The sequence below is a fragment of the Trachypithecus francoisi genome, unplaced genomic scaffold (assembly GCF_009764315.1).
Source record: "Trachypithecus francoisi isolate TF-2019V2 unplaced genomic scaffold, Tfra_2.0 Lachesis_group6, whole genome shotgun sequence".
In the NCBI taxonomy this organism is placed as follows: Eukaryota; Metazoa; Chordata; class Mammalia; order Primates; family Cercopithecidae; genus Trachypithecus; species Trachypithecus francoisi.
Window position 1 is genome coordinate 71,652,340 of NW_022681471.1, and position 221,081 is coordinate 71,873,420.

The following is a 221,081-nucleotide window of genomic DNA, read 5'->3' on the forward strand; positions in this document are numbered from 1 at the left end:
TCTTGTAATTTGATTTGATTGGTAAAACCTCCCCCCCTCATACACACACCTACTACAAGTTCCCAATCTGTGATGAATAAACTCAGCTTTTCAACTTTTAGGAAGAGACTTCTCCGATTCCACTGGCAGATGTTTAGGCCTTGCTGATGAGCGGGTGCTAGCTAACTAACTAAAACTCTTTTTGTTGTGAAATGCAGGTCATGCTCCTACTTCTTCAGTCAATAAGTAACATCTACTAGAGTCTCTATGTGCAAGGCACTGTGGGGGGCACAAAAATGAACAAAACAAATCCTCACTCTCAAGGAACCTGAAACCTAGTTAGGTATACACAAAAAGCTACTAGAGAGCAATACAGAAGACTATTTAGATGGTAAAATATATTACTCTCTATGAATATCTAGGGAGGAAACAGGTAAGGTTGGAGGGGGTGACGAAGAAGGCTTGATCTGGACATTGAAGGAAGTGCTTTTGTGTGTTTGTTGTTGTTGTTCACATTGATTTCTGGGTTTTTTGTGGGGGCAATTTTAAATTTAGAACCAATTATAATTAAATCAGTTGAATCTTCAACCCCAATCCCAAACTTTGCCACCCAATAACACCACTGACGTTGCATTACTTTTCTGCTGCTGTATAACAAAGTATCACAAATACAGCTGCTCAAAACAACACAACATTTCACAGCAGTAGCACCAGCGTTGGAGGAGACCCAGGCTGGTGGCTGGTGGCTGGTGGCTACGGCTGCGCTGCTGCTGCTGAAAGAAAAATGGCTCCAAAGGTTAAATGAAGCTGAAGAAATACATAGATGTGAGAGGTGAAGCCCCCTGGACTTCCTGGGTCGGGTGGGGGCTTAAAGAACTTTTCTGTCTTACCAGAGGATTGTAAAATGCACCAATCAGCCCTCTGTAGCTAGGATTGTAAAACGCAGCTGTCAGCGGGCTCTGTGGCTAGCTAGAGGTTTGTAAAATGCGCCAATCAGTGCTCTGTAAAAACACACCAATCAGCGCTCTGTGGCTAGCTAGAGTTTTGTAAAATGGACCAATCAGCACTCTGTAAAATGGACCAATTAGCAGGACATGGGCAGGGACAAATAAGGGATTAAAAGCTGGCCACATCCCCGCCCCACCCCCTCATCCCCCCAGGCCAGCAGCAGCAACCCCCTCAGGTCCCCTTCCACGCTGTGGAAGCTGTGTTCTTTTGCTCTTCACAATGAATCCTGCTGCTGCTCACTCTTTGGGTCCATGCCACCTTTAAGAGCTGTAACTCTCACTGCGAAGGTCCGTGGCTTCATTCTTGAAGTCAGCGAGACCAGGAACCCACCGGAAGGAACCAACTCCAGAACCAACTCCAGACGAAGATGCAGCCGCACAGGCTCTCCAGGGGTGTGGAGCTAATATTCCAGAGAGAAATTACTCCCCTGGATGAAGTAACCAGTCACAAAGACTAATTAAAATCAATCTTAACACCTTCCAGAAATCTTGTAACCTGAATAAAAGTAAAGAAGACACTGATTTCATGGTAGTACAACAACTATCACTAGCTAGTGAATGTGGAAAAGATGATTTCTTATTTGGTAGCTGCACTGGTAAAGATATGGCCACCTGTGATATCAACAGTGAAAGATGAAAAAGGAAAAAAGGAAAAAACAGTAAAAGCCTAATGAGTACATTGAAAAGGCAGCTTTCTGCAAAACTAAAGCAGAACAGCAAGGGGAGCACATCCTATGGGAGTTCTGCCAGATGAGGATACTTTTTCTCTCGGCACCAACAGTCTTTAAAGATGTGAGAGCTCAAAGACCAGTAAGGTCCACTTCCCTCCACAATCCTCACTATAGTCCTCTCCTTGGCTTACAAACTAAGAAAACATGTATCAAAACAGAAATGAGACGATGAGACTCAAAGCCTTGGTTCTTTCTTCCAATCCAAGTCTGGCACGGATTTTCACTATCTTCAGCCTGAAACTTCATACAAAAAACAGAGTAAAGAGTTCAGAATTTCAGAGTGGAGACTTGCATCTTCACCTCGATGAACATGTGCCTGTATTTATTGGACTTATGCTTCAAGACTACATTCAGTATTCTGTGCCTTTAGATGAGAGGCTCTATCCTTTGCAAGGGTGTCATGCTGTTGTCTGGACAGTTCTCCCATGGAAGTGAGAGGTGAAGCCAGCTGGACTTCTGGGTTGGGTGGGGACTTGGAGAAGTTTTCTGTCTTACAAGAGGATTGTAAAATGCACCAATCAGCACTCTGTGTCTAGCTAAAGGATTCTAAAAGCACCAATCAGCACTCTGTAAAAACACACCGGCCAGGTGTGGTGGCTCACGCCTATAATACCAGCACTTTGGGAGGCCGAGGCAGGCAGATCACAAGGTCAGGAGATCAAGACCATCCTGGCTAACCCGGTCAAACCCCATCTCTACTAAAAATACAAAAAATTAGCTGGGCGTGGTGGCGGGCGCCTGTAGTCCCAGCTACTCAGGAGGCTGAGGCAGGAGAATGGTGTGAACCCAGGAGGCAGAGGTTGCAGTGAGTCAAGATTGCACCACTGCACTCCAGCCTGGGTGACAGAGTGAGACTCTGTCTCAAAAAAAAAAAAAAAAAGAGGCCGGGCTCGGTGGCTCAAGCCTGCAATCCCAGCACTTTGGGAGGCCGAGATGGGTGGATCACGAGGTCAGGAGATCGAGACCATCCTGGCTAACATGGTGAAACCCCGTCTCTACTAAAAAAATACAAAAAACTAGCCGGGCAAGGTAGCGGGCACCTGTAGTCCCAGCTACTCGGGAGGCTGAGGCAGGAGAATGGCGTAAACCCAGGAGGCGGAGCTTGCAGTGAGCTGAGAGCTGGCCACTGCACTCCAGCCCGGGCGACAGAGCAAGCCTCTGTCTCAAAAAAAAAAAAAAAAAAAAGCACCAATCAATCAGCATTCTGTGTCTAGCTAAAGGATTGTAAATGCACCAATCAGCACTCTGTAAAAATGCACCAATCAGCACTCTGTGTCTAGCTAAAGGATTGTAAATGCACCAGCACCCTGTAAAAACACACCAATCAGTGCTCTGTAAAATGGACCAATCAGCAGGACATGGGCGGGGACAAACAAGGGAATAAATACTGGCCACCCCCAGCCAGCAGCAGCAACCTGCTTGGGTCCCCTTTCACGCTGTGGAAGCTTTGTTCTTTTGCTCTATCACAATAAATCTTGCTGCCGCTCACTCTTTGGCTCCATGCCACCTTTAAGAGCTGTAACACCGTGAAGGTCTGTGGCTTCATTCTTGAAATCAGCAAGACTAAGAACCCACTGTAAGGAACCAACTCCGAACACAGAAGTTTCTGGGAATTCTATCCCCAAAGCTGAGAATCGGGTAGAGCAGGACCTGGTCGTTGCCCTGGAGATTTTTGTGGATCCATCGCCGAATGGCTTGTTAATTGGCACCTGTAGGAGTTACAATGCAGAGCCCAAGAACAAGTCATGAAGACATTCCTGAAGACACTTTCATCATTACTACCTCCAATACAGAACAATCAAATCTAAAGGAACTTCTGTGGACTCACAGGTGCAGTTGTCCATGTGTCTGAAAGTATCCACTGTCGTTCGAATTCTGATCCGACTCTCCTCCTGGGATGGCAAGAGTTGATGATTCTGTCTAAAGTAGTGACACTATGGTTGTGACAAGCCTTACAGAGGAGCTGAAAAAACTTGCAAAATAAGGATGGTGCTGGGGGCAATCACACGCTGACAGGCAGAGGAGAAGTGAGCAAATGTGCTAGATGGTTTTTTTCTTGTCCCAGATAGCCCTAATGAGCGTTATCTTTCAAGCTCAAGCTTTTACTCCCATAGTAAACACTTCACACTAGAATTGAACACTCAAATGGCAGGTTTTGCTTTTATGAACAACCAGATATGAAAGGACAATTAGTTGATCTAATTGAACAAGCAAACAGGGACTCTGAAAATAGTTTTTTCTTATTCAAGGTCTCGGTTGCCTGGATCTGCAATTTACCCCCTAAGACTGATCAATCCAATATTACAATTCATACAGGTTTGTTCTTTGCAGCACCCATGTCATTTGTTTTATGTCAGCCTACCAGAATAGACTTATTTCAAAAACTGTCTTTGCCAAACAAAATGAAGGCTTATTGACAGGAGAATCATTGCTAAAAGATTATGAAAACCCTGCATCTTGCACTTTGGAATCAAGAAAAAGAGACTGAAATACAGTTTTACAAACTTTCGTTGCTATCAATTTTGACGCCATAACTGTTTCAGTTTTATGTGTAAAAGAGTAATCAATTTGTTGAGACGTGGGAAAGTGTTGGCAAGGTGTCTTGAGTTTATTTTGGTCCTTTAAAAAGTAAAGTCTTGAGTTTTTAGAACTGTGAATTATCTTTATCAATTTCCAAATAATTACAATAGGAATTCTCAGATTCTCCTTAATCTGCCACAACTCCTCCTCCACTGCTACCGCCACTCCTTTGCTGCTATCCACTATTATTTTTATGTATTGAAAGCACATTTCATATGTATTCGATCTCAAGTAAAGTTGAATGAAATTTTTCTTTCTTTTTTTTTTTTTTTGAGACGGACTTTGGCTCTTATTGCCCAGGCTGGAGTGGAGTGCAGTGGCACGATCTCACCTCACTGCAACCTCCACCTCCTGGGTTCAAACAATTCTCCTGCCTCAGCATCCTGAGTAGCTGAGATTACAGGCATGTGCCACCACGCCCAGCTAATTTTTGTATTTTTAGTAGGGATGGGGTTTCACTATGTTGGCCAAGCTGGTCTCGAACTCCTAACCTCAGGTGATCTGCCTGCCTCAGCTTCCCAAAGTGCTGGGATTACAGGTGTGAGCCACCTCGCCTGGCCTGAATGAAATTTTTCTAATGAAAATTGTTGTCTTTATTTTTGAGACATAGTCTCACCCCGTCACCCAGGCTAGAGTGCAGTAGCACGATCACAGGGCATGATGGTGTTTGGTAGGAGGATCGCAGTGGGAGGATCCTGGGCTCAAGCGATCCTCCCACCACGAGCCAACACACCCAGCTAATTTTTTTTTTTTTTTTTTTTTTTTGTAGAGACCGGATTTCACTATGTTGCCCAGGCTAGTCTTGAACTCCTGGCCTTACATGATCCTCCTGCCCTGGCCTCTCAAAGTGCTGGGGATTACAGGCATGGTGGATCATGCCTGGCCTAAAAATTGTTGTATCTTCAAATGGCCCATTTTCAAAAGCTAGTGTTGAAGAGACATACCTGTGATAAAACATAGAATTTACATATGCCTTGTAAATTAGATTAAGTATTTTTAATCTTACACTTTAGAAAGATTTAGAATTATGCTTTGATATAATCTTAGACAATAGAACACAGATCCACAACATATCCTTTAGAACATCATTTTCCAAATTATTTTAAGGTTGCACTAATGTTTTGGCTGTGAAAAGTTGAATTTTTCTGTTGCCTTCATTTGCATCTGTGGTTTGTCCTCTTTTTAAGTGGTCTTGCACATAAAAATCTTAAAGAAATTTATCTCACCAATGTAGACATTATTGCTTTTTCTGTTATTAAACTCTGCTATACATTGTCATAACATCTAAAGACAACTAGAACTATTATTTTTTAAAGTATTAGATGATCTTAGCTTCCTATGATAGTATTTTTTGCATTATCTGTATTTTCCTTTGGTAAATGTTTTATCTTGATCTTGTTAGATTAGTAAACATTATCTTGGTTAAAACTTGATTGTACAATTGGTTCTCGTAAGAGATCGTATTATCTTGCAACATTAAAATTTTTATAAAGTTTGAATTGATTTGAATAAAATAAAACATTGTTTAAAAAAGAAAAAGAAAGCATTGTTTTGAAGTTGGATTTATATTTTTCTTGAATGTAGTCACTATTAAATATGCTACATTTGACCCCTGCCCTCCCCACTTCGCACAAAAAAAGACTCGGCCAGATTTATGGGAGTCTTATTGCATAGCATATATACTGCCATTTAAAAAATAGTTTTTTTGAGGGGGAGCACAGTGCCTCACACCTGTAATCCTAGCACTTTGGGAGGCCAAAGTGGGAGGATCACTTGAGCCTAGGAGTTTGACACTAGCCTGGACAACATGCTGAAACCCCATCTCTACAAAAAAAAAATACAAAAATTAGCTGGGTGTGGTGACGCCTGCCTGTGGGCCCAGCTACTCAGGAGGCTGAGGTGGGAGAATCACCTGAGCCCAGGAAGGTGGAGGTTGCAGTGAGCCAAGATCACATCACTGCATTCCAGCCTGGGCGACCAAGCAAGACCCTGTCTCAAAAAAAAAAAAAAAAAAAAAGTTTTTTGTTTATTTTTATTTTACCTAAGTCTCAAGTAATTTGGAACCATTAATCTTTTTATTCTCTGAATCAGTAGTCATTGGAGGTGGTTATCCCCAATAGTTTTCAGTTATTGTGAAATGCAGTGTGTGTATTCATTGCACAATGCTGTAATGTAGTGTTTTTGTATTGCCTTGTCCAGAAGATGTTTCCAGTTACACAGCTTTAAAGGAAAATGTTTCCATCTCACATAAGACATGTAATTCAAGGTGTTTCTTCCTTTGTCTTTTACAGTTTTCCTATCTCTACCCTCATTTAAACACAGAGATAGGGCCGGGGGTGGTGGCTCACACCTGTAATCCCAGCACTTTGAGAGGCCGAGGCAGGCAGGTCACCTGAGGTCAGGGGTTCGAGATCATCCTGGCCAACATGGTGAAGCCCCTTTTTACTAAAAATATAAAAATTAGCCAGATGTGGTGGCAGATGCTGGTAATTCCAGCTACTCTGGAAGCTGAGGCAGGAGAATTGCTTGAACCTGGGAGATGGAGGTTGCAGTGAGCCAAGACCACACCACTGTACTCCAGCCTGGGCAACGAGAGTGAAACTCTGTCTCAATAAACAAACAAACAAACAAACAAACACAGACGTAAAGGTCTTTTTTTTTTTTTTTTTTTTTTTGAGACGGAGTCTCGCTCTGTCGCCCAGGCTGGAGTGCAGTGGCCTGATCTCAGCTCACTGCAAGCTCCGCCTCCCGGGTTCCCGCCATTCTCCTGCCTCAGCCTCCGGAGTAGCTGAGACTACGGGCGCCCGCCACCGCGCCCGGCTACTTTTTTGTATTTTTTTAGTAGAGACGGGGTTTCACCGTATTAGCCAGGATGGTCTCGATCTCCTGACCTCGTGATCCCCCCGTCTCGGCCTCCCAAAGTGCTGGGATTACAGGCTTGAGCCACCGCGCCCGGCCGACGTAAAGGTCTTAAGTCAAACTTAAGGGCTTTGTCATTCAAACATATCTGTATCCTCACTTTTTTTTAATTTTCCTTTTTTTTTTTGAGACGGAGTCTCACTCTGTCGCCCAGGCTAGAGTGCAGTGGTGCGATCTCAGCTCACTGCAAACTCTGCCTCCTGGGTTCAAGTGATTCACCTGCCTCAGCCTCCGGAGTAGCTGGGATTACAGGCGACCACCACTGTGCCCGGCTAATTTTTGTATTTTTAGTAGAGATGGGGTTTCACCATGTTGGCCAGGCTGGTCTCAAATTCCTGACCCCGTGATCCACCCGCCTCAGCCTCCCAAAGTGCTGGGATTACAGGCATGAGCCACCACATCTGGCCTTTGTTTTTTTTTTTTTTTAGAGAGAGGATCTTGCTCTGCCACCCTCCCACCTCAACCTCCTAAGTAGCTGGGACTACATGTGTGTACCACCACACCCAGCTTTTCCTTTGTTTTTTGAGATCAGACTGAGATATTATCAGAAAAGACACAAAGCCATAATTATCATGGTATTATGCTATTTTGACTTAAAGGGAAAAAGGTAATTAATTTTGGAGAAACGTTGGCTGTACCTTGTTAATGAAGACTTATTTTCTGATATATTTTCACCTAATATGATACAATATGGAATGTGTTGTAATATGTGTTCACTATAAACTATTTGGATTAAGAACTATTACAGACCGGGTGAGGTGGCTCACATCTGTAATCCCAGCACTTTGGGAGGCCAAGATGGGCAGATTGCCTGAGCTCCAGAGTTCAAGACCAGACTGGGCAACATGGCAAAACCCCATCTCTACAAAAAAAATTAAAAATACAAAAATCAGCCGGGTGTGTTGGCATGCTCTGGTAGTCCCAGCTACTCAGGAGGCTGAGGTGGGAGGATCACTTGAGCCTGGGAGGTCGAGGCTACACTGAGCCGTATTTGTGCCACCACACTCTGGCCTGGGTGACGGAACAAGAATCTCTAAAAACAAACAAACAAACAAAAAGAACTATTACAGTTGTGAACTTGTTATCAAATTAGTGCAGACATTTAAACTACTTTTTTGGCAAAACTGTTTATATGTAAACAATTTAAAATATATCTAGGGTGAGTTGAAAGTTCCCATGCATCTATATTAGGATGGCAGGTATTGTCAGAGAGCCACTGTATGTTAATAATAAATGTTGAAATGGCTTCTCCATGTTTCAAGAAGCACTTACATGTACTACTTGTGAAATCATTGTGCACAGAGATCTTTGAATTGCCCTGAATCCCATTGTATCATGTGAACATAGCTTGTCCCCTGAGTTTTCCTCATGATAGTATATAACATCTAGCTGTTTAGTGTCAAGATTATTCAAACTTTCATCTAAATGTTTTTAAAGTTGTATTTCATGTTGTTTTGGAGAGCAAATGTAAACACTGTTCTCTTTCATAAAGTAAATATTTGATGTGCTTTTGTATAGCCATAATATATTTAAAGAAATATGCCCTGTCATAATACAATTTGAAATTGTTAAGTTCTGATAGCATATTGATGAAAATAAAAGTGTTTGCCAAGAAATTAACTAAATTTACAAACAGAAAGAAAGGAGTATTGCAATATTTTCTGATTTTGTATGGCAAAATAGTCATTTGACATAGGTAGCACAACATTATGTGAAAGATTAACTTTACATGATACTAGAACAGTCTGGTTAAAAAATGGAAGGTAAAAGGAGAAATAAAACTTCATCCTGTAGTTTGGTCCAAATACATTTTGATCATAGTTTTGGATGGTAACTGAGATTGTGTCTGGAATTGGTGGGTTCTCGGTCTCACTGACTTCAAGAATGAAGCCACAGACCCTCGCGGTGAGTGTTAACAGTTCTTAAAGATGGTGTGTCCGGAGTTTGTTCCTTCAGACATTCACAGGCGTCTGGAGCTTCTTCCTTCTGGTGGGTTTGTGGTCTCGCTGTCAGGAGTGAAGCTGCAGACCTCTGTGGTGAGTGTTACAGCTCTTAAAGGCAGCGCATCTGGAGTTGTTCAGTCTTCCTGGTGGGTTAGTGGTCTCCCTGGCTTCAGGAGTGAAGCTGCAGACCTTCGTAGTGAGTGTTACAGCTCATAAAGGCAGTGTAGACCCAAAGAGTCAGCAGCAGCAAGATTTATTGCAAAGAGCAAAAGAACAGACCTTCCACAGTGTGAAAGGGGACCGAAAGGGTTGCCGCTGGCTTGCTGGGGCAGCCTGCTTTTAGTCCCTTATCTGGCCCCACCCACATCCTGCTGATTGGTCCATTTTACAGAGAGCTGATTGGACCGTTTTGACAGGGTGCTGACTGGTGCGTTTACAATCCCTGAGCTAGACACAGAGTGCTGATTGGTGCATTTACAATCCTCTAGCTAGACAGAGAAGTTCTCCAAGTCCCCACTAGGTTAGCTAGATACAGAGTACCAATTGGTGTATTTACAAACCTTGAGCTAGACACAGGGTGCTGATCGCTGTATTCACAATCCCTTAGCTAGATATGAAAGTTCTCCAAGTCCCCACTATACTCAGGAGCCCAACAGGCTTGGATCCTGCAGCAGGGCTGCAGGCGGAGCTGCCTGCCAGCCCCGCGCCCCGTGCACCCGCACTCCTCAGCCCCTGGGCGGTTGATGGGACCGAGCGCCGCGGAGCAGGGGGCGGTGCTCGGAGCAGGGGGCGGTGCTAGTCGGGAGGCTCCCGCCGGCAGCGCGGGAGCCCACCGCGGGGGTTCGGGCGTGGCGGGCTGCAGGTCTTGAGCCCTGTCCCTCGGGGAGGCAGCTGAGGCCCGGCGAGAACTCGAGCACAGCGCCAGCGGGCCGGCACTGCTGGGGGACCGGGCGCACCCACCGCAGCTTCTGGCCCGGGTGCTAAGCCCCTCCCTGCCCTAGGCCGGCGGCGCCGGACGGCCGCTCGGAGTGCGGGGCCCAACGAGCCTGCGCCCGCGCCCGCGCCCGCCGGAACTCACACTGGATTGTGAGCGCCGCGCGCAACCCGGGTTCCCACCCGCGCCTCTCCCTCCACACCTCCCCGCAAGCAGAGGGAGCCGGCTCTGGCCTCGGCCAGCCCAGAGAGGGGCTCCCACAGTGCAGTGGCGGGCTGAAGGGCTCCTCAAGCGCCGCCAGAGTGGACGCCAAGGCCGAGGAGGCGCTGAGAGTGAGGGCTGCTAGCACATTGTCACGTCTCAAGATGACATATGGGCACAACCTATACCTGATTTTTTTTTTCTTTTTTTCTTTTTTTTTTGAGAGGGAGTCTTACTCTGTCTCCAGGCTGGAGTGCGGTGGTGCGATCTCGGCTGGCTGGAACCTCCGCCTCCGGGGCTCAAGTGATTCTCCTGCCTCAGCCTCCTGAGTAGTTGGGACTACAGGCCCACACCACCATGCCTGACTAATTGTTGTATTTTTTGTAGAGACAGGGTTTCACTGTGTTGCCCAGGCTGGTCTTGAATGCCTGAGCTCAGGTGATCTGCTTGCCTCGGCCTCCCAAAGTGCTGGGATTACAGGCGTGAGCCACCGCATCCGGTCTTATACCTGATTTTTAATTATGTGCTTTTAAAAATCGAAGCTCAAAGGAAAAAAGGAAAGAAAGAAAAAAGAAAGAAAACAGGCAGGAAAGCTCTATCCATTTGCCATGATAAATAGATCAGAGGTTATTTTAAATCAAAAATTTTATCACAAAATACGATGAAGACCAGTTATTGTCAAGTCTTACTAGGACACTGTTATGCATTTCTACAGATAAGAACGCTATTGAAAGAACACTAAAGTTCACATTCCCTTTTTCTCAGAAAAAAAAAAGAAGAAAAGAGAAAAAAAACCTTTTCTTTCTACTTGGTGCAATATTCTGAAATTTTAGAAGGTCAAAATATTTATCACAGGAAATGAGGATAGAACTAAAATAGTTTTCAAGGAGACCAGCTGCACAGGGCAACTATCTTGCTCTTGAAGAAAATCAAGTGTCATCTAGGAAGTAAATTATAAAGTATACATTATAGTTTCTGAGTCAGTATTATCAAAACAGGATAAAAGTTACTAAAATCTTTTTTTTCTTTTTGAGACTGAGTCTCGCTCTGTTGCCCAGGCTGGAGTGCAGTGGCACAATCTCAGCTCACTACAGCCTCTGCCTCCCAGGTTCAGGCGATTCTCCTGCCTCCTCAGCCTCCTAAGAAGCTGGAATGACAGGCGCCCACCACCAAGCCCGGGTAATTTTTATAGTTTTAGTAGAGACGGGTTTCACCATGTTGGCTAGGCTGGTCTTGAACTCCTGACCTAGTGATCAGCCTGCCTCGGTCTCCCAAAGTGCTGGGATTACAGGCATGAGCCACCGTGCCCAGCCAGTTACTAAAATCTTAAATGGGTTATGAGCAATCTCTCTGTTAATGCTACATCTCAATATTTTCTTTTTTTTTATTTTTTGAGACGGAATCTTGCTCTGTCGCCAGGCTGGAGTGCAGTGGCGCGATCTGGGCTCACTGCAAGCTGCGCCTCCCGGGTTCATGCCATTCTCCTGCCTCAGCCTCCCTAGTAGCTGGGACTACAGGTGTCTGCCACGCGCCCGAATAATTTTTTTGTATTTCTAGTAGAGATGGGGTTTCACTGTGTTAGCCAGGATGGTCTGGATCTCCTGACTTCATGATCTGCCTGCCTCGGCCTCCCAAAGTGTTGGAATTACAGGCGTGAGCCACCGTTCCCGGCCAATATTTTCTTTAAAATGCCTTCAGTTACAAAAAATTAGCCGGCGTGATGGCAGGCGCCTGTAGTCCCAGCTACTCGGGAGGCTGAGGCAGGAGAATGGCCTGAACCCAGTAGGCGGAGCTTGCAGTGAGCCGAGATCACACCACTGCACTCCAGCCTGGGGAACAGAACGAGACTCCGTCTCAAAAAATAAATAAATAAATAAATAAATAAAATGCCTTCAGGCCGGGTGCAGTGTCTGACGCCTGTAATCCCAACACTTTGGGAGGCCAAGGTGGGCGGATCACTTAGGGTCAGGAGTGCAAGACCAGCCTGACCAACATGGAGAAACCCCATCTCTACTAAAAATACAACAACAAAAAAATTAGCCAGGCATAGTGGTGGGCACCTGTAATCCCAGCTACTCTAGAGGCTGAGGCAGGAAAATCTCTTGAGCCCGGGAGGTAGAGGTTGTAGTGAGCCTAGATTGAGCCACTGCACTGTGGCCTGGGTGACAGAGCTAGACTCTGGCTCAAAAACAAACAAACAAAAAATAAATAAATAAATAAATAAAACAAGGAACAATTGCCAGTTCCATAAATAAATTTCTAAAATAAAGTATTGGTACACTAGCAATCACAAATTTAGTTTTTTATAATAATTTTTAACCTTTTTATAAACATCCTTTTTATTAATCAATTATAACATGGCAAAATATGTAGTTGCTGTTTCTGAAGACAGAATGTTCCAAACTCTACATTTAGGAGTAATGAAAAATTATTATTATTATTATTATTTGTTTTCGAGACAGAGTCTCGCTCTGTCGCCCGGACTGGAGTGCAGTGGCACAGTCTCGGCTCACTGCAAGCTCCACCTCTCAGGTTCACGCCATTATCCTGCCTCAGCCTCCCAAGCAGCTGGGACCACAGGCGCATGCCACCACGCCCGGCTAATTTTTTGTGTTTTTAGTAGAGACGGGGTTTCACTGTGCTAGCCAGGATGGTCTTGATCTCCTGACCTCGTGATCTGCCCACCTCAGCCTCCCAAAGTGCTGGGATTACAGGCGTGAGCCACCGCACCCATCCAGAGTAATGAAAAATTCTTATAGAATTTTATAATAAGTAGCCAGGTTCAGTGGCTCACGCCTGTAATCCCAGCATTTTGAGAGGCTGAGGTGGGCAGATCATGAGGTCAGGAGTTCGAGACCAGCCTGACCAACATGGTGAAACCCTGTCTCTACTAAAAATACAAAAAATTATCTGGGCATGGTGGCACGCACCGGTAGTCCCAGCTACTCAGGAGGCTGAGGCAGGAGAATTGTTTGAACCCGGGAGACAGAGGTTGCAGTGGGCCGAGACTATGCCACTGCACTCCAGCCTGGGTGACAGAGCGAGATTCCGTCTGAAAAAAAAAAAAAATTGTAATAAGTATACATTGGATTAAAGAAATGTTATAGTCATGTTGAAGTGTTACGAAATTAACATTTGCAATCAGACTTCTGTAATTAACACCTTTTCTGTGTTTCAAATCAGGTGTGTACCATTTGTATTTAGAATCCCACAGAATTATCCCAATTCCATTGATTTCAATGGATTTTGGTTTGTAAACAAAGTGATTTCTTGGCCTGGCACGGTGGCTCACGCCTGTAATCCCAACACTTTGGGAGGCTGAGGTGAGCAGATTGCCTGAGCTCAGGAGTTGGAAACCACCCTGGGCAACATGGTGAAAGCCCGTCTCTACTAAAATACAAAAAAATTAGTTGGGCATGGTGGCACTCGCCTGTAATCCCAGCTACTTGGGAGGCTGAGGCAGGAGAATCATTTGAGCCCGGAAGGCGGAGGTTGCAGTAACAAGTTCATGCCACAGCACTCTAGCCTGGGCAATAGAGCAAGACTCCGTCTCAAAAACAAACAAAGTGATTTCTTGTGCACTTCTGGAAATTAATTGTATAAGAATTTCTTATCTGTTTGTAGATATGGTGTATATATATACATTTTTTAAATAGAGATGGGAGTTTCACCGTGTTGCCCAGGTTGGTCTGGAACTCTGGGCTCAAGCAATCTGCCTGCCTCGGCTTCCCAAAGTACTGGGACTACTGTGCCCATTCTTAATTTTTTTTTTTTAATTTTTATTTAAGGGTACAGTAGTGTGCACTTGTAGTACCAGGTACTTGGGAGCCTCAGACAGGAGGATTGCTTGAGCCCAGGAGTTTGGAGCTGTAATGTGATATGATCACACCTGTGAACAGCCACTGCCCTCCGGCCTGGGCAATGTAGCAATACTTTATCTCTAAATAAAAATTCATTCAAAAAACAATAACCCCCCCCCACAAACACACACACATATTTATTTTCTTACACTTTCCATGGATCAAGAATCCAGGCACAGGTTAACTGGGTCCTCTGCTCAGGGTCAAGGTGTTGGCCACACTTCAAACTCATCTGAGGCTCAAGGTCCTCTTCCAAACTCATGTAGTTGTGGCAGAATTTAGTTCCTTGGTACTGAAGTTCCCACATTCTTGCTGGCAGTTGGGGTGGTGGGTGCTCTCAACTGTTAGAAGCCACACACACTCCTTGTCTTGTTTTGTTTTTTAATTTTTAATTTTAATTTTTATGGGTACTATAGTAGGCATATATATTATGGGGTACATGAAATATTTTGATACAGGCATATAATGCATAATAATCACATCAGGGTGAATGGGGTATTTGTCACCTCAAGCATTTATCCTTTGTGTTACAAACAATCCAACTGTATTCTTTTAGTTATTTTTAAATGTACAATAAATTATTGACTGTAGTCACCCTATTGTGATATAAAATACTAGAACTTATTCATTCTATCCAACTATATTTTTCTACCCATTAACTATCCCACCTTTCCTCCCCCTCCACTACACTTCCCAGACTCCAGTAACCACCTTCTACTCCCCACATTCTTGTGATGTGGTCTCCTCCATCTTCAAAGTCAGCAATGGAGAATCTCCCTTGTGTCAAACTCCTGTCATGCTTTGAATCTCACAAGAAATAGCCCAGTTCCCTCCCGCCCTTTTAAAATTGTGGTTAAAAAACACAACAGCCTGTAATCCCAGCACTCTGGGAGGCCGAGGTGGGCAGATTGCTTGAGCCCAGGAGTTTGAGACCAGCCTGGTCAACATGGTGAAACCACGTCTCTGCTAAAAATAAAAATAAAAATAAATTAAATTTTAAAAACTGAGCTGGAGTGGTGGCAGGAGCCTGTAGTCTCAGCTATTGGGGAGGCTGAGGCAAGAGAATCACTTGAGCCCAGGAGGTGGAGGTTGCAGTGAGCCAAGATTGCGCCACTGCACTCCATCCTGGGCAACAGAGCAAGACTGAATCTCAAAACAACAAGAACAACAGCAACCAAAAACCCCACAACATAAAATTTACCACCTTAACTGTTTTTTTTTTTTTTTTTAAGACGGGATCTCACTCTGTCACTCAGGCTAGAATGCAGTGGCGTGATCACAGCTCACTGTAGCCTTGAATTCCTGGGCTCAAGTGATCCTCCTACCTCAACCTCCTGAAGTGTTGGCATTACAGGCATGAGCCACTGCACCTGGCCCATCTTAACCCTTTTTAAGTGTGTAGTTCAGTAGTGTTAAGTAGATTCACATTGTTGTGCAATGGATCTCCAGAACTTTTCCATCTTACAAAACTGAATCTCTATCCATTCAAAAACAGCTCAGGCTGGGCACGGTGGCTAATGTCTCTAATCCTAGCACTTTCGGAGGCTGAGGCTGGCAGATTGCTTGAGCCCAGGAGTTTGAGACCAGCCTGGGCAACATGGAGAAATCCCAACTCTCCAAAAAATAAAGCAAAACATTAGCTGGACGTTGTGGCACGAACCTATAGTTCCGGCTACTTGGGAGGCTAAGGTGGGAGGATCACCTGAGCCTGTGAAGTCAAGGCTGCAGTGAGCTGAGATTGCACCACTGTACTTCCACCTGGGTGACGCAGTGAGACTCTGTCTCGAAAAAAAAATAATAATTAATAAAAATAAATGTAAAAAAACTCCCTCCCTCCCCCAACCCCTGGTGACAACCCTTCTACTTTCTGTTTCTATGGATTTCACTACTTTAGATATGTCCTATAGGTGGAATTATACAGTATTTGTCTTTTTGTGACTGCAGAGCCCAGTCCTTTTAAGAGTTCACTTGATTAGGTCAGGCTCACCCAAGATAATCTTCATTTCTTAAAATCAGCTGACTTAATTACATCTGCACAATCCCTTCACAGCAGTTTCTAGATTCGTGTTTGACTAAGTAACAGGGAGAAAGTATGTATACACCGGGATGAGGGAATATTGGGGGTCGTCTTAGAATTTTGCCTACTACAAATGGCAATTAGTAACCCTGAAAAAGGAGGGAGAGTGCTAAGTGGGGGTTGGGGGAGAGGGTCTGTCGGTTTCATATACTGAGTGTAACTTTCATATATAGTATTAGCCCTTTCAATTTGTCACATACGAACCTCTAGGCAACAGAGCACTGAAAAAGAAATAACCTGATTCTATGATGTTCAAGGTATGAAATTCTTACCTCGGATTAACTGAAGAATTTGGTAGAGGGAAACAAAAGCAAGTAAAGAAAAGTAAATTAGTGAGACCAAAAAGCCTTGGATAATTTCATCTCCTGCCCTATGGAGTGGGCATAGTGGAGATAAGGACCCCATCCTCAAAGTCTGAAGGCTGCCTCTGGGGTGAAGAACTGGGACATTAAAGAGCATAAACTGAACGGAAAAACCTACCAGGCCTCACATTGCATGCTGAAAATAGGTGAAAGGGTGTAGAGCTGCAAGAACACATGTGGGATATCAAAATAGCTCTGGAATTCATCCTCCAACTCCACTGCCAGTGCCACGCCCCTCATCCTGGCTTGGGAAATTGCAACAGCCCTGTAATTGGTCTCTGGGGCTCTATTCCTACCTGACTCTAAGTTTCCACACTTGACCTTAGAAAATCTAAAATACAAACCAGAATTAAGTCAATACTTAGCTTAAAACCCCTCAGTGGTTCTGCATCATTTGGTTTTAGTGCACAAGGCCCTCCATATGTCAGCTCTGCCTACTAATCCAGTCTCATCCGCTGCCACATTCCTGTACTCACACTTGGCGTCACTCATACTGGTTTTAGTTCCCTAAAAAGATCAGGCTGTTTCACACTTCCAACCGTGTCTTTTCCCAGTCTCCTCCCTCTCGCTAGAATGGCCATCCCCTCCATCCCAGTCTGCCTAGCAAATTCTTACATATTCTTCACTCTCCTCTTTTAAGTAAAGATACTGGCATGTGGCCCATCATCTCCCTCCCGACTCTAATTCCTGACCCTTTTACGAGGGGACCTCATTGTCTATGAAGACGACACAATCAGCAACTTCTCATTTCCTTGACTCTCTCAATTACCTTCTCTGTTCCACTTCAGCCACACACAAAGCACCACATCTTGAACTGTATTGTGGTCTGGAACTGCTCACCTCTAACATCTATAATCCCAGGGTTTCATTTGAACCACAGTGCCCTCTCCTTTCTGCTCCCTCAGGCCCCCACGCACATGTGAGTTTTTTTGTTGTTTTTTTTTTTCTGGTTTAGTTTTTTAACCTCATATGGACTCCTCTAGTCCTTTGAGCCCTCTTTTTTCTCCCAGTCTGACAGTCCCTCCTGGCCTCTTTTCCTTCCCCTCTCAATAGATTTTTTTATTTTATTTATTTATTTGTTTGTTTGTTTGCTTTTTTAGACAGGGATCTCACTCTGTCACCCATGATAGAGTGAAAAGGCATGATCCTAGCTCACTGCAGCCTTGAACTCCTGGGCTCAAGCGATCCTCCTGCTTCAGCTTCCTGGGTAGCTTGAACTACAGGTATGCCCAGAATTCGTTCCTTTTGGTGGGTTTGTGGTCTCGCTGACTTCAAGAATGAAGCCGTGGACCTTCACGGTGAGTGTTACAGCTCTTAAAGGTGGTGCAGACCCAAAGAGTGAGCAGCAGCAAGATTCATTGTGAAGAGCAAAAGATCAAAGCTTCCACAGCATGGAAGGGGACCTGAGCGGGTTGCTGCTGCTGGCTGGAGTGGCCAGCTTTTATTCCCTTATTTGTCCCCACCCATATCCTGCTGACTGGCCCATTTTACAGAGTGCTGATTGGTCCATTTTACAGAGTGCTGATTGGTGCATTTACAATCCTTTAGCTAGGCACAGAGCGCTGATTGGTGCATTTTTATGGAGTGCTGATTGGTGCATTTACAATCCTTCAGCTAGACAGAAGAGTTCTCCAAGTCCCCACTCGACCCAGAAAGTCCAGCTGGCTTCACCTCTCACAGGCACCACCACACCTGGCTAATTTTTTTAAATAAATGTTTTTATAGATGGGGGTCTCACTATGTTGCCCAGGCTGGTCTCGAACTCCTGGCTTCAAGTGATCCTCCCTCTTTGGCCTCCCAAAGTGCTGGAATTATAGGCATGAGCCACCATGCCTGGCCTCAACCTTTCTTAACCCCATGCTTGACTCTCTGAACTACTCCCTCACCAGTGCCCTCAATTCCCTTTCATCACTGTCTACCACACCAGCCCCACAAACCTCTATCCTTGGGTCGGTACAGCTAACCACTCTTCTCCCCTTCTTCATCTGGATGTTTCTACCCTACAAAACAATACAAATCAGTGCCACTAGAAATACATGGTCTTCAGCCTCAGTGGAGCGACTACAAGCAACACTACATTTACATCCATCCCTATCTCCATTCCATCTTCCTGTTCAAAGTCCACCCATCCCCCTGTGTCCCAAATGCCATCTTTTTCCATCTCTTTCAGCAGCCTGCTCCATGAGTTATCCATTCTCTTATTTCAACCTGTGGTGTCTGTTCCTCAGCTTTAAACACGTTAGGACCTCACCCATTAAGAAAAAAATTACAAAACTCTCCCTTAATCCTGAATCTTAATCAGGTGCCAATTCCTTTCCTTCTCAGCTTTAAGCTTCTCCAAATAGCAATAGTCTGATTTGCAGTCTCTACTTCCTGAAATCCATTCATACCCCTACCTACTGTACTGAAAAATGGTTCCACTGAAATTGCTTTAGCAAAGTGACCTCCAAACTGCCAAAGTCAATAGGTACTTTTCACTCTTAATGTTGCTGGACCTCTCCAGCATTTGAACACTGCCGATCATTCCATCCTCATTGAAAGTTCCTATTCATTGACTTCTATCACCTTGAATTAATTCAGTTTCCTAGTTATTCTGTATGTGCCATGTAGTTTTTTTGTTTGTTTGTTTGTTTTGAGATGGAATCGTGCCCTGTCGTCCAGGCTGGAGTGCAGTGGCACAATCTCGGCTCAGTGCAACCTCCACCTCCCAGGTTCAAGCAATTCTCCTGGCTCAGCTTCGTAAGTAGCTGGGACTACGGTCACGAGCCACCATGCCTGGCAAATTTTTGTATTTTTAGTACAGACGAGGTTTCGCCATGTTGGTCAGGTTGGTCTCCAACTCCTGACCTCAAGTTATCCACCTGCCTCGGCCTTGCAAAGTGCTGGTGGGATTACAAGCATGAGCCACCACGCCCGGCCTATTCCGTGTGTACTTCTGACCATTCCTATTTGGTCTCCTTTTTGATCTCCTCTTCCTCTTTCCACCACTTAAATGTTAATGTCCCCCAGTGTTTTGTCAAGAGTGGTGAAGTGTCTGAGATACTCACACAATGAAGTACTTTGTATGTGTGAATACTAAAGAAACGTGAAGCATCTGGATCAGAAGAGTTGTTTTTTGTTTGTTTGTTTGTTTGTTTGAGATAGAGTCTTGCACTGTGGCCCAGGCTGGAGTGCAGTGGTGTGATCTTGGCTCACTGCAAGCTCCGCCTCCCAGGTTCACGCCATTCTCCTACCTCAGCCTCCTGAGTAGCTGGGACTACAGGTGCCCGCCGCCACGCCCAGCTAATTTTTTGTATTTTTTAATAGAGACAGGGTTTCACCATGTTAGCCAGGATGGTCTCTATCTTCTGACCTCCGCCCGCCTCGGCCTCCCAAAGTGCTGGAATTATAGATGTGAGCACCCGGCCCTCCCACTTTTTTTTTTTCTTTTTTTTTTTTTTGAGACAGGGTCCCATTCTGTCACCCAGGCTGGAGTGTGGTGGCACATCTCAGCTCACTGCAGCCTCTGCCTCCCAGGATCAAGTGTTTCTCCCACCTCAGCCTCCTGAGTAGCTGAGACTACAGGCATGTGCCACCATGCCTGGCTATTTTTTTGTATTTTTAGTAGAGACAGCATCTCACCATGTTGCCCAGGCTGGTCTTGAACTCCTGAGCTCAAGCAATCCGCCCACCTCAACCTCCCAAAGTGCTGGGATTACAAGCATGAGCCACTGCACCCAGCCAAAAGTTCTTTATTAATACTCACAAACAGAGCAACAGCCAAAGTCACATTGTCACATAGGTTCCCTACACCTAGACCCACAAGTGACATCATGAGAACTGTTGGAAACTTTCTGGGTGAGTTACAAGTTTCACCCCATAGAAGAATGAAGAACAGTGGATTTTCTCAATTTATACATAGGAGAGAGACAGCTGTCTTGCTCCCTTCTAAAAAAACCTTTCACTCCTTGAAGATGGGATTGAAATGATCCTAGTTCTTACCTTAACCTTTTATAATGTAAACACATCTTGCCAAGGGCCAGATTTCTGTCTCCAGATTTTACAGCCTAGTGATGTCTCCAAGGTCTGGGCTTCATCCCTTTTGAAGCGTAAATACCTAGGAAAATAGTGATCCAGTGGTCCTGGCCCCTAGGGACCTAGCCCTGGCTGTAAGCATTTGGATCTCTTGGGGAGAAAAGTTTTTTCTTTTCAGAACAGGGCAATTAGCTAGACAAATGGCTACTACAGAAATTATCCTCATGGTATGTGAAAAGTGAAATGTGTCCAGGGGAAGCAAAAACAAACATTCTCTATATTGTAGAAATTCCTGTAGCCCAGGCGGCTAGAGCTTTTTTTTTCCCCCTCCAAGACAGAGTTTTGCTCTTATTGCCCAGGCTGGAGTGCAATGGCGCAATCTCGGCTCACCACAACCTCTGCCTCCCAGGTTCAAGGGACTCTCCTGCCTCAGCCTCCCAAGTAGCTGGGATTACAGGCATGCGCCACCACGCCCAGCTAATTTTGTATTTTTAGTAGAGACGGGGTTTCTAATTTTGTATTTTTAGTAGAGACGGGGTTTCTCCACGTTGGTAAGGCTGGTCTCGAACTCCCAACCTCAGATGATCCACCCTCCTCAGCTTCCCAAAGTGCTGGGATTACAGGCATGTGCCACCACGCCCAGTTAATTTTGTATTTTTGGTAGAGACGAGGTTTCTCCATGTTGGTCAGGCTGGTCTCGAACTCCCAACCTCAGGTGATCCACCCTCCTCAGCTTCCCAAAGTGCTGGGATTACAGGCATGAGCCATCGCGCCTGCCAGCTAGGGCCTTTTATAGGGGCACCAAGAATCCAGGCAAGCTTTCTTTCCCACACCCAGGATTCTGTTTTCTTTCTTCTTCTCATCTCAATCTACATGCTCTCCCTGGACCACCCTACCCATTTTTGTTGTTTTAACTGCTACCTGAATGCTAAGGACTTTAAATATCTCACCACCTGCTAGACATCTATATCTGAATGTTCTACAGACACCTGAAATACCACATGTTAAAAATGGAACTTCTCACTCCTGCCCCCAAACTCTTCTATTCTCTACATTGGTTCATAGCGGCACCATCTGCGTCACACTGTGGCTGCCCTCAGAATTTGAAAAGCTTTTCTATATATGGAAGAATGTCCATGTTATGAGCCCCAGCTCCGCAGTGTAAGTCAGAGATATTTGCCAGTCTTCCTTATGACCTTGTGAGGAAACCTGCTCTATGTGGATATGTGGAGTTTGGAGCTTCTCTTCCTTTTTTTTGTTTTCCACTAGGGAATTTCCAGTGTTTTCAAGGTTGATTTCTCACAGCAGTAGGGGCACCTATATCATCCAGCCACTTCTGCAGTGGTTTGAGGCATTGTTCCTGAAAGCTTAGCCTCTAACCTGATTCTCCAGCTCTCCCAACAATTGTGGGAGCTCCCCAATATCCTTTTTTCTTTTTAAGAGACAGGATCTTGCTCTGTCAGCCAGGCTGGAGTACAGTGGCATGATCATGGCTTACTGTGGCCTCAACTTTCTGGGCTGAAGTGATCCTCCTGACTCAGCCTCCTGAGTAGCTGGGACTACAGGTATGTGCCACCACATCGAGCTAATTTTTTAAATTATCATTATTATTATTATTATTATGAGACAGAGTCTCACTCTGTCACACAGGCTGGAGTGCAGTGGTGCAATCTTGGCTCACTGCAACCTCTGCCTGCCAGGTTCAAGAGATTCTCCTGCCTCATTCAGCCACCTCCTGAGTAGCTGGGATTACAGGTATGCACCACCACACCCAGCTAATTTTTGTATATTTAGTGGAGACAGGGTTTCACTGTGTTGGCCAGGCTGGTCTCAAACTCCTGGCCTCAAACTGTCCACACGCCTCAGCCTCCCCAAGTGCTGGGATTAAGGCATGAGCCACCACACCCAGCCTATTATTTTTGTTTTTTTTAGAAACAGGGTCTCACTAAGTTGCCCAGGCTGATTTCGAACTCTTGGGCTCAAATGATCCTCCAGCCTTGGTCTCCCAAAGTGCTGAGATTACAGGTGTGAGCCACCATGCCCAGCTCCTAATATCCTTCAAAAAGAAGAAGAAGAAGAATACCCTTTATGTTGAGTCAGCCTTTGTTGCTATCAGCTAACATCTCTGACAAATACACACTCCATCACACAAAACAGAAACCTGGAGTTATCTTTAACGCTGTCTCACCACCGATATCAAATCAATGCTCAAATCCTGTTAATTTTACCATCTAAGCATTTCTTGATTCTGACCTTTCCTTTTTATCACAATTACCACTTCCCTACCTGGCTAAGACCCTGATAATTTTTCATTTGGATTATTGCAACAGTCTTCTTATTAGTCTCCCTGCCTCCAGTTTTGTTCCTCTTCTAATCTTAGACTTCACACTGTTAATAGAAGGATTTATCTAAAACGTAAGTCTGTTGTTCACTTGTTTGAAACCCATGACTTACCACTTCCCAGTTTTATTTTTTTCTTTTACAAGATGGAACCACTTGGCCGGGCACAGTGGCTCATGCCTGTAATCCCAGCACTTTGGGAGGCCGAGGCAGTCAGATCACTTGAGTCCAGGAGTTCGAGACCAGCCTGGGTGACATGGCGGGACCCCACCTCTACAAAAAAAAAAAAATTTAGTTGGCTGTGGTAGCCCACCCCCATAGTCCCAGCTACTCAGGAGGCTGAGGCGGGAGGATTGCTTGAGCCCAGGAGTAAGTTGGAGTTAGCCAAGATCATGCCACGCACTCCAGCCTCAGCACCAGAGTGAAATCCCCATCTCAAAACAAAAAAAAAAATTCAAGATAAGATGGAACCACTTGTAATTACTTCCTATGCATATGCACACACACGCACACACACACACACACTCTCTCTCCCTCTCTCACTCTGTCTCTCCATATGTATCTTCTATCTCCTAGCTCTATACCTTTATTTGTGTTCTGCCTAAAATGACCTTCCTTCACTTGGCCACTTTCTTTTTTTCTTTTCTTCTTTTTTTTTTTTTTTTTCCAGAGACAGGGTGTTGCTCTGTCACCCAGCCTGGAGTGCAGCGGTGTGATCATGGCTCATTGCAGCCTTGACCTCCTGGGCTCAAGTGATCCTCCCGTCTCAACTTCCTGAGTAGCTGGGACTACAGGCACATGCCACCATGCCATGCTGATTTTATTATCATTATTGTTATTATTTGTAGAGACAGGATCTTGCTATGTTGCTGAGGCTGCTCTTGAACTCCTGGGCTCAAGCGATCCTCCCACTTCAGCCTCCCAAAGTGCTGGGATTACAGGCATGAGCCACCACACCTTGGCCACTTGACCACTTGGCCACTTTCTAATAATTCTTTTAAAGCACCCCCAGGCTGTGATGGGTGCTGCTCCTCCTTACTTCCATAACACCTTGTATATACATCTACTGTTGCATGTACCACAAGGCACTATAATTGCCTATTTATGTGTTTGTCTCTCCCAACTATATAGTGAGCTCTCTGAGGGGGCAGATTAGATCTGAATTCACACATATATATATATATATAGAGAGAGAGAGAGAGAATATTAATATGTGCATAGATATAGGTATCTATATCTACTATATCTATCTATTTATGTGTTATTTTATTTAAATTTTTTGAGACAGAGTCTCACTCTGTCGCCCAGGCTGGAGTGCAGTGGCGCCATCTCGGCTCACTGCAATCTCTGCCCCCGGATTCACGTGATTCTCACGCCTTGGGTGTGAGCCACCACACCTGGCCTATATCTATTTATATCACCTCAATGCCTACCTCACTGACTAGCATTTAGTGTGCACACAATAAATGTTTGCTAAGTGATTCATAAATTGATTAACAACTCAATTCAAACATCACTTCTGGCCAGGTACAGTGTCTCACCCCTGTAATCCCAGCACTTTGGGAGGCTGAGGTGGGAGGATCACTTAAGCCCAGTAGTTCAAGATGAGCCTGGACAGCACAGGGAGAACCCCTCTCCTCCAACTCTACAAAAAATTCAAAAATTAGCTGGGCTTGGTGGCACACACCTGTAGTCTCAGCTTCCTCTATGCATTTAATGCATTCCTCTTTTTAAAAAATTGATGTGGCCAAGCATGGTGGCTCACATCCATAATTCCAGCAATTTGTGGTCCTAAGGTGAGAGGATTGCTTGAGGCCAGGAGTTCGAGACCAGCTTGGGCAACATAGTGAGACCTCATCTCTACAAAATATAAAAAATTAGCTGGGCATGGTGGTGTACACCTGTAGTCCCAGCCACTTGGGAGGCTGAGGTGGAAGGGTCTCTTGAGACCAGAAAGCTGAGGCTACAGTGAGCCCTGATCATGTCACTGCCCTCCAGCTTGGGTGACAGAGTTAGACCTGTCTCAAAAAAAATTGATGCAAAATTCACATAAAACATAAGATTAACCATTTGAAAGTGTACAGTTCAGTGACATTTAGTATATTCATGAAGTTGTATAATAATCATCTCTATCTAGTTTCACAACAGCTTCATCACCCCATATGTAAACCCTATACCCATCAAGAAATCATTCCCCATTCCTCCCTCCCCCAAGGCTCTAGAAACCACTAATCTGCGTTCTGTGTACGGATTTATCTATTCTGGATATTTAATGCAAATGGAATCATACAATGTGGACCTTTGTGTCTGTCTTTTTTCTACATAGCACATTTTTGAAGTTCATCTATGTTGTAGCATGTATCAGTATATGGTGGAATACTATTCAGTTCTATGGGATATGCCATTCATCCATTGATGGACATTTTGGTTTTTTCCATCTTTTAGCCACTGTGAATAGTGCTGCTGTGAACATCTGTGTACAAATTTTGGTTTGAATACTTGTTTTCAATTCTTTTGGGTAGAAACATAAAAGTAGAATTGCTGGAATATATAGTAATTTTTTTTTTTTTTTTTTTTTTTTTTTTTTTTGAGAGAGGGTCTTGCTCTGTCACCCTGGCTGGAGTGTAGTGGCGTGATCTCGGCTCACTGCAAGCTCCGCATCCCGGGTTCACACCATTCTCCCGCCTCAGCCTCCCAAGTAGATGGGACTACAGGTGCCCGCCACCACGCCCTGCTAATTTTATATATATATGTGTGTGTGTGTACATATACATATACACATATATATACATATAGTTTTAGTAGAGACGAGGTTTCACCGTGTCAGCCAGGATGGTCTCTATCTCCTGACCTCATGATCCACCCGCCGCGGCCTCCCAAAGTGCTGGGATTATAGGCGTGAGCCACCGCGCCACCCCAATTTTTTTTTTTTTTTTAGATGAGGTTTCATTCTGTAGCCCAGGCTAGAGTGCAGTGACGCTATCATTGTAACCTCAAACTCCTGAGCTCAAGTAACCCTCTCACCTCAGCCTCCCAAGTAGTTGGGGCTAAAGGCATGCACCATCATGCCCAGCTGATTTTTTAATTTTTTATTTATTTTTATTTATTTTTTTGAGACAGAGTTTCGCTCTTGTTGGAGTACAATGGCATGGTCTGGAGTACAATGGCATGGTCGCAGCTCACTACAACCTCCACCTCTCGGGTTCAAGGGATTCTCCTGCCTCAGCCTCTGGAGTAGCTGAGATCACAGGCACGGGCCACCATGCCTGGCTCATTTTTAAAAAATTATTATTATTATTGAGGCAGAATCTCGCTCTGTCGCCCAGGCTAGAGTGCAGTGGTGTGATCTCAGCTCACCGCAACCTCCGCCTCCTGGGTTCAAGCGATTCTCCTGCCTTAGCCTCCCAAGTAGCTGGGATTATAAGCATGGGCCACCTTACCTGGCTAATGTTGTATTTTTAGTAGAGATGGGGTTTCTCCATGTTGGTCAGGCTGGTCTGGAACTCCTGACCTCAGGTGATCCACCTGCCTCGGACCCCCAAAGTGGTGGGATTACAGGCGTGAGCCACCTCGCCCAGCCAGACTTCTTTAGTTTTTACCTACTGTCCTTTTTCTATTCCAAGATCCCACCCAGGACACCACATAACATTTAGTTGTCATTTCTCCTCAGCTGTGACACCTTTTCAGACTTTTCTTGTTGTTGATGACCTCGATATTTCTGAGGAGCACTGGCCAGGAATTTTGAAGACTATCCCTCAATTGAGATTTTTCTGATGTTTTCCTCATGATTAAACTGGGGTATGCATTTGGGAGAGGAAGACCACAGAGGTAGGGTACCGTTTTCATCACGTCATAGGATACATACTATCAACATGACTTTCCACTGTTGATGTTGATCATCATCTGGCTGAGGTAGTGTTTGTGAGGTTTCTCCACTGCAAGTTACTCTTCTCACCCCTTTCCACACTGTACTCTTTCGAAGGAAGTCATTGTTTGCAGCCCATGCTTAAGGAATAGAGAGTAATGCTCCTCCTCCCTGAGGGCAGAATATCTACCTAAATTACTTGGAATCTTTCTGCATTAAAGATTTGTCTATTCTCCCCCATTTATTTATCTATTTATTTAATCACTTATTTATATCAGTATGGACTCATATTTTATATACATATATATATTTTTTCTTTTTCTTTTTTTTTTTGAGATGGGGTCTCGCTCTGTTGCCCAGGCTGGTGTGCAGTGGCATGATCACAGCTCACTGCAACCTCTGCCTCCTGGGATCAAGCAATCCTCCCATCTCAGCCTCCCAAGTAGTTAGATCACAGGCACAAGCCACCATGCCCAGCTAATTTTTTGTATTTCTGGTAGAGATGGGGTTTCATCATGTTGCCCAGGCTGGTCTCAAACTCCTGAGCTCAAGCGATGCACCTATCTCAGCCTCCCAGAATGCTGGGATTATAGGCATGCGCCACCGTGCCCAGCCTCACAGATATTTTAGACTTTGCCCACCTTCATTTTTATGTTCAATCATTTTTACTTTCTTTTCTTTTTTTTTTTTTTTCTTTTTTGAGACAGGGTCTCATTCTGTCACCCAGGCTGGAGTGCAGTGGCTCAATCACAGCTCACTGCAACCTTGATTTCGTGGGCTGAAGCCTCCCACCTCAGCCTCCCAAATATTAATACTTGGGACTATAGGCATGAGCCAATGTGCCTGGCCTACTCTCTTTTTTATGTAATTAACAGCATTTTTACATCAGCCAACTAACTAAGCAACAATAGGGTGGTTCCATTTGACTACCATGGCACATGGCTCCTGACACTGGGAAACTCTTCCTGGGCCCTGAAGAATGTTTTATTTTCTGTCAGAGGCAATGGCAGTTCTCTGTAATTATTCACTGAAATTGGTTTTCCCCTTGAGGGGCAGATAAAAGGGTCTGAGGAGTCCCTCCCTATGCTTGTCTTATCAATGAAATGAGTTCCCAGACTGGATGAAGGAAATACCTTGAAGGATGTATCAGTCAGGGTTCAATCAGAGAAACAGAACCAGTAGAAGATATATATGAAGAGATTCATTGCAAGAAATGGGCTAACACTGTTGTAGGGGGTGAAATCTGTAGGGTGAAATCCGAGTCTGAAATCTGTAGGGTGGGCCATCAAGAAGAGCAGGCTGGAACTCTCAGACACATGCTAAAGCTACTGTTCACAGGAGAATACTGTTTACAGGGCCTTCAGCTCTGGTCTTAAGGCCTTTCAACAGATTGAATCCGACTCACCCAGATTATCAAGAATAATCTCCCTTACTTAAAGTCAAATGGCTGTGGACTTTAATCACGTCTACAAAATAGCTGTACAGCAACACCTAGATTCATTTGATTGAATAACTGGGAACTGCAGCCTAGTGGAGTTGAAATTAAGGAGAGGAGGAGAAGAAAAAGAAAAGGAAAAAAAGTGTCCTTTTAGTGGGTGAAATTATATGAAGTATGGTGGTAGTGGAGGAGGAGGAGGGAGGAGAACGAAACAGAGGAAAAGAAGGAAGATGCCAGGAAGTCAGCAGAGGGCTTCCATAACCAGGATTATGATGACAAGCAAAAGATTGTGGAAAAAAAAAAGTTGAACCAGCCACATTACACCACATATACAAAGCATTCTCTGTGCATGAAGGATTTGTACAAATCCACTAGACAAGACGTTTTATCACATACTCCAGAAAAGAAGAGGGAGGATTCTGCAAGTGGAAACAGTTGCCCTTGATAGCAACAGCAGAGACTCTGAGGAAGGGGATGGCTCACAGCCACAGTGTTCAAGAGATCACTGGATAGAGCTTCCTCATGGCCAATCAAAATTGTTAGTGCCATATTCATTGATCTAGAAATTCTACTTCAAGGAATGTATTCTATATGTATTCATTCTACATATAGTCTATGAATTTATTCTATATATTCTATAAGTAAATATATATAAATATAGATATACACACACACACACTCTCACTCTGTCACCTCAGCTAGAGTGTAGTGGCGGGATCTTGGCTCACTGCAACCACTGCCTCCCGGGTTCAAGCGATTCTCCTGCTTCAGCCTCCCAGGTAGCTGGAACTACAGGCATGCGCCACCATGCCCAGCTAATTTTTGTACTTCTTGTAGAGACAGTGTTTTGCCATGTTGGCCAGGCTGGTCTCGAACTCCTGACCTCAGGAGATCTGCCTGCCTCAGCCTCCCAAAGTGCTGGGATTGCAGGCATAAGCCACCACACCAGGCCTATAAGTATATATTTTAAATGATACATGTACAAAAATATTCACTGAAACAGTCTGCAAGAGCAAAAAATTAAAAGTAACATAAAAGTCCACCAGTATGACATTGATTCAATATGTGGTGGTACAACTAGCAGTGTCATACTGAGAGGTGAAGCCAGTTGGACTTCCTGGGTCGAGTGGGGTCTTGGAGAGCTTTTCTGTCTAGCTAAAGGATTGTAAATGCACCAATCAGCACTCTGTGTCTAAAGGACTGTAGATGCACCAATCAGCACTCTGTAAAACGCACAAATCAGCACTCTGTGTCTAGCTAACGGATTGTAAATGTACCAATGAGCACTCTGTAAAAATGCACCAATCAGTGCTCTGTGTCTAGCTAAGGATTGTAAATGCACCAATCAGTGCTCTGTGTCTAGCTAAAGGATTGTAAATGCACCAATTAGCACTCTAAAAATGCACAATCAGTGCTCTGCGTCTAGCTAAAGGATTGTAAATGCACCAGTCAGCACTCTGTAAAAATGCACCAATCAGCACTCTGTGTCTAGCTAAAGGATTGTAAATGGACCAATCAGCACTCTGTAAAATGGACCAATCAGCAGGACGTGGGTGGGGACAAATAAGGGAATAAAACCTGGCCACCCCAGCCAGCAGTAGCAACCTGCTCGGGTCCCCTTCCACACTGTGGAAGCTTTGTTCTTTTGCTCTTCACAATAAATCTTGCTGCTGCTCACTCTTTGGGTCCATGCCACCTTTAAGAGCTGTAACACTCACTGCGGAGGTCCACGGCTTCATTCTTGAAGTCAGCGAGACCAGCTACTCACTGGAAGGAACCAACTCCAGACACATCCTGGCAACCCAGATGGGACTACCACCAAGCAGTGGGTACCATTGGACCCCTTTCGCTTGCTATTCTGTCCTATTTTTCCTTAGCATTCAGGGGCTAAATACCAGGCACCTGTCGGCCAGTGAAAAGCAACTAGCACAGCCGCCAGACTAAAGACATGGATGTCAGGCTTTCTGGGAAAGGGCTCTCTAATAACCCCCAACTCTTCGGAGTTGGGAGTGTTGGTTTAACTGGAACCAGTTTCCACTTTTCCTATACTTCTGGGCTGAGCTGAGGGTCAACAGAGAGGAAAGCCATTCAGCTCTGGGGTCCCAGCAAAACGTTGGTTGACCCTGTAGCCATGAGCAGAACTCTCAAAGTCATGTCGCCCAAACAAGACTCGCCCATCTATCCTATCTCTCCTGATTCTTGCCTCCTGGGTCTCAACCCCTATCAGACAAACTTCCTCCCACCTCTCTTCTCCGAGACTCGTCCCACTTTTAAAAACCACTCCCTGTCTCCGGTGCTTTTCTAGTTTCTCGTAGAAGAATGATTTCTAGTATAAACTTCAGGACTCAGTTCCCTTCTTTAGGCACCTGGGCTCAGCAATCAGAAAGACATATTTTTTGCCCAAAGCCCTGTCGGTGGTAGGGGGGCACTATCTGGAATTTTAGGATCCCTCCTCAGACTAGCAGGCCTAACAAAAGTTATTCCTGAAGCTAGGATATGGGGAGCCTCAGAAATGATATCCTTCCTATTCATATGATGAGAAGCGAGGACAAAAGGCGTCACTCTTCCAACCCTGGAGATCCTTCCCTCCCTCAGGATATAGCCCTCCACTTCATTTTGGGGGGCATAACATCTTTTTTTTTTTTTTGAGAGAAGTCTCGTTCTTGTCCCCCAGGCTTGAGTGCAATGGCTTGATCTCAGCTCACTACAACCTCCACCTCCCAGGTTCAAATGATTCTCCTGCCTCTGCCTCCCAAGTAGCTGGGACTAAGGTGCCTGCCACCTTGCCTGGCTAATTTTTGTAATTTTTAGTAGAGACGGTGTTTCACCATGTTGGCCCGGCTGATTTCAAACTCCTGACCTCAGGTGATCCGCCCACCTCGGCCTCCCAAAGTGCTGGGATTACAGGCGTGAGCCCCTAAACCCGGCCTTTTTGGGCATAACATCTTTATAGGACAGGGGTAAGGTCCCAATACTAGCAGGAGAACACTTAGGACTCTAACAGGTTTTTGAGAATGTGTCGGTAAGGACCACTAAATCTGACCTTCCTTGGTCCTCTTTGTGGTCTAAGAGGAAAACTAGGGTTTCTGCTGCTGCATCGATGAGCACAACTGTTCTGATCAGCAGGGTCCAGGGACCGTTGCAGGTTCTTGGGCAAGTGAGGTTTCTGCTGCTGCGTCGGCGAGCACAACTGTTCCTATCAGCAGGGTCCAGGGACCGTTGTGGGTTCTTGGGCCAGCGGGGGAAACAAACAAACCAAAACCATGGGCAGTTTTTTCTTTCAGATGGGAAACACTCAGGCATCAACAGGCTCACCCTTGAAATGCATCCTAAGCCATTGAGACCAATTTGACCCGCAAACCCTGAAAAAGAAGCAGCTTATTTTTTTTTCTGCACTATGGCCTGGCCCCAATATTCTCTCTCTGATGGGAAAAAATGGCCACCTGAGGGAAGTACAAATTACAATACTGTCCTCTTGCTTGACCTTTTCTGTAAGAGGGAAAGCAAATGGAGTGAAATAACTTATGTCCAAGCTTTCTTTTCATTGAAGGAGAATTCACAACTATGCAAACCTTGCAATTTACATCCCACAGGAGGACCTCTCAGCTTACCCCCATATCCTAGCTTTCCTACAGCTCCCCTTCCTATTAATGATAATCCTCCTCTAATTTCCCCCACCCAGAAGGAAAGAAGTAAAGAAATCTCCAAGAGACCACAAAAACCCCCAGGCTATCGGTTATGTCCCCTTCAAGCTGTAGGGTGAGGGGAATTTGGCCCAACCCGGGTACATGTCCCCTTCTCCCTCTCTGATTTAAAGCAGACCAAGGCAGACCTGGGGACGTTTTCAGATGATCCTGAAAGGTATATAGATGTCCTACAGGGTCTAAGGCAAACCTTCTATCTCACTTGGAGAGATGTCATGCTATTGTTAGACCAAACCCTGGCCTTTAATGAAAAGAATGTGGCTTTAGCTGCAGCCCGAGAGTTTGGAGATACCTGGTGTCTTAGTCAAGTGAATGATAGAATGACAGCCAAAGAAAGGGACAAATTCCCTACTGGTCAGCAAGCCGTCCCCAGTATGGATCCCCACTGGGACCTAGACTCAGATCATGGGGACTGGAGTCATAAACATCTGCTGACCTGTGTTCTAGAAGGACTAAGGAGAATTAGGAAAAAGCCCATAAATTATTCAATGATGTCTACCATAACTCAGGGAAAGGAAGAAAATCCTTCTGCCTTCCTCAAGTGGCTATGGGAGGCCTTAAGAAAATATACTCCCCTGTCACCTGACTTCCTCGAGGGTCAATTGATCCTAAAAGATAAGTTTATTACCCAATCAGCTGCAGATATCAGGAGAAAGCTCCAAAAGCGAGCCCTGGGCCCTGAACAAAATCTGGAGGCATTATTAAACCTGGCAACTTCGGTGTTCTATAATAGGGACCAAGAGGAGCAGGCCAAAAAGGAAAAGCAAGATCAGAGAAAGGCTGCAGCCTTAGTCATGGCCCTCAGACAAACAAACCTTGGTAGTTCAAAGAGGACAGAAAATGGAGCAGGCCAATCACCCGGTAGGGTTTGTTATCAGTGTGGTGTACAAGGACACTTTTAAAAAGATTGTCCAACAAGAAACAAGCTGCCTCCTAGCCCATGTCCACTATGCCGAGCCAATCACTGGAAGGTGCAAAGTTTCTCTGGGTCAGAAGCCCCCAACCAGATGATCCAACAAAAGGACTGAGGGTGCCCAGGGCAAGCGCCAGCTTATGTCATCACCCTCACTGAACCCCGGGTATGTTTAACCACTGAGGGCCAGGAAATTGACTTCCTCCTGGACACTGGTGCGGCTTTCTCAGTGTTAATCTCCTGTCCCAGAGAGCTGTCCTCAAGGTCCGTTACTATCTGAGGAATCCTGGGACAGCCTGTAACCAGGTATTTCTCCCACCTCCTCAGTTGTAATTGGGAGACTTTGCTTTTGTCACATGCCTTTCTCATTATGCCTGAAAGTCCCACACCCTTATTAGGGAGAGACATATTAGCCAAAGCTGGAGCTATCATCTACGTGAATATGGGGAACAAGTTATCCATTTGTTGTCCCCTGCTTGAGGAGGGAATCAATCCTGAAGTCTGGTATCGGAAGGACAATTTGGAAGGGCAAAAAATGCCCCCCCAGTCCAAATCAGGCTAAAAGACCCCACCACTTTTCCTTATCAAAGGCAATATCTCTCTTTTTTTTTTTTTTTTTTTTTTTTTGAGACAGAGTCTTGCTCTGTCGCCCAGGCTGGAGTGCAGTGGCCGGATCTCAGCTCACTGCAAGCTCCGCCTCCCGGGTCACGCCATTCTCCTGCCTCAGCCTCCCAGTATCTGGTGGAGTGGACTACAGGCGCCCGCCACCTCGCCCGCTAGATTTTTGTATTTTTTTTTTAGTAGAGATGGGGTTTCACCGTGTTAGCCAGGATGGTCTCGATCTCCTGACCTCGTGATCCGCCCGTCGGCCTCCCAAAGTGCTGGGATTACAGGCTTGAGCCACCGCGCCGGCCGCCAATATCTCTTAATGCCTGAAGCTCACAAAGGATTACAGGATATTGTTAGACATTTAAAAGCTCAAGACTTAGTAAGAAAATGCAGCAGTCCCTGCAACACCCCAATTCTAGGAGTACAAAAACCGAACGGTCAGTGGAGACTAGTACAAGATCTTAGACTGATTATTGAGGCAGTAATTCCTCTGTATCCAGTTGTACCCAACTCCTATACCCTGCTCTCTCAAATACCAGAGGAAGCAGAATGGTTCACAGTTCTGGACCTCAAGGATCCTTCTTCTGTATTCCCCTGCACTCTGACTCCCAGTTTCTCTTTGCCTTTGAGGATCCCACAAACCATGCATCCCAACTTACATGGACGTCTTGCCCCAAGCATTTAGGGATAGCCCTCATCTGTTTGGTCAGGCACTGGGGCAAGATCTAGGCCACTTCTCAAGTCCAGGCACTCTGGTCCTTCAGTATGTGGATGATTCACTTTTGGCTACCAGTTTGGAAGCGTCATGCCAGCAGACTACTCTAGAGCTCTTGACTTTCTAGCTAATCAAGGGTACAAGGTGTCTAAATCAAAGGCCCAGCTCTGCCTACAAGTCAAATATCTAGACCTAATCTTAGCCAGAGGAACCAGGGCCCTGAGCAAGGAATGAACACAGCCTATACTGGCTTATCCTCGCTCTAAGACATTAAAACAGTTGTGGGTTCCTTGGAATCACTGGCTTTTGTCAACTATGGATCCCTGGATACAGCGAGATGGCCAGACCACTCTATACTCTAATCAAGGAGACCCAGAAGGCAAATACTCATCTAGTAGAATGGGAACCAGAGGCAGAAACGGCCTTCAAAACCTTAAAGCAGGCCCTAGTACAAGCTCCATCCTTAAGCCTTCCCATAGGACAAAACTTCTCTTTATACATCACAGAGAGAGCAGGAATAGCTCGTGAGTCCTTACTCAGACTCATGGGACAACCCCACAACCAGTGGCATGCCTAAGTAAGGAAATTGATGCAACAGCAAAAGGCCGGCCTCACTGTTTATGGGTCGTAGCGGTGGTGGCCGTCTTAGTGTCAGAGGCTATCAAAATAATACAAGGAAAGTATCTCACTATCTGGATTACTCATGATGTAAATGGCATACTAGGTGCTAAAGGAAGTTTATGGCTATCAGACAACCACCTGCTCAGATACCAGGTGCTACTTCTTGAGGGACCGGTGCTTCAAATAAGCACACGTGTGGCCCTCAACCCTGCCGCTTTTCTCCCAGAGGATGGAGAACCAATCGAGCATGACTGTTAACAAATTATAGTCCAGACTTATGCCACCGAGAGGATCTCTTAGAAGTCCCCTTAGCTAATCCTGACCTTAACCTATATACCAATGGAAGTTCATTTGTGGAGAATGGCATATGAAAGGCAGGTTATGCCATAGTTAGTGATGTAACAGTAGTTGAAAGTAAGCCTCTTCCCCCAGGGACCAGCACCCAGTTAGCAGAACTAGTGGCACTTACCCAAGACTTAGAACTGGGAAAGGGAAAAAGAATAAATGTGTATACTGATAGCAAGTATGCTTATCTAATCCTACATGCCCATGCTGCAATATGGAAAGAAAGGGAGTTCCTAACCTGTGGGGGAACCCCCATTAAATACCACAATGAAATAATGGAGTTATTGCACGCAGTGCAAAAACCCAAGGAGGTGGCAGTCTTACACTGCCGAAGCGAAAGTCAAAGGGGGCAAAAGGGAGAGACAGAAAGAGAGAGACAGAGAAAGAAAGAGAGACAGAAAGTCAAAGAGAAAGAGAGAAAGAAAGAGACAGAAAGTCAGAGAGAAAGAGAATGAGAAAGAAAGAGAGAGAGGAAGAGACAGAGAGACAAACAGCAAGTCAGAGAGAGAGAGGAAGAGAGAGAGACAGAAAGTCAAAGAGAGAAGGAAAGAGAGCGAGGAAGAGACAGACAAAGGAGGAGTCAAAGAGAGAGACAGGCAGAGAAAGAGACAGACAAAGAGGCAGTCAAAGAGCAAGAGGGGAAGAGACAGAGACAAAGAAGGAGTCAAAGAGAGAAACAGAAAGTCAAAGTGAAAGAGAGAGAAGTAGTAAAGAAAAAACAGTGTGTCCTATTCCTTTAAAAGCCAGGGTAAATTTAAAACCTATAAATGATAATTGAAGGTCTTCTCCATGACCCTATAACACTCCAGTACCACCTTGTTGTCAGTGGTCAGTGTAAACAAGAGTGTAGCCTGAAAGCACTGAGGCCACTGACAACACGTAACCTTCCTGTCAAAAATCCTTAACCCAGCAGTTTCCTAACAGGGAATCTTAATTAATTACCACACAAGGATCCAACCAGATCTAGGAGGAGTTCCCTTCAGGACAGGACAATAGATGGTTCCTCCTCGGGGATTAAGGAAAAAGACACAATGGCTATTCAGTAAGTGATAAGGAAACTCTTGTAGAAGCAGAATTAGGCAAATTACCCATAATTGGTCTGCTCAAACATGTGAGCTATTTGCACCCAGCCAAACCTTAAAGTACTTACGAATCAGGAAGGAGCCATCTATACCAGTTCTAAGTTAATATGAACTGAATGAGATTTTATTAATAGCAAAGAAAATTAAATCCCAAACTTACAAGGTTTCCAACAAAAGCGAAGTTTGCTAAAAGTTAACAGTGTAACATGTATTATCCTAACTTCTAATCTTATGGAAATCAGACCCTATCAGTGCCCCTCAAAGCTCAAGTCTGTCAGCACTGGGCCATACAACTAATACCCCTACTTATAGGGTTAGAAATGGCCACTGCTACAGGAACCGGAATAGCAGGTTTATCTATTTCATTATCCTACTACCACACACTCTCAAAGGATTTCTCAGACTGTTTACAAGAAATAACAGAATCTATCCTTACTCTACAATCCCAAATAGACTCTTTGGCAGCAGCGACTCTCCAAAACCACTGAGGCCTAGACCTCCTCACTGCTGAGAAAGGAGGACTCTGCACCTTCTTAGTGGAAGAGTATTGTTTTTACATCAACCAGTCAGGGATAGTATGAGATGCCACCTGGCATTTACAGGAAAAGGCTTCTGAAATCAGACAACACCTCTCAAACTCTTATACCAACCTCTGGAGTTGGGCAAGATGGCTTCTCCCCTTTCTAGGTCCTGTGACAACCATCTTGCTATTACTCTCCTTCGGGCCCTGTATTTTAACCTCCTTGTCAAATTTGTTTCCTCTAGGATCGGGCCATCAAGCTACAGATGGTCTTACAAATGGAATTCCAAATGAGCTCAACATAACAATTTCTACTAAGGACCCCTGGACCAACCTACTGGCCCTTTGACTGGCCTAAAGAGTTCCCCGAGCCATCTCCTCTCGGCATCATGGCCGCCCTCAGACCCCTTGTGAAGCCCAAGATCGTCAAAAAAGAACCAAGAATTTATCCGGCACCAGTCAGACCGATATGTCAAAATTAAGCGGAACTGGCGGAAACCCGAGAGCATTGACACAGGGTTCGTAGAAGGTTCAAGGGCCAGATCTATGCCCAACATTGGTTATGGAGCAACAAAAAAACAAAGCACATGCTGCCCAGTGGATTCCGAAGTTCCTGGTCCACAATGTCAAGGAGCTGGAAGTGCTGCTGATGTGCAACAAATCTTACTGTGCCGAGATTGCTCACAATGTTTCCTCCAGAACCGCAAAGCCATCGTGGAAAGAGCCGCCAGCTGGCCATCAGAGTAACCACCCCATGCCAGGCTGCGCAGTGAAGAAAATGAGTAGACAGCTGGTGTGCACGTTTTCTGTTTAAATAAATGTAAAAACTGCCAAAAAAAAAAAAAAAAAAAAAAAAGAGTTCCCCTTTGGAGGATACTACAACTGCAGGGCTGCTTCTTCGCCCCTACCCAGCAGGAAGTAGCTAGAGTGGTCATTGCCCAATTCCCAACAGCAGTTGGGGGTTCCTGTTTGGAGTGGGGATTGAGAGGTGAAGCCAGCTGGACTTCCTGGGTCCAGTGGGGACTTGGAGAACTTTTCTGTCTAGCTAGAGGACTGTAAACGCACCAATCAGTGCGCCATGTCTAGCTAAAGGATTGTAAATGCACCAATCAGCACTCTGTAAAATGGACCAATCAGCACTCAGTAAAATGGGCCAATCAGCGCTCTGTAAAATGGACCAATCAGCAGGATGTGGGCAGGGACAAATAGGGGAATAAAAGCTGGCCACCCCAACCAGCAGCAGTAACCCACTTGGGCCCCCTTCCATGCAGTGGGAGCTTTGTTCTTTCACTCTTCACAATAAATCTTGCTACTGCTCACTGTTTGGGTCCGTGCCACCTTTAAGAGCTGTAACACTCACTATGAAGGTCCACAGCTTCATTCTTGAAGTCAGTGAGACCAAGAACCCACCGGAAGGAACCAACTCTGGACACAATACTATGAGTCACAAAACCATGAGCAGCTCTATATAGACTCACTTGGAAAGATATACTTCCAGGAAATACCCTTTCAGGGGTGGTCCAATCTTTTAGCTTCCCTGGGCCACATTGGAAGAAGAATGTCTTGGGCCACACATAAAATACACTAACACTAACAGTAACTGATAAGCTAGCTATATTTTTTTTAATTGCCAGAAAAATCTATTTATTTATTTAGAGATGGCGTCTCATTCTGTTGCCCAGGCTGGAGTGCAGTGGCACAATTTCGGTTCACTGCAACCTCTGCCTCCCAGGTTCAAGCGATTCTTCTGCCTCAGCCTCCCTAGTAGCTAGGACTACAGGTACGTGCCACCACGCCCAGCTAATTTTCTGTATTTTAGTAGAGATAGGGTTTCTCCATATTTGCCAGCTGATCTCGATCTCCTGATCTCAGGTGATCTGCCTGCCTCGCCCTCCCCAGTGCTGGGATTACAGGCATGAGCCACTGCACACAGCCCAAAAATCTCATAATATTTTAAGAAAGTTTACAAATTTTTGTTGAGATGCATTCAAAGCAGTCCTGCGCCACCCGGGCCCACGGTCTGCGGATTGGACAAGCTTGCCTCAAGTGGAAGAAGCAAGGTGCAAAACGGTGGGCATATAATGCTAAAATTTGTATGTTTTGAGACAGGGTCTTGCTTTGTCATCCAGGCTAGAGTGCAGTGGCATAATTGTAGCTCACTGAGGCCTCAAATTCCTGGGCTCTCAAATAGCTGGGACTACAGGGGAGAACCACCAAGCCTAACTAATATTTAAAATTTTTTGTAGATATGGGGGTGGAGGTGGGGGTCTCCCTGTATTGCCCAGGCTGGTCTCCAGCTCCTTGTTTCCAGAGATCCTCCCACCTCTGCCTCCTAAAGTGTTGGGATTACAGGCATGAGCCACTGCACCCGGTGGAGGTGCTGTTTTTCTAAACTATGAATCTGGAGTATGTCACAGAATTTACCAAACTTTCTGACCTCAATCTGCTCCTAGTGCCTTATACAGGGTTGAACAGCACTTCCACAAGTAACCCACAAAGCGCTTCTACAGAACAATGCCTGGGCAAAAGCTGAAAACCTTGCGAACATAAGGGGGCATTTCCACTTCTTCCAACTGAAAGCAGAGATTCTGGAAGAGTAGGAAAGATACAGCAGCGGTGAATGCAGAGCTATTTGACAGTATCTGAGAAAACAATCTGGCCTTTTGGACCGTGACTTAAGACATTGTAACAAGATTTTAGCACAGAGAGCACATTTCTTAAGGGCTAGAGCGTGTTTGCTTGGAGACATGCCAATTAGATCATGTGCGTTTTAAGCAGAAAACAAAGTAAGAGTTAGCTCACGCCTGTAATCCTAGCACTTTGGAAGGCCGAGGCAGGCAGATCACGAGGTCAGGAGTTCGAGACCAGCCTGGCCACATAGTGAAACCCCGTCTCTACTAAAAATACAAAAAATTAGCCAGGCATGGCGCGCCTGTAGTCCCAGCTACTCAGGAGGCTGAGGCAGGAGAATCGCTTGAACCCGGAGGCGGAGGTTGTGGTGAGCCGAGATTGCGCCCCTGCACTCCAGCCAAGGCTACAGAGTAAGACTCCGTAAAAAAAAAAAAAAAAAAGTTCAAAGAAAGTAAAATGGTTGCAATGGAGCACAGTAAGAACGGCATTGCGCTTCCAGCCGCGGAGCAATGCCGGAGGTCGGGCCGGGACCAGGCTGGGGCTGGGGTCCTGGGCTGCAGCTCGGGCTGTCCGTCTAGCCCCGGCGTACCGCGACACTGGCTCGCAGACGGTCACACGCCGCACCTCTGCAGACCGGAGGATGCGGCCGCGCGTAGCGGGGGAGGCGTGAGTTAGCGGGGCTCCAGGCGCGTAGATTTTGCTGGAGGAGACCCTGAAGGACCTGGACGAGTGCTACGAGAAGGTCCGCGGCGACACGAACTGCGCGCAGAAGCCGCAGGTGCCATCCTGCGCCCAGCGGGCCCTGATCCGCAGCTAGGAGCCGGGGGACCAGAAGATCCAGATCGTGAGCCAGAGGGCGGAGCTGGTGGAGAGCCGCACGCTGCAGGTGGACAGCCACGTGGAGCCGTTCCAGGCGCAGCAGTAGCAGAGCGACGCGGCGGGCGACAGCGGCAAGGTCCGCCCGGACAGGCCCAGGGGCGAGGCGGCCGCGCGGGCGGAAAAGCCCAACAGCAAAGCGTTCTCGGCGGCAGCGCAACAACGAGAACCGCGAGAACGCGTCCAGCAACCGCGACCACGACGACGTCACCTCGGGCACGCCCAAGGAGAAGAAAGCCCAGACCTCCAAGAAGAAGCAGAGCTCCATGGCCAAGGCGTAGCGGCAGGCGTCCCCCGCAGACCTCCCCATCGACTCCAGCGAGCCCTTCTAATGGGAGATGATCCGCTGCGACAACGAATGCCCCATGGAGTGGTTCCGCTTCTCGTATGTGAGTCTCAACTATAAACCAAAGCCCAAGTGGTACTGTCCCAGATGCCGGGGTAAGAACGATGGACAAAGCCCTTGAGAAGTCCAAAAAAACAGGGCTTATAACAGGTAGTTTGGGGACATGCGCCTAATAGTGAGGAGAACAAAATAAGCCAGTATGTTGATACATTGCCACCTTTGCTGAGGTGCAGGGAGTGTAAAATGTATATTTTTAAAGAATGTTAGCAGCCGGGCGCGGTGGCTCACGCCTGTAATCCCAGCACTTTGGGAGGCCGAGGCGGGCGGATAACGAGGTCAGGCGATCGAGATCATGCTGGCTAACACGGTGAAACCCCGTCTTTGCTTAAAAAAAAAAAAATTCGCCGGGCGTGGTGGCGGGCGGCTGTAGTCCCAGCTACTCAGGAGACTGAGGCAGGAGAATGGCGTGAACCCGGGGGGTGCCACTACACTCCAGCCTGGGCAACAGAGCGAGACTCTGTCTCAAAAAAAAGAAAAAAGAAAAGAAAATATCTAAAATTCCTTAGTATAACAGACAGGATCCTTCAAATATAGTCACCTGTCCATTTCATTTCCTGACATGATTTCTGTCTTTGTTTTGTGCTGCTATAACAGAATACCTGAAATTGGGTAATTTTTAAAGAATAGAAATTTGTATTCTCACAGTTCTGAAGGCTGGGAATCCCAAGATCAAGGAGCCAGCATATTGGGTTGTTGGTGAGGGCTGCCTCCTCTGAAGAAAATAATTCTGTGTCCTCACAAGACAGAGGTGGCAGGGCAAGCAAACTGAATGCTCTATGAAGCCTCTTTTTTTTTCCCATCCAGAAACTTTTATGGGCAATTTTTTTTTTTTTTTTTTTGGATCAAGTAGGAGGGGAAAGTGGAAGGGGTGGAGGAGGAGGGGAAAAGAGTTTTTAAAAAGCCTCTTTTCTCCTTTCTGAGGGCCTTAATCCTGTTCATGAGGGAGAGGCCCTTATGGCCTAATCACCTCTTAAAAGACCCATCTCTTGATATTATCACGAAGGCAACAACTGAATTTTAGAAGGACGCATTCAAACCATAGCAGCTTCTTATGTACTTTATATTCCAGCTGTAAGAAATACTTTGTAATTCTCTGAAGCTACTGCTGATTTATTCCTCCAGGCCCTTTGCCATCCTCATCCCTCTGTCTGTAATACCAGTTCTGTTTCCACTTAGTTTGCCTGTTGAGCATCCACATGAATGACTCACTTAACAATTTAGGCTTACTGTTTTTTGTTTTTTTGTTTTTTTTTTTTTGCGACGGAGTTTCACTCTTGTTGCCCAGTGTGGAGTGCAATGGCGCGATCTCGGCTCACCGCAACCTCCTCCTCCTTGGTTCAAGCGACTCTCCTGTCTCAACCAACCAAGCAGCTGGGATTACAGGCATGTGCCACCATGCCTGGCTAATTTTGTATTTTTAGTAGAGACGGGGTTTCTCCATGTTGGTCAGGCTGGTCTCAAACTCCCAGTCTCAGGTGATCCACCCGCCTCGGCCTCCCAAAGTGCTGGGATTATAGGCATGAGCCACGGCGCCCATCCTAGCCTTACATTTCTTATTCTGCCTTCACTCCAGGAGCTCTTCTATTCCATTCTCAGGGCCAGACTCTCACTGACCAGAAAAACCCGACCTGTAACATCTTAAACCCCAGTATCACAAAGAGGCAGAGGGACTTCTACATTTGGCCAAGATCGAGTAATTCACCCTACTGCCTAAAACAATAGCAACAAAAGGGACAGACTATATAAAACAATGGTTTCCAGACACTGGACATCAGGCAGCATATGATAGTGACAAGAGAAAGGGGAGAAACAAACAAGATGAGTTTTTTTTGTTTGTTTTGTTTGTTTGTTTGTTTCAGACAGAATCTCACTCTGTTGCTCAGGCTGGAGTGCAGTGGTGCAATATCAGCTCACTGCGACCTCCGCCTCCCAGGTTCAAGCGAGTCTCCTGCCTCAGCCTCCTGAGTAGCTGGGATCACAGGCGTGTACCACTATGCCTGGCTAATTTTTGTATTTTTAGTAGGGACAGGGTTTCACCATGTTGGCCAGGGTAGTCTCGAACTCCTGACCTCGGATGATCCACCTGCCTCGACCTCCCAAAGTGCTGGGATTACAGGCGTGAGCCACCGTGCCCAGCACAAGATGAGTTGTATAATTGCCCTAGCATACTGCCCGGAGAGAGTTTCTAGGCCACAGTGCAGAGAGGAGGAACACAGGCAGAGCCTAGCAGTCTTTCTGAGCTAAGAAGACAGACTTGGACGACTAGGAGGCCAACGTAGCTAAAGTTCACAGGACAGAAAACTGGAGAAAAGATAGCTGCACCAAGAGAAAGCTCTGGAGATCTGCAGAGGATGTCTCTCAAGTCTTCAGCTGGGGATTGGTCAGTGCATGCCCATAAAGAAACTACCTACCAGCACTTTGGGAGACTGAGGTGGGTAGATCATGAGGTCAGGAGTTCGAGACCAGCCTGGCCAATATGGTGAAACCCTGTCTCTACTAAAAATACAAAAATTAGCCAGGCGTGGTGGTGCACACCTGTAGTCCCAGCTACTCGGGAGGCCAAGGCAGGAGAATCGCTTGAACCCAGGAGGTGGAGGTTGCAGTGAGCCGCGATCACGTCACTGCACTCCAGCCTGAGCGACAGAGTGAGACTCCGTCTGGAAAAAAAAAAAAAAGAAAGAAAGAAAGAAAGAAACCACCTAAAGCTAAGAGAAGAACCACCTGAAGGGATTAGAGAGACAAATACTCAAAGATCACACAGGGGCCAGAATAGTTTGTGTTCCCACTGGCCTGATTGTGGGTGGGAAAACTTCATAAGACACTGGGTAGAATATTTCCCCAGTAGAGGAGCAAATCTAGTCCTAGATTAAAAGGCTACTTTTTGGCCGGGCGCGGTGGCTCAAGCCTGTAATCCCAGCACTTTGGGAGGCCGAGACGGGCGGATCACAAGGTCAGGAGATCAAGACCATCCTGGCTAACATGGTGAAACCCCGTCTCTACTAAAAATACAAAATAGCCGGGCGAAGCGGCGGGCGCCTGTAGTCCCAGCTACTCGGGAGGCTGAGGCAGGAGAATGGCATAAACCCGGGAGGCGGAGCTTGCAGTGAGCTGAGATCCGGCCACTGCACTCCAGCCTGGGCGACAGAGCGAGACTCTGTCTCAAAAAAAAAAAAAAAAAGGCTACTTTTTGATCCTGGCTTAAAAATCAACTAAGCAAACAAGAGCTTAAAAGCAAGCATTTAAAAAGGTTAAACTGTTTCCAAATAACTTAACTTCCCAGAACAAAGCTTAAGCATATTTACAGTAGTACAGAAATACCCAGCACCCAACAAGGTAAAATTTTTAATGTCTGGCCTCCAATAGAAAATTAACAGGCAAGCAAAGAAGCAGGAAAATGTAATCCACCATGGGGAGAAAAATCAATAGGAACTGACCAGAGATGACATAGGTGATAAAGTTAATAGACAAGGATGATAAATGGTTATTATAACCATATTCCAGACGGTGGAGGAAAAATTGAGCATGTTAAGTAGAGATACAGGAGATATTTAAAAAGATAAACTTCTAGAGTTAAAAAAGGCAATATCTAAATTTAAAAAAAAATGTGTTAGATGAGGCCAGGTGTGGTGGCTCATGCCTGTAATCCCAGCACTCTGGGAGGCCAAGGCAATTGTATCACCTGCGGTAAGGAGTTTGAGACCAGCCTGGCCAAGAAGGTGAAACTGGTCTCTAATAAAAATACAAAAATTAGCCGGGCATAGTGGCGGGCGCCTGTAATCCCAGGTACTCGGGAGGCTGAGGCAGGAGAATCGTTTGAACCTGGGAGGCAGAGCTTGCAGTGAGCCAAGGTCGCACCACTGCACTCCAGCCTGGGTGACAAGAGTGAAACTCCGTCTAAAAAAAACAAAACAATACAAAAAAAACAAAAAAAGCCCCATACATTAGATGGGACTAACAGCAAATTAGGTACTACAGGAAAAAAGATTCGTGAACTTGAAGACATAATAATAGAAACTACTGGAATGAAGCACAGAGAAAAAAGACTGAACGAAAGAACAGATCATCAATGTGGGGGGCAATCCGAAGCAGCCTTCTGTACATGTGATGGGAGTCCCTGAAGGAAGAGGGGTGGATTAAAAAAGAAAAGGCCGAAATTTTTCCAAATTTGATGAATACCGTAAACACAGATCCAAGAATCACAGCATACTCCAAGTACAGTAATTATGAAGAAAATTATACCAAGAAGAGCAAACTGAACCCAAGAAGAAAATAATGAAGAGTAGAGAGGAGATAAACAAAATAGGAAGTAGACTAATAATACAGAGATTCAAAGATCAACAAAATTGACAGACCTTTAACTAGATTGACTAAGAAAAAAAGAGAGAAGGCTCAAATTACTAAAATCAGAAATGAAAGAGGAAACATTACTACCAACGTTACTGAAATAAGAAGGATTATAAGAGACTATAATTATTGAATAATCTAGATGAAATGAGCAAATTCCTAGAAACACACAAACTACCAAAACCGAGTCAAGAAAAATAGAAAATCTGACTAGACTTATAACAAGTAAAGAGACTGAACCAGTAATCAAAAATTTCTGGCCAAGCTTGGTGGCTCACGCCTATAATCCCAGCACTTTGGAAGGCCAAGGCAGGAAGGTCTCTTGAGAGATCAGACTGGGAAACATAGTGAGACCCCTGTCTCTACAGAAACAAACAAACAAAAAAGATAGCCAGGCATGGTGGTGTGCACCTGTAGTCCCAGCTACTGGGACTGGGGTGGGAGGATTGCTTGAGCCCAGGAGTTGGTGCTGCAGTGAGCTATGACCAGGCCACTGCACCCCAGCCTGGGTGACAGAGCAAGACCCTGTCTCTAAAACAAACTAAAAAAATTTAGGCAGAGCACAATGGCTCATGCCTATAATCCCAGCACTTTGGGAGGCCGAGGCAGGAGGGATCGTTTGAGCTCAGGAGTTCCAGGCCAGCCTAGGCAACATAGTGAGACCTCGCCTCTACAGAAAATCAAAAAATTAGCAGGGTGCCTGTAGTTTCAGCCACTCAGGAGGCTGAGGTGGGAGAATCACCTGAGCCTGAAAGGTCAAAGCTGCAGTGAGCCATGATCGCGCCACCCAGCTACTCGAGAGGCTGAGGCATGAGAATCGCTTGAACCCAGGAGGTGGAGGGTGCAGTGAGCGGAGATTGCATCACTGTACTCCAGCCTGGGTAACAGAGCAAGATTCTGTCTCAAAAATAAATAAATAAATAAATAAATAAATAAATAAATAAAAGAAAAAACGTAGGGGGAAATATTAATGACCTTGGATTTGGCAATGAGTTCTTGGATATGACTCAAAAGTACAGGTCACAAAAGAAAACTAAGTCAAATGAACTTCATCAAAATTAGAAATTGTGTGCATTAAACAACAATATCAACAGAGTAAAAAGGCAACCTATAGGATTGAAGAAATATTCGCAAATCATGTATCTGATAAGGCATTAATATCCGGAATATATAAGTAATTCCTACAACTGGACACAACAGCAAACAACCCAATCTAAAAATGAACAAAGGGTCTGAATAGACTTTCTCCAAGGAGAATATACAAATGACCAATAAGCACATGAATAGACGCTCAACATCACTAGTCATGAGAGAAAATGCAAATCTAAACCACAATGAGGTGCCACTTCACACCCATTAGGAAGGCTGTTATAAAACATACACCTGCACGTGCACCCATAGAAAGCAGCAACTGTCGGTGGGATTGTGAGGAAATCAGAGCCCTTATACATTGCTGGTGGGAGTGGAAAATAAAATGCAGTCACTGTGGAAAACAGCTTGGCAGTTCCTCAAAAAGTCAAACATAGAATTACAATATGACCCTGTAATTCCACGCCTAGGTATATATTCAAATGAATTGAAAACAGGGACTGATAATATACTATAGCTATGTAAGATGTTACCGTTTGGGGAAGCTCAGTGAAAAGTATTGGGATCTCCATACCACTTATTTACAACTGTCTGTGAATTTACAGTTATTTCAAAATCAAAAGTTAAACCAAAACCATGCATTGACCTCACTATTTCCATGGATCAGGAATCCAGGCACTGCTTAGATAAGTCTTACAGTTCAGGGTCTCTCACAAGGTTGCAGTCAAAGTGTTGGCCAGGACTGAATTCATGTCAAGGTTCAACTGGAGCAAGATCTACCTCCACATTCACTTTGTAGTTGTTAGCAGGGTATAAAATACCTTGTGGACTGTTGGACTGAGGGTCTCAGTTCCTTGACATGTTGGCCTCTCCACAGGGGAGCTCACAACAACACAGCATCAGGGTATTGAAGTTCATCACCCTGAAGCAAGCAAAAGAAAGCAAAAGCATACCAGCAAGATGGAAGTAATGGTCTTTTGTAACCTAGTCTTGCAAGTAATAGCTCCATCACTTTTGCTGTATTCCATTTGTTAGATCATCGGGCCCAGCCCACACACAAGAGGAGGGAGGGACTTATACAAAGGCATGAATACCAGGAGGTGGGGATCACTGGGGGCTACCTGTCTACCTCAGTAGCCAAATAAAACAAGTAAAGGATGAATAATAAGTTAATTTTGGCCAGGTGTGGTGGCTCACACCTGTAATCCCAGCACTTTGGAAAGCCAAGGCAGGCGGATCACCTGAGGTCAGGAATTCGAGACCAGCCTGGCCAACATGGTGAAACCTGTCTCTACTGAAAATACAAAAGTTATCTGGGTGTGGTGGCGGGCACCTGTAATCTCAGTTACTCGGGAGGCTGAGGCAGGAGAATCGCTTGAACCCGGGAGTCAGAGGCTGCAGTGAGCTGAGATCACACCACAGCACTCCAGCCTCCAGCTTGGGCGACAGAACAAGACTCCATCTAAAAATAGAAAAGTAATTTGATCCACCAGTTACAATTAAATGCATAGTAATTAATATTATAGTGGTCCAGAAAGAAAAAGATTAAGTGGAACTAAATAGAGTCCAGGAGATTCAAACATTGTTAAAGCAAAAAAATGGAAAATTAAATGTCTATCCATAGGATGTTTTAAAAGAATGAGGGCTGGATGTGCTGTCTCATGTCTATAATCCCAGCACTTTGGGAGGCTGAGGCCGAAGGATCACTTGAGGCCAGGAGTTCGAGACTGGCCTCAGCAACGTGGTGAGACCTCATTTCTACAAAAAAATAAAAGAAAAAATAAAAAGAAAAGAATAAGGCAAACTGGAGAAACCTGAATAAAGATTGGTGGATCATATCAATGTCATTATCCCGGTTGTGATATTTGCAAAATGTTGCCGTTGGGAGAAACTAGGCAAAGTGTACAAGGAATCTCTATTATTTCTTACAAATATCTCAATAAAATTTTCAATTAAAAAAGGAATGGATTCCAAGTCACTGCAGAAGAAAAAAATAATAATGAGGGATGTGTATATATACAGAGAGAGAGAGAGAGATGTTCACAATATATTATGTGTAAAAAGCAAGTTGGAAAATACAGTAGTCCCCCTTATCAGAGGTTTCTCTTATCCACCTCTAAGTGTCCAAGTGAAAGAAAGAGTCACACAGCTCTCTATTATTTATTTGTTTGTTTGTTTGAGACAGAGTCTCACTCTGTTACCCAGGCTGGAGTGCAGTGGCACAATCACGGCTGGCTGCAGCCTCAATCTCCTGGACTCAGGATCCTCCCACCTCCGCCTCCTGAGTAGCTGGGACCATTACACCCAGTTAATTTTTTTAAAAAAATTTTTGTAGAGACAGGGTCTCCCTGTGTTGCCCAAGCTGGCCTCGAATGACTGGGCTCAAGCAATCCTCCCACCTCAGCCTCCCAAAGTGCTGAGATTACAGGCATGAGTCTGGTTCTCACTTTAAGCCAAAAACTGGGAATGATTAAGCTTAGTGAGGAAGGCATGTTGAAAGCTGAGACAGGCTTTCAAGAAGCTAGGCCTCATGTGCCAGTTAGCCAAGTTGGGAACACAAAGGAAAAGTTCTTAAAGGAAATTAAAAGTGCTACTCCAGTGAATACATGAATGATAAGAAAGCAAAACAGCCTTATTGCTGATATGGAGAAAGTTTTAGTGGTCCAGATAGAAGATCAAACCAGCCACAATATGCTCTTACACCAAAGCTTAATCCACAGCAAGGCCCTAACTCTCTTCAACTGTACGAAGGCTGAGAGAGGCGAGGAAGCTGCAGAACAGAAGTCTGAAGCTAGCAGAGGTTGGTTCATGAGGTTTAAGGAAAGAAACCATCTCCATAATATCAAACTGCAAGGTGAAGCAGCAAGTCCGGATGTAGAGGCCATAGCCAGTTATCCAAAAGATCTAGCTAAGATGATTGATGAAAGTGGCTGCACTGTGGCCAGACGTAGTGGCTCACACCTGTAATTCTAGCACTTTGGGAGGCCAAAGCAGGCAGGTCATGAGGTCAGGAGTTCGAGACCAGCCTGGCCAACATGGTGAAACCCCCATCTCTACTAAAAATACAAAAAACTAGCCGGGCATGGTGGCGCGTGCCTGTAATCCCAGCTACTCAGGAGGCTGAGGCAAGAGAATTGCTTGAACCCAGGAAGTGAAGGTTTCAGTGAGCTGAGATCGTACCACTACACTCCAGCCTAGGCGACAGAGCGAGACTCCATCTCAAAAAAAAAAAAGAAATGAAAGTGGCCACACTGAACAAGAGATTTTCTATATAGATGAAGCAGTCTTCTATTGGAAGATGATGCCATCTAGAACTTTAAAATCTAGCAAGAAGTCAATTCCTGTCTTCAAAGTTTCAAAGGAACAGGCTGATTCTTGTTAGGGGCTAATGCAGCTGGTGACTTTTTTCTTTTTGAGACAGGGTCTTGCTCTGTCACCCAGGCTGGAGTGCAGTGGCACAGTCACAGCTTACTGCAGCCTCCTGGGCTCAGGTGATCCTCCCACCTCAGCCTCCTCAGCCTCCCCAGTAGATGGGACTACAGGTGTGCACCACAATGCCAGGCTAATTTTTTTGTATTTTTTGTACAGACAAGGTTTTGTCACATTGCCCAGGCTGGTCTCAAACTTCTGGGCTCAAGCAATCTGCCTGCTTCAGCCTCCTATCCATTGCAGCCTCCTCCCAGCAACGAATGAGGAGTTGCTAGGATTACAGGCATGAGCCACCATGCCCAGCTGGTTTAATGAATATTTTAAGCTTACTTGTTTTTTTTTTTTTTTTAATTTATTTTTTGGCCAGGCGCGGTGGTTCACACCTGTAATCCCAGCACTCTGGGAGACCCAGGCAGGCAGATCACTTGAGGTCAGGAGTTCAAGACCAGCCTGGCCAACATGGTGAAACCCTGTCTCTACTAAAAATACAAAAATTAGGGTCAGATGCAGTGGCTCACGACTGTAATCCCAGCACTTTGGGAGGCCAAGGCAGGCGGATCACCTGAGGTCAGGAGTTCGAGACCAGCCTGGCCAACATGGCAAAATCCTGTCTCTACTAAAAATACAAAAATTAGTTGAGCGTGGTAACGCACGCCTATAATTCCAGCTACTAGAAAGGGCTGAAGCAAGAGAATTGCTTGAACCTAGGGGGTGGAGGTTGCAGTGAGCTGAGATCGAGCCACTGCACTCCAGCCTGGGTGACAGACTGAGACTCCATCCCCCCCGCCAAAAAAAATTAGTTAGGCGGGGTGGTGGGTGCCTGTAATCCCAGCTACTCAGGAGGCTGAGGCATGAGAATTGCTTGAACCTGGGAGGCAGAGATTGCAGTGAGCCGAGATCGCACCACTGCACTCCAGCCTGAGCAATAGAGCAAGACTCAGTCTCACAAAAATAATAATAATAATAATATTTTTTAAACCCACCGTTGAGATCTACTGCTCAGAAAAAAAAAAAAAAAAGATTCCTTTCAAAAGATGACTGCTCATTGACAATGCACCTAGTAATCCAAGAACTCTGATGGAGATACACAAAGAGATTAAAGCTGTTTTCCTGCCTGTAACACAACACCCATTCTACAGCCCACAGATCAGGGAGGAATTTAGACTTTCAAGTCTTATTATTTAAGAAGCACATTTTGTAAGGCTGTAGCTGCCACAGATAGTGATTGCCCTGATGGATCTGGGCAAAACAAATTGAAAACCTTCTGGAAAGGATTCACCATTCTAGATGCCATTAAGAACATTTGTAATTCATGGAAACACGTCAAAATATCAACATTAACAGGAGTTTGGAAGAAGTTGATTCCATCTCTCATGGGTGACTTTGAGGGGTACAAGACTTCAATGGAGGAAATCACTAAAGATGTTGTGGAAATAGGCCAGGCATGGTGGCTCACGCCTGTAATCCCAGCACTTTGGGAGGCCAAGGCGGGCAGATCACGAGTTCAGGAGTTCGAGACCAGCCTGGCCAACATGGTGAAACTCCATCTCTACTAAAAATACAAGAATTAACTGGGTATGGTGGCACACGCCTGTAGTCCCAGCTACTTGGGAGGCTAAAGCAGGAGAACTGCTTGAACCTGGGAGGCGGAGGTTGCAGTGAGCCAAGATCGCACCCCTGCACTCCAACCTGGGAGACAGAGCGAGACTCCGTCTCAAGGGGAAAAAATAAAAATAAAAAAGATACTGTGGAAATAGCAAGAGAACTGGAATTAAAATGAATCCTGGAGATGTGGCTGAACTGCTATAATCTCATAGTAAAATTTGAATGGATGAGTAGTTGCTTCTTATGGATGAGCAAAGAAAAGTGGTTTCTTGGCCAGGTGTGCTGGCTCACACCTGTAGTCCCAGCACTTTAGGAGGCTGAGGCAGGAAGATCACTTGAGCCCAGGAGTTCAAGATCACCCTGGGCAACACAGTAAGACCCCATCTCTTAAAAAAAAAAAAAAAAGCCAGTGGTGGTGGCACATGTTTGTAGCCCCAATTACTAGAGAGGCTGAGTGGGAGAATCACTTGAACCCAGGCGGCATGAGCCATGATCGTGCCACTGCACTCTAACCTGGGTGACAGAGTGAGACCCTGTCTCAAAAGAGGAAAAAAAAGTGCTTCTTGAGGTGAAATCTACTCCTGGTAAAGATGCTATGAGCAATATGGAAATGATAACAAGCATTTAAAATATTATATAAACCTGGTTGATAACACACTGGCAGGGTTGGCGAGGATTGACTCCCATTCTGAAAGAAGTTCTATTGTGGGTAAAATGCTGTCAAACAGCATCACATGCTACAGAGAAATCTTTTGTGAAAGGAAGAGTTAATTGATGTGGCAAATTTCATTTCTGTCTTCTTTTAAAAATTTGCCACAGCCACCCCAGTCTTCAGCAATCACCACCCTGATCAGTCAGCAGCCATCAATATCAAGGCAAGACCCTCCACCAGCAAAAATATTACCACTTGCTGAAAGCTCAGATGATCATTAGCATTTTTTAATGATAAAGTATTTTTTAGATGTGCTATTGCACATTTAATAGACTACAATATAGTGTAAACATAACTTATATGCACTGGGAAACAAAAAAATCCCTGTGACTCACTTTATTGTGATATGTACTTTATTGCAGTGGTCTGGAACTGAAGCCACAATATCTCTGAGGTATGCTTGTATTGTTAATTGTCCACTCAAGAGCCACCCCCTCCACTTCTTATTTGCCAAGAGAACCCATATATGTGCAGGGAAGGAATATGCCCAACCCGAATATGAATCATGCTTTGTCTAAACCTGTTTCTGTTTGTGAGATTCACAATTGTACAACCTTAAAGCTGCAAGTTACCATATTGTCCAGTATTGGCCATGAGATAAAAAGAAGTGTGTTGATAGTGGGAGAAAGTTTGTGCTTTCATGTATAAGGGACAGCCATAGTGCCACTACTTTCTCCAGTTTCCTTCCGCAAACGTGAATGTGATTACTGGAACTAAAGCAGCCATCCTGTGACCATAAGGCAACAAGCACGAAGGCCGAAAGCCAGCCTGCTAGGGAGGGTTGAGCAGACAGATAGAGACTGAATTCTTGATGCCATTGCTAAGTCTTGGAACCAAAGCCAACAACTACCTATCTTTGGACTTCTTATATGAGAAAAACAAATACCTACTTATTTAAGTCAAGTTTTTTGTTACTTATAACCACACAAGTGGCATCATGTCATTTTCCTACTTAAAATCCATCAATACGCCAGGCGCTGTGGCTCACGCCTGTAATCCCAGCACTTTGGGTGGCCGAGGTGGTAGAGCCCATTCCTCATGGAGTGACATATAGTGTCCATCAAGATTTGGCTCTGGTCTCCTTTCCAGCTGCATCTTCTACCATTATCTCAGATATTCCAAATCCAAGATCCATTATGAAATATATTCTTAAGCATCCATACCTATAGATATGTGATTTTCTTTGGAATGCCTTCATGATTTGTACAATTAAATAACTCTTTTTATCTGTCAAATATCAGTTCAATGGTTACTTTTGTGTGCGTATTTGTGTGTGTGTGTGTGAGATGGAGTTTCGTTCTTGTTGCCAAGGCTGGAGTGCAATGGCAACTGCAACCTCCACCTCCTGGGTTCAAGTGATTCTCCTGCCTCAGCCTCCCGAGTAGCAGGATTACAGGCATGCACCACCACGTCCGGCTACTTTTTGTATTTTTAGTAGAGATGGGGTTTCGCCATGTTGGCCAGACTGGTCTTGAACTCCTGACCTCAGGTGATCCGCCCGCCTCGGCTTCCCAAAGTGCTGGGATTACAGGTGTGAGCCACCGGGCCCAGCCCATCCCGTCCCTTCTCTAACCATTTTTCACCATCTTCGTTACTACCAGCCTCATCCAAGCCATCATCATCTCCTGCCTAGATTACTACAATAGCCTCCTAACTACCCCTTGCATGTGTTTTCTCTTTGCCTGGAATGATCTTCCCCCAGAGAGCCACCTAATTTATTCCCTCACTTCATTAATTTATCTGTTCAAATGTCACCTCTCTGAAAGGCCTTCCCTGACCACCTTATCTAAAATAGCAACTCTCTCCTCCTTAACACATACACATTCCCTTTGTACCATTATATTACTTTAGTGTTCTTTATAGTACTTATCACCACCTTACAGATATTTATTGCCTCTCTCCACCTCCATGAAAGGACTTTTGTTCAATGCTGTATTTCCAGCACTTAGATCAATCCTGGCAGATAGTATCCACTTAATAAATATTTATTGAATGAATAAATGAATTATTTCTGGCTGTTAGAAGAATGGGTAACTACATAATTGAATAAATGTATCTCTGTACCCCAAGGCCCAGCATACTACCGGGTACATAGTGGGAATTCAGTAAATGTTTGTTGAATGAACCAAGGCTGTAAACATGCTCATAAGTCTTTCTCTTTTTTTAAGTGACAGGATCCATGGTGGGGTGCAGTGGTGCGATCATAGCCCACTGCAACCTCGAACTCCTGGGCTCAAGGGATCCTCTCGCCTCAGCCTCCCGAGTAGCTGGGACTACAGGTATATGCCACTATGTCCGGCTAGTTTTGTTTTTATTTTGTTTTTTGAGACAGAGTCTCAGTTTGTTGCCCAGACTGGAGTGCAGTGATGCAATCATGGTTCACTGCAGCCCCAAACTCCTGGGCTCAAGTGACCCTCCCACATCAGCCTCCCTAGCATCTCCAGCTAGGACTGCAGGTGCACACCACCATGCCCAGATAATTTTTTTAATTTTTCATAGAGACATGGTCTCGCTATGTTGCCCAGGCTGGTCTCAAATTCCTGGGCTCAAGAGATCCTCCCACCTGGGCCTCCCAAAGTGCCGGGATTACAGGCATGAGCCACCACAGCTGGCCTCATAGGTCTTTTAAAATTTTTCTGGTATCCCATTTCTCCCTTTAGCTATTACTATCATTCTCCTCCCCCTGATAGCCTAGCTGCTTTCTCACCTTCCAGTCACTTTTTCTTTCCGCTTAAAAACTTTTATGAAATATATCACAAATACAAAAGTATATCTGACATTTACGGTAGATAAAAATCTCATATATAATTTAAAGAATAAGAAAATGAACATCAAAGTACCCACCAGTCAGCTCACAAACCAGAACATTACCAGAGCCTCCGAAGCTCTCTGGATACCCTTCTGAATTGCATTCCTTTCCTTCCCTGCAAGATGTAACTGCTATTAGGAATTGTACTTTTTGTTTGTTTGTTTGTTTATTTATTTATTTTTTGAGACAGAGCCTCACTCCGTCACCCAGGCTGGAGTGGAGTGGCGTTATCTCAGTTCACTGCAACCTCCACCTCCCAGGTTCAGAGATTCTCCTGTCTCAGTCTCCCAAGTAGCTGGGACTGCAGGCATGCGCCACCACGCCTGGCTAATTTTTGTATTTTTAGTAGCGATTGGGCTTCGCCATGTTGCCCAGGCTGATCTTGAACTCCTGGCCTCAAGTGATCCTCCTGCCTTCACTTTCCAAAGCGCTGGGATTACAGGCATGAGCCACCATGCCTGGCCAGGAATTATACTTTTCTTCATGGCTTTCTCACCCATGTTTTTGAACCTTATATACATAGAATCATATCGTATGAATTTTTCTGAACTTTCCTTCAACATTATGTTTGTGGGACTCATCTGTGTTGATATTCGTATCTGTAGGTATTTTTACCAATGTATAGTTTTCCATTTTATAATAATACCATAATTTACTAAACCATTCTCTTATCGAAGAACATTTGAGCTGTTTCCAACTTTTTGCTATAAAGATCAGTGCAGCTATTAACACTCCTGGATTCTTGTGTATGTCTTCTGGTACGGTGGTGCAAGACTTTTTCTATCGTATGTACCTAGGGGTAGAATTGCTGATTAAGTCGGTCGGGTGCGGTGGCTCACACCTGTAATCCCAGCACTTTGGGAGGCCGAGGTGGGCGGATCACCTGAGGTCAGGAGTTCAAGACCAGCCTGGCCAACATGGTGAAACCCCCGTCTCTACTGAAAATACAAAAAGTAGCCGGGTGTGGTGGCAGGTGCCTGGAATCCCAGCTACTCAGGAGGCTGAGGCAGGAGAATCACTTGCACCCGGGAGGCGGAGGTTGCAGTGAGCCGAGATCGCGCCACTGCGTTCCAGCCTGGGGGACAAGAGCAAGACTTCTTCTCAGAAAAAAAAAAAAAAAAAATTTGCTGATTAAGTTAGAGGTTATAACCACATTCAGATTTACTAAATATCAATATATCTAAAGTGATTATATCAATTTACACTTCTGCTAGTAGGATTTCCATTGCTTAACATCCTTGACACACAGTATTATAATGCTTTTTAATATTTAATATTTTTAATATTTTTCAATCTGATAGGTACAAAATCTGAATTCATCATGATCGTTTTGCATTTTTCTGATTATGGATGAATCAGAAGTTTTATTGGCCATTCCTGTGTCCTCTTCTGTGAAATGCTGCTTTATGTTTTTTGGTCAGTTTTCATTGGATGGCTTGTCTTTTTCTTACTGATATATAGTCTTACATATTTTTTTCAGAATTTGAAAAGAATTTTTGCTAGAGATAGACCTCCCTATGTTACCCAGTCTGGTATCAAACTTGTGGGCTCAAGCAATCCTCCCACCTCTGCCCGTCAAAGTTCTGGGATGCTGGGATCACAGGTGTGAGCCATCGCGCCTGGCCAGGTTCTCTGTTTTTTTTTTTTTTTGATACAATGTCTCACTCTATCACCTAGGCTGGAGGAGTGCAGTGGTGTGATCACAGCTCACTGCAGCCTCGAACTCCTGGGCTCAGTGATCCTCTTACCTCAGTCCCCAAAGCATTGAGATTATAGGCATGAGCCACCGCAGTTGGGTCAGGATAGTTATTCTTTTCTTTTTTCTTTTTTTTTGAGAAGGGGTTTTACTCTTGTTGCCCAGGCTGGAGCGCAATGGCGTGATCTCGGCTCACTGCAACCTCGCCTCCCGGGTTCAAGCGATTCCCCTTCCTCAGCCTCCCAAGTAGCTGGGATTACAGGCATCCACCACCACAACCAGCTAATTTTTTTGTATTTTTAGTAGAGACGGGGTTTCACCATGTTGGCCGGGCTAGTCTCGAACTCTCGACGTCAGGTGATCTGCCGGCCTCAGCCACCGTGCCTGGCCCAGGAGAGTTTTCTTTTTTTTTTTTTTTTGAGACGGAGTCTCGCTCTGTCGCCCAGGCTGAGTGCAGTGGCCGGATCTCAGCTCACTGCAAGCTCTGCCTCCCAGGTTTATGCCATTCTCCTCCTCAGCCTCCCGAGTAGCTGGGACTACAGGCGCCCGCCACCCCTCGCCCGGCTAGTTTTTTGTATTTTTAGTAGAGACGGGGTTTCAACCATGTTACCAGGATGGTCTCGATCTCCTGACCTCGTGATCCGCCCGTCTCGGCCTCCCAAAGTGCTGGGATTACAGGCTTGAGCCACCGCGCCCGGCCGGAGAGTTATTCTTTATCAGTTGTATGAATTGGAACATCTTCTGCCAGCCCATCACCTTTTAAAATGATGTCTTATGATGAACAAAAGTTTATTTATTTAGAAACAGATCCTTGCTCTGTCACCCAGCCTGGAGGGCAGTGGTGTGATCTCGGCTCACTGCAGCCTTTGCCTCCCATGCTCAAGCGAGTCTCCTGCCTTAGCCTCCCGAGAAGCTGGGATTACATGCATGTGCTACCATGCCTGGCTAATTTTTGTATTTTTAGTAGAGATAGGGTTTCACTATGTTGGTCAGGCTGGTCTCAAACTCCTGACCTCAAGTGATCCACCTGCCTCGGCCTCCCATGGTGCTGGAATTACAGGCGTAAACCACCGTGCCCAGCTTCAAAAGTTTATTTTATTTCATTTTTTATTTTTCATTTTTTTGAGACGGAGTCTGGCTCTGTCGCCCAGGCTGGAGTGCAGTGGCCGGATCTCGGCTCACTGCAAGCTCCGCCTCCCGGGTTTACGCCATTCTCCTGCCTCAGCCTCCCGAGTAGCTGGGACTACAGGCGCCCGCCACCTCGCCCGGCTAGTTTTTTGTATTTTTTAGTAGAGACCGGGTTTCACCGTGTTAGCCAGGATGGTCTTGATCTCCTGACCTTGTGATCCGCCCGTCTCGGCCTCCCAAAGTGCTGGGATTATAGGTTTGAGCCACCACGCTGGCCTATATTTTTAACATAGTTAAATGCATTCAACTTTTATTTATGATTTGTCCTTTATGTTATTGTCTAAGAAATCCTTTTGTATACCAAAGTCGTAGAAATATTCTTGGTGGGCACAGTGACCCACACCTATGATCCCAGCACTTAGCACTTCGGAAGGCTGAGGTAGGAGCATGGCTTGAGGCCAGGAGTTAGGAACTGGCCTGGGCAACATAGTGAGACTCTGTCTCCATAAAAAGTACAAAAATTAGCCAGGCATGTGCCTGTAGACCCAGCTTATTCAGGAGGCTGAGATGGGAGGATCAATTGAGCCCAGAAGGTTGAGGCTGCAGTGAGCTGTGATTTCTCCATTGCACTGCAACCTGGGTGACAGAGTGAGAATCTGTCTCAAAAAAAAAAAAAAAAATTAAAATTTAAAAAATGTTTTAAATTATCTTATATTGGCCGGGCATGGTGGTTCACGCCTGTAATCCCAGCACCTTGGGAGGCCGAGGCGGGCAGATCATGAGGTCAAGAGATCGAGACCATCCTGGCCAACATGGTGAAACCCTGTCTCTATTAAAAATATAAAAATTAGCTGGGCGTGGTGGTGGGCGCCTGTAGTCCCAGCTACTCAGGAGGCTGAGGCAGGAGAATTGCTTGAACCCAGGAGGTGGAGGTTGCAGTGAGCTGAGATCACACCATTGCACTCCAGCCTGGGCGACAGAGCGAGATGCCATCTCAAAAAATAAATAAATAAATAAATAATCTTATATTTCTCCTAAAAGGTCTAAAATTTTGGCCAGATGCAGTGGCTCATACCTGTAATCCTAGCACTTTGGGAGGCTGAGGCAGGTAGATAACTTGAGGTCAAGAGTTCAAGACCAGCCTAGCCAACATGGTGAAACCCATCTGTACTAAAAATACAAAAATTAGCTAGGCATGGTGGCAGGCACCCGTAATCCCAGCTACTCGAGAGGCTGAGACAGGAGAATCGCTTGAACCTGGGAGGCGGAAGTTGTAGGGAGCCCAGATTACGCCACTGCACTCCAGCTTGGGCAACAGAGCAGACTCAGTCTCCAAAAAAAAAAAAAAAAAAGTCTTTGCCTTGCACATCTAAGTCTTTTATCCATCTAGAATTGATTTTTGTATGATGTATGAGGTAGGAATCTCATTTCATTTCTTTCCTATATGGATAACCAACTGATCTAGCACTGTTATTGAATAGTACATCCTTTCCCCACTGATCTGCAATGCTACTTTGATATTTACCAAGTTTCCACATATGTTCAGGTGCTTCTAAGTTCTCTATTCTATTCCATTGCTACATTACCTATTCCTGTGCCAATCCCAAACTCTTAACTGTTGCTTTAAAATAAGTCTTTTTTTTTTTTTTTTTGGAGAGAGAGAGAGAGGGTCTCACTCTGTTGCCCAGGCTGGAGTGCAGTGGTATAATCAGACTCACTGCAACCTCAAACTCCTGGGCTCAAGCGATCCTCCCACCTCAGCCTCTCAAGTAGCTGGGACCACAGGCGTGTACAACCATGCCTGGCTAAATTTTTCTGTGTGTGCGTTTTGTAGAGATGGGGTTTCATCATGTTGCCCAGGCTGATCTTGAACCCCTGGACTCAAGTGATCCTCCCACTTCCCCCTCCAAATTGCTAAAATTATAGGCATGAGCCACCGCACCCAGCCTAAAATAAGCCTTGATATCCAAAAGGGCAAGTTCCAGTTCCCTCATCCTGTTTGTCTCCTTAGTTATTTTCAGTCAATTCCTCTTCCATATAAAGTGTCAAATTATTTTGTCAAATTCTATGAAAACCCTTATTGGAATTGTGATGAAACTGCCTTGGAATTCATAGATCAATTTAAGATATCTTTTCATCTATGTTAGTCCGTTTGCGTCACTATAAAGAAATGTGTGAGGCTAGGTAATTTATAAAGAAAAGAGATTTAATTGGCTCACGGTTCTCTGCAGGCTTTACAGGAAGCATGGTGCAGGCATCTGCTTCTGAGCAGGTCTCAGGAAGCTTACAATCATGGCAGAAGGTGAAGGGGAGCCAGCATGTTACATGGCGAGAGCGGGAGCAAGACAGAGGAGGAGGTGCCACATTCTTTCAAACAACCAGATCTCAGTGAACTAATAGAGAACTCACTCATCACCAAGGGGATGATGCTAAGCCATTCATGAGGGATCTGCCCCCATGACCCAAACACCTCGCACCATGCCTCACTTCCAACATTGGGGATCACCTTTCAACATAAGACTTGTAGAGGACAAACATCCAAACCATATCAACAGTTTCGTATATTGAGTCTTGCTATTCATGAATCTGGAATGTCTCTCCACTTATTTAAGTCTTATTTAAGTCTTTAATATATTTCAGTAAAATTTCATTATTTTCTGCATAAAGGTCTTGAAAATCTTTTATTTAGATTTATTTTTGTTTGTTTGTTTTTTTTTTTTTTTGAAATGGTGTCTCGCTCTGTAACCCAGGCTGGAGTGCAGCGGCGCGATCTCGGCTCTGCAACCTCCACCTCCCGGGCTGAAGTGATTCTCCTGCCTCAGCCTCCTGAGTAGCTGGGACTACAGGCTCTCGCCACCATGCCCAGCTAATTTTTTGTATTTTTAGTAGAGATGGGGTTTCACCATATTGGCCAGGCTGGTCTCAAACTCCTGATCTCGTGATCCACCTGCCTCGGCGTCCCAAAGTGCTGGGATTACAGGCGTGAGCCACCATGCCCCGACCCCTCTAGCTTCTTCTACCTTTGCCTACCCATTGGACACTGGGTCTTTTCCCAAGTTCTCCCCCTTGGGCCTGCTCTCATCTCTGTAACTTTACATTATGTCCATTAGCTAATGACATTAACAACCCAACCTTTCTCCTGAGCTCCACTATTTCCAGCTACTTATTGAACATCTCCACTTGGATGTCTCCCAGACATCTCATTCACCAAATTTGACACTTAATTCATTACCATATTCAACCCAAAACCTATTCCTTAAGTTCTTCCACAATCACATCCCACCCCCATCCCTGATTTCCTAAGACAAAAACCTGGAAGAATTCCACTCTCCTCTTTGCCTATTACACTCCCAGAAACGCTAGCAATATTTCAGTTCCTCAAATACACCAACCTCTTTTTTGCCTCAGAGCCTTTGATCTTACTATTCATTCTACCTAGAATGATCTTCCCCTGGCTCAATGCATGGATGGCTCTTTCTTATCTTCAAGTCTCAGCTAAAATGCCACCTCGTTATTAGACACCTTCTCTGTCTACCTATCTAAAGTAGGATGGCCTCTATTCCAACCCAGTCACAATTACTTTAATACATCACCTTCTTTTACTTCTCACAGTTTGTGTTTACTTGTTTACTGTCTGTTCTTTTCCACTGGAATGCAAGCTCCATGAGAATAGGATTTATATCAATGTTTTCCCTGCTATATTGCCAGGGCCTAGAACAGTGTCAGGTGCATGGTGGGTACACTATATTTATTGACTGGATGAATGAATCCTATATGTCTCCTTATTCCTTGTCTGCCAATAATAGTCAGTCACCAAATGCAGTTGAGTCTATCTCCTAAACATCTCCCAAATCTAGCCCATATTCTCCAACCCAGTCATTGCTTTAATTGAAGCACTTATCACCTCTCACCGTATAGTCTTGTAACAGGTACTTTTTCCTCAAGCCTGGCCCCTTCCCTAATACATTCACTACATTCAATATATACATACTCTGAAACCAGTGCTAATCTCTCTGCAACCAAACTAACTCTAATCACATCCTTCACCTGTGTAAAATTCTGCATTGTCAATCAAGATCAAGTCCAAACTCCTTACCACAGCCTATAAATCCTTGAGAACTTTCCTTTCTTTCTTTCCTTCCTTCCTTCCTTCCTTCCTCCCTCTCTCCCTCCCTCCCTCTCTCTCTCTTTCTCTCTTTCTTTCTCTTTCTCCTTCCTTCCTTCCTTCCTTTTTTTCTTTCTCTTTCTTTCTTTCTTTCTCTCTCCTTCCTTCCTTCCTTCCTTCCTTCCTTCCTTCCTTCTTCTTTCTTTCTTTCTTTTCTTGTTTTGCTCTTGTCGCCCAGGCTGGAGTGCAGCGGCACGATCTTGGCTCACTACCTCTGCTTCCCGAGTTCAAGCGATTCTCATGCCTCAGCCTCCTGAGTAGCTGGGATTACAGACGCCCGACACCACGCCCAGCTAATTTTTGCACTTTTGATAGAGACATGGTTTCACCATGTTGCCCAGGCTGGTCTCGAACTCTTGACTTCAGGTGATAGCCCTCCTTGGCCTCCCAAACTGGTGGGATTATAGGCATGAGCCACCGTGCCCAGCCAGAGGCCCTGTTTCATAATCTGCCCTGCCTTCTTCACCTTTCCCCAACCCTCACTTCCTTCCCCATATACCAATGCTCAATTATACTGGACTACTCGTAGCTCTCCAAATATTTCATGGTAGTTCATGTCTCTGGTTTTGTTGTTGTTGTTGTTATTTTTAGACTCGGGGGTATCATGCTGTGTTGCCCAGGCTGGAATGCAGTGGCTCCATGTAGTGACTCACGGCTCACTGTAGCTTCCTCGAATTCCTAGGGTAAAGTGATTCTCCCACTTCACCCTCCCAAGTAGCTAGGACTAGAGGTGCACACCACCATGCCCTGCTAATTAAAAAAAGTATTTGTTTGTTTATTTGTTTGTTTTTAAGAGATGTATTCTCACTATGGTAATGTCTCAAACTCATGGCCTCAAGTGATCATCCCGCCTCAGCCTCTCAAATCACCGGTATTACAGGCAAGAGTCACTGCACCTGGCCATGGCTCTGGCTTTTGGATATGGTACTATCTGTCTGGAATTCCTCACCCCACTCACCTGTCATACCCTGTTATCCATTCAGATTCAGCTTAAAGGTCTTTTGTACTGTAAAGCTTTTCCACACTCACCCGACCTGCCTGTACTCTGCAAAGCTGATTTCTTTTTCCTCCCAAATTTCCCCCTTCCTTTCATGTAGTTCTGCTGCATCAGCCACACCCTCCTCTCAGGTTTGTGCTTATTGTGTCTATCTGACTACCTGTGACACTTGAGGGCGAATGCTGTATCTCATTCTTCATAGTCTCAGTTGTCACATGTAGTAAGTGCTGGAATGTTTATTGAACAACTGAAAATGAGCCAAAAAAAAAAAAAAAAACCCTTTCTAAATAATATCTAAGGCCGGGCGCGGTGGCTCAAGCCTGTAATCCCAGCACTTTGGGAGGCCGAGACGGGCGGATCACGAGGTTGGGAGATGGAGACCATCCTGACTAATCCGGTGAAACCCTGTCTCTACTAACAAATACAAAAAACTAGCCGGGCGCAGTGGCGGGCGCCTATAGTCCCAGCTACTCAGGAGGCTGAGGCAGGAGAATGGCGTAAACCCGGGAGGCGGAGCTTGCAGTGAGCTGAGATCTGGCCACTGCATTCCAGCCTGGGCGAGAGAGTGAGACTCCGTCTCAAAAAATAATAATAATAATAATAATAATATCTAAAGTTGTCAAAGTTGTAGTGAAATTAGTATGTTTACATAGGACTTCTGGCAAGATAAACAAATACAAACTTTTGAAAAGCAATATGACACTACATATCAAAACTCATAAATATCTTTGTAACAGATAAAAGTGGTCACCTCTGGAGAAAGTGAGCAGAGAACAAAAGGGAAGGGGTAGGGAAGGGAACTTGCTATTCATTCTGAGCTGTTCTGAATTTTAACTGTGTATTACATAGATAACTATTTTATTTTATTTTATTTTATTTTATTTTATTTTATTTTATTTATTTTTTTGAGATGCAGTCTCACTCTGTCGCCCAGGCTGGAGTGCAATGGCAAGATCTCAGCTCACTGCAACCTCTGCCTCCCAAGTTCAAGCGATTCTCCTGCCTCAGCCTCCCCAAGTAGCTGGGATTATAGGTGTGCGCCACCATGCCCAGCTGGCTTTTGTATTTTTAGTAGAGACGGGGTTTCACCATGTTGGCCAGGCTGGTTTCAAACTCCTGACCTCAAGTGAGTCGCCCACCTCGGCCTCCCCTGTGCTGGGATTACAGGCGTGAGCCACCGCATCAGGCCAATAACAATTTCAAAGAATTGTTTTTGACCTTTGGCCTAATAATTCTATACTCAAGAACTGATGCAAGAGAAGCAAGGAGACAGAAGTAAAAGCTATATGGATGAAATGTTCATTGTATTATCAAAAACTCAGAAATCTTAGAACAAACTAATAATAGAGAAATGGCTAAGTAAATAAGGATAAATTATTCAATAAACTATTAAGCCAAGGTGGGCAGATTGCTTGAGCCCAGGAGTTTGAGACTAGCCTGTGCAAAACCTTTTATCTATTAAAAAAATACAAAAAGTTAGCCAGGCGTGGTGGCACATGCCTGTAGTCCCAACTACTTGGGAGGCTGAGGTTGAGGCAGGAGAATAGGGTCCGGAGGTGGGGAACCTAAGGCCGTTTCACGCTGACTTCCTAGAACTAAATTGAAAGGAAAACTCTAACTTTCCATGTCTAAGTAACAAAAGGACCAGAGGCTACCTACGCCCTTTGCAAACCGCCCCCTTTTCTGCCTGGCAGTTGGGAAATTGAAAGTACCTCAACCAATCAGAGGTTTGCATAGGAGTGTAACTTTGTAATGTCACTTCAGCCTCAGATAGGTTGCTGTCCACAACCAATCAGACTGATTGTGGGCCACCACTTTATTTACATGGGGTGAACACCAAGTAGCTAATGGGAAACCTCTAGCAGGTATTTGGACCTGAGAAGATTCTGTATCAGGGCCCTTGAGCGGCTGCTCGGGCCTGCACCCACCCTGTGGAGTGTACTTTTGTTTTCAATAAATCTCTGCTTTGTTGTTGCTTCATTCTTTCCTTGCTTCGTTTGTGCCTTTTGTCCAATTCTTTGTTCAAAACGCCAAGAACCTGGACACCCTCCACCAGTAACAAGGTGGGAGGATCACACCTGTAATCCCAGCTACTTGGGAGGCTGAGGCATGAGAATCGCTTGAACCCGCGAGGCAGAGGTTTCAGTGAGCTGAGATTGCACCACTGCACTCCAGGCTGGGCAAAAGAACAAGACTCTGTCTCAAAAAAAAAAAAGTATATATATATATATATATATATGCATACATGCATATATATACACACACAGAAAAGATTGTGGTAAAAGGAATGTCACCTATAATCTAATTACTGAAACATTTTTATTTTTGAATATCACCTCTCTGTCTTTGTTCCCTCAATTGTGTAACATTACCTGATAGCAGTCATGGCGTACAAAGCATGTTTTTTAAACGTTTATAAAGTTATTATTTTACAGTATTATTACTCATTATAGGAAATTAGACAATATAAACAAAAAGAAGGTGATATAAACCTGTAATCCCACAGTCTACAGAGAACCTCTGTTAACTTGTCTATAGCTAGCTTCCAGGCTTGTTCTTACACAGTTGTGTGTATATAATGTATATAATTGTTCAAAACTAGATCATAGTTGCACATAACACTTTATATAATGCTTTATTTTAAAACTTTAGGCCAGGTGCGGTGGCTCATGCCTGTAATCCCAGCACTTTGGGAGGCCAAGGCAGGCAGATCACCTGAGGTTGGGAGTTTGAGACCACAGCCTGACCAACATGGAGAAACCCCATCTCTACTAAAAACACAAAATTAGCCGGGAGTGGTGGCGCATGCCTTTAGTCCCAGCAACTCGGGAAGCTGAGGTAGGAAAATCGCTTGAACCGGGGAGGCAGAGGTTGCGGTGAGCCAAGATCACTCCATTGCACTCCAGCCTGGACAACAACAGCGAAAGTCCGTCTCAAAAATAAATAAACAAAATAAAATAAAAAATAAAACTGTATTTATTAATGTATTTATTCTGGAGACACTTGAGGTGGGAGGATCACTTGAGCCTCAACTCCCCAGGCTCAAATGATCCTCCCACCTGAGCCTCCTGAGTAGCTAGGACTGCAGGTGTGCACCACCATGCCTGGCTACTAATTTTTAAATTATTTGTAGAGAGGAGGTCTCCCTATGTTGCTAGGCCGGTCTTGAACTCCTGGGCTCAAGCAATCCTCCCTCCTCAGCCCCTCAAAGTGTTGGGATTACAGGTATGAGCCACCATGCCCAGCCACCATTATTATTTTCCAGACCTTTTCTATACTTAACAAAAAAAGTGGTCAAGTGACCTGCCCACCTTTGCCTCCCAAAGTACTAGGATTAAAGGTGTGAGCCAGCAGACCCAGCTGTTTGGACAAACGGAGGCAAGATTGCGCAGTTCCGGGTTCTTCACTGTCAACTTTCCCGCGCCGGGGAAGGACACGGGTCGACTGCGCAGGCGCAACCCGACCTCTGACGGAGAAACACCGGAACCCGCCTAGCCACGCCCACCGACCCGCCCCCGACCCGCCTATGTCCCGCCCACTGCCCTCCCACTCCCGGGCCGAGGACATAAAAGCCGCTCCCGCGGGCGCGCGGTGCGAACTTCCTTGGCCCCTCCTCGTAGGCGGGACCCAGGAACCTCACCCGAGAGCGCCGGAGCGAACTTCCTCGGCCCCTCCTCCTGCGGGGACCCAGGAACCTCGCCCGAGAGCGCCGGAGCGAACTTCCTCGCCCCTCCTCCTGCGCGGACCCAGGAACCTCGCCCGAGAGCGCCGGAGCGAACTTCCTCGGCCCCTCCTCCTGCGCGGGACCCAGGAACCTCGCCCGAGAGCGCCGGAGCGAACTTCCTCGGCCCCTCCTCCTGCACGGGACCCAGGAACCTCGCCCGAGAGCGCCGGAGCGAACTTCCTCGGCCCCTCCTCCTGCACGGGACCCAGGAACCTCGCCCGAGAGCGCCGGAGCGAGCTTCCTCGGCCCCTCCTCCTGCACGGGACCCAGGAACCTCGCCCGAGAGCGCCGGAGCGAACTTCCTCGGCCCCTCCTCCTGCACGGGACCCAGGAACCTCGCCCGAGAGGGCGCGGAGCGAACTTCCTCGGCCCCTCTCCTGCACGGGACCCAGAACCTCGCCCGAGAGCACCAGAGCGAACTTCCTCGGCCCCTCCTCCTGCACGGAACCCAGGAACCTCGCCCGAGAGCGCCGGAGCGAACTTCCTCGGCCCCTCCTCCTGCGCGGGACCCAGGAACCTCGTCCGAGAACACCGGAGCGAGCTTCCTCGGCCCCTCTCCTGCACGGGACCCAGGAACCTCGCCCGAGAGCGCCGGAGCGAACTTCCTCGGCCCCTCCTCCTGCGCGGGCCCCAGGAGCCTCGCCCGAGAGCGCGCGGAGCGAACTTCCTCGGCCCCTCCTCCGCACGGGACCCAGGAACCTCGTCCGAGAACGCCGGAGCGAGCTTCCTCGGCCCCTCCTCCTGCACGGGACCAGGAACCTCGCCCGAGAGTGCCAGAGCGAACTTCCTCGGCCCCTCCTCCTGCGCGGGACCAGGAACCTCGTCCGAGAACACCGGAGCGAGCTTCCTCGGCCCCTCCTCCTGCACGGGACCCAGGAACCTCGCCCGAGAGCGCCGGAGCGAACTTCCTCGGCCCCTCCTCCTGCGCGGGCCCCAGGAGCCTCGCCCGAGAGCGCGCGGAGCGAACTTCCTCGGCCCCTCCTCCTGCACGGGACCCAGGAACCTCGTCCGAGAACGCCGGAGCGAGCTTCCTCGGCCCCTCCTCCTGCACGGGACCAGGAACCTCGCCCGAGAGTGCCAGAGCGAACTTCCTCGGCCCCTCCTCGCGCGGGACCCAGGAACCTCGCCCGAGAGGGCGCGGAGCGAACTTCCTCGGTCCCTCCTCCTGAACGGACCCAGGAACCTCGCCCGAGAACGCCAGAGCGAGCTTCCTCGGCCCCTCCTCCTGCACGGGACCCAGGAACCTCGCCCGAGAGCACCAGAGCGAACTTCCTCGGCCCCTCCTCCTGCACGGAACCCAGGAACCTCGCCCGAGAGCGCCGGAGCGAACTTCCTCGGCCCCTCCTCCTGCGCGGGACCCAGGAACCTCGTCCGAGAACACGGAGCGAGCTTCCTCGGCCCCTCCTCCTGCACGGGACCCAGGAACCTCGCCCGAGAGCGCCGGAGCGAACTTCCTCGGCCCCTCCTGCCGGGCCCCAGGAGCCTCGCCCGAGAGCGCGCGGAGCGAACTTCCTCGGCCCCTCCTCCTGCACGGGACCCAGGAACCTCGTCCGAGAACGCCGGAGCGAGCTTCCTCGGCCCCTCCTCCTGCACGGGACCCAGGAACCTCGCCCGAGAGTGCCAGAGCGAACTTCCTCGGCCCCTCCTCCTGCGCGGGACCCAGGAACCTCGCCCGAGAACGCCGGAGCGAACTTCCTCGGCCCCTCCTCCTGCGCGGGACCCAGGAACCTCGCCCCAGAGCGCCGGAGCGAACTTCCTTGGCCCCTCCTCCTGCACGGGACCCAGGAACCTCGCCCCAGAGCGCGGGAGCGAACTTCCTCGGCCCCTCCTCCTGCACGGGACCCAGGAACCTCGCCCGAGAGCGCCGGAGCGAACTTCCTCGGCCCCTCCTCCTGCGTGGGACCCAGGAACCTCGCCCCAGAGCGCGGGAGCGAACTTCCTCGGCCCCTCCTCCTGCACGGGACCCAGGAACCTCGCCGAAGAACGCCGGAGCGACTTCGTCGGCCTCCACCACCGGAGGCCGGTGAACCTCGCCCCTCCTTCACATTGGTTTGTAAATAAAGTTTTTTTGCCTTGCCTACTTGCCTTTTCTCTGGCATTTGCTCTGGGGGTCGCATTAAAGCAAATCACCAGCCTGTTTCAATTTTTTTTTTTTTTTTTTTTTTTGAGAGGGAGTCTCGCTCTGTCGCCCAGGCTAGAGTGCAGTGGCACGATCTCGGCTCACTGCAACCTTTGACTCCCGGGTTCAAGCGATTCCCCTGCCTCAGCCTCCTGAGTAGCTGGGATTATAGGCACCCACCACCAGGCCCAGCTAACTTTTGTATTTTTTTTTTTTTTTTTTTTGAGACGGAGTCTCGCTCTGTCGCCCAGGCTGGAGTGCAGTGGCTGGATCTCAGCTCACTGCAAGCTCTGCCTCCTGGGTTTACGCCATTCTCCTGCCTCAGCCTCCCGAGTAGCTGGGACTACAGGCGCCCGCTACCTCGCCCAGCTAGTTTTTTGTATTTTTTAGTAGAGACGGGGTTTCACCGTGTTAGCCAGGATGGTCTTGATCTCCTGACCTCGTGATCCGCCCGTCTCGGCCTCCCAAAGTGCTGGGATTACAGGCTTGAGCCACCGCGCCTGGCCTAATTTTTGTACTCCTGACCTCGTCATCTGCCCACTCCAGCCTCCCAAAGTGGTAGGATTACAGGCGTGAGCCACTTCATCCGGCCTGTTTTCAATTTTTAATATTAAAAATATAATGCTTTGATGGGCATATTTTACACAGATCTTCATGTTCGTCTCTGATTATTTACTTAGGGTAATTTTGTAGAAATGACATTACTAGATGCAAGGGTATGAAAATTTTTTTTTTTTGAGACAGGATCTCTGTTGCCCAGGCTGGAGTGCAGTGGCACTATCATGGCTCACTGCAGCATCAATCTTCTGGGCTCAAGCAATCCTCCCACCTCAACCTCCCGAGTAGCTAGGACTACAGGTGTGTGCCACCACGCCTGGCTAATTTTTGTATTTTTTTGTAGAGATGGGTTTTCACCATGTTGCCCAGGTTGGTCTTGAACTCCTAGGCTCAAGCGGTTCATCCACCTTGACCTCTCAAAAGTGCTGGGATTCAGCCTCCCAAAGTGCTAGGATTACAAGTATGAGCCACTGTTTAAAAAAAAAAAAAAAAAGTGCTGGGATTACAGGTGTGAGCCACTGTGCCCAGCCTGAAAATACTTAATGCTCTTGATGCATGGTGTCAAATAGCTTTCAGCAAAGTTGTACTGAGTTACACTCCCAAGCAGTGTTTCAGGGCCTGGTTTACCACATTCTCATCATAATATTTTCTTTAAAGGTATACTGTGTTTAAAAACATGTTTTGGGCTGGGCGAGGTGACTCACGCCTGTAATCCCAGCACTTTGGGAGGCCGAGGTGGGCGGTTCATGAGGTCAAGAAATCGACACCATCCTGGCCAATATGGTGAAACCCCATCTCTACTAAAAATACAAAAATTAGCTGGGTGTGGTGGTGCACGCCTGTAGTCCCAGCTACTCGGGATGCTGAGGCAGGAGAATCACTTGAACCCGGGAGGCAGAGGTTGCAGTGAGCAGAGATTGCGCCATTGCACTCCAGCCTGGCGACAGAGCGAGTCTCTGTTTCAAAACAAAACAAAACAAAACAAAAAAAACATGTTTTGAAAACAGATAGTCTCATGTTCAAATGCTGGCTCTACCACTTAGTGATGTTAGGAATGTCACTCAATCCTTCTAATCTTCAGATTTCTCATCAGAAAAAACAGGCATACTACCACCTACCCTCAGGGTTATTGTGAGGATTAAGGGAGACTACATACTAGATTGAAACATATGAAACTGCCAATATTTATTCGTTTTGACCTGCAAAATGTTTTTCATATGGTTAAACCTAATACATAAAGCATGTTATGTGATCTGGAATATTATGTGATCAATAAATGGTAGATATAGAAATTATTATCATGGAAGTAGGATGATAAAAGTGAGTGGCATCCTTACTGAAACCTCCAAACTTAGAAGAAATAAGCCCAGATGAACTCCTAAGAAAAACTGACCTTTTTAGAAAAGGATTGGAAGCCAGGAGTGGTGGCACGCACCTGTAGTCCCTACTACTTGGGAAGCTGAGGTGGGAAGATTGCTTGAGCCCAGGAGTTCTGGGTTATGATGACTGAGTGTCTGCACTGGGCTTGGCATCAATATGGCGACCTCTTGGGAGTGGGGGACCACCAGGTTACCTAAGAAGAGGTGAACCAGCCCAGGTCGGAAACCAAGCAGGTCAAAACTCATGGGCTGATCAGTAGTAAGATCACCCCTGTGAAAAGCCACTGTAATCCAGCCTGAGCAACACAGCGAGACCCTGAAAAAAAAAAAGAAAAAGAAAAGAAAAAGAAAAAAGAGAGAGAGAGAGAGAAGGGAGGGAGGGAGGGAAGAAGGAAGGAAGGAAAGAAGGGAGGGAGGGAGAGGGAGGGAGAGGGAGGGAGGGAAGGAAGGAAAAGAGCAGGTCTCAAGGAAGAAGAGATCAATACTATGGGGAGGCTGGGCACAGTGGCTCACACTTGTAATCCCACACTTTGGGAGGCCGAGGTGGGCAGATCACCTGAGGTCAGGAGTTCGAGACCAGCCTGGCCAACATGGCGAAACCCCCAACTCTACTAAAAATACAAAAATTAACTAGGCGTGGTGGCACACACCTGTAGCTACTCGGAAGGCTGTAGCAGGAGAATCACTTGAACCCGGGAGGTGGAGGCTGCAGTGAGCAGAGATCGTGCCACTGCACTCCAACCTGGGTGATAGAGGGAGACTCTGTGTCAAAACAAACAAACAAAAAACTATGGGGAAACAGTTGGAGGTCACCTTCCCCTTCCCATCTATAAATCTTTCTTGTAGTTTACATTTTACTATCCTTACTTTTTTTGTTCTAGTTGTTTGTTTATTTTAGACAGAGTCTTGCTCTGTCACCCAGGCTGGAGTACAGTTGTGTTATCATAGCTCATTGTAGCCCTAATCTCTTGGTCTCAAGAGATCCTCCTGCCTCAGCCTCCCAAGTAGCTGAGATTACTGACAAATGCCACCACGCCTGACTAATTTGTTTTTATTTTTAGTGGAGCTGGGTCTCTGTGTTGCCCAGGCTGGTCTTGAACTCCTGAGCTCAAGCAATCCTCCTGTCTTGTCTTCCCGAAGTATTGGGATTACAGGTGTGAGCTACTGCGTCCGGTCTAAATAGTATCCTCACTTTATGGAAGATGGGAAAGTGCAAATGTCCTACATTTCAAAAAGGAAAATAAGGAAACTATAAACTCATAAATGAGGAAACTATAGGCTGGGCACAATGGCTCAGCACTTTGGGAGGCTGAGATGGAAAGATCACTTGAGCCCAGGAGTTCGAGACCAGCCTGGGCAATGAAGTGAGACCCTGTCTCTACAATAAAAATTTGATAAATTAGCCGGGTATGGTGGCATGCATCTGTAGTCCCAGCTACTTGGGAGGCTGAGGTGGGAGGATCGCAAACTATAGAATAATCAGGTGTAAGGCCAGGTGCGGTGGCTCACACCTATAATCCCAGCACTTTGGGAGGTCAAGGCGGGAGGATCACGAGGTCAAGAGATCAAGACTATCCTGGCCAACATGGTGAAACCCCGTCTCTCCTAAAAATACAAAAAATAGCTGAGCATGGTGGTGCCCGCCTGTAGTCCCAGCTACTGAGGAGGCTGAGGCAGGAGAATCGCTTGAACCTGGGAGGCGGAGGTTGCAGTGAGCCAAGATCGCACCACTGCACTCCAGCCTGATGACACAGCAAGACTCTGTCTCAAAAAAAAAAAAAAAAAAGGCGAGGTGTATGTCCATGGTTAGCTAATGGAAAACAGAGAGAAAAGAGAAATGCATGAGCCAGTGCTTCTCAAATTTGGGTAAACAGTAAGAATCAGCTGAGTTGCTTTTAAAGCTAGTTTCCAAACTCATACCCTAGACACACTGAATCTGACTCTGGAGGAGAGGCTTGGAAACCAGTAGTTAAACATGTACCCCAAGTGATTATGATAACCAGACAAGTCTGGAAACAACTGAACCTTATGGCTTTCAAGAAGGCAAACTCGCAATAACCTCATGGATGAGGAAATATGAGGTGGATGATAGGACAGGCAATATTGGTAATAACAAAATTAGGATGAGTCAAAATGTAAGGGACTTATCAAAAAATTTATTAATTACTATGGTGGTTTTAACATATGTCCACAACTTCTTGGATATATCTTCCTCTGCAAAGTGGAACTTAATTTCCCCAGCTCTTGAGTGTGAGCTGGACTTAGTGACTTGCTTCTAAAGATTAGAGTATGCGGCTGGGCTCAGTGGCTCACACCTGTTAATCCCACCACTTTGGGAAGCTGAGGTGGGCAGATCACTTGAGGACATGAGTTTGAGATCAGCCTGGCCAACATGGCAAAACCCCATCTCTACTAAAAATACAAAAAATTAGCCGGGTGTGGTGGTGTGCATTTGTAGAACCAGCCACTCTGAGGCTGAGGCACAAGAATCACTTGAACCCGGGAGGTGGAGGTTGCAGTGAGCCAAGATTGCACCACTGCACTCCAGATTGGGCGACAGAGTGAGACTCTGTCCCCCACAACACCTGCCAAAAAAAATTGTTTTGTAGACACAGTGGGGGGTGTTGTGGTCTCCCTATTCCCTTTGTTCCCTTGGCTGGTCTCAAACTCCTGGCCTCAAGTGATCCTCCTTTGACCTCCCAAAGCGTTGAGATTACAGGCATGAGCCATCAGGCCCGGCCAACAGTAACTTTATAGTGGAGAAACCTGGCATTGCTTCTCAGACTTTTGGTTAAGATCAAGTGGAGAAACTTGGCAGACAGCTCTTTGACCAAGTGATCAATGTTAATATCACCATAATAAGTTATGTTGATGTTATATGTACCACCTGATATGATGCAGATGTACTTCATCTCTGTGGTATTCTGCCCAAAAATACATTACCCAGTCTAATAATGAGAAAAACATCAGACAAACCCAAATTGAAAGACATTCTACAAATAGCTGGCCAGTACTCTTCCAAAACATCACAAAAGACAAGAAAACACTGAGAAGATTCACAGATTGGAGAAGACTAAAGAGACACAATGTTCCACATTGAAATCCTAACTGAATATCGCGAAAAGATAAAAAATAAACAAACAAAAAAAGAGACATGGTGACCAAATGCAACATGGTATCCTGAATCGGATCCTGGAAGGGAAAAAGGATGTTAGTGAAAAAACTAGTAAAATTTGAATAAAGTCTATAGTTTAAAGAACTATACCAATCCTAATAATTTAGTTTTAATAAATGTGCCTTTAGTAATATGTTAACATTAGGGGAAGCCAAGTAAAGGGTATATGGAAAACTCTTTTCTATAAATCTAAAATTAGTTCAAAATAAAAGTATTGAAGGAAAAATGCGATTTTTTTTTTTTTTTTGAGACGGAGTTTCGCTCTTGTTGCCCAGGCTAGAGTGCAATGGTGCGATCTTAGCTCGCTGCAAACTCTGCCTTCCGGGTTCAAGCGATTCTCCTGCCTCAGCCTCCCGAGTAGCTGGGATTACAGGCATGCGCCACCTTGCCTGGTTAATTTTGTATTTTTAGTAGAGACGGGGTTTCTCCATGTTGATCAGGCTGGTCTCAAACTCCTGACCTCAGGTGATCCGCCTGCCTCGGCCTCCCAAAGTGCTGGGATTACAGGCATGAGCCACCAAACCCAGCCGAAAAATGTGATTTCTTAAGCTAGGTGGTAGGTACACATTTAATGGTTTTATTATTCTCCATATCTAGTATATCCTATATTACTTTAGGATAATATTTTAGGATAATTATTTAGGACTTTTTTATTCTGTATTGTTTTACACATGAACTATTTCATAATTTAAAAAACAAGGCTGGGAGTGGTGGTTCACACCTGTAATCCCAGCACTTTGGGAGGCCAAGGCAGGAGGATTGCTTCAGCCCGGGAGTTTGAGACCAGCCTGGGCAACATAGTGAGACCCACGTCTCTACAAAAAAAATTCCAGGTATGATGGCACACGCCTGTAGTCCCTGCTACTCAGAAGGCTGAGGTGAGAGGATCCCTTAGACCAGGAATTCAAGGATGCAGTGAGCTGTGATTGTGCCACTGCACTCCAGCCTGGGTGGAGAGTGACACTCTGTCTGTAAAAAATAAAATGATAAACAATTATATTTTCCTTTATTAATAAAGAATAAAGGAAAAATGTAAGGCTTCTAAAATAGGCCATCCTTGGAAGGGATCTTTGAGATTTTTAACACTCTAAAGTCAATTAAGTTGATTTGGAATAAGCACAGGATTGGCTGTGCCAATAGGTAACACGCTTCTATTTCAGCAACTACCCTGAGCTCTATCTGATGAAATGATGTATTAACAGAATAAGGATAGTAAGCAAGTCATCAGATGAGAGTCCAGAATACAGGCCAAATTCATCAATATTCACCAGCACTATCTGGAAGCGGGGAGTGTTCTGGTAGAAATCCATCCCTATAGAGAAAATGGGTGCTTGATGATAACTAGCCATTAAAATCATTGAACGCAACAACCAGACATCATATGCCTTCTCATGTGATACAATAGGAAGCATACGCCATCACTTACAAAGCATCTTGCTACTCTCTGATCCACAAAAATAAAATCATTTTTTACCTGAGTCTAATCCAGCCTACTGGATTGATGGTCTAAATGTCCATTGATAGTACAGAAAAATACTGGGTATACAATCAGCCATACTATGAGAAATTCAAAATCACCTGGTTTCCTCAAGAAATAAATGCCATTTTTAGGCTGGGCAAGGTAGCTCACCCCTGTAATCCCAGCACTTTGGGAGGCCGAGGCAGAGGGAATCACCTGAGGTCAGGAGTTCGAGACCAGCCTGGCCAACCATGGCCAACATGGTGAAACCCTGTCTGTACTAAAAATACAAAAAATAGCTGGGCGTGGTGGCAGGGGCCTGTAATCCCAGCTACTGGGGAGGCTGAGGCAGGAGAATTGCTTGAACCTGGCAAGCGGAGGTTGCAGTGAACGGAGATTGTACCACTACACTCCAGCCTGGGCAACAGAGGGAGACTCTGTCTCAAAAAAAAAAAGAAAAGAAAAAGAAATAAATGCCATTTAAAACAATTCCTGCATAATTAGCTCATGAAAGAAAGAAAGAAAAAGATTGGTGGGACTTTTTTTTTTTTTTTTTGGTGTGTGTGTGTGTGGAGACAGGGTCTCACTCTGTTGCCCAGGCTGAAGTGTGGAGTGCAGTGGTGGGATCATGGCTCACTGCAGCCTCTGCCTCGAGGCTCAAGCGATCCTCCTGCCTCACCCTCCCAAGTAGCTGGGACTTACAGCACATGCCACCATGCCTGGCTAATTTGTGTATGTTTTGTAGAGATGGGGTTTCACCATGTTGCCCAGGAAATTCTAGAATTTGTGACCTCAAGCGATCTGCCCGCCTTGGCCTCCCAAAGTGCTGGCACTACAGGCCCGAGCCACCTCCTCTGGCCTGAACTCTCAAAGATTATAAAAGACTTCAAAGACAATGTCTAAATCCTGATGTCAACAAGCCAAATGTATAAAAACATTTTTCAAGACAATGGGGAACTTTGAACATAGATTGGGTATTAGATTGTATTAGGGGATTATTATTACTTATTTGATAAGTGTTATAATGGTAGAAGCATTTTGGGGAGGCTTGTTTCATTTTTGTTTTAGAGACAGGGTCTCATTCTGTTGCCTAAGCTGAAGTGCAATGGTATGTGTGATCATAGCTCACTGCAGCCTTGAACTCCTGGGCTCAAGCAATCCTCCTGCCTAAGCCTCCCAAGTAGCTAGGATTACAGGTATGCGCCACTAAGCCAGCCCATTTTATTCTTACTCTTATTTTGTAGAGATGGAGGTCTTGTTATGTTGCCTAGGTTGGTCTCAAATTCCTGGGCTCAAGCTATCCTCTTGCCTCAGCCTTCCAAAGTGCTGGGATTACAGGCATGAGTCATTGTGCCTGGTCAGAAGAGTTATTAATTTTAGAAGTTTTTATCTGTAAGAGATACTGAAGAATTTACTGGTAAAATAAAATGTCTGGGATTTGTTTTAAGATACCACAGCATCTTTCTAAAAAAGGGTGGGGGCTGGATAGATGAAAGAAGACTGGCAAAATGTTGTTAATTGTTTAAAGCTTGATAAGGGTTCACTATACTCTTGAAGGTTCATTATATTCTTTCTGTTTTTGTGTGTGTGTGTGTGTGTGTGTGTGTGTGTGTGTGTGTTTTGTTAGTTTTTTGTTTTTTTTTTTTTTTTGAGACGGAGTCTTGCTCTGTCACCTAGACTGGAGTGCAGTGGCGTGATCTCAGCTCACTGCAACCTCCACCTCCCGGGTTCAAGCGATTCTTCTGCCTCAGCCTCCCACGTAGCTGGGACTATAGGCATGCGCCACCATGCCTGGCTAATTTTTGTATTTTTAGTAGAGACGGGGTTTCACCATATTGGCCAGGCTGGTCTCGAACTCCTGACCTCAAGATCCGCCCGCCTCGGCCTCCCAAAGTGCTGGGATTACAGACGTGAGCCACCACACCCAGACCATTATATTCTTTCTACCTTAAGTATGTTTAAAATTTTCTGTAGCAAAAAGCTAAAAATAAAATCCAACTTACTGACTGGTTCTGATTTCTCACCGAGCAACATTCTGATTAAAATGTCTTCTGGACACAGAAGACATATATGTGTGTGTGTGTGTGTGTGTGTATATAATTTTTTTTTTTTTTGATTCAAGGTCTCACTCTGTTGTACAGGCTGGAGTGCAGTGGCATGATCTTGGCTTACTGCAACCTCTACCTCCTGGGCTCAAGCGATCCACCTAAGCCTCCCGAGTAGCTGGGACCACAGGTGCATGCCACCATGCCTAGCTAATTTTTTTGTATTTTTTTTAGTGATGGGGTCTTACCATCTTGTCCAGGCTTGTCACCAGCTCCTGGCTCAAGCAATCCTCCCACTTCAGCCTCCCAAAGTGCTGTGATTACAGGCATCAGCCACCACAGCTGGCCACTTACGTATATATTGAGAGACTATCTTTGACGTTTCAGGGCATTATCTATGGTAAGACTTGACATCTAGAGATAACTCCAGGCAGTCCTCTTTACACAGCTCCAACTGATAGCAAAAGCACTCTAATTGCTTGAAACTTTAATAATTACAGGTTTGCACGGAAAAACCTAGAATTTATGTCATAAAATGAAGAGCCCTTGAAATTAGGTCAATTGGCTACACTGGGATGTAAAAATATTTTAATGGAATGGATGTATTTACTATGTAATAACTTCTAAATATGGATTAAAAATCATCATGCCAGAATTGAGTTAAAGGGAACACCTTCTGGTTTAATCGTAAGAAACTTTTTTTGAGACAGGGTCTCACTCTGTCACCCAGGCTGGAGTGTAGTGGCGTGATCACGGCTCACTGCAGCCTCAGTCTCCTGGGGCTTAAGCGATCCTTCCTCAGCCTCCTGAGTAGGTGGTGCCACAAGCATGCACCACAATGCCCAGCTAGTTAAAAAAAAAATTATTTGTAGAGACGGTGAGGGGGAGTCTCCCTACGTTGCCACACTGGTCTCAAACTCCTGGCCTCAAGAGATCCTCCCACCTCAGCCTCCCAAAGTGTTGGGATTACAGGCGTGAGCCACCATGCCCAGCCTAATTGTAAGAAATTTGTCTTACCTTTTAAGAAATGTATATTACACTTTCTGGTAAACAAATTCTGTCCAGCTCGATATATATATATATATATATTTTTTGAGAAGGATTCTTGCTCTGTCACCCAGGCTGGAGTGCAGTGGTGTGATCTCAGCTCACTGCAAACTCTGCCTCCCAGGTTCACCCCATTCTCCTGCCTCAGCCTCCCAAGTAGCTGGAACTACAGGCGCCTGCCACCACACCCGGCTAATTTTTCGTATTTTTAGTAGAGACAGGGTTTACACTGTGTTAGGCAGGATGGTCTCAATCTCCTGACCTCGTGATCCGCCCACCTTGGCCTTCCAAAGTGCTGGGATCACAGGCGTGAGCCACCGCACCTGGCCTGCAGTCCAATATTTATTGCTTAAAGTTAGGAGAACCCATACTTACTTGGTGATCTTAAGAGTTAAATCTGTTGACTTAGAATTTAATTCTAAAGTTAAAAAAAATGAAGAGAAAATGAAATGAGAAGCAAACCTTTTAAAACTCCCAATTTTTTTTTTTTTTTTGAGACGGAGTCTTGCTCTGTCGCCCAGGCTGGAGTGCAGTGGCCGGATCTCAGCTCACTGCAAGCTCCGCCTCCCGGGTTCACGCCATTCTCCTGCCTCAGCCTCCCGAGTAGCTGGGACTACAGGCGCCCGCCACCTCGCCCAGCTAGTTTTTTTGTATTTTTAGTAGAGACGGGGTTTCACCATGTTAGCCAGGATGGTCTCGATCTCCTGACCTTGTGATCCGCCCGTCTCGGCCTCCCAAAGTGCTGGGATTACAGGCTTGAGCCACCGCGCCCGGCCAAAACTCCCAATTTTTATTCTAAATTTGAATTTTGGAAATATATGAAGAAACTGTATTATAGTACTTGGAGCTGTCCAGAGCTCTCAAGTGTTTGTTTTGCTTTCATTTGACTGTGTCATCGAGTTTATTTGAAATAACAAAGAGTCAAGTAAGTTGAAAAGACTGCTTTCTAGCCCTGTCAGAAATGGGAGACGAAATCAGTAAGTGGTTCTGAAGCTTTTCCCCTACCTTTATACATTTTCTTTTTCTTTCTTTTTTTGTAGAGATAGGGTCTTGCTATGTTGCCCAGGCTGGTCCTTTATACATTTTCATCTGTAACAGTGGCTCACCAAGGCACTGATTTACAGCCAAGGGGATACTGCTTCTCTAGTTGTGACTATTTATGTTTCCAATTTCCCATTTCAGCCTTTTCTTTAAAGCATTCCTGATTTCATAGGAAGAAGGAAACACAAGGAGAAAGTAATTGTGTGATCACTGATATAACATGCCCTCCAACTCAAATGTAATTTAACTGCTTACTCCATTTGACCACTTCTTACATATACTGTAGGATAACTGATTCAAATTTCTGGTTAATGGAAGATCTTATGTGCTACATAAGAGAGTCACGAACACAAGATATAAGTACACATTTTTATTTTATTGTAAATCAGGAGGAATGGATATTTAAACAAGACGAAACGTGGTAACATGGAGTTCACTGAAAACACTGGATTCCGAGTCCCCAAAATGGGGACAATCCAAAGCTATATAGGCAAAATTTAAAATAACAATTTCAAACTTTTATATCTATTTAAAACAACTTGTAGAATTTATATGTAATTTTAATCATCACAATTTATGCATGATGGATGAAATATAAAATGTTAAGAGCAATTTATTACTTAAAAAGCCTTGACTATTGGCCAGGCACGGTGGCTCACACCTGTAATCCCAGCACTTTGGGAGGCCAAGGTGGGTGGATCACGAGGTCAGGAGATCAAGAACATCGTGGCTAACACCGTGAAACCCCGTCTCTACTAAAAATACAAAAAAAAAAAAAAAAAAAATTAGCCGGGCATGGTGGCAGACGCCTGTAGTCCCAGCTACTCTGGAGGCTGTGGTGGGAGAATGGTGTGACCCCGGAGGTGGAGTTTGCAGTGAGCCGAGATGGCGCCACTGCATTCCAGCCTGGGTGACAGAGCGAGACTCCATCTCAAAAAAAAAACAAACAAAAAAAACCCTTGACTATTAAGTTATTAACCAGAAAGCAAAGAATAAATCTGCGATATACCTAGTAATTTTTAAATTATGACTATATTTCTTCTAAAGTACTTGTATTTACCAAAGGATTATTATTAATAATGTCGCTATTGCTTTAGGGACTATCTGCATCAGAATTACAGGTGTGCATATTATAAATGCACATTCCAAGCCCAGGAATTGAAATTTCTTTTTTTTTTTTTTTTTTTTTTTTTGAGACTGAGTCTTGCTCTGTCGCCCGGGCTGGAGTGCAGTGGCCGGATCTCAGCTCACTGCAAGCTCCACCTCCCGGGTTTATGCCATTCTCCTGCCTCAGCCTCCGGAGTAGCTGGGACTACAGGCGCCTGCCACCTCGCCCGGCTAGTTTTTTGCATTTTTAGTAGAGACGGGGTTTCACCATATTAGCCAGGATGGTCTCGATCTCCTGACCTCATGATCCGCCCGTCTCGGCCTCCCAAAGTGCTGGGATCCCTACTCCATTTTGATGCACACTAGTTAAGAACAGCTGATACAGAGAATAACATTAATTTGGGAATGTTGCTGGATCAGAGTTTCCCAAACTTCTCAAGTAAGAATCACTTAGGTCATCTATAAAATATACAGACTGCCACCTCTTCTCCACTAGATATTCTGACTCAAGAGGGCTGAACTGGGGCCTAGAATCAGTGTTTTGTTTTTTTTTTTAAACAAGTACACCAGCTGCTTATTTTCAAAGTTGGGGGAAGGGAAAAAGATTGTTATATTTAGCAAATATTGTACTGTAATTCCCAAGATCCTAGATCTGCAAATGAAGCTTAAACTACCCATAGGAAAAAAATTTTTGAATGACCAGGTGCGGTGGCTCATGCCTGTAATCCCAGCAGTTTGGGAGGCCAAGGCGGGTGGATCACCAGAGGTCAGAAGTTCGAGACCAGCCTGGACAACATGGTGAAACCCCGTCTCTACTAAAAACACAAAAATTAGCTGGGCGTCATGGCGCATGCCTATAATCCCAATTACTCGGGAGGTGGAGGCAGGAAGATCGCTTGAACTGAGGAAGTGGAGGTTGCAGTGAGCCGAGATTGTACCACTGCACTCCAGCCTGGGCAACAAGGACAAAACTTATCTCAAAAAAAAAGGCCGGGCATAGTGGCTCAAGCCTGTAATCCCAGCACTTTGGGAGGCTGAGGCGGGCGGATCACGAGGTCGAGATGGAGACTATCTTGGCCAACATGGTGAAACCCCATCTCTACTAAAAATACAAAAATTAGCTGGGCGTGATGGCACGCACCTGTAGTCCCAGCTACTTGGGAGGCTGAGGCAGGAGAATCGCTTGAACCCGGGAGGCGGAGGTTGCAGTGAGCCGAGATAGTGCCATTGCACTCCAGCCTGGCGACAGAGCGAGACTTCATAGTATCCAAAAAAAAAAAAAAGCCCGGGCACGGTGGCTCACTCCTGTAATCCCAGCACTTTGGGAGGCGGAGGCGGCAGATCACCTGAGGTCAGGAGGTCGAGACCAGCATGGCCAACATAGTGAAACCCCGTCTCTACTAAAAATACAAAAGTTAGCAGGGCCTGGTGGCAGGTGCCTGTAATCCCAGCTACTCGGGAGGCTGAGGCAGGAGAATCGCTTGAACCTGGGAGGCAGAGGTTGCAGTGAGGTGAGATGGTGCCACTGCACTCCAGCATGGGTGACAAGAGCGAGACTTCATCTCAAAAAAAAATATATTTTTTTTTTTACTATTTTCACACTGGTTGGGAAGCACAAACCTGAGGTCATCTTCCCAGGTTCTACCCCATTCCCATTGAAAAGTTTCCCATTACTCTTAGGATAAAAACAAAACTTCTTTATTTTTTTAGAGATAGGGTCTCCCTGTGTTGCCCAGACTGGTCTCAAACTTCTGGGCTCATGTGATCCTCCCACCTCAGGCTCCCAAAATGCTGGGATTACTGGCATGAGCCACCGGGCCAGCCTGACAAAACTTCTCAACAGGGCCTACAATGCCCAGGGGCATGGTTTTGCCCCCTTCCTACTGCATATATATGCATCTTTCTGGCCTTAAAGAGAGTCCTTCTCCAGTCGAAGGCTAATCCCTCTATTTGTATGACCCTGAACAAGTTCCCTCATTTGTAAAATGGGAATAATACCTATCTCATAGACGGTTCAGGATTAAATGAGGTCAGGTATTCTCTGCGGAGAGGTTGGCAAAATGAATGATAGCTATTATTTAATCAAATCAAGCTCCTAGAAACTGTTGCTACTCCTTCTCATTCAATTATTCAACCTACTTGCCATCTGATTTCAGCACTGTTTTCATCAGGCTCACCAAATGCCAAAGTCAAATGACAAATTTCAGTCCTTACCTGACTGACCTTTCTGCAAGTAGTGGACACTGCTGACCACTCCATCCTTTGAAACTCTCCTTCTTTGGCTTCCCTCCAAACAGTATATCCTGGTTTCTGCATATTTTTCTAGACTGTGTTTCAAAGCATCTTTTGAGGTTCTTTTATTGCTTGCCTTTTCACACTTAAAAAATGTTTTAACTTTACAGAAATAATACATGTATATTTGTATGTCAATGACAGTTACTCAGCAAGGTCTTCCCTGACCATTAAATTAGCACCCTTGATTGGGTGCAGTGGCTCACGCCAGTAATCCCAGCACTTTGGGAGGTTAAGGCAGGAGGGACTGCTCGTGTCCAGGAGTTCAAGACCAGCCTAGGCAACATAGCGAGACTCTGTCTCTTCAAAAAATACAAAAAAAATTAGCCGAGTGTGGTGGCACGTGACTGTAGTCCCAGCTATTCAGGAGGCTGAGGTGGGAGGATCACGTAAGCCTAGGAGGTTGAGGCTGCAGCAAGCTGTGATAGCGCCACTGTACTCAGCCTGGGTGACAGAGTGAGACTGTCTCAAAAAACAAAACAAAACAAAACAAAAAACTAGCAACCTCACCCACACCCTCTCACATCACTTTTATTTTCTAAATAGTGCTTCTCACTCTTATTTGTTATTGTCTCCTTCCTTCACTAAATTCTAAGCACTTTGAGGGAAGGGGCTGTTTTATTCATTGCTGTATCTAGAACAAGCTTGTCCAACCTGTGGCCCACAGGCCACATGCGGCCCAGGATGGCTTTGAATGTGGCTCAACGCAAATTCGTAAACTTTCTTAAAACATTATGAGGACCAAGAAGCAGGTTCTCTGCTCCTTCTGGGATCTCCACCTGGTTCAGCCCACCTGCTTCCACTCCTGCCTCCACCATGTCCATCAGGGTGACCCAGAAGTCCTACAAGGTGTCCACCTCTGGCCCCCGACGCTTCAGCAGCCACTCCTACATGAGCGGGCCCGGTGCCTGCATCAGCTCCTTGAGCTTCTCCCGAGTGGGCAGCCGCAGCTTCCAGGGTGGCCTGGGCAGAGGCTATGGTGGGGCCAGCGGCATGGAGGCATCACGGCCGTCATGGTCAACCAGAGCCTGCTGAGCCCCCTTAACCTGGTGGTGGACCCCAATATCCAGGCTGTGAGCACCCAGGAGGAGCAGATCAAGACCTTCAACAACAAGTTTGCCTCCTTCATAGACAAGGTACAGTACCTGAAGCAGCAGAACAAGATGCTGGAGACCAAGTGGAGCCTCCTGCAGCAGCATAAGATGGCTCGGAGCAACATGGACAACATGTTGGAGAACTACATCAACAACCTTAGGCGGCAGCTGGAGACTCTGGGCCAGCAGAAGCTGAAGCTGGAGGCAGAGCTTTGCAACATGCAGGGGGTGGTGGAGGACTTCAAGAACAACTATGAGGATGAGCTCAATACGCGTACATACAGAGATGGAGAATGAATTTGTCCTCATCAAGAAGGATGTGGATGAAACTTATATGAACAAGGTAGAGCTAGAGTCTCGCCTGGAAGGGCTGACTGATGAGATCAACTTCCTCAGGTAGCTGTATGAAGAGGAGATCCAGGAGCTGCAGTCCCAGATCTCGGACACATCTGTGGTGCTGTCCATGGACAACAGCTACTCCCTGGACATGGACAGCATCATTGCTGAGGTCAAGGCGCATTATGAGGAGACCGCCAACCGCAACCAGGCTGAGGCTGAGGGCATGTACCAGATCAAGTATGAGGAGTTGCAGACGCTGACTGGGAAGCACGGGGATGACCTGCGGTGTCCAAAGACTGAGAACTTTCAGACGAACTGGAACATCAGCCGGTTCCGGGCTGAGATTGAGGGTCTTAAAGGCCAGAGGGCTTCCCTGGAGGCCGCCGTCGCAGATGCTGAGCAGCCAGGGGAGCTGGCCGTTAAGGATGCCAATGCCAAGCTGTCCGAGCTGGAGGCAGCCCTGCAGCAGGCCAAACAGGACCTGGTGTGGCAGCTGCGTGAGTACCCAGAGCTGATGAACGTCAAGCTGGCCCTGGACATCGAGATCGCCACCTACAGGAAGCTGCTGGAGGGTGAGGAGAGCCGGCTGGAGTCTGGGATGCAGAACATGAGTATCCATATGAAGACCACCAGCGGCTATGCAGGTGGTCTGAGCTTGGCCTATGGGGACCTCACAAGACTCAGCCTCGGCTACGGCACAGGCTCCAGCTCCTTCAGCTGCACCAGCTCCATCAGGGCCATGGTTGTGAAGAAGATCGAGACCCGCGATGAGAAGCTAGTGTCTGAGTCCTCTGATGCCCTGCCCAAGTGTACAGCTGCACCGCCCCTCCCAGCCTGCCCCTTCTGTGACTTCCCTAGAGCCCAGGAGGGAGGCCGCTGTGCAGGGGAGCACAGGGAACAGGAGACCCACCTGAGGCTCAGCCCTAGCCCTCAGTCCTCCTGCGGGGGAGTTTACTGCCTGGGGACCCCCCCTTGTCCATGCCTCCAGCTACAAAACAATTCAACTGCCTTTTTTTTTGATCCAAAATAAAACCTCAGCTAGCTCTGCAGAAAAAAAGATTCATGCGGCGTTTTTATTAAAAAGCTCATCAGCTATCGTTAGTGTATTTTATGCGTGGCCCAAGACAATTCTTCTTCCAATGTGGCCCAGGGAAGTCAAAAGATTGGACACTTCTGATCTAGAATAATGCCTGGTATCCATTAGACTCAATGAATATTGACTGACTGAAATAATCCACATCTAATCAGTCATCAAATTTTATATAGATTCTACCTCCTAAATTCTCTCAAATCTCTGACCACTGTTCCTGCCTTACAGCTGATTCGTGTCTCACCTAATGACTGCCATAACCATTTCCAGTCCTGCTCTTTACCATCCACATTCTGAATTGCTGCTGAAATGATCCCAGTCCTTCAACAGATCCCCACTGCCTTTAGGATAAAGTCCAAATTCTTTAGCAAAGCATACAGAGCTCTCGAGATCTGGACACTGGCTAATTCCTCAGTTTCAGTTCTTGCCAGCCCTTCCATGTGTACCATGCTGTAACCATTCCTAATTCTTTAATCACATGCTCCTTGCACATGCTATTTTTTCTGCCTGGAATGATAACCATTCCCTACGCCCATTGCTTGCTTCACCTAATTCAAGCTAGTAAGCTCTGGAAAGGTTTCCCTTAGATCCAGAGTTGGGGTTACTCTGTACCTTCAAAGTACACCGTATGTATTTTATCATTTCACTTATCACACTCTTGCATGGACTTGTCTAACACTAGACCATGAGCGGTATTCACAGCACCTAGCACAGTGCTTGGTATAGAGTAGTCAAGAGAGCGTTACTGAAATGAAATGAAATTCACCGATCTATTCCTTATAACCAGGTCTTCACCCCAGACTGCTTTACTATCTGTGCTTCCACACACTGACTAGTTGTGTTGCTAAGTACCTTTAAAGGAAAAACAGGCCGGGCGCGGTGGCTCATGCCTGTAATCCCAGAACTTTGGAAGGCCGAGACGAGTGGATCATGAGGTCAGAAGATCAGGACCATCCTGGCTAACACGGTGAAACCCCATCTCTACCAAAAATACAAAATATTAGCCAGGCATGGTGGCACGCGTCTGTAATCCTAGCTACTCGGAAGGCTGAGGCAGGAGAATCACTTGAACCTGGGAGGCAGAAGCTGCAGTGAGCCAAGATCGCAGTCACTACATTCCAGCTCGGGCAACAGAGTGAGACTCCGTCTCAAAAAAACAGAAATAAAAATAAAGGGGAAAAAATCACACCACAATAAGTGGGTACCATTTTAAATTAAGTCTTCAACCTTGCTTGTACATTAAGCATCCAGTAATCCTTTCATGGATCCCTAGTCAGCTCCAGCTCCCATTTTCATCGGTGACTATTATAAGATTAAAAACAGGCCGGGTGCAGTGGCTCAAGCCTGTAATCCCAGCACTTTGGGAGGCCGAGACGGGCAGATCACGAGGTCAGGAGATCGAGACCATCCTGGCTAACACGGTGAAACCCCGTCTCTACTAAAAAATACAAAAAAAAGAAACTAGCCGGGCAAGGTGGCGGGCGCCTGTAGTCCCAGCTACTCGGGAGGCTGAGGCAGGAAAATGGCGTAACCCGGGAGGCGGAGCTTGCAGTGAGCTGAGATCCGGCCACTGCACCCCAGCCTGGGCGACAGAGGGAGACTCCGTCTCAAAAAAAAAAAAAAAAGATTAAAAACAAAAATGCTTATTTTTTTTGAGATGGAGTCTTGCTCTGTCACCCAGGCTAGAGAGCAGTGGCACGATCCTGGCTCCGCCTTCCAGGTTCAAGTAGTTCTCCTGCCTCAGCCTCCGGAGTAGTTGGGATTACAGGCACGTGCCACCATGCCTAACTTTTTTTTGTAGTAGAGATGGGGTTTCACCACGTTGGTCAGGCTGGTCTCAAACTCCTGACCTCAAGTGACCCACCCGCGTCGGCCTTCCAAATTGCTGGGATTAGAGATGTGAGCCACCGCACCCAGCCAATTTTCCTTTAACAGCTGCATACTTTTTCACTGAATGGATATGCTATAATTCAACCTCTCTGCTACTGGACACTTAGCTTGTTCCCAGTTTCTCATTATCCCCCACAGTAGGATAGTATTCAAGCCCTCATTCCCATTTTCACTTTTGTCATAAGGATGATCTTACAGTTTCACAGAGGAAGCTGAAGCTATGAAGCGTGAACTCCTCAATTTCCCATCTCCCTATCTACACAATGATAATTACATCCATTCTTTTGTCTCTCTCAGGGGACGATCTCTCTCCTCTAAGTCAGTATCTCTGTTAGCTAACATCCTCTCCTGTTTTCACAGGTCCTTCCAACAATTATCCTGTCTTGCTTTCTTTCCCTAAGCCTACATAGGTATACATATTTGTCTTCCATGTTAAGACTGTGCGTCTCCCTAGCTTCTTGAAAGAGTAGTCTATTATCTTTATCATCACTTCCTCACCTCCCATTTGTTCCTTGCCCTACTGCTGGTGAGATTACAATCTCACTACTCTGTTAAAACAGCTTTTTGATCGCTCAGGTCACCAGGGACCTGCTAGTTGCCAAATCCAAATGCTCTCTTGGGTCTGACTTGACTTTTCTGTGGTAAATATGTTGTCTTTTTCTCTTCCTTAAATCCCTTCCTTAGTTTGAGAAATATTACTCTTCAGGCTATTTCTCACCACCCCTAAATACTGGTCTTCACCAGGAGTCTATCCTCTGTACTCTGACTCTACACATTTCCTGGGTGATCTCACCTACTTCCAAGATTGTACAAATCCTAAACTTTATACATACCATACTTCAAACTTACATGCTTCAAAACTAAGCTTAGCTGTTTCCCCCTACCTTCCACCCTCAACCTGTTCAGTAAATGGCATCACCATTTATCCAGTCACCCAGATCAGAAACCTAGGTTCCACTCCCTTACTTTCCATTATCCACTCAGTCACCAAGATATACCACTCATTCCATCCCTGCTGTCAATGCCTTAGTCACAGTTTAGGTCTCCAGCATCTGTTATCTGGCATCACCCCTTCTCCACTCTATTTTCATACTGCTGCCAGAGTGATTGCTTTAAAATGAGCGTTTCATCCTGAGCTTGTGATCACTATACTACATAGGTTCCCTACATTCCAGCTGTCTATAACTATATGTAGTTCTATGAACATGTTGCTTCATGCTCCTAAGCATTCTGTTCCCTCTGCTTAGAATGCCCTCCCATCCCACCCCTATGACCATCTAGTAAATTCCTTTCCACTCTTCATGATTTTTTTAAGGGTCTCCTCTGTGAAGCATTCTCGTTCGTACTTTGTAAAGAGTCAAGAACTTTTTCCTCTCACCACGGATTCTTGTAAATATTTATTGCAATGATCACTTTTTATTAAACTTTTTTATTTACATATCTACCTCTCATTCTAGACCTTAAGTTCCTTGCAATCAGGGAGTATATCTGACTTCTCTATCAGCATCTGGCAGGCTGCTTATAAAAACAGGTGGTTTGGCCAGGCACAGTGGCTCATGCCTGTAATCCCAGCACTTTGGGAGGGCAAGGTAGGTGGATTGCTTGAGGTCAAGAGCTCTAGACCAGCCTGGCCAACATGGCAAAACCCCGTCTTGGCTGGGTGCAGTGGCTCACGCCTGTAATCCCAGCACTTTGAGAGGCCGAGGCGGGCGGATCCCCTGAGGTCAGGAGTTCGAAACCAGGCTGACCAACATGGCGAAACTCCGACTCTACTAAAAATACAAAAATTAGCTGGGCACGGTGGCAGGCGTCTGTAATCCCAGCTACTGAGGAGGCTGAGGCACAAGAATCGCTTGAACCCGGGAGGCAGAGGTTGCAGTGAGCTGAGATTGCACCATTGCACTCCAGCCTACAAAAATTAGCCTGGTGTGGTGATGGGTGCCTGTAATCCCAGTTACTCAGGAGGCCGAAGCAAGAAAATCACTTGAACCCAGGAGGTGGAGGCTGCAGTGAGCCGAGATCACACCACTGCACTCCAGCCTGGGCAACAGAGGGAGACTCCATCTAAAAAAAAACAAAACAAAAAAAGGTGGCATGATAAATGTTGAAATGAACCAATGAATACCATGTGCTCACCCAATCCTCCCAACCAAAATTCTGGAAGCCACCTTCCATTCCTCCTTCTCTACCCCCAAATGCCAAGTCCTACTCCCTAAAGATCTCTCAAATCCATCCCTCTCCTCCCCATCCCAATGCCATAGCACCAGTTGGGCTCCATTCTCTCCTACTTGAACTAGATCCATCCAAACCATTCTCCACACTACTGCTGGAATTTTTTAAAATTTTATTACAAAAATAATACACACTTGTAAAAAAATTCAAGCAATACAGAAATAAAAGCACAATATCCCACCCAGCATACATAACAAACACAGAAGCCCCCTCCCCTCCAATCCCATTCCTGGGGGTTATCATTGTGAACAGTTAGCATATATCCTTTCAGACGTTTACCTTTGCATACACAAGTATATATATAAACACATATAAATAAACACACATGGTTCTGTCTTTTACAAAAATGGGATCACATATATCTGTTACATGATTCTTCAATTTCTTTCTTCATTCATTCATTACACAGATTTCTAAAATACAAACCTGATTATATCACTCCTTTAAGAGCTTATTCCCACAATATAAAAATCATACACATTAACATCAAACACAAAGCTTGTGATGATATACTTTCTGCCCATCTTTCAGTCTCATCTCTAGCCATTCCAGCATTAAAGGACTGGAATATAAACTACCTTAAATCCTTCCTGGAACAAGGCAGGTACAAACAAACAAACAAACTAGGAACACACTCTGCCATTTCTAGACTGTGGCCTTTCCCATTCATGTTACACTTTGCCTGGACTTTTCCATCTGGCAAGCTTCTACTAATTCTAAAACAATCAGCTTAAAATTACCTCTAGGAAGACTTCCCTGACTTTTCAGACATGATTACTCCTCTATTTCCCCTATACTTTATAACTAGCTTCTTAATTGCACTTATCTCACAGTACTATGATGATTTATTAACATGTTTTGAATTCCACTTCCCCTCCCCCAACTCGATGGTGAGCTCTTTGGGTAAAAGGGATTTGTCTTATTTACCTTTGCATCCCAAGGATCTGATAGAGTGCTTATCATGAAAAGCAGATGCTCAGTAACATATCTGTTGAGGACTTTATGATTCTAGGAACATTTACTGAGAACCTACTATGCACAGAACCATATCCTAAGCATGAAAAGAAACAGAATACACAGTCTTTGTCCTAAGAAACTTACCATTTTCCTACCATTTCCCCTGGGAGGGGGGGACAGAAAACATTTAGGTGGCAACATTATCATTTCTGACATATAGGCTGTTTCAAAATTTACGGTAATTTGCCTCAAATCCATTTAGGAACTAGGCATGTTTGCATAATTAAATAAATAATAAAATAATGGGCGGTTTGTCTCATAGGTTTAAGTGTAGCACAGAGTCCACTAGAACCCAATTCTCTGTCCCAGCAGGAGGGCTCTCATCTGTTCCAGCCTGTAAATTAGAAAAGTGAGATGATACCATGCTTGGAAATTTTCTTTTTTTGAGATGGAATCTCACTCTTTCGCCCAGGCTGGAGTGCAGTGGTGTTATCTCCACTCACTGCAAACTCTGCCTCCCGGGTTCAAGCGATTCTCCTGCCTCAGCCTCCCAAGTAGCTGGGATTACAGGCATACGCCACCACGCCTGGCTAATTTTTGTATTTTTAGTAGAGATGAGGTTTCGCCATGTTGGCCAAGCTGGTCTCGAACTTCTGACCTCAGGTGATCCGCCTGCCTCGGCCTCCCAGAGTGCTGAGATTACAGGTGTGAGCCACCACGCCCGGCCGGAAATTTCCTAATACATCAAGAGGACATAAAGTTACTAGTTCTTTCATAATTTCCCCTCCTTCCCCAGGGAAAAATTATACCAAAAGCAATACATGGAGTTAAAGGAGGACACGGGAAAATGAGCTTGCTCTTTTTGGTAGTGGTAGGGGAAAGGGGGTTGCTTTGTTTTAAATCAAAGGGTGATACTGCCCAGGAAGATTAGGAGAGGTGATTTATTATCATTTACTTACTACTTTTAAAAAGGCTAAGGTGTTAGTTAATTTCATGATTTCAGGATCAGATACTGTACAAATATGAACAAATTGGGGAAAGGTGAACCACCTAGCTGGAGAACAGGGAAGGCTGACCAAGGAGGCCCAAAGGAAGCCTCATTCATCAGAGTCCAAGTCACTGTCCCCAGCAATGGAGTGGAAATCCTCACTGTCCTCCTCGTCCTCTGACAGGTGGACCTGGCTTAGTACGCTCGGCCCAGAGCGCTGCTCTTCCTCCTCATCTTCTTCCTCCTCTGATACCTCATACCCACCGATGCTGCTGAAGCTTGTGTCTTGGGTGTTCGACTTGGGATCAGGCTCCTCATAGCTCCCATAACTGAGAAGAGAAACATGTCATCTCTCAAGCTCGGACACCATCCTCTAGCTGACCATTCCCATTCTCAGTGCCACCAAAGGATAAGCCCATCTCACCTCCCCTGGACACTAAAGTGACTGGTTCTGAACTATTCTACATGCCCCTGAGAGAAAAATGATCCTGTTCAAAAACATCAACTTGCCAACTTCATATACACAAGAACCTGAATGGGGCCGGGCGCGGTGGCTCAAGCCTGTAATCCCAGCACTTTGGGAGGCCGAGATGGGCGGATCACGAGGTCAGGAGATCGAGACCATCCTGGCTAACACTGTGAAACCCCGTCTCTACTAAAAAAAAATACAAAAAACTAGCCGGGCGAGGTGGCGGGCGCCTGTAGTCCCAGCTACTCGGGAGGCTGAGGCAGGAGAATGGCGTGAACCCGGGAGGCGGAGCTTGCAGTGAGCTGAGATCCGGCCACTGCACTCCAGCCCGGGCAACAGAGTGAGACTCCGTCTCAAAAAAAAAAAAAAAACCTGAATGGAAGAAACTCCCTTACACCTGAACAACACACTGCCATCTTACATGACCATAAATGCTCTGACAGCCTCATGGTTTCATCTACCACTTACAGTATCCAATTAGTCAATAGTCCTGAAGATTCTCTCTTCAATATATCTTGTCTCTATCCCCTCCTTTCCATTCCTACTCTGCCTGCCTTGGCTTAGTCCTTTGTTATCTCTGGCCTGCACTACTGAAGTAAGTCGTCATGCCTCCAGTCTTGCTCTCCTCCAATTACTTCTTCACACTTCTGCCAGAGTGCTCTTTATTTTTTTGTTTGTTTATTCTTAATTTTACTTGAAAAACAAAAATCACACAAGTAATGCACGTTCACTGGTTAAAAAAATTAGAACATACATCAGAAAAAATTTTTTAAAAATCATCAATAACTCCATCATCCGAGATATCTTTTGGTATATTACCTTCCAAAATTTTCTGTGCACTTTAGATGCTTAAACGTTTTTGTTTAATTTACAAAATTGCGATACTCTACATACTCTCCAGGAATCTGCCTTCTTCACTAATGATTATAACGAACATCTTCCTGTGTCAATAACATACGTCTATAGCATAATTTTAATAGCTACATGGTATTCCGCCATATGGCTGTAACATGACTTAACAGCCTCTCACTAGGACATTGAAGCTGTCTCCAATTATTCCACTATTAGGAACAATGCTGTCATAAAACATCCTTACACAAACATCTTGATGGTGTGTTAATTATTCCCACAAAATAATTTCCTAGATGTGGATTTTTTGGGCCAAAGGGGATGCACATTTTTAAATGTTTTTATTTATGATGATAAATTGCTAAGCCTCTCTCCAAACCACCCCATTTTTATCAATCAACATTACCACCAGTAGTTTGAGAATGTCTTTTTCCTCATAATCTTTCCAAACACTAGGCATTATCATTCATTTTAATCACCAATATGATAGGTAAAAAATTGCACTTCGTGGTTTTACTGCATTTCTTTATTAGGGGAGTTATTATTATTTTGAGACTGAGTCTCGCTCTGTCACCAGGCTGGAGTACAGTGGCACGATCTCGGCTCACTGCAACCTCTGCTTCCTGGGTTCAAGCGATTCTCCTGCCTCAGCCTCCCCAGCAGCTGGGACTACAGGTGTGACCAGGTCCAGCTAATTTTTGTATTTTTAGTAGAGACAGGGTTTCACCATGTTGGCCAGGATGGTCTCGATCTCTTGATCTTGTGATCCGCCTGCCTCGGCCTCCCAAAGTGCTGGGATTATAGGCATGAGCCACCGCGCCCGGCTGGAAGTTATTTTTTCATATGATATATTGGTCATTTCCATATCTTTTTTGTTGTTGTTGTTGTTGTTGTTTTGTTTTTGAGACAGAGTCTTGCTGTGTCGCCCAGGCTGGAGTGCAGTGGTGCGATCTCCGCTCACTGCAAGCTCTGCCTCCCAGGTTCACGCCCTTCTCCTGTCTCAGCCTCCTGAGTAGCTGGGACTACAGGTGCCTGCCACCACGCCAGACTAATTTTTTTTTGTATTTTTAGTAGAGACAGGGTTTCACCGTGTTAGCCAGGATGGTCTCGATCTCCTGACCTCGTGATCCACCCGCCTCGGCCTCCCAAAGTGCTGGGATTACAGGCTTGAGCCACCATGCCTGGCTACATTTCTTTTCTAAATTAGTTCATACCTTTGCCCATTTTTCTTTTGGGGCACAGGACAATCTCTCTAAAATGTAAATCTGGTCATACTATTCTCATTCAATGACTGCCCAGAACTTTCAGGCCCTTCATGATTTGGTATTTACATACCTCTTTAAATCATTTCTATCACATGAATTATAGATCTTACATGGATCAATCAAAAATCTCCAGTCACACTGAGCTACGTGAGTTCTCTAAAAGTGTTTCATGCCTGTAAAATGTTTCATGCCTGTTTCTTCATATAGGCTCTTCCTAGTCTCTGGAATGCCCATTGCTTTCTTATTCGTTTAGCTAATTCCTATTCATATTTGGCTCAATTTCCTTCTCTAGCCAGCTCTCCTCCCTCCCCACCTCTACCGAAGTTCTAGAAGAGCCCTGCGGTGCCTAGCATAGCACTTTTCATATTACACTGTGATTGCCTGTTTTAGGTTTCCTACTAGACTCATCTCCTTGAAGGAAGGGACCATATCTTAGTTTGTTTTTGTACTTATGATAAATATTTGCTGAAATAAAAAATTTAATTTATTTACAATGTTATTTGCGTATTAGCTGCTTGCTGGTTAGATGTATCATAGGTACATTAAATCCAACATGTCCAAAGCCAAATCCAAATCCATTTTTTCCTCCTTTCCTGTCCCATCTAACACGTATTCTTCCTCTTTACCAGAGACATCTCCATTCATTATTCATCTAACCTCCTTACCTCTTTATGTCCCTTTATTTTCCCCACTCCTGACAAGTTTCTTTTGATATCATCATCTGTCCCACATTGTCCCAAGTTATACAAATTTGATGTCACTTCCTTTTCCTTAAACTGATGACTCCTATTACCCACAGGCATACCTTGTAAAGTCCTTCACAATATAATTCCCCTTGCTACACTTCTGGAGCCTCAACTCCCCAACAAATTCCATTTGCTCTGGAACACACTGTTCTACCTATAAAGATCTCCCCACCCCCTGCCATACTACCTACTTACTAAACTTCTATTAATCTTTTAAGGCCCAATTCAAATGTTCCCTTGTCTGTGAAACTTTCCCCGATAACTCCAAGCAGAGTGAGACACTCCCTTCTCAGTGGTGCCTTGGCACTTTGTCTTACTTATGCTATAGCACTTATCACATTGTATTTATAATGATTTGTTTGTGTCAGTCTCTTCCACTAGGCTGTGAGCTCCTCAAGGGCAGGGTATGTTTTGCTCCTCTGTGTATCCCCAGGACCTAGCACAGTGCCTGGCCCTAGTAGGTGCCCAGGAAATGTTTGATGGATGAAAAGTAACCTGATGCTGGGCCCCTCGACATCATAGCTAGGCACTGATGCCACAGCCCTGTAGCATGTTGCTGCCGATTACCTGATGTTGCTATCCTCCAAACCATGGGAAGCCTCCCCACCGTCTCCCTCATAGGACATCATGCTTTCTTCATTTTCCATGTCCATCCTTGTGTTCTCCTGAAGCATGCGGGGTTGTTTGGGTCTTATTCCACCAGATCCCACATCAGAGTCACTTCCACTTTCACTCAGCTGGATAGCTGTAAAAAGAGACAGATTCTGGTTCATCAAGAGTTAAGCTTGACAGATTTAACTTGATCTTTGGCTTGATCTTCCCAAACTAGTAACTCTCACACATCTACACAGGCATCTTGCCTATACTCCTCTCCTCAGATGCCTTTCTTATAACTGCCTAGGGTCAACAGTAGTAGCAAGGTTTGTAGTTTAGAATCTGAATCCAAATAACAATTTCCTTTTCCATCTCATGCCAACCTATCTGTGTTTTTTCTACCATCTACTCCCATACTTTTCCTTGGCCATTGCCATTAATCCACAAAACATTAGTCCCCAAACAGGATTTTTCTTAATTTTCCTTCCCTGTTGCCACATATAACACTTTATCATTCTGTTCTCATCTTTTTTCTTTTTCTTTGGAGACAGAGTCTCACTATGTTGCCTAGGCTGTAGTGCAGTGGTATGATCATGGCTCACTGCAGCCTTAAAGTCCTGCACTCAAGCGACCCTCCTGCCTCGGCCTCCTGAGTAACTGGGACTACAGGCACTCGCCACCACACCTAGCTAATTTTTATTTATGTACTTTTTGTAGAGACAGGGTATCGCTATGTTGCCTAGGCTGGTCTCAAACTCCTGGTCTCAAGTATTCCTCCTACCTTGGCTTCCCAAAGTGCTGGGATTACAGGTATGAGCCACTGTGCCCAGCCTTTAACAAGTATCCAAATCAAAGCTCTTAGACACTGTCTTTTCCACTGTCATATTTTGTACCTCCTGCTAATGAATATGATCATCCTATGCGTGAGTGCTCAGTACTCTCAGGTCTATTAATAGGAATTCAATAAAAGAGGCAGCTTCCAATAAAAGCATATGTGGCCAAGAGCGCCTATCCAGTCCAGTCCTGAGGGTGCTATAGTGAGTTATAAACGAATAGAAGCAATGGTCGAGGCCCACCAGAGAATGGATTGTCTCCTTCTTCATCACTCCCAGCATCTTCCTCATCATCTTCTCCTTCAGACATAAGCAAATCCTCATACAGGACACTGGCTTGAGGCTGTTGTACAGTTCCTTCCTCTTCATCTGCAAGATCACCATCTCCATCTTCACCTTCCTGAATGAGACCAGTTGGGGGTCAAAGTCCTATCAACTGACCACGTAAGAGACCAGAAGCCACCACCAGACACAACCCACCCTCCCCACTCCGCCCATCCCTCCACTTGCTGCCTCACAAGAAGTTAAGTATTTTTGGTGGATAGATTGTTTAGTTGGTCCCAAGGATTAAATTCGGATTGGGGCTCACTAAGGAGACCCCCTGATATCACCTTAGGATTTGGCCTGCCCTGTACTGATGGGGCTCCTATCATATAAGGGTATAACGTAACCATAAGCTTTCTGTAAGCATACTCACTGGGGCTGGAGTCTTAGGTTTCCCATCCTCCTCCTCATCATCATACCCTTCAATATCTACATCAGAGTCTTCCTCGCCCAGCCTACCTCGGCCCTGGCGCATCTGAGTAAGGAACACAAATAGCACATCATTGAGGGACGTGCCTGTAGGAGGAGTTAACCAAGGGCTCTCACCCAGGATGGATGCTCCTCCCTGATATCCCAGCCAACCCCACTGCTAGTGGGGGCTGTTTAGACCGCTCAAGGCATGCGCATTTTCCCCCATTCTTTGGAAATCATAGCCAGAGTAAAAAACCCAAAGAACAGGAAAGGCCCTTAGTCTACTCTTACTGTATCATTACAAAGAGACTCTTTCTTTCTAACCCAAACTTTTCCTATAGCTTGTGTTGAACTCTTTGGGATAGAAAAACCCTGGGTTTTTACACTTTCCAGTGGAACCCTGACTGAGAATAGCTGTAGAATTTCTGGCTTCAAACTGTATCTTCTGATACCTCTAGAAAAGGTCAATTTTTAAAATTTAATTTTATAAATAATTTTAATTTAAATTACAATACACATAAAGTAGGCCAATTATTTTGAACTGTCTGAGTGCAGTTGGCCATTCTAGTCACCTGTCAGGCTACTCTGATGCTTCATACCCTTTTTTCATACTTGTGCCTTCCCTGAAGTTCTGCTGTGCCTGACTCTGCCCATGGGGACAGACAGAAGATAACTCTGGTCACACGACCTGACGCCATCCCAACTTGAAATCCCATTTGTAAGCTTTCATTCCCAGGGCCAAAGGGCCCAGTCATTCTTGACATATGTCACATATCACCATCACCATTCCCCTAGCCCCACCTGCAGGCATAATACCAATCTTATAAAGAGAAAAACAACATCCTACCTGTGTTACTTGCTTTTCTGGAGTGGCAGTGGGAATATCCAAGACAGACATATTGCTCTCATCTTGAAATACAGAGGCATCTCGAGACATACTGAGGGATGTGTTGGTATCATACAAATCAGGAGGCTGTGGCACAAAACATACAACTTAGCTTCTATCTAGGAAAGGGAAAATTAAATACAGATAACTCCCCTTTAAAGCATTTACTGGAGAAAAAGATCATGCAGAGCAATTCAGTTAAAGAGAAACAGTCTGACACAGCTTTACAGACAAGTTTTTGGGACTCTTACAAATGTTGCCTATTCTAGTAGACAGGTGCCTGATGCATGTAACCAGAAGCCTGAAGCAGAAATGCACCAAAGCTATGGGACAGTTTATGCCCTAACAGCCTTTCTGGTCAATAACCTAGTTTTTTCTAAGCCTTGTCTTTTGGTTTTCAGCCCCAAGGCTTAATATCAGTGCTATTTTGATTGCTTGATCTGGAGACATCTAAGAGGAAATGGGATAAAGGAATTTCAATTCCAACAAGAGCATAGAATGCTTTGATAGTTTATGAGCCCATCAGAGGATGCCACGAAGCAAAATGGCATGGTGAAAAATCATAGGCTTTGGAGTAAAATGTCCTGGGTTTGAGTCCTGGCTCCAACACTTGCTAGTGAGTAACAAATTACTTAACATCTCTAAGCCTTGATTAACCCAACTATAAAACATGGATGATAATGTCTACCTCACAGGGTTGTTGTGAGAATTAAGAGATGTGTAAGTTCCTTATCTAATACTCAATAAATTATAGATCCCTTCCCTGTTTTCTTCCCTGGAAAGAACAGGGATTTAGCAAATGGACTATTCAGTGACAGGAGGGCAAGAACGACTAGATAAAGTGCTCACAATATAAAGTGAAAAGAGTAAGACACAAAACCGTATTGATCAATTTCATTTTAAAAGTGTGTATATAGGCCGGGCGCGGTGGCTCAAGCCTGTAATCCCAGCACTCTGGGAGGCCGAGGCGGGCGGATCACGAGGTCAGGAGATCGAGACCATCCTGGCTAACACGGTGAAACCCCGTCTCTACTAAAACATACAAAAAACTAGCCGGGCGAGGTGGCGGGCGCCTGTAGTCCCAGCTACTTGGGAGGCTGAGGCAGGAGAATGGCGTGAACCCAGGAGACGGAGCTTGCAGTGAGCCAGGATCCAGCCACTACACTCCAGCCTGGGCGAGAGTGAGACTCCGTCTCAAAAAAAAAAAAAAAAAAAAATGTGTATATAAACACAAATACATACACCACAGATATGAAAAATAAAAATATTCACACTGGTTGATGTTGCTTCTGAGTGGTGGAAGTGATTACAGGTAACTTATTTCTTGTTTTAATTTTCCAATTTTTTCTAACGAACATGTTATTTTTATCAACAGAAAACCCATATATGTGTTACATTGTGTTTTTTAAAAAAAGAAAAGACTGATTCTGAAGAGGGTTTCGGTGAAATAGAGGCAAAACAAAATTCAAAGCATTACAGAGCAGGTAAATCAGTGTGAAACAGAAGAAGGGAAAAATAAGGGGATGAAATTTCTGCAAAACCCTACAGCACAGTGTAGAAAACTGCAAAGTCAAGTTTAGATAAAGTGTTAAGCTGAACAGATGATGCAATGCAAGTTAGATGGAAATAGTTGAGTGAAAATACATCATTGGGCCGGGTGCATGGCTCACGCCTGTAATCCCAGCACTTTGGGAGGCTGAGGCAGGCCTGAGGTCGGGAGTTCAAGACCAGCCTGACCAACATGAAGAAACCCTGTCTCTACTAAAAATACAAAATTAGCCAGGTATGGTGGCCCATGCCTGTAAAACCAGTTAATCGGGAGGCTGAGGCAGGAGAATTGCTTGAACCCGGGAAGTAGAGGTTGCAGTGAGCCGAGATTGCGCCATTGCACTCCAGCCTGGGCGACAAGAACGAAACTCTGTCTCAAAAAAAAAAAAAAAAAAAAAAAAAGAAAATACATTATTGACCAACACCATTTAGAAGTTGAAAGGTATGATTACTATCATGCTTCTTACAACCAAAATTGTATTAAGGCAGGTTACACTTTTGCAAACACACTCTAGTAACATTTGAGTTTGAGAGTAGTAATGTGTAAGGACAGTCACACAGTCACTCATGTACACACACCTTCCTCAGGTTAAGAGATAATGAGTTGGTTACTATCTTAAACTGAGTGAAGGGAATGATGAAAAGGTGAACTGGAATAATGAAGCAGTACTATCTAATCCTACTCTTCATAGGAAACCCTCTAACTGCACTAAACAACAGCTAATGCTCAAGAGAGAGAATAGTTGACAGGTTTTCCTTAGCCATTTGAAGTAGCCTGGGAGACGTAGCGAAGAAAGGAAGGTGACTTTGGGGTCCAAGGCTTTGACTCACCAAAGGACTAGGCTTAGGCTGTCCTAGAAATGAGCAAGCCATGTGCCATTCAATGGCTAGACTCTCCTGGGGAATGATGGCTAACACCCAGGCTTTAACTCACCAGAAAGTATCTTGTGGAAGCTGTGGGCCTATTAGCAAATAGCGCCTTCCTGGGACATCACTCACCCAAGAACCCTTGACCCAATCTGCCCACACACTCCAAGAGCCTTTCCTTGTTCTGGACCTTGAAGGAGTATCTGAGGGTTCTTTTATACCTGGCCCCTCAGTAACCTAGGTTGTGAGATGAAAGAGAGAGTAAAAGATAGATAGGGATAGTGCATGAACGAGATAGAGAGACAGCAACAATCCAACAGAGGTCACATAAGTTGCATTATCAGTTCAGAGGGAAACCTGGATAGAATGAAAAAAAAATTTTCCTGTGGAAATTGGCAGAATTCTGCATTAAAATACTTGATTAAATTTGAAAGGGTCTCAGAGAACAGATAAAGATGTATCAGGCAAATTAATTCATTTAATGTTTACAACAATCTTGAAAAGATTTCAGAGAAAAGGAAACTAAGTGAGAGAGGTTAACTTTCCAAGATTACAAAGCTAGACAACAGGAGAACTAAGACTCAAACCCAGGCCTGTTTTATGTCAAATCTTATGTACTTTCCGCCCTACCATAGTGCCTCCAATACAGAAACCAAGCACCAGTGATGTTCTGTTAAGTCCTATTCTTCAAATATGCCAACCCTCTAAGAGTACAGTAGAGAGGAAATACACTCTTAGTGTATTTCCTTGTATTTCAAGGATTCAGTTAGACCAGGAAAACTAAAAATTTCTTATTTATCCTTCTCTCTAATTCTTTTGACACAAACATTTAAGAACATTAGTAGTACTACCTTTCTTCATTTACTAGGAGTCAATCCAGGAAAATGAGTGACTTCTGAGCTACACTGAGATACCTCTGAGGGAATGAGTAATCAAGTGTCTGTAAGGCACAGGAACAATATGGCCCATGTCTGTAACTGAGAAGTCTACACTCCAGGGATGTTCTAGAGTCCCAAAATTCATGGACAAGAAAATTCCCGAGACCCAGAGGATGGCTGGTCAGGAATTTGGTATTCCCAAACACTGCCTAAATAACTAAGGCCCCACCCCACTCATTCATCCCACAGCTGCCTCGTCTGGATTCAAGGCCACCAAGACCCATGGCCCTCACTCACCTTAGCCTTTGAGAAGACAAGAAAGCACACGAAAGGCATATGAAGAGGAAGGACAGAGAAGAATGGTATCTCAGTAAACGGATTTGTTAACATGCTCCCAATTTCCCAAACCAATAAGAAAACTATACAAGGAAGTACTTAGTCCTCAGACTCACCTGAGGTGTGTAGGGCCCTGGGGTCATTGGGTCCAGGCTTTCTAATTCTGCTTCCTCCAAAGCTGCTTCTTTAGCTGTACAGATATCCTTCTCAAGTTGAGTCAATGCTCATCATACTGAGAAATAAAGGAAATAAATTCATTCAACATGTATTTTAATTACTGGGGATACAAAAGTATACAAAAGACAAAAATATCTATCTTCATGAAGCTTATGTTCTAGTGGCAGGACACAGATAATAATAAAAATAATCAAGCAGGGAAGGAAATAGGGGATGTGGAGTTGGGGGGCAGGGAATACTACATTTTAAAATAGGATAATCAGGGAAGGCTACTCATTTAAGGGAACAGGATTTAAAAAAGCTAGATCCCAAGGGGACCTCTTTTATTTTTTGAGAAAGAGTCTTGCTGTTGCCCAGGCTGGAATGCAGAGATATGATCATGACTCACTGCAGCCTTGACCTCCCGGGCTCAAATGATTCTCCTACCTCAGATGAGTAGCTGGGACCACATGCGTTTACCACCACACCCCACTAATTTTTAAATATTTTTTGTAGAGATGGGGTCTCCCTATGTTGCCCAGGCTTGGGACCTCCATCTTTACCACCTACCTCAGTCAATGTCTGGTAACAGACATTCACAATCTCCTGGGCAGTCTTAGTATACTGACTCTCAGGTCCTATAAATAAATAAGAAAGTGCCATTATCTTTGCAGACTTGTTCCAGAATTTACATTCTGTCATCAGCAGTGTGTCCCATTATCCTAGACCTAGAAAAATCATTCCTCAGCTTTAACTTGGACTCTTGTTCTACTTTCAGAGGCAGAAAATTTCAAACATATGCAAAACAACACTAACATAATGAACTCCCATGTACTCACTAGCCAGCTTCAATGATTAACACATAGCCAATCTTGTTTCATTTACTTCAATTTTCAGACTCTTCTCAAATTGTTTCGAAGCAAATTCCAGCATCGTAACAATTTTCCTCTAAAAATTTTTCAGTATGTGTTGCAAGGTTTCACCATGTTGGCCAGGCTGCTCTTGAACTCCTGGCCTTAAGTGATCCATTCCCCTCAGCCTCCCAAAGTGCTGGGATTACAGGCATGAGCCACTATGCCCAGTCTAAGGCTGCTTTTAATAAACAATTATTGGTATAATGGTGGATACATGTCATTATACATTTTTCAAAACCCATACAATGTATACCACCACCAAGAATGAACCATGGACTTGCGGGTGATAATGATATGTCAATGTAGGTTCATCAACTAACACAATTAATATAACACTCTGGTGCAGGATGTTGTTTTTGTTCTGAGACAGAGTTTCACTCCGTCACAGTGATATGATCACGGCTCACTGCAGCCTTGAACTCCTGGGTGCAAGCTTGCACCACCACGCCCATTTTTCTTTGTTTGTTTGTAGAGATGGGGGCGTCTCACTATGTTGCACAGGCTGGTCTTGAACTCCTGGCCTCCCAAAGTGCTGGGATTACAGGCGTGAACCACAACACCCAGCGTGGTGCAAGATGTTGATAACTGGGGAGGCTGTATGTGAGGGCAGGGAGTATATGGGAACTCTCTGTAACTTCTGCTCAATTTTGCCATGAACTAAAGTTGCTCTAAAAACAAACCAACTATATCACATCTAAAATAATTAACAGTAATTCTTTAATATTATCAAATAGCCAGCCAAGATTCAAATTTCCCAAATTACTTAATAAACACTCTTTTACATTTATTTCTTTGAATTATAACCCAAAAAAGGTCCATACATTACATCTGGCTGATGTCTCTCCTTAAGACACTTTTACCTATAAGATGATTCTTAACTATATGGGTCCCCATATGGCCTTAGTTACAAGTTGCAAACTGGTGGCTTATAGCTTTGTTTGACTCACATAAAAACTTAGTTCAGTTTGTAAAAATGGATTGAGCTATACACCCAAAATACATAAAAAACACTTTTCTGTATCTAAGTTATATTTCAATAAAAGGCTTTTAGAAAAAAACTTAGTTGATAACATTTAACAGTTGGGAGATTTCACATAAAAACCTAAATTGTCTGGCTTCTTTTAGAAAATTTAAAGATGTGGCCAAGACAGGGTCAGCACTCCTGCAAGGCACCAATGGGCTGGGGCTGAGTAGCAGCTGTTCGTTTTAGATAAAGCATGTGTTCTCCAGGTTATCATAGTCCCTCCCAGGTCTGCTTATCTTATGCCTAGACCCTGAAGGCATTTGAGTTTTCAATCCCTGCCTTAAATGCTTAAAATGGTTCTTTTAATATATTGATCATTCACTAATTTATTCATAAGAAATTTTCTTAATACTTCTTCTGTGCCAGGCATTGGAGATGATAGAAATGAGTGAGATATAGGTCATATCCTCACGAAATTTAGAGTCTAGTACAGTGAGATAGACTGTAAACAAATAGGGCAACACAATGCAATGGAAAAACAGTGGCACAAACAAGGAAGTGGCTGATTCTTCGAGGTAAGAGGGGAAGAGGAATTAAGAAAGCCTTCATAAGAGGTGATCCCTAAATTAAACCTACTGTTTTATCAGGATATAAAGGATAAAAAATATACCACAGGCCAGGCATGGTGGCTCAAGCCTGTAATCTCAGCACTTTGGGAGGCCAAGGTGGGGAGATTACTTGAGGCCAGGAGTTTGAGACCAGCCTGGCCAGCATGGCAAAACCCTGTCTCTACTAATAATACAAAAATTAGCTGGGCGTGGTGGTACATGCCTGTAATCCCAGCTACTCGGGTGACTGAGGCATGAGAATCACTTGAACCCAGGAGGCAGAGGTTGCAGTGAAGCAAGATCATGCCACTGCACTCCAGCCTGGGCGACAGAGTGAGACGGCCTCAAAAAAAAAAAAAAAAAAAAAAAAAAAAAAATATATATATATATATATGTACACACACACACACACACACACCCCACATGGACTTCAAATTATACCACAAAGCTATAGGAACCAAAACGGCATGGTACTGACATAAAACAGACACACAGACCAATGGCACAGAATAGAAAACACAGATGGAAATCCAAACACAGCCAAATAATTTTCAACAAAGGCAACAAGAACACACATTTGGGGAAAGGGCAGTCTCTTTAATAAATGGTGCTGGGGCCGAGCGCAGTGGCTCACGCCTGTAATCCCAGCACTTTGGGAGGCCGAGGCGGGCGGATCACAAGGTCAGGAGATCGAGACCACAGTGAAACCCTGTCTCTACTAAAAATACAAAAAATTAGCCAGGCGCAGTGGCGGGCGCCTGTAGTCCCAGCTACTCGGGAGGCTGAGGCAGGAGAATGGCGTGAACCCGGGAGGCGGAGCTTGCAATGAGCCGAGATCGCGCCACCGCACTCCAGCCTGGGCAACAGAGGGAGACTCCATCTCAAAAAAAAAAAAAAAAAATGGGCCGGACGCGGTGGCTCAAGCCTGTAATCCCAGCACTTTGGGAGGCCGAGACGGGCGGATCATGAGGTCAGGAGATCGAGACCATCCTGGCTAACACGGTGAAACCCCGTCTCTACTAAAAATACAAAAAACTAGCCGGGCGAGGTGGCGGGCGCCTGTAGTCCCAGCTGCTCCGGAGGCTGAGGCAGGAGAATGGCGTAAACCCGGGAGGTGGAGCTTGCAGTGAGCTGAGATCCGGCCACTGCACTCCAGCCCGGGCAACAGAGCGAGACTCCGTCTCAAAAATAAATAAATAAAAATAAATAAATAATAAATAAATGGTGCTGGGAAAACTGGTTATCCACATGTAGAAGAATAAAACTAGATCTCCATCTTTCACCATATATAGAAATCAACTCAAAATGGATTAAAGACAAATGTTAAGACCTAAACTACAAATTACTAGAAGAAATATTGGAGAAATGCTACAGGATACTAATCTGGGGCAAAATTTTTTAAGTAACAACAAAAGCCAAACAGACAAATGGGATCATATGAAGCTAAAAAGCTTCTGCACAGCAATGGAAACAATTAACAAAGTAAAGAGACAACCTACAGAATAGGAGAGGCCGGGCGCGGTGGCTCAAGCCTGTAATCCCAGCACTTTGGGAGGCCGAGACGGCGGATCACGAGGTCAGGAGATCGAGACCATCCTGGCTAACACGGTGAAACCCCGTCTCTACTAAAAATACAAAAAACTAGCCGGGCGAGGTGGCGGGCGCCTGTAGTCCCAGCTGCTCCGGAGGCTGAGGCAGGAGAATGGCGTAAACCCGGGAGGTGGAGCTTGCAGTGAGCTGAGATCCGGCCACTGCACTCCAGCCCGGGCAACAGAGCGAGACTCCGTCTCAAAAATAAATAAATAAAAATAAATAAATAAATAAATAAATGGTGCTGGGAAAACTGGTTATCCACATGTAGAAGAATAAAACTAGATCTCCATCTTTCACCATATATAGAAATCAACTCAAAATGGATTAAAGACAAATGTTAAGACCTAAACTACAAATTACTAGAAGAAATATTGGAGAAATGCTACAGGATACTAATCTGGGGCAAAATTTTTTAAGTAACAACAAAAGCCAAACAGACAAATGGGATCATATGAAGCTAAAAAGCTTCTGCACAGCAATGGAAACAATTAACAAAGTAAAGAGACAACCTACAGAATAGGAGAGGCCGGGCGCGGTGGCTCAAGCCTGTAATCCCAGCACTTTGGGAGGCCGAGACGGGCGGATCACGAGGTCAGGAGATCGAGACCATCCTGGCTAACACGGTGAAACCCCGTCTCTACTAAAATATACAAAAAATTAGCGGGCGAGATGGCGGGCGCCTGTAGTCCCAGCTACTCGGAGGCTGAGGCGAGAGAATGGCGTAAACCCGGGAGGCGGAGCTTGCAGTGAGCTGAGATCCGGCCACGGCACTCCAGCCTGGGCGACAGAGCGAGACTCCGTCTCAAAAAAAAAAAAAAAAAAAAAAAGAATAGGAGAAAACATTCGCAAACTATCCATCAACAAGAGATCAATTAACCAGAATATAAAAGGCACTCAAAAAATCCAACAGCAAAAAACCAATCTGATTAAGAAATAGGCAAGGCCGGGCGTGGTGGCTCAAGCCTGTAATCCCAGCACTTTGGGAGGCCGAGAAGGGCGGATCACGAGGTCAGGAGATCGAGACCATGCTGGCTAACACAGTGAAACCCCATCTCTACTAAAAAATACGAAAAAAAAAAAAACTAGCCTGGCAAGGTGGCGGGCGCCTGTAGTCCTAGCTACTCGGAGGCTGAGGCAGGAGAATGGTGTAAACCCGGGAGGCGGAGCTTGCAGTGAGCTGAGATCTGGCCACTGCACCCCAGCCTGGGTGACAGAGTAAGACTCTGTCTCAAAAAAAACAAAAACAAAAACAAACAAAAAAAGAAATAGGCAAAAGACCTGGATATTTATCCAGAGACATACAAGGTAAGCAGGTATATAAAAAGGTGCTCAACATCAATAATCATTGGGGAAATGCAAATCAAAACCACTGTGAGATTTTTTTTTTTTTTTTTTTTGTGACAGGGTCTCACTCTGTCACCCAGGCTGGAGTACAATGGTGCAGTCACGGCTCACTGCAACCTAGCTGGGACTACAGGCAGGTGCCACCACACCTGGCTAACTTTTGCATTTTTTGTGGAGATGGGTTTCGCCATGTTGCCCAGGCAGGTCTTGAACTCCTGGGCTCAAGCAATCTGCTCACCTCAGCCCCTCAAAGTGCTAGAATTACAGGTGTGAGCCACCACTCCTGGATAGAATGGCTTTAATCAAAAAGACAGAGAATAACAGATGCTGATGAAAATGTGGAGAAAGGGGAACGCTCGCACACTGTTGGTATACTAGTACACAGCCATTATGGAAAACAGTATGGAGGTTACTCGAAATACGAAAAATCGGATTATCACAGGATGATCCAGCAATACCACTGCTAGGTATATATCCAAAAGAAGGGAAATCAGCATAATGAAAAAATATCTGCACCCGCATGTTTACTGCAGCACTATTCACAAGAGCCAAATATGGAATCAACCTAGGTGTCCATCAACAAATACATGGATAAAGAACATGTGCTGGCCAGGCACGGTGGCTCACGCCTATAATCCCAGCACTATGGGAAGCCGAGGCAGGCGGGATCACCTGAGGCCAGGAGTTCGAGACCAGCTTGGCTAACACGGTGAAACCCTATCTCTACTAAAAATACAAAAAAAATTAGCCAGGCGTGGAGGCGAGCGCCTGTAATCCCAGCTACCCGGGAGGCTGAGGCAGAAGAATCGCTTGAACCCGGGAGGCAGAGGTTGCAGTGAGTTGAGACTGTGCCACTGCATTCCAGCCTGGATGACAAGAGCAAGATTCCATTTCAAAAAAAAAAAAAGTGTTATATATACATGATGGAATATTATTCAGCCATAAGAGAGAATGAAATCCAACCAGTATGGTTGGAAACAGAGATCATCATGTTAAGCAAAATAAGCCACGCACAGTGAAACAAATATTACATGTTCTCATTCATATGTGAGAGCTAAAAACGTGGATGTCATGGAAGTAGAGAGTAGAATGGTGGTTACCAGAAGCTGGGAAGGGAAGAGATGTGGGAGATGAGATAGGAGGAATAAATTCTAGTATTCAATAGTACAGTAAGGAAATCATAGTTAACAATAATTTATATTTCAAAATAGCTAGAAGAATTGTAATGTTTCTAATACAAAAAAAAAGATAAATGTTTGAGGTGTTGGATATCCCAATTACCCTGATTTAATCACTATACATCGTATACATGTATCAAAATATCACATGTATTCCATAATATGTACAACTATCATCTGTCAATAAAAAACACAAAAAATAGATACCACATGTGTATGTGAAGCTTTGAAGCTTTCAGGTCATATCTACTATGACTATTATAAGCTATTACATGAATAAAAAAGTCTTGGCCAGGCGCTGTGGCTCACAACTGTAATCTCAGCACTCTGGGAGGCCGAGGTGGGAAGATCACTTGAGGTCAGGAGTTCGAGACCAGCCTGGGCAACTTGATGAAACTCCATCTCTACTAAAAATATAAAACTTAGCTGGGCATGGTGGCACATGCCTGTAGTCCCAGCTACTCGGGAGGATGAAGCATGAGAATCTCTTGAACCCGGGAGGTGGAGGCTGCAGTGAGCCAAGATTGCACTACTGTACTCCAGCCTGGGCAACAGAGCAAGACTCTGCCTCAAAAAAAAAAAAAAAAAAAAGTATCTTCCAGGTAAAACCTCTTACAAGTATAGGTCATTTATTCTTTAAAACATGAAAAATAAAGTTGTATTCTCACAGAAACTGCCTGTGCCAAACACAAACAAGGAAGAAAAGTCAATTGTCAAGATATTTAGAGCCGGGTGTGGTGGCTCATGCCTGTAATCCCAGCACTTTGGGAGGCTGGGCAGGATGATCACTTGAGCTCAGGAGTTCAAGACCAGCCTGGGCAATATGGCGAAACCCCGTCTATACAAATAACACAAAAATTAGCTGGGCATTGTGGTGTGCACCTGTAGTCCCAGCTACTCAGGAGGCTGAGGTGAGAGGATCAGTTGAGCTCAGGAGGTTGAGGCTGTAGTGAGCCATGATCGTGCCACTGCACTCCAGCCTGAGTGACAGAGTGAGACTCTGTCTCAAAAAAAACAAAAAAAGAAAACAGAAATGTTGCTGGAGAAAATAGAAAGGCTGCATACAGGTTACAGGCCTCCTTCACCAAGCCTGTACAACGGTAGTTCCTTACAGTATAGGCTTTTCTACCTATAGGGACCTGCCTCATGGCTAAAACCCCAGCCTATAAATTAGGAATTCAACCTTTATTCTACTTTAGTTTCGAAACTTAAACATGAACCAACCTCTCAATCTCAATTCCCTCACTTTATAATACAAGGAAAAATAGTTTTATACATTTGTGAAGTTTCCCTCTTACTTTAATCCATTTTGAAAATGGGACCTCTTCCCTACCCATTTTCTTTGCAACACATCACTCTAAGAAATATCCACTAATGGTTGGGCGCAGTGGCTCATGCCTGTAATCCCAGCACTTTGGGAGGCCGAGGTGGGCAGATCACCTGAGATCAGGAGTTTGAGCCTAGCCTGACCAACATGGAGAAACCCCATCTCTACTAAAAATACAAAATTAACCAGGCATGGTGGCGCATGCCTGTAATCCCAGCTACTTGGGAGGCTGAGGCAGGAGAATCACTTGAACCCAGGAGGCGGAGGTTGTGGTGAGCTGAGATCGCACCATTGCACTCCAGCCTGGGCAACAAGAGCTCTCAAAACAAAACAAAAAAATAAATAAAAATAAAAATACAAAATTAGCCGGGCGTGGTGGTACATGTCTGCAGTCCCAGCTACTCCGGAGGCTGAGGCAAGAGAATCACTTGAACCCGGGAGGCGGAGGTTGCAGTGAGCCGAGATCGCACCATTGTACTCCAGCCTGGGCAACAAGGGCGAAACTCCGTCTCAAAAAAAAAAAAAAAAAGAAAAGAAAAGAAAAGAAATATGCACTAATACCTCCAGAATATTTTAAAAAACCCACACTTACTTGCAGAGCTGATACACTTATGTGTTTGTGTCAGTTTCAGACAGTCCATGTTCTCAATAGTTACAAGAGCTTCAGCTATTAGACTCTATTACACCATTATATGCAAAGGAGCATTTAAGTCTTTCTAATGAAACATGGTGGTGGAACTGGTAAACCACTGTTAACATAGTGGATAAAAACATCCACTGTGATATTTTCTTATCCCTACCTATACCAGGAGTTCTTATGAGAGAGCGAGCTACGAATCCTTAGAACTATAAACAAAATTCTGTATGTAATACACATCTTTGAGAGCAGAACAGCCTTAGTTTTTCATTGGATTTTCAAAGGGATCCATAACCATCTCCATAAATCTAAAAATACCGTTCTACATTTTGGAACAATCAGGAACTTACTAAAAGTAGGATGATAAGCTATAGCTTTTGTAGCTTAGGAAGAAATGAGGAATCCAAGTAAAGAGACAAAGACAACAGAGCCTCTACAGGAATAGTAAAGGTGCTAAAGCTACTGTGGGGGGGCTGGGAAGAAGGTTAAACAGAACTGAACTCCAATTCCTAGTCCCTACAGGGTTACTACACAGAAAACTAGAATTAAGTTATAAAGAATTTCTAGAATGACAGCAAAATGAATGAAAGATGATCTGTGACTTGTCACTGTACTCAACAGAATAAGCTACCCACTCATGAAAAGGAATGTTTTTTCTGAGTATATTTTGTTTTTTCTCTCTTTCGTTAAATCATGGCTGAAGCAACTCTACATGTCACGTTGGAGAAACGTTATTTATTTATACTTTGCCTCATACCAAATAAGGAGTGGTAGAGTCTACAGAATCACATACAATTCAAATTCTAATGTCCTTAAATAGAGACAATGCCAATGACAACTTTGGAAAGCTGATACTCCACCAAGAAAATTCCTTTTCTGGTTTCTAAGTTAATTTCCTTCTGTATGGTGATGTGAGAAGAAACCCAAGTCACAAGCTTCATGGTTCTAGTAAGAGGGGGAAAGCAAGCATTATTGCTATTTTTTTTTTTTTTTTCTTGACACAGTGTCTCACTCTGTCACCCAGGCTGGAGTACAGTGGCATGATCTCTGCTTGTTGCAACCTCCGTCTCCCGGGTTCAAGTATTTCTCCTGCCTCAGCCTCCCCAAGTAGCTGGGATTACAGGTGTGCACCACCACGTCCATCGAATTTTTGTATTTTTTAACAGAGACAGAGTTTCACCATGTTGGCCAGGCTGGTCTCGAACTCCTGACCTCCAGTCATTTACCCGCCTCGGCCTCCCAAAGTGCTGGGATTACAGGCGTGAGCCACCATGCTCTGTCTATTGCTGCTAACTTTCTGAAAAGATTCAGAGAAAAACACCAGTCAAGTTAGTAAGCATCCCTGGGCCCCAAGGAGAAGAGGGGATTTGTGATCATTCCTAGGCTCACGTTTCCCTTGAGAACTCTTCCACAAATACTAAAAATAATCCCTCCCTAAGAAAATGAGTACTCTGTCAAAACAGCATAAATTATCATCTTGACAGTTGGATGGTGTGAGGATATGCATTTGTTCCAATGTGAACCATTAAAATTAAAAAATAAAAGTTCAGAAGAAGTACAAAGTTTTTTAAAAAAAAATCCGTGCCAGATATAAAAAAGAATCTGCATACTAAATTCCTAAAAAATTAGAATTACTAAATGCAACTATGCATAGTCCAAATCCCAAAGAGATGAGCTCTGACTCTGCAATTCTTAGATTTTTACCTTCAAACTAGATCCAAAACAAGTGAAAATTAAAGAGAAGTGAACCTAATCTTTCACAATATAGCTAGGCTCCTTACCTTATGTAGAATGAGGATCAAATGTAAATTAGGATGTTTAGTTTCCAAGATAAAGAGGTTCAGTCTCTCAATAATCTCACTCAGAATCTAGACTAGAAATTCAAGAAGGTAGAAACCATCCAGAAGGAACTGGGGTAATAAATCTCACTGGCCAAGGGTCTATTTGATGAAAAGCCCAAAGACCCTGAAAATGTGTTTTTCCCCAAAAATGAAACACCATTCCATTTAGCAACTTCAAAATATATAGATAAACAGATAGCTTTGGCTAAAAACATATCCTCGTATCTCTACAACTAGAAAAATAAACACCTCAAAACACTTTTCCTATAGAGTAAAATTTATAATACTTCACACCAAATCTAATACTGGCTACTAATGGGATGGTAGGAAGGCAAGAACAAGATTTTTCCTTTTCACTTTATACAATTCTATGCTGTTTCATTTATTCAATGAACATGTATGTAATTTTTATAAAATTTTAAATTATATACTTTAATTTTACAAGAATAATTTTTAAAGTATTGATTATTCCCAGCGTTGAAGAGGTTGTAGGGAAACAGGTATTTTCCTTCACTGTTATTTTGACTATAAAGATACAGCCTTTTGGAACACAATTTCAAAATATCAAGATTTCCTACAGAAATTTTATACAAGCACACATCAATAAAATACAAAAATAGTGAACAACTAGGCCGGGCACAGTGGCTCACACCTGTAATCCCAGCACTTTGGGAGGCTGAGGCAGGTGGATCACCTGAGGTCAGGAGTTCAGGACCAGCCTGGGCAACATGGGAAAACCCCATCTCTACTAAAAATACAAACATTAGCCAGACATGGTGGTGCACACCTGTAATCCCAGTTACTCGGGAGGCTGAGGCACAAGAATTGCTTCAATCTGGGAGGCAGAGGTCATAGTGAGCCGAGATCACGCCACTGCACTCCAACCTGGGTGACAGAGACTCAGTCTCAAAAAAAAAAAAAGTGAACAACAGTCTGCAAGCCAGCATTATGGAGATACTTTAAATGTCTATCAATATAAAATAAATTATGATACATCCATCCATGCTAAGAAATAAGTTTAAAAGAATGTAGAAATCTATATGTACTAACATGAAAACAGAATCAGTAAAGATGTCAATTCTCCTCAAATTGATCTATGGGTTTTAACACAATTCTTACCCAAATCCCAGTAAGATGCTTTTGTAGATATAGACAAGCCCCTTCTAAATTTAGTGAAATGGCAAAAGAACTAGAATATAAAACAGTTTTGAAAAAGAGAGGAATCACTCTACCTGATAATAAGACTTCTAGAAATAAACCAACACACTCAATTGATTTTTGATAAAGGTGTACATACAGGGCAACTCAATGGAGGAAGGACAGTTTTTTCAATAAATGATGAAAAATTGGACATCCATAGGCAAAAAAAAGTACTTCAACCTAAATTTCAAACTGTACACAAAAAGTAATTAAAAATGGATCACGGACTTAAGTGTAAAAGGCTACAACTGTAAAATTTTAGGAAAAAACATAAGAGAAAACCTTTGTGATCTGAGCTGGGCAAAGACTTTTTTTTTTTTGAGACGAATCTCACTCTGTCGTCCAGGCTGGAGTGCAGTGGTGTGATCTCAACTAACTGCAACCTCCACCTCCCAGGTTCAACCAGTTCTCGTGCCTCAGCCTCCTGAGTAGCTAGGATTATAGGTGTGCACCACCACATACCACACGCAGCTAATTATTATTATTATTTTTCTTTGTATTTTTAGTAGAGATGGGTTACATCATGTTGACCAGGCTAATCTCAAACTCCTGACCTCAAGCAACCCACCGTCTCGGCCTCCCAATGTGCTTGGATTATAGGTGTGAGCCACTGCGCCTGGCCGACTTCTTAAGAGATACAAACACTGGGCTGGGCGCGGTGGCTCAAGCCTGTAATCCCAGCACATTGGGAGGCCGAGGCAGGAGGATCACGAGGTCAGGAGATCGAGCTATCCTGGCTACGATGAAACCCCATCTCTACTAAAAATACAAAAAAAAATTAGCCGGGCATGGTGGCGGACAACTGTAGTCCCAGCTACTCAGAAGGCTGAGGCAGGAGAATGGCATGAACCCAGGAGGCGGAGCTGGCAGTGAGCTGAAATGGCACCACTACACTCCAGCCTGGGTGACAGAGCAGAGACTCCTTGTCTCAAAAAAAAAAAAAAAAAAAAAAGAGAGAGAGAGAGAGAGAGAGATAAAAACACTGGCCACGCCTGCGGACTCACACCTGTAATCCCAGCACTTCACCTTGACCTCCTGGGTCAGCCCTGACCATAGCCTTGACCTCCTGGACTCAAGCAATCCTTCCATCTCAGCCTCCCGAGTAGCTGGGACTATGGGCATGTACCACCAAACATAAATTTTTAAAATTTTTGTAGAGATGGGGTCTCACTATATTGTGTAGGCTGTTCTGGAACTCCTGGGTTCAGGTAGTCTTCCTACCTTGGCCTCCCAAAGCACTGGGATTACAGGTGTGAGTCACTGTGCCTAGCCTGAAAGATACTATTAAGGGACTGAAAAAGTAAGGCATAGACTGGGGAGAAAATCTCTGCAAATGGTATATGTAATAAATGTCTCATACCTAGAATATATAAAGAACCCTCAAAACTCATTAAGAAAACAGGCCGAGTGAGGTGACTCACGACCCTAGTCCTAACACCTTGGGAGGCTGAGGAAGGCCGATCACTTGAGGTCAGGAGTTCCAGACCAGTCTGGCCAACATGGCAAAACCCCGTCTCTACTAAAACTACAAAAATTAGCCAGGCATGGTAGCAGGTGCCTGTAATCTCGGTTACTCGGGAGGCTGAGGCAGGAAAATCACTCAAACCTGGGAGGCGAAGGTTGCAGTGAGCCGAGATTGCGCCACTGTACTCCAGCCTGGGTGACAGTGTGAGACTCCGTCTCAAAAAGAAAACACAGGCCAGGCACAGTGGGTCATGCCTGTAATCCCAACGCTTTGGGAGGCTGAGGCAGGCAGATCACTTGAGGTCAGGCATTCAAAACCAGCCTGGCCAACACAGTGAAATTCCGTCTCTACTAAAAATACAAAAAAATGAGCCGGGCATTGGGGCGGACGCCTGTAATCCCAGACTCTCAGGAGGCCAAGGCAGGAAAATCGCTTGAATCTGGGAGGCAGACACTGCAGTGAGCCAAGATTGCGCCACTGCACTCCAGCCTGGGTGACAGTGTGAGACTCTGTCTCAAAAAAAGAAAAAAAAAAAAAAGAAAACAACACAATTAAAACTGGGCCAAAGTCAGGGCAATCAGGCAAGAGAAAGAAATAAAGGGTATTCAATTAGGAAAAGAGAAAGTCAAATTGTCCCTGTTTGCAGATGACATGATTGTATACTTAGAAAACCCCATCGTCTCAGCCCAAAATCTCCTTAAGCTGATAAGCAACTTCAGCAAAGTCTCAGGATACAAAATCAATGTGCAAAAATCACAAGCATTCTTATACACCAATAACAGACCAACAGAGAGCCAAATCATGAGTGAACTCCCATTCACAACTGCCACAAAGAGAATAAAACACCTAGGAATCCAACTTACAAGGGATGTGAAGGACCTCTTCAAGGAGAACTACAAACCACTGCTCAACGAAATAAAAGAGGACACAAACAAAAGGAAGAACATTCCATGCTCATGGATAGGAAGAATCAATATCATGAAAATGGCCATACTGCCCAAGGTAATTTACAGATTCAATGCCATCCCCATCAAGCTACTAATGACTTTCTTCACGGAACTGGAAAAAACTACTTTAAAGTTCATATGGAACCAAAAAAGTGCCCACATTGCCAAGACAATCCTAAGCAAAAAGAACAAAGCTGGAGGCATCACGCTACCTGACTTCAAACTATACTACAAGGCTACAGTAATCAAAACAGCATGGTACTGGTACCAAAACAGAGATATAGACCGATGGAATAGAACAGAGGCCTCAGAAATAACTCCACACATCTACAACCATCTGATCTTTGACAAACCTGACAAAAACAAGAAATGGGGAAAGGATTCCCTATTTAATAAATGGTGCTGGGAAAACTGGCTAGCCATATGTAGAAAGCTGAAACTGGATCCCTTCTTTACACCTTGTACAAAAATTAATTCAAGATGGATTAAAGACTTAAATGTTAGACCTAAAACCATAAAAACCCTAGAAGAAAACCTAGGCAATACAATTCAGGACATAAGCATGGGCAAGGACTGCATGACTAAAACACCAAAAGCAATGGCAACAAAAGCCAAAATTGACAAATGGGATCTAATTAAACTAAAGAGCTTCTGCACAGCAAAAGAAACTACCATCAGAGTGAACAGGCAACCTACAGAATGGGAGAAAATTTTAACAATCTACCCATCTGACAAAGGGCTAATATCCAGAATGTACAAAGAACTTAAATTTACAAGAAAAAAATCAAATAATCCCATCAAAAAGTGGGCAAAGGATATAAACAGATACTCCTCAAAAGAAGACATTTATGCAGCCAACAGACACATGAAAAAAATACTCATCATCACTGGCCATCAGAGAAATGCAAATCAAAACCACAATGAGATACCATCTCACACCAGTCAGAATGGCGATCATTAAAAAGTCAGGAAACAACAGATGCTGGAGAGGATGCGGAGAAATAGGAACACTTTTACACTGTTGGTGGGACTGTAAGCCAGTTCAACTGCTATGGAAGACAGTGTGGCGATTCCTCAAAGATCTAGAACTAGAAATACCATCTAACCCAGCCATCCCATTACTGGGTATATACTCAAAGGATTATAGATCATGCTACTATAAAGACACATGCACACATATGTTTATTGCGGCACTATTCACAATAGCATACTTGGAACCAACTCAAATGTCCATCAATGATAGACTTGATTAAGAAAATGTGGCACATATACACCATGGAATCCTATGCAGACATAAAAAAGGATGAGTTCATGTCCCTTGCAGGGACATGGATGAAGCTGGAAACCATCATTCTTAGCAAACTATCACAAGGACAGAAAACCAAACACCACATGTTCTCACTCATAGGTGGGAATTAATCAATAAGAACACTTGGACACAGAGTGGAGAACATCACATACCAGGGCCTGTCATGGGGTGGGGGGTTGGGGGAGGGATAGCATTAGGAGAAATACCTAATGTAAATGACGAGTTAATGGGTGCAGCAAACCAAAATGGCACATGTATACATATGTAACAAACCTGCACTTTGTGCACATGTACCCTAGGAAAAAAAAACACAGAATTATAGCTAGATAGAAATAAGTTCTAGTGTTCTATAGCACCATAGAATGACTATAGTTAATAATAAAACAATATATAGTTTCAAATAGCTAGAAGGATATTGTACATTCTCAACACAAAGAAATGATAAACATTTGAGATGATGGATGTGCTAATCACCCTGCTCTGATAACTATAAATTATATGTATGGAAATATGTGCCCTCAAGAATATGCACAATCGCTGTCAATTTAAAAAATTTTAAGGCCGGGTGCGGTGGCTCAAGCCTGTAATCCCAGCACTTTGGGAGGCCGAGACGGGCGGATCACGAGGTCAGGAGATCGAGACCATCCTGGCTAACACGGTGAAACCCCGTCTCTACTAAAAAATACAATAAACTAGCCAGGCGAAGTGGTGGGCGCCTGTACTCCCAGCTACTCGGGAGGCTGAAGCAGGAGAATGGCGTAAACCCATGAGGCGGAGCTTGCAGTGAGCTGAGATCCGGCCACTGTACTCCAGCCCGGGCGACAGAGCGAGACTCCATCTCAAAAAAAAAAAAAGCGGAGCAAGATGGCCGAATAGGAACAGCTCCAGTCTCCAACTCCCAGCGCGAGCGACACAGAAGACCTGTGATTTCTGCATTTTCAACTGAGGTACTGGGGTCATCTCACTAGGGAGTGCCGGACAATCGGTGCTGGTCAGCTGCTGCAGCCTGACCAGCGAGAGCTGAAGCAGGGCGAGGCATCGCCTCACCTGGAAGCGCAAGGGGGAAGGGAATCCATTTTCCTAGCCAGGGGAACTGAGACACACAACACCTGGAAAATCGGGTAACTCCCACCCCAATACTGCGCTTTAAGGAAACAGGCACACCAGGAGAATATATCCCACACCTGGCCGGGAGGGTCCCAAGCCCACGGAGCCTCCCTCACTGCTAACACAGCAGTCTGCCGCCATCTATCCACAGGCAGCAGCGAGGCTGGGGGAGGGGCGCCCGCCATGCTGAGGCTTAAGTAGGTAAACAAAGCCGCTGGGAAGCTCAAATTGGGTGGAGCTCACAGCAGCTCAAGGAAGCCTGCCTGTCTCTGTAGACTCCACCTCTGAGGACAGCGGACAGCTGAAGTCCAATAGGGGAAGCAGGAGGGGGCCGGTGCAGACGCGAACAACTCTGTCTGACAGCTTTGGGGAGAGCCATGGATCTCCCAACGCGGAGGTTGAGATCTGAGAACGGACAGACTGCCTGCTCAGGTGGGTCCCTGACCCTGAGTAGCCTAGTGGGAGACATCCCTGACTAGGGACAGTCTGACACCCCACACCTCACAGGGTGGAGTCACCCCTGAGAGGAAACTTCCAGGGGAAGAATCAGACAGGTACACTCGCTGTTCAGCAATATTCTATCTTCGGCAACCTCTGCTGCTGATACCCAGGCAAACAGGGTCTGGAGTGGACCTCAAGCAATCTCCAACAGACCAACAGACAGTCCTTCTGACTGTCAGACGGAAAACTATCAAACAGGAAGGACACCTATACCAAAACCCCTCAGTACGTCACCATCATCAAAGACCAGAGACAGATAAAACCACAAAGATGGGGAAGAAGCAGGGCAGAAAAGCTGGAAATTCAAAAAATAAGAGCGCATCTCCCCCTGCAAAGGAGCGCAGCCCATCGCCAGCAACGGATCAAAGCTGGTCAGAGAATGACTTTGACGAGATGAGAGAAGAAGGCTTCAGTCCATCAAACTTCTCAGAGCTACAGGAGGAATTACGTAGCCAGCGCAAAGAAACTAAAAATCTTGAAAAAAGAGTGGAAGAATTGACAGCTAGACTAATTAATGCAGAGAAGATCATAAACGAAATGACAGAGATGAAAACCATGACACGAGAAATACGTGACAAATGCACAAGCTTCAGTAACCGACTCGATCAACTGGAAGAAAGAGTATCAGCGATTGAGGATCAAATGAATGAAATGAGTGAGAGAGAAACCAAAAGAAAAAAGAAGAAAAAGAAATGAACAAAGCCTGCAAGAAGTATGGGATTATGTAAAAAGACCAAATCTACTTCTGATTGGGGTGCCTGAAAGTGGGGGGAAAATGGAACCAAGTTGGAAAACACTCTTCAGGTATCATCCAGGAGAACTTCCCCAACCTAGTAGGGCAGGCCAACATTCAAATTCAGGAAATACAGAGAACGCCACAAAGATACTCCTCCAGAAGAGCAACTCCAAGACACATAATTGCCAGATTCACCAAAGTTGAAATGAAGGAAAAAATCTTAAGGGCAGCCAGAGAGAAAGGTCGGGGTACCCACAAGGGAAGCCCATCAGAATAACAGCAGATCTCTCGGCAGAAACTCTACAAGCCAGAAGAGAGTGGGGGCCAATATTCAACGTTCTTAAAGAAAGAATTTTCAACCCAGAATTCATATCCAGCCAAACTAAGTTTCATCAGTGAAGGAGAAATAAAATCCTTTACAGATAAGCAAATGCTTAGAGATTTTGTCACCACCAGGCCTGCCTTACAAGAGACCCTGAAGAAGCCCTAAACATGGAAAGGAACAACCGGTACCAGCCATTGCAAAAACATGCCAAAATGTAAAGACCATCGAGGCTAGGAAGAAACTGCATCAACTAACGAGCAAAATAACCAGTTAATATCATAATGACACGATCAAGTTCACACATAACAATATTAACCTTAAATGTAAATGGACTAAATGCTCCAATTAAAAGACACAGGCTGGCAAACTGGATAAAGAGTCAAGACCCATCAGTCTGCTGTATTCAGGAGACCCATCTCACATGCAGAGACATACATAGGCTCAAAATAAAGGGATGGAGGAAGATCTACAAGCAAATGGAGAACAAAAAAAAGCAGGGGTTGCAATCCTAGTCTCTGATAAAACAGACTTTAAACCATCAAAGATCAAAAGAGACAAAGAAGGCCATTACATAATGGTAAAGGGATCAATTCAACAGGAAGAGCTAACTCTCCTAATATATATGCACCCAATACAGGAGCACCCAGATCATAAAGCAAGTCCTTAGAGACTTACAAAGAGACTTAGACTCCCATACAATAATAATGGGAGACTTCAACACTCCACTGTCAACATTAGACAGATCAATGAGACAGAAAGTTAACAAGGATATCCAGGAATTGAACTCATCTCTGCACCAAGCGGACCTAATAGACATCTATAGAACTCTCCACCCAAATCAACAGAATATACATTCTTCTCAGCACCACATTGCACTTATTCAAAAATTGACCACATACTTGGAAGTAAAGCACTCCTCAGCAAATGTCAAAGAACAGAAATTATAACAAACTGTCTCTCAGACCACAGTGCAATCAAACTAGAACTCAGGACTAAGAAACTCAATCAAAACCGCTCAACTACATGGAAACTGAACACCTGCTCCTGAATGACTACTGGGTACATAACGAAATGAAAGCAGAAATAAAGATGCTCTTTGAAACCAATGAGAACAAAGATACAACATACCAGAATCTCTGGGACACATTTAAAGCAGTGTGTAGAGGGAAATTTATAGCACTAATGCCCACAAGAGAAAGCAGGAAAGATCTAAAATTGATACTCTAACATCACAATTAAAAGAACTAGAGAGGCAAGAGCAAACACATTCAAAAGCAAGCAGAAGGCAAGAAATAACTAAGATCAGAGCAGAACTGAAGGAGATAGAGACACAAAAAACCCTCCAAAAAAAATCAATGAATCCAGGAGTTGGTTTTTTGAAAAGATCAACAAAATTGACAGACCGCTAGCAAGACTAATAAAGAAGAAAAGAGAGAGGAATCAAATAGACGCAATAAAAAATGATAAAGGGGATATCACCACTGACCCCACAGAAATACAAACAACCATCAGAGAATACTATAAATGCCTCTACGCAAATCAACTAGAAAATCTAGAAGAAATGGATAATTTCCTGGACACTTACACTCCCAAGACTAAACAGGAAGAAGTTGAATCCCTGAATAGACCAATAGCAGGCTCTGAAATCGAGGCAACAATTAATAGCCTACCCACCAAAAAAAGTCCAGGACCAGATGGATTCACAGCTGAATTCTACCAGAGGTACAAGGAGGAGCTGGTACCATTCCTTCTGAAACTATTCCAATCAATAGGAAAAGAGGGAATCCCCTAACTCATTTGATGAGGCCAACATCATCCTGATACCAAAGCCTGGCAGAGACACAACAATAAAAGAGAATTTTAGACCAATATCCCTGATGAACATGCTGCAAAATTCTCAATAAAATACTGGCAAACCAGATTCAGCAGCACATCAAAAAGCTTATCCACCATGATCAAGTGGGCTTCATCCCTGGGATGCAAGGCTGGTTCAACATTCGCAGATCAATAAACGTAATCCAGCATATAAACAGAACCAAAGACAAGAACCACATGATTATCTCAATAGACGCAGAAAAGGCTTTTGACAAAATTCAACAGCCCTTCATGCTAAAAACGCTCAATAAATTCGGTATTGATGGAACGTACCTCAAAATAATAAGAGCTATTTATGACAAACCCACAGCTAATATCATACTGAATGGGCAAAAACTGGAAAAATTCCCTTTGAAAACTGGCACAAGACAGGGATGCCCTCTCTCACCACTCCTATTCAACATAGTGTTGGAAGTTCTGGCTAGGGCAATCAGGCAAGAGAAAGAAATCAAGGGTATCCAGTTAGGAAAAGAAGAAGTCAAATTGTCCCTGTTTGCAGATGACATGATGGTATATTTAGAAAACCCCATCGTCTCAGCCCAAAATCTCCTTAAGCTGATAAGCAACTTCAGCAAAGTCTCAGGATACAAAATTGATGTGCAAAAATCACAAGCATTCTTATACACCGTAACAGACAAGCAGAGAGCCAAATCAGGAATGAACTTCCATTCACAATTGCTTCAAAGAGAATAAAATACCTAGGAATCCAGCTTACAAGGGATGTAAAGGACCTCTTCAAGGAGAACTACAAACCACTGCTCAGTGAAATCAAAGAGGACACAAACAAATGGAAGAACATACCATGCTCATGGATAGCAAGAATCAATATCGTGAAAATGGCCATACTGCCCAAGGTTATTTATAGATTCAATGCCATCCCCATCAAGCTACCAATGACTTTCTTCACAGAATTGGAAAAAAACTGCTTTAAAGTTCATATGGAACCAAAAAAGAGCCCGCATTGCCAAGACAATCCTAGTCAAAAGGACAAAGCTGGAGGCGTCACGCTACCTGACTTCAAACTATACTACAAGGCTATAGTAACCAAAACAGCATGGTACTGGTACCAAAACAGAGATATAGACCAATGGAAGAGAACAGAGTCCTCAGAAATAATACCACACATCTACAGCCATCTGATCTTTGACAAACCTGAGAGAAACAAGAAAGGGGAAAGGATTCCGTATTTAATAAATGGTGCTGGGAAAATTGGCTAGCCATAAGTAGAAAGCTGAAACTGGAGCCTTTCCTTACCCCTTATACGAAGATTACTTCAAGATGGATTAGAGACTTAAATGTTAGACCTAATACCATAAAAACCCTAGAAGAAAATCTAGGTAGTACCATTCAGGACATAGGCATGGGCAAGGACTTCATGTCTAAAACACCAAAAGCAACGGCAGCAAAAGCCAAAATGGACAAATGGGATCTCATTAAACTAAGAGCTTTTGCACAGCAAAATAAACTACCATCAGAGTGAACAGGCAACCTACAGAATGGGAGAAAATTTTTGCAACCTACTCATCTGACAAAGGGCTAATATCAGAATCTACAAAGAACTCAAACAAATATACAAGAAAAAAAACAAACAACCCCATCAAAAAGTGGGAAGGATATGAACAGACATTTCAAAAGAAGACATTCATACAGCCAACAGACACATGAAAAAATGCTCATCATCACTCGCCATCAGAGAAATGCAAATCAAAACCACAATGAGATACCATCTCACACAGTTAGAATGGCAATCATTAAGAAGTCAGGAAACAACAGGTGTTGGAGAGGATGTGGAGAAATAGGAACACTTTTACACTGTTGGTGGGATTGTAAACTAGTTCAACCATTATGGAAAACAGTATGGCAATTCCTCAAGGATCTAGAACTAGATGTACCATATGACCCAGCCATCCCACTGGGTATATACCCAAAGGATTATAATTATTCTACTACAAAGACACATGCACACGTATGTTTATTGCGGCACTATTCACAATAGCAAAGACTTGGAATCAACCCAAATGTCCATCTGTGACAGACGGATTAAGAAAATGTGGCACATATACACCATGGAATACTATGCAGCCATCAAAAAGGATGAGTTTGCGTCCTTTGTAGGGACACGGATGCAGCTGGAAACATCATTCTTAGCAAACTATCACAAGAACAGAAAACCAAACACCACATGTTCTCACTCATAGGTGGGAACTGAACAATGAGATCACTTGGACTCGGGAAGGGGAACATCACACTGGGGCCTATCATGGGGAGGGGGGAGGAGGGAGGGATTGCACTGGGGAGTTATACATGATATAAAGATGAATTGATGGGTGCTGACGAGTTGATGGGTGCAGCACACCAACATGGCATAAGTATACATATGTAACAAACCTACACGTTATGCACATGTACCCTAGAACTAAAGTATAATAAAAAAAATAATAAATAAATAGAAAAAAAAATTTTTTAAACTGTATATTGAATCCTTAAGATGCTAAATTTACTTATATAACAAAAATTTCTTATGCTAATGTTTTTCAAAAATCATAGCTTTTATGACTTTATTAAATATATCTAAAATAATAACTGTATGGTTTTTGTAGTCTAATAAAATTTGCACCGAATTCCAAAAAAAACAAAAAAATAAAATCACAATAGAAGAACAGCTAAAATTTTTAAAAGTGTTAATAGTGAATGCTGCAGAGAAACTGGATCACGTACATTGCTGGTGGGAATGTAAAATGGTACAGCCACTCTGAAAGTATGGCACAATCTTTTTGTAGTTCATAAGCTTATGATGACATAAGCGTGATGACACTGGGTTTTCACGCTCATGTGTGAGATGTGCCTCCCTCAAGCCTTATTACAATGCCAGTACATTTTTTTTCCACATCTGATGTGGAAAAAAAAAATGAAATAGTGCGGTTTCTTGTAAAACTAAACATATGCCATTCTATTCTTGGGCATTTATCCCAGAGAAATGAAAAATTAAACTCATCCAAAACCCTGTCTATGATTGCTCACTGCAGCTTTACTCATAATGGCAAAATAGTGAAAATCTGAATGTCCTTCAATGATAAATGTTTGAACAAACTCTGGTACAACCACACAATGGGACACTCAACATTTAAAAATGAACTACTGATACAACAATTTAGATGGACTTCAAGGAATTATGCTTTGTGAAAAAAGTCAATCTCAAATTGTTACATACATATTAACTATTCCATTTATAAACATGCTCAAATGTCAAAACTATAGAGATGGAGAACAGATAAGTGGAACAGGAACAGTTGTGGGTGTGGTGGTGGGCGTGTGTGTGTGGGGGGGTGCAGATACAAAGAACAGGGAGTTCCTTTATGGTAACAGTTCTAAGTCTTGATTGTGGTGGTGGTTACAGGACATATATACGGCATGAAATTGCACACACATATGCACAAATCGATTTTTTAAATGGCGAAAACTAAGTTTTGTAATTTATTTAACAGTAATGTACCAATATAAATTTCCTGGTTTTGATATTGAAGTACAGCTATATAAGATATTGCCATTGAAGGAAGCTGAGTGAGAAGCCCACAGGACTCTGTACTATTTCTTGCAACTTCTGAATCTATAATTACCTCAAATAAAAAGGATCAGAATATATTCATGAGCAAAAAAGAGCAAATTACAGAATAAAACAAAAACTTGAAAAACCTACATGTATTTTTCTTTTTGACTGCTCCTGCCGAGCAGGGCTACCCTATAGGCAGTGTGCTGAGAGTGGCGTAATAAGTAAACACGTTTTGTGTAAGTAGAGAAAAGTACCTAAGACTATATATCAAGCTGTTATCTCTGGGGAAATGAAAATATGGGAGACAGGAGTGGGAGGGCAGGCAGAAGCTTTAACTTTTAATTTTATATATTTCTAGATTATTTGATCTTTTTATAAGAGGTTTTGTTTTTTTGTTTTTTAAAAGGTCTACCTGACAGGAATGTAGATGTTAGGTTAGAAGGAGATAAATATAAAGGCTGGGACATTCACCAGGTGACTAGGCAAAATATAATGCAAACTTTAGTGACATACTGGATGTTGGAACTTATTCAAAGTAAAGAATCAAAAACAAGAGGTTCCTAGATGTAGCTACTGGGTAATGTTAATGCCCCATTAAACCCAGATTGGAAATTGTAAATGAGTGATTCAAGTAAAGAAGGAGAGAGGGAGAAAGTTGGAATAAAGAAGGATAGGAGGAAACAATAATACACTCAGCTTGAGGTATGTTTTAAGTTCCACTGAAACATCCCAAGAGGAAATGTTTGGCAAGTGGCTTTGTCTACAATAGAGTCATCAGGAAAGAGGCGATAACTGAAGTTACAGGAGTGGGCAGAACATTCAGCAAAGGAGATTAAAAAGGAATAGTTTAAGAGGTGGGAGGAAAATAAGGGCTGACTTTTTTATTTTTGGAGTCTCGCTCTGTCACCCAGGCTGGAGTGCAGTGTCATGATCTTGGCTCACTGCAACCTCTGCCTCCCAGGTTCAAGTGATTCTCCTGACTCAGCCTCCCGAGAATGCTGAGTGCATTCTTATGCTGTGTGCCACCACGCTGGCTAATTTTTTTGTATTTTTAGTGAAGACGGGTTTCACCATGTTGGCCAGGCTGGTCTCAAACCCCTGACCTCACGTGATCCACCTGCCTCGGCCTCCCCTCGCCAGAGCTAAAAATTGTCATGGAAGCCAATCACAATACAGTTGTGAGGAAAGAATGGTCAATTATGTCAAATACTAGGGTGAGGTCAAGATAAGCACAGAAAAGTGCCCACTATATCTGACAATTATGTGGTCCTGTTTACTTGGTAGACTGGACAGGGTGGAAGCCAGCTTAAAGCTAAGTGAGGCATTACTGGCAGACAAAGAAAATAGTGAGAGATGTTACATATTCATAAAAGAAGTCTGGCTGTCATAAAAAAGAATGAAAGTCTGATACATGCTACAACATGGATGAACCTTGAAAATACGGTAAGTAAAACAAACCAGACACAAAAGGAAGAACATTGTATATAATGTATGATTTACTTATATGACATACCTAGAATAGGCAATTGCATAGAGAGAGAAACTAGAATAGAGATTACCAGGAGCTAGGAAGAAGGGGAGTTACCATGTAAGAGGTACAGAGTTTCTGTTTGGAATAATAAAAAGTTCTGTAAATACATAGTGTAATGGTTGCACTACATATGACTGAACTTAATGCCACTGATTTGTACACTTAAAAATGTTAAATGACGGCTGGGCACGGTGCTCATGCCTGTAATCCCCGCACTTTGGGAGGCTGAGGCAGGTGGATCACCTGAGGTCACGAATGGGAGATCAACCTCGCTCAACATGGTGAACCCTGTCTCTACTAAAAATACAAAATTACCCGGGCGTGGTGGTGCACACCTGTAATCCCAGCTACTCTGGAGGCTGAGGCAGGAGGAACGCTTGAACCCAGGAAGCAGAGGTTGCAGTGAGCCAAGATCGTGCCACTGCACTCCAGCCTAGGAAACAGAATGAGACTCAGTCTCAAAAAATAAAAATAGTTAAAATGACAAAATTTTATATTATGTATATTTTACCATAATAAAAAAGTCTGTATGGAAAGAGAAAGAGACAAGATGGCAGCAAGAGACTCAAGCAGGATTTGGGGAAGTTTTTCTTCTCTTCAATGACGTGAAGGACTTAACCTTCATATGGAAATATTTCTTTTTTTTTTTTTTGGAGACAGAGTCTCACTCTGTCGCCCAGGCTGGAGTGCAGTGGCATGATCTCAGCTCCAGGCCCAGCTAATTTTTGTATTTTTAGTAGAGATGGGGTTTCACCATGTTGGCCAGGCTGGTCTTTAACTCCTGGCCTCAAGTGATCCGCCTGCCTCGGCCTCCCAAAGTGCTGGGATTACTGTTGTGAGCCACCAAGCCTGTCAGAGATAATTATATCTTGGGTCCCAATCACTGATGGAAAAAAAAGACCCTTATTATTTATTAGTGGCCAAACTTACAGAGTAGTACCCTCATAGCACAGACTTAGAAACTAGTATTATGGAAACGCTTTAAGTATTATATTTAACCTATGAACAATACTGAATCAATTATTCATATTCTTCAAACTGAAACCTTTAGACTTAATAACCAGTTAGGAAAAAAAGAGCACAAGCACAATGGCAGCAAAGCTTTTAAATTTTATATCGAATATTGACAATGAAAAATAAACAAAATTAAAACTTTTAAATTACCTAGGAATAAACTCAACAATGAGAAATTCAAAAGCACAAAAACTATAAATGTATAGGAATAAATTAAAAGATGCCTAGAAACTATATAAGAAAACTAAAGCCATTATTGGGGGACATAAAGAAAATGTGAGTAAATGAAGAAATACAAGCTCCCAGGTGGAAAAATGGAGAATTATAAGATACACAGTTCTCCAAATTAATCCATAAATTAAATAAGGTCTCAATCATGTTTATTAATTCGACAACAACACAGAATCTAACAAAACGACCTTAGAGTTTACTTAGGATAATCAAGCAAGCACAGTCAAGGAATTTAAAATTATAAAGCCTTTGTGATAAAACAATTATATTATCTGGTGATAATAGCACCAGACTAGACAAACAGATCAATGAAGCAGAATAGAAAGCTCTCAAATAGGTTCGAGAATATATAAGAGCCGGGCGAGGTGGCTCACACCTGTAATCGCAGCACTTTGGGAGGCCGAGGCAGGCGGATCATGAGGTCGGGAGATTGAGACCATCCTGGCTAACACAGTGAAACCCTGTCTCTACTAAAAACACAAAAAAATTAGCCGGGCATGGTGGCGGGCGCCTGTAGTCCCAGCTACTCTGGAGGCTGAGGTGGGAGAATGGCGTGAACCCAGGAGGCGGAGCTTGCAGTGAGCCAAGATCGTGCCACTGCACTCCAGCCTGGGGGACAAAGCGAGACTCCATCTCAAAAAAAAAAAAAGAATATGTAAGAATTTAGTATAGTATAAAGGTAGCATTTGGCCAGGTGCATTGGCTTATGCCTGTAATCCCAGCACTTTAGGAGGCTGAGGCAGGTAGACCATTTGAGCCCAGGAGTCTGAGATCAGCCTGGGCAACATGGTGAAACCGCATCTCTACAAAAAATACAAAAAGTAGGCCAGGCCCGGTGGCTCATGCCTGTAATCCCAGCACTTTGGGAGGCCGAGGTGGGTGGATCACGAGGTCAGGAGATCGAGACCATCCTGGCTAACACGGTGAAACCCCGTCTCTACTAAAAATATAAAAAATTAGTCAGGCATGGTGGCGGGCGCCTGTAGTCCCAGCTACTCAGGAGGCTGAGGCAGGAGAATGGCGTGAACCTGGGAGGCAGAGCTTGTAGTGAGCGGAGATCAGGCCACTGCACTCCAGCCTGGGCGACAGAGCGAGACTCCGTCTCAAAAAAAAAAAAAAAAAACCCAAATAAAAATAAACCAAAACAAAAATAGCCAGGCTTGGTGATGTATGCCTGTAGTTCCAGCTACTTGGGAGGCTATGGTGGTAGGATAGCTTGAGCCAGGAGGTGGAGGCTGTAATGACCCATGATCACACTACTGCACTCCAGTCTGGGCAACAGAGCAAGACCTTGTTTAAAAAAAAAAAAAATGCAGGTAGCATTTCAATTAGTAGAAAAGGTTAGACTGTTCCATAAAAGGACTTGGACACTTGGCTAGTCATTTGGGAAAGAAAGTAAGTTAAATATTTACCTTCTACTTAAGATTTTATTCTAAAAAAGTAGACAAACATTTAAATATTAAAATACTGTACATATTAGAAGAAAATATGGTTTGCTATCTTGGGGGTAGGGAAGATCTTTTGAAGAGTTATAATACCAAAGACAGGAATCATATAGGAAAGACTGATAAATACAAATGTATGCATATGAAGTTTCTGTATGTCAGAAATCCCATAAAACTAAACATTAAAAGACTTTCTGGGCATGACAGAATAAATGCTATTGGATTAGTCCTCCTACTATAACCAGATAACTAGAAAAAAACAAATAAACCAACTGCTTTCAGACACTGAGCAACTAGTAGTGTAAGATTCTGTGATCCCTGTGAGAAGGGAAGGGAAATGAAGTGAGCCCTACAATTGTCCCTGGCTTTCTGCTGAGACAAGCCAATTATCGCAGTCTTCCTGAGCTGTGGAGACATATTAGAGTCTGAGGAGGTTAAGACAGCTGGAAATTGCAAGGCACAATTGGAGAAGACGGTGCTCCACAGAAAAATAACAAGATCTGCAAGGACTCCCTTTAGTCTTTGGCTGAATAACTACTAAGCTACACAGGCATAGGATGAGACTCCAGAATGTCAGGTAAAGGTCCTGAACAACTATCAGAGCCCACAAAAGGTTGGGAGATACTCAAAAGTTGGGGACAGGGGGAGATTTATCAGTTTTTCTTTGTAAATTTATATCTAGATTGTGGGGTCCAACTGAGCATTCTAAAACTTTGGGCTCTCAGGTTTCATGACACAAGTTCTACCTATGTCCATCCTAAAGATGGTTTCTTACTGGAGTTGATTTTGGTCTTAAGAGCACTAGAGGAGAAACTTGCTATGAAATCTTTGGGAAAGGGGAATCTCATCATGACTAGCTCAGCATCACCTATTGGTTCAGACTACGCAGCTCATTTCAAATGAGATCAGGCACATTTAGGGTGGTACAGCCACAGACTATGCAGCTCATTTCAAATTTAACTAAACATTAAGTAGTAAGGCCTCTGCCAATTTTGTTAAGTCCGGCAAAAAGTTTCGGTTGTATTTTTGAGAAGGGACTTATCTGTATGACTCTTTCCTTTAACTGTTGTGGTCCTTTGGGGACTGCTGCAAATAACTCCAACCACTTAAAGTTGTGGGCTTCCCTGTATTAATGTTCTTTTCAAATGCTATTTAAACATGAACAGAGGTTCTGAAATTGATCTAGCACTTACGTGGCAGCTGGAAGGTACAAGGGTTTAACTCTACAATTAGCGTACAGTCCACTGTCATCACTTAAGGACGAGACCAATTCCTCTGATACATGCTGCCTATGTCCAGATGTGTTTTACATGGAGTGTTACTTATCTTCTGGTTTTTGCCTAATGACCCTAATCTTAGTGCTAAGTATTCTGGCTATATACAATATAGTTCACGGGCTAAATATGTGACAAATAAAGTCCAAGGAAGTCAGTGTAAAATGTTATAGAAATATGCTCATATGCAGTATATATGAGTGAAGGATCTGAATATAAAGAGTCAAAATAATGTTAGAGATACCATTCTAATTTAGATTAACTTTAATACTAATGAAATTTTACAAAATAAAAATTTTAAAGTAGAGAATAAAGTCCACATGGACTTTGTTACTATTTATATTTTTTGTTTTTTGAGACAGGGTCTCACTCTGTCAACCAAGCTGGAGTGCAGTGGCACAATCATGGCTCACTGCAGCCTTGAACTCCTGGGCTCAGCAACAGGCACACACCACCATGCCCAGGTAATTTTTAAAATTTTTTAAGAGACAGGGTCTCTTGCCAGGGCTGATCTTGAACTTCTGGCCTCAAGAGATTCTCCTGCCTTGGCCTCCCAAAGCATTAGGATTACAGGAGTGAGCCGCTGCATCCAGCCTGGACTTTGTTACTATTAATTAAAAACAGAGACAGGATCATATTTGGCTGAACCAACAAAGTTTTAAACAGAAATATTATTTCGTGTGTATCACCTGATAGTAGGAAATATTTCATGTGCCTTAAATCCTCAATGTCTTTATGGTGTCTTTCTAGATGTCATCATTTCATATCACATGGCACCACTAACCCTTATAGCCCTGTTCAGAAGTTTCCTATTCTCTCATCCACTGGTTAAGAAGGGGGGGAAGTCAGCCTTCTAGGCTGTCCACTGCTACTACCTAGACATTATTTACTTCTTCTTGGGGATAAAAAAAAAAATCTCTCCTACTCTAAGGCCTGTTTTTCACTATGCCAGAGGTTGAAGACTTGGAGCCAAATTTGGCCTGCAGATAGATGTTTTTATTTGTCCAACAGTAAAAAAACATTTAAACTATTTGCAAATATATAAAAATTTGAGAAATGTCACATAAAAATTCAGATTTTCAACTTCTCTTGAAAAATTAAGACATCTAGCAACACAGGATACTCATTTCCTTAGGACAACAATCAGATGAAGGACATGCTGCTTTAGATGGAATATGCACTCTTCTAGTTTAGCACAATCCCACCCGGCCCACCTTAGTCATTTACATTATTTGTCTGGCCCCTGCAGGACACCTGAGTTTGAAATCTGTGTTCTTCACCTTTAGTCACCATTATTAACTGATTCTCACTCACAAAAACTTATGCACCTGGCACAATCATTCTCTCGGCTCCAAATCTCTCCCATCACAGTGAGTTACTTTATTATTCACATGTACAACCTATCCAAATCCCTGCAAATCTTTGTGCCAATAGTTTGCACCTTTGCTCCAGTCAAACACATCCATGGCTACCAAACACATCCATGGCTATACCCAGAATGCTATCTACTGAAAACTGCTTCACCTCTGGAACTTTCAACTCCAAATATTCAACTTTCTTACCACAGCCTTGTGTCTGTCCAGTTTTTCATTCTCTTTCTCTTACTTCAAGAAAATTGCCAGGCCCATTAATTTCTATCTCTCAACATATTAAGCCTCTCCTGGCTGATTATACTTTAATGTATAATCAGCCCCATGTTTAAAAACTAAGGTAATGCAGAAGAATATACCAAAGTAAGCTATCGGATCATTGTTGTATAGCTTCCTGAATCAGCAATTTTACTTGAAGATTGGAGAGGGGATGTGAAGTAATTTGGTAAGAAATTTGAAGCAAGTTAAAGTACAGATAAGCCTAAAGGAAAATTTGCATAAGTTTTTAAGATAAAACACAAATTGCCAAATAAATTGCAAGCTTTTGTGAAGCTGCTCTGAGATATTCCCCCTAACTGGAGACTATATGGTCACAATCCTCTGCAATAAAGCATCCTTATTGGTTGAGGTGCCCAAACTTCAACAATTTTTTTTTTTTTTTTGCTAATACCCTCAATTCCCAATCTTTCCAGCACATCCACAAAACAAAATCTCAATCCTGATCAATTTTATCATCTGCCTTCTCAGTTTCCTAACTTGATCTGATGAGCACTGACAAAAATTACAGAACTGTTCCAAATGATACTGCTCAAAAAAAGTCTCCATCTTCAGCTGGACCCTGAAAGGCTGCTCAACAGCATTCTTCTGAAATGTCCCTAATCAGCTCCTTTTCCAATTTCCCACGAAAATAATTCGCTTGTTGATATTTTTCTTCAAATTCCTTCTCGTACTTTAATCTCAGCAAAAAATACTGTTTCCTACTTTACAGAGAACTAAGATGTTACTTAGGCGGAAACTTCTCAATGTCTATCTTCCCACTTTCATAGGCATTTCATCCTTTTTTTTCTCTTTAACCTATACAAAGGTCTCCTCTGTCCAACTGCCTTCATCCCCTCAACATATTGTCTACTTCCTTCTTCCCTTCACAGGCAACTCTCAATCTCTACTTTCTTGCTTCCCATTCATTCATAACCCCTGCAGTCTAGCTTTTTATTCTCCCACTTCAGTGAAATAACTCTTCTAATCACCATCCTCTTTGGTCTTCTCTGTAGCACCTGACCCGTTGGTAATTTCCCTCTTGAAATTCTCTTCTCTTAGTTTGCAGTATATTATTCTCTCCTAGTTTTCTTCTTTCATTCTGGCGCTCCTCATTCACTTTTTTTTTTTTTTATTTTTTTATTATTTTTTGAGACGGAGTCTCGCTCTGTGGCCAGGCTGAAGTGCAGAGGTGCAATCTCGGCTCACTGCAACCTCTGCCTCCCGGGTTCAAGTGATTCTCCTGCCTCAGCCTCCTGAGTAGCTGGGACAACTGGCGCATGCCACCATACCCAACTAATTTTTTGTATTTTTAGTAGAGACAGGGTTTTGCTATGTTGGCCAGGATGGTCTCGATCTCTTGACCTCACGATCCACCCGCCTCGGCCTTCCAATATGCTGGGATTACAGGTGTGAGCCACTGCGCTGGGCCTCACCTATTATCTTAAATATTGGAATTTGTCAGGTCTTTCTTATCCCACATCCTCTCTTAAACTAAACAGTGATTCTTATCTTTTTTGGGATCACACACAACTTTGATAATCTGATAAAATCTATGGTCTTTCTACTCATTAAAATAATCATATTTTACATACAACATCAGAGGGGTCAAGGAATGTACCCTACTCCCTATTTGAGCTCATCTACTTATTTTTTATATGCTGCTAATCTGAAAAATAACCATATTATAGTATAAACTCTCTTCTGAGGCCAGGTGCAAAAGTTCATACCTATAATCCCAGCACTTTGGGAGGCCGAGGGAGGTGGATCATTTGAGGTCAGGAGTTTGAGACCAGCCTGGCCAACATGGTGAAACCCCGTCTCTACTAAAAATACAAAAATTAGCTGGGTGTGATGACATGTGCCTGTAATCCCAGCTACTTGGGAGGCTGAAGCAGGCAAATCATTTGAACCTGGGAGACGAACGTTGCCGTGGGCCGAGATCACACCACTGCACTCCAGCCTGGGCGACAGAGCAAGACTCTGTCCCCACAAAAAAAAAAAAAAAATCATCATCTGAGCTTTTGACCTGTATACAGCTAACTACCTATTAAAAGTCTTCACTTAGATGTCTTACCCCAATACAACATAGCAAGTTGAACTCTGCTATCTTTTCTCCAAACTACACTACTCTTCCTGTTTTCCCATATTAGTCAATGCACCACTTGTTGCCCAAGTCAGAATTTTGGATGTCATTTGATTTCTTCATCCTTCCAAAAATGGAAATTTCTCTTAATTGCAAAGTATTATGTGCTCACTAAAAAATTCAAATACCTAAGTACAAACAAGTATAAGTAAAAACTATTCTCCATTTCTCCCTTTGGTAATTCAATTCCATGGCAACAACTGAGCTTAACATGACTGACTCCTAGATGGGATACCTCCTCTCCAGTTCTATTGGCCCCCACAACATAGCCCATTTCACTCATTTGTATTACCTGTCCATAGAATCCAAATTTGTGACCCCCCATTTCTAAATACTGTTGAGTATATGGTTCTCAATAATACAACTTGAATATCTTTTCGGTTGGGTGGTGCGGCGCAGCAAGATGGCCGGATAGGAACAGCTCCAGTCTCCAACTCCCAGCGCGAGTGACACAGAAGACCGTGATTTCTGCATTTTTCTTTTTTTTTGAGACGGAGTCTCGCTCTGTCGCCCGGGCTGGAGTGCAGTGGGCCAGATCTCAGCTCACTGCAAGCTCCGCCTCCCGGGTTTACCGCCATTCTCCTGCCTCAGCCTCCGAGTAGCTGGGACTACAGGCGCCCGCCACCTCGCCCGGCTAGTTTTTTCTATTTTTTGGTAGAGACGGGGTTTCACAGTGTTAGCCAGGATGGTCTCGATCTCCTGACCTCGTGATCCGCCCCCTCGGCCTCCAAAGTGCTGGATTACAGGCTTGAGCCACCGCGCCCGGCCGATTTCTGCATTTTCAACTGAGGTACTGGGGTCAATCTCACTAGGGAGTGCCGGACAATCGTGCTGGTCAGCTGCTGCAGCCTGACCAGCGAGAGCTGAAGCAGGGCGAGGCATCGCCTCACCTGGAAGCGCAAGGGGGAAGGAAATCCGTTTTCCTAGCCAGGGGAACTGAGACACACAACACCTGGAAAATCGGGTAACTCCCACCCCATACTAACGCTTTAAGGAAACGGGCACACACCAGGAGAATATATCCCACACCTGGCCGGGAGAGTCCCAAGCCCACGGAGCCTCCCTCACTGCTAACACAGCAGTCTGCGGCCATCTATCCACAAGGCAGCAGCGAGGCTGGGGGAGGGGCACCCGCCATTGCTGAGGCTTAAGTAGGTAAACAAAGCCGCTGGGAAGCTCAAACTGGGTGGAGCTCACAGCAGCTCAAGGAAGCCTGCCTGTCTCTGTAGACGCCATCTCTGGGGACAGAGCACAGCTGAAGTCCAATAGGGGAAGCAGCGGGGGCCTGTGCAGACGCGAACGACTCTGTCTGACAGCTTTGAGGAGAGCCGTGGATCTCCCAACGCGGAGGTTGAGATCTGAGAACGGACAGACTGCCTGCTCAGGTGGGTCCCTGACCCCTGAGTAGCCTAGCTGGGAGACATCCCCCACTAGGGCAGTCTGACACCCCACACCTCACAGGGTGGAGTCACCCCTGAGAGGAAACTTCCAGGGAAGAATCAGACAGGTACACTCGCTGTTCAGCAATATTCTATCTTCGGCAACCTCTGCTGCTGATACCCAGGCAAACAGGTCTGGAGTGGACCTCAAGCAATCTCCAACAGACCAACAGACAGTCCTTCTGACTGTCAGACGGAAAACTATCAAACAGGAAGGACACCTATACCAAAACCCCATCAGTACGTCACCATCATCAAAGACCAGAGACAGATAAACCACAAAGATGGGGAAGAAGCAGGCAGAAAAGCTGGAAATTCAAAAAATAAGAGCGCATCTCCCCCTGCAAAGGAGCGCAGCCCATCGCCAGCAACGGATCAAAGCTGGTCAGAGAATGACTTTGACGAGATGAGAAGAAGGCTTCAGTCCATCAAACTTCTCAGAGCTAAAGGAGGAATTACGTAGCCCAGCGCAAAGAACTAAAAATCTTGAAAAAAAGTGGAAGAATTGACAGACTAATAATGCAGAGAAGGTCATAAACGAAAGGACAGAGATGAAAACCATGACACGAGAAATACGTGACAAATGCACAAGCTTCAGTAACCGACTCGATCAACTGGAAGAAAGAGTATCAGCGATAGAGGATCAAATGAATGAAATGAAGCGAGAAGAGAAACCAAAAGAAAAAAGAAGAAAAAGAATGAACAAGCCTGCAAGAAGTATGGGATTATGTAAAAAGACCAAATCTACTTCTGATTGGGGTGCCTGAAAGTGAGGGGGAAAATGGAACCAAGTTGGAAAACACTCTTCAGGATATCATCCAGGAGACTTCCCCCCACTAGTAGGGCAGGCCAACATTCAAATTCAGGAAATACAGAGAACGCCACAAAGATACTCCTCCAGAAGAGCAACTCCAAGACACATAATTGCCAGATTCACCAAAGTTGAAATGAAGAAAAAATCTTAAGGGCAGCCAGAGAGAAAGGTCGGTTACCCACAAAGGGAAGCCCATCAGACTAACAGCAGATCTCTCGGCAGAAACTCTACAAGCTAGAAGAGAGCGGGGGCCAATATTCAACGTTCTTAAAGAAAAGAATTTTCAACCCAGAATTCATATCCAGCCAAACTAAGTTTCATCAGTGAAGGAGAAATAAAATCCTTTACAGATAAGCAAATGCTTAGAGATTTTGTCACCACCAGGCCTGCCTTACAAGAGACCCTGAAGGAAGCCCTAAACATGGAAAGAACAACCGGTACCAGCCATGGCAAAACATGCCAAAATGTAAAGACCATCGAGGCTAGGAAGAAACTGCATCAACTAACGAGCAAAATAACCAGTTAATATCATAATGACACGATCAAGTTCCACATAACAATATTAACCTTAAATGTAATGGACTAAATGCTCCAATTAAAAGACACAGGCTGGCAAACTGGATAAAGAGTCAAGATCCATCAGTCTGCTGTATTCAGGAGACCCATCTCACATGCAGAGACATACATAGGCTCAAAATAAGGGATGGAGGAAGATCTACCAAGCAAATGGAGAACAAAAAAAAGCAGGGGTTGCAATCCTAGTCTCTGATAAAACAGACTTTAAACCATCAAAGATCAAAAGAGACAAAGAAGGCCATTACATAATGGTAAAGGGATCAATTCAACAGGAAGAGCTAACTCTCCTAAATATATATGCACCCAATACAGGAGCACCCAGATTCATAAAGCAAGTCCTTAGAGACTTACAAAGAGACTTAGACTCCCATACATAATAATGGGAGACTTTAACACTCCACTGTCAACATTAGACAGATCAACGAGACAGAAAGTTAACAAGATATCCAGGAATTGAACTCATCTCTGCACCAAGCGGACCTAATAGACATCTATAGAACTCTCCACCCCAATCAACAGAATATACATTCTTCTCAGCACCACATCGCACTTATTCCAAAATTGACCACATAATTGGAAGTAAAGCACTCCTCAGCAAATGTACAAGAACAGAAATTATAACAAACTGTCTCTCAGACCACAGTGCAATCAAACTAGAACTCAGGACTAAGAAACTCAATCAAAACCGCTCAACTACATGGAAACTGAACAACCTGCTCCTGAATGACTACTGGGTACATAACGAAATGAAAGCAGAAATAAAGATGTTCTTTGAAACCAATGAGAACAAAGATACAACATACCAGAATCTCTGGGACACATTTAAAGCAGTGTGTAGAGGGAAATTTATAGCACTAAATGCCCACAAGAGAAAGCAGGAAAGATCTAAAATTGACACTCTAACATCACAATTAAAAGAACTAGAGAGGCAAGAGCAAAACATTCAAAAGCTAGCAGAAGGCAAGAAATAACTAAGATCAGAGCAGAACTGAAGGAGATAGACACAAAAACCCTCCAAAAAATCAATGAATCCAGGAGTTGGTTTTTTGAAAAGATCAACAAAATTGACAGACCGCTAGCAAGACTAATAAAGAAGAAAAGAGAGAGGAATCAAATAGACGCAATAAAAAATGATAAAGGGGATATCACCACTGACCCCACAGAATACAAACAACCATTAGAGAATACTATAAATGCCTCTACGCAAATCAACTAGAAAATCTAGAAGAAATGGATAATTTCCTGGACACTTACACTCTCCCAAGACTAAACCAGGAAGAAGTTGAATCCCTGAATAGACCATAGCAGGCTCTGAAATCGAGGCAACATTAATAGCCTATCCACCAAAAAAGTCCAGGACCAGATGGATTCACAGCTGAATTCTACCAGAGGTACAAGGAGGAGCTGGTACCATTCCTTCTGAAACTATTCCAATCAATAGGAAAAGAGGGAATCCTCCCTAACTCATTTATGAGGCCAACATCATCCTGATACCAAAGCCTGGCAGAGACACAACAAAAAAGAGAATTTTAGACCAATATCCCTGATGAACATCGATGCAAAAATTCTCAATAAAATACTGGCAAACCAGATTCAGCAGCACATCAAAAAACTTATCCACCATGATCAAGTGGGCTTCATCCCTGGGATGCAAGGCTGGTTCAACATTCGCAAATCAATAAACGTAATCCAGCATATAAATAGAACCAAAGACAAGAACACATGATTATCTCAATAGATGCAGAAAAGGCTTTTGACAAAATTCAACAGCCCTTTATGCTAAAAACGTTCAATAAATTCGGTATTGATGGAACTACCTCAAAATAATAAGAGCTATTTATGACAAACCCAGCTAATATCATACTGAATGGGCAAAAACTGGAAAAATTCCCTTTGAAAACTGGCACAAGACAGGGATGCCCTCTCTCACCACTCCTATTCAACATAGTGGTTGGAAGTTCTGGCTAGGGCAATCAGGCAAGAGAAAGAAATCAAGGTATCCAGTTAGGAAAAGAAGAAGTCAAATTGTCCCTGTTTGCAGATGACATGATGGTATATTTAGAAACCCCATCGTCTCAGCCCAAAATCTCCTTAAGCTGATAAGCAACTTCAGCAAAGTCTCAGGATACAAAATTAATGTGCAAAAATCACAAGCATTCTTATACACCAGTAACAGACAAGCAGAGAGCCAATCGGAATGATCTTCCATTCACAATTGCTTCAAAGAGAATAAAATACCTAGGAATCCAGCTTACAAGGGATGTAAAGGACCTCTTCAAGGAGAACTACAACCACTGCTCAGTGAAATCAAAGAGGACACAAACAAATGGAAGAACATACCATGCTCATGGATAGGAAGAATCAATATCGTGAAAATGGCCATACTGCCCAAGGTTATTTATAGATTCAATGCCATCCCCATCAAGCTACCATGACTTTTCACAGAATTGGAAAAAACTGCTTTAAAGTTCATATGGAACCAAAAAAGAGCCCGCATTGCCAAGACAATCCTAAGTCAAAAGGACAAAGCTGGAGGCGTCACGCTACCTGACTTCAAACTACACTACAAGGCTACAGTAACCAAAACAGCATGGTACTGGTACCAAAACAGAGATATAGACCAATGGAACAGAACAGAGTCCTCAGAAATAATACCACACACATCTAAGGCATCTGATCTTTGACAAACTGACAAAAACAAGAAATGGGGAAAGGACTCCCTATTTAATAAATGGTGCTGGGAAATTGGCTAGCCATAAGTAGAAAGCTGAAACTGGATCCTTTCCTTACCCCTTATACGAAGATTAATTCAAGATGGATTAGAGACTTAAATGTTAGACCTAATACCATAAAAACCCTAGAAGAAAATCTAGGTAGTACCATTCAGGACATAGGCATGGGCAAGGACTTCATGTCTAAAACACCAAAGCAACGGCAGCAAAAGCCAAAATGGACAAATGGGATCTCATTAAACTAAAGAGCTTTTGCACAGCAAAATAAACTACCATCAGAGTGAACAGGCACCTACAGAATGGGAGAAATTTTTGCAACCTACTCATCTGACAAAGGGCTAATATTCAGAATCTACAAAGAACTCAAACAAATATACAAGAAAAAAACAAACAACCCCATCAAAAAGTGGGGAAAGGATATGAACAGACATTTCTCAAAAGAAGACATTCATACAGCCAACAGACACATGAAAAAATGCTCATCATCACTCGCCATCAGAGAAATGCAAATCAAAACCACAATGAGATACCATCTCACACCAGTTAGAATGGCAATCATTAAGAAGTCAGGAAACAACAGGTGTTGGAGAGGATGTGGAGAAATAGGAACACTTTTACACTGTTGGTGGGATTGTAAACTAGTTCAACCATTATGGAAAACAGTATGGCGATTCCTCAAGGATCTAGACTAGATGTACCATATGACCCAGCCATCCCACTACTGGGTATATACCCAAAGGATTATAAATTATTCTACTACAAAGACACATGCACACGTATGTTTATTGCGGCACTATTCACAATAGCAAAGACTTGGAATCAACCCAAATGTCCATCTGTGACAGACTGGATTAAGAAAATGTGGCACATATACACCATGGAATACTATGCAGCCATCAAAAAGGATGAGTTTGCGTCCTTTGTAGGACATGGATGCAGCTGGAAACCATCATTCTTAGCAAACTATCACAAGAACAGAAACCAAACACCGCATGTTCTCACTCATAGGTGGGAACTGAACAATGAGATCACTTGGACTCGGGAAGGGGAACATCACACACTGGGGCCTATCATGGGGAGGGGGAGGAGGGAGGGATTGCATTGGGGAGTTATACATGATATAATGATGACTTGATGGTGCTGACAAGTTGATGGGTGCAGCACACAACATGGCATAAGTATATATATGTAACAAACCTGCACGTTATGCACGTACCCTAGAACTTAAAGTATAATAAAAAATATATTAAAAAAAGTATCTTTTCATATGAGTATATACAATACACCTATTTGTTAGCTAAGTCTACCATTTTGATAGCTAAGCAGTATTTCATCACATAGATGTGCCATTTTTAAAATAATTTCCTATTGTTGGATATTTAGAATGCTCCATGCTTTTGCAATTACAAGCAATGCTGCAGAACGTTTGTATATGTACCTTTATAACTTGTGTGGAGTAGTCCCTGGAAGTGAAGGTGCTTAGCCAATGGAAATGAACATTTACAGTCCTCTAAAACGTTTGTACTAATTTATGTTTCCCCCAAGAGCATGAGTGCTTGATACCATCTTAAAATCTCCATCCTTTACCCATGCCCCCCAACTTCTAACCATTTATGAAATATCAATTCTACCTCCTCAGTATCTCTACACCCGTCTTCATCTTTTTTACTCTTATTGATACTGACCTTAGTTCAGGCCATCAGTATTTTCAATTGGGAATGCTGTCAATAGTTTCTTTACCGGTCTCTATCTTATTCCCCTCCTCCAATCCATTCTTCAGATAGGTTTCGGAATGATACATTCAGGTAGTAGTACCTGATATGTCCCTTTCTCCTTCTAAAGGTTTGGTGTAACATACTAGGCCTTTCATGATTTGGCCCCTCTACCTTTAAAATCTCGAATCTCACTACCAAATGTAATTCCACTAGCATCCTAGTCATATTTAACTACCGGCATTTCCCTATCCAAGGCACCTTCATCTACTTTTGCATTTGTGCTATCTGCCAGGAACTTCTCCACCGTTTTCCACTTAACTATTTCCTTGGCACAGTAGGTGCTCAGTAAGTAGTTATTATCATCATCATTCTTCAAAACTCAGTTCAAAAGTCACTTCCTCTTAGGAGAGTTCCCTGCTTCCTATACATGAAAAAACCATGGAAAACATTTAAAAGATGAAAAACAAAGACAATCCTAATCCCATGTCACAGAAATAAGCACTATTATCACTCGAGTGTGTTTCCTTCCAGCCTTTTTTGTATGTATATACATCTTTTTTTAAAAAGCATGACTAAGATGAAATAAACATCTTTGTGCTCTGCTTTTCTCACTTAACATTGTGAGCATTTTTTGGTCATTAAGTTCTCCAAAAAAGAGCTTTAAATCTGTACCTAATAATTAATTATACAGATGGCACTATAACATCATCCCCTTTACGTCAACTGTTCAAGTTAAATAAGTCCTTGCTAATATAAATAACAGTTATCATGAATACCTTTGACTACATCTCTGATTAGGATTATAATCTTACCACATGCTAACTACTTACATGCACTATTTTATTTAATCCTCACAGCAACCCTCAGAGGGGAGTACTATTATTCTTATTTTACAGATAGGAAAAGCAGAGACTAAGTTATTTGCTCAAAGTCACATTGCTATTAAGTGCTGGGGCCAATGTTCAAATCCAAGTCTACCTGACAATAAAGTCTGTTCAATAAAGTCTGAATAATTTTTTAGTCTCTCAATGTTGCCAAATAGCTTTCCAGAAATCTCACACAATTTTACACTGCCAACAGCAATAAGTGAGAGCACCTGTCTTACTACCATTATGTCTACTAAAAAATTGAGTTGGCCGGACGCAGTGGCTCATGAGGTCAGGAGTTCGAGACCAGCCTAGCCAAGATGGAAACCCCATCTCTACTAAAAATACAAAAATTAGCTGAGCACGGTGGCGGGAACCTGTAATCCCAGTTACTCGGGAGGCTGAGGCAGGAGAATCGCTTGAACCCAGGAGGCAGAGGGTGCAGTGTGCCAAGATCATGCCACTGTACTCTAGCCTGAGCGACAGAGCAAGACTCCATATAAAAAAAAAAAAAAAAAAACTCTTTCAATTTTTTTTTTTTTTTTTTGAGACTAAGTCTCACTCTATCACCCAGGCTGGGGTGCAGTGGCACTATCTCGGCTCACTGCAACCTCTACCTCCCAGGTTCAAGCAATTATCATGCCTCATATTCCCAAGTAGCTGGGATTACAGGAGCCTACCACCACGCCCGGCTAACTTTTGTATTTTTAGTAGAGATGGGGTTTCACCATGTTGGCCAGGCTGATCTCGAACTCGACCTCAGGCAATCTATCCGCCTCGGCCTCCCAAAGTGCTGGGATTACAGGCATGAGCCACCATGTCCGGCCCAATTACATTTCTTCGATTACTAGTGCAACACAATATTTATTCATGTTTGTTAGCTATTTAATTTTTGTCTTTTGTGATTTGTCCATCTGCCCTCTGCTTACTTTTTTATTAGTATCTTCTGGTTTTTCTAACTGTTTTACATAAGCTCCTTGTAAGTCTGCCCTATGTCCTAAGTCAGGCATCACCAGGTCAAGTGCCTTTCTGTAACACTCTTGCTTATCACTTGCTACACATAAGTCTTTTTTAGACGTCTGTGAGCTTACCAACACTTCCACTGACAGAATTCTGGGTGATTAACTTTAGGTGTTTTCATGAAACAATAATGGATAATTGACCCAACAAGGGACATTTCCACTCTCCAATTTCCAATGTGTAATAAGCAGAGCAAAGTGAGAAAGTACATTCTTTCAACGCAAACCAGAATGAACAAAAATGGAAGTCTCATCTCTTTAATGATATATGCATGTCCTAGTTACGTGTAATTCCCTGAACTTGCCCTGTTCTTTCATTCTTCCATGATATTAAACATTGTGTTCTTTGCCCAGAACGCCTATTTCTTCATCAGTCTTTCCGACTGACCAATCCTTCACCTTTTCTCTCCAATTCTCTGCCTCTTCTGACAAACTTAACAGTCATACTACTTACTGCTAAAAATTACAGGAGAAAAGTCTTATAATCACGTGGATTCTTAGTTGAGAACCTCAGTATGCTAGATAATTCTCTCAAACACCCTTAGCTCCCTCTTCTATTTGTTTAAGGAATTATAAGAAATCGTTTCCCTGTTTCATTCCTGCAGTGTTTTCCTATTTAGGATCAAGTACAAACTCAAGTACAGCACACAAAATCCTCTATGATTTGACTCTTGCCTGCCTCTCTAAACAGTTATTCACTAATATGTACACTTGAACTGCAACCCCACCACCTTGTTTCTTTTTTCTTTTTTTGAGACGGAGTTTCACTTTTGTTGCCCAGGCTGGAGTGCAATGGCGCCATCTCGGCTCCCTGCAACCTCCACCTCCCAGGTTCAGGCGATTCTCCTGCCTCAGCCTCCTGAGTAGCTGGGATGACAGGCATGCGCCACCACGCCCGGCTAATTTTGTATTTTTAGTAGAGACGGGGTTTCTCCATGTTGGTCAGGCTGGTCTCAAACTCCCGACCTCAGGGGATCCCACCACCTCAGCCTCCTAAAGTGCTGGGATTACAGGCGTGAGCCACCACACCCAGCCTGTTTCTTAAACTTATCATGCAATTTCAGGCCTCTGTGCCTTTACATATTGCTGTTCTCTCACCTAGAACATTTTCTCCTCCACATTCTTTGCCAAGTAAACACCACTGATCTTTCAGAATTCAGCTTAAGAAAACTGGATGGGTATGGTGGCTCATGCCTGTAATCCTAACACTTTGGGAGGCCAAGATAGGAGGATGGCTTGAGTCCTGGAGTTCCAGACCAGACTGGGCAACACAACAAGATCCCTATCTCTATTTACAAAAAAGAAAAAGAAAAAAGAAAATCCTCTTCCAGAAAGCTTCCTCTAACCCCACTTTTTTTTTTTGAGATGGGGTCTCACTATGTTGCCCAGGCTGGTCTTGCACTCCTGAGCTCAAGTGATCCACCCACCTTGGCCTCCCAAGGTGCTAGGATTACAGGCGTGAGCCACCGCACCCAGCCCCACTCTAATTTAGATATACTGTCCTGTGATACTCTGTGCATGCTTATAGCAATAAAATTTAAGTACTATAATTTTTCTTTTCTGTTTCCCCAACTAAACTAAACTAATTTGGAACAGAAACCATATATAATTTGATATTTATAACATCAGTGCCAGCACATATAAGTACTCAATGTTTAAAAATTGTCATTAAAAACTGTATTAGCTTGTTTATGAAGGCTTCCCTCTCAGTTAAGATATTCCTTGCTCTCATCTGATGCACTCTGCACATACTTCTATTATAGCCCTTGTCAAGCTGCATTTGACTTATTTTATTTATTTATAGAGACAGGGTCTTGCTGTCGCCCAGGATGTAGTGCAGGGGCGTGATCATAGCTCATTACAGTTTTGAACTCCTGAGTTCAAGTGATCCTCCTGCCTTAGCCTCCCAAATAGCTAAGACTTCAGGCGCTCACCACTACACCTAGCTAAGCTTTTGTTTTTAAGTGTTTTATACAGACAAGGAAGGTCTTGCTATGTGTGCCCAGGCTGGTCTCAAACTCCTGGCCTCAAGCAATCCTCCTACCTCAGCCTACCAAAGTGTTGAGATTACAGGCATGAGCCACCGTGCCTGGTTCCAAGCTGCATTTTAATTGTCTCTTTCTGCCAACTGGATTGTGAATTACTTGAGGACAGTAACTGTCTTTCTTATCAGTAGATTAAGCAGCTAGCACAGAGCCTGGCATATGTTATTCAATCAACTCATGTACTGAGCAAAACTCCATGCACCAAGGAAGCTCACCACGGTCTATAGCTACCCATTTCCCTAAGTTCCATTTAAGGGCCTGGGGCATAGGTGAGTTTTCACATTCTAGGAAAAGGCAGTGATGGCTCAGAGCCCAAAATAATATCCATTTGATTTTTATTCTCACTTCATTTTTCTGTGCCTTCCGAGATTTCAAAAGTAAGCATATATTACTTTTTCATCATTAAAGGCTAACAGCAATCTTTATACAGCATACACACTAAAATATATGCTTGCTTTAAAAAAAAAGACTGGCCAGGAGTGTGGCTCACACCTGTAATCCCAGCACTTTGGGAAGCTGAGGCAGATGGATCACCTGAGGTCAGGAGTTCGAGACGAGCTTGGCCAACATAGTGAAACCCCATTTCTACTAAAAATACAAAAATTAGCTGAGCGTGGTGGTAGGCACCTGTAATCCCAGCTACTCAGGAGGCTGAGGCAGGAAAATTACTCGAATCTGGGAGAGGTAGAGGTTGCAGTGAGCCAAGATCGCACCACTGTACTCCAGCCTGGGCGACAAGAGTGAAACTCCGTCTCAAAAAAATAAAAATAAAAAGACTAAGTCGCTCAATTGATTCTGCGACCACTGCTCAAGGCTGCTTTATGCACATAAATTTTAATAATGCTGGGTAGGAGTGTTGGCTCATGCCTGTAATCCCAGCATTTTGCGAAGCCAAGGTGGGAGGATTGCTTGAGCTCAGCCTGGGCAAAACAGCAAAACCTGTCTCTACTAAAAAAGAGCCTGGCGCGGTGGCATGTGCCTGGTTCAGTGAACTATGATCACACCATAGCATCCAGCCTGGTTAGGAGAGCAAGATCCTGTCTCAAAAAAAAAAATTTTTTTTTTTTTTTTTTTTTTTTTGAGACAGAGTCTCGCTCTGTCGCCCAGGCTGGAGTGTAGTGGCCGATCTCAGCTCACTGCAAGCTCCGCCTCCCGGGTTTACGCCATTCTCTCGCCTCAGCCTCCCGAGCAGCTGGGACTACAGGTGCCCGCCATCTCACCCAGCTAATTTTTTTGTATTTTTTTTTTAGTAGAGACGGGGTTTCACCGTGTTAGCCAGGATGGTCTCGATCTCCTGACCTCGTGATCCGCCCGTCTCCGCCTCCCAAAGTGCTGGGATTACAGGCTTGAGCCACCGCGCCTGGCCTCAAAAAAAATATTTTTAATAATGCTAAGTAATGTTAGATGGATAGAAGATGGATGGATTCATGGAAAGAAAATAAAGAGAAATACCCACCATTATACTTAACACTGTTGGCCAGAATAAGGTTTACATCATCTAGAAAGCTCTCCCGACTCTGATACTTGTGCTTCGAGATGTTCTGTGATGAAAAGAATCAGGCACTCAGATACACACACACAGTCACTTGATTACAAAAAGGCATTTAGATCAAATCAGTCACTCACCTTACGTATGGTCTCTAAATCCATTGGATTGACAATCACTTTGTAATAATCTGGAACAAATTTCTTATTAACTGGGTGATGAAATGGCCAAGACTAGTAAATAGAAAGCATAAGAAATTAAATGGAAATCACTCTTCATACCAGAATTTCACCACCTTTGTTGGGTTACAAATATTCCTATAAAAAACTATGGACTCTTTCCCTAGAAAAACACATAATCATACAAAACTTCTGTATATAATGTAAGGGGTTCACAGATTCCTTTAAGGATTTCTATGCCATGATAGGGTAAAAACACTTGCTCTATAGTCATAATTAAAATTTCTTATTCCCTAGTCCCATTCAGAAGTTTTATAGCATTACAGACGTAGAAACATTCCTATACTGCAAAAGGAAACTGTTGAGAATTCCTGGGGAGGATCACCATAACAATATAAAAACGAAATAAAAGACAACCAGCGGTGTCTAATTATCAAAGTATCATTTGCTTAGAAGCACCTCTAAATCAAAAGCCTCACATTTGCTAGCACCCTCTCTCTATAGGGCTACTCAGGAGCATTCATATACTGAATGTCAGCAACAGGAAGCAAAAACCTCCCTACATCCAAAGATTCCTGGCCTCTTTGATTTCAATGATAATGTACTCTTTAAAAAAAAGACAATGTACCCACACAGCAAAAAGGTCAATATTTAAAATCATATACCAGTCACAACTGACATATCCACGTAGACTCTCCAAAATACACATACACGTACACCCTATACATTTTTCCTTTCCCCTGCATGATCCTCACAATATTTGGCACTGAGACAGCTTACATCTGGAACTGCCATCATCTTCTGGGTGACTATGTTGTCCAGAATGAAAGAAAAGGCCACTTGGTCATCATCATCCAGCAAGGGGTTGATAGCTTTCTCTAAGCGAGCTAATTTGTCTTCTTTCTGAAATTAAAGCAAAGCCAAGACAGAGGTTTCCCTAAGGTGTGATCACCACAGAAAAATCAAGGATAATTTGCTGGGCGTGGTGGCTCATGCCTGTAATCCCAGCACTTTGGGAGGCTGAGGCGAGCAGATCACAAGGTCAAGAGATCGAGACCATCCTGGCTAACACGGTTAAACCCCATCTCTATTAAAAATACAAAAAAAAACCTAGCCGGGCATGTTGGCGGGCGCCTGTAGTCCCAGCTACTCAGGAGGCTGAGGAAGGAAAATGGCATGAATCTGGGAGGTGGAGCCTGCAGTGAGCCGAAATCGCACCACTGCACTCCAGGCTGGGCGACAGAGCAAGGCTCCATCTCAAAAAAAAAAAAAAAAAAAAAATTAAGGATAATTTAAGGTTCAGCTAGCTATCTATGACCCTTGCCCCAGAAAGTGTAACTTTGAATTGTCTACGGAATGACAAAAAGTCAAGATAAATGATATTCCAGGCTGGGCACAGTGGCTCACACCTGTAATCCCAGCAATCTGGGAGGCCAAGCAGGTGGATCACATGAGGCCAGGAGCTTGAGACCAGCCTGGCCAACATGGCAAAACCCCATCTCTACTAAGAATTAAAAAAAAAAAAAAAAAAAAAATTAGCTGGGTGTGGTGGCACACACCTGTGGTCCCAGCTACTCAGGAGGCCAAGGCACAAGAATCACTTGAACCCAGGAGGCGAGGTTGCAGTGAGCCAAGATCATCCCACTGCACTCCAGCCCGGGTGACAGAACAAGACTCTGTCTCAAAAAAAAAAAAAAAACAAAAAAAAAAACAACAGCTATTCCAGTAAAACGGTCAAAAAGGATACGTCAACAACTTCTTTAGGTACTCTACATTCTATTCTTCTGGTTCACAAAAATTTATACTTCCCTGAGTGTCAACATCATAGCTGCCACACACACAAAAAAAACATCTTTAGCAATTTAGGCTTTAAGATCATGCTCTCTGTTTTTGGTATAAAACTACTGCTGAACAACACTAAACATGATTACTGATTTGTGACTTTTGTATAATGGGACCTAACCCAATAAATTTATTTTAGACTCTAGTAGGAAAAAGTTTGTATTCCTATTGCTCCAAATCCTCATCAACACTTGGTATTGTCAGTCTTTTTAATTTTAGCCTTTCCAGTGGGTATGTAGTGACATCGTGGTTTAAATTTGCATCTCCTCAATAATCCGTCAAGTTGAGAATCTTTCCATGTTTACTGGCTAGCTATCCTCTTTTGTGAAATGTCTACTTCATACTTATACTTTTGTAGGTTTATAAAGTACCATTAAACGTTTTTGTAAGAAGAGGGAATATAGATAGATTATCATTTAAAAATTAAAACTTCTAGCACTTGCTGCTTGGTTGGTTAAAAATACGAAAAAAAAATTTAAATTCCTCCTTCCTAAAACATTGATTAGTCTCTCAGCTACAGCTGACTTCCTAGAAACTCACTTTCCTTTGCCCTTTCTAATGAGTTATGTAGGTGCTGGATCTTAATTCTAACTTTATTAATAGTCAAGATGTCCTGAGCAAATACTTTTCTTCTATGGGCCCAGTTTTTCCGTCTACAAAAGGGACTGGCCTATGAGTTCTAAAGTCCCTTCCAGCCTTCACATATACTAAATATCTGCTACTCCCACATATATTTTTCCTTCTGTTAAATTCCCTACTTCCTAATCCTGATATCACCCCCTCCTTCAAATTCCACTGCCTTTCTCTCACTCTGTCTTACCTCTTTGAGTTTTTCATCACAGAGATCCAGCATGGATTGAGAGATCTGAGTCAATGAGTGTTTTGGCCCTGTAGAGGAACAGTAAGAGATGAAACCATTAAAAATGGAAGGCAAAAATCTGCCAACACTTCTTTATCCTCTTAATGCACTTGCTTAAGAACCTGGTATGTGTCAGGCACCAGGCTAACTGATGGGTTAGACAGATATACCAGACTTATATCCATTTTTCAGTGCCTAAAACATAGCAGGTACACAATATGAATGAATAAACTAATTTTAACTCTTTCCTTAATTTGTGTATATCTACACACGGTAGTACTACTGCTGCCTTTAATACCTTGAACATAATACTATGGAAGGGGAGCAATAATTTAAGAATGCCTGAAGAGTGAGCAGGCGGCAGGGGCTGTGGATGACGGGGGCTGTGGACGGTTGGGGCCCCGGGCCAGGGCGGCGGTGCCATCTTGTGCCCAGGGCCAGTGGGGAGGCCGGGGAGGGGGCACCGGGGGGCGCAAGGGACTACGGGAACGGCCTTGGAGTCTGAGGAACTGGAGCCTGAGGAGCTGCTGCTGGACCCCAAGCCAGAGCCCAAGCCCGAAAAGGAGCCGTCCCGGCCCGACACCCCCACTCCCGCAGGAGCTCTGGGCCCTGGGCCTGGTTCGGGAGCCCCTGGCAGCCAAGAGGAGGAGGAGCCGGGACTGGTCGAGGGTGACCCAGGGTACGGCGCCATTGAGGACCGGGAACTGAAAACTATCAAAACTCGAGTCAGGGAGATGGAGGAAGAAGCTGAGAAGCTAAAGGAGCTACAGAACGAGGTAGAGAAGCAGATGAATATGAGTCCACCTCTAGGCAATGCTGGCCCAATGATCATGTCATTGAAGAGAAGATGGAGGCTGATGCCCGTTTCATCTATGTTGGCAATGTGGACTATGGTGCAACAGCAGAAAAGCTGGAAGCTCACTTTCATGGCTGTGATTCAGTCAACCGTGCACTATACTCTGTGACAAATTTGGTGGCCATCCCAAAGGGTTTGCATATACAGAGTTCTCAGACAAAGAATCAGTGAGGACTTCCTTGGTCTCAGATGAGTCCCTATTTAGAGGAAGGCAAATCAAGGTGATCCCAAAACGAACCAACAGACCAGGAATCAGCACAACAGACCGGGGTTTCCCACGAGCCCACTACCGCGCCCAGACCACCAACTATAACAGTTACCTCTCTCGATTCTACAGTGGTTTTAACAGCAGGCCCCAGGGTTGCGTTTACAGGGGCCGGGCTAGAGCAACATCATGGTATTCCCCTTACTAAAAAAGTATTAGGAGAAGAGAGAAGAAAAAAAGAGGAAAGGAGGGGAAAAAAGGGAATTAAAAAAACCCCAAAAAACAGAAGATGACCTTGATGGGAAAAAAACATTTTTTAAAAAAAAGATACACTGTGGAAGGGGGGAAAATCCCATAACTAACAGCCGAAGAGGGACCTGCTTTGGGAAGTAGGTCCGGGGAGTAGGGGAAGGCCCAGGGAGTAGGGCAGGAGGCTGCTTATTCACTCTGGGGATTCGCCATGGACACGTCTCAACTGCGTAAGCTGCTCCCCATGTTTCCCTGCACCATTTCACCCCCTTGGGTGCTGCTCAAGGGTAGGTGAGTGTGGGTGGTAGGAGGTTTTGTTGTTTTTTTTTTTTACCCAGGGCTCTGGAAGGACACCAAACTGTTCTGCTTGTTACCTTCCCTCCATCTTCTCACCTTTCACAGTCCCGTCCTGCCTGCTCCTGTCCAGTCAAGTCTACCACCCACCCCAGCCCTCTTCTCCGGCTCCCTGCCCCTCCAGATTGCCTGGTGATCTATTTTGTTTCCTTTTGTGCTTCTTTTTCTGTTTTGAGTGTCTTTCTTTGCAGGTTTCTATAGCTGGAAGATCTCCGTTCAGCTCCCAGTGGTTCCAGTGTAAATTCCCCTTCCTCCTGGGGAAATGCACTACCTTGTTTTGGGAGGTTTAGGAGTGTTTTGTTTTTCAGTTTTTATTTTTTTTTCCTTTGCCTTTTTTCCCTTTTATTTGGAGGGAATGAGAAGTGGGAACAGGGAGGTGAAAGGTGGATTTTGTTTTTTTTTTAGCTCATTTCCAGGGGTTGGAATTTTTTTTTAAATATATGTCATGAATAAAGTTGTTTTTGAAAACTAAAAAAAAAAAAAAAAAAAGAATGCCTAAAGAAACCAATGGGTAACTTGTAATTTTCCCACACTTAGCATATACAATTTGTGATTGCAATTTTTGTTTGTAGAATTTATGGTTTCTCATGTTCTAATTACATCGGGTTAATCCAAAGCCTGTGTTAAAAAATAATCTCTGGGCTGGGCGCAGTGGCTCAGGTCTGTAATCCCAGCACTTTGGGAGGCCGAAGCAGGCGGATCACCTGAGGTTGGGAGCTCAAGGCCAGCCTGACCAACATAGAGAAACCCCGTCTCTACTAAAAATACAAAATTAGCTGGGTACGGTGGTGGGCGCCTGTAATCCCAGCTGCTCGGGAGGCTGAGGCAGGAGAATTGCTTGAACCCAGGAGGTGGAGATTGCATGAGCCAAGATTGTGCCACTGCACTCCAGCCTGGGCAACAACAGTGAAACTCCGCCTCAAAAAAAAAAAAAAAAAATACACGAATCTCCACACTGATCCCTATCAGAAGCTTCAGAAAATCCTTGAACTATCTGACCTATCTCCTACACTCCCTGCTTATGAATGCCCTAATTTAAGCTCATCATAAAGAAGCTAAAATATTTTCATTTAGCGAGCAATTCCAATTACTTCTTTTACATATCCTTTGCTAGATTGTATTCCTGTCTATCCTTTTGTTAGTGCTCCCCAGAGCCTAAATGTCAGTTCTATTCTCACTTACTAATTATTTAATTTAATTCAGCATTCACTTGTTTATTCATTTAATACATGTTTAATGACTATGTACAATGTGTTCAATGATGGGAATATAAGGAAAAATAAGACAGACTTCCTGCCTATGAGACTTACTGGTTTAGGCCAGGCACAGTGGCTCATGCCTGTAATCCCAACACTCTGTGAGACTGAGGCAGGAGGATTGTTTCAGCCTAGGAGTTTGAGACCAGCCTGGGCAACATAGTAAGACCTCACCTCTACAAAAAAAAAAAAAAAAAATCAAAAATTAGCTGGTCGTGATGGCATGCACCTGTAGTCCCAGCTACTCGGTAGGCTGAGAAAGGAGGATTGCTTCAGCCCAGGAGGTCAAGGCTGCAGTAAGCCAAGACTGTGCCACTGCACTGCAGCCTAGGTGACAGAGTGAGATCCCATCTCAAACAATAGAAAAAAATAAAATAAAGACAGTTGCTGGTCTAGTCAAAGAAATGACTTGAAAATAAATTATTGCCAGACAGAGTATAAACGCTTTAAGTATTTATGGATGAAATGATACAAAAGCTGAAAATATATACTAGATTGACCATATGCTAACAAAGTGTTCAACTGAGTGAATAGCACTGAAGTTTATTTCCTCTTTTATTTCTGAATGTGTCTACCAATTTCCATAATAATTTTTTTAAAAAGAGTATTCATATAAATAGAGAAATATATTGGTTGCCATAAATTATGGAGGAGCTACCTATGAGATACAGATGCTCCTTGACTTATGATAGGGTTATATCCCAATAAACACATAATCAGTGGAAAACATCATAAATACATTTACTGCAGACAGCACAACACAGTATGCTATAAGCTGTTTTACAACAACTGAATCTGCTTACTGGGGCCGGGGGTGGTGGCTCACACCTGTAATCCCAGCACTTTGGGATGCTGAGGTGGACAGATCGCTTGAGCCCAGGAGTTCGAATGTGATGAAACCCTATCTCTACAAGATAAAAAAAAAATACAAAATTAGCTGGGCGCGCTGAAGCACACCTGTGGTCCCAGCTACTTGGGAGGCTGAGGTGGGAGAATCATCGAGCCCAGGGATATTGAGACTGTATTATGCTGTGATTACGCCATTGTACTCCAGCCTGGACAACAGAGTGAGACCGTCTCAAAACAAAAAAAAAGAAATGTCTTACAATTATGGAGGCTGAGCAGTCCAGGGTCAAGGGGCCTCAATTAGTAAGAGCCTTTTTTGCTAGTGGAAACTCTGCAGAGTACCGAAGTGGCTCAGGGAACCCCGCGGTGCTTGCTCAGGTCCCTTTTCCTCTTCTTATGAAGCCACTAGTTCCAATCCCATATTAACCCATTAATCTATTAATCCATTCATGAGAACAGGGTCCTCCAGATCCAGTCACCTCTTGAAAACCCCACCTCTCAATACTGTCACATTTGGGCATTAAGTTTCAATATGAATTTTGTTTTTTTTATTTATTTATTTGAGACAGGGTCTCGCTCTGTCGCTCAGGAGTGTTGGCCAGGCTGGTCTTGAACTCCTGACTTCCAAGCGATCTGCCCTCCTCAGCTTCCCAAAGTGCTGGGATTAAAGGCGTGAGCCACCGTGCCCAGCCTGTCTCCAAGAGTTTTACTCCGGTTCAGCAACTGCCTAAGTTGCACTGCTCCTCTGAAAGCAGTCACTTTGAGCAGAGGTGTTGGACACTGGATGATACCTAGAGGAAGCTGGGAAAATGAGTTGCACAGACAATAATTGTTGTACGAATTCAGAGGGGAAATAAATTTATCCAGATCAGGAAAGTCAAAGAAGGCTATTCTCGAGGAAGGTGGTGATGGCTGTGCCCCTTTTGTATCGACCTTGTGTGTTTGATCCTTATGCCTATTCCCGGATGGAAAAAGAACGGGCTGATGGTCAGTGAATACCCTGGGGTGGTTTCCCACCAGAGTTAAATTATGCTCTGGACTTATTTCAGCTGTGGAACCTGTGCTAAAGACGACTTCTAGGTGGGAGGCCTCACCACTCAGAATTGGCTCTGAGTGGGCAGAGAGCAACCCCTAGTGGGCTTGTGGAAAACACACTCTGAAAGCCACTTTTCTTTTTCTTTTTTTTTTTTTCTTTTTGAGACAGGGTCTCTGTCTGTCACCCAGGCTGGAGTCCAGTGGTGTGATCATAGCTCACTGCAGCCTCGATCTCCCAGGCTCAAGGAATCCTCCCACCTCAGCATCCCAAGTAGCTGGGACTACAGGTACATGTCACCATGCCTGGCTAATTTTTTTTATTTTTAGTGAGACAAAGTCTCACTATGTTGCCCAGGCTGGCCTCAAACTTCTGAGCTCAAGCAACCTTCCCACCTCAGCCTCCCAAAATGCTGGGATTACAGGCATGAGCCACCACGCCCAGCTCACTTTTCTTTATTCTGACCAAAATGAAGTGCTGTGTTTATTTTGTTTTTGCTTATGATATGGGCCTAATGTAGACCTTAGCTAATGAGACAACAGGATGGGGGATGTATCTATTTCCCCAAATCCTTAAGGTGAGAAATAAATTCATTCTCAATTTTTTTTCTGTAACCAAATATGTATGATTATTTAATGCCCTTTCCTCTGTGCTCTGACACTTCAAGAAGGTACTGCTATAAGAATTAGGTCTGAAATTAGGGCAGTAGTTAAGAACCTACAGAAAGTGGAGTACTTCGGGACCTAAATTGAGGGCAAGGCATTGATGGGGTATTAATATGAGGGTATAAATATAGGAACTCATAATAAACAAGCTTCTTGGAGAGCATCTCTGCTATATCATTTATCAAATACTGATTCATGAAGAAATGGATGAATGTGCTGGCATTAAGACCTCTAGTTTTGGCCGGGCGCGGTGGCTCAAGCCTGTAATCCCAGCACTTTGGGAGGCCGAGACAGGCGGATCACGAGGTCAGGAGATCGAGACCATCCTGGCTAATATGGTGAAACCCCGTCTCTACTAAAAAATACAAAAAACTAGCCGGGTGAGGTGGCGGGCGCCTATAGTCCCAGCTACTCGGGAGGCTGAGGCAGGAGAATGGCGTAAACCCGGGAGGCGGAGCTTGCAGTGAGCTGAGATCCGGCCACAGCACTCCAGCCTGGTGACAGAGCCAGACTCCGTCTCAAAAAAAAAAAAAAAAAAAAAAAAAAGACCTATAGTTTTACTCACATAAGGTTGAAGGGGATGAGACCCCTGGTTTTAACCATATTACAGAATTTTTGCCTTCTCCAGTAGTAGAATAGTAGAATTATTAAGAAGACATAGTAGCTTCTATCACTTAATGAGTACTGTCTATGTGAGAGGGACTAATAAGTACTATGCATGCCAACTTTCATTTAACCCTCAGGTTAAAAACTTTCTCTGGCCGGGTGCTGTGGCTCACGCCTGTAATCCCAGCACTTTGAGAGGCAGAGGCGGGTGGATCACTTGAGGCCAGGAGTTCAAGACCAGCCTGGTCAACATGGTGAAACCCTGTCTCTACTAAAAACGCAAAAATTAGCTGGGTGTGGTGGTGCACGCCTGTAATCCCAGCTACTCGGGAGGCTGAGGCACAAAAATCGTTTGAACCCAGGAGGCACAGACTGCAGTGAGCTGAGATGCACCACTGCACACTCCAGCCTGGGTGACAGAGCAAGCCTCCGCCAAAAAAAAAAAAAACAGAACAAAAAACAAAAAACAAACGACAAGTTCACAAAGATTAGAGGGAGAACTGGGTTTTGCCTCCTGACCTCGGAGACTAGACTCTTAACCATTTCTTTTTTTCTTTTTTTTTGAGGTAAGAGTCTTGCTCTGTTGCCCAGGCTGGAATGCAATGGCATGACCTCGGCTCAATGCAACCTCTGCCCCCCGGGCTCAAGTGATTCTCCTGCCTCAGCCTCCTGAGTAGCTAGAATTACAGATGTGTGCCACCATGTCTGGCTAATTTTTCTATTTTTAGTAGAGATGGGGTTTTGCCATGTTGGCCAGGCTGGCCTCAAACTCCTGACCACAAGTGATCTACTCACCTCGACCTCCTAAAGTGCTGGGAATACAGGCGTGAGCCACCGCGCCCAGCCCTCTTAACCATTTCTCTAGCTGAGTGTGACTTTGTCTGCCTTTCTCTCCAGTATTGTGATGTCTCTGTTTTTCAGGAATGGAGGTTCCTCTGCTGCTCTATAGCCAGAGACCCAAAGTGAGAGCCATGTTTCTTGATTCAACCCTGGAAACCTTCTATGATAATTTTAAACAATTACTAACCATTTATTGAGCACCCATAATATTTTAGCACCTTTGATACAGTAGATCCAGACCTTATGACAACAGTGTAACACAAATACGTATGTGTATGAATGGTTTTTAATCTTTTTGAGCTCACCAAAAGATTAAAAAGCCTTTTGTGGGATGCTGGTGACAGCTCTGGATCTTCTTTCCAGAAAAATTCAATTATGCACACATACATAGTATTGTACACAACTTCAGAAGAGGCTGCTAGGACCTACTGAAGCCCATCCTCCAGTAGTCCACAGACTCCAGGGAAAGAACTCTTGACTTATACAACCCTTTGCAGCTGACTCTTTTATAGCATTAAGTATGGTATAGAGAGTGTGGGGGGCATCTTATCCTCCTCATCTTCTCCTCAGAGAGAAACGTTTAGAGTAGCTCCCTACATTAACCAAGTATCTCTGAATATTCTTTCTTTCTCTCTTGTACATAGGACTACAAGGGAAGAATGCAGACAATCACGTGTGGTTGTAGGAGATGAGGCTATAGGTAAAACCTGCCTCCTCATCAGTTACACAACAAATGCCTTTCCTCAGCAGTATATCCCCACTGTCTTTGACAACTATAGCGTCCAGACATCTGTGGATGGGCAAATCGTCAGCCTGAACACGTGGGACACTGCTGGCCAACAGGAGTATGACTGACTGCGAACACTCTCCTAACCCCAGATCAGTATCTTTGTTATTTGTTTTTCCGTTGGCAACTTAGAATTTCCAATTTATGGGACTTGGTTATCTATGAGCGTGGGGAAGAGAAGATGGAATAAATTATGACTATGATTTCTAGGATGTACAACTAGATGGGCAATCAGATAATAAGTTGCCAGTAGGGCAATGAAAAATGGACATGTCTGGCCGACAACTGGAAGCACAGGTATGGAGCCCTGAAGAGAGGTATGGGGCTTGGCCGGGCGCGGTGGCTCAAGCCTGTAATCCCAGCACTTTGGGAGGCCGAGATGGGCGGATCACGAGGTCAGGAGATCGAGACCATCCTGACTAACATGGTGAAACCCCGTCTCTACTAAAAAATACAAAAAAACTAGCCGGGCGAGGTGGCGGGCGCCTGTAGTCCCAGCTACTCGGGAGGCTGAGGCAGGAGAATGGCGTAAACCCGGGAGGCGGAGCTTGCAGTGAGCTGAGATCGGGCCACTGCACTCCAGCCTGGGTGACAGAGCGAGACTGTCTCAAAAAAAAAAAAAAAAAAAAAAAAAGAGAGGTATGGGGCTGGAGATAGTGATGTTAACAGACATATGATGGCTGAAGTAATGAGAATGAAAAGGCAAGGAAATCATTTGAGAAAGTGTTTCTGGAAAAGGGAGAAGAGAGTATCAAGGAGGAAAAAGTGGTGAATAGTAGCAAATGCACAAAAGTTCAAGAATGATATTCTAATCATATGCAAAAATTTTCAGCATCATTAGTCAATAGGGAAATGCAATGACTGGGCGCGGTGGCTCAAGCCTGTAATCCCAGCACTTTGGGAGGCCGAGACGGGTGGATCACGAGGTCAGGAGATCAAGACCATTCTGGCTAACCTGGTAAAACCCCGTCTCTACTAAAAAATACAAAAAAAACTAGCCGGGCGAGGTGGCGGGCGCCTGCAGTCCCAGCTACTTGGGAGGCTGAGGCAGGAGAATGACGTGAACCCGGGAGGCGGAGCTTGCAGTGAGCTGAGATCCGGCCACTGCACTCCAGCCTGGGTGACAGAGCGAGACTCTGTCTCAAAAAAAAAAAAAAAATAGGGAAATGCAAATCAAAATTACAATGAAATACCACTTTACACCCACTAGGATGGTTAGAAGCAAAAAGATGGACAATAACAAGGGTTGTCAAGGATGTGAAGAAACTGGAACCCTTATACACTGCTGGTGGGATTACAAAATGGTGCAGTTGCTCTGGGAAACAGTTTGGCGGTTCCTCAAAAAGTTAGTTAAACATATGAGTTACCATGTGGACTCAGCAATTCAGCTCTTAGGTACAGACTGAGTATTCCTTATCTGAAATGCTTGGGACCACAGGTGTTTCAGATTTCAGGTTTTTTAAGAATCTGAAATATTTTGGAGTATCTGCAAATATGTGAACATCCCTAATCCGAAAATCAGAAATCCAAATGTTCCAGTGAGCATTTCCTTAGAGCATCAAGCAGGCATTCAAAAAGTTTAAGATTTTGAAGCATTTCAAGTTTTTGGATTTGGGATGTTCAATCTTTATATACCCAAGAGAAATAAAAACAAGTGTCCCTTTCTTACTTGCCTGAGAAATAAAAAAAATTAAAATTAAAAAAAGCAAATGTTGGCCGGGTGCGGTGGTTCACGCCTGTAATCCCAGCACTTTGGGAGGCCGAAGCGGGTGGATCACGAGGCCTGGAGATCAAGACCAACAGTGAAACCCTGTCTCTACTAAAAATACAAAAAATCAGCCAGGCATGGTGGCACGCGCCTATAGTCCTAGCTATTTGGCAGGGTGAGGCAGGAGAATCGCTTGAACCCAGGAGGTGGAGGTTGCAGTGAGCAGAGATCGTGCCACTGCACTCCAGCCTGGGCGACACAGGAAGACTCTGTCTCCAAAAAAAAAAAAAAAAAAAAAGCAAATGTCCACACAAAAGTTTGTACAAAAATGTTCACAAAATGTTCACAGAGGCATTATTTGCATCAGCCAAAATTACAATCTAAATGTCCATCAGTTGATAGACAAAATGTGGGGCATCCATACAATGGAGTATTACAAGATAACAAAAAAAAATGAGGTTGGGCACAATGGCTCATGCCTGTAATCCCAGCACTTTGGGAGGCTAAGTCAGGAAGATCGCTTGAGCCCAGGAGTTTGAGGCCAGCCTGGGCAACATAGTGAGACTCTGTCTCTACAAAATAAAAATTAGCTAGGCATGGTGGCATGCACATGTGGTTCCAGCTACTTGAGATGCTAAGATGGGAGGATTCCTTGAGCCTGGGAGGGTGAGGCTGCAGTGAGCTGTGACTGTGCCACTGCACTCCAGCCTGGACAACACAGTGAGACCCTGTCTCAAAAAAAACAGGAATGAAGTACTGATACATGTTACACTATGGATGACACGTTAAAACTGACCACTTTAGGCCGGGCGCGGTGGCTCAAGCCTGTAATCCCAGCACTTTGGGAGGCCGAGACGGGAGGATCACGAGGTCAGGAGATTGAGACCATCCTGGCTAACATGGTGAAACCCCGTCTCTACTAAAAAATACAAAAAACTAGCTGGGCGAGGTGGCGGGCGCCTGTAGTCCCAGCTACTCGGGAGGCTGAGGCAGGAGAATGGCATAAACCCGGGAGGCAGAGCTTGCAGTGAGCTGAGATCCGGCCACTGCACTCCAGCCTGGGTGACAGAGCAAGACTCCGTCTCAAAAAAAAAAAAAAAAAAAAAAAAAAAAAAAAAAAAAAAAAAAACGGACCACTTTAGCCAGCCAGGCGTGGTGGCTAACGCCTGATTTAATCCCAGCACTTTGGGAGGCCCAGGTAGGCAGATCACTTGAGGTTGGGAGTTCAAGATCAGCCTGACCAACATGGAGAAACCCCATCTCTACTAAAAATACAAAATTAGCCAGGAGTGGTGGCACATGCCTATAATCCCAGGTACTCGCAAGGCTGAGGCAAGAGAATCGCTTGAATCCAGGAGGCGGAGGTTGCAGTGAGCTGAGATCACGCTATTGCACTCCAGCCTGGGCAACAAAAGCAAAACATCATCTCAAACAAACAAACAAAAAAAACTGACCACTTTAAATGGGCAAATTGCATAGTATGTGAATTATATTTCAATAAAGGTGTTTAAATAAAAGGTTATTTCTGAAATAAATACAATATGGATTGTATTTATTTATGGATACAATAAATAAATTGGATGTGGATCCAATAAATAAAGTGGATCCAGCAATTAGGATGTAGCTGGTACTTCAGCAGAAGACAAGTGCAGGGTTGTGAGGCATAAACAGTAAGTGAAAAGTGGAGAAGGGTATATGGAGCATGGTGGTTAAGAGTACAGGCTCTGGCATTAGATATAACTGGATTAACATCTCTACTCTGTCATTTTTTTTTTTTTTTTTTTGGAGACAGTCTTACTCTCTCACACAGGCTGGAGTGCCGTGGTGCGATCTTGGTTCACTGCAACCTCCACCTCCCAGATTCAAGTGATTCTCATGTCTAAGTCTAGTGGTGGCTCATGCCTGTAATCCCAGCACTTTGGAAGGCCAAGGTCAGTGAATCACTTGAGGACAGGAGTTGAAGACCAGCCTGGTCAACATGGTGAAACCCTGTCTCTACCAAAAATACAAAAATTAGCCGGGCATGGTGGGGCACAGCTGTAGTTCCAGCTACTCAGGAGGCTGAGGCAGGAGAATCGCTTGAACCCGAGGGGGAGGAAGTTGCAATGAGCCAAGATCGTACCACCACACTCCTCCAGCCTGGGTGACAGAGACTGTATCAAAAGAGAAAATCAGCTGGACGCAGTGGCTCATGCCTGTAATCCCAGCATTTTAGGAGGCCAAGGAGGGCAGATCACCTGAAGTCAGGAGTTTGAGACCAACTTGGCCAACATGGCAAAACCTCATCTCTACTAAAAATAAAAAAATTAGCCCAGCATGGTGGCGCATGCCTGTAATCCCAGCTACTCAGGAGGCTGACGCAGGAGAATCACTTGAACACAGGAGGCAGAGATTGCAGTGAACCAAGATCGCATCACTGCACTCCAGCCTGGGCGACACAGCGAGACTCCATCTCCAAAAAAAGAAAATCACAAATGTAGGTTAGAAGTGCCCCTAAAGGTAAAGTAATCTTCCTCCTTTTTTTTTTTTTAAAATACATGTGCAGGATGTGCAGATTTGTTACGTAGGTAAATGTTTGCCATGGTGGTTTGCTGCACACATCAACCCATCACTTCATCATTAAAAAAACATTTTTTAAAGCTATTTAAACACTATAGGCCTGTATGTTCATCTGGAAAATGAGGGTTATAGCAGTACCCATTTTAAAGATTTCTTATGGTGAAATAAAGAAAATAATGGGCCGGGTACGGTGGTTCATGCCTGTAATCCTAGCACTTTGGGAGGCTGAGGTGGGCAGATCACAGGGTCAAGAGTTCAAGACCAGCCTGGCCAACATGGAGAAACCCCGTCTCTACTAAAAATACAAAAATTAGCCAGGTGTGGTGGTGGGCACCTGTGATCCCACCCACTCGGGAGGCTGAGGCAGGAGAATCACTGGAACCCAGGAGGCGAAGGTTGCAGTGAGCCGAGATGGCGCCACTGCACTCCAACCTGGGTGACAGAGCAAGACTCCATCTTAAAAGAAATAAAATAAAAAGAGGTAATATAAGTTGGTCCAGAAATATAGGAAAGAAAGGCATCCCAGAGAGAGAGCAAAGACTGCAAAGTCATGAAGAAATGATAGGGGATATTTTGTGAAATATAATGCTGAGTGTGGCAGGGGTTGATAGTGGGTATGGGAGCCAGTCATTAGAGATGGAAAGTAGATAAATGGGTTGGGCCTGCTTCTGAAAGGTTTTAAAATTCACATAGTACTATCCCATGTTTACAAATTAGAAAACTGAGGAGGGTATGAGAAGTTAAATAACTTGTCTATGGTAACTCAACTAGTAAGTGCCAGAGCCATGATTTATACTCTGTCTGTACTCTGAATCCCTACATTTATATATGTGAATCTGTGCTCAAGGATGCAAATGGAAACCAGAAAACCTTATCCTTTACATGCAGAAGCTATACTGTTTCCTCTTTTTAAGACACAGCAACAGGCCAGGCGCAGTGGCTCATGCCTGTAAACCCAGGACTTTGGGAGGCCGAGGTGGTCAGATCAGTTGAGCTCAAGAGTTTGAGAACAACGTGGGCAACATGGCGAAACCCCATCTCTACCAAAAAAATACAAAAATTAGCATGGCGTGGTGGCAACCACCTGTAGTCCCAGCTACTCAGGAGGCTACTGGGCAACAAGAGTGAAACCTGTCTCATAAGGGGAAAAAAAGAGACAGATTTCTTCCCCTTTGTCTTCTCAGTTTTTGAGCAAAGTGAACATATAACGGTGCCTCTAACAAATTTGTAGACCAAATAGAAGATTCAGACACAGCAAACATGGTCACAAGTGCAGACCCTACAGAGGTTCCATCCATACTGAATATCTCTCTTTTCTACTAACTAGGACCACCTCTTCCACTACTTTCCATGGAACTGTTTCATTGCAACGGATAGACTCCAAATTCTCCAGAGGATATAAGAATTAAACAGTGGGAATAAAAAGAAGTGACATTAGGCTGGGCGCAGTGGCTCATGCCTGTAATCCTGGGAGGTCGAGGTGGGTGGATCATGAAGTCAGGAGTTAGAGACAAGCCTGACCAACATGGTGAAACCCTGTCTCTACTAAAAATACAAAAATTAGCCGGGCATGGTGGCGCGTGCCTGTAATCCCAGCTACTCGGGAGGCTGAGGCAGGAGAATTGCTTGAACCGAGAGGCGGAGGTTGCAGTGAGCCAAGATTGCGCCACTGCACTCCAGCCTGGGCAATAGAGAGAGACTCCAACACCCACTCCCCACAAAAAAAGAAGTGATATTTATTAAATGATTGAAAACGTACATTACCTGATTTTCATACCCACAAATGAATGCACAAATACACTATTGTCCTCTCAGTCCAATCTAGTCTGAATTTAGGCCCAGTAAGGAATAAATAAAGATCTGAACAGTGACCTTTGCAATCATGGAACATTTGATTCTTACCATTGTAGGTTGCACTATTTTTCACAATTAGCTCCAGATGCTCTCTGAACTCTTCCCGAGATGGGTAGAGGCGTTTACGCACGTTTTCGCGGAGTGTTTGTAGGTCCATTGGCCGAGTGATGATTTTGTAGTAGTCCTTTACAACCTTTGCATTGACTGGAGTGTGGAAAGGGTATGTCTGCAAACAAGGGCCGGAACCATACATCAGCAAAGAACACGTGCCAGAGCCAATTCCTGAAGATTCTCACATCTTACCTATCTACCTGGCTATCAACTCTGAAAGGAATCTTTCTAGGTGGAGCAGGTCTGTTTCCTCTACTAAACTGCTTAAACAAACAAAAAAACTAACTAAATCCCCAAAAATTAGGCGTTCCAGTTACCTAAATCTATAGATTACTGCCCTCTATTGGAAATCACAGACAGAACAAGGGGCTTTGACATCCCTACTATAGATATCCAACGCAATGAACTCACATTTGGAAGATCTCTCATGTCATTGATGATAGACTCCAAGATGGATGACAGCGTCACCATAGGATCTGTGCGGCGCCGGTGGATGGACTTATGAGGTCTCTAAGAAGAAACATGAAATCAGAATGCTTCCTCAGACCAAAAAAAATCCACATTCTGTCCAGGCACAGTAGCTCATGCCTGTAATCCCAGCACTTTGGGAGGCCGAGGTGGACGGACCACTTGAGGCCAGGAGTTCAACACCAGCCTGAGTAACATGGCAAAGCCCCGTTTCTACTAAAAATACAAAAATTAGCTGGGTGTGGTGGCACATGCCTGTAATCCAAACTACTCAGGAGGCTGAGGTGGGAGGATCACTTGAACCTGGGAGGTGGAGGTTGCAGTGAGCCAATATCACACCATTGCACTCCAGCCTGGGTAACAGAGCGAGACTCTATCTCAAAAAAAAAAAAAGAAAAAGAAAAAATCCGCCAAGCACGGTGGCTCACACCTGTAATCCCAGCACTTTGGGAAGCCAAGGCGAGTGGATTGTGTATCAGCTGGGCGTGGTAGCTCATGACTATAATCTCAGCACTTTGCGAGGTGGAGGTGGGCAGATCACTTCAGATTACCTGAGGTCAGGAGTTCAAGACCAGCCTGGTCAATATGGCAAAACCCCATCTCTACTAAAAGTATGAAAATTAGGTGGTGTGTGCCTGTAATCCCAACTACTTGGGAGGCTGAGGCAGGAGAATTGCTTGAACCTGGGAGGTGGAGGTTCCAGTGAGCCGAGATCGTGCCACTGCACTCCAGCCTGGGCAACAGAATAAGATTCTGTTTCAAAAAAAAAAAAAGTCCACATTCTCTAACTACACAAACATATTTTAGAAATCTTATAATGAACAGTACACATAATTCTCAGGGCAAGGCAAATGGAGAATCTAAGGCTGTCAGAGCCATGGCATATACGGTTAGGGGAATCAATGAGAACCCACCTAATCAGAAGGAAGCAATGCACATACTCACATTCAAGTAGTCACAATGAACAGTGGTCCAACTCTCCGTTTCTTCTTTGGAGGAAGCTGCTGTTTAGGAAATTTGAGAACCAGAGATTTTCTGCGAACCTCATCCGCACTGTAATCAAAACACTTTAGTAAGATACAGCCCCTATTTCTAGTTCCCAGGGAAAAAAAACCAACTATATAAAAAAAAGTCCAAGGTACCTAAGCATGAGCTTAGGGAGGAAAAAGCCAAACCAAAGGCCAGACATCCACCTTCAGATCAGGCAAGCCCTCATAGGCTCTCCAAGTTAATAAATAACTAGGCAAGTCACAACTTTACCTCAGTTTCCTATTGGGAAGATAAGGAAACCAGGCTAAAGAATTTTAAGAATCCTTCCAGTTCCAACATTTTATCTTTTTTTTTTTTTTTTGAGACGTAGTTTCGCTCGTCACCCAGGCTGGAGTACAAGAGCGCAATGTCAGCTCACTGCAACCTCCACCTCCCAGGCTCAAGTGATTCTCCTGTCTCAGCCTCCCAAGTAGCTGGGATTACAGGAGCCCACCACCACTCACAGCTCATTTTTGTATTTTTAGTAGAGGCAGGGTTTCGCCATGTTGGTCAGGCGAGTCTCAAACTGCTGACCTCAGGTGATCCACCTGCCTTGGCATCCCAAAGTGCTGGGATTACAGGTGTGAGCCATTGCGCCCAGCCCCAGCATTCTATCTTAAAAGGCTAGGAAACCTAACTCATTCAGAATGGAAACAAGAAACTTAAAACTGGTTTGAAAAAAGAAAACAAACTAGTTTGGGCTTCCCTGAATCATTAAAGCTCATTCACCTTCTTCCCTTCCACTTTAAGGGACCATGGTATCACATTTTCTTCTTCTTCATTTTTTAAATTTAAAAACTGCTTTTTCAGTAATAGAGACAGGATCTCACTATATTGCCTAGGCTGGTCTCGAACTCCTGAGCTCAAGTGATCCTCCCACCTCAGCCTCCCAAAACGCTGTGATTATAGGCATGAGCCACCACATCCGGCCCATCTTCCTCTTCTAATGTGCTTCAAAAAACAATGACTATTACAAATATTAATAATTAAATCAACAAGGATGGAGGCTGGGTGTGGTGGCTCACGTCTGTAATTTCAGCACTTTGGAAGGCCAAGGCAGGCAGATTACCTGAGCTCAGGAGTTCGAGACCAGCGCGACCAACATGGCGAAACCCCATCTCTACTAAAAATACAAAAATTAGCCAGGTGTGATAGAATGCGCCTGCAGTCCCAGATACTTGGGAGGCTAAGGCAGGAGAATCACTTAAACCCAGGAGGCAGAAGTTGCAGTCAACTGAGATCGCACCACTTCACTCCAGCCTGGGCAACAGAGCGAGATTCCATCTCAAAAAATAAAATAAATCAACAAGGATGGGAAAAGGAACCCCAAACTAAACACAAACAGAAACAAATGACTCTAACTGTATCAAATTGATTTCTTAAATTACACACAAAAAAAGAAGTGATTCAAATACGTTTGGAATACCCTAACTATACCTCAGTGGCATGTAGTCCAAGAAAAATAAACTACAAAAAACATCTTGAATCTACTTTATGGGTTTGTTGGTGGTAGTGGTATTATTATAGTAATTCTTAAACTATTTTGTACATATCATAGAACAGAGCAAATTTCTCAATATATTGATTTCTAAGTAAATATATAGAGAATTAAGTTATTTCTTGAGAATGGAGACAAATATGAAAAGAGGAAGATGAGGAAAAAAAGATCTATAAACTAAATTGGAGGTATCAGTATAAAGTTGTAATTTAAAATACATGTGTATGCATGCCTATAATCTCAGCACTTTGGGAGGTGGAGGCAGGCGGATCACCTCAGGTCTGGAGTTCAAGAGCAGCCTGACCAACAGGGAGAAACCCTGTCTCTACTAAAAATACAAAATTAGCAGGGCAAGGTGGCACGTGCCTGTAGTCCGTTACTCAGGAGGCTGAGGCAGGAGAACTGTTTGAACTGGGGAGGCGGAGGTTACAGTGAGCCAAGATGGTGCCACACTGCAGCCTGGGCGACAGAGCAAGACTCCGTCTCAAGAAGAAAAAGGAACCTGGGCTCTTGGAGAAATGGCTGACTCTAGGTATAGGATAGGAAAATTTGAAAGAGGGCTTTTAACATTTTGTGCCAGAAGGCTGGGAGCGGTGGCTCACGCCAGTAATCCCAGCACTTTGGGAGGCCCAGGTGGGCGGATCACGAGTTCAGAAGTTCAAGAAGAGCCTGGCCAACATGGTGAAAACCTATCTCTACTAAAAACACAAAAATTAGCCAGATGTGGTGGCACAAGTCTGTAATCCCAGCTACTTGGGAGGCTGAGATGGGAGAATCCCTTGAACCCGGGAGGCAGAGGTTTCAGTGAGCCGAGATTACACTACCGCACTCTAGTCTGGGCAATGGAGCAAGACTTCGTTGAGACGGAAACAAAAACATCTTGTGCCAAAAAGCAAGGAAGTTCTCAAATATTTATAGGGTCGTTTAAAAAAAAAAAAAAGGAAAAAAAACACAGGATCTGGCTTGAGGGAGTCAAATTTGGGACACTATGTTGGAAAGGGAGAGTAGAAAGCTTTTTATAGAAAAATGTTAGCTAATGTTGAAGAAATGCTAGAATTAGAAAAATTACCATTTTTGAACCCCCACTGAAATAACTGAATAAAGCAATGGCCATCAACTGATGCTAAAACTATTAAAAGATTGTCAGGGAACAGGATATTCACCAACATGTTAATTACAAAGAAAAAAACATACTTTATTATAGGATCTGAGGATCACCACTTTAACAAGATGATCAAAACAGTGGGAAAATCTGACATTACATGCTTGCTGATGCGGTATAGTAAGTATATCACCCAAATATGACATTCAATGTCTTGCCAACAACATTTAATTGGAATCTAATCAATGAGAGAACAGACAATTCCAGAATGTGGAATATTTTGAGACGACTGGCCTGGAATTTTCAAAAAATTCAATGTCATGAAAAACATAAATGGGGCTGGGTGCAGTGGCTGATGCCTATAGTCCCAGCACTTTGGGAAGCTGAGGCAGGAGGACTGCTTGAGCCCAGGAGTTTGAGACCAGCCTGGGCAACACGGCAAAATCCTGTCTCTACAAAAAATACAAAAATTAGCCAGGTGTGGTACTGCACGCCTGTAGTCCCAACAACTGTGGATGCTGAGGTGAGAGGATGACTTAAACCTGGGAGACAAAGGTTGCACTGAGCTGAGATCATGCCCCTGCACTCCAGCCTGGGTAACAGAACAAGACCCTATCTCAAAAAAAAAAAAAAAAAGAAGAAGAAAAAAAAGAAAAATATAAAAGGTACGGAAAACCATTCTAGATTAAGAGAGATTCAAAATATATTTAATGTTTGAACTGGGAATGAATCCAGAACTGGGGACAGAGGCAATAAAGGACACTGAGACAACTGGGGAAGACTGAATGAGATCAGAATATTATATATTATTACATTAATGTTAACTTCCTTAGGAGTGAAATATGATGCCTGCAACTTAGTTCCAATGATTCAGGAAAAAAAAAAGTTTTAAGTATATAAAGATAAAGCAAATGTGACAAAATGTTAACAATTAGTGAATTTAGAGAAATTATATACTACATTCTTTCAACTTTTCTGTAGGTTTGCCATTTTCAAACTAAAAAGTTAGGGGAGGCCGGGCGCGGTGGCTCAAGCCTGTAATCCCAGCACTTTGGGAGGCCGAGACGGGCGGATCACGAGGTCAGGAGATCGAGACCATCCTGGCTAACACGGTGAAACCCCGTCTCTACTAAAAATACAAAAAAATTAGCCGGGTGAGGTGGCGGGCGCCTGTAGTCCCAGCTACTCGGGAGGCTGAGGCAGGAGAATGGCGTAAACCCGGGAGGCGGAGCTTGCAGTGAGCTGAGATCCGGCCACTGCACTCTAGCCCGGGCAACAGAGAAAGACTCCGTCTCAAAAAAAAAAAAAAAAAAGTTAGGGGAAAGAACTTTACAATTTCTTCATTTTATTGTCTATTAAACTCTCTGAGGGCAAGACACAAGTATAAGCACAGTTTCTATGTCTCTTTCATTCTTTATTAGAACACTACAAGGCCGGGCATGGTGGCTTACACCTGTAATCCCAACGCCTGGGGAGGCTGAGGCTGGAGAATCACTTGAGGACAAGAGTTCGAGACCAGCATGGCCAACATGGCAAAACCCTATCTCTACTAAAAATACAAAAATTAGGCTGGGCATGGTAATCCCAGTATGTCTGTAATCCCAGCACTCTGGGAGGCCAAGGCGGGCAGATCACTTGAGGTCAGGAGTCCAGCCTGGCCAACGTAATGAAACCCCATCTCTACAAAAATACAAAAATTAGCCAGGCGTGGTGGCATGTGCCTGTAATCCCAGCTACTCGGGAGGCTGAGGCATGAGAATCGCTTGAACCCAGGAGGTAGAGGTGGCAGTGAGCCACTGCACTCAGCCTGGGCAACAGAGCAAGACTGTCTCAAAAAAAAAAAACACAACAATATTAGGGACCTTGCAAATATTATTAAGTGCCTAGAAGTAGAACAAGAAGAGATAACTAACATCTACTGAGCATCTACTATACGTCAGGCACTATACTGTATACTTTGTAGTCTGTCTCATTTTATCTTCTTAACTATCCTGGTAAGGGTGGTTTTATTTTGTAACTAAGGAAACAGACTCAGAAGTTAGGCAGCATGCTCCGAAACAAGTGGTACAACCTAATGAGTGCTATAATTTTCAGTACTGGCAACAATAACTGAGGAAAAGCCATCAAAATTCCTGTTCCTTCAGTTCCATTTCAGAGAACACATCACATCTACCCCCGCCAGCCACCAATAAAACCAATCTCAAATGAATCCGTCCCATAGCACTTCCTGCCTGGTATCTCTTACCTCTCAATTAGCTGTTTCCCCAAGACAATTTTGGTTCCTTCAACCTTGATAAGTTCTTCATTATCATTATGAATGACTGTCTTTTCCAACTCCTCCTCCTGCTCTTCTGTCATGGCAACAGGGTTGGAAGGTGGCGCATTTGTTTGATAATAGAGGGGGCAGAATTTGTTAGTCCTCATGTGTCCAATGGCACCACATGCCCCACATTTCAGCTGCAAAAGGAAAAGTATCAAACATGTCAGAGGTAAGTAGGCTGAAACACGTATCAGAGATAAGCAGGCAAGTTGTCCCTCAGTATACGCAGGGGATTGGTTCCAGGACCCCGAGTATACCAAAATCCACAATAGTGAAGCCCATATATACAAAGAGCCAGCCCTCCATATACACAGGCTCCACATCCCATGATCTACACATTAAGTGGACCCGTGCAGTTCAAACCCATGTTGTTCAAAGCTCAACTGTACATACAAGATGGGAAAAACAAAGTCAGCTTAAAAACTTTTGCTCTAATAGAACTGTTATGCACTGATCAATCAGAAGCCACCAGACAAAACTGCATGTATGGAAATGACACATGGAAAAAAAATTAAATCCAGAGACTAAACATTGCTTTAAAACTCAGGTAAGAAGAAAAAAGAGAAGATCTTCACTCCCAATTTAAGTTGTAAACTATGAAAATATTAATATGCAGGAGACAAGCTGTTGGAAGCCCATCTACATTCAGCAGCATAATCAGCCTGCTGGGTGTATTCCCATTCTCTAGTCAAAACAAGAAAAACGTTCGATAACACCAAGTCTCCATCTCAGTTTTGCAGATGAGTAGCTCTGATATCCTAGACCTCAGTTTCATCTGTAAAATGGGGCCAATACTGTATCACACTTATCTAATGTCACATACAAAAAGGAACATTAAAACACTTAATGACCTCAGTATGCGTTAAGAACAGCTCTTTACATCTGTTGAATATTTTATAGTTTATAAAGTGCTTCCCCTGAATTGTATCATTTAAAACAACAACACTGTGGACATATCATTTTATATTAGAGAAAACAAGTTTGGAGAGGTTAAGGTCACAGACCTATTAAATGGCAGAAACAGAACCTGAATTCAGATCTTCCGTTTCCAAGCTCATGGCTCTTTCCACTGTAGGACAACTGCCTCATCTTAGGATGCTTATTACAATCACAGTAGTATCTGTGATCCTAAGTTATGGAAAACAACTTGTATGTTTTACTTTTGTTGCTTCTTTTAATATGTATAATATTTTAAAGGTACATATTTAAAAATATATATACACAATGTATACACACAGACAAGAGACATGAAAGTACATATTAAAAAACCTACCAAACTTGGGCCAAGAGCAGTGGCTCATGTGTGTAATCCCACAACTTTGGGAGGCCAAGGTGGGAGGATCACTTGAAGCCAAGAGTTCGAGACCAGCCTGGCCAACACATTAAAACCCCGCCTTTACTAAAAATACAAAAAAATTAGCCAGGCATGGTGGTGCACGCCTGTAATCCCAGCTACTCAGGAGGCTGAGGCACAAGAATCCCTTGAACCCGGAAGGTGGAGGCTGCAGTAAGTGGAGATCACACCATTGCACTCCAGCCTAAGTGGTAAACATAGACTCTGTCTCTAAAACAAACAAACAAACAAAAAAAACCTACCAAATCTATCTCAACTCCTAGAAAATATTTCAGATAAAGAATAAGGCCAGGCTCAGTGGCTCATGCCTGTAATCCCAGCACTTTGGGAGGCCAAGGTGGGCAGATCATCTGAGGTCAGGAGTTCAAATCCAGCCTGGCCAACATGGTGAAACCCCGCCTCTACTAAAAATACAAAAATTAGCTGGGCGTGGTGGCAAGCGCCTGTAATCCCAGCTACTTGGGAGGTTGAGGCAGGAAAGTTGCTTAATGGGAAGGCAGAGCTTGCAGTGAGCCAAGATGGCACCACTGCACTCCAGCCTGGGCACAGCAAAACTCCGTCTCAAAAAAAAAATATTAGCCAGGCATGGTAGCACATGCCTGGTAGCACAGCCACTTGGGAGGCTGAGGCACAAGAATTGCTTACCAGGAGGCAGAAGTTGCAATGAGCTGAGATTGCGCCATTGCACTCCAGCCTGGGCAACAGAGTGAGACTCTGTCTCAAAAAAAAAAAAAAAAAAAAAAGAATAAATAACAAGCCTGGCGTGGTGGCTTACACCTGTAAACCTGTAATCCCAGCACTTTGGGAGGTGGAAGCAGGTAGATCACCAGGTCAGGAGTTCGAGACCAGCCTGGCCAACATGGTGAAACCTCGTCTCTACTAAAACTACAAAAAATGGCCGAGCGCGGTGGCTCAAGCCTGTAATCCCAGCATTTTGGGAGGCCGAGACGGGCGGATCACGAGGTCAGGAGATCGAGACCATCCTGGCTAACACGGTGAAACCCCGTCTCTACTAAAAATACAAAAAACTAGCCGGACGAGGTGGCGGCGCCTATAGTCCCAGCTACTCGGGAGGCTGAGGCAGGAGAATGGCGTGAATCCGGGAGGCAGAGCTTGCAGTGAGCTGAGATCTGGCCACTGCACTCCAGCCTGGGTGACAGAGCGAGACTCCGTCTCAAAAAAAAAAAAAAAAAAAAAACTACAAAAAATTAGCCAGGCATGGTGGCAGACACCTGTAATCCCAGCTATTCGAGAGGTTCTGGCAGGAAAATCGCTTGAACCCAGGAGGCAGAGGTTGCAATGAGCTGAGATCGCGCCACTGCACTCCAGCCTGGGCAACAGAGTGAGACTCTGTCTAAAAAAAAAAAAAAAAAAAAAAAAAAAGAATAAATGACCAGCCAGGCATGGTGGCTGATGCCTGCAATCCCAGCACTTTGGGAAGCCAAGGTAGGAGGATCACTTGAGCTCAGGAGTTTGAGACTAGCCTGCGCAACATGGCAAAACCCCATCTCTACAAAATATAAAAAAGTATCCAGGTGTGGTGACATGTGCCTGTAGTCCCAGCTACTTGGGAGGCAGAGGTAGGAGGATGGCTTGAGCCCAGGAGGCAGAGGCTGCAGTGAGCCAAGATCGTGCCAGTGTGCTCCAGCCTGGGCAACAGAGCCAGACCCTGTTTTAAAAAAAAAAAAGAGAGAGAGAACAACAGCACCAGATTTGGTGTGGAATTGTCAATATCACTCACATTAGTACTGAGAACACCCCCAAGTAGTCACATCAATTCAAACCAGCTTTCCACAATATACTTCCCTCATTCCCAGTAAAGGAGGATATCAAAAGAGGATGTCAAAAACTAAAGGAAAAGGTATACTTTCTTCCTTTGCTCCATTAGCTGTAATTACACCACATTATACTTACTTTTAGGTCAGGACGCTCCTTCATTTTCTTGGGCTTCTTCTCAGGAGGACCCTTAAGCTTCTCCTTTTCCTGGTTCCGCTTAAGCCGCCTCAGTTGCTCTTGAATCCTCCGCCGTTCTTTTCGCATCTCTTCTCGATGTTGTTCATCAAAAAGGGCAAATTTTCGACTGAACAATGTGGGCAGCAGAGGAAGAAAAATCACAGGACCATAAGCAAATCTTAACCAAGAAGGCTATCGTGATAGCTAACATCTCAGGACTAATCCATTCACGCTAATATAAAAGGGGCTACATGCCATTCCCATCTCCCTCCCTAGTCGGTCTTCCATTTGCCGAGGTAACTCTCTTAGAATAAGTCCTGAGTAATCTCTAAGATTTTTTTTTTTTTGAGACGGAGTCTCCCCCTGTCGCCCAGGCTGGAGTGCAGTGGCAAGATATTGGCTCACTGCAACCTCTGCCTCCCGGGTTCAAGCGATTCTCCTGCCTCAGCCTCCCAAGTAGCTGGGATTACAGGTGCGTGCCACCACATCTGGCTAATTTTTCACCATGTTGGTCAGGCTGGTCTTGAACTCCTGACCTCGTGATCTGCCCACCTTGGCCTCCCCAGTGCTGGGATTACAGGCATGAGCGCCCGGCCAGTAATCTCTAAGATTTTTGCAAACCAACCAATCAAAATGCAAAGGACTGAAATGGAACAAGACATGCCTTCATCTTGTGGCAAATACCAAATACCGAATAGAATTTTCCCTGTAATTTAGCTCTATTCAAACCCAATCTAAAGGCAAGATAGTTCTCAATTACAGCAGAGTTCTAGAAACAACTGTGAAGAACCCTGTCACTAAAACTCAAGCACCCACCCCAATCACCATTCCCCACCATTATTATTCTCCGTATCACACTCAAAAGTGGTGTATTAGGCCAGGCGCCGTGGCTCATGCCTGTAATCGCAGCACTTTAGGAGGCTGGGGCAAGCAGATTGCTAGAGTCCAGGAGTTCAATACCAGCCTGACCAACATGGCAAAACCCCATCTCTACTAAAAATACAAAAATTAGCTGGCCATGGTGGTGCATGTCTGCAATCCCAGCTACTCTGGAAGTTGAGGCACGAGAATCACTTGAATCCGAGAGATGGAGGTTGCAATGAGCCGAGATCACGCCGCTGCACTCCAGCCTGGGCCACAGAGCAAGACTCTGTCCTCAAAGAAAAAAAAGGAAGTGGTAAATCAAACTCACATGAATTCCTCATCTTTTGTAGTTCGTATGCGCACATAAGCATCAATGACAGCTGGTTTTCGGACTGTCTCACAGCGAACATATTCTTTCCCTTCTTCATCTCGAAACGTGCGATAAATCTTGAGACAGCGTCCAGTGGCAGAAGAGTTAAGGCTAGTCACGGAAGCTGTGTCATCATCTCTGTGATTGTTTCCTGATGCTGCTGAGCCTGCTGCTGCAAGGTAAGTAGAAAAGATTTCCAAACGTTCCCCTTATCTCCCAAATGATCATTTTCTTGGGGTTGAGTGGAGATACCGAAACTCAACATGCCACAAAACTATGGTTCTACAAAAAGCATCAAAGTCATCATTATCCCCAAGAATATGCTGATTTGTCCCTTCCTGACTTCATTTTAGGCACTGCCAATTTCCCCACCTTTTTTTTTTGAAACAGGATCTCTCTCGCTCTGTTGCCCAGCCTGGAGTAGTGGTGCAATCTCGGCTCACTGCAACCTCCACCTCCCAGGCTCAATCCATCCTTCCAGCTCAGCCTCCTGAGTAGCTGGGACTACAAGGTGTGTACCACCACACCCAGCTAAATTTTTGTAGAGACGGGGTCTTGTCATGTTGCCCAGGCTGGCCTTTAACTCCTGGGCTCAAGAGATAGGCCAGCCTTGGCCTCCCAACATGCTGGGATTACAGGCCTAAGCCACACATCCGGCCAATTTCCCAACTTTTATAAGTACAAAAAGTTCTGAAAGAACCTCAAATAACTACATGTTTGCTATAGGAGATAGAGAAGCAGATTCCTCTGAACAACAGTGCAAGAGAAAAGGCCAGGTAGGCAGTGGGTGATGATCACATTACAAATAAAAGCACGCAAGGCCGAGTACAGTAGCTCACGCCTATAATCCCAGCATTTGGGGAGGCTAAGGTGGGAGGATCGCTTGAGCCCAGGAGTTTGAGACCAGCCTGGTCAACAAAGGAAGACACTGTCTCTACAAATGCCTTTAACTAGCCAGGTATGGTGGTACACACCTGTGGTCCCAGCTACTCAGGAGGCTGAGGTTCTTGAGCCCAGGAAGTTGAGGCTGCAGTAAACAAGCCATGGTTGCACTACTGCCCTCCAGCCTGGGCAACAGAACAAGACCCTGTTTCCAAAAAAAAAAGTACCCAAGCACACAATTCAGGGGGAAAAATGGCACTACAAAAACAAGTTCTGAGTCTTAAAGTCTAACATATGCTTCTCAAACATTAATATGAATAGGAATCACCTGGGGATCTTGTTCAACTGTAGGATTTTTTTGTTTTTTTTTTTTGAGACAGAGTTTTACTCTGTCGCCCAGGGTAGAGTTCAATGGCGCACTCTCAGCTCACTGCAACCTCTGCCTCCTAGGTTCGAGCGATTCTCCTGCCTCAGTCTCCCAAGTAGCTGGGATTACAGGCACCCACCATCATGTCTGGCTAATTTTTGTAGAGATGGGGTTTTATCATGTTGGCCAGGCTGGTCTTAAACTCCTGACCTCAGGTGATCCGCCCGCCTTGGCCTCCCAAAGTGCTAGGATTATAGGCGTGAGCCACCGCACCCGGCCACAAATGTAGGTTCTAATTTAGTAGATGTGGAGTGAGGCCTGAGATTCCACATTTCTAATTCCCAAATGATATAGATACTGTGTTCCAGGACTACACTAGAAAACATAGATGACCACATTGGTGGAAGGGCTATATCACATTTTTACAAAGCACCCAAAACAATGAAATTACACAAAACTTACACAGAAAAGAGGAAACAAAGGGAAGACTACTGTGACTGAGAAGTCATATAAATCTTCATCATCAGCCTTTATCCTCTCTTGCAATGTCTACATCCAAGTTTTCAACTGCCTCTTTGACACGTATACTTCAAGGGTGTCAAAGGGACCTCAAACTCCACATACTACACATTCCCTTCCTAATTTCTTTTGAGACAGGGTCTCACCCTGTCACCCAGGCTGGAGTGCAGTGGCGCAATCTCAACTCAATGCAACCTCTACCTCCCAGGCTCAAGTGATCCTCCCACCTCAGCCTCCCGAGTAGCTGGAATTATAGGTGCCTGCTACCACATCTAATTTTTGTATTTTCTGTAGAAACAGGGTTTCACCATGTTGCCCAGGCTGGTCTCAAACTCCTGGACTCATGTGATCCTCTCACTTCGACCTCCCGAAGTGCTGAGATTACAGGCATGAGCCACCACGTCAGACCATGAAATGCACTACTTTAATCAATGGTACCAACATCTTTCTAGTAATCCCAGAGTGAAATCTTAAGGTTGTCTTGATTTTCATCCTTAATGCCCTCCATATCCCAACTCAATTCAGGTCTTTATTATTCCTACCCTCAATTTCTACAATTTTAAAACTCTTTTCAGGGTCTAAGACTCCTTCTGAGGGTCTTCTGAAAGCCATGGATGTTCTCAGAAAATGCACATTTAAGGCCAGGCGCGGTGGCTCACGCCTTTAATGCCAACACTTTGGGAGGCTGAGGCAGGCGGATCACTTTGAGCTCAAGAGTTCGAGACTATCCTGGGCAACATGGGTGAAATCCCGTTTCTACAAAAAATACAAAAATTAGCCAGGCATGGTGGTATGCACCTATAGTCCCAGCTACTCAGGAGGCTGAGGCAGGAGGATCGTTTGAGCCTGGGAGGCGGGGGCTGCAGTAAGCTAAGATTGTACCAGTGCACTCCAGCCTGGGTGGCAGAATGAAACCCTGTCTCCAAAACAAAAAAATAATAAAATGCACATATGCATATTTTACATGTAATTTCAGAAGTTTCAAAGATAACTGCCTAAATTCATTTACAAATTCTGTATTAAAAACTCTTACCCTCTAGGATAAATGCACAAAAAGCTCATTTGAAGTACAGCACTGATAGCCCAGGCTTGGCCAGGCACCTGATACAGACAGAGGCAGTAGTGGAGTGGCATCATCTCTGAAATTTGTCCTCCACAGACAATCCTAGAGTCCAGATTGTAAAAAGCTTTCTACTCCATTCAGACTTTTCTTTTTTTTTTGGGACAGAGTCTCGCTCTGTCGCCCAGGCTGGAGTGCAGTGGCCGGATCTCAGCTCACTGCAAGCTCCGCCTCCCGGGTTTACGCCATTCTCCTGCCTCAGCCTCCCGAGTAGCTGGGACTACAGGCACCCGCCACCTCGCCCAGCTCATTTTTTGTATTTTTAGTAGAGACGAGGTTTCACCGTGTTAGCCAGGATGGTCTCGATCTCCTGACCTCATGATCCCCCCGTCTCGGCCTCCCAAAGTGCTGGGATTACAGGCTTGAGCCACCGCGCCTGGCCTCACAGACTTTTCTACATGCATCCCCTACATCTTCTGCCTCCAGATCTCCCTCAATTATAGTCTGAGGTTATTTAGGCTCCTTTTTACATCCTTCTCTTCTTTATCTGTCTGTGAAGCCACTATCCTCACCCAGTAGCATTCGCTGTAGTTCCTTCCGCTCCTGCTCCTCCCGTTCACGTGACAGCTGAGAGCTGGTTTTCTTGTTCTGCAACATGTTCTCAATGTTCTTTCCCATTTCTTCAAAGTCACTATCTTCAGCTGAGCTGCTGTCTGTGTCAGTTGATAAAACTTCAGTTGATGACAGAACCCTAAAAAGAGAAAAAGCAATGTGCAGAAAGAGCTAAAGAAATATGGTTGCAGGCAAAAGTAAAAAATTGGGAAATCAACCTTAAAAAAGCATACTCAAAATCCACTAAGACATGGGGCCCCTAACAGAAAAGCTTTACAAAGTTTTCCAACACATCTGGTCAACAAGACAAGTTTGAAAAATTGTAGTAACTCGTTCAGAATTCCTGGAGACAATTTGATAAATAAATCAGCACACTGGTCATTTTTAACAGTGTATTAACGTCCTCTCACAACTAAACCTTTAGGAAAAAACCCCACCTGTCACCTGCTACCATTGTGCTGTTTGACCCAAGTAGGCCATAAGAGTTGTCGTGGAACCTAGAACACAAGACTAGCGTCTCTTTCCATTCAAAAATTTGCCAAGTTTGGTTGAAGGAAATAGGTACTCTGGTGGTGGTATTACAAACAGATACTACCCTGACACGTCGGATATCTGACTACCTAGGTAGTCAAACTTTTAGGTGACCTCCTCTTTATTATGAAATAGTGCCTGGAACTCCTCCCCTTTCCAGCTTGGATTTTCTGCAGCACTAAAACGACCCACTTGTTCTGTAGGTCAAAGATGCGCTGACATTCCTCTTTGTAACGCTCTTGATGCTCAGCCACAGAAAACCTTGATCCGCGGGCAAATTTACTCATGGGCCCCTCTCCAGAACGAGCCTGTTCTGTTGACATTGTGCGCACCACATCAATCACTTCCCAGCGGGACAACTTTTTAATCTACAAGACAAATAGCCACATATATATATATATATATATATATACACACACACACACACACACATATACATATATACACACAAAAATCATTCAGGGATTTCAAAGGACAAGCCAATGTACACAATTAGTTAGACCAAAAAAGAAAAATCATCCCAAAGCAGATTACATAGAAAGATAACTCCTGAAACAATATCTAAGACCTAGCTTACTATATATCCTACTATACCTACAATACAAAGTTCCCCAGATAGTTCTATACATCTGCCCCCTAGCAATTCCCTCTCTATACAAAGCCTCTAGTATCCTCTAAGTTTTCCACTTCCACACTCACCTCTTCCTCAGGCACACCAAATTTACGTAGAAGTTGCTTGGCATTTTTCAGGGAAAGGCGACGAAGGTCTGCATCTGTTCCTGTCACTGTCTTCTTCACTGGCTGAGGTTCTTATCATCCTACCTCAAACCAAAAAAAGTGAGAATCCTAAAAACCTGAATTCCTTGTAAGTAGGAATCTAAGTCATTCTGCTAACTTAACTACATTCCAAGTCCTCCACTCACCCATTTCTTTCTCCCCTGACTTTCTCATTCTAGAAATAAACACAATCCCACCTTCTGCTGTGTTGGTTTGTTTGGAATCTTCACATAGGAGAATCCTTCACCACACCCTGTGGGATCTGCCACCCCAGTCACCTCTAGGAGACACTTGCCCTTCATGGCAGCAATGAAGGCCCTTGTGGTGTTCCAAGGAGCAGTGCGAACCTGAGATAAAGAAAAAGATTCTCAGGGCAGTGGGAAACATTTGTTCTATGTCTAGTCAATATCCACAAGAGCAGAATGATTTCAAACTATTTCATGTTCTTTTTTTTCTAATGTTTAATTTTTGTGGGTTCGTGCTTTCTTAAACTGTCCACAAAAATCAACAGTTAAATATAGCTACCTAGTACTCAGTTCTCTTCTATCCTATGGTACAATACTTACAACATGATATTAAATAGAGGTCAAGAGCTCAGCCAGGATAAGGAGAAAAATAAAGAACAGTGGTATCCCTTCAGCCCCTTATCCCTTGGGCTTCAATAAGCATTCTTAAGGACAGTGTTTCCCTCATCCTCATGATGCTCAAAATTAGACTAATGACTACATTTGATTGTCCAATTGCTCAAACAGCTGTTTTAGAATGAAACCTATTTTCTCGAAATAGTTGATATGCTTGCATTCAAAGCACTGGCCCCCATTCCAGTGACACTAAACCAAAGTCCATTCTATTTCTGCCACCGGTTGGTCAAAAAGGTCTGTCCTCTCCTGGGACCCTGAATAGTGTTTACCAACCCCTGCAAAATTCTTAAAGAATTAAGCCAAGGGGTGAATGTGCCTGCCCACACAGACCAGTCAGGAGTACACATAAGGCCAGGTGTGGGGGCTCACACCTGTAATCCCAACACTCTGGGAGGCCGAGGCGGGCAGATCTCTTGAGGCCAGGAGTTCAAGACCAGCCTGGCCAACATGGTGAAATCCCATCTCTACTAAAAATACAAAAATTAGCCAGATGTGGTGGCGCACACCTATTGTCCCAGCTACTCAGAAGGCTGAGACACGAGAATGGATTGAACCCAGCAGGCAGAGGTTGCAGTGAGCAGAGACTGCGCCAATGCACTCCAGCCTGGGTGACAGAGTGAGACTTTGTCTCAAAAAAAAAAAAGAGCATATATGATTAGCAAGAAAATGGCCAATTCTCTAAGATTCAATATTAAAAGCCATTCAACAGAATTCTTTTTTTCTTTTTAATTAAAAAAAAATTGTTTCTCTTTTTTAGAGATAGGGTCTCACTATGTTGGCCAGGTTGGTCTTGAACCCTTGGCCTCAAGCAATCCTCCCACCTTGGCCTCCCAAGGTGCTAGGATTACAGGCCTGAGCCACTGCACCTGGCCTCAATAGAATTCTTAATTTCTGAAATTCTTAGATATCCACTCATTTTTCATTCCAACCTCAAAATAGTACAACGATTCTTTACTCACTCTCTGTAGCCTCATTTTCTGCTTCATTTTATAATCTCACTTAATTCATTTAACGAACATTTATTGAATACCAACTACACACTACTCCATGCTACTTTTTCATGAACCTCAAGTCAGTGAGGGAAAAACAGCCAACCAAGTTCAGTACTATTGTGATCAGTACCATGGTAAGAAAGTAAAGGCCAGGCACAGTGGCTCATGCCTATAATCCCAACACTTTAGAAGACCAAGGCAGGATGATTGTTTGAACCCAGGAGTTCAAGATCAGCCTGGGCAACACAGTAAGACCCCATTTCTTTCTTTCTTTTTTTTTTGAGACGGAGATTCGTTCTTTTAGTCCAGGCTGGAGTACAATGGCGTGGTCTCGGCTCCCTGCAACCTCCACTTCCCAGGTTCAACTGATTCTCCTGCCTCAGCCTCCCAAGTAGCTGGGATTACAGGCGGGCGCCACCACGCCCAGCTAATTTTGTATTTTTAGTAGAGACAGGGTCTCACCATGTTGGCCAGGCTGGTCTTGAACTCCTGACCTCAGGTGATCCACTCGCCTTGGCCTCCCAAAGTGCTGGGATTATAGGCATGAGCCACCGTGCCCGGCCATGAGACCCCATTTCTACAAAAAATTTAAACTATTAGCTGGGTGTCCTGGTGACTGCTTGTTGTCCCAGCTACTCGGGAGGCTGAGGTAGAAGGACTGCTTGAGCCCAGGAGTTCAAGGCTACAGTGAGCTGTGATCTCACCACAGTACAGCCTGGGCAACAGAGCAAGACCCTACCTTGGGGAAAAAAAAAGTAAAGGGGTACTATATGTACACAATGAAAGGAGAATTATCATCCAATCGAAACCTAGGGTGGAATGAGGGGAAAAGTCCAGGAAAGCTTCCCAGAGAAAATAACTTGTAGATGAGAGTCAAATGGCAGAGTGGAGAAAAAATATTTCCACAGAGGACATAACAGTTGCAAAATTCTGGAAGGGGAGAGAAATTTAGGAAACGGAATGAACTTCGGTATGGTTGGAGCTTAGAATATAAGACAGGCAGTGACAGGAGATGAAAGGAGGTCAGATTAATATGCAAGGTCAAAATCATGTGGAGTCTTATAAATCAGGTCAAAGTCTTTTTTCTAGAAGAAATGAAAATCCTGCCAGGCACAGTGGCTCATGCCTGTAATCCCAGCACTTTGGGAGGCCAAGGCATGAGGATCACTTAAGGTCAGGAGTTCGAGACCAGTCTGGTCAACATGGTGGAACCCCGGCTCTACTAAAAATACAAAAAACTAGCTGGGCATGGTGGCATGCAACTGTAATTTCAGCAACTCGAGAGGCTGAGGCAGGAGAATCGCAAGAATCGCGGGAACCCGGAGGTGAAGGTTGCAGTGAGTCGAGGACACGCCATCACTGCACTCCAGCCTGGGCAACAGAGCAAGACTCCGTCAAAACAAAAAAAAAAAAAAGAAAGAAAAAAACCATATCATATAAAGTACAGTATTGGATATATCACATCATTTTTTCTGGCATGAATAAAGCAAGAACATGAAATAGTATGCTTTAAACGTGTACAGTTTATTGTATGTTAATTTTATCTCAATAAAGCTGTCTCTTTTAAAAGGATAAATGAGATGTATTAATGACTAATACAAACTAGTATAAAACCTTACTTCATCATCAATCTTCATCTGGAAATCTTCCTCATTTTCTTCTTCTGGAGCAAAAAAGGATTTCTCACCATAGCCAGCATCCTGGAAGAGGACAGATCCATGCATAAATCAGTCAGTTAAAAAACACAAAGCACAAGTTCTTTTTTTACTGAATACAAGTACAGAATACCAAAGCCTATTTTGCATAGATGGACTCCATAAAGTCTTCACTATATCTAGCACCATGGCACATCCTTAAGCTATGAGAAGATACATTACCACATGACAAGCAGCTTACTAGCTAATGTACAGATAGTTACAGCCCATAAGCAAGCTGAACAGAGATGCTCAATAACTGAGACTCATTAACTCAGTGGGACAGAGCTGTGCTGTCCCACCCCAGCTGGACCTTTTCTCTTTCTGCCTTATAAGAATTCTGTGCTTCTCTAAAGCACACATTCAGCACCATCATCATCTCTGCCTACCTGAGAGGTTGACAAGTACTTTCCCTGCTTATATGCTTATCTTGCAAAGAAGAGATTAAAGTCACCTAGTCACCATTTTCAAAGCAAAACAATATGCCCAAAGTTCCTGGTTATGCCTTCCCACTGATATTCAGCTACACTGCAGTTTTTCTCCAGAACTGATGTACATAGGAAGTACTTTACACAAATTCAACTTTTTAGTAATTGGTAATAATCTAGTAACCATCCTCCCTAAGCCAGCGAGAGTGAGAGTCGTCTCTCTCATCTCTCTGGGGGGGAGGGGAGAAAAAAAAAAAACCACAGGCACAAGTGGTGTCTAAGAGGAAGGTGTTCACCTTCAGTCGTTGCTCTGCAGCTATCATGCTATAATAAGCACAGCACTGCTCTGGTGACACCATAGCTCTGATCTCTTCTTCCGTTGGTAAACGAAAATCAGACTTAAGCACCCACCAGTTTGAGTCCATCCCTGGAAAAGACATATACATAGAGAATGAGACCATTCTGAATTCCAAAGGCCCTGATATTTACTGACAGCAACAGGGACAGTAAACCAAAACTGTAACAGGCCTAGCCACAGTTGGCATGACTGGCCAAGAAAACCCCAGCTGCTAAGTTTCCTACAACTCATAGAAGATATCCAATAATCACATTAAACTTCCTGGCAGCCAAATTCAAAAAAGCAACCAGAGCATTAGAAGATCTGCTACCGACTTTCAACGGCCATCAATTTCTATTTATTAACTATATGCTTATCCTTTAACTCAAAGCCATCAAAATTCTTTTCTTGGAAAAAGGCAGTCAAATAACTAGTCACAACGGATGACCTGTGCGTTTGAAGTCAGCGCAGAGCTTTAGCCTCTTCCGGATGCTGCTTTCTGAATGGGAAGGAAAGGCTTTTTTTATATCTTCCATTCGTATCCTCCGTGGCCGATCTTTACTTTTCCAGAAAAGGCGGTAAATAAAAACCTGCCCAACAAACCAAGTGTATTTTATTTTTATTTGGCAAAGAAAAGGATGAAAGTCCTCACTAGGGCCTCTTCCCTTGCTAAGCTCTAATGTATTTTCATCTTTCCTGATGTGCTCCCAAACCCACACACCCCACTTTTTCTGAGACGGAGACTCGCTCTGTCACCCAGAGTGGAGTGCAGTGCTCACTGCAACCTCTGCCTCTCAGGTTCCAGTGATTTTTTTTTTTTTGGAGACTGTTTCACTCTTGTTGCCCAGGCTGGAGTGCAATGCTGCGATCTCGGCTCACTGCAACCTCCGCCTCCTGGGTTCAAGCGATTCTCCTGCCTCAGCCTCCCGAGTAGCTGGGATTACAGGCATGTGCCACCACACCTGGCTAATTTTCTATTTTTAGTAGAGACGGGGTTTCTCCATGTTGGTCAGGCTGGTCTCGGACGCCCGATCTCAGGTGATCTGCCCGCCTTGGCCTCCCAAAGTGCTGGGATTACAGGTGTGAGTCACTGCACCCAGCTAATTTTTGTATTTTTAGTAGAGACAGGGTTTCACCATGTTAGTCAGGTTGGTCTCGAACTCCTGACCTCAAGTGATCCATTTGCCTCGGCCTCCCAAAGTGCTGAGATTACAGCCGTGAGCCACGGTGCCCAGCCCCAACATACCCTTTCTATATACAACCCAACCCCCTCCCTATCCTCCCATTCTTACCTGTAGAAAGTCTCGAATATGTGTATTGGCCCTTTTGGAGTTAGGCCCAGGAACTTCAAACAAGGGACACTGCTGGCCAACCACAAAAATATCCACTAATTCCCGAATATAGTATCCCTGTCTTGTCCGGATGATCAGGAAATCAGTTTCTGGCATCTTATGAAGATAAATTGGAGCACGAAAAAGATTGTTCTCAAATGCCTAACAAAAGTAAAAACACAAAAATTATGTACAGAGTAGCCCTAGGAAATTCAGTCAACTGCTGAGAAAGAAAAATCAAGCTTATTGCTCTCCATCTTCATTATGCCATCTAAAGTCTATCCAGTAATACAAATAAATTAAAATATGGATTATCAAATGTGATTAAACAGTTTTTCATCCACTATCTATGTTTCAGAGTCAGTAGGGGAGAAAATACAGGAAGTGAATTCAGATGATGCTAGCTCTGCCATTACCTATATTATTTAACATGTCTATTTAAGCTTTTTAACAAGTCTATTTAAGCTATTTAACATGTCTAAGCTTAGTTTTCCTCATCTACAAAACAGAGGTACTTAAAAATGCCTATACCTCACAGGACTGCTATGAAGATTACATATGAAAATCACTTTATAATGTACCAAGTATTATACTACTACCCTAGACCACAGTGTAGCCCGACACACAACAGGTGAGAGCAACATTTGTTGAATAAATTAGTTAACTAATTAAAAAATAAAACAACGCTGGGCATGGTGGCTCATGCCTGTAATCCCAGCACTATGGGAGGCCAAAGCAGGTAGATCACTTGACCTCAGGAGTTCAAGATCAGCCTGGGCAACATGACAAAATCCCATTTCTACAGAAAATACAATAATTAGCTGGATGTGGTGGCATGCACCTGTTGTCCCATCTACTTGGGAAGCTGAGGTGGGAGGATGGCTTGAGCCCAGGAGGCATAAGTTGCAGTGAGCCAAGATCGTGCCACTGCACTCCAGCCTGGGTGACAGAGCCAGACCCTGTCTCCAAACAAACAAATCATAAAACAACCAATGAGGTATAAAGAGTGCTAGACAGAATAGGCTGGAAAAAAAAAAAAGGAAAACACAAGACAGTAGGGCAGAGAACAGCTGAACAGAAACATCTAAGCTAGTTTAAGTAGAGGCAAGATAGGGATCAACTGTCACAAGAAGCCTGAGACTAAGGAAAGCCTTTGCTGAAAATCACAAGAGTAGACAGAACGAGGGAAGAACATCATTGAGTGTGGAAAGAAAATTCTAAATGTGAAATATAGGCAGAAAAAGAATTACAGAAGAACACAGAAAAAGAATTACAGAATACAGAAAAAGACCTTTTTTTTTTTTGAGATGGAGTTTCACTCTTGTTGCCCAGGCTGGAGTGCAATGGTGTGATCTCGGCTCACTGAACCTCACCTCCTGGGTTCCAGTGATCCTCCTGCCTCAGCCACCTGAGTAGCTGGGATTTCACACATGTGCCACCACACCCGGCTAATTTTGTATTTTTACTAGAAACAGAGTTTCTCCATGTTGGTCAGACTAGTCTCAAACTCCTGACCTCAGGTGATTCGCCCACCTCGGCCTCCCAAAGTGCTGGGATTACAGGCGTGAGCCACCGCACTCGGCCAGAAAAAGATCTTTAAGAGCTGGGCGCAGTGGCTCACGCCTGTAATCCGAGCACTTTGGGAGGCCAAGGCAGGTGGATCACGAGGTCAGGAGATCGAGACCATCCTAGCTAACATGGTGAAACCCCGTCTCTACTAAAAATGCAAAAAATTAGCCGGGCGTGGTGGTGGGTGCCTGTAGTCCCAGCTACTTGGGAGGCTGAGGCAGGAGAATGGCTTGAACCCGGGAGGCAGAGCTTGCAGTGAGCCGAGATCGCGCCACTGCACTCCAGCCTGGGCGACTGAGCAAGACTCCGTCTCAAAAAAAAAAAAAAAAAAAAACAGATCTTTAAGAGACTACAAAAGTAGGCACAAAAGAAGAGGCTGATTTGGTAAAAAAACCTCAACAGAAAGTTTCAGGGAAAGGAGAAGAACAATACAAAGATGATACTAAAAATCTGGTAGGCAATAGACTATGGATGTAAAGGATAAAGAAAAAAACAGCTTTGCAGACGTTTTAGGAGAGTAAAGGATAACAACAGTAGAATAAACTAGATATAAGAGTAGGACAAGCCGGGCGCGGTGGCTCAAGCCTGTAATCCCAGCACTTTGGGAGGCCGAGACGGGCGGATCACGAGGTCAGGAGATCGAGACCATCCTGGCTAACACGGTGAAACCCCATCTCTACTAAAAATACAAAAACTAGCCGGGCGAGGTGGCAGGCGCCTGTAGTCCCAGCTACTAGGGAGGCTGAGGCAGGAGAATGGCATAAACCCAGGAGGCGGAGCTTGCAGTGAGCTGAGATCCAGCCACTGCACTCCAGTCCGGGTGACAGAGCGAGACTCCGCCTCAAAAAAAAAAAAAAGAGTAGGACAAATGGTTAAGATTGCCAAGAGAAATGAAATGGAGAAAAAAAAAAGATAGGACAGTGCTAGAGATTTTCCACATCATTTGTGGACCACCATACTTCCCCCCTTGAATATATAAAAGCTGTTACAAGAGGGCCTCTTTACACCCATTAGAATAAAGGAGGAAAAAAAGGCATTTCACTATGGCTGGGGACTGCAGAGGGCACAGTTCAGGTGTGGTTCAATATTCACAATAACCACAGCTAATATGATCAAAATGTTATCAATTTTATATACAAAAATTAAACATTCATAAATTATAATAAATTCATCCTGGTTGACTTCCTTATGCTTCCCAGATGTTACTGAGCTTACCAGTGTGTATTTTTAAAAACCTATTTTACATTTAGCCTAAGAACAACACAATTACAGCCAGTTTTAAGAAAAAGATTTCCTTAAAACATTTTTGGATTATACTTATCTTCTTTGTACTTAATATTAAAGCATCTCAATCAACTAGAATTATAATAGTTCTTTCTGAGCTGACTGGTTCCTCATTTATCAATTTCCTTAGTTAACAGTAAAAACAGGAAAGAATTCCTCACCTGCAGTAATTGGCCAGGATGGAGAGAGCCCAGGAAAGGAGATGTATGGCAGTAAACAGTTTCCCCATATTTACAATCTGGTGCTCCAGGATCTTTTCCAGGTTTCTAAAAGGAACACAGAAGACCCGTTATTAATCACAGAATATAATCAATAATCCTACACAATATGAGCACAGCACTTTACTAACACATGTTGAGTATCCCTCATCCAAAATGCTTGTGACCAGAAGATTTTGGAATAGTTTCATTATACTTACCAGTTGGGCATCCCAAATCTGGAAATCCAACATGCTCCAATGAGCATTTCATTTGAGTATCATGTTAGTAGTGCTCAAAAAGTTGTGGATTTTTACTTCGAATTTTGAGGTTTGAGATGCTCAACATGTTATAACTACAAACTCCTTTCTCCCAAGAAATTTATGGTATATGTTCACAGATTACCAGTAGATCTCTAACTACAGCTATGTTAATAACAAAAAGTTTGTATATAAGTTTGCAGTTTGTCTTACTACACCTATGTTAATAACAAAAAGTTGTATATAAGTTTGCAGTTTGTCTTACTACAGCTATGTTAATAACAAAAAGTTTGTACATAAAAGTTTATGGAAGCATAAGCAGAATTATGTGTGGAAAAAAATTTTCTGAGCAGAGACTCACCCGTTTATAATAGTTCTTTATCTTGGTTGCCATGCCAACCTGCATCATTAAGGGTCCATTTTCCTCACTATATTCTGCAAGAATAAGATCTCCATCTTTGCCTGTGAGGTCCTGAGGTGTGCGCATAAAAAACATCTCTCCACCACCTGAAGCTTGCCTCTCTTGTTCTCTCATCTGTCCAGAACAAAGAAAATACCATCTAGCTCCCGACAGGACAACTACTACACACAATGATGTTGTTCAATCTGAGACAAACACACCAAAAAGATTTTACCTATTTTTCAAACTACTGTAAAGTTCAAACAATAGTACAGTCAGCCCTCCATATCCATGTATGGTTCTGCATCCGTGAATTCAACCAACCATAGATAGAAAATATTCAGAAAATACAACTGCATCTGTGCTGAACAGGTACAGACTTTTCTTGTCATTATTCCCTAAACAGTAACAGTGTAACAACCATTCACATAGCATCTACATTGGAGTAGGTATTATAAGTAATCTAGAGGTGATTTAAAGTATAGGAGAGGATGTGCATAGGTTATGTGCAAATATTATGCTATTATATCAGAAACTGGAACATCTAAAGATTTTGGTATCCAGAGGAGGTCCTAGACCAATCTCCCAGAGATACATAAGGACTACTGTACTACGAACACTTATCCCACATTGCTGTTTATATTTTGCCTTTTTTTAACTTTTACCTTTCTATAGACTTTGCTGGTTTTTGAAAGATGCAGTCATTGTGACACCTCACCTTTAAATATTTTCACATGCATCACCTAACAATAAAGACATTCTCCTAAATAAACAAAATAACATTCTATCACATCTGAGAAAGTAACCAACTCCCTGATACAATCTAATATCTGGTACATTTCCCTAATTTATACCCCAATATCCTTTATAGCTGTTTTCTAACCAGAATTCAATTATACCTTGGCCTTTTTTTTGATGTGCTTTAGCAAAGGTTGAACTGAGTGGGGACCTGGCTGAGAGAGTGCACCAAATGAGTACTTTTTCAGAGGTGGGCGATGGAACTGCCGGAGTTTGATGGGCCCCATGTGGGTGGGAAAGAACGGCTGCCGTAATTCCACAGCAGGAATTGAATGCTAAAACAGGAAATAGAAGGGTTAAAATTAGCTAATTCCAGCCTAAGCAAGATTTTCCCATATCCTCCGTCAGAACAAAGCCATGGGGTTCTCCTCTATCACAGAAAAGACACTATTTGTACCTGGATAATATTCCCTCCAAAGGTGCCTCGAAGACCCTGTTGCTTGGGGTAATAATACTCATCATTGGAGAGATTCCATGGATCTTTCACTTCTGGCTGAGACATGTTCTAATGATAGATAATCAAACAAATCTTGGTCAGACTATCCTTCTCTATTATCTTTGTTCCTCTAAACACCAAGCCCCTTTTTTCTTCACACACCTGCTGTGGTTCCTCCTTGATGACTCCTGTTTTCCCTAAGAGAATTCGACTCTTCTTCAGAGATGATTCCTTCTTACTCTCCTTGGAGGGGGAGTTAGAGGTGGCCTCTTCCTTCTCATCAGGAATTTCTGAGAATAAAACAAAACCACTTGAGTTGGCTCTTGAAGATTCACCTTTCCTACAGACAAGTATCCAGTTTTCTTCTTTTTTAAGGTGATGAATGTCCCAATGAAGTTCTTAACTAGATCTTTCATCCCACCCCAGGTAACTTCTAGTCCATGATTTACTAACTGAACTACATCCTTGACATCTCTAAAGGTATTACTGACATTCCTACATGAGTTTTCCCTAGGGAATACACAAATAATAAAAACTTAACAGCTACAACTTTGCTCCCTCAAACTGCTACCTAGAAGTTTCCAGTCCATGATTCACTAATGGAACAAACTATGCTCCTGACATCTCAAAGTTGCAACTTTCCAACATTCCTACTTGAGTGTCCCCTAAGCATATACACAAATATATAAACAGCCAAAACTTCGCTCTTTCAAGCCACTACCTGTAAGTTTCTAGTCCTAATCTTCTCCAACCCTTCTGATTTCCTCCTGCCCGTTGACATTAACAGCAAGTTGTCAAAGGAGAAGGAACACTGGCCTCTGCCAGTAATATACCCAAAATGAGGTTCTCATCATTGGGATCAAGTGTCAAAACAGGAGGTTCCAACAGCCGGGGCATGGCCTGAGCATCCCAAATGATATTGTCCTCCCAGCGTCCATACACCAGATCCTCATTGTCAATGGGAAAAATGGAGTACCAAGGTTTATCATCATCAAGGGTAGCTGCAAAACCTAGTCAAAGCGCAAGGAGGAAATAGTAACAGAGAAAACATTTATGCCCCTTTCAATCAAGATTCTGGCAAAGATTTTTTATGAGTAGCATGAGTAACGTGAGTTACTCATGTGCCCACTGAAAAGGAACCTACACAGCATATTTCTCACTTTAAAATAACATTGCAGGCTGGGTGCGGTGGCTCACACCTGTAATCACAGCATTTTAGGAGGCCAAGGCAGGTGGATCACTTCAGGTCAGGAATTCAAGACCAACCTGACCAATATGGAGAAACCCCATCTTTACAAAAAACACAAAAATTAGCTGGGTGTGGTGGCACATGCCTGTAATCCCAGCTACTCAGGAGGCTGAGGCAGGAGAATCACTCAAACCTGGGAGGCAGAGGTTGCAGTGATCTGAGATCGTGCCATTGCACTCCAGCCTGGGCAACAAGAGTGAAATTCTGTCTCAAAAACTAAATAAAAATAAAACAATGTTGCAGTCAAAAATGTTCACTGCAACACTGTTTACAATAGTTGAAATTTAAATAACCTAAATGTTTAAGAAGGAATTGCTTAAATTATAGTAAATGACACGGTAAAGTATGCTAACAATAAATGGTAATAATTTTATAACAATGCAACATGTACCAGTAAATTATGAAACATACATAAGAATAATACACAACCATAAAGTGGGCAGAATGGAAAGAAAAAAACCTATTTCTTAGTTTTAAAAATCAGACATTTTTGTATCCAGGTGCGGTGGCTCACGCTTGTAATCCTAGCACTTTAGGAGGCCAAGGCAGGCAGATCACTTGAGGTCAGGAGTTCAAGACCAGCCTGGCCAACCTGGTGAAACCCCATCTCTACTAAAAATACAAAAATTATCCGAGCACAGTGGTGCACACCTATAATCCCAGCTACTCGGGAGGCCGAGACACAAGAATCACTTCAACCTGGGAGGCGGATGTTGCAGTGAGCCAAGATCGCGTCAACACATTCCACCCTAGGCAACAGAGACTGCTTTCTCAAAAAAAAAAAAAAATTTTGTTTTTCCTCCAAAATGTAGAAGTAATCCAGCTTTCTATGTTTATGCAGTCTGCTTTTTTTCATTTACACTAATAGGATATCATATATGTTGTTTCATATCTTCTTTCTTTCCATTTAAAATGAGTTTCTCAAGCCAGGTGTGGTGGCGTGCACCTGAAGTCTCGGCTACTTGAGGCTGAGGCAGGAGGATCACCTGAGCCCAGGAGTCCAGCCTGAGCAACATAACAACACTCTACCTCTACAAAAAATAATAATTAAAATAAAATGAATGAGTTTCCCATGTCATTAAACATTTTTATAAAGAACAGAATAATATTTATGTGGCTTGGTTGGGGTGGCTCTTGCTTGTAATCTCAGCACTTTCGGAGTCCGAGGCAGGAAGATCGCTTGAGTCCAGGAGTTTGAAACTAGTCTGGGCAACAAAGTGAGGCCCTGTCTCAATAATAAATAATAAAAAATGAAAGAGAGAAAAATATTTATTAAGTGAAAAGCACAGTACACAAAAACTGTACATATAGAAATGAGCTCAACTACATACACACAGAGAACACTGAAAATACACCAAAAATTAACAATTGATAATCTCCAGATAGATTACCAGTGACTTTTTTTTTTAACACTATACTGTATTTTCAAAGTGTTTTACATGAATCATGGCATACCTTTAAAAAAACATACAAACCTATTTAAGGAGAAAAAAAGGAAACTAAAATTCTAAATACAGAGGGACTTGGGAAACAAAAATATACTGTAAAGTACTGTTATAGTTCAGAAAGAACTTCAGGCCAGGCGTGGTGGCTCATACCTGTAATTCCAGCACTTTGGGAGGCTGAAGCAGGTGGATCACCTGAGGTCAGGAGTTCGAGACCAGCCTGACCAACATGGAGAAACTCCATCTCTACTAAAAATACAAAATTAGCTGGACGTGGTGGCACATGCCTGTAATCCCAGCTACTCGGGAGGCTGAGGCAGGAGAATCGCCTGAGCCCAGCAGGCAGAGATTGCAGTGAGCTGAGATTGCACCACTGCACTCCAGCCCAGGCAACAGAGCAACCAAGAATCTGTCTAAAAAAAAAAAAAAAAAAATCTTTAACTTCAAAATGGTTATCAGATTTTTCTAAGAAACCTGAGTCTGGCCTAGCTTCTTAACAGGACAAAAAATTACATGGACTATCTCCCTGCTGGTTGAGCATAAAAATAAAATAAAAACTATAGGGACTAGAATTAGGCCTCGGATCCTAAACATTTCACTATCTCTTGGCAGCTCAGAACATCACAGCCGGCCGGGCGCAGTGGCTCACACCTGTAATCTCAGCACTTTGGGAGGCCGAGGCGGGTGGATCACCTGAGGTCGGGAGTTCGAGACCAGCCTGACCAACATGGAGAAACTCCATCTCTACTAAAAATACAAAAATTAGTCAGGCATGGTGGCACATGCCTGTAATCCCAGCAACTCCAGAGGCTGAAGCAGGAGAATCGCTGAACCCAGGAGGTGGAGGTTGCGGTGAGCCAAGATTGCACCATTGAACTCCATCCTGGGCAGCAAGAGCGAAACTCTCTCTCAAAAAAAAAAAAAACAAAAAAAAAACACAGCTAAGCCCACTTATGGTGACTAAGATTAAGGGCAGTATATGCTGGACACAGCTAGCACAGAAGCACACCTTGCTGAACATTGTAAGCCATCGCATTCCTAGTCATGCTAGAAGGAAGCCAGCCTGCCAGGCTGCACGCTGAGGTTTTGTCCCTTTGTGTTTGACATCCTCCCCATCCCAGATGATATCATCCTCCCAATGCAGCTGTGTCACCATCAGGAAGTTTTCATCAGCCAGAAGATCAGTGCCATTGTTTTCCTCAAGTTTCCTAAATCCTGGGTAAGTAGGGAAGAAAAAACACACCCTCAATGGTCACTGGTCAAAGTTCACACTCCAAATTCCATGTTAGAGATACAGAACATCGTAAGTGGTCCTTTACTTGAAACAACCACTTGATAAAAGAGGAATATTTGCCTCTTCCCACTCCTAGTCTAGCACAGCACTCACTCACAAACAGAATCCTTAGTATAGCACCTAGCTACCAGGGTGATATACCATACCAAATAAAAGGCTGAGACACCTCAATCTCCCACCAAAGAAACCCTACCCACCAATATCTCCCGAATTAAAAAGTAAAGTTAGTAAAAGTAATAGGACCTGAGTACACTGATTCCTTTCTTACATACCAGTGTTGCTCACCTCTGTCATTCTAGATTTTATCACAGGTTCATGTTCTGTCTTTCTCAGTTTGAAGCCATAGTCAAACCCACTGCCATCTTCAGGGACACCCAGCATATCGTACCACAGTCGGGCAGGCCCATAACGCCACTCAGCCACTCTTGGCTTGGTATCTGTCACTTTATCTATATCTCCAGTTGATTGGGAAAATTTGGACTCCACAGGAGCCATCATTGTGATCTGTAACAGTAAAGTAGAGCAGGGAGAATTTCCTGATCCCAGCTGTCCTAAGGCTATAGAGAGTTAACAGTCAGCAGGGGAACTTAGAGAAACTGAGGATGATTTACCCGGAGTTAGAATGTAAACAATGGAGATGTATCATAGCACATTCCGCCTATTGATCAAACCTTATTCAGCAGCATATCATCATCTACCCCCTCATCCCTGCCTACCCCACCATTTTTCTTTTACAATAGGGAAGGGGCAGCCACTGAGATTGAACCCATGATTACTCATTGAGAATTAGCACAGAATTCTATCTGCTATGGTGTTATTTACAATTTAGACATAAACTAGAGAGAAGTCATTGAATTCATTTGTTCCTCTCATAAGCCTTAATCTCAGGTCTCCATTTGCCTACTTCATCATCAGAGAGACACTGCTCTGGAGGTGGTGGTGGAGCGTAGTCGTAGTTCACAAAGACTTCTGGCTGACTTCTGAGTCTACTGAGCATTCCACCTCCTGGATCTGCTCTTCTTGTATCAGCTCACGGTGCTTCTTCTTCCTCTTCTCCGAGCACTCCGCCAAACAGATGGGACATTCTTCCCTGGTCCAAAAAGACGTAGGAAGCGTAACACCTAGAACACAGAATACATTACTATGACAGAGACTCAAAGTCAGATAGGAAAACAGCAGCATCTGGGCCTGAAAACTCCCGAGAGATCTATTCAAATGCGGGGGAGAAATAAAGGAGTGTTGCATTCAGACTTACAACATCTAACAAGAAAGTAAAAAAGCGTTCCTTAATAATTTGGACTAGTTCTTTTAAGGTAACAGGGAAATTTCCAATGAGAACAGCATAAATCACATTTACTATCAATATATACAACTTTAAAAAAAAGACCTAATACAGTGTGAAGAACTCTTATATAGCCAGTAATATGTCACTGAGTAAGGAAACCCTTAGGTCTATTCCATACTCAGCATCTTAACAACGAAACTCATTATTTGGAAGAGGCCAGTGGTTTGCAATCTGGGCATTCTCCATACAATGTACCTTTCCAGGTCGAAATTCTGGAAAAAGTTCTGTGACACTTGGCAACAGCTTGGTGGCATCATGTTGCATAATCCCAGCCAATGGAAGGGTCAGCTTTCCATCCTCAGATTCTGCCTGTGTTGCTTCCTGAGGTCCCATCTCAGATTCTGAGTCAGAGGAACTACTGAAGTCCACTTTCTCTGAGGCCAAAGAGGAAGGGGCAATGATGGAGGGCAAGATGATGCCTTCTCCATTTTCAGACCCTGCAACAAGGAAGAGAAACCCCTTTGGCATGTAACTGTGAACATATTTCCTTGAATTCCGCAAACACCCACTTTAGGCTATACACATGGCTCAATGCCAGGAGATATAGGCCCAAGCACCCAAATCATAATACTAGTATGCAACCCAGAAAACTCTTCTAACTCGTTATCTCCCATTATCCCCCAACTCACCACGTACCTGGTACCCTAGGGTTGTGATGAGAAAACAAACACTATTACTAGGTTTACTACTTTCGGTTTTTTTTTTTTTTGAGACAGAGTCTTGCTCTGTCGCAGAGGCTGGAGTACAGTGGTGAGATCTCAGCTCGCTGAAACCTCTATCTCCCAGGTTCAAGTGATTCTCCTGCCTCAGCCTCCTGAGTAGCTGGGATTACAGTCATGCGCCACCACAGCTGGCTAAATTTTTGTATTTTTAGTAGAGACAGGGTTTCACCGTCTTGGCCAGGCTGGTCTCGAACTCCTGACCTCAAATGATCTGCCCGTCTCCACCTCCCAAAGCGCTTGGATTACAGGTGTGAGCCACCACGCCTGGCCCTACTTTCTGTTAAGTAACCAATATTGTAACCAATGTTGTGACCAATAGCAAAATTATGTAATACTTTATACCGCTCAGGTAGTCCTAGTTCAGAGACCCATGAGCTGGAGAATCTTTTTAAGCCCACCGGACAACATTAAGATTCTTTGGCATAAAGATCTATGAAACAGCTGACATTTAGCAGACTGTTAAAAAGAAATGGCTTAAAACTCCAACAGGAAGAATTTAGGTAAATGCAAGCCTCAACATATAGGTCAATCAAACACACTGCTCTTCCCCAATTTTCAAGCCTAGGACAGTTACTGTTATAGGAATAGGTAAGATAAACACTGAAGACTCTACCAGCCTTTGAAATCTCTGAATATCTGGTAGTTGACACTATCTGATTTATCAACATTCCAGGGCACCTTCCTTATTTAATCACTTCACTGAAAATAAAGCCATCTAAACAAGTAGTTTCTAAATACCAGTATACAGATCAGTTGTATCATAAATTACTTAAGAAACTCTTTAAAATTCTTGGGTTTGGCAGGGCACAGTGGATCACGCCTGTAATCCCAGCACTTTGGAAGGCCAAGGCAAGAGGATCACTTGAGGTCAGGAGTTCCAGCCCCTACTCTGGAGGCTAAGGCACAAGAATTACTTGAATCCGGGAGGCAGAGGGTGTAGTGAGCCAAGATCGTGCTACTGCACTCCAACCTGGGCAACACAACAAGACTCTTTCTCACAAAAAAAAAAAATTAATTAATTAATTGAATTGAATTGAATTCCTGGACTCTACCCAAGATCTTCTGAATCAGGTTCAAGGGGTGAAAGTCAGGTAATGGGGTTTTTTTTGTTTTTTTTAAGACTAAGTGATTCTGATGGGTAACCAGATTTGAGAACCACTGACTAAACTACTATATATTGAGCACGTTAAAATACTGTTGCCAAATGTTTTAAAAGTAAAACTTCCCTTTAATACTAAAATTTTAGATTGTATGAATTATTTCTAGAAGTTTTGTCCTTTCGTATAAGCTTAAGTTTGTCCCTTATGTGTGAGCCACAAGACTGGACTTATGAATGGAAACTTGCTCCTAACACAAAAGTAGACAATCTCTACTTACCACCGGTAACAGCATCCTGGTCCTTATCCTTCTTCATTGGTCCCGGGGGTGGAGGTGGAGGAGGCATCAACTTGCAATCAATGTCTTCACAATCAGCATCATAGTCATCTTCATCATAATCTAATAAAACCAAGAACGTGATCTCCTCAATATCCAAAATATTACACAACCGCCTTAAGCTTCCTTGCCACTCAATTTTTTGTTTTTTTTTAAGATGGAGTCTCACTCTGTTGCGCAGGCTGGAGTGCAGTGGCACAATCTCGGCTCACTGCAACCTCCACCTCCCGAGTTCAAGTGATTCTCCTGCCTCAGCCTCCTGAGTAGCTGGGATTACAGGCATGCGCCACCACGCCTGGCTAATTTTTGTATTTTTAGTAGACAGAGGGTTTCATCATGTTGGTCAGGCTGGTCTCGAACTCCTGACCTCATGATCCGCCCGCCTTGGCCTCCCAAAGTGCTGGACTACAGGGCCACTCAATAATTTAAAGCACCCCATGAAGCACTATCCATATCCTTAAGAACACACAAGTGAAAAAAGCAAGGTGAGGGCCAGGCATGATGGCTCACACCTGTAATCCCAGCACTTTGGGAGGCCAAGATGGGCAGATGGCTTGAGCCCAGAATTTTAAGGCCAGCCTAAACAACATGGAGAAACCCCATCTGCACAAAAAATACAAAAATTAGCTACGCGTGGTGACACATGCCTGTAGTACCAGCTACTCAGGAGGATGGGGTGAAGTTACAGTTTGAGCCTGGGAGGTCAAGGCATTGACGAGCAGTAATCGTGTGACAGAGCAAGACCATGCCTCAAAATATTTTACATATACATATCTGAAACATAGATTTAGCCTTTAGAAAGAGATGACGTCAAGGCGCAAGGCAATTGCTATAACATGAATAATACCTCATACAAGACATGATTCTTGATTTCTCATACAAGAAATGGTGGCTCACGCCAGCACTATGGGAGGCTGAAGTGGGCAGATCACCTGAGGTCAGGAGTTCTGAGACCAGCCTAGCCAACATGATGAAACCCCATCTCTGTCAAATACACAAAAATTAGCCAGGAGTGGTGGCATGTGCCTATAATCCCAGCTACTCAAGAGGCTGAGGCACAAGAATCACTTGAACCGGGAGGTGAAGGTTGCAGTAAACCGAGGTCGCGCCACAGCACTCCAGCCTGGGCGACAGAGTGAAACTATGTCTCAAAAATAAATAAATAAATAATCATACAAATATGAAAGAGCTTCCAAGAGCTGTTTGAAACCTTTGCTCCTTTCCTGACCATATCTTTTTTAGAATTTTCATACTGGGCCGGGCACAGTGGCTCGCACTTGTAATTCCCAGCACTTTGGGAATCTTCTCCCTCTGTCAGTTTCCCATAAGATTGGTCTTTCTTCTCATCTCTCAAATGAGAGATGACACAGTTTTCTATCTATCATCTGCAGTTTATTACTCTTTTCACTGTCCTTTAGCCATTGGCATCACTCAAGACTTCGTCCTGAAGACTATGCTTTTATTCCCCTGCACATTCCCTATTCCCTTTCTCAAGAATCACCTTCACCTAGATTAAACCCAAATCTACATATGCGGCCTTAATTTACCTCCTCGGGCTGGGCACGGTGGCTCACGCCTGTAATCCCAGCACTTTGGGAGGCTGAGGCAGGTGGATCATGAGGTCAGGAGATCGAGACCATCCTGGCTAACACGGTGAAACCCCATCTCTATTAAAACTACAAAAATTAGCTAGGCACAATGGCAGGCGCCTGTAGTCCCAGCTACTCTGGAGGCTGAGGCAGGAGAATCGCTTGAACACAGGTGGCAGAGGTTGCAGTGAGCCAAGATCGCGCCACTGCACTCTAGCCTGGGTGACAGAGGGAGACTCTAGTCTCAAAAAAAAAAAAAAAAAAATTTACTCCTCTACAATTCCACAACTCTTCTGCTTCCTAAAGAATCTTTCGGCGGGCGCGGTGGCTCAAGCCTGTAATCCCAGCACTTTGGGAGGCCGAGACAGGCAGATCACGAGGTCAGGAGTTCGAGACCATCTGGCTAACACGGTGAAACCCCGTCTCTACTAAAAAATACAAAAAGCTAGCCAGACGAGGGGCGGCGCCTGTAGTCCCAGCTACTCGGGAGGCTGAGGCAGGAGAATGGCGTAAACCCGGGAGGAGGCGGAGCTTGCAGTAAGCTGAGATCCGGCCACTGCACTCCGTCCGGGTGACAGAGCGAGACTCCGTCTCAAAAAAAAAAAAAAAAGAATCTTTCTACTCAGCTATTTAACAACTGTACCTTATAAAACACTGAAATATCCTTCATCTCTTTTAAATTCCATATCAACATCACATCACATGCATTTTCCCAGTTTATGACTTTAGTCCACTGTCTCCTTCATCAATCTCGTGACCCCCAATATACATTTGTCCAGTTGATCATTACAAATAGTAAGTGTAGGGCCAGCGAGGTGGCTCACACCTGTAATCCCAGCATTTTGGGAGGCTGAGGCGGGCGGATTGCCCGAGCTCAGGAGTTCAAGACCAGCCTAGGCAACATGGTGAAACCCAGTCTCTACTAAAATTCAAAAAATTAACTGGGAGAGGTGGCACGGGCCTGTAGTCACAGCTACTCAGGAGGCTGAGGCAGGATAATCGCTTGAACCTGGGAGGCAGAGGTTACAGTGAGCCCTGACTATGCCACTGCACTCTAGCCTGGGCGACAGAGCAAGACTCCGTCTCAAAAAAAAAGCATAGCAACTTTCTACTATAAAACTTCCATTATGGGCCGGGCGTGGTGGCTCAAGCCTGTAATCCCAGCACTTTGGGAGGCCGAGACGGGTGGATCACGAGGTCAGGAGATCGAGACCATCCTGGCTAACACGGTGAAACCCCGTCTCTACTAAAAAATACAAAAAACTAGCCGGGCGAGGTGGCAGGCGCCTGTAGTCCAAGCTACTCGGGAGGCTGAGGCAGGAGAATGGCGTAAACCCAGGAGGCGGAGCTTGCAGTAAGCTGAGATCCGGCCACTGCACTCCAGCCTGGGTGGCAGAGCGAGACTCCGTCTCAAAAAAAAAAAAAAAAAAAAAAAAAAAAAACTTCCATTATGTGCCAGGCATTTCTAGATGTTTTATGTATAATCCTCCCAATAACACTTCACAACAGGAATTATCCTGAGATATGGAAGAGACTGAATTTTAAGTGACAAAATCACAATACAAGCCTGGTTTAACAACAAAGCCTACACTCTTTCCAACACAATTCCTCACTCACCAAGCCATTCATTCATTCATTCATTCATTCATTATTTATTATTTTGAGACAGGGGTCTTGCTCTGTTGCCCAGGCTAGAGCAGAGGCTTGATCATAGCTCACTGCAACCTCCAACTCCTGGGCTCAAGTTATCTTCCCGCCACAGCCTCCTGAGTAGGTGGGACTATAGGCAACCAAGTCCTACGATACTTTATCAGTATCTTCTAAGTTGACCCTAGCTATCTTTTTTTTTTTGAGGCGGAGTTTCGCTCTTGTCCCCCAGGCTGGAGAGCAGCGGCATGATCTCAGCTCACTGCAACCTTCGCCTCCCGGGTTCAAGCGATTCTTCTGTCTCAGCCTCCCAAGTAGCTGGGATTACAGAAGCGTGCCACCATATCCGGCTAATTTTTGCATTTTTAGTACAGACGGGGTTTCACCATGTTGGTCAGGCTGGACTCGAACTCCTGACCGCAAGTTATCCGTCCTCCTCAGCCTCCCAAAGTGCTGGGATTATAGGTGGGAGCCACCACGCCCGGCATGACCCTAGCTATCATTTTCTACAATTGTCACCCTACTTCAGACCTTAATAACTTTACATCTCTAGCCTGCAAGAACAGCCTCCAAGTTGATGTCACATTCACTCTTTTACTAATCAAAACTCCAGAGCGACAAGTATCACTCTTCTAAAGCATCACAAAGGGAAGCCTCTAAGACTGTAAACTAGCAAAGCAGAAAAAAAGGAAAGTCAACTAATATTGACAAGAGCATTTACCATTATACTATGTGCTTTCACGTCATGTGATAAACTTAAATTCTCACAAAACTATTATTAATGTAACTATTATCACCTTACTACTGACAAGAAAACTGAGGGATTATTACAAATGAGAAATCCAGCCTCAGAGATGAGCAACATGCTCACAGTCACACTAAATATGGAGTTGGAATTGAATCTATGACACTCTAAGCCTAGGACACTTGACTCCAAAGTCCTTTTCTTTTCATTATACCATCCTGCCTCTCACTCAACAGTCTATGATGGTTTACAATTCCTTATGTCATCAAATCCCAATACATACATACATAAAAGGTACTGTGAAATTGCTCTATTCTTGGTTCTTGCTATTTGGCAGCATGTTTCTACTCCTTTCAAGAAAACCTACTGGCTAATTCCCCCCTCTACACACACAACTTGCTTATTTCTAAATATCTCCAAACCTTTAGACAAGCCATGTTTTCAAACCAAAATGCCCTGCTGCTCTTTCTCCACCAAACCTTGCCTCACTTTCAAAATTCTACTCAAAATTCACCTCCATGAAAGCTTTATTAGCAATCTATACCCACTTCCAATTATTCCCAAGGAGCAACCTTGTACATCAAGCCACGCAAAGGAGCCAATGCCAAGGAAGGAAAAAGCTAAGGGTATAGGTGAAGGCACCCTAGAGGACAAGAGAAATTAGAAATGAGCATCCCAGAGTACTGAGATTCTATCAAACGTAGCATCCTCCTTTCCAGGAAGTTAGCTCATAAAACTCACCTAGGGAAATTCCCAGCCTTTTCCTTACCATCCCTAGTCAAGACAACAAACACAAACCTGGAAATTATAACTTCTACTGAAAATAATAACTGCCACCATCTCCCCTCAGTCAGGGTGCTCAAAAATGACAGCTATTGACTTACCTATTCTGGCAGCCCATCAAAACTAAATATAACACTCTATATATAGACACAGGAGCTCATAGTTGGTTCGTCTTACTATGACTAATTGTTCTGCATTTATTTATGTCATCTTCCCCACAAGATAACAATATCCTTAAAGACAGGGCTTATATCTTCTATTTTTCGTGGGTTAATTTTCGTATATGAGTATAGTTAATTCTTTTCATATAAGCAGCACTCAAATCCATAAGCTGTCCCGAAAAAATTAAGTTCAAGTATTTACCAAGGTTTTATTCACATTTATCAGCAGCCTGAAATCTAGTTCGAAGAGGTGGACAACGAATGAATAACGAGCAACTTCATATAAAACTTTCAAGCAGGCCGGGCAGGGTGGCTCACACCTGTAATCCCAACACTTTGGGAGGCAAAGGTGGGTGGATCACCTGAGATCAGGAGTTCGAGACCAGCCTGGTCAACATGGCAAAACCTCATCTCTACTAAAAATACAAGAAAAATTAGCTGGGAGTGGTGGCGTGCACCTGTAGTCCCAGCTACTGGGGAAGCTGAGGTGGGAGAATCACTTGAACCTGGTAGGTGGATGCTGCAGTGAGGCAAGATTGCGCCACTGCGCTCTGGCCTTGGTGATAGAGAGAGACTCCGTCGGGGGCGTGGCGGGGGAGTTTCAGGCCGTGAGAGGTAGAATAGGGCAGTGCAAAGAATGAACCATAAAGAACTGTGGACCAATAGCTCTAGATTCCACACCACTAAATGACCTCCTCAAGTTCCGAAAATGGACTTCATTATCTTTTGAGACAGCATGTAGCTCTTGCTGCCCAGGCTGGAATGCAGCACGTTTTTGCTCACTGCAACCTCCCCCTCCCTGGGTTCAAGCGATTCTCATGCCTCAGCCTCCCGAGTAGCTGGGACTACAGACGCACGCCACCATGCCCAGCTAACTTTTGTACTTTTAGTAGAGACGGGGTTTCTCCATGTTGGCCAGGCTGGTCTCGAACTCCTGGCCTTATGTGATCTGCCCACCTGGGACTCCCAAAGTGCTGAGTTTACAAAGGCCTGAGCCACCACACCCAGCCAACTTCATTATCTTTGAAACACACTGCCTAGGCCCGGCGCAGCGGCTCACGCCTGTAATCCCAGCACTTTGGGAGGCCAAGGCGGGCTGATCACGAGGTCAGGAGATCGAGACCATCCTGGCTAACATGGTGAAACCCTATCTCTACCAAAAATAAAAATAAAAATAAAAATAAAATTTAGCCGGGCAAGGTGGGGGGTGCCTGTAGTCCCAGCTACTGAGGAGGCAACGGCAGGAAAATGGCATGAACCCAGGAGGCAGAGCTTGATCTCAGCTCACTGTAACCTCCGCCTCCGGTTTGAAGCAATTCTCCTGTCTCAGCCTCCCGAGTAGCTGGGATTACAGGCATATAATCCCACACCTGGCCAATTTTCTTGTATTTTTAGTAGAGAAGGGGTTTCACCATGTTGGCCAGACGGGTTTCGAACTCCTGACCTCAAATGACCATGCTCCCCTACAGGCGTGAGCCACTGCACCCTGCGTAAAACAATGAACTTGATACCTGCTTGCAAATAGGTTTTTTTCTTCTCTGGCATAAGGTGCTACATTATAGAATCAGAATAAGTGCTACATATAGAATCAGAACCTCAGACTTAGAAGGTAAAGTCAGTAAGTGGAAGAGTCTTAGGAATTATTTATTTGTACCCTCTAGTAGAAAAGGAAGACTTGAACTTTAGAGAACTTTATAATAAAATGTGGAATTTTATCAAAAGTAATACAATTAGCTAGTAGTAGACTCTAATCAGTTCATTACACGTTGTTTGAGCACTTGTTATGTACTCTAAACTGACAGGAAGTGTGTTTCTTTTTTTTTTTGAGACGGAGTCTCGCTCTGTCGCCCAGGCTGGAGTGTAGTGGCACGATCTAGGCTCACTGCAACCTCCGCCTGCCGGTTTGAAGCAATTTTCTGCCTCAGCCTCCCGAGTACCTGGTATTACACTCCATGTGCCACCACACCTGGCTAATTTTGTATTTTTAGTAGACCAGGTTTCTCCATGTTTGTCAGGCTTGTCTCAAACTCCCGACCTCAGGTAGGTAATACACCCGCCTCGGTCTCCCAAAGTGCTGGCGTGAGCCACTGCGTCCTGCCTTAGTTCACTGTTTATGTATGACCTTGCATCCCTCTTGAACTATCAATTCCTTCAGGGCAAAAACTGAATTTGTTTCATAGTTTCCAACTTTGAAGTGCATCTCACAAACCCCTGCAGGTATTCAAATACCAGATGACAAGGAAGCTACTTGTCATTAACCAAGACTTCATGACTGACTGAACAGTATGAGGAATAACCAGGAGTACAGTTAACACTGGCCAGAATAAAAAAGATAGCAGCTACTTGGAACTCAGCTGACAAAGGGAGAGGAGCAAAGGAAAGGCATAGAGAGCAGGAACAATGGCAGAAAGCAGGCATGGAAACTAGAGCCCAAACTGGACTATACAGCAGGATAATGCACTGGAATGTTCAAGCTAATACACCAAAGAATCACCTGAGTGGCAAAGGGGCTGCAAGCTCCCCATTGTCTGCTGGTATCTTCGGCTTTCATCTTCTGCCACCTCGTTGATGTCTGAATAGTCCACAGCATCTTCTGTACTCCTAATCCACCCTATGAAAAAGCAGGGAGAATAGCAACAACAGTAAGTGACCCTCACTCCCTCAGGTAATTCCCATTTAAAAGTACATGTACAGGCTGGATGTGGTGGCTCCCGCCTGTAATCCCAACACTTTGGGGAGCCGAGGCAGGTGGATCCCTCAGGTCAGGAGTTCGAGACCAGTCTGACCAATATGATGAAACCCTGTCTCTACTAAAAATACAAAAATTAGCCGGGCGTGGTGGCGCGCGCCTGTAGTCCCAGCTACTTGGGAGGCTCAGACAGGAGAAATGCTTGAACCCGGGTGGCGGAGGTTGCAGTCAGCAGAGATCACCCCACTGCACTCCAACCTGGGAGACAGAGCAAAACTCCATCTTACACACACAAAAAAGTACATATATAGTAGGTGGCTAGCCTCCTCCCCCACCTATCCTCACAAACCAGACTTCACCTTCATCATTTACCAAGGCACCGTCAGTCCCGGTCAATTCTTCATTTGCCGTGAGTTCAGTGATCAGGCTGCCCAGCCCCAAAGCCCCCAAGCCTGCCAAGTGCTTCTTACACTCCTGAAAAAGGGACAGCACCAGAGTCGAAGACAACAACTAAATCTACGATTCCCACACCAGAAAGGCTTATTTCCCTGGTCCACAACAAAGTCACAAATCCACATGAAAAATGACTGTGCAGTGTGCCAAAAGGAGCAACACGTTCAAGAACTCCAATATCTGTCTACCCAACTTTGCATCGATCAGATCTTTATTAAAGCACCACAGCCAACTGCATCGCCCACACTTTAAAATATAATACTACAAGAGAAGATGAATCAAACAACTACCAAGACTGAACGAATGGAACGGTCGTTCTCGGAACCAGGGCCGAGGCAGGGAGATGAGTGGGATTGGAGGCGGCGAGACGGGGCTCGTTCGGGCCAAGTTTCGCATGAGCCTGTGGCACAGGAGGGGCCACAGCAGCCGACAGCTTCACCCCTCAAGAAAACGGGCCTAAGTGAAGGCGGTGTAGTTTCACGAGGGCGCAGGACACTATTTCACGGATGTCAGTGAAGACGCTGGGAGAACCACCTAAAAGGCGCACTGGGACCAGGAGGCCAGCCCGGGTGCTGGGAACACCCCATTGTCCTAAGCCTGGGGCCAGAACCAAACGAGCCGGGGGCAGGTCCTGTCCAGTCCTCTGGCTCTATAGAGCCATCTCAGGCTACCGATGTCAGAGGAGCAGGCAGCGTCAAGAATCTCCAAGCAGGTTACGGGGGGAAGCCATCTCATTAGGCGAAACAAGCATGTGTCCTACTGTCTGGTCGGCAGAGCACTAGCTCCAAAGCCACCATTCCCTACGCCCCTGGCCCCGGGCTCGCCTCGTGCTCTCTTCTGCCCACCTTCCCCCCAGAACTGATCACTCCCACGCGACGCTGCTCCCGCACCCACGAGGGCGGGATCCTCCTCTCCGGCGTTAACTGTGCCCTGTTCTCGCTCCCTGAGCACCCTCTGCTTTCCTCCCTGCACCTCCTTCCTCTGCTTAGCCGCAGCCCCCCCCAGCCCTACCCCCACGCACCCCCTCACATCATCCAAGACGCTTTCCCCCTCCAGCTGCCGGCTCCATTGATGTTGCCGAAAAGGAAACCCGCTAACGAAAATGGGCCGCCTCAGCAGAATCTTCGTCGCTGTCCGTGTCTGACATGATGGCGGCAGCAGTGATGGTACCTGCTGCCCGCAGCAGCAAATCGCAGCCGGGTCCCATAGACCGGATATAAAACAGTCGCACAGAAGTGACTTACTGAGCTCCCTTACCCTACCAGCCTCTACCGGAAGCTGAGTAAAGGGGGGAGGGGAAGGGAGGGGAAGGAAGGGGAGGGGAGGGGAGGGGAAGGGAGGAGAGGGGAGGGAGGAGGGGGAGGGGGGAAAAACCCGGAAAGACCGGCTATCCTAAGAGAAAGAAGTAACTACTTTACTAACGGCTTTTGATTCGACGCTACGGGATCAGGAGGATGGATACGTGGAAAGCGGTTGGTCAAAGAAAATATTCAGTCCCGCCCGCTCCCACTGCTCTGCGCGCGAGCTTTCTCACGGCACCGAATTAGAGCAATGGCTCTTCCTCCAGTCAGAAGGAGCTGCTCTGGTCACGTGGCTTACGCTCTGGCAACCGCGGATTCCTGTGCCACAATACCCGGAAGTAGAGATAAGAGCCGGTCTTTGTGCTGCCTGCGATTTCACCGCTTCTTCCCAAGGAGACCCTTGACGTAAACTATACAGGCATTTCCCAGCTATGCTGAAGGTATCTTTGCAGGTTACTTGTTTTGAGTTGACATTTTTCCCTAGAAATTGATTTTTTGACCGGGCGCGTTGGCTCAGGCCTGTAGTTCCACCACTTGGAGAGGCCGAGGTGGGAGGATCGCTTGAGCCCACGAGTATGAGGCCAGCTAGGGCAAGAAAGCGAGACTCCATCCCTACACAAAATCTAAAAAATTAGCCAGATGTGGTGGCCAGTTCCTGTAGTCCCAGCTATTGGGGGGTCTGAGGTGGGAGCCAGGAGTTGGAGGCTGCAGTGACCTGTGATCGGGCCACTGCACTCCAGCGCGCCTCAAAAAGAAATACTTTTTCCCCCAACGTTTTATTTCGGAAAATGTGAAATTTTAGTAAAATGAAGAGCTGACCCTTAACCTAGACTCACAATTGTTAACATTTTGCTAGGATTTTTATTTTTCTAAACCATTTACGGGCATCTTGTTCTTCACTCCTAAAAATAAGCGTCTTAACTACGGAACCAAAGTACCTTTATCACATCTTTAGGAAGTAAGTCAATATTATTTAACAAAGAGTCCGCACTTAAATTTCCCCAGTTGTCCTAGTTGGGACATTTTACAGGGTTTCGTCATGTTGCACAGGCTGTTTCAAACTCCTGGGCTCAAGCAATCTGCTCGCTTCAGCCTCCCGAAATGCTGGGATTACAGGTGTGAGCTACCACGCCCGGCCTTCACCTTGCTTTTTTTACTTATTATAATAACATAGACTGAAATAATTTCTGTACCACGCCGTAGCACTCTTCCTCATTCTCCTTTTTTCCACTCTAGGATCCATTCACGTTTCATGCATTGTATTTGGTCATCTTCCTTTAGTCCAGAATCCACCTGCCTTTTTCTTTGTTTTTCATGACACTAAATATTTGGAAGAAGCCAGGCAAGTTGTCTTGAAAACATTCCATGATCTGAATTTCTCTTGTTTCCTTAGATTGATTCAGGTTAAAATACACGGCCGGGCGCGGTGGCTCAAGCCTGTAATCTCAGCACTTTGGGAGGCCGAGACGGGCGGATCACGAGGTCAGGAGATCAAGACCATCCTGGCTAACAGGGTGAAACTCCGTCTCTACTAAAAAATACAAAAACACTAGCTGGGCCAGGTGGCGGGCGCCTGTAGTCCCAGCTACTCGGGAGGCTGAGGCAGGAGAATGGCGTAAACCCGGGAGGCGGAGCTTGCAGTGAGCTGAGATCCGGCCACTGCATTCCAGCCTGGGCGACAGAGCGAGACTCTGTCTCAAAAAAAAAAAATACATATATACATACATTGCAGCCTGGAATGCTTTTTAATGTACTTTATGGATAGTTATGTAGTGGCCCGGCGCAGTGGCTCACAGTTGTAATCCCAGCACTTTGGGAGGCCGAGGTGGACGGATCACCTGAGGTCAGGAGTTCGAGACCAACCTGGCCAATACTTTGAAACCCTGTCTTTACTAAAAATATAAGAAAATTAGCCGACACAGTGGCGCACACCTGTAGTCCCAGCTACTTGGGAAGCTGAGGCTGGAGAATCGCTTGAACCCGGGAGGTGGAGGTTGCAGTGAGCTGAGATCGTGCGGCTGCACTCCAACCTGGGCAACAGAGCCAGACGGTCTCAAAAAAAAAGAAATTTATTTAGTACAATATATTGTTTCTTGGATGCTTGTACTTGAGGAAAAACAGATTGAATAAAGGTAGAGGCTTGTAGGGAGACTTCAGGTCCTAGAAATATAAAAGATAACTTTTTTTTTTTTCTTTTTGGACAGACAGAGTCTCACACTACGTAGTCCAAGGTGGTCTTGAACTCCTGAGCCCAAACAGTCCTCCCACCTTGGCCTCCCAAAGTGTTGGGATTACAGGTATGAGCCACCACACCTAACCTAAAGATACCATTCTTGATTCAAAACATGGCTTTATATATTCACATTGTTTGGTCCAAAAAGTAAAATAAAAATTTTTTAAAAAGTAAAAATAGGCTGGGCACGGTGGCTCACTCCTGTAATCCCAGCACTTTGGGAGGCCCAGGCGGGCAGATCACCTGAAGTCAGGAGTTCGAGACCAGCCTAGCCAACATGGTGAAACCCCATCTCTACTAGAAATACAAATACAAATATTAGCCGGATGCGGTGGTGGGCACCTGTAATCCCAGTGATTCAGGAGGCTGAGGCAAGAGAATTGCTTGAATCCAAGAGACGGAGGTTGGCAGTGAACTTAGATTGTGCCACTGCACTCCAGCCTGGGCGACAGAGCGAGACTCCGTCTAAAAAAAAAAAAAAAGTTATTTAGTACAACATATTTTCTCTTGGATGCCTGTGCTTGAGAAAAAGCAGATGCAATGAGAGGTAGAGGCTTGTGGGATGTGGAAGGAGACTTCAGGTCCTATAAATATAAAATATTACAATGTTCTTTTTTTATTATTATTATTATTTGTAGAAACAGGGTCTCACTATGTAGCCCAGGATGGTCTTGAACTCCTGAGCTCAAGCAGTCCTGCCTTGGCCTCCCAGAGTGTTGGGATTACAGGCATGAGCCACCATACCTAACCTAAAGATACCATTCTTGATTCAAAACATGCTTTTATATGTTCACACTGTTCTGTCCAAAAAGTAAAATAAAAATCTTTTAAAAAGTAAAAATAGGCTGGGCACGGTGGCTCACGCTTGTAATCCCAGCACTTTGGGAGGCCGAGGCGGGCAGATCATGAGGTCAGGCTAACACAGTGAAACCCCATCTCTACTAAAGATACAAAAAATTAGCCAGTCGTGGTGGCGGGCGCCTGTAGTCCCAGCTACTCGGGAGGCTGAGGCAGGAGAATGGCGTGAACCCGGGAGGCGGAGCTTACAGTGAGCTGAGATGGCACCACTGCACTCCAGCCTGGGCAACAGAGCAAGATTGTCTCAGAAAAAAAATTAAAAATTAAAATAGGCTGGGCACAGTGGCTCACTTCTGTAATCCCAGCACTTTGGGAGGCCAAAGTGGGCAGATCACCTGAAGTCAGGAGTTGAGACCAGCCTAGCTGACATGGTGAAACACTGTCTCTACTAAAAATACAAAAATTAGCCAGATGCGGTGGCGGGCGCCTGTAATCCCAGTGACTCAGGAGGCTGAGGCAAGAGAATCGCTTGAACCCAGGAGACGTGGTTAGCAGTGAACCAAGATCATGCCACTGCACTCCATCCTGGGCGACAAAGCAAGACTCCATCTCAAAAAAAAAAAAAAAAAGTTTTTAAAATAGGCTGGGCACAATGGCTCATGCCTGTAATCCCAGCACTTTGGGAGGCCAAGGCAGGTGGATCACTGGAGGTCAGGAGTTAAAGACCAGCCTGACCAACATGGTGAAACCCCATCTCTACTAAAAATACAAAAAATTAGCTGGGCGTGGTGTCACATGCCTGTAATTCCAGTTACTTGGGAGGCTGGGGAAAGAGAATAGCTTGAACCTGGGAGACAGAGATTGCAGTGAGCGGAGATCACGCCACCACACTTCAGCCTGGGCGACAGAGTGAGACTCCATCTCAAAAAAATTTTTTAAAAAAAATGGTTTTATGTAAATTTACCTTGTAACCCAACAATTTCACTCATGGTTTTCTACCCAAGAGAATTAAAACATATGTCCACACAAAACCTTGTACATGTTCACAGCAGTGTTAATAATAGCCAAAAAGTAGAAACAACCCAATGTCCGTCAACTGATAAGCAAAGTATGGGATATCCACATAATGGAATATTATTCAGCAATAAAAAGAAATGTAACCAGGCAGAGTGGCCAGCACTTGTAGTTCCAGCTATTTTGGAAGCTGAGGCAGGAGGATCGCTTAATCTCAGGAGTTCAGGGTTTAGCATGGTATGACTGTGCCTGTGAAGAGCCACTGGACTCTGGCCTGGGCAACACATCAAGACCCCATCTCTAAAAAAGAAATGAAGTACTAATGCATGCTACAAAATGAATGTGCGTTGAAAACATCCAAAATGAATGAAGTTACAAAAGACCATATATTACATTATTTCATTTATATGAAATACCCAGAAAAGACATCTGTAAAATAAAGTAGACTAGTTTGTCTAAGGCTAGAGGTGGGAACAGGGATTTAGTGAATGAGGCATCTTTTTGGGATGATAGAAATGTTCTAAAACTGGATCTTGGAGATGGCTGCACAACTAAGTAAATATTAAAAAGTATTAAATTGTACACTTGAAATGGGTGGATTTTATGTTATATAAATTATACCTCAATAAAGCTGGGTTTGAATAAAAAAACATGGTTCTTTCCTTACTAGTGCACCAGCACTACACACAATTACCAGCCAGAATTAGTCAATTTTTATAACAAATAGAAGGATATTTTGCTGAGATGACTGGAAGAGGCAAAGCACATTAAATGATGTCTTATCTTTACAACTCCAGCCCCTAGTATGGTAATGCTTGTAACATAGTAGGAGCTTAATAATTATTTGCTGAGGCCAGGCTCGATGGTTCATGCCTGTAATCCCAGCACTTTGGGAGGCCTAGGCAGGCGGATCACCTGAGCTCAGGAGTTTGAGACCCAGCTGGGCAACGTGGTGAAACCCCGTCTCTACTAAAATTCAGAAATTAGCCGGTCATGGTTTCACACCCCTGTAGTCCCAGCTACTCCAGAGGCTGAGGCATGAGAATCGCTTGAGCCCAGGAGGCGGAGGTTGCAGTGAGCCAACATCACACCACTGCTCTCCAGCTTGGGCTACAGAGTGAGACTCCATCTCAAAAAAAAAAAAAAAAAAAAAAAAAAAGTCTAAACAGGATCTAGTTTCAGGCACTAAAAAGGATAAGACATCAGTTTGAAAAGATCCCTATCAGAACAATATGAATTCTTCTAAATTGAAGCAACAACTTCAAGTTTAGGTGAAAGAATGGTGAAATCATTGGTGCTTTATGAAACGTTTATGGGGACAATGCCATAAAGAAATCAGCAGTTGGCTGGGTGAGGTGCCTCACGCCTGTAATTCCAGCACTTTAGGAGGCCAAGGTGGGTAAATTTCTTGAAAGGCCAGGAGTTCGAAACCAGCCTGGCCAACATGGTGAAACCCCGCTTCTATTAAAAATACAAAAATTATCCGGGCGTGGTGGCACAGGCCTGTAATCCCAGCTACTCTGGTGGCTGAGGCATGAGAATCTCTTGAACCAGGAGGCAGAGGTTGCAGTGAGCCAAAATTGCACCACTGCACTCCACCCTGGGTGACAGAGCAAGACTCTGTCTTGAAAAAAACAACAAAAGCGGTTTACAAATAGATAACTCATTGTAAGAAGGGACAGACAATATTGAAGATGTAGCTGGCAGCTGGAGACCACCTATTTTTTTCTTTTTTTTTGAGACAGGGTCTGACTCGATTTTTGTTTTTGAGATGGAGTCTTGCTCTGTCACCCAGGCTGGAGTGCAGTGGCACAATCTCGGCTCACTGCAACCTCCGCCTCCTGGGTTCAAGCAATTCTGCTTCAGCCTCCCGAGTAGCTGGGACTACAGGCACGCACCACCATGCCTGGCTAATTCTTTTAATTTTTCTTTCTTTCTTTTTTTTTTTTTTTAGTAGAGACAGGGTTTTACCATGTTGGACAGGCTGGTCTTGAACTCCTGGCTTCAAGTGATCCACCCACCTCAGCCTCCCAAAGTGCTGGGATTACAGGTGCATACTACCACGCCTGGCCCTGAGACAGGGTCTGACTCTCATCACCCAGGCTGGAGTGCAGTGGTCCAATGTCAGCTCACTGCAACCTCTCCCTCTGGGGCTCAAGCTATCCTCCCACCTCAGCCTTCCAATTACTGGGACTACAGGCACACACTACAACGCTCAGCTAATTCTTGTATTTTTTGTAGAAACGGTTTCACAGCCAGGCGCGGTAGCTCACACCTGTAATCCCAGCACTTTTGGAGGCTGAGGCAGGCGGATCACGAGGTCAGGAGATCGAGACCATCCTGGCTAACACGGTGAAACCTCGTCTCTACTAAAACTACAAAAAATTAGCTGGGCATGGTGGCGGGCGCCGGTAGTCCCCGCTACTCAGGAGGCTGAGGCAGGAGAATGGCATGAACCCGGGAGGCGGAGGTTGCAGTGAGCCGAGTTCGTGCCACTGCACTCCAGCCTGGGCGACAGCGAGACTCTGTCTCAAAAAAAGAAACGGTTTTACCATATTGCCCAGGCTGGTCTCTAACTCTTGAGCTCCAGCCCACCTCGGCCTCCCAAAGTGCTAGGATTACAGATGTGAGCCATCATACCCGGCCTTTCCTCAGTTCATTATGTAAAAAAACTGCATTTGACTGGTTAAATTCTCAGGACCCTCAGTTCTTTCAGGATGGACTAAATTGCTGGTATCATTGCTTATGAAAGTGTGTTGGCCAGGCGCGGTGGCTCATGCCTGTAACCCCAGCACTTTGGGAGGTTGAGGCTGGCAGATCACTTGAGGTCAGGAGTTCAAGACCAGCCTGGACAACATGGTGAGACTCCATCTCTACTAAAAACACAAAAATTAGCCAGGTGTTTTTATGGCTAATACCTGTAATCCCAGCTACGTGGGAGGCTGAGACACGAGAATCACTTGAACCCAAGAGGCAGAGGTTGCAGTGAGCTGAGATCACACCACTACACTCCAGCCTGGGTGACAGAATGAGACTGTGTCTTAATATTAATACATAAATAATAAAAATGAACTTTCCTGATAACTCAGGACCTACCCATCTAGGAATAACCATCCTAGCCATGAGAGAACAGACAAAACCTGGAACCAGAGACTCATTTTCTTCTAAAGTGCTTTCTCCAGAAGATTTTTAAAAATAAAAAGGAGGGAAATATGAAAGGAAAATAGCTTGGGTCCCCAAAATCACTAAGTTAAAGGGAAAAGTCAAACTGGGAACTGCTTAGAGCAAACCTGCCTCCCTTTCTATTCAAAATCATCCCTCTGCTCACTGAGATATATGCATATCTGATTGCTGCCTTTGGAGAGGCTAATCAGAAACAAAAGAATACAACCATTTGTCTCTTATTTACCTGTGACCTGAAAGCACCCCCCCCCGCTTGGAGATGTCCTGCCTTTCCAGACTGAACCAATGTTCATCTGACATATGTTCATTGATGTCTCATTTCTCCTAAAATGTATAAAACCAAACTGCTCTGACCACCTTGGGCACATGTTTCAGGACTTCCAGAGGCGGTGTCACGGGCTCACATCCTCAATCTTGGCAAAATAAAACTTTCTAAATTAACTGAGACTTGCCTCAAATTTTCAGGGTTCACATGTCCAACCTGGACTCGCCACAGCCATTAGACAACCAATGGTGTCAACAGTGAAGAGCTATCCAAAGTTAAGGGTACAGTGATGAAAGAAAAGCAAAAAAAAAAAAAAGAAAAAAATAACAAACACTTTAGCCCATAGTGAGGGAAAAGGGAAACCAGAAGAAAAGGAAGGAGAATAGGAAGCTTATGTAACCTTTTATCTTCTATCAATACTTGATATCTGCTTGACTTTCAGGTTCCAGATTGTCCAAGAGTAGGCTTGACAGATTTATCAAATAAAAACACAATTAAATTTGAATTTCAGATAAACAATAATGTTTTAGTGTACGTTCCAAATATTGTATGGTATATACACTGAAAAATTTCTGTTGAAAAAAATACAGAGTTTGGGGATTTAGAAAAATTATGGAAAATTATCTATTTATTTGAAGTTCAAATTTAACAGGGCATTGTGTATTTTATCTGTCAGCCCTGTCCAGGAGGCTGTGCTGACCAAACCTTGTCAAAGAACAAGAGGGAGGCTACCACAGAACAAAGCACAGATACTTTACCCACTGCAGGGGGTAGGGACCATGCAATCCCTTAGCTTCATTTCCCAAACTCTCAAAAACCCAATGCTATTTGGCAGGGAGCATGTGTGCACAGTGGAGTTATCAACCACTGTGTTGATAGTGGTTGTTCCGAGTGCTGTTCCGAGCAGGGAAGGACAGGAAGCAAGCATGACAGCCTGTGTAGACTCAAGCTAAACCCAGACACGAGGGCAGAAGAGAAGTCTCAGAAAAAGCACAGAACTCCAACAATGACTGGCAGGACAGTATTTTATTTGTTTGTTTTATTTAGGGGGTTAACTTATTGTTTTTCTCCTTTTTCTTTTAATAGAGATGGGGGTCTCCCTATGTTGCCTAGGCTGCTCTGGAACTCCTGGCCTCAAGCAATCCTCCTGCCTTGGCCTTGTGAGTAGCTGGGATTACAGGAGTGAGCAACTGCACCCTGTTGGAGGTTAACCTTGAGTGGTCTGTCCTTAAAGCTGAAAGTGAGAGGGGCCACAGGGAAGACTCAGACACAAGCTTTTTTTCAGAGGGATTGGTAATTCCACATCACAAGGCCCATAGTGCTATCAGAATGTGATAGCAGATCTCACTGTCAGATCCCACCTCCAATGCACTATCATGACTAAGGGCCAGACCCATCTCCTGAAGCAGAGGAACAAATAAGACGATGCTGATAAACATTTGTCTCAAAGGCATGAAGAGGAAAACACCAAAAGAACAAGACTACATGATGCTTTTTGGTTTTACAGCCTCTTCCTTGGAAATTCCTAGTTCCCATTAACCCAGCTTCTTTGAAATGGTGTTGGCCAGGCGCGGTGGCTCACGCCTATAATCCCAACACTTTGGGAGGCTGAGGTGGGTGGATCACGAGGTCATGAGTTCAAGACCAGCCTAGCCAAGATGGTGAAACCCCGTTTCTACTAAAAATACAAAAATTTGCTCGGCGCAGTGGCAGGTTCCTGTAATCCTAGCTGCTTAGGAGTCTGAGGCAGAGAATTGCTTGAACCCAGGAGGCGGAGGTTGCAGTGAGCCGAGATTACACCACTGCACTCCAGCCTGGGCGACAGAGGGAGACTCCATCTGAAAAGGAAAAAAAAAAAAAATGGTGTCACCAGACATATTAATAGGTGTTGCATGGGACCAAAAAAAATTCGGTGGTGAAATAAATTTGAGAAATGTTTCATACGTCATATTAACTTATAAAGTCTTGCCATTAAAGAACCTGTTCAGTTTTATTTATTTATTTGTTCATTTTTGAGACAGAGTCTCCCTTTGTCACCCAGGCTGGAGTACAGTGGTACAAACCTAGCTCACAGCAGCCTTGACCTCCCAGGCCCAAGTGATCCTCCCACGTCAGCCCCTCAAGTAGCTGGGACTACAGGTACACACCACCACACCCGGCTAATATTCACATATTTTGTAGAGACGGTTTTGCCATGTTGCCCGGTTGGTCTCAAACTCCTGAGCTCAAGCCATCTACACGCTTTGGCATCCCGAAGTGCTGGGATTATAGGCATGAGCAACCATGCTCACCCCTATTTTAAATTGCTGGTTCTTGAACCTATTTGATGACAGAACCGTTTTTTCCTTTTTTTTTTTTTTTTTTTTAATCCCAGTAGGAAGAACAGAGTTCTGTTCTTCTGACAGAACTCTTTTAAGGAACATCTATTACCATCTCACAGAACTTTAAAAAATGCTCCTAAACCATTTTTGTGAAAATGTCTCATCTCAAGAATGGGAGTAACATGTCAACATTGGGAACACCCAGGAATCACACAAATATGGTTTTATTTTTTTTGTTTTGTTTTGTTTTTGAGACAGAGTCTTGCTCTGTCACCCAGGCTGGAGTGCAGTGGCGTGATCTCGGCTCACTGCAAGCTCCGCCTCCCAGGTTCATGCCATTCTCCTGCCTCAGCCTCAGGAGTAGCTGGGACTATAGGCAGCCGCCACCACACCCGGCTAATTTTTTGTATTTTTTAGTAGAGACAGGGTTTCACCATGTTAGGACAGTCTCCATCTCCTCACCTTGTGATCTGCCCGCCTCGGCCTCCCAAAGTGCTGGGGTTACACGCGTGAGCCACCGCGCCCGGCCCGTAATATGGTTTTCAAAAATTAGTTGGCCAGGCACGGTAGCTCCCACCTGTAATCCCAGCACTTTGGGAGGCCAAGATGGGAGGATCACTTGAGCTCAGGAGTTCAAGACCAGCCCTGGTGACATGCTGAAACACCATCTCTACAAAAATACAAAAATTAACCAGACATGGTGACATGCACTCATGGTCCCAGCTACTTGGGGGGCTGAGGCAAGAGGATCCCTTGAGCCTGGGATGTCGAGATGGCAGTGAGCCATGTTCATGCCACTGCCACTGCAGTCCAGCCTCCATGGATGACAAAGCAAGACCTGTTGCAATACCCCCCCCCCAAAAAAAAAGCAACCTCGTATATGAGAAGTTTAAAGCAATGATTTAAAAACTGAATAACCAGCCGGGCATGGTGGCTCACACCTATAATCCCAGCACTTTGGGAGGCAGAAGCAGGCAGATCACCTGAAGTCAGGAGTTTGAGACCAGCCTGGCCAACATGGTGAGACTCCGTCTCTACTAAGAATACAAAAATTAGCCAGGTGTGGTAGTGTGTGCCTATGGTCACAGCTACTCAGGAGGCTGAGGCAGAAGGCAGGAGAATTGCTTGAAACTTAGGAGGTGGAGGTTGCAGTGAGCCAAGATCGCGCCACTGCACTCCAGCCTGGGTGACAGTGAGATTCTCAAAAAAATAATAAAAATAGGCCGGGCATGGTGGCTTACACCTGTAATCCCAGCACTTTGGGAGGCTGAGGTGAGTGGATCATCTGAGGTCAGGAGTTCGAGACTAGCCTGGCCAACATGGTGAAACCCTGTCTCTACTAAAAATATGAAAGAATTAACCGGGCATGGTGGCGGGCGCCTGTAATCCCAGCTACTCGGGAGGCTGAGGCAGGAGAATTGCTGGAACCTGGGAGGCGGAGATTGCAGTGAGGCGAGATCGTATCATTGCACTCCAGCCTGGGTGACAAGAAAGAAACTCCGTCTCAAAAAATATTAACAACAATAATAATAAATAAATAAAAACCGGATAACCTTGTCCTTCTGTGAGGCACTTGCTCAGTGGTAAATACAGCAAGGAAAGCTCCAATTAGATTTAAAAGCAGACAAGCAAAAGTCTACAATGAACAGTCGTAAGCTGCTCTGCTTATCATTACCTGGCCAGGAGAGAAAAGAACAGCACTGAGTGGCACCTCCTCTTACCACTTCGACGGGGAGACACACACACACCCCTTCCTCCAAAAGGTCAGACCAAACTTCAAAGCAGCCATGCACAAATAAGTCTGTCTTCATTCCTCCAAAAGCTCAATATCCTGCAGTCTAGGGTTTCTAGAAGAGATAAATGGCTCATGCTGGCACTCTTTAACTGCTGACAAAGGAATATCACCCTTGTATTTCTTAGGTGCAGTCCCCAGGTAGCTATAAGAGGATGCACTTTTTGGTGTTCTTTGTAGCAGAGTAAAGCACAGCCCAGACAGCTTCTAAAAATACCTCCTGCACCCCATCCTGCATCAGGGCCGAATATTTCAGATACTTCACAGCCCCCAACTGCTTAGCCAGGGAAGTGCCTTGCTGGGGAGTCATGGGCACTAGGCTCTGCTCCTTCAGCTTCTTCATTGTCTCAAGGTCACTCCACAGGTCACTCTTGGTGCCTACCAGCAGAACAGGCACATTGGGGCAATGATGGGAGACCTCTGGGTGCCACTTATGCCTCACATTGGCATAAGAGGATGGGTTCCCAGTGGAAAAACAAATAACAAAGATACTGATCTGGGGTTAGGAGAGTGTTCGCAGTCAGTCATACTCCTGTTGGCCAGCAGTGTCCCACGTGTTCAGGCTGACGATTTGCCCATTCACAGATGTCTGGACGCTATAGTTGTCAAAGACAGTGGGGATATACTGCTCAGGAAAGGCATTTGTTGAGTAACTGATGAGGAGGCAGGTTTTACCTATAGCCTCATCTCCTACAACCACACGTGATTGTCTGCATTCTTCCCTTGTAGTCCTATGTACAAGAGAGAAAGAAAGAATATTCAGAGATACTTGGTTAATGTAGGGAGCTACTCTAAACGTTTCTCTCTGAGGAGAAGATGAGGAGGATAAGATGCCCCCACACTCTCTATACCATACTTAATGCTATAAAAGAGTCAGCTGCAAAGGGTTGTATAAGTCAAGAGTTCTTTCCCTGGAGTCTGTGGACTACTGGAGGATGGGCTTCAGTAGGTCCTAGCAGCCTCTTCTGAAGTTGTGTACAATACTATGTATGTGTGCATAATTGAATTTTTCTGGAAAGAAGATCCAGAGCTGTCACCAGCATCCCACAAAAGGCTTTTTAATCTTTTGGTGAGCTCAAAAAGATTAAAAACCATTCATACACATACTATTTGTGTTACACTGTTGTCATAAGGTCTGGATCTACTGTATCAAAGGTGCTAAAATATTATGGGTGCTCAATAAATGGTTAGTAATTGTTTAAAATTATCATAGAAGGTTTCCAGGGTTGAATCAAGAAACATGGCTCTCACTTTGGGTCTCTGGCTATAGAGCAGCAGAGGAACCTCCATTCCTGAAAAACAGAGACATCACAATACTGGAGAGAAAGGCAGACAAAGTCACACTCAGCTAGAGAAATGGTTAAGAGGGCTGGGCGCGGTGGCTCACGCCTGTATTCCCAGCACTTTAGGAGGCCGAGGTGAGTAGATCACTTGTGGTCAGGAGTTTGAGGCCAGCCTGGCCAACATGGCAAAACCCCATCTCTACTAAAAATAGAAAAATTAGCCAGACATGGTGGCACACATCTGTAATTCTAGCTACTCAGGAGGCTGAGGCAGGAGAATCACTTGAGCCCGGGGGGCAGAGGTTGCATTGAGCTGAGGTCATGCCATTGCATTCCAGCCTGGGCAACAGAGCAAGACTCTTACCTCAAAAAAAAAGAAAAAAAGAAATGGTTAAGAGTCTAGTCTCCGAGGTCAGGAGGCAAAACCCAGTTCTCCCTCTAATCTTTGTGAACTTGTCGTTTGTTTTTTGTTTTTTGTTCTGTTTTTTTTTTTTTTTTTGGCGGAGGCTTGCTCTGTCACCCAGGCTGGAGTGTGCAGTGGTGCATCTCAGCTCACTGCAGTCTGTGCCTCCTGGGTTCAAACGATTTTTGTGCCTCAGCCTCCCGAGTAGCTGGGATTACAGGCGTGCACCACCACACCCAGCTAATTTTTGCGTTTTTAGTAGAGACAGGGTTTCACCATGTTGACCAGCTGGTCTTGAACTCCTGGCCTCAAGTGATCCACCCGCCTCTGCCTCTCAAAGTGCTGGGATTACAGGCGTGAGCCACAGCACCCGGCCAGAGAAAATTTTAACCTGAGGGTTAAATGAAAGTTGCATGCATAGTACTTATTAGTCCCTCTCACATAGACAGTACTCATTAAGTGATAGAAGCTACTATGTCTCTTAATAATTCTACTATTCTACTACTGGAGAAGGCAAAAATTCTGTAATATGGTTAAAAACCAGGGGTCTCATCCCTTCAACCTTATGTGAGTAAAACTATAGGTCTTTTTTTTTTTTTTTTTTTTTTTTTTTTGAGACGAGTCTGGCTCTGTCACCCAGGCTGGAGTGCTGTGGCCGGATCTCAGCTCACTGCAAGCTCCGCCTCCCGGGTTTACGCCATTCTCCTGCCTCAGCCTCCCGAGTAGCTGGGACTACAGGCGCCCGCCACCTCGCCCAGCTAGTTTTTTGTATTTTTAGTAGAGACGGGGTTTCACCATATTAGCCAGGATGGTCTCGATCTCCTGACCTCGTGATCCGCCCGTCTCGGCCTCCCAAAGTGCTGGGATTACAGGCTTGAGCCACCGCGCCCGGCCAAAACTAGAGGTCTTAATGCCAGCACACTCATCCATTTCTTCATGAATCAGTATTTGATAAATGATATAGCAGAGATGCTCTCCAAGAAGCTTGTTTATTATGAGTTCCTATATTATACCCTCATATTAATACCCCATCAATGCCTTGCCCTCAATTTAGGTCCCGAAGTACTCCACTTTCTGTAGGTTCTTAACTACTGCCCTAATTTCAGACCTAATTCTTATAGCAGTACCTTCTTGAAGTGTCAGAGCACAGAGGAAAGGCATTAAATAATCATACATATTTGGTTACAGAAAAAAAATTGAGAATGAATTTATTTCTCACCTTAAGGATTTGGGGAAATAGATACATCCCCCATCCTGTTGTCTCATTAGCTAAGGTCTACATTAGGCCCATATCATAAGCAAAAACAAAATAAACACAACACTTCAT

At 44.3% G+C, this 221,081-nt stretch overlaps 2 protein-coding genes and 4 pseudogenes across 2 annotated transcripts; 4 read left to right on the plus strand and 2 right to left on the minus strand.

Moving 5' to 3' along the window:
- Positions 1-39,855: 39,855 nt before the first annotated feature.
- Positions 39,856-40,930, plus strand: LOC117077737 (annotated as a pseudogene).
- Positions 40,931-83,048: 42,118 nt separating this feature from the next.
- Positions 83,049-85,055, plus strand: LOC117077738 (annotated as a pseudogene).
- Positions 85,056-89,332: 4,277 nt separating this feature from the next.
- TAF1 (TATA-box binding protein associated factor 1) lies at positions 89,333-206,459 on the minus strand. The gene is given in 45 exon segments (XM_033200891.1): positions 89,333-91,511; positions 95,079-95,256; positions 96,182-96,338; positions 97,521-97,646; positions 101,305-101,408; positions 101,411-101,420; positions 101,915-101,982; positions 146,694-146,778; positions 146,864-146,956; positions 147,683-147,805; positions 149,565-149,632; positions 163,470-163,647; positions 163,944-164,042; positions 164,946-164,971; positions 164,974-165,053; positions 169,875-170,086; positions 173,218-173,383; positions 174,449-174,662; positions 177,891-178,069; positions 178,654-178,829; positions 179,161-179,307; positions 179,436-179,585; positions 182,491-182,571; positions 183,290-183,420; positions 183,779-183,920; positions 184,623-184,823; positions 187,676-187,780; positions 188,333-188,506; positions 189,271-189,444; positions 189,567-189,674; positions 189,768-189,895; positions 190,439-190,615; positions 193,309-193,374; positions 193,377-193,514; positions 193,866-194,097; positions 194,498-194,553; positions 194,556-194,648; positions 194,651-194,714; positions 195,134-195,312; positions 197,038-197,157; positions 204,514-204,630; positions 205,068-205,182; positions 206,191-206,219; positions 206,222-206,275; positions 206,278-206,459. Coding segments are annotated over 45 exon segments (5,634 nt in total). The 5' UTR covers positions 206,369-206,459; the 3' UTR covers positions 89,333-91,291.
- LOC117078689 lies at positions 123,984-124,111 on the plus strand (annotated as a pseudogene).
- On the plus strand, positions 150,007-150,952 carry LOC117077239 (annotated as a pseudogene).
- An 11,754-nt stretch (positions 206,460-218,213) lies between the features above and the next one.
- Positions 218,214-219,358, minus strand: LOC117077739 (rho-related GTP-binding protein RhoG-like). The gene is given in 2 exon segments (XM_033201384.1): positions 218,214-218,873; positions 219,320-219,358. Coding segments are annotated over 2 exon segments (699 nt in total).
- Between the last annotated feature and the right edge of the window lie 1,723 nt (positions 219,359-221,081).